The 262447-nt window shown below is 39.4% G+C and overlaps 3 protein-coding genes and 1 long non-coding RNA gene across 31 annotated transcripts; 3 read left to right on the top strand and 1 right to left on the bottom strand.

The window, feature by feature from the left end:
- The first annotated feature begins 101610 nt into the window (after positions 1–101610).
- On the top strand, positions 101611–261064 carry LOC6504358. 26 transcript variants are annotated; one of them, XM_001967062.4, is made up of 18 exons: positions 101613–101805; positions 102058–102111; positions 102310–102732; positions 106651–106728; positions 108959–109051; positions 111621–111713; positions 126974–127066; positions 150489–150581; positions 158280–158372; positions 160421–160513; positions 185751–186020; positions 198569–198653; positions 198864–199052; positions 226262–226486; positions 236002–236333; positions 236382–236496; positions 258174–258287; positions 260299–261064. In XM_001967062.4, the coding sequence occupies exons 2-18, from the start codon at positions 102088–102090 to the stop codon at positions 260907–260909; spliced, it is 3024 nt and encodes a 1007-aa protein (XP_001967098.2). In that variant the 5' UTR covers positions 101613–101805; positions 102058–102087; the 3' UTR covers positions 260910–261064. The 26 variants fall into 26 exon arrangements, with proteins under 26 accessions (XP_032311699.1, XP_001967098.2, XP_014759427.1 ...); XM_032455802.2 differs by having other exon boundaries at positions 101614–101791; positions 235906–236333; XM_014903933.3 differs by having other exon boundaries at positions 101614–101805; positions 235906–236333.
- LOC116656358 lies at positions 105662–106657 on the bottom strand. The gene is made up of 2 exons (XM_032455810.2): positions 106463–106657; positions 105662–106214 (listed from the first exon to the last, which is right to left on the bottom strand). The coding sequence occupies exons 1-2, from the start codon at positions 106537–106539 to the stop codon at positions 105875–105877; spliced, it is 417 nt and encodes a 138-aa protein (XP_032311701.1). The 5' UTR covers positions 106540–106657; the 3' UTR covers positions 105662–105874.
- LOC116656357 lies at positions 174717–178649 on the top strand. Of its 3 annotated transcripts, XR_006507882.1 has the most exons (4): positions 174717–175996; positions 176098–177085; positions 177154–177277; positions 177334–178649. XR_006507882.1 is itself a non-coding variant. In XM_044717765.1 (3 exons), exons 1-3 carry the CDS (start codon positions 174883–174885, stop codon positions 177158–177160), a joined length of 2109 nt encoding a protein of 702 aa, XP_044573700.1. In that variant the 5' UTR covers positions 174717–174882; the 3' UTR covers positions 177161–178649. The 3 variants fall into 3 exon arrangements, 2 of the variants coding, with proteins under 2 accessions (XP_044573700.1, XP_044573699.1); XM_044717765.1 differs by having other exon boundaries at positions 177154–178649; XM_044717764.1 differs by having other exon boundaries at positions 176098–177277.
- Positions 236497–248150, top strand: LOC123257776. The gene is made up of 3 exons (XR_006507883.1): positions 236497–236618; positions 246857–247079; positions 247140–248150. It is a non-coding gene; the product is annotated as an uncharacterized LOC123257776 (long non-coding RNA).
- Positions 261065–262447: the final 1383 nt, after the last annotated feature.

The raw sequence follows: 262447 nt of genomic DNA, 5'->3' as shown, positions 1-262447 counted from the left end.
GTCGACTAAGTAGGCTGAAAATTATTCGCCACAAGGACATCACTAAAAGCGGAATTCCTACGCTTTAGAGACTAATTTAGCAGTTGAAGACTACTAAACTGTGAATCAAGCGCATAGAGTTGGTCATTGATTTTGCGAAAACCTCTAACCAACCTATTAAATATTCTTTTAGTCTGTCTCATGAACGATTTCATTTCGTCCTGAACAGCACGACAACCGTAACAGCAAAAGTGGAGACCAGACTTACGTGAAATAGTATCCGAAACTAATGCCGTGAACCCGGCACACTTAGAGTGTAAAACGATTTCACAAAGCCAGCAGTGAATGGTAGGCTGGGAAGAGGAGATTGTCTTACTACAAGACTGCAAAGCACAGACAAGTTTAAATTCTAAAATTATTACAAATTAAATAATTAAATTATTAAAATTTTTGTTTATATTATTAACGTACCTTGAACCACTGTACCAGGGAAACGAAAAAGGGAGATTAAAGAGAGCGATTAGTGTGAGCAAAGAAGTTTGTAAACAGCAAAGAATAGAGATAAGAATCTCTTAAGAGACAATAGAGCATCACAGAAAAAGATAAAGAAGCAGAGCAGAGCTATGCTTGGAAGAAAATGAATAAATGTATTATGAGATCTCCAAATATATCACTGCACACGCAAAGCTATACGGATATTAAATAATATCAAAATTTGTGTATAAATATAAATAAATAAAAATAAGCATCGGATTTTTTAATGTACATAATTAAGAATTAATTAAAACGCAGTGGGCACAAAAAAAACAAGTCAGTTCGTTTTTAAAAAAAAGAGAGGAAGTGGTTCCCAAGTTGGCAGGCTGCCAACACTGCTTCCTGCGAGAGAGTCTTCCCACTTGGCCTTTGTGACAGGGTGCAGCTTTTGGAAGACGACATCGACGAGGAGGCATCCTTGAATTTCGACGTCCAGGAGGACCCGCATATGACCATTGAATCGGTCAGATAAGCCTGGAATATCAACCACCGATTATTTAAACGGTTCTACAAAAGATTAAGGTCAACATCATAGTAAGCGTCAAGGTCTCCAAGGCCGACTCCCGCAGACATGAAATGAGCCACCTGAGCTTCTCCATCTTGGTCAAGTGAGGATGGCTGTCAATCGTCGTCCTAAATAGGGCGCAGAAATATGGTGACTCTGCATAGCCACCGCTAAATGTGGGCATCGGCAACGGGGGCAACGAGGGAGCAGGCCTTTATGGAGTTGGTGAAATATCAGAAACACTGATACCATCCAAAAGCGTACAGTGCGCAGCATTTATCATGGAGTGATTGGCAACCACAACCTGGATGCCAGAGAGAGAATTTCCAATATAAATGACTTCCGAATTCGGTATAATTTAGCTCCTCCAATTCCTCCTTGAGCGTAGTGAATCGATCGCGCTTCTCCATTGACTAGAGGGTCATAATGGTTGAGGTGTCGGTCCGCATCGCAGTTTTTACCTTTTGATGCAGGACCTCCATTTCCTGACAGGTCACCTCTGCTCGTCTCCACTTTTAAAACTGATCACAATAGCCAAACCGGGTCACCAAAATTTTTTTTATTGCGGCCGAATAAATAAATGAGTTTCAGTTCAAAGTTTCAATTTATAAGGGGTTAAATTTAACCCTAAAATGTGCAGCCGGGCAAAATAATGTCCAATGTACTCGAGTAATCGAAGCTTAGCAAGAGAAGCTCAAAACAATGCAGTTGTCTATCATTCCGTGGGCAAAAGCCAAGGTGGGGTTTCGCACACAAATACAAGATGAGCTAGTCTTGGATCAGCGAAGCATATTGTAAGATATTGTTTTCTGCATAAAAACGTTGTTCCTGGTTGATATTTAATTATTAGAGAAAAACTTCACCTTTCTTTTTATAAGTGTGATTTCTCACGTTTATATGTTTTTAATGTATTGTGCAGCAAAGAGGGTAGCGCCATTGAAAGACGAAAAAAATTTATTGAAGGTATAGAAGCGAGTATTATTAAAAACAGCTATATTGTTGACAAGAGTGAAGTGTCATCGCTAAAACTTCTGGCGGGGATTACGGATGGGGATTATTTAGAGATTACAATTTAACCAACGTTTGTATTAAAAGGTCAAATATTTAATTTTAGTATTTGCAAAAAAATAATTTTATGAAAAGTCGCGCCATCCGATTTTTTTACAGTGTATTTAGAATAATTTTATAGATTTTTGGACAAAATTTCATTGCGATGTTACCACTGGAAAATTCTTGAGGCGTTTGTTAACAAATTTTTTCTTGTCCTACTGTTCAAGCATTGAACACGATACGAATTCCAAACATAGAATGAAAGAGATCGGACCCATGGGAATAACTGATTAACAGCATGGTTTGAAAACGATCTCCTGCAGTCTAAACAAATATTTATGTGGTGCACTTGAAGCACTTAAGAAGGGTCACATAGCATGTCAGCGTGCAGTCCGTTGATAAGTAGTTTTAAATAGATTTAAGATTTTCATGTATCTTTCTTGTAAGAGAAGTGTATGAAAAAAAAAACAGTTTTTGAAACGCAAGTCATTGGAGTAACACCGTTATTTAAGGGGCCCCTCTTAACATTTGGTCCTTCGAGCCGGATCACATGATAAGCTCTTCTTAACATTTGGTCCTTCGAGCCGGATCACATGATAAGAGGAGCTCCTATACTAATACGGTTTCTTTTGAAAACTCATTGGAGTAACACCTTATTTAAGGGGCTCCTCTTATCATGTGGTCCTTCGAGCCACCCTGACGTTTTTCCCCCTGCGGTAAGAGACTTAGGTTAGGCTGCGATCTTGGCAAAAAAGAGCCCAGTTTAAAATCGCGTAGTCAATCGAAAAAAAAAACTGTCGTTTCCTCCCAAGAGGTAGGGAACACAGAAAATTAAATTATAAAAATGCTAATAGGCATAAAATAAGACTGCGATCTGGGCAAAGAAGATCCCAGTTTAAAATCGTAGTCAGGAAAAAAAAAACTGTCGTTTCCCCCCAAGAGGTAAGGAACACAGAAAATTAAATTATAAAAATAAAAATGACAATGAGCATAAAAGGCCAATGAGCGTCCCCTGTCCAGGTGGACGCCGAGATATGTGACCTCTTTCACACTCCACTCTCAGCAGTTTTAAGTGAGAGGAAAATCCTTCTATCACTTCCAATAAATATGAAATATGACCATTGCGGTGAATCCGACCGCATTCTTTTTTACTTCCATCTGCAACACCTCTGGTGTCGGATTAAACCGGGGACTTGTTTGCCACTTATCTTCCGGCTCGGTTAAAAACGATGGACATGGAAACCAGATCGATTCCACCGTCTCCTTTACGTCTCCACCACTTGACACGATATCTGCCGGGTTCTGTTTAGTTAGTACATGCCGCCACGTGCTATCCTCTGACCACTCTTGAATCTCAGAAACTCTATTTAATACGAACGTTGACTGTCGCAGACCAGGATGTGACATTGTCCAAAAAACAAGTTCTAATAGCACGCTTTTAAATTATTATAATATTTATTTAATCAAATTACACGAGCTATAAAAAATCTTGTTCGTCTTTCGGCTTCTTCTGTGACTAACGATTTTGAGATGACATGTTCCAATTCGCTTTTTCTGCTACTCACAACTCGTTCGTTATTTTACCATATGTTGTCGTGTTGGCGCTAACATTCTCCCCCCCATAAAAGCCTGCAGGGGTTTATCCATTCTTCACGTCCAACACTGCTATTTTGGTTGCTGGTCGCACCATAGTTCCATAGTGGGTCTTCACTCCTGGGAAGGTTCCTGGGAAGGCTCTCATCCGCGAGTATAACAATTGGTGACGATTGGCTTGTACCCGTCTGCGGATCCTAACAATAAATGATTTGGAGTGAGGACATCATCATCTTTTGCGTCTAAGGATACGAATGTTAGAGGACGGGAATTGATAACGTACTCAGCGTTCATCAAGGCGTTTCTTAGGCTTTCGTCGTTAAAACTGTAATTAGGAGAGATGCTTTTCAATACAGTTTTGATTGATCGTATTAAGCGCTCCCAAGCTCCCCCCATGTGTGGAGCGCCTGAAGGATTGAAATTCCATTTAATTTCGTCGTATTTAATGGTTAGGTAATTGAAGTCTACATTCTTCAACTCTTCCTTAACAACTTTCTCAGTTGCCTTGAAATTGGTTCCATTATCCGAGTATATTTCTCTTGGAGTTCCTCGTTGGGCCATAAAGTTTGAGAGCTTGTATCACATTACACATGAGCTTGTATCGAGGCTGTACGCTATCTCTATATGTACGGCACGTAAATATCACGCCCCACCTTTTCTCCTTGTGCCGGCCTACGTTGACCGCGATAAGACCAAAGAAGTCCACTCCAGTATAAGTGAATGGTCTTTGAAAGCTGGCGATCCTGGCTGCAGGCAATGCGGCCATCTGCGGTACTATTGGTGCTGCTGTATTGTTTTTACATTTCTGGTACCCTTTTCGAACGGACTTGCATACCACGCGTAACTGGGGAATAAAGAACTGACTCCTGATTATGTTTATAGTTCCCTCATGCAGCAAATGGTGGTTGCTCTCGTGAAAGTGCTTGGCAAGGAGATTTGTAACCGGGTGGCGTTTTGGTAGTACTATTTGGTCGTCGTTCGGGTTTATAGTTTGTGACCTTCCTTGGGTGCGAATTATGCCGCAATAGTCTAGGTAGATTTTTAACCCAATAAGCGCGCTGGTCCTTTGAATGTTATTGTCTTTTTGGAGAGAATCTAATTCGTCCTTGAATGCTTTGTTTTGGGCTACTTTATAAAGTAGGTTCTTTCCTTGCATAATTATTTCATCTGACAACGCTTTGGTGATGGTTTCTCCTCGACATTTCGCTTTCATGTTTTTTACGTACATGATGAAGGTCGCTGTGGCTCGATAAAGTCGTTTCCAGATTGAGAATGATTCAATGTTTAGTTTTAGAAGCACTGGTCTGTACACTTTGGTTACTAAAACTACATTTTTGAGCTCGTTACTATCTTTTTCTGGTGGAAGACTTGGTTGATGATTTGGCCACTGGTCTCTGGGCCTTTTCAGGAATGCCGGTCCGCTGGTCCACTGCTCCAGGTTTGGTTTGGCGATAAATTTCGAAGCCATATCCGCAACGTGTTGAAATCCAGCGCCACTGTGCAGCGCTCGTTGTTTCCATAATCTCACCAATTCTATGCATCACGAAAGCATGGAATTTCCGTGGATCCATAGTCAACCATGACAGGACGGTCTTGGAGTCTGTCCAAAAGGTGCATTCGCCAATGTTCAAGTTCCGTGTGAGTTGTGTTTTATGAGCCAGGTGGACGCCAGCTACGGCGGCGAGCAGTTCCATTCGTGGTATCGAAAGCGGTTTCAAGGGAGCAACTTTACTTTTAGCAATGACTAGATTTGTCGTGATGTCAAATCCTTTGATCACGCGAAGGTAGCACACAGCTGCATATCCGTTGGGGCTGACTCTTCATTTAATGCGTTTAAGACTTCGGGTGAATTGGAAGTCCAGTTTCTGATGTGGAAACCCCCAGCTGAATGTATTAGTTTGACCGCCTTCGACACTTTAGTAGCTTCCTCTTCGTCGTTTAGACTGTCTATATAATCGTCGACGTAATGAGCTCGGGTGATGGCTTCATAGGCTCTTGGATACTGCATCTTGTAGTACTCTGCATTTTTGTCCCTGACGTAATGAGCTATACAAGGGGCGCAAGATATTCCGAACGGCATTGCTCTCATTACGTATTCCTTTGGACTTTGCGTTCGCTCGTCGATCCACATGTACAGCGATCCACGCTTGACGATCTACAGCGTGGATCGCTGTACATGAATGTCGCTTTCCTTTATTCTTATCTGATGGAACATTTCTGATATATCACCGCAGACCGCTATCTTGCCGACTCTGAATGCCAACAAAACGTCGGACAGTGGATGTAAAAGATCCGGACCAGTAAGCACGAAGTCATTTAAGGCGACGCCATGAGATTTAGCTGCTGCATCCCAAACCAGTCGAATCTTACTGGGTTTGTTAGGGTTATGAACTATGAAAATAGGAAGGTATCAAATACGGTTATGATAGACTTCTTCATTTTTTAACTTGATGGCGTAGCCTTTTTCCAGCAGATTATTGACTTGCTCCTGAATTTTTACTCGTAGATCTGGTTCTTTCTCAATTTTAACTTTCAGACAATTTAGGCGTTTTAGTGCGTTTGTGTAGCTTTCAGGAAGTACCGTATCTTTATGCCGCCAAAGCAGGCCGATTTTGTACCGTCCGTCGATTTTTACGCACGTCTCCTGCATAATTTTGAAAGCTTTTTCATCATCTTTAGAGCGAAGTGCCCTTGGAATTACGGGTTCTACGTTGAAGCTTTCTTAAACGGCCTTATCAATTTCAGTCCAGTTGCATTGACAGTGGTGCATAGAAAAATGTTTATTGTCTTTTCCGGATCCTTGCACACTTCAGCCTAGCATGCACTTGGATGCGATGGGATCATTCCACCTTCCTTCCTTTATTTTCCGGGGAACGGCTAACTTCCAATTGTCTATTCCAATCAGCAACATTGGTTCAGCATCCGTATATGATGCGATCGGTAATCTTTGCAGGTGAGTGTATTTATTAGTTAACTCCTTGATCAGGTGAGTGTATTTATTAGTTAACTCCTTGATGTCCAGCGTTTGCTTTGGTAATCCTAAATTTTGTACTGTATGTATGTTGTTTAACCAATAGGTTCTGTTGGTGCCCATGCTAGAGACTTTTATTTCAAAGCGAACGGATTCGTTCTCCCTTCTTGCCGTTTGATTCGTCCACTGCATGCAGATGGGATATAAGTGTGACCGATGACCCTTCATCTAGAAATGCAAATGTATCAATATAGGAGTTGTGAGTGTATTTTTCCCCTCCGGGTGGATTAGCTCGGTGCGAAGAGACGATTTTAGGATTCGCATGGCCTTCGTGCAGCAGAGGGTGGTGTCTCAACTCGCATCCTCCGATCCCACACAACTGAGTTGAAAAGCACCTGCGACCATAGATCTTCAAGCATTTAGGTGGTCATTAAGCTGACAAGCATTGTAGCACAAATATTTCGTACTGCTAAGGCATAATCTATGAGAGTGTCAAGTGGTTCCTTATTGATAGAGATTTTTCTCGCCTTTTTAATTAATCTCTCTAGTATCTGATCGGGTCGTCCGAAGAACGTATTGAGCGTATTTATGACGTCAGGGAAGCAGAAGCTTATCTCTTACTAGTTCGAGTGCCTTTCCCTTGAGGCATTTTTGGAGTCGTAGCATATTTTCGACATTTGAAAACCCAGCTACAATGGTGCTATTTGTACTTTTGTTCGATATAGCTTTGATCGGCCTGCCGCTTTTCCTCTAGCATTTGTAGCATTAGAGTATTGTTTTGTATCAAAATATGTTCATTGGCACGATCAGCTTGTAAAGAAGTCGGCAGTTTCTTGTGCTGTTTTTTCACAGCCCCGGTCGATGTCGGAGCGATGTTGGTACGGTCTAGCGAAACGGTTTTTTGCGAAGCGGCTCTTTGGACAGCGGCTGTGTCGGCGTCAGTCAGCGCAGTGGGGTCAGGTGGCTGTTTACTGCAGGAGACGCACTTCCATCCTTTTGTATTTTGGGTGTTCTCGTCTCGAACGCAGCCAAAGTGGTACCACGTCGTGCAAATATCGCAATGCACCCATATAATGTCTTTGCCGGTACTACTCTTTTTGCATGCACTGCATTCTGTTTGGTTGTATTCACGGGATATCATGGTTATTACTTCTGTTCTTTTTGCTTCTTGTCTTTGTTGTAGCTATGCCTGTTTTCAGCCTTATTATACAAGAAAGAACTCAGCTGTATAATTGTTCACGTTAATCGCGCAGCAAAGTTTGATATGTTTTCGTAGGTATACTTTGTTTTTTCGCGGTGACTATTCGCTTATATTCAACTTCGACGCCTGTGGGTATGTGGTCCGATGATGCAGCGGAACTTCTTCTTTCATGTATGAATAGATACGTACGCGGCAATAAACCAAAGATCACACACGGGGAGTTTGAGCAAAATTTTTTAAAGAATGTTGCAGCCCAGGATGTGACATTGTCCAAAAAACAAGTTCTAATAGCACGCTTTTAAATTATTATAATATTTATTTAATCAAATTACACGAGCTATAAAAAATCTTGTTCCGTCTTTCGGCTTCTTCTGTGACTAACGATTTTGAGATGACATTTTCCAATTCGCTTTTTCTGCTACTCGCAACTCGTTCGTTATTTTACCATATGTTGTCGTGTTGGCGCTAACATTCTCCCCCCCATAAAAGCCTGCAGGGGTTTATCCATTCTTCACGTCCAACACTGCTATTTTGGTTGCTGGTCGCACCATAGTTCCATAGTGGGTCTTCACTCCTGGGAAGGTTCCTGGGAAGGATGAGAGTATAATAATTGGTGACGATCGTACCCGTCTGCGGATCCTAACAATAAATGATTTGGAGTGAGGGCATCATCATCTTTTGTGTCTAAGGATACGAATGTTAGAGGACGGGAATTGATAACGTACTCAGCGTTCATCAAGGCGTTTCTTAGGCTTTCGTCGTTAAAACTGTAATTAGGAGAGATGCTTTTCAATACAGTTTTGATTGATCGTATTAAGCGCTCCCAAGCTCCCCCCTTGTGTGGAGCGCCTGGAGGATTGAAATTCCATTTAATTTCGTCGTATTTAATGGTTAGGTTATTGAAGTCTACATTCTTCAGCTCTTCCTTAACAACTTTCTCAGTTGCCTTGAAATTGGTTCCATTATCCGAGTATATTTCTCTTGGAGTTCCTCGTTGGGCCATAAAGTTTGAGAGGAACATTACACATGAGCTTGTATCGAGGCTGTACGCTATCTCTATATGTACGGCGCGTATAGTAAGGCACGTAAATATCACGCCCCACCTTTTCTCCTTGTGCCTGCCTACGTTGACCGCGATAAGGCCAAAGAAGTCCACTCCAGTATAAGTGAATGGTCTTTGAAAGCTGGCGATCCTGGCTGCAGGCAATGCGGCCATCTGCGGTACTATTGGAGCTGCTGTATTGTTTTTACATTTCTGTCACCCTTTTCGAACGGACTTGTATACCACGCGTAACTGGGGTATAAAGAACTGACTCCTGATTATGTTTATAGTTCCCTCATGCAGCAAATGGTGGTTGCTCTCGTGAAAGTGCTTGACAAGGAGATATGTAACCGGGTGGCGTTTTGGTAGTACTATTTGGTCGTCGTTCGGGTTTATAGTTTGTGACCTTCCTTGGGTGCGAATTATGCCGCAATAGTCTAGGTAGATTTTTAACCCAATAAGCGCGCTGGTCCTTAGAATGTTATTGTCTTTTTGGAGAGAATCTAATTCGTCCTTGAATGCTTTGTTTTGGGCTACTTTATAAAGTAGGTTCTTTCCTTGCATAATTATTTCATCTGACAACGCTTTGGTGATGGTTTCTCCTCGACATTTCGCTTTCATGTTTTTTACGTACATGATGAACGTCGCTGTGGCTCGATAAAGTCGTTTCCAGATTGAGAATGATTCAATGTTTAGTTTTAGAAGCACTGGTCTGTATACTTTGGTTACTAAAACTAAATTTTTGAGCTCGTTACTATATTTTTCCGGTGGAAGACTTGGTTGATGATTTGGCCACTGGTCTCTGGGCCTTTTCAGGAATGCCGGTCCGCTAGTCCACTGCTCCAGGTTTGGTTTGGCGATAAATTTCGAAGCCATATCCGCAACGTTTTCATGTGTTGAAATCCAGCGCCACTGTGCAGCGCTCGTTGTTTCCATAATCTCATCAATTCTATGCATCACGATAGCATGGAATTTCCGTGGATCCATAGTCAACCATGACAGGAGTCTGTCTGTCCAAAAGTCTGTCCAAAAGGTGCATTCGCCAATGTTCAAGTTCCGTGTGAGTTGTGTTTTATGAGCCAGGCGGACGCCAGCTACGGCGGCGAGCAGTTCCATTCGTGGTATCGAAAGCGGTTTCAAGGGAGCAACTTTACTTTTAGCAATGACTAGATTTGTCGTGATGTCAAATCCTTTGATCACCCGAAGGTAGCACACAGCTGCATATCCGTTGGGGCTGACTCTTCATTTAATGCGTTTAAGACTTCGGGTGAATTGGAAGTCCAGTTTCTGATGTGGAAACCCCCATCTGAATGTATTAGTTTGACCGCCTTCGACACTTTAGTAGCTTCCTCTTCGTCGTTTTGACTGTCTATATAATCGTCGACGTAATGAGCTCGGGTGATGGCTTCATAGGCTCTTGGATACTGCATCTTGTAGTACTCTGCATTTTTGTCCCTGACGTAATGAGCTATACAAGGGGCGCAAGATATTCCGAACGACATTGCTCTCATTACGTATTCCTTTGGACTTTGCGTTCGCTCGTCGATCCACATGTACAGCGATCCACGCTCGACGATCTACAGCGTGGATCGCTGTACATGAATGTCGCTTTCCTTTATTCTTATCTGATGGAACATTTCTGATATATCACCGCAGACCGCTATCTTGCCGACTCTGAATGCCAACAAAACGTCGGACAGGGGATGTAAAAGATCCGGACCAGTAAGCACGAAGTCATTTAAGGCGACGCCATGAGATTTAGCTGCTGCATCCCAAACCAGTCGAATCTTACTGGGTTTGTTAGGGTTATGAACTATGAAAATAGGAAGGTATCAAATACGGTTATGATAGACTTCTTCATTTTTTAACTTGATGGCGTAGCCTTTTTCCAGCAGATTATTGACTTGCTCCTGAATTTTTACTCGTAGATCTGGTTCTTTCTCAATTTTAACTTTCAGACAATTTAGGCGTTTTAATGCGTTTGTGTAGCTTTCAGGAAGTACCGTATCTTTATGGCGCCAAATCAGGCCGTTTTTGTACCGTCCGTCGATTTTTACGCACGTCTCCTGCATAATTTTGAAAGCTTTTTCATCATCTTTAGAGCGAAGTGCCCTTGGAATTACGGGTTCTACGTTGAAGCTTTCTTAAACGGCCTTATCAATTTCAGTCCAGTTGCATTGACAGTGGTGCATAGAAAAATGTTTATTGTCTTTTCCGGATCCTTGCACACTTCAGCCTAGCATGCACTTGGATGCGATGGGATCATTCCACCTTCCTTCTTTTATTTTCCGGGGAACGGCTAACTTCCAATTGTCTATTCCAATCAGCAACATTGGTTCAGCATCCGTATATGATGGGATCGGTAATCTTTGCAGGTGAGTGTATTTATTAGTTAACTCCTTGATCAGGTGAGTGTATTTATTAGTTAACTCCTTGATGTCCAGCGTTTGCTTTGGTAATCCTAAATTTTGTACTGTATGTATGTTGTTTAACCAATAGGTTCTGTTGGTGCCCATGCTAGAGACTTTTATTTTAAAGCGAACGGATTCGTTCTCCCTTCTTGCCGTTTGATTCGTCCACTGCATGCAGATGGGATCCAGAGTACCTTGGATGTTTAACTTTTTGAAGAGTTTTTCGTCTATAAGTGTGACCGATGACCCTTCATCTAGAAATGCAAATGTATCAATATAGGAGCTGTGAGTGTACATTTTGATCGGAACAATACGAAAATATTTTTCCCCACCGGGTGGATTAGCTCGGTGCGAAGAGACGATTTTAGGATTCGCATGGCCTTCGTGCAGCAGAGGGTGGTGTCTCAACTCGCATCCTCCGATCCCACACAACTGAGTTGAAAAGCACCTGCGACCATGGATCTTCAAGCATTTGAAGCAAAGCTTGTATTCCCTAACCATTTCCTGCTTCTTTTTGTAAGAGAGCTTTTGGAATGCCTCGCATTCAGTGATAGGATTGAGTGTACTGTTGCAGGCGTTGCAATGGGTGGCTTTCCCTTGCAAAGCGATGTACCTTGATGGATTGTACTCCGAGTTATCTTGGGCATCCATGCTGTACTGGACGTGAGTGTGTACGTTGCAGGCCCTGGAGTAAATTGATGGCGTCACTGTGGATGCTGCTTCGGCGATTGTGTAGAGCCAGTCGCTGAACGACTTAATCAATGCAGCGCTTGAGTCTTTTGGGAGCAGAGCCCAGGTCAGTTTGTAATGGCTGGGAAGTTTGTCTACTAACTCTCTCAAGAGCAAGGGGTTGTTTAGGTGGTCATTAAGCTGACAAGCATTGTAGCACAAATATTTCGTACTGCTAAGGCATAATCTATGAGAGTGTCAAGTGGTTCCTTATTGATAGAGATTTTTCTCGCCTTTTTAATTAATCTCTCTAGTATCTGATCGGGTCGTCCGAAGAACGTATTGAGCGTATTTATGACGTCAGGGAAGCAGAAGCTTATCTCTTACTAGTTCGAGTGCCTTTCCCTTGAGGCATTTTTGGAGTCGTAGCATATTTTCGACATTTGAAAACCCAGCTACAGTGGTGCTATTTGTACTTTTGTTCGATATAGCTTTGCTCGGCCTGCCGCTTTTCCTCTAGCATTTGTAGCATTAGAGTATTGTTTTGTATCAAAATATGTTCATTGGCACGATCAGCTTGTAAAGAAGTCGGCAGTTTCTTGTGCTGTTTTTTCACAGCCCCGGTCGATGTCGGAGCGATGTTGGTACGGTCTAGCGAAACGGTTTTTTGCGAAGCGGCACTTTGGACAGCGGCTGTGTCGGCGGGCGTCAGTCAGCGCAGTGGGGTCAGGTGGCTGTTTACTGCAGGAGACGCACTTCCATCCTTTTGTATTCTGGGTGTTCTCGTCTCGAACGCAGCCAAAGTGGTACCACGTCGTGCAAATATCGCAATGCACCCATATAATGTCTTTGCCGGTACTACTCTTTTTGCATGCACTGCATTCTGTTTGGTTGTATTCACGGGATATCATGGTTATTACTTCTGTTCTTTTTGCTTCTTGTCTTTGTTGTAGCTATGCCTGTTTTCAGCCTTATTATACAAGAAAGAACTGAGCTGTATAATTGTTCACGTTAATCGCGCAGCAAAGTTTGATATGTTTTCGTAGGTATACTTTGTTTTTTCGAGGTGACTATTCGCTTATATTCAACTTCGACGCCTGTGGGTATGTGGTCCGATGATGCAGCGGAACTTCTTCTTTCATGTATGAATAGATACGTACGCGGCAATAAACCAAAGATCACACACGGGGAGTTTGAGCAAGATTTTTTAAAGAATGTTGCAGCCCAGGATGTGACATTGTCCAAAAAACAAGTTCTAATAGCACGCTTTTAAATTATTATAATATTTATTTAATCAAATTACACGAGCTATAAAAAATCTTGTTCGTCTTTCGGCTTCTTCTGTGACTAACGATTTTGAGATGACATTTTCCAATTCGCTTTTTCTGCTACTCGCAACTCGTTCGTTATTTTACCATATGTTGTCGTGTTGGCGCTAACATTCTCCCCCCCATAAAAGCCTGCAGGGGTTTATCCATTCTTCACGTCCAACACTGCTATTTTGGTTGCTGGTCGCACCATAGTTCCATAGTGGGTCTTCACTCCTGGGAAGGTTCCTGGGAAGGCTCTCATCCGCGAGTATAACAATTGGTGACGATTGGCTTGTACCCGTCTGCGGATCCTAACAATAAATGATTTGGAGTGAGGACATCATCATCTTTTGCGTCTAAGGATACGAATGTTAGAGGACGGGAATTGATAACGTACTCAGCGTTCATCAAGGCGTTTCTTAGGCTTTCGTCGTTAAAACTGTAATTAGGAGAGATGCTTTTCAGTACAGTTTTGATTGATCGTATTAAGCGCTCCCAAGCTCCCCCCATGTGTGGAGCGCCTGGAGGATTGAAATTCCATTTAATTTCGTCGTATTTAATGGTTAGGTTATTGAAGTCTACATTCTTCAGCTCTTCCTTAACAACTTTCTCAGTTGCCTTGAAATTGGTTCCATTATCCGAGTATATTTCTCTTGGAGTTCCTCGTTGGGCCATAAAGTTTGAGAGGAACATTACACATGAGCTTGTATCGAGGCTGTACGCTATCTCTATATGTACGGCACGTAAATATCACGCCCCACCTTTTCTCCTTGTGCCGGCCCACGTTGACCGCGATAAGACCAAAGAAGTCCACTCCAGTATAAGTGAATGGTCTTTGAAAGCTGGCGATCCTGGCTGCAGGCAATGCGGCCATCTGCGGTACTATTGGAGCTGCTGTATTGTTTTTACATTTCTGGCACCCTTTTCGAACGGACTTGCATACCACGCGTAACTGGGGAATAAAGAACTGACTCCTGATTATGTTTATAGTTCCCTCATGTTATTGTATTTTTGGAGAGAATCTAATTCGTCCTTGAATGCTTTGTTTTGGGCTACTTTATAAAGTAGGTTCTTTCCTTGCATAATTATTTCATCTGACAACGCTTTGGTGATGGTTTCTCCTCGACATTTCGCTTTCATGTTTTTTACGTACTTGATGAACGTCGCCGTGGCTCGATAAAGCCGTTTCTAGATTGAGAATGATTCAATGTTTAGTTTTAGAAGCACTGGTCTGTATACTTTGGTTACTAAAACTACATTTTTGAGCTCGTTACTATCTTTTTCCGGTGGAAGACTTGGTTGATGATTTGGCCACTGGTGTTTGGGCCTTTTCAGGAATGCCGGTCCGCTGGTCCACTGCTCCAGGTTTGGTTTGGCGATAAATCTCGAAGCCATATCCGCAACGTTTTCATGTGTTGAAATCCAGCGCCACTGTGCAGCGCTCGTTCTTTCCATAATCACACCAATTCTATGCATCACGAAAGCATGGAATTTCCGTGGATCCATAGTCAACCATGACAGGACGGTCTTGGAGTCTGTCCAAAAGGTGCATTCGCCAATGTTCAAGTTCCGTGTGAGTTGTGTTTTATGAGCCAGGCGGACGCCAGCTACGGCGGCGAGCAGTTCCATTCGTGGTATCGAAAGCGGTTTCAAGGGAGCCACTTTACTTTTAGCAATGACTAGATTTGTCGTGATGTCAAATCCTTTGATCACGCGAAGGTAGCACACAGCTGCATATCCGTTGGGGCTGACTCTTCATTTAATGCGTTTAAGACTTCGGGTGAATTGGAAGTCCAGTTTCTGATGTGGAAACCCCCAGCTGAATGTATTAGTTTGACTGCCTTCGACACTTTAGTAGCTTCCTCTTTGTCGTTTAGACTGTCTATATAATCGTCGACGTAATGAGCTCGGGTGATGGCTTCATAGGCTCTTGGATACTGCATCTTGTAGTCCTCTGCATTTTTGTCCCTGACGTAATGAGCTATGCAAGGTGCGCAAGATATTCCGAACGACATTGCTCTCATTACGTATTCCTTTGGACTTTGCGTTCGCTCGTCAATCCACATGTACAGCGATCCACGCTGTACATGAATGTCGCTTTCCTTTATTCTTATCTGATGGAACATTTCTGATATATCACCGCAGACCGCTATCTTGCTGACTCTGAATGCCAACAAAACGACAGTGGATGTAAAAGATCCGGACCAGTAAGCACGAAGTCATTTAAGGCGACGCCATGAGATTTTGCTGCTGCATCCCAAACCAGTCGAATCTTACTGGGTTTGTTAGGGTTATGAACTATGAAAATAGGAAGGTATCAAATACGGTTATGATAGATTTTTTCATTTTTTAACTTGATGGCGTAGCCTTTTCCCAGCAGATTATTGACTTGCTGCTGAATTTTTACTCGTAGATCTGGTTCTTTCTCAATTTTAACTTTCAGACAATTTAGGCGTTTTAGTGCGTTTGTGTAGCTTTCAGGAAGTACCGTATCTTTATGGCGCCAAAGCAGGCCGATTTTGTACCGTCCGTCGATTTTTACGCACGCCTCCTGCATAATTTTGAAAGCTTTTTCATCATCTTTAGAGCGAAGTGCCCTTGGAATTACGGGTTCTACGTTGAAGCTTTCTTAAACGGCCTTATCAATTTCAGTCCAGTTGCATTGACAGTGGTGCATAGAAAAATGTTTATTGTCTTTTCCGGATCCTTGCACACTTCAGCCTAGCATGCACTTGGATGCGATGGGATCATTCCACCTTCCTTCTTTTATTTTCCGGGGAACGGCTAACTTCCAATTGTCTATTCCAATCAGCAACATTGGTTCAGCATCCGTATATGATGCGATCGGTAATCTTTGCAGGTGAGTGTATTTATTAGTTAACTCCTTGATCAGGTGAGTGTATTTATTAGTTAACTCCTTGATGTCCAGCGTTTGCTTTGGTAATCCTAAATTTTGTACTGTATGTATGTTGTTTAACCAATAGGTTCTGTTGGTGCCCATGCTAGAGACTTTTATGTTAAAGCGAACGGATTCGTTCTCCCTTCTTGTCGTTTGATTCGTCCACTGCATGCAGATGGGATCCAGAGTACCTTGGATGTTTAACTTTTTGAAGAGTTTTTCGTCTATAAGTGTGACCGATGACCCTTCATCTAGAAATGCAAATGTATCAATATAGGAGCTGTGAGTGTACATTTTGATCGGAACAATACGAAAATATTTTTCCCCTCCGGGTGGATTAGCTCGGTGCGAAGAGACGATTTTAGGATTCGCATGGCCTTCGTGCAGCAGAGGGTGGTGTCTCAACTCGCATCCTCCGATCCCACACAACTGAGTTGAAAAGCACCTGCGACCATGGATCTTCAAGCATTTGAAGCAAAGCTTGTATTCCCTAACCATTTCCTGCTTCTTTTTGTAAGAGAGCTTTTGGAATGCCTCGCATTCAGTGATAGGATTGAGTGTACTGTTGCAGGCGTTGCAATGGGTGGCTTCCCTTGTACCTTGGTGGATTGTACTCCGAGTTATCTTGGGCATCCATGCTGTACTGGACGTGAGTGTGTACTTTGCAGGCCCTGGAGTAAATTGATGGCGTCACTGTGGATGCTGCTTCGGCGATTGTGTAGAGCCAGTCGCTGAACGACTTAATCAATGCAGCGCTTGAGTCTTTTGGGAGCATAGCCCAGGTCAGTTTGTAATGGCTGGGAAGTTTGTCTACTAACTCTCTCAAGAGCAAGGGGTTGTTTAGGTGGTCATTAAGCTGACAAGCCTCCATTGTAGCACAAATATTTCGTACTGCTAAGGCATAATCTATGAGAGTGTCAAGTCGTTCCTTATTGATAGAGATTTTTCTCGCCTTTTTAATTAATCTCTCTAGTATCTGATCGCGTCGTCCGAAGAACGTATTGAGCGTATTTATGACGTCAGGGAAGCAGAAGCTTATCTCTTACTAGTTCGAGTGCCTTTCCCTTGAGGCATTTTTGGAGTCGTAGCATATTTTCGACATTTGAAAACCCAGCTACAGTGGTGCTATTTTCAAATGCACTGAGGAAAGCAGGCAAGTCATCCGGATTGCCGTTGAATGTCGGTAGATCGGGTGACAGTATTTGACGTGCTGACAGCTGGGTACTTGTAGGCCCGAATGATGTGGTCAGAGCGGCTCCACTGTGCTGAGCTAGTATATTGTACTTTTGTTCGATATAGCTTTGATCGGCCTGCCGCTTTTCCTCTAGCATTTGTAGCATTAGAGTATTGTTTTGTATCAAAATATGTTCATTGGCACGATCAGCTTGTAAAGAAGTCGGCAGTTTCTTGTGCTGTTTTTTCACAGCCCCGGTCGATGTCGGAGCGATGTTGGTACGGTCTAGCGAAACGGTTTTTTGCGAAGCGGCACTTTGGACAGCGGCTGTGTCGGCGTCAGTCAGCGCAGTGGGGTCAGGTGGCTGTTTACTGCAGGAGACGCACTTCCATCCTTTTGTATTCTGGGTTTTCTCGTCTCGAACGCAGCCAAAGTGGTACCACGTCGTGCAAATATCGCAATGCACCCATATAATGTCTTTGCCGGTACTACTCTTTTTGCATGCACTGCATTCTGTTTGGTTGTATTCACGGGATATCATGGTTATTACTTCTGTTCTTTTTGCTTCTTGTCTTTGTTGTAGCTATGCCTGTTTTCAGCCTTATTATACAAGAAAGAACTGAGCTGTATATACTTTGTTTTTCGCGGTGACTATTCGCTTATATTCAACTTCGACGCCTGTGGGTATGTGGTCCGATGATGCAGCGGAACTTCTTCTTTCATGTATGAATAGATACGTACGCGGCAATAAACCAAAGATCACACACGGGGAGTTTGAGCAAGATTTTTTAAAGAATGTTGCAGCCCAGGATGTGACATTGTCCAAAAAACAAGTTCTAATAGCACGCTTTTAAATTATTATAATATTTATTTAATCAAATTACACGAGCTATAAAAAATCTTGTTCGTCTTTCGGCTTCTTCTATGATTAACGATTTTGAGATGACATTTTCCAATTCGCTTTCTCTGCTACTCACAAATCGTTCGTTATTTTACCATATGTTTTCGTGTTGGCGCTAACATTGTCCCCCCCATAAAAGCCTGCAGGGGTTTATCCATTCTTCACGTCCAACACTGGTTTGGTTGCTGGTCGCACCATAGTTCCATAGTGGGTCTTCACTCCTGGGAAGGCTCTCATCCGCGAGTATAACAATTGGTGACGATTGGCTTGTACCCGTCTGTGGATCCTAACAATAAATGATTTGGAGTGAGGGCATCATCATCTTTTGCGTCTAAGCATACGAATGTTAGAGGACGGGAATTGATAACGTACTCAGCGTTCATCAAGGCGTTTCTTAGGCTTTTCAATACAGTTTTGATTGATTGTATTAAGCGCTCCCAATCTCCCTCCATGTGTGGAGCGCCTGGAGGATTGAAATTCCATTTAATTTCGTCGTATTTAATGGTTAGGTTATTGAAGTCTACATTCTTCAGCTCTTCCTTAACAACTTTCTCAGTTGCCTTGAAATTGGTTCCATTATCCGAGTATATTTCTCTTGGAGTTCCTCGTTGGGCCATAAAGTTTGAGAGCTTGTATCACATTACACATGAGCTTGTATCGAGGCTGTACGCTATCTCTATATGTACGGCGCGTATAGTAAGGCACGTAAATATCACGCCCCACCTTTTCTCCTTGTGCCGGCCTACGTTGACCGCGATAAGACCAAAGAAGTCCACTCCAGTATAAGTGAATGGTCTTTGAAAGCTGGCGATCCTGGCTGCAGGCAATGCGGCCATCTGCGGTACTATTGGAGCTGCTGTATTGTTTTTACATTTCTGGCACCCTTCATGCAGCAAATGGTGGTTGCTCTCGTGAAAGTGCTTGACAAGGAGATATGTAACCGGGTGGCGGTTTGGTAGTACTATTTGGTCGTCGTTCGGGTTTATAGTTTGTGACCTTCCTTGAGTGCGAATTATGCAGCAATAGTCTAGGTAGATTTTTAACCCAATAAGCGCGCTGGTCCTTTGAATGTTATTGTCTTTTTGGAGAGAATCTAATTCGTCCTTGAATGCTTTGTTTTGGGCTACTTTATAAAGTAGGTTCTTTCCTTGCATAATTATTTCATCTGACACCGCTTTGGTGATGGTTTCTCCTCGACATTTCGCTTTCATGTTTTTTACGTACATGATGAAGGTCGCTGTGGCTCGATAAAGTCGTTTCCGGATTGAGAATGATTCAATGTTTAGTTTTAGAAGCACTGGTCTTTATACTTTGGTTACTAAAACTACATTTTTGAGCTCGTTACTATCTTTTTCCGGTGGAAGACTTAGTTGATGATTTGGCCACTGGTGTTTGGGCCTTTTCAGGAATGCCGGTCCGCTGGTCCACTGCTCCAGGTTTGGTTTGGCGATAAATTTCGAAGCCATATCCGCAACGTTTTCATGTGTTGAAATCCAGCGCCACTGTGCAGCGCTCGTTGTTTCCATAATCTCACCAATTCTATGCATCACGAAAGCATGGAATTTCCGTGGATCCATAGTCAACCATGACAGGACGGTCTTGGAGTCTGTCCAAAAGGTGCATTCGCCAATGTTCAAGTTCCGTGTGAGTTGTATTTTATGAGCCAGGCGGACGCCAGCTACGGCGGCGAGCAGTTCCATTCGTGGTATCGAAAGCGGTTTCAAGGGAGCAACTTTACTTTTAGCAATGACTAGATTTGTCGTGATGTTAAATCCTTTGATCACGCGAAGGTAGCACACAGCTGCATATCCGTTGGGGCTGACTCTTCATTTAATGCGTTTAAGACTTCGGGTGAATTGGAAGTCCAGTTTCTGATGTGGAAACCCCCAGCTGAATGTATTAGTTTGACCGCCTTCGACACTTTAGTAGCTTCCTCTTCGTCGTTTAGACTGTCTATATAATCGTCGACGTAATGAGCTCGGGTGATGGCTTCATAGGCTCTTGGATACTGCATCTTGTAGTCCTCTGCATTTTTGTCCCTGACGTAATGAGCTATACAAGGGGCGCAAGATATTCCGAACGACATCGCTCTCATTACGTATTCCTTTGGACTTTGCGTTCGCTCGTCGATCCACATGTACAGCGATCCACGCTGTACATGAATGTCGCTTTCCTTTATTCTTATCTGATGGAACATTTCTGATATATCACCGCAGACCGCTATCTTGCCGACTCTGAATGCCAACAAAACGTCGGACAGTGGATGTAAAAGATCCGGACCAGTAAGCACGAAGTCATTTAAGGCGACGCCATGAGATTTAGCTGCTGCATCCCAAACCAGTCGAATCTTACTGGGTTTGTTAGGGTTATGAACTATGAAAATAGGAAGGTATCAAATACGGTTATGATAGACTTCTTCATTTTTTAACTTGATGGCGTAGCCTTTTTCCAGCAGATTATTGACTTGCTCCTGAATTTTTACTCGTAGATCTGGTTCTTTCTCAATTTTAACTTTCAGACAATTTAGGCGTTTTAATGCGTTTGTGTAGCTTTCAGGAAGTACCGTATCTTTATGGCACCAAATCAGGCCGTTTTTGTACCGTCCGTCGATTTTTACGCACGTCTCCTGCATAATTTTGAAAGCTTTTTCATCATCTTTAGAGCGAAGTGCCCTTGGAATTACGGGTTCTACGTTGAAGCTTTCTTAAACGGCCTTATCAATTTCAGTCCAGTTGCATTGACAGTGGTGCATAGAAAAATGTTTATTGTCTTTTCCGGATCCTTGCACACTTCAGCCTAGCATGCACTTGGATGCGATGGGATCATTCCACCTTCCTTCCTTTATTTTCCGGGGAACGGCTAACTTCCAATTGTCTATTCCAATCAGCAACATTGGTTCAGCATCCGTATATGATGCGATCGGTAATCTTTGCAGGTGAGTGTATTTATTAGTTAACTCCTTGATCAGGTGAGTGTATTTATTAGTTAACTCCTTGATGTCCAGCGTTTGCTTTGGTAATCCTAAATTTTGTACTGTATGTATGTTGTTTAACCAATAGGTTCTGTTGGTGCCCATGCTAGAGACTTTTATTTTAAAGCGAACGGATTCGTTCTCCCTTCTTGCCGTTTGATTCGTCCACTGCATGCAGATGGGATCCAGAGTACCTTGGATGTTTAACTTTTTGAAGAGTTTTTCGTCTATAAGTGTGACCGATGACCCTTCATCTAGAAATGCAAATGTATCAATATAGGAGCTGTGAGTGTACATTTTGATCGGAACAATACGAAAATATTTTTCCCCTCCGGGTGGATTAGCTCGGTGCGAAGAGACGATTTTAGGATTCGCATGGCCTTCGTGCAGCAGAGGGTGGTGTCTCAACTCGCATCCTCCGATCCCACACAACTGAGTTGAAAAGCACCTGCGACCATGGATCTTCAAGCATTTGAAGCAAAGCTTGTATTCCCTAACCATTTCCTGCTTCTTTTTGTAAGAGAGCTTTTGGAATGCCTCGCATTCAGTGATAGGATTGAGTGTACTGTTGCAGGCGTTGCAATGGGTGGCTTCCCTTGTACCTTGGTGGATTGTACTCCGAGTTATCTTGGGCATCCATGCTGTACTGGACGTGAGTGTGTACTTTGCAGGCCCTGGAGTAAATTGATGGCGTCACTGTGGATGCTACTTCGGCGATTGTGTAGAGCCAGTCGCTGAACGACTTAATCAATGCAGCGCTTGAGTCTTTTGGGAGCATAGCCCAGGTCAGTTTGTAATGGCTGGGAAGTTTGTCTACTAACTCTCTCAAGAGCAAGGGGTTGTTTAGGTGGTCATTAAGCTGACAAGCCTCCATTGTAGCACAAATATTTCGTACTGCTAAGGCATAATCTATGAGAGTGTCAAGTCGTTCCTTATTGATAGAGATTTTTCTCGCCTTTTTAATTAATCTCTCTAGTATCTGATCGCGTCGTCCGAAGAACGTATTGAGCGTATTTATGACGTCAGGGAAGCAGAAGCTTATCTCTTACTAGTTCGAGTGCCTTTCCCTTGAGGCATTTTTGGAGTCGTAGCATATTTTCGACATTTGAAAACCCAGCTACAGTGGTGCTATTTTCAAATGCACTGAGGAAAGCAGGCAAGTCATCCGGATTGCCGTTGAATGTCGGTAGATCGGGTGACAGTATTTGACGTGCTGACAGCTGGGTACTTGTAGGCCCGAATGATGTGGTCAGCGCGGCTCCACTGTGCTGAGCTAGTATATTGTACTTTTGTTCGATATAGCTTTGATCGGCCTGCCGCTTTTCCTCTAGCATTTGTAGCATTAGAGTATTGTTTTGTATCAAAATATGTTCATTGGCACGATCAGCTTGTAAAGAAGTCGGCAGTTTCTTGTGCAGTTTTTTCACAGCCCCGGTCGATGTCGGAGCGATGTTGGTACGGTCTAGCGAAACGGTTTTTTGCGAAGCGGCACTTTGGACAGCGGCTGTGTCGGCGGGCGTCAGTCAGCGCAGTGGGGTCAGGTGGCTGTTTACTGCAGGAGACGCACTTCCATCCTTTTGTATTCTGGGTTTTCTCGTCTCGAACGCAGCCAAAGTGGTACCACGTCGTGCAAATATCGCAATGCACCCATATAATGTCTTTGCCGGTACTACTCTTTTTGCATGCACTGCATTCTGTTTGGTTGTATTCACGGGATATCATGGTTATTACTTCTGTTCTTTTTGCTTCTTGTCTTTGTTGTAGCTATACCTGTTTTCAGCCTTATTATACAAGAAAGAACTGAGCTGTATATACTTTGTTTTTCGCGGTGACTATTCGCTTATATTCAACTTCGACGCCTGTGGGTATGTGGTCCGATGATGCAGCGGAACTTCTTCTTTCATGTATGAATAGATACGTACGCGGCAATAAACCAAAGATCACACACGGGGAGTTTGAGCAAGATTTTTTAAAGAATGTTGCAGCCCAGGATGTGACATTGTCCAAAAAACAAGTTCTAATAGCACGCTTTTAAATTATTATAATATTTATTTAATCAAATTACACGAGCTATAAAAAATCTTGTTCGTCTTTCGGCTTCTTCTATGATTAACGATTTTGAGATGACATTTTCCAATTCGCTTTCTCTGCTACTCACAAATCGTTCGTTATTTTACCATATGTTTTCGTGTTGGCGCTAACATTGTCCCCCCCATAAAAGCCTGCAGGGGTTTATCCATTCTTCACGTCCAACACTGGTTTGGTTGCTGGTCGCACCATAGTTCCATAGTGGGTCTTCACTCCTGGGAAGGCTCTCATCCGCGAGTATAACAATTGGTGACGATTGGCTTGTACCCGTCTGCGGATCCTAACAATAAATGATTTGGAGTGAGGGCATCATCATCTTTTGCGTCTAAGCATACGAATGTTAGAGGACGGGAATTGATAACGTACTCAGCGTTCATCAAGGCGTTTCTTAGGCTTTTCAATACAGTTTTGATTGATTGTATTAAGCGCTCCCAAGCTCCCTCCATGTGTGGAGCGCCTGGAGGATTGAAATTCCATTTAATTTCGTCGTATTTAATGGTTAGGCTATTGAAGTCTACATTCTTCAGCTCTTCCTTAACAACTTTCTCAGTTTCCTTGAAATTGGTTCCATTATCCGAGTATATTTCTCTTGGAGTTCCTCGTTGGGCCATAAAGTTTGAGAGCTTGTATCACATTACACATGAGCTTGTATCGAGGCTGTACGCTATCTCTATATGTACGGCGCGTATAGTAAGGCACGTAAATATCACGCCCCACCTTTTCTCCTTGTGCCGGCCTACGTTGACCGCGATAAGACCAAAGAAGTCCACTCCAGTATAAGTGAATGGTCTTTGAAAGCTGGCGATCCTGGCTGCAGGCAATGCGGCCATCTGCGGTACTATTGGAGCTGCTGTATTGTTTTTACATTTCTGGCACCCTTTTCGAACGGACTTGTATTTCACGCGTAACTGGGGTATAAAGAACTGACTCCTGATTATGTTTATAGTTCCCTCATGCAGCAAATGGTGGTTGCTCTCGTGAAAGTGCTTGACAAGGAGATATGTAACCGGGTGGCGTTTTGGTAGTACTATTTGGTCGTCGTTCGGGTTTATAGTTTGTGACCTTCCTTGGGTGCGAATTATGCCGCAATAGTCTAGGTAGATTTTTAACCCAATAAGCGCGCTGGTCCTTTGAATGTTATTGTCTTTTTGGAGAGAATCTAATTCGTCCTTGAATGCTTTGTTTTGGGCTACTTTATAAAGTAGGTTCTTTCCTTGCATAATTATTTCATCTGACAACGCTTTGGTGATGGTTTCTCCTCGACATTTCGCTTTCAGGTTTTTTACGTACATGATGAACGTCGCTGTGGCTCGATAAAGTTGTTTCCAGATTGAGAATGATTCAATGTTTAGTTTTAGAAGCACTGGTCTGTATACTTTGGTTACTAAAACTACATTTTTGAGCTCGTTACTATCGTTTTCCGGTGGAAGACTTGGTTGATGATTTGGCCACTGGTCTTTGGGCCTTTTCAGGAATGCCGGTCCGCTGGTCCACTGCTCCAGGTTTGGTTTGGCGATAAATTTCGAAGCCATATCCGCAACGTTTTCATGTGTTGAAATCCAGCGCCACTGTGCAGCGCTCGTTGTTTCCATAATCTCACCAATTCTATGCATCATGAAAGCATGGAATTTCCGTGGATCCATAGTCAACCATGACAGGACGGTCTTGGAGTCTGTCCAAAAGGTGCATTCGCCAAGGTTCAAGTTCCGTGTGAGTTGTGTTTTATGAGCCAGGCGGACGCCAGCTACGGCGGCGAGCAGTTCCATTCGTGGTATCGAAAGCGGTTTCAAGGGAGCCACTTTACTTTTAGCAATGACTAGATTTGTCGTGATGTCAAATCCTTTGATCACGCGAAGGTAGCACACAGCTGCATATCCGTATGCGCTCGCATCGACGATGGTATGTAGTTCGACGCTATCGGCGGTATGCAGCAATGGTGAGTAAGAATGGGAGGAGTCGTGGAATATGTACAGATGGATCCACGGAAATGTACAGACTTAGCCATATGTTGTCGTGTTGGCGCTAAAATTGACAACGACGATGGATGGGAACGTATCCAATGAAGACAAACTTCTGAATCTGACCAATATATACTGCGTTCGATCGGTAATTTTATAAGAGGCTTGATTTTACGGCAGAGGTCTGCGAGAAGGTGAGCGGCACATAACTCAAGACAGGGGAGCGTCTTTGTCTTGAGCGGCGCTACTTTGGACTTTGCAGTCAACAACGAGACTTTAAAACCTTCTGCAGATTCGCAACGTGTATAGACGCAGGCTCCATAGGGTCTTATCGATGCGTCAGAAAAGGCATGAATTTGAATTGGTGACTTCGGCCTTTTCATCACAAATCTCGGTATTGAAATATCGTTTAACTGTGACAAGGCGAGCTGAATTTTGTTCCAGGCTGACTCCAAATGCAGTGGAATCGACTCATCCCAATCTAGCTTATTAAGCCAAAGCTCCTGAAACAGGATCTTTCCTTTAATAAGGATTAGGCTTAATAAGCCAAGGGTGTCGAATAGCTTTGATGTCACCGAAAGAATGTTCCGCTTAGTCGCCCTTTAACCCATGACTGACTTATCAGTTTTAAATTTAAACATGTCATCTTTGGGAACCCAAGCGATTCCCAATGGCTAAGTCAGCTCTGAGTCCAAAAGTGTTATTGGCTTAACGGTGCTCCCGGATGCAGTAACTTCAGGCGAGTTTGAAAACCACTTACTCAATTCAAACCCAGCGTTTTGAAGAATCTGAGTTACTTAAGACTTAATTGTCTTTAGCTCCTCCATGCAACCATCACCCGTTAACACGTCGTCGACGTAAAAGTCAGACCCAATAACTTTAGCAGCTCGAGGGAATGTATTTTTCGCGGATTCACTCAACCTCTTCAAACACCTTATGGCCAGGAATGGGGCTGGTGCAGTGCCATATGTAACGGTGTTGAGCTTGCACAATTTCAAGGACTCCGATAGTTTTTTTTCTCCACACTATCAACTGGTATCGCCTATCTGCTTTATTCACCATTACTTGGCGTTACATTTTTTTGATGTCGGCTATCAGAGCGAATTCGTTTAGACGAAACCGAAGAAGAGTTGAGTACAGCTCTTCCTGAATTGTTGGACCCACCATCAACAAATCATTCAAACATTTTTGTGTGGATGTCTTACAGGACGCATCAAAAACGACACGTAGTTTGGTCGTTGTACTTTGAGGCCGTAAGACACACTGGTGGGGTATTACATAGTGTGAAGTAGCAAGAACCTCATTGCTTACAGGGGACATATGACCTAGGGATTCGTATTCTTCGTATTCGTATATTCGTTTGGCTATCTCGAATGAGTTGCAAAAAACGATAGGATCCGACTTAAATGGAAGTCTCGACCTGTCTCGACTTCGAATCGACCTGAAGGCAGTATTCTAGTAGTCTTTTGATAATGTTCCTCACAAAACTCCTGATCTGGCGTTTAAAAGATAGAACTGAAAATCTTTCACGTTCACTGACTGGTCAGGGTGATAGCCTGAAATGGTTTTTATTATCCAAAAGTCGAACGGAAACTCGCTACCATTGATTCTAGACTTCACCACGGTGTGTATCTTTTTCTTTACTTGTGAATTAGATTGATCAATTCCAAGCAAGTTGATGCTTACAGATTCCTCCCTACGGATCTGTAAGCGTTGAGCAAGATCTTCAGTAATGAAGTTCATTTGTGACCCTGAGTCAAGTAATGCTCGGGCTAATATGTGTTCGCCACTTTTTTGTTGGAACGCTTACGATCGACGTCGCTAACAATACCCTTTCTAGAGCCGACTCATGCAAAGCATGTGAAGTACAAGGGCCATCGTTAACGCAGGAGGAGGATTTTCTCTTGGTGGTGGTAACGCTAAGTTATTTTCAGTCACTGTAAGTCGGTGCAGAAGTTTATGGTGCGATCTTGCACAGATTTGACATCTAGTTGATTTGCACTTTGCAACGGTGTGACCTTTTTGCAGACAATTTAGACAGAGAGATGCTGACTTGACAAACTCAAACCTTTGCATTACAGCAAGGCGAGCGAACAGACTGCACTGGACCACAAAATGGTCTTGAGCGTTGCAATAACTGCAAGCTGGTTTGGCGTTAGCAGAGGAGCAAGCCAACGAACTTCTATTAAGTTGCTTGCTAAACCCAGTTTTCTCCTGTTTTGTTTTGCCAGTCTCTTCAGCGGATAGATGCTGGTACCTACGATTTAATACCTTTTCGAAATCGGACCACAGCGGCAATTCCTCATAATCCAGTGACTTTTCATATTTTTGCCTGGTCACTGGATTTACTCTACTCAAAACTAAATGTATAATCATAGAGTTTGCAATTTTAGTGTCATCTTCTATGGATAATAATGATCCATAAATCGATGACACAGTGTCGATGAGACGCCTCAACGACGACGCAGACGGCTGGGAAATTTTCGGTAGGCTGAACAATTGACTTATTTGGTTCGCAAAGATGAGACATTCGTTATCATAGACTCTTTTTATACTAGCGATAGTTTCTAAGGCTTCACCAGAGAGGCAAGAAATTAAATGATTAAATTTCTCAATAACAGGAATGTTCACATCTTTGTGTATCAAGGTCTCGAAAACACCTATACAATTTTTGAACTCCGAATAATTTCCACTGAATTTTGGTAATTCTAAACTGGGAAGTCTCGCTCGACTTGGAGCTGCAGAAATTGCTGTAGCTGGGCAGGAGTCCTCAGCTGAACTTAAGGCATTACATAAGGACATATTCCTTGCCTTGGTTGTGATTGTTAATTTTTCCAACTCGGCTCCAAATTTATCCATTTCGTCTAATTGCTGGATCTGGTCTTGCAACTCATTTGCTTTAGAAATTGTCTCATCTAAAACCTGAAGCCTGCATTCTAGCTCGGTCGTTTCTAGAGGAAATGATCCAGTTTCCAAACGTTCCTCTAACCGGCGAATACTTTTTCATTTAATCTTCTTTTTAATTGGAAATTAATTTTGGTTTTATTACTCTCCATTCTATAATTATTTATTTTCTAAAAAGAAGCGAATTCGATGCAATTTAAATATTTACAAATTATTTAAAATTTAATAAATATACTATGAACTTTAAATTGTTTTTTGTTTATTGTTTTTAAAATTCACAGCACGACCGTCGCGAGCAACTTTTTTGTTTTATTTTTTATTTATTTTTTGTTTTGTTTGCTATACATATATTCTTTGTTTCACTGTCACTTTTTGCTTTATTTATTAATTATAGTAAACAAGTCCACCCGGGGGCGCCAAAATGTTTAGGTGGCTGTTTACTAAAATTTTCACAACGACGAAAAGAAAAGACAAGCTCTCGACTCCACGATATAATTCTCTATATTCAACCAAAACAAGAACTTAAAAATCCTAGCTTATCTATTGCGACGAAGCGGGGCGAATTCGCAAGAGAGCGCAACTAAGCTTTTATTGCTCTCCCGCTCCGCCCTATGCTAATTTAGACTAGACTTCAATTTTTTCTCAACTTTTAATAATGCTACTAATCTAATCTAATCATTCTACAAATGCCAATGATCATAAAATAAGGCTGCGATCTGTGCAAAAAAGAGCCAGTTTAAAATTGCTCCTTTCTATGGTGTTTTTTCCGGAACGGCACCGGAATAAATAACATATGAAACTGTAAAAAATAAAATTATAAAAGTTTATTATATAAATTATAAAGGTAATTTTAATTAAAAAAAAAAAACTAAAAAAAAAATAAGAAACTAAATAAGTAAAAAGTAAAGTCCACTAAAAAATCGAATGAAAAAAATAATAATAATTAATTTAAAAATGTAAACACAAGTAAAGCACTTTTGTGGCCCCTTGCAGGATGTTTAAGCATTAAGTTGAACATGGAAGCTAATATAATATGCAATGTTAATATGAAATAGAATTATATAATTACAACATATTGTTATCGAACAATTATAATAATAATAATTTTCTAATATTGAAGAAAAGAAATTTATAAAAGCAAAAGTACAAAAATACATACAAATTATAATCACGACGGGTTTTAACTTTTAAAAAATATATATTTAAACTTTATTAGGTTTCATTCCGATCTTAAGTCTAACAAGGCATTATATCTTAACCTAAGCTAGATTCCGACTGACCAGGCTTGAGCTGATTCTTTTCCTTCTTGGTTCGGGATCTTCCCGAAGTATATTACGAATTGAATTCCGAAGAGAATTTCCCGAATGGGATTGCTGTGATCAGCATGGAAAATTTGGGTATCAATACGGATGCTTAAAAAGGGGAGCCGCAGTGGCGTGATTCTAGCGGATGTTTAGTCTAATGTTGTTTTTGCCGTGGCCGGCTCAATAGGGGGAATTTGTTTATTTCATTTCTCAAGCTTGGTCTTCCGTTAGGGTGCTAGATGCGAGTGTGGGAATGTTTATATTACAAAGACTCAAAAGAGCTTGGTGGCAAGTGCCCAAATAATTGTTTATAATATTCATATAAAATATGGCTTAAACTTCTAGTTAATTCTCCCCCTCCTAAGATGAATCGTCCCGATTCATTACAATTGTGCGGTGAGGGAGGTGATTTTATTATTAAGTTCGGCAAATGTTATTTCAATATTTCTTTCAGATTCAACTTCTGCAATGGATTCTGCAGTGGTTTCGTTTTTTGGAATTTCTATTTCTTGTTCAATATTGGTTCGTTTTAATTGAATTTGTTTTAGCATTTTGAATATTATTTTACGTGATTTATATATGGCACAAAGGATAAGTATTACAATTAATAATATAAGTTCAAGGGATATTTTTGTATTTCCTATTTTTACAAACGGGTTTATAATGCTTATGTTGTCTAAACTTAGTTCGGAATCGTTGGAGAATATGTAATCTGTTATTATATAATTATTGTATTTATACTGTGATATATAATCCAACATTTTCTGTTTTTCGTTGATGTATTTTATATTATTGATAATTATGCTTTCATTAAATAAAATCAAAAATGCGCCATTTAGTTTTGTTTCGTTTACAATATTTTCTCCAGTGAGGAGAATAGCGCCTTCATCTAAATTTTCAAATTGTTTATTTTTTTCTCGTATTTTTGAACAGTTTGCCTTTTTTCCATTTAAGAGATTTATAAAACACGAGCTCTCGTTTGAGAGTTTACAATAGTTATTGAATATTTCTTTTTTAAAGTTTGTTATTTTATAGAATTTTCCATTACAGTATGCTGTCTTATCGTCTATTATTAATTTTCCATTATTTTGGGCAATTGCCCTTGATGTGTACAAGCTACAGAGATTGTTTATAATTGGGTATTTTATGTATATTATAAGTAGGTCTTGGTTTTTTATTATTTTAAAAGTGGAGATGTCTAACAGATCTGATAGTACAACTGGTTTATTTTCGTGTCTAAATATTTCTTTAATATCTTGTTCGTTTAGTATTTTCGTATTAAAAATGTCTATTTTTGCTAAGGTGATTGTATCGATTAAATTTTGGATATCAAGTGTAATTAATTGTAGTCGGTGTTGTCTTACTTTTGTTTCTTTGTTAACAACGATTGTGTTAAGAATTTTGGTCATAAGTTGGACTTCTTGAAATATACGTGAATTTATTGTGAATTGTTTGTTATTGTTTTCTGTCAGTTCGTTAATTTTGTTTTCTATTCTTATTAAGTCGTCATGGTCTGGTGTACCTGCTAGCCATTTCCATGCTGTGCCCAATTCGTTAATGCCCCTTTTATTTCTTGATGGTATTAATTGGGACATAAGAATTTTAATAATGTTTAGATTTTGGGAAATGTCCCAGTCTGAATCTGAGTTGCTGTTGTTAGTATTTTTATCTTCTATTCTAATTATTTCTTTGTAAAAACTTAGGTTTGTGATATGAAAGAGGTCCTCGAATGAGTCATACGTCAATACATCGTTTTCATTCTTCAGTAGTAGGTATTCGTTGTTAGTGTAGTCGATTATTTCGGAGTGGCAAGTGATTATCAAAATGGTGATGATAAATGGTATTTCCCTTTTCTGTAAAATATGGCTTATTTAATGTTGTCTTTATGAATAACTCGTTTCCTATTATTAATGATTACTTTATTGGGTAAATTTTCCTGAACGACTTGTTTTTTAAATCTGGGACCTAATTTGTTTCTTTCTCCGTGTATTTTCTCGTATACTACTTCTCCTACATGATAATTTTTATCTAATTTATTTTTATTATGATAATCTAACATTTTAGTTTGTGCTGTTTGTAGTTTTAATGGTAAGTCACTGTGATCTATTTTGTTGAATAAAATGTCGTATGGTTTTTGATTTGTTACTGAATGAATTGTCATATTGTAGCTTTTTGCTGCTCTTATAATAACTTCGGGATATTCTAGGAGACGGTACTCATCTTTAATACAACGAGCTATCTCAGTTAGGGTTGAATGGGCTCTTTCAACTTGTCCATTCGAAAGGCTATGTCTGGGGTCTGCGTAATGGATTGAAATACCAGAACGCTGTAGGAAGGATTTAAATTGTGCTGATGTAAAGCTAGGTTCGTTATCTGTCATAATCGTTTTAACTTGGGGAAATGTTTGAAGTATTTCATAGACTTTTATATCGATATTTTTTTTGTTAGTAATTTCTTTTACAACGAGGTATTTGGAATAGGCATCAATGCAAGTTAAGAAGGTTAGATTTTGCGCGTAAAAAATGTCAATATGTAAGTGTTGGCCTTCTATTTTTGGAATGGGGGCTTCTCCAATAGGTATTTGAGTCGGGTTTCTGTTATATTTGTTCGTATTACAAATTTCACAATTTGTTATATATTCTTTTAATTTTTTGTACAGATTCGGCCAATAGTATAATCTGGTTATTTGTTTATAATTTTCATCTAATCCTCGGTGCGCTCTACAGTGTGTTTCCTCTATAATTATTGCTTTATCGTCATTATTTGTTATGTCTACAACAAAACTTTTTGTATATACGAATTTATTAATGAAGTTATTTTTTAATTGAACTTGAATTTCATACAACACTTCAGGAGTACAATGAATCCCTGTATTAATATTGGGTTGTAGATATTCTTTAAGGACTGTAACTAAGTTTTCTGGTTGATCATATTCAATAATATGACGTTTATTTTCAAATACATTTATCTGTTCATGAATTGTGAATTTTCCCTTTGCTATTAAAAGTTGTTGTTTAAATTGATTAAGTGGTTTTTTTGTTTCGCCTATAATGTTACTAAAGCTACTTTCGGCTGAGTGTTGGGTTCCGTAATCCGTGGATTCTACGTCTTCATCTTCTGTAATATTATTTATTTCAATTCGGGACAGTGCGTCTGCTACTACATTGGTAGTACCCGGTTTATACAAAATTTTTGGCCTGAAGCTTTCTATGTAATTGAACCATCGTTTTAATTCCACATTTGGGTTTTTATCCGAAATTGCGTATGAGAGTGATTGATGGTCTGTATGTATTTCAATTCCTGATACTCCGTACAAATAGTTTCTTAGGTTTTTTAATGCCCATACTATTGCTAAAAGTTCTTTTTTGTTAGTCGCGTAATTTCTTTCAGTTTTGTTAAGGGTTTTTGATATAAAAGTGATTGGGTATCCGTCCTGAGAAAGTACTGCTCCTATGGCTACGTCGGATGCGTCAGTTGTTAATGTAAATTGTTTTGAATAGTCTGGTTGGACCAGTTCTATTTGGCAAATTAGGTGTTCTTTGAGTTCATTAAATGCCTGTATTGCAGTCTCGTCAAGAGTAATTAAAACATTTTTTGACATCCTCTTGGATATTTTTCCATTGGAACCTTCTAATAATCTAGTCAGGGGTTTGGCAATGGTTGCATAGTTTTTTACAAATTTTCTATAATACCCAGTGAGACCCAGGAAGCTACGCAGCTCTCTGATATTTTTGGGAATTGGGTAATTCGATATGGTGTCTATTTTTTGAGGATCGGTTTTAATAACGTTTTGCGCTACTACATATCCTAAAAATGAAGTTTCTAATTTAAAAAATTGAGATTTTTCTAATGATATTTTCATATTGGCTTTATGTAAAATATTAATGATTGAATTTAGGACTTTGAAATGTTGTTCGAGGGAGTGAGAGAAAACAATTATGTCATCCATGTAGACATGGCAGAATTTACCAACATGTTCTCGAAGTATATCATCCATTGCCCTCTGGAAGATTCGAGGTGCGTTTGTTAACCCGAATGGCATTCTAATGAATTCGTACTTTCCGTTGTTAATTGAAAATGAAGTTTTTTCTACGTCTGATTCTTTCATCAAAATTTGGTGGAAACCTGATTCTAAGTCTATAGTACTAAAGTATTTAGCTTTTCCTAGATTTGATAAAATGACTGTCGGATCTTGCATGGGGTATCTATCTGGAATCGTGCTAAGGTTTAGTTTCCTGAAATCGATGCATAATCTATGTTTAGGGGTGCCATCTTCATTAGTACCTTTTTTTGATACTACAATTACGGGTGAGTTATAAGGACTTTTGCTGGGTCTAATGATTTCATCATTAATCATTCGTTGTATTTCTTGATTAACAAATTCGTTTACTGCTTGTGAGTATGGGTATTGCCTTGAGTAAATCGGTTTATCGTTTATTGTGTCTATTTCACAGCGAACGTCCGTCCGGAATGGTAAATTTGTATTTATTTCTGAATGTACTTTTTTTATTGTGCTTATTATTAGTTCAATGTAGTTTTCTGTATCGGTTTCGTCTATATTGTTTTTTACATTGTTTATGCCAAAAATATTTTCGGCCGTGTTATCCATATTCTTTATATCGTTTGAATCGGATTTTACATCGGCATCGTGTTCAGTGTCTGAGTACCCTGAACCACTTGAGGGGTAGTTGTCGGAAATCTGACTTTTGGTGCATTTGGAACCTGAGTATTCCAAATTTCTTGTGTCGGAATGAACATCGACGGCGTGTTTGGGTTTTATATAACCCAAACTGTTAGATTTGAAATTGTCAGAAGTATCGCTGATGGTGCTCTTAGAACTTAAGTGTTTCGAATTGTGTGTGTCGGATTGAACATCGACGGCGTGTTCGGGTTGTATGTACCCCAAACTGTTGCATTTATAATTTTCGGAAATATCGCTGACAGAGTTTTTGGACCCTGAGTACTCTAAAGTGTATATGTCGGAATGAGCGTCGACGGCGTGTTTGGGGCTTATATATCCCAAACTTTTTATGCTAAGTGAATTCTTGCTTGACAAATTTTCGTAGTTAAAATATTTGTCTAATATATATTTTTTTAGTGGAAGTATGGTTGTTTCTTTGTTTAGTTCTAATAAATTTATCTTTTCATCATAGTGCAATTTTTCGATTTTTCCCTTACATTTTAGTGTGTCATTGTTCGTGTCAATGACTGCTCCTATCTTTTTTAGTAAATTGTATCCTATTAATAAGTCTGCCTTTAGGCCCTCTATTTCGTAAAAAATTTGTTTTGTTTGAAAAATTGTTATGTAGTGGCATTTTTTTATTGTTGAGTATCCATTAACCGTGGATACTCTTTTGTAAATGGGCAATTCTATCCCGTTTTGGTAGGTACCTTTTTTTATGTAACAGGCTGTGGCTCCTGTATCTATCAGAACATTAAGTTTTTTATTAATTTTTTTGTCAAATCGTAATATGTGTGGCAGACCTATTCTTCTCCTAAAAAATGTTCCTCTTTGATATTATTTATGCGCATTTGTTTGTTTCTAGGTTGAGCAGATGACTCAATTTGTGCGCGTTTAACTGCCTGTTCTGGTTGTTGGAATGAATTATATTGGAGGCTATTTGTAGTTTGGTATTGTTCACCATTTGGGAATACTTGGTTACTATTTTTATTTTGGATTTGGATGCTGGAGTCCACTTCCATAGGTTCGCTTCTGTTTTGGTATGTATTATTCCTTTGAGTCCAAGTATTATAACTTGGATAGGGATTATACCGAGTGTTATTGTGTTGATAGCTATTATGGTTTTGGTAGCTATTACTATTTTGGGGGTTATTTTTATTTTGGGAATTATTATTATTCTGAGGAGAACTTCTATTGTTATGCTGATAATTGGGATTTTGTCCGTTATAATTTTTGTAATTGTCGTTGGTTCTGTTCAGGCGCAATTGATTGCCCTGATTCTGACCATCAGATCTATAATATGGTTCGTTTTGGTTTCGTTGGTTATCGTTATACCGGCGCTGAGGTGCGCTAAAACGATAAGCGAACTGTGCCCTCATATGATTGCTCTCCATTTCTTGAACTCTAGCTAGAGCGTTTGGTAAGTCTGGAGGATTTAGGGAAAATAACATGCCAGAAATTGGGCCGTTTAGGCCAGTTATGAATACCCTCAAGGCATTTTGTCTATGTCTGAGGTTTGCTTCTGTAGTTATTGGATTTTCTTTTCCGTACGTCATTATGGTTTTATTTATTAAGAGGGTTAACTTTTTGTTAACCAAATTATAAAAGTCCATAACAGAAAATCTGTTTTGTGTCAGCACGCTTAATTCTTGTTCGATTATGTGGATTGGCCTCTTGTCGCTAAAGACAAAATCGAGTCTAGCCAAAATAGCGTCAAAGTTCAATACGGTTCCATGGTTTGTTAAAGCGTCATTGGCTTTGCCTACAATCTTGTTTCTTAAAATGGTTAGGGGTACAAAGTACCGACGACTTTTGCGGACATAGAGTCCCATTGCTGTTTCAGCGGCTTCTCGCCAAGCTACGTAATTGTCTAAATTTCCAGAAAATTGGGGAACGGATTTGACTATTTCTAGTGTTTCGTCGCATGGAATGGTATCGTCAATCTGTTCGATTTGGAATTCGGTCACTAAATTGGATTTGGAATCCAAGAGAGAACGTAACGTTTTTATTTCCTCATGTAGTGGTGTTAGGTTGTTAGCTATCAATCGGACAATTAGGTCTGATGTTAGTGTTTGTTCAGGTGTTTGTCGGCTTAAATTAGCGCTATGGCTAGTAGATGGACCGTTTGAGTCTGTCATTTTAAAGTTTCTTAAAGCGTTTATTAATTCTACCAGTATTAATCACTATTTAGCAAAACAGCAGGCAATTTTTTTCTTGAATATATATATATATAGACATATTTTGAGACGGGGATTTATAAAAACACAATAGAGGAGGAAAAAAAAGGTTACATATAAATTCAATATAGTGTCGGTGTGTAAAATAGGATTTACATTGATGTGTTTTTAATTTTTAATTATTTATTTTTTTTATAAAACTAAACAATAATCTATCTCACGTTTGTGATTTTTTTGGTGTTCCTCTGATGAAATTGCTTTTTTTTCTTCCTTCCCAGTCCTTTTTCCGTTGAGTGGGGGGTCTTCTGCCGTTTTTTTTTTTTTTTTTTTTTTTTTTTTTTTTTTTTAATTTATTTTATTTAATTTTTTTTCACTTTTTTCGAGTTTGTTTAAGTTTTTACTTTTTATTTTTAATCTTTTTCTTTTTTATCTTCTTGTTTGTCGGGGTTGTTTGTTGTGTTTGTGTGTTTTTTTTTTTTTTTTTTTTTTGTAAGTTAATTTTTTCACTTTGTTCGTTTGATTCTTTACTTTTTTGGTGGTTCAAAATTTATTCATTTGTATATTTTGTTTTTGTTCTCTTTTGTGTCACTTTTTTCTTGAAAAATTCCACTTTGGGTGTTGAGGTTATTCTAGTTATTACCGGTACGTGATATAAGTTTTTTTACATAGAAACCTTTATTTTTCAGGTCTATGATTTTTATTTGAGGCACTCGCGAATATCTTTTTTTAATCGATATTTTTAATTAACGCGTGCCCCACGTTGGGCGCCAATTATAATCACGACGGGTTTTAACTTTTAAAAAATATATATTTAAACTTTATTAGGTTTCATTCCGATCTTAAGTCTAACAAGGCATTATATCTTAACCTAAGCTAGATTCCGACTGACCAGGCTTGAGCTGATTCTTTTCCTTCTTGGTTCGGGATCTTCCCGAAGTATATTACGAATTGAATTCCGAAGAGAATTTCCCGAATGGGATTGCTGTGATCAGCATGGAAAATTTGGGTATCAATACGGATGCTTAAAAAGGGGAGCCGCAGTGGCGTGATTCTAGCAGATGTTTAGTCTAATGTTGTTTTTGCCGTGGCCGGCTCAATAGGGGGAATTTGTTTATTTCATTTCTCAAGCTTGGTCTTCCGTTAGGGTGCTAGATGCGAGTGTGGGAATGTTTATATTACAAAGACTCAAAAGAGCTTGGTGGCAAGTGCCCAAATAATTGTTTATAATATTCATATAAAATATGGCTTAAACTTCTAGTTAATTTACATATACAGTCCGCTATCTTGCGTTATCAAAGGACAATATAATGAATTTAAAATCACTGTGGACGGAAGTCCATGAGGTGACGACCTGCATGCTTTGGCGTGCGCGAGGAAACTCTATATATAGCCGAAGAATTAAAAATTTTCTGTAGGCAACCGATCTAAATGAATTATATACCAATCGAAAGGTATTGTTTCAATTAGATAATTTTTGTCGAAACATATTCCAAAAGTTATTTGGTTTGGGAGAAATTAGGGTAAAAGTAAAAAAATTTTTAATCACTAAAGTGGGGCTGGTGGACACATTTTAGTCCCCAGATAGACTGGTACCTCAATCGACCCGATCCGACATTTCTTTCAGAAGTTATTCGAAAAATTTGATTTTTTCTTCTTCTTCAAAATGAAGCCAGTGTGCGTCGGTTTGTCTGTTTGCACTATTTTTTTCTTAACAATCCTGGAAAAAATTGGAGATGTTTGTTACTATCATATGAGCAACTATTGTTCTACAACTTTTTGAATTATCTTAAGCTTACGTCAAAAATTAATGAAACTTTGTTAATTAAAAAATTCATAACTTTATAATTAAGAAAGATATTTAAACGTGCTTTACACCGTTGAAAAGGTTTTTTCACTTTTTTGAAAATATCTATTTCACTTTCATTGAGACCAAACGTCTATATAGTACACAAAAAAATACACTAAAAATAAACTTTTTTTTTTATGAAAAAAAATTATTTTTCAAAATTTGGTCGACTGATCCTTTTTATATTGCACGTGGAGATAGCTTTTGAGATGACGCAACTTTTGATATATCGCTCATATCTGGCAAAATTAATTCGTTAACTCAAGATATAGTCCTGTAAGTGCAGCTACCCATTTTGTGCAGCCTCCTTTGAAGCTTGCATTTACTTATAAATGTGTGTGTATTTGATTTGCAACTTTGCTTTTTGGAATCTGCATATATTAGGTCAATACCCTAAAAAATATGGAGTACATCTTTTCAGATTTTAGTTTATTTATTTAAAAATAAAATCCAAATAAAAAAAGGGCTTAAAAAGTAAAACAAAACATTGACTCAACTAGGACTAGAAGTCAGGCCCTCCCGTGTTAGAAACGACCACGCTCTCCACTCGGCTAACCTCGAACTTCCTTGTTTGATGACAAATTTTTATGTAATTCTGCTTTGTGTTTCAGTGTCTCATGTCTTAATGAGAAGACTTACAAATGCACAATTTTACGAGCATATAGTGCATATAAATAAAACTTAGCTTTACTTAAATTACAGCCACCACCGTTTTTGGACCAAATCATGGATTAAAAGCTAAAAAAAACCAGGCAAACCAACTCCGCCAATACTTTTCTAATATTTATTATTTTATATCGCACACCCAAAATAAATTGTTACATTCAACAATTGGTTTAACTAGAAGAACTGGTAAAACGTTGTTTTTTTTGATTTTTTATCTTTGCGCATTTATTTTTTAGATATAATACATGTTTATTATATGATTATAACTTTGTTTTTTGTTTATAAGTTAAAAGGATGGGACTTTCTATGGATCCCACTTTGGAAAAAATTATCCGATGTGACAAATTTTGATAAGGATCGGCCGACTATATCCTTTAGCTGCCATATAACTGATACATCGGAAATGCCATAACATTGGTGTTTTTTTAAGTTGGAGGGTTGAGACTTTCCACACATGTTATATTTGGTCAAAAAATCTTATGGGCAAAATTCATAAGGATCGGCCGACTATATCCTATAGCTGTCATATGTTTATGCTGTGGCATGTTTTTTAAGTGCTTGGGGCTTGGGGCTAAAAGATGCTTGGGGCTGTTTCCAATATTTTTATTAGAAATTTTGTTGATGGTGAAATTCTCATAAAGATCGGACAACTATATACGATCCGATATATATAATAATAATATAAGCTTCTGCTTAACTGCAAGGGTAGATCAACTTTGCCTCCGCTAAAAGTTAGCTTTCCTTTCTTGTTTTTTTTTTTATAATTTATTATATAGTGAAACTCTCATAAGGATAGGCCTCTTATCTGTTAATTTGTTAAAACAATTTGGTTTCCCACAACTACGAAACAATTTTGGATTTTAAATACATTTTTGGGCAAATTTTTAATTAAAATTTTTAAACTAACCAAATTCCCAAACTTTCGTAAATTAAAAATACGTAAAACTTCAGAGCCACTGAAGCTATCGAAAAATTCTTTACGTCTTTGGAAAGGTTTTTAATTAGTTGTAATGTGCGCAACCAGAGAGAGTGGACGTGTTTCTGTGCTGCTCCGCAACTAGCGGAGCTAACAAGAAAACTCAGTGAAAAAGCAAAAGAAGTGGTGTGCTCTAGAAATCGCGAAAGGACGCTTTTGGACACACATAAGTCTCGAGCTTATAGTGTCCAATAACTAACACAAAAATCAAAATTTATTAAATTCAAAAATTGAAATGCCATCACGACAAATTAAACTAACAGCTTGTGCACATTCATTTAAAGAAATAAGAGCGGCCCCCCTGGGGCTTGGGGCTTGGGGCTAAAAGATGCTTGGGGCTGTTTCCAATATTTTTATTAGAAATTTTGTTGATGGTGAAATTCTCATAAAGATCGGACAACTATATACGATCCGATATATATAATAATAATATAAGCTTCTGCTTAACTGCAAGGGTAGATCAACTTTGCCTCCGCTAAAAGTTAGCTTTCCTTTCTTGTTTTTTTTTTTATAATTTATTATATAGTGAAACTCTCATAAGGATAGGCCTCTTATCTGTTAATTTGTTAAAACAATTTGGTTTCCCACAACTACGAAACAATTTTGGATTTTAAATACATTTTTGGGCAAATTTTTAATTAAAATTTTTAAACTAACCAAATTCCCAAACTTTCGTAAATTAAAAATACGTAAAACTTCAGAGCCACTGAAGCTATCGAAAAATTCTTTACGTCTTTGGAAAGGTTTTTAATTAGTTGTAATGTGCGCAACCAGAGAGAGTGGACGTGTTTCTGTGCTGCTCCGCAACTAGCGGAGCTAACAAGAAAACTCAGTGAAAAAGCAAAAGAAGTGGTGTGCTCTAGAAATCGCGAAAGGACGCTTTTGGACACACATAAGTCTCGAGCTTATAGTGTCCAATAACTAACACAAAAATCAAAATTTATTAAATTCAAAAATTGAAATGCCATCACGACAAATTAAACTAACAGCTTGTGCACATTCATTTAAAGAAATAAGAGCGGCCCCCCTGCCTGCAGTACCTAACATAAACAACAACAACATGAACGAAAGTATGCTCTCTGTCCCAGAAACAGAGCGTAGACGATCTTCCAATGCCTATTTCTTATTCGTCGCAAACGAAGAGCGTGCAAGATCATGCGACTGCCCCTTTCGCCCCCCCCTAGATCCGCCACTGTATAATGCCACTGACCAAGGGCAATATACGGCGATCAAGCTCCAAGTCTACACGGAGGAAAATCATCGCTTAGCCACGAAATACCTATACGACAACCAGAAAAAATATTACACCTACCAATTGAAGAGCAGCAAGGGCCTTCAAGTGGTCATAAAGGGTATTGAATCGTCGGTACCAATAAAAGAAATCATCGAAGCCCTTTCAAGCGCAGGTTTTAAAGTTAAGGGAGCCATTAATATCATCAACAGACAAAAAGTCCCCCAGCCTATGTTCAAAGTTGAGCTGCAACCTGAAACGAAAACAACTCCTAAAAATATGATTCATCCCATATACAAACTACAGTATCTTCTGCATACAAGAATCACGGTAGAGGAACCTCATAAGCGCAACCAACCTCTACAGTGTTCAAACTGCCAAGAACTCAAAGTCGTACTGCACCTTGCGTGCAGTCTGTGCGGCTTGTGGCGGCCTCCATAACACTGCCTTCTGTACCATAAATAAAACCGACCATAACTCTAAGAAATGAAGCAAATGCGGTCGAAATCATACTGCCAATTACAGGGGATGCCCAGTTTATAAAGAGCAAAAATATCGTATGAATACAAAAAAACCCTTACACCTGGAGTTTCTTTCTCTAGCGTTCTACGATGGCCAGGTCTATTAAATAGTGTAGGTTCAGCACCACTGGAACCTGAAACTATAGGATATCCACCTCCGCTTATGGGTACTACGAGGGAAAGAGTAGGCCAAGAATCTGCAACCCCCGAAATAAAGGGTATCGGAGGAATGTTGTCCACACTTATAAGTCTAATGGACACAATGCAAAATAATATGCAGGAGCTCATGCGAAACCAAAATCGACTAATGGAGCTTTTAGTCAAACAAAAATCCAATTAGATGGCTTATTTGAGAATCTGTCTATGAAATGCTAACGGCATTTCAAAGCGCAAAAATGAACTTAAGACATTTCTTGATGATAATAATATCTATATTATGCTCGTATCCGAAACTCATCTAACGAACAAAAACAACTTCTATCTGACGGGCTAAATATTTTATGCAACAAATCATCCAGATGTGAAGGCTCATGGAGGAACTGGGATCCTCATAAAGCAGCGCATAAAACACTATTTCCTCCAACGAGTTGCTACAAATTCCTTGCAGTCAACTTCAATACGAATTCAGACCGTGGGAGGTCATCTAAACCTAGCTGCAATATACTGCCCACCACGTTTCTGCATATCTGATATGGAGTTTATGCAATGCTTTGATACACTAGCCGATTGCTTTATAGCAGGCGGCGACTACAATGCCAAGCACCCTCACTGGGGTTCTCGCCTAACCAACCCAAAGGGTAGACAACTATACAACGCTTTGATACAGCCAGAAAATAAACTAGACTTTCTATCACCGGGAAAGCCTACATACTGGCCAGCGGACCCACGGAAGAAGCCAGAGCTAATTGACTTTGCGATCACTAGAAAAATTCCACGAAGCATCATTCGAGCCGAACCTTTGGATGACCTATCGTCTGACCATTCAGTTGTCCTTCTTCATCTATTTCAACATGCCGAATTACAAAATAATCATATTTATCTCACATCAAAAAGGACAAACTGGCTTAGGTACAAAAAGTACATAAGCTCTCACATAAACATAAGACCGTCAATTAACTGTAGCAAGGACATTCAAGATGCAGTCTACCACCTGGAAGACATGATGACCTCAGCAGCAAAGCTCTCGACTCCTGCGACCACAGAAAAACCTCCATACTCCGCCACAAATTCCTATATAGAAAATCTAGTCCGAGAAAAGTGGCAGCTCCGCCGTGAATGGCAGGCACACAGATCTCCTTCTTCAAAGGAAAGGCTAAAAACAGCGACACGAAGGCTCACAAAGGTTCTACGGAGCAGATAAGAACTTGCTCAAAAATCATACATAGAATACATACATACATACATAGATACATAGAAACAGCTTTCCCCAAAAAGAACCAGGTGTCCTCTCTGGAAAGCCCATCCTAACTTAAAACCAGATGGATCTTGGTCGCGCAGCGATGAAGAAAAAGCAAGCGTCTTCGCTAGTCACCTTTGTAAAGTTTTTACTCCAAATCAAGCCGCCTCTCCTTTCATTTTTCCAGAGCTATCAATTCCAGATCCAATTCCAGCTATAGAATTTCAAACAACCGAAATCACTGAGGTCATCAAAGAGCACCTCAAGCCAAATAAGTCTCCAGGGTATCACCTCATTGCGCCGAAAATGATTATGGAGCTCCCTGCGTGCGCCATCAATTATATAAAAATTCTATTTAACTCTATTACAAAGCTTGGCCACTTCCCCCAACAATGGAAAAAATTCATTATAATAATGATACCGAAACCAGGGAGAGACAAAGCTTTGGTCTTTTCATATAGACCAATAAGTCTACTTTCATGCTTATCAAAGCTTTTTAAGAAACTTCTACTGCTCCGTATCACGCCTCATATGACTTCGAATAATATAAGCCCTGAACATCAATTTGGCTTCCGAGAAAAGCATGGCACCATAGAGCAGGTGAACCGAATCACATCTGAAATTCGAACCGCTTATGAACAGCGAGAATACTGTTCTGCTATATTTCTGGATATATCACAGGCATTTGACCGAGTCTGGCTGCAAGGACTTATGTATAAAACAAAACTATTACTCCCACAAAACATGAGCTGCTTAAAACATACCTGCTTACTCGAGTGTTCACTGTAAAACAAAAAAACTTTACAACAGAAGAGTTCGAAATTAAGGCGGGCGTACCCCAAGGAACCGTCGTCGGCCCCACCCTATAGCATCCAGAAGCCTCTCCTCCCACCTTGCACTAATAGAAAAGTGGATGGCGGACTGGCGTATAAAGATAAACGGTGAAAAATTCCTTTACATTTCCTTTACTCTCAACAGACAAAACTGCCCCGCTCCAACTCTAAACAATACCATAGTCCCCTCTGTGAATGGAAAAAACATATTGAAGCGAAACGGGACCAATTAAGACAAAAATCCAGAGGACTGCACTGGCTTATCAATCCTCGTTCCCCACTTCGACTGGAATATAAAGTACTACTCTACAATTCAGTCATAAAGCCTATCTGGAAGTATGGCTCCGAACTTTGGGGCAATGCAAGCAGTAGCAATATAGACGTTATCCAAAGGGCACAGTCTAAAGTGCTCAGAACCATCACAGGAGCTCCATGGTATATTCGCAATGAAGATATCCCTAGAGACGTAGGTATACCTCTCGTCAAAGTCAAAATTTCTCAACTCCAGGAAAAATTCAAAAGGAAACATTCTCTAGCCAGATCGCTAAACTAAGTTATTTAACAATCCCGATTAAGAAGAAATGACCTTCCAGCCCGTTGACATCGGAGGCCCCATAGTATAGATGTTTACAAAGATAAATTAATTATGTATTAGATTAAGATTTTTAAAATTGTTGTTAGTCTCTTAATAAGAGAAGATCCAACAAATAAAAGATAAAAGTATGAAAAAAAAAAAAATTATCCACCTTCTTAAATGTCAAAATCTATGGAGTTAAAAAAAAGAGTTTTGATGTTTATCCTTACAATTAAAGTATTGCTAACTGTGTGAATCGCCTGTCCAGAGATTACTTCTATATATCTACATATATTCTATATATTATGCGTTCTATTTTAAATAATTGAAGATCAATATATACAAAAAAAACAACTGATATCATATAAAAAAACACCCTTGACGAGGTAAAGTACCGGTGACGAACCTGCATGCGAAACCCAAAATATCTGATATCAGTTTTAGTGACGAAAATATGCTATATAGGTGTAAGAAATTGCATATAAAAAATATTCTTGTTCGGCACGTGCAAGAAAAAAAAAATCAGTCACGTGACGAACAAGAATATTTTTTATATGCAACTTTGTATACCTATATAGCATATTTTCGTCTTTGTTTTTGAAATACCTTAAGCTTACGTTAAAAAAGTAAAAAAAACTTTGTTAATTAAATAATAATTATAATTATATAACACAGTGCTACAAAAAAAAACAAAAGTGAATGAACTTCTAAAGTGACATAGTTGGAATTGTTTATCTGGTCGACTATAACACAAATCGCCAAGATATGTAATATTGCCAAGTTACTTGAGCGTACTGTCACCAAAAAGCTAACTTTTTTGATTCGTAACTTTATTTCTTACAATCAACATGGATTCCTGCCTGGGCGATCCACCACAACCAACTTAGTGGTTTTCTCTAAGCATTGCCTGGAAGCCTTTGAACGCCGATGTCAGGTTGATGCCGTTTATACGGACTTCTCTAAAGCCTTTGATAAAGTTTGCCATGCAGCCCTACTTGCTAAATTGTTCAGATTAGGTGTTCACTCCTCCATGTTAAGTTGGTTGGAGTCTTATTTGGCAGACCGACCATGCCACGTTCCCATTGGTGATGCCACCTCGAGTCCCTTTATTGCCTCATCTGGCCTCCCGCAAGGTAGTTCTTTGGGGCCGCTCCTATTCATCATTTTCATCAACGACATCTCCTCTTGCTTTCTTTATTCGGACTTTTTGTTATACGCGGATGACCTTAAAGTGTTTAAGGCCATTAGCTGCATTAGGGATAGCTATCTACTGCAGGATGATTTGCGCCGAGTCTCTTCTTGGTGCGCCCTCAATCTCCTTCCTCTAAATTTAGCTAAATGTCATTTCATTCGTTACAGTAAGAGGGCGCTAGACTTATGTACCTCCTATGCAATTGGCAACCATGACCTGCAGCTCAAGGAGGAGGTGGTTGATCTTGGCGTCCTTTTCGACTCAAATTTTAAATTTTCCAGCCATTTAGACTTTATAATGCCTAAGGCGTATGCCATGTTGGGTTTTGTGAAGCGGCACACAGACCAATTCAAGAGCCCGTACGCGAAGCTTAGTGTTTACGCCGCATTCGTCCGGTCGAGGCTGGAATATGCCTCTATTATTTGGAGCCCCGCAAATAAAATAAGTTCAAATAGAGTTGAGCGGTTGCAGAAAAAATTTTTAAAATTTGCACTTCTCCCTTTAAGGTTTGTGGATCCTCTACCCTCATATCACAGCCGGTGCCTTCTCCTCCATATATGTACACTTGAGGATCGGCGCACTGTGGCAGCTTTAACTTTCATTAATAACTTAGTAATTAGCAGCATTGATTGCCCCATGTTATTGGAGCTTATAAACTTCAATGTGCCCCAGAGGGATCTTCGCTCGTTTGCTCCCTTTCGGATTGCTTGTCGTAGGGCCAATTACCTTTTGAATGAGCCTATTGATAGAGCATTATCATTTTTTAATACTTTGCCGCCTAGCCTCCGAACTAAGTGGGGCTCAGATAAACAAGCGTTTAGGGTCTCATTGGTTAGGCATTTCTTAAGTAGTATGTAAGATAGATTGTATAGTAGCCATGTAAGATTAAAATAATCAATGGCGAAAGAGAGAAATAAATAAATAAATAAATAAATAAAATTGTGTTTGAAATATTTTTAACACCCTGCGCTTAAAAATTCCAGAACGCGTTTTTTTTTTTAACCGATTTCAAAATGAGCGGTGTTTTTCAATAGTTTTGGGTTGTAGCTTTTGAAAAAAAATATATATTGGAATTTTTGAATCAAAAAGGACAACATTTTTACACAAGAAACTGAAATTTTCGCCTTTTTGAACGAAGGTTCTTGTTCAAGCATTGAACACGATAAGAATTTCAACATAGAATGTAGGAGATCGGACCCATGGGAATAAGTGATTAACAGCATGGTTTGAAAGACGATCTCCTGCAGTCTAACCAAATATTTATGTGGTGCATTTGAAGCACTTAAGAAAGGGTCACATAGCATGTCAGCGTGCAGTCCGTTGATAAGTAGTTTTAAATAGATTTAAGATTTTCATGTATGTTTCTTGTAAGAGAATTGTAAGAAATAAAAACTGTTTTGAAACGGAACTCATTGGAATAACACCATTATTTAAGGGGCTCCTCTTAACATTTGGTCCATCGAGACACCCTGACGTTTTCCCCCCTGTGGTAAGAGACTCAGGTTTAAAAAACTGGCACCTATAAGTGGCTATAGAAAAAATTAAAATTCTCAGCCCAGGGTAGCTAAAAAATAAGGCTGCGATCTGGGTAAAAAAGAGCTCAGTTTAAATATCGTAGTCCTCTGTTGTTTCCCCCCCTAAGGAACACAGAGAATAAAATAATATAAGTGCCAATGAGCATAATTGAATCGAAAGGAAAAAGAAAAATAAATAAATATTTCCTTATATCGTGTTTTTTCCGGAATAATAAAAACATCAGCATAAGCAACAGCAACAGTGACGCAGAAGCAACATCCGCAGCGACACCAATATTAACAGAAACATCAGCTAAAGCAGCAATAAGCACCCCAAGCAGAAGCAACATCCGAGCAACATCAAGAGCAATATCGGCCGAAACAAGTCACCCACGCAGAAGCAACATCCGCAGGGACACCAACTTCAACAGCAACATCAACCAGCAGCAGTGACAACACCCCAAGAAGAAGCAGCATCAACAGCGCAGCGACATCAAGCCAACAGCAGAAATTATATTCATCGGCAAGTTTGGTCTTTTAGTTTTATAACTTAAATATAATTTTAATTTAAAAAAAAAATCCAATATGTCGACAAAAGAAAAAATCGCTAAAAAAAAATTATAGAAGACCAGGTGCGTCTCACCCGGCAAGTAGATGCGCTTCTCGCAAAAAATTCTTATTTAGAAGAGGATAGCCTGTACGAACCATAATCATTTGGTTCAAATTGGTGCTGTAGAGCACGAATATTTTACTAAAAATCATTTCGATAGCATGCTATCAAAATTCAAGTCCGCTAAGGAAAAAATTAAAAATATTATTAGCCAGGATGAGCTATTTTCTAGGCTTGAGGGTGCCATAAAGAATCTCGAGGATTACCTCGAGCAAACTTATATAGAAATTCAGGAAAGGAAAGCTGAAACCTTTCCGATAAGAATTAAAAAATTAAAAATGTTTCTCATCAGAGTAGAAACAGTGTCCGATTTAATAAATATTGGAGGCCTAAATAATAAATATATGCCCAAAAGAATAGAGCTCAGACAAGATGTGGAAATACACATTGAGCTCATGAATAATAAAATCGAAGTGGGTCGATTAGAAAAGGTAGAAGGTAGTAATCCTAAAATGGACGAACTACCTACCCTACCAAAAATTGAGGTTCCCAGTTTCTTTGGAAACTCCAAAGATTGAGACCATTTTTATGAATTATTCAAGGAGCTTGTGCATTCAAGAATGGATTTAAGCCCATCCTTGAAGCTAAGCTACCTTAAAAGTGCTCTAAAAGGGGAAACACGAAATATGGTCTCCCATTTATTGCTTGGCTCAGGCATTAATTATGATGCAGCCTGGGAGTTGCTCATAAAAAGGTATGAGAATAATAGAAAAATATTTTCAGATTAATTGAATCGCCTGATTGATCTTCCAAAAATAAATTTGGACTCATACAGGCATTTAAAAAATACAATTGATTCTATAAATTAATCAATTTATATGATGCGCCTCAAAGCAAATCTAACCAAAGAATCAGATTGCATTTTTGCGCATATTATTATAAAGAAATTTACTATTGAGGCTCTGCAACAATATGAGGGTCAAGTAAAAAAGTCAAATGATATCCAAAATTTGAAAGATGTCATAGAATTTTTAGATCAACGGCTTAGTTCGTTGACATCAGTTGGAAAGGAGTTACCAACTAGAAAAATAATACAAAATAATCACACAAATAACCAAGCATGCCCGATATGCAAAATGCCCGGGCATCAATTAATTTTTTGCTATAAATTTAAATGGATGTTCGACTGTCGTCGCATGCAGACGTGTTTTTTTATTTTGCTCCGGGAAAAAATATTCAATAAAATCATAAAAGTGCAGTGACTGGTCTAAGAAATCTACGATAACGCGAAAAGACGCTTTTTGCGATGAAATCGCTAATGTTTATATTGATTAATTAATTAATTAATTAAAATAAAACACAACTCTTAAAACTCAAACTAAATCAACCTCGACTGCAACGTGAGCAAGACGAGAGACGGCTCTCAGTACAAAGAAACAACGCGTACTTCTCTTTTAAAGCAACCGAAAACCATGCAAGCTCTGATCAAGCGCGGTCAATTACCCCTAATTTGACCGAATTCTTAAACGTAGAGAGCGAGAGAGCGCGTTCCTGCTCCCCATCGATACCATCGATGTCTCTGCAGCCAAAGAGTGCAGTAACTAGCACCTCAATTTCTTTGACAACGTCAACAGTAACAACAACAACAACCGCAACTGTGTTGACAGCGCGTTTAACGACGTCATCAGCTAGCAGCGCAAATAGTAATACGTCCGCGCTGCCCGAAAACCAAAACAAAAACAATGACTATATTAAGCCGGCTGTGCAGACTGGCATGGATCGCTACATACAAATCAAAAGGAAGCTGAGCCCCCTGAATTCCAAACGCAAAATAACCCGTGGCAATGCTAGCCTAGCAGCAAAAGAAACGCCCATTAACTCAAACCGATTTAAAATCTTGGCAGACGCCGATGAGGTTGAGGCGGTCGAATCCACTGAAGTTGAGAAAAGGAAGCCAAAACCTCCGCCTATCTATATACGCGAAAAAAGTTCCAATGTTCTTGTCAACAAAATTATTGAGCTTATTGGTAAGGATAACTTCCACATAATACCCCTTGTAAAGGGCAACATTCAAGAAACAAAAGTTCAAATGAAGTCTGAAGATAACTACAGAGTATTATCAAAATATCTAACCGAGAATAAAAAGAACTTCTATACGTATCAGCTAAAAAGAAGCAAGGGCCCGCAAGTCGTACTTAAGGGCATAGAGCCCGAAGTAACGCCTGCAGAGATAAAAAAGGCGCTACAGGAGAAGGGTTTTAGCGCCAAGACAGTCTTTAATATCCTTAACAGGGATAGAAAGCCGCAGCCACTCTTTAAGGTTGAGCTCGAACCAGAAACCAAGCTCCTGAAGAAATACGAAGTGCACCCAATATACAATCTTCAGTACCTGCTGCACCGCAGAATTACAGTTGAGGAACCGCACAAACGCAATGGCCCGGTACAATGTGCGAACTGCCAGGAATATGGCCATACAAGGTCATACTGTAGACTGCGCCCGGTGTGGGTAGTTTGCGGAGAGCTTCATGACTCCGCACACTGCCCAGCGAGCAAAGATGACAGCAACTCGAAAAAGTGCGGCAACTGCGGTGGCAATCACACTGCTAATTATAGAGGATGCCCAGTCTAAAAGGAGCTGAAAAGTCGCATCCACCAGAAAGGAATAGCTGCCCGCACCCAAAATGGACAGTTCACGGCGTCCAGATCAAACCCTGAAGTCTTCTTCTCGACTGCAGCCAGATCCTCACTAGGACCCATTAACTCTGACAAAAATGTGACATACGCAAGCGCCTTAAAATCAGGACTGGCGACACCTGCCTCAAGAAGCTCATTTCTGCAATCAGCATACCAAGAACCGAACAAGGCTCAGGAACATCATCCAACAGAGCAGCCAAAAAGCAACTTTGAAGCTATGATAAGCAGCCTACAACAAAGCCTGACGGAATTTATGTCGTTTATGCGCACAACTATGCAAGATTTAATGCGAAACCAAAATCTATTGATTCAAATGCTGGTTTCACAACAATCCAAATAATGGCTCTCCTACGGATATCTACGTGGAACGCTAACGGCGTTTCGCAACATAAACTTGAGTTAGCTCAATTCCTACTCGACAATCATTTCGATGTAATGCTGCTTTCGGAAACACACCTTACAAACAAATACAATTTTCAACTACGAGGATATTCATTCTACGGAACAAATCATCCAGATGGTAAAGCACATGGTGGGACTGGAATTCTAATCAGAAGCCGCATAAAGCACCATTATCAAAACAAATTTGCTAAAAACTACCTACAGGCCACATCTATAAATATACAACTAAATACTGGCAACCAACTTACACTAGCCGCCGAATACTGCCCCCTTCGCTTCAATATAGCTGAAGATGAGTTTATGCAGTTTTTCAACACACTTGGAGACCACTTCATAGCAGCAGGAGACTACAATGCCAAGCACACACCTTGGGGATCCCGTTTCGTGACTCCAAAAGGGAAGCAGCTCTATAATGCAATTATCAAAGCCAAGAACAAGCTCGACTATGTTTCTTCTGGCACACCAACATACTGGCCGGCAGACCCAAGGAAAATACCAGACTTAATAGACTTTGCGATTACCAAAAACATCCCTAAAAATCTGATAAGCGCCAATTGCCTATCGGATCTCTCATCTGATCACTCGCCTGTCCTGTTTATTCTACTGCGACATCCAGGAACATTGGAACAACCATTAAAATTGACCTCACAGAAAACCAATGGGGTTAAGTACAGAAAATATATCAGCTCACACATTGAGCTAAGTCCTCATCTCCACGATGAAGCCAACGTAGACAGCTTTGTTAATTCACTTGAGTCTGTACTCGTCTCTGCAGCTCGAGCCTCTACATCGCAAACTATAAATACACAAAGCAATAAAAAGACAAATCTACAAATCGAACAGCTCGTCCTCGAAAAGCGGCGTTTACGTCGCGAGTGGCAATTCCACAGATCGCCATCTGTCAACTTACTAAAGCCCTACAGAGAAAGCACCTAGAGAAATTGTCAACTTCTAGTATAAAACACTCACTATGGAGAGCTCACCCAACTCTAAGCTCACCGAAAGAAACCGTGATGCCTATTAGAAATCCCACAGGCGGCTGGGCGCGCAGCGATGCAGACAGAGCCAGCACGTTTGCCAATCACCTTAAAAATATCTTCCAACCAAATCCGGCCACTAGTGCCTTTACTTTGCCGACTTTACCATATGAGCCTCAGCTTCAACATGAACCAATCGAGTTTAGCCCAAACGAAATTGCTAATATCATCAAAAACCAGCTCTAAATCTGAAAAAATCACCAGGCTGCGACCTCATAACTCCCAAAATGATCATTGAGCTTCCATATTGCGCCGTCTGTACTATCACCCAGCTCTTCAATGCCATCGCAAAACTTGGCCACTTTCCAGCGAGATGGAAAAAGTCAATTATAATAATGATAGCAAAGCCGGGAAAAGACCACAAAATTCCCACGACGTATAGACCTATAAGCCTACTTGCATGCTTATCTAAACTCTTTGAGAAATGCATTCTGACTCGAATAAACACATACCTAAGGATCCAGGAAGGAATCCCGTCACATCAGTTTGGGTTTCGTGAAAAGCACGGAACAATTGAGCAGGTCAACCGGATAACAGCAGAAATTCGGAATGCATTCGAAAAACGCGAGTACTGTACCGCAATATTTCTAGATGTCTCTCAAGCATTTGATAGAGTCTGGCTAGAAGGTCTAATGTACAAGATCAAGACAATGCTCCCTTGTAATACCCACATGCTTCTAGAGTCTTACCTTTACGACAGAAAATTTGCTGTGAGGTGCAACACTGATATATCTGACGAATTCACTGTTGGAGCTGGAGTTCCTCAAGGAAGTGTACTCGGACCAACATTATATGTTCTCTACACAGCAGACATCCCGACAAGCACACGACTAACAACATCTATGTTTGCTGATGATACAGCTATTCTTAGCCGCTCAAAATGCCCGATGCAAGCAACTGCGCAGCTAGCTCTTCATCTGGTGGATGTTGAAAAATGGCTATCAGACTGGCGAATTAAAGTAAATAAACAAAAATGCAAGCACGTTACGTTCACCTTGAATAGGCAAAACTGCCCGCCCCTTACGCTAAACAACACCCTACTCCCGCAAGCAAACGAGGTAACATATCTAGGAGTACACCTCGATAGAAGACTCACATGGCGTCGGCACATAGAAGCTAAAAGAACCCACCTAAAGCTTAAAGCCAGCAGCCTTCATTGGCTTATCAATGCTCGGTCTCCCCTTTGCCTTGAATATAAAGTCCTGCTGTATAACTCGGTACTTAAACCTATATGGATGTACGGCTCCCAGATATAGAGGAATGCCAGCAATAGCAATATTGACATAGTCCAGCGAGCTCAGTCGAAGATCTTGAGAACAATCACCGGGGCACCCTGGTACGTTCGCAACGAAAACATACATCGCGACTTAGACATTATTCCAGTCAAAGATGTGATCGCAGAACAGAAGGAAAAGTACTTTAGCAAGCTATTGTCGCACCCTAACCACCTGGCGAGAGGTCTAACAAGGTTGAGCAACCAATCACGACTTCGTCGCAATGACCTACCCACCCAGCGACCGTGCAACCAGAATGCAGTCTTAGTCTACTGTTAGTTAAATGTTAATGTTAAGATTTGAAAACTGATTGTTAGTCTCAAAATTAAGAGAAGATCCAATAAATAAAAGCAAAATTTAATAAAAAAAAAAAAAAATAAATTTAAAGCATTAAGTCCTCAAGAAAAAACGAATATGGTTAAAAAATTTAATTGGTGCTACAGATGTTTAAAGCATAGTTCAAACTCAAAATGTCCAAGCGAGCTAGTAAGCTCGTATTGTCAAAAATTACACCATAGCATTTTACTTTTTAAAAAAGAGAATGTAAATACATGCATGACCTCTGAACCAGCGTTGTTGGCCACGGCGTATGTTCAGATTAAAGGTCAAGATGGTAAATTCGGGAAATTTAGAGCATTGATTGACAATGGGTCACAAAGCACTCTAATTTCTAAAGAAGCGGCTCAAAAACTTAAGTTGCCAAAAATAAAAGCGCACACTGAAATAAGTGGAGTATCAGCAACATGTGCCTATGTTTCAAATCACAAATTAAAATTGACAATCAGGAATAATTCTAAATATTCAAAAGAATATTTGCACAACAAATTTCACAAACGCAATTGTTTTGCCAAAATTAATGAAAAGTCTTCCCACAAATAAAATTGTTATTAATAAGTCGGATTGGAAAGGATTCTATTTAGCGGATCGCAATTTCGACAAACCTGGTCGAATTGACCTGGTAATTGGTGCGGATTTATATCCACAAATTTTACTGCCGGAGATAACCAAAAAGGGTATGCTTCTTGGGCAAAAAACTATCTTTGGATGGACAGTGTCAGGATGCACGAATTCCAGGGGTAGTAATTCAATCGTAGCAACCAGTATCGTGCTCAAACAAATGGACCGATATTGGGAGGTAGAAGAAGAGGATAGCAATGAAATAAAAACAGAAATAGGTGAAAAGAATTTTAATAAAGTTACTAAAAAAGATCCGGATGTCTATTTAAATAATTTGCAACAAAGATACAAATGGAGGAGAAATTCTGCGAATATACAAAAAGGTCAAATAGTTATATTAAAAGATGATAGTTGCCATCCCGCGAGGTGGCCTCTAGGAAAGTCAAGAAGCATTAGCTTCGGCTTATATAGGAGAAATAAACGAGATTCCGGGAATTGCTTGGGACCCTCTAAAGCCTCCTGTTATGAATCATACAGCGGAAATAGCTCACCTGGCCAAACAAATAGAAAATTTAAAAGCACAAAATTTAGAATTGAAAAATATCGACTTTCATCATGTGGCAGGTCATAGCTCCTTAATTTTGGTAATGATAACCATAACTGTACTTATTATATCCTATTTAAGAAAACTAAAATCGAGAAGACAATTGATGGCTATAGCATTGCCAACCCCAATGCCGAATGTTTAAAAAAAATGTTTATATGTGTAATGTATAATGTAATGGTTTTATACATATAATTAAGTAATTAATCAAATAAAAAAGAAAAGCTACATACATATATCTAAAAATAATAAGAAACAAATATATATAATATTACAGTCCACTACAATATCGAATGAAAAAAGTTTTCAAGATGTCGACTAAAATCAAAAAATTAAAAAATATATATAATATTACAGTCCACTAAAAAATTGAATGAAAATAATAATTAATTTAAAAATGTAAACACAAGTCAAGCACTTTTGTGGCCCCTTGCAGGATGTTCAAACATTAAGTTGAACATGGGAGCTAATAAAATAACTTAAACAATGTTAAAATATTTAAAAATACGTAATAGAATGATATAATTAACAACATATTGTTATCGAATTATAATAATAACAATTTTCTAATACTGAAGACAAGAAATTTATAAAAGCAAAAGTACATATATACATATACAGTCCGCTATCTAGTGTTATCAAAGGACAATATAATGAATCTAAAAAATATATAAAATGTACACCTTTTTTGTGGCCCTTTGCAGAAAGTTCAAGCATTGAACATGATAAGAATTTCAACATAGAATGTAGGAGATCGGACCCATGGGATTAACAGCATGGTTTGAAAGACGATCTCCTGCAGTCTAACCAAATATTTATGTGGTGCACTTGAAGCACTTAAGAAAGGGTCACATAGCATGTCAGCGTGCAGTCCGTTGATAAGTAGTTTTAAATAGATTTAAGATTTTCATGTATGTTTCTTGTAAGAGAATTGTAAGAAATAAAAACAGTTTTGAAACGGAACTCATTGGAGTAACACCATTATTTAAGGGCCTCCTCTTAACAGTTCTTTTGGCGCTGTATGAATTTGGCGGAAGAGGGGCTATCTGAGAAAAACCGTAACGTAACGTTAAACGGCTCTCCATCTTTTTCTCCTTCGTGGAGTGAGACGATATAACCAATTCTCCTAACTCCCTCTCTCTGTCTCTTATTATCTCATATTTTAAGAAATGCGACATATTAATTTTTTTAATATTCAATTGTCAATTTAAATTTTTCCAATATTCAATTGTCAGTTTCAATTTTCAAATTAAATTTTCAAATTAAATTTTCAAATTCAATTTTGAAATTCAATTTTTAATTTCAATTTTCAATTTCAATTTTCCTTTCAATTTTCAATTTCAATTAAAAAAAAAAAACGAATTGCGAAATATTTACAGATTAATAACAATGGAGAAGCTAAAATTTCTGGCTGCTGAGAATTTAACACTTGTTGCATTCGGTATCACGCCTAAATATCATTGTAAAAAAGATCACACGTCAATATATCACAAAAAAATATTTTTTTCAAAAATATCAGAAAACTAAAATATCACACGTCATTTATTTGAAGAAATGCGACAGATGATTTTGAAATTGTAATTCATATCTTCAGTTTTCATTGCAGTGGCGTAGATAGCTTTTTGATATGGGGGGATATGACTCAGAATAATATCCTGTATTTTTGTAAGTTTTATTTTACACTGAACCATCGGTGTAAAGCCATTTCCTATTGGAGTATTTTTTTTTTGCGCGGTTCCCACTGCATACGTACAGCCCACCTCCCGTCCAACCGACCGAGGGACGCTGCCGCGTAACGTACGGCTCGAATCGCGGGAATAGATCCGAGATAGATAAGCGAGGATTAGGAGAAAGATATTACGAGGAAGAGTGTTGCATAGATAAGGCGGTTAATATAAGCGATTTAAGATTGTTAGTAGAGCAAAGTGATAAGATGTGGTAGAGACCACTGTAGTCCGAACATAATACCCTGAACGGATCGTGTTGGGCATATGTCGAACTATAATGGCTGAGGAGTAGAGGACGAAAGTTTCTGGTCCTTCTACTAGGAATGTTAAAGTTTAAACATGTTAGTAAATGCTGGCTGTCTATATTTCCATAAATAAGATTATATAGAAACATGACACCCAGCATCGTTCTACGATTTGTTAATGTTGGTAAGTTGATTAGTAAAAGTCTACTATGATAAGAGGGGAGGTAATGATTTGCATCCCAATTAAGTCCCCTAAGAGCAAAAGAAAGGAAGTTTTTTTGTACAGATTCAATGTGATCTTGGTGTACTCCATATTGAGGACTCCAGATACACGATCCATACTCAAGAATCGGACGGACCAGTGATGTATATAACGTTTTAGTTATGTACGGGTCATTAAATTCTTTTGACCATCTTTTAATAAAACCAAGCACACCCATAGCTTTATTAACCATGGTAGATACATGGTCGGTAAATTTAAGTTTAAAATCTAATAGGACACCTAGATCGTTAACCTGAGTTAATCGTTCTAAGGCGTTCCCATAGAGAAAGTACATAGCCTGGTGAGATTTATCGGTAAAAAGACATAAGTTTACATTTCGATCCATTAAGCTTTAGGTTATTTGCTAAAGACCAATTTTGAAGTTTATCCAAATCGGATTGAAGTCTAGACTGGGCGCTAGTGAATTTATACTGAAGGCATAGCTTAACGTCATCAGCGTACATAAGTACAAGTGAATTAGTTAAGGCAAGGGGCAAGTCGTTAATAAACAGAGTAAAAAGTAGGGGTCCAAGATGGGGCACCCCCGATGTGGCGCGGACTACACGCGAGGTAACATCTTTAAAGAAAACACGTTGGGTTCTCCCTGATAAGTAGCTCGAAATCCACATAAGAAGATCAGTTTTGAATCCCAAAAGACTGAGTTTACTTATAAGAAGCGAATGGTTAACAGAGTCAAATGCTTTACTGAAGTCAGTATATATGACGTCTGTTTGTAAGCCATTCCGGAAGCCATCCGTGATAAAAGATGTTAGCTCCAATAAGTTGATAGTGGTGGAGCGGCGCTTCATGAAGCCATGCTGGCACGGAGTTATTATTAAACTACATAGGTGTTGCAAATGTGGAGTGATAAGTTTTTCAAAAAGCTTTGGAATTGCTGACAATTTAGAGATGCCTCTATAATTAGCAGCGTCGGATTTTTTCCCTTTTTTATGCAGCGGAATAATGAAGGATTCCTTCCACATAAGGGGAAAGATCGAAGTTTCCAGCGATAGATTAAAGAGTTTAACATGCGGTTTGCACAGTGCCTCGGCGCAGTACTTCAGAACACAGCCTGGTACTCCATCAGGGCCTGGCGAATACACGGGCTTAACCTTAAGAAGATCCGATAACACACCACTTTGATCGAAAGATGGGCAAAATATAAGGTTGGCTGATTGGATATTATAAGTGTAAGGCTGAGCTAAACTGCTGCTAGGTGAATAGGTAGTTTGAAAAAACTGTGCAAAGAGATCGGCCATTGCCTGATCGGTGTTCGCATAAGAGTTCGTAAACGTAAGCAGTGGGGGAAAAGATACATGTTTACGCTTAGTGTTTACAAAGTTATAAAACTGCTTCGGATCCTGAGTAAACTGAATCCTGCAGCGGCGAATATAACTCCTATAACATTCTGCGTTATGCACGGTGAAATTGGACCGAGCTACTAAGTATCTTGAATAACTAACTGTACAGCCAGATAATCTATGTTTGTTTAAAAGTCTACTCATACTATTCTTTAAATTTATAAGGTGCCTTGTATACCAAGGCGGATTCGTTGAAGCGGACGGATATTTCCACGGCACGCAAGCGTCGAAAAATATGTTCAAAGTGTAATAAAATTTTTGTAATGCGATGTTTATATCCTCGCATGCCAGTAAATCAGACCAATCAAATTCCAAAATTAACTTGTTTAATTTCATAAAGTCAGCCTTACGAAAGAAACGAACTTTCTGAGATTTAACTGTAGACTTAAGGTCAAAAAAGTAATTATTTTCGATTGAAACCTCAAGAGTGGGATGATATGGATCCTCAGGGTTAGAAAGGGGCAAAGATCTGGAAAGAGTAATTCCATTAGGATCAGAAACGAAACATAAGTCCAACAGCCGACCTAAAGAATTTCTAACGTGGTTAATTTGCCCGAGTGACATGTCGAACATGCCCTCAGGGAAGTCATGGTGGGAGTTAAGCTGTAAAGACGGTGAATTATCAACATTTGACCACATAAGTTCTGGGATATTAAAGTCACCCAGAGCTATCAGCTGGTCACCATCAGACAGACGATCGAAAACCAAACGAATAGCGGGCATATGTTGCCAGTATGTTGGCGGTTCGGATGAAGGTGGTATGTACGAACAGGTAACATACAAAGATTGATCGGACAAAGTGATTTTGATGCAAAGAAATTTAATGTCACCAAACTCTTGTGATTTTACCTCTTCAGAAGCGAATTTGGAGTCTACAGAAATTAGCACTCCTCCTCCCCTTCGCAAAGTTCTATCACATCTAAAAGTGGTGTACCTACTAGGAAAAACTTCGGAGCTTAAGATCTCCGGCTTTAACCAAGTTTCTGTAAATACAATAATGTGGGATGCAAAAGAAGAACTATCAGAATACAGTTTGGGAAGTTTACTACGTAACCCTCTTGTATTCTGATAGGTAAGTGTTAATGAAGACATTAGTTTTTTGAGATTGAGGAAGATGAGGTGGAAGGTTGATCAGTGGCCTTAACATGTGGGAGTTTTACACCCACAGGTTTGGTTATCTTTTTTTTTTTTTACCGTACTTGGCTGATGTTCTTGGACGAAAATGTTCTCTGACCAAAAGCTGGCGGAACAGATCGTCTTGAACATCTGCAAGGGCACACGTATTTTGAAAGATGACGTATGCCTGGTGTAAGAATATTTGAACTTTGTAATATCCACCACCTTTATGTCGGCTTTTGCTTTGGCTTTGATGTAAGCCGAGATATCAATCTCCGAAGTATCAGGGGCAAGCCGGGAAACAAAAATGTGTTTTGATGGTGGGATCACCTGCAAGGGTTTTGGTGCCGCCGTAACTAATACTGCGGCATCAGTGCGTACCGGGGGTCCGGACGGTTTATTACCCTGTTTGGTGACTGTTACAGGAGTTTGAATTATTGGGTCTGGGATCACTTGAAGCGATGCCACAGAGGACATATCGGACAATTGCTCATTGAGTCCGAGACATTCGGAAGCCGAATTTTTCTCAGGTCCGGCCCTTGGGGTGGCCAGAGATATAAGCGGCTGCATAGTTGTCGGCTGAGCAGGCTGAAGATTACTCGACCCGAGCACATCACTAAAAGCGGATTTCTTAGGCTTTGGAGACTCATTTAGTAGTTGAAGACTACTAAACTGTGTATCAAGCGCACAGAGTTGGTCATTGATTTTTCGAAAACCACTAATCAACTCCTTGAAACCGCTTTCAGTCTGCCTCATGAACGACCTCATTTCGTCCTGAACAGCACGACAACCGTCACAGCAAAAGTGAAGTCCAGACCTACGCGAGATTGCATCCGACACTGAGGCCGTGAACCCGGCACACTTAGCGTGTAAAACGTTTTCACAGAGCCAGCAATGGATGGTAGGCTGGGAAGACGAGATTGTCTTATTGCAAGACTTTAATGCACAGACCAATTTAAAATCCATAATTATTAAAAATTTGAATAATTAATTTATTAAAAATTATTTAAAATTAAATAATTAATTTATTAAAAATTATTGAAAATTTAAATAATTAATTTATTAAAAATTATTAAAAAAATTAATAATTAATTTAAAAATATTATTTTATTTTATTAATGAGGAACCTTGAACCACTGTACCAAGGAAAAGAGAAGGGGAGATTAAAGAGAGCAGTTAGTGCAAGTTAGTAAGATTTAAAGAAATAGAGATAAGAATCTCTATTGAGCGAGAGTAGAAGCAAAAGAATAGCAACAACACCGTAGGAGATGAAGAAGCAGAGCAGGGCTATGTTTGGAAAGTAAGTTAAATAAATTATTATTTTACCTCCAAATATATCACTGCACACGCAAAGCGATACGGATCTAAAAAATTGCAATTTGTTTATATATCAGTAAAGAAATAAACACCGATTGTTTATAGAAAGCTTATTGCAAATTTTACAAAAACGTAGTGCACACAAAAAAAACACGTTTAAGATAAAGAGAGGAATTTTTATGGGTAACTTCTTCGAACATCTGCTTAAACGTTGTGATTGGGGTCCTTGATTTTTGAAAATCATGAAGTGTAGTGTCAATGGCGGTGGAGCGTATTTACCACGGAGGGGATGGAATGACTTTGTTCCAACGATAAGGCGATCCTATGTTGTGTCTCTTGGTAAAGGTTATACATCTTCGAATCGTAGATTGGACTTTGAATTTCCTACGGTGCTTAGAGGCAACTTCATAGTCCTTCAGCAGAATAGAGTTGGTGGAGCACATGAGTTTTGGTATTAATTTAAAGGTAGTTTGCGTGACTCTGGTTGTAATGTCCGGCAATCCTGCTTCGGCTAGGATGCATTTAGTTGGGGTCGTTGGAAATGCGCCAATGCTACGTCTGACGGCCGCATGGTAAGGAGGTAAGATTTTTTTTAAGTTCGATGGCGCGCACCAGCCGTAGATGGGGAGTCCATAATCGATAATGGACAACAACAGAGATCTTGTTGCTTGTATAAGTGTGGTCCGGTGGATGAGGGATCGCTTAGATGTTAAGAATTTTATAATGTTTAGTCTCTGAATAAGTTCGCTACAGTGTTGTTTAAATGTGAGTCGTTTATCAAATGTCAGGCCAAGTATCTTAAGAGTAGAAACGCGTTCTATATCTATGTCATTGTGCGATAATGGTGGGTATGTACAGCTCTGTTTTTTGCAAATATGAAAAACTTTACATTTATTTACAGCAAGAGTAGCACCGGAGGTGTTACCCCAGATTTGGATTAGTTTAAAGAACTTATTATTTAGTGCAGTAGTATTCTTACATATGCTAAAAATTATGGCATCGTCTGCATAAATTGCCAGTGAAAGAGTTGTGAGTGGAATGATGGGTAGCGGAGCCGTCATTGAGGAGAGTTAAGGTTGATTTGTTTATGACTTCTTCTATTTGTAACCCTCTAGAGTTATGCGAAGATGATCCCCACAATGGACTCCAGGCATTAAAATCTCCCACATATAAGATTGGCTTGCTAGAAAGATCTACTATTTTAAGGATTTCGTTGGCAGCTACAAATTGAGATGGAGGTATATATGTATTGAAAATACATATTTTGGGATGGGCTAGGAGTTCAATACCTAGAGAACAAGCATTACTGGTAATTGGTATGGGCTTGTGGGGAATGTCTTTACGTACAAGTAGGCTAACACCTTGTTTGGCATAGGTATTAGAGATAAAGTTATAGAAATATCCAGTAAATTGCTTGGGGTAAGCAATGTTCGTTACGTTGGTATTAATATGTGTTTCCTGAAGGCAAATAACATCAGGGTTGCTATCGTTTATCAAAAGTTGTAGCTCGTGGTAATTGTTAAAGTAACCATTCATGTTCCATTGTACTAGTGTAATGGACATAAGTGGGAAGAGAGAGAGGATGTTATTTGGTTTGGTTTGGATTGATGAAGCTAGAATAGCATAGTCTGATTCGTGGGCATTTAAGTTAATATTGTGTGTAGTTGGTTTATTTCGATTTGAAGATGTTGCACGGCTGCTACTTTCGTAATCGGCGTGGATTTCTTGTAAGCGTGCATGTGATGCAGAAGATAGGTTATACTTGTTATGAGCAACTGAAGTGAAAAAAAAATTATTTTTCAAAATTGGCTCATTTGATCCACAAAATATAGTCCTATAAGTGCAGCTACCAATTTTGTGCAGCCACCTGAGAAGCTTTCTGTTAGGCACACAACATATGCAAATGTAAATGTATGTGTATATTTGATGGGGAATATTTTTTTGAGCTTGTGCATGTATGTGTGCAATAAACTTGAAAATATGGAGTAAATTCTTTCAACTTTTACTTTATTTGTCTATCTGATTGATCGAAAATGCCATAACTTTGGTGTTTTTAAGTTAGAGGGTTGGTACTTTCCACACATGTTATATTTGGTCAACATATCTGTGGGCGAGTTACATTACAACATAACCGGCGGCGAAGAGCGAAGGCGATAGCGGTAGCAGCGACGTCAGCGCTGACGTCAACGATTAATTCCCCTCCGCGATCTCTATGTTCTCAGTCGAACACGTGCGGTTGATGGACCAGCATTGTCGGTCCGAAAATAAGGTGTAAAACAAGAAAGGAAAGCTAACTTCGAAATTTGGCATATCGAATTATTTTGCCAAAAGAGGAATCCATTAAAACTCCCATGCTTCTAACTTGAAAAACAACGAAGTTATAGCATTTCCGATTAATCAGTTATATGGCAGCTATAGGATATATTCGACCGATCCCGGCCGTTCCAACTTATATACTGCCTGCAAAAGAAAGAAGGGTGTGTGCAAAGTTTCAACTCGATAGCTTTAAAACTGAGAGACTAGTTTGCGTAGAAACAGACAGACGGACAGATGGACATGCTCATATCGACTCAGGAGGTGATCGTGATCAAGAATATCTATACTTTATAGGGTCGGAGATGTCTCCTTCACTGCGTTGCACACTTTATTATAACACACTTTACACACGCAAAATTATAATACCTCCTGCAAGGGTATAATAAAAGAAACAAAACAACATAAATATCTATTCATTGCGAACGGGATTCTTAGGTTAATACATTGACGACGAGGTAAAACTTCAAATTAACAAACAAAAACAAGAAAGGAAAGCTAACTTCGGGCGGAGCCGAAGTTGATATACCCTTGCAGTTGAGTCGCAGTCCGCTAGGTGGCGCCACGCATCTTATATTATTAGATATATAGCGGATCTTATATAGTCGGCCGATCCTTATGAAATTTGGCATATCGAATTATTTTGCCAAAAGAGGAATCCATTGAAACTCCCATGCTTCTAACTTGAAAAACAATGAAGTTATAGCATTTCCGATCAATCAGTTATATGACAGCTATAAGATATAGTTGGCCGATCCTTATGAAATTCGACAAATCAGATTGTTTTTCCCAAAATAGAATCTGTACCAAATCCCATCTTTCTAACTTTAAAAACAACAAAGTTATGTCAATTTCGATCGTTCTATGACAGCTATAGGATATAGTCGGATGTTATCACTATATTCCGAGACCCGAGAAATAATGGGGAGACGAGAAGCTTCCTAGGTCTGGTCGCTTCATTCGGGAAGTTCATTCCGGATTTAGCCGATCGCACAGAACCGTTGAGAAAATTGTTGGGAAAGGACACTAAATTTGTCTGGGGCCCCAAAAAGAGAAAGAAGCGTTCAACGATTTAAAACATCGAACACGTTTGAAAGCAGATGTAAGCCCGGTGGCGCTGGGAACAGTATTCACAGAAGGAAGCGAACCCCAGATCATTTCTTTTGCCAGCCGAAGCTTGTCCTATGTGGAGAAGCCGTACTCACAAACCGAAAAAGGAAGCTTGGTATGGGCGGTAGAAAAATGTTATTACTACTTAGCCGGTTTAGAGTTTAAGTTGGTTACCGACCACAAGTCGCTCGAGACAATATTTTAGCCATCATAAAAATCACCAGGTCGCATCGAAAGGTGGCTTCTGCGTCTACAGACTTAACTTATTCAAAGTTATTTATAAAGCTGGAAAGGAAATCATCTCAGACACTTTATCTCGTCTGTGTAACAAAACATCGACAAAGGATTTCGTGTCAAGAGCCGGATATAGCATTTTGCGTATACTGGAGAGCTCAATCCTTATGTCAATGAGCATATCGGAGATAACAGAGAAAAGCATCCTTGATGAAGAAATTGTGGATGCCATTACCTGCTTGCAAGATGATACCAACATCTAAGATCGCATACCAACACAAAAATAAATATAAAAAGGGGATAATAAAATTTTTGTTTATGGGTGTTTGTGTTGATGTTTAATATTAGACTCAGTAGAACGAGACCAAGACCGCATTAAAAAACAGAAGGGAAAAGAATCAGCTGATAAAAAAAGAGGGGCGAAGGAAATTGATATAGGAGTAGGTGACAAGGTCCTAATAAAAAATGTTTCTTCCCACATAAGCTAACGCCAAACTTCGACTCTACCGAAAACGATGTCATGGAGAGAAAAGGAAACATAGCTATAGTGTCAAAAGATGGTAGACGTTTAACCAGAAATATTAGCCACCTAAAGAATATACCAATAAGGAGCCCGTCGGACAGTAGCTCCGATCCTGATTATTTTCGACTGGTACATGTGTCTCCACCAGAAGAGACGAAAAACACAGAACAAACGGAACACCAGCCAGCACAGACAGCCGGGATGGAATCACCAAGCTTGGACCAAGGATGGATTAAAGCTGGTAAAAAAAGGAGGGATGTGGGAACCGGCGGCGAAGAGCGAGGCGATGGCGGTAGCAGCGACGTCAGCGCCGACGTCAACGATTGATTCCTCTCCGCGATCTCTTTATGCTCTAAGTCGAACACGTGCGGTTGATGGACCAGCATCGCCGATCCGCAAATAAAGTGAGAAATTAAAGAAACAAAACAACTTACATATATATTCATTGCGAACGAGATTCTCGGGTTAATACAATATCTTAGGGGCAAAATTCATAAGAATCGGCCGTCTATCTTCATACCTGCCATATAACTGAACGATTGGACCTTGCTATTTTTAAAGATGCTTGGGGCTGTTTCCAATATTTTTATTAGAACATTTATTTGATGGTGAAATTCTCATAAGGATTGAACAACTGTATACGACCCGATATACATAATAATAATATTAGCTGATGCTTAACTGCAAGGGTATATCAACTTCGGCTCCGCTCGAAGTAAGCTTTCCTTCTGTACAAAATTTCATAAGAATCGTTCAACTGTATCCAATAGCTGTCATAGAACGATCGGAATTGGCATGAATTTGTTGTTTTTTAAGTTAGAAAGATGGGACTTGGTACAGATTCCATTTTGGGCGAATTAATCCCATTTAGCCAAATTTTATGCCAAAGGATCGGCCGACTATATCCTATAGCGACCATATAACTGAACGATCGGGAATGGAACAACTTTAACTGCAAGGGTATATCATCTTCGGCTCCGCCCGCAGTTAGCTTTCCTTTCTTGTTTTTTGATAATTTATTATATAGTGAAACTCTCATAAGGATCGATCTTTCATATGTTTATTTTTTTATAAAAATAAACAGAAACCTTTCTTGTTTTTTGATAATTTATTATATAGCGAAACTCTCATAAGGATTAACCTCTCATCTGTTTATTTGTTTAAGGAGTTAGGTGGGTTTGCGCGGATAAAAAATTGACTATTTTCAAAAAATTTTTCTTTATAAAGAATGAAAAGTTTTATTGCAACTTTAAAGTTTCTTAAATATACGTATTTAAAAAATAAATTGGGAAATTTTCGGAAAAAAATATTAAACAGTCAGGCAACATTTCCCATGACCCCTTGGAAAAAAGGTGCTTTCGCTTTGACAGCACAATTCCTGACAGAATCATCTGGAATGAAAAAACTAAATATTTTCCTTTAGTACAGACCTAAAACTAGAAACTGGACGATGAAAAAAAAAAACAAGTAAAAATTGTATTTTTGGGACACCTTTTTGCAAAAAAATGGAAATTTTGGTGAAAATTATTGAACATTTTTTTTTAATAGTTTTTATCAACGAAAAAAAAAATCCTTCGTTCAAGTTCTAGATAATCGTATCTCGAAGGCCTGTGCAAAATTTGATCAAGATCGGTTGAGTAGTTTCCGAGAAATCTTGACAACCGACTTCGAAACTCTGCCTATACCTACCCTCGAGCTTCCACCTTTTCAGGACTCTATCTCCGAAACTTTTATTCGAATTTGAAAATGGGAGAATATTCTCAAGATTCTGTAGAATTTTATAAAAAAATAAAAAAAAATCGAATTTTTTAAAGCCGCCAAACTCACCTAACCCCTTAAATAATTTGGTTTCTCACAAATACGAAACAATTTTTTAATTAAATTTAAAAAAAAACAAGAAAGGAAAGCTAACTTCGGCGGAGCCGAAGTTGATATACCCTTGCAGTTCAGTCGCAGTCCGCTAGGTGGCGCCACGCATTTTAATTTATTAGATATATAGCGGATCGTATATAGTCGGCCGATCCTTATGAAATTTGGCATATTGAATTATGTTGCCCAAACATTAATCTGTACCAAGTCCCATCTTTCTAACTTAAAAAACACCAAAGTTATGCCAATTTCGATCGTTCTATGACAGCTATAGGATATAGTCGGCCGATCCTTGTGAAATTTTGTACATATGATATTTTGGTCAAATATAACATGTGTGGAAAGTCCCAACCCTCTATCTTAAAAAACACCAAAGATATGGGATTTCCGATCAATCAGTTATATGGCAGCTATAGAATATATTCGACCGATCCCGGCCGTTCCGACATATGTACTACCTGCAAGGAAAAGAAGGCTGTGTGCAAAGTTTCAACTCGATAGCTTTAAAACTGAGCGACTAGTTTGCGTAGAAACCGACAGACAGACGGACAGACGGACAGACGGACAGACAGACAGACGGACAGACGGACAGGCTTATATCGACTCAGGAGGTGATCCTGATCAAGAATATATATACTTTATAGGGTCGGAGATGTCTCCTTCACTGCGTTGCACACTTTTGACCAAAATTATAATACCCTCTGCAAGGGTATAAAAAGAATTTTAAACTAACCAAATTCCAAAACCTTTGTAAATTAAAAATACGTATAACTTCAAAAACACTGAAGCTATCACAACATTCTTTACATCCTTGGAAAGGTTTTTAATTATTCCAATTTCTTTGATATCAAAATCGAGGGAGTAAAAAAAAAGAATTTGGTGGTTTGGTTTTATCCTTACATTTAAAGTATTGCTAACTGTGTGAATCGCCTGTCCAGAGGTTACTTTAATATTCTATATATTATGCGATCTTTTTTAAATAATTGAAGATCTATATATACAAAAAAACAACTAATATAATATAAAAAAACCTCTTGACGATGTAAAACACCGGTGAAGAACCTGCATGCGAAACCCAAAATATCTGATATCAATTTTAGTGAAGAAAATATGCTATATACGTGTACAAACAACAAAAAATCAGGCACATGCCGAATAAAAATATTTTTTATATGCTTTTTTGTACAGCTATATAGCTTATTTTCGTCACTAAGTTTCAGATCAGCTGCCGAGGTCCAACGATGCTTATCTATTGCCAATTCGTACACTGTAATCGTCTGTACTGGTTTCTCTATCAAATAAAGTTTTGCGGTGAATTCGTTCGGTTCTGTAAAATCTACCTTGTAAAAGCCTACCTTGTAAAAAATCTCCAGACCATGACATTTCCCCTCCCCCTCATCGTAAAATCAGATCAGAAAATGAAATACTTCTTGACGACAAAAGTACCTACGAGAGACGAGCAAAGTTTTGACTAGGCAAAAGCATGGACACGAGGGTAAGCCACATCCCATAAGACAGAGATTCTTGCCATTCACATCTAGAAGCCGCCCGAAATCAAATGACGAGACCGACTCGCAGCGCAGTCTAAACGCATAAACATGAATTTTTTTGTGGGGCTTTTAGTTTTTTGATAGCGATCGAATTAAATAAATCCAACTTCGATTTCAATATATATTATGGGTCAGTTTAACCCCACAAACAAACGCATCGGCCGGTCCAATAAATGCCGAATATACAAGTGCATAACTAAGAGCTTGCGCAGAAGCTCTACCAAAAGCTCCCAAATTGGATGCGCTACAAAGAACAACAAAGCGCATGCGAATCTGGAAGAATCAAAGAATATTGAACTGCTGATAACGGGCAATTACTGGACCGCTGCGGGTAGTTACACTGAGAGAACTAATTAGCGATTATTATTATATTTGATGATGTTACAAGTTCCAACAGGGCCTAAGTTCAAGTCAAATTCAAGTGTCATTCAAGTGCACCGAATATAATCGTACCACTGTGTGTACCGCCGTCTGTCTGTTTCCCAGTTTCACATGCACTTTGTTGTTATTTGTAGTGCATGCGCTTTTGGAAGCATTACTAGGGCTTCGGCCGTTTCAAATATCTGGTAGCGTTACGTTTGGTGACCCCGACGCAAGTGCTCTGCATTATAAGATGAAGGATACGGTGCGGAAATAGGATTCCACCATTAGGACGCTGGAGTCTGTGGAGAAGCGTGATCAGTTCACCACGTTTTAAGAGCGCACTCCACAGGTCTCGACGGTGCCAGTGCCTTACTAATGCTATTCAAGCCTGCTCCCTGCTTGCCCCCGTTGCCGATGCCAATATTCAACAATATTCAATATTTAGATTTTTGCGCCCTTTTTAAAACCTCGATTGACAGCCGAACTTACCTAACATTAATGGAAAAGCTCACGTGACTCATTTCATGCCTGCGGGAGTCAGCCTTGGAGACGGTGATCTCTTGCGCAATCATTTGAGTAATCAACGGCTGACCCGCTGCTTTGTCACAGAACTGAAGGACGGCCATTTTTCAACATTTTTTCAAGTTATAGGGTTGGGTTATATTTGTTCAAAATATCCTACTCACAAAATTTCATAATGATCGTTGCAATCTTTTGGCCGATCCTTATGAAATTTGGGTGAAAGTAAAAACATTTTAATTCAATAAATTGGGTCTAGTGGGGACATTGTAGTTCCCACGCATAGATTGACACTTTACTTAGTTACTTAAGATAGAACTTAGGATAGGATACATCGTTTATACCTGGAATAATGAAGACTGCCGTCACCAACAGTCTTTAAAATAGTATGAGTGACAGTAAAGCACTGGTGGAAAAACGGAGTGTGCGTAAGCATCGTAAGCAAAAAATCTTACACAAATTATGCAGTTTCTTATGTTCCATTCATTTTTTTATAATGAAAATATTTTCGTTGCTACATTTTTTCGTTAAGTATTGTATTTAGTTATTATATTATCATATATTGTATTATTGCAATTTTTAAATTTTAAAAGTGAGTCACTCGGCCACAGAAGACTTAAAAAAATCTTTAAAATTTAAGGTGGCGTGTTTAAATAATTATTTAAGCTAATAACCTGATTTTTGGGATATTATTTCTTTGGCCTGATAGATCTTTGAATTTTTCAATACATTAAGCATATATTGAACTATAGATTGGAATTCAACTACATATTTAGGTTCGCGAAAGATGACAAAAATAATACTATCTGAAATTTTTTTTGCACGATCAATATAAAATATAATACTAATAGTATTAAATATATGTAAAATAAAAATAGTCTAATTAATTATATTTAATAGTAAAAGTGCTTTGAGCACTTCGCGAACGGTAAAAAAAATAGAAGTCTGGTTTGGCTTAAGAATAAAAATTGCGATAATATCATGCAGTTTCCGATATCATGAAAATCTTAAATCCATTTAAAAATACTTATCAACGGACTGCACGCTGACATTCTATGTGGCCCTTTCTTAAGTGCTTAAAGTTCACCACATAAGTATTTGTTTATATTGCAGGAGATCGTTTTTAAACCATGCTGCTAATTACTTATTCCCATTGGTCCGATCTCTTGAAATTCTATCTTTGGAATTTTTACCGTGTTCAATGCTTGAACCCTATGCAACTTTTTATACCCGTTCAACGCAGTGAAAGAAACATCTCCGACCCTATAAAGTATATATATTCTTGATCAGGATCACCTTCTTAGTCGATATAAGCATGTCCTTCTGTCGTTCTGTCCGTCTGTATGTCGGTTTCTACGCAAACTAGTCTCTCAGTTTGAAAGCTATCGAGTTGAAACTTTGCACACACACTTCTTTTCCTTGCAGGCAGTATATAAATCGGAACGGCCGGGATCGGTCGACTATATTCTATAGCAGCCATATAACTGATTGATCGGAAATGCCATAACTTCGTTCTTTTAGAAGTTAGAAGGATGGGAGTTCCAATGGATTTTTCTTTGGGCAAAATAATATGCCCAATTTTATAAGGATCGGCCGACTACATTCGATCCGTTATATATCAAATAATATAAGATGCGTCTCGCCACCTAGCGGACTGCGACTCAACTGCAAGGGAATATAAACTTCGGCTCCGCCCGATGTTAGCTTTCCTTTCTTGTTTAATCTAGCATACTTTCCACCAAAATTTGAAAAATAAATAAATGAAATAGATTTCTATTCATGGTGAATAGAAATAGAATAGAACCCCTTTCTATTCAAAAACAAAAAAAAAAGAGAAGGAAAGTAGCTTAAATTCCGCGTCGCGAAACACCAAATGCCCTTCGCCTGCATCGAGTGTCCAAGAAAAGTGGCATTCCGAAGGATCCGAACGTAGAACCGTAGTTGTTTGTGAAAAAAATTAAAAGTCGAGAATGAAAAATTCAAATCCGTCTTGTGCTGTAATATTGCTCAAATTACTTCTTGGCGCATACGTACTTTAAAAACAGTCGAGCTAAAGTGAATAAAAAAGTTTAGATATAAATTTCATTAAAATATTGCCAACATAAATGAACAAAAAAATTAAAATCCATATATTATTCTACAATCACTGTCGCCCCTTACTCCAAAATAAATTACCCCAAATAAATAAATAGTTCAAGTACAGCCAAAAATTATTTTATATATTGGTGAGCTATCAGCGTTTTGATAGCGACCGAATTAATAAAGACTCCACAATTCAATTTCAATATTTTTATTGGGTCAATTTAACCCCAAAACAACGGCAGCGGCCGATCCCAACAAAACAGAATATACAAGTGAATACGCTACAAAAGAACAACAAAGCGCATGCGAATCTGGGAGAAACAAAGAATATGGAACAGCTGATAACGGGCAATTAGTGGACCGCTGCGGCTAGTTACACTGAGAGACTTAAAAAGAAATAATTATGATATTTGATGCTGGCACAAGTCCCAACATCCTCCCCCCGTTGAATTCCAACTTTCAACAAAAAATCCTTAGGGGCATGGGACAGCTTCATCACATAATATTGCTGATGATCTCAAGGTCCAAAATTCTCAGTTGCAGGCTGCCGTGTCCATTCAGATCCAGAGAGCGCTCGAGCCAGGCGTCAATAGAGTGGCGAGAGTGGAAGGAAACTTCTTTCAGAAATTGCGCGTAGGCGCACCTTTCGATTGCAGGATCGGGAGCCTTCACGGCTGGAGCAGCAGCCACCTTGACAGCTGCAGACGGCGGCAGCAGCGATGCGGACGACCTCCCCCCATTGGAAGGGTGCAGGCTAGAGTCCAGAATGGAGACAGACCTGGGCGCTGACTTAATCGGCAATGGTGACAATAATTCAAATCCCGGGCCAGATGAGGGATTAAGTACAGCAGCTTCAGAAAATCCATCGCAGACAACTGCCAGATGCGACGTTGAAATAGCGACCACGGGGGGAGCGGCGGATAGCAGGGGCACAGATGAGACGCAATTGGCCACGTCCTGGCTATCGTGATCGTTGTTCAGGTTTCGCTCCAATTTAAAAACCTGAGAACCCGATTGGATGTCGCGGTCCAGCGGGTAATCCTGACTGCATGAGCGACGATTTTTCAACAGACCATCTTGCACCTTCACAACCGCTATGGTTGGTTCTGCCATTGACGCAGCAGTGGGACCATTGGTGCCGTCGAGACGAGTGAAGTGTGCAGGTACCCTCATGGAGTGCATTGCCATTCCCACCTGAATATCAACGCGCACATCAGCGGCAAGCTGGGAGAACTTCCAGAATAATTCACTCCCAATTTCACTAGAGCTGGTTTTTGATGTTAAACAATCGGTTATATGGCCTAATATTTTATCTTTAAAATTTTGACCACGACCCCACTAATAGAATATTCATGTAGCACTATTAAAAAAAATGTATTTTGAAAAAGCCTATGTTGAGCTATCAGCGTTTTAATGATTATATATTTGATGCTGGTATATTTGATGCTGGCACAAGTCCCAACATCCTCCCCCGTTGAATTCAATCTTTCAACAAAAAATCCTTAGGGGCATAGGACAGCTTCAATACATATGTAATATTGCTGATGATCCCAAGGTCTATAATTTTTGGTTGTAGGCTGTCGTGTCCATTTAGACCCAGAGAGCGCTCGAGCCAGGTGCCAATAGAGTGGCTGGAAATTTTTTTTTTTTTTCCCGATTGCAGGATCGGGAGCCTTAACGGCTGGAGCAGCAGCCACCTCGGCAGCAGCGATGCGGGCGACCTCCCCCCATTAGAAGGGTGCTGGATAGAGTCCAGAATGGAGTTAGACCTGGGCGCTGACTTAATCGGCAGCGGTGACAATAACCCGGGCCAGATGAGGGATTAAGAGCAGCAGCTTTAGAAAATCCATCGCAGACAACTGCCAGATGCGATGTAGAAATAGCGACCACGGGGGGAGCGGTGGATAGCAGGGGCACTGATGAGACGCAATTGGTCACGTCCTGGCTATCATGATCGTTGTTCAAGGTTCGTTCCAACTTCAAATCCTGAGAACCCGACTGGATGTCGCGGTCCAGCGAAGAATCCTGACTGCATGAGCGACGTTTTTCCAACAGGCCACCATGCACCTTCATAGCCTCTATGGTTGGTTTTGTCAATGACAGAGCAATGGGACCAGTGGTGCCGTGAAGACAAGTGAAGTGTTCACGCACCCTCATGGAGTACCTTGCTATTCCCACCTGAATATCACCGCGCACATCAGCGGCAAGCTAGGAGTAATTCCAGAATAATTCGCTCCCAATTTCACTAGAGCTCAATCGCTCTAACTCATCCTGGAGTGTGGTGAATTTCTTGCGCAACGCAATTTCCAACGGCTCCAGTACCATGATGGTCAAATCTTCCTTCTGTACTGCCGCCTTGACCTTATTATGCAGGGCTTCCATCTCCTGGTAGGTCACCTCTGCTCTTCGCCGCAAAAGCCTTTTCCTGCTTGCAGGAACCGAGGCACTAGCTACGTCTCCAGACTCCATTATGTAATTTGTTTTTGTGCAAGGTGCAATGTAATGGAAACAACAGCAACAAGTTGTTCTTTACAAGGTTTCCTTTAAGCACTTTAATGATCAGCGATCACGTCGGGGTCACCAAATGTTGAGCTATCAGCGTTTTGAGAGCGACCGAATTAATAAAGACTCCACAATTCAATTTCAATATTTTTATTGGGGCAATTTAACCCCAAAACAACGGCAGCGGCCGATCCCAACAAAACCGAATATACAAGTGCATAAACCTAAGAGCTTGCGCAGAAGCTCCATCAAAGCTCCCAAAGTGCATGCGCTACAAAAGAACAACAAAGCGCATGCGAATCTGGGAGAAACAAAGAATATGGAACAGCTGATAACGGGCAATTAGTGGACCGCTGCGGCTAGTTACACTGAGAGACTTAAATAGAAATAATTATGATATTTGATGCTGTCCCAACATATATTTTTTACAAATAGATGCAGCGGTAAACTAATCGTTTTCGTTTCCCACCGTTATCCGCTGTTCTATGTATGCACGTTGACGCCGATCCAAATTCCGGGAGTTGCCTCTATCATTCTGGACTCTACCGAAACAAGAAGTACCAGATCTTGATGAGCGACTATATGAGCGTTTTATTCTGTTGAGAAATACAAACTTAGAGTTAACCTCAACCTTGTTCCTAATACATACCGCAGTATCTCCTCCCTTCTCTAATGGGATCGCCGATCGGAATAACCGTGGTGCCAAACTTAACTTAACTTTTGCCATAAACAGTGTGGCCAATTACAAATATAGTTTGAGTCACAAATACACACTTAACGAAAGTGCACCCTAGCGCATAATTCAAACTGACTGACAATCGATATTCTAGTATGTTAGCTAATCCGTTCTGATCCACAGTGTCTGGCAGATGCTTTAGTGGGCGAGAATTAACTATGTTCACTAACATGCTCCATGGAAGCCAGCTCTCTCATCGTATGGGCCAGCACCTTCTTGACGCAATGGACCATCCTTTCCCAGGCGCTACCCTCAGCTGGGTTCACTGGACATTCGATTCCTTTGGACGACAGCTGGCACTGGATCTTCTCTGGCTCGAAAACCTCGTTGCATCTTCTGGCTTCTCGATTGGCTTCAACGAAGTTTTTTCCATTATCGCTCCCCATCTGGACCACCGGTCCTCGTCGGCTCATAAAGTTCCTCATAGCGATGATACAGGATTCTGTAGATAAATCATGGGCCATCTCCAAATGAATGGTCTTCGTGGTTAAACAGGTTAAACCTTTTCTCGATGCGACGTCGAATCGTCACGTGCAACGGTCCAAAATAATCCAAGCCTGTGTGCTTCAACGGTTGGCTTCCAGTCGGTCCTCTAGCAAGGGACCCATTATTGGCTGCATCGGTTGTACCCTGCGCAGCTTGCAAATATGGCAGTCAGCCACCACCTTCCGTAGCAGCCTCCGTAAGCTCGTAATCCAGAACTTCTTCCGTATCTTCGCAAGCAGCGAAGCAGATCCTTCCCTTTACACGCGGTAGAGCCCTGTCTGCCTTCTTTCCAGATCTTTCTAGTCTTCTCCCACTTTTCTCCGGAGAACGCTTCACTTTGCGCCTGCCGGATCAATAAACGCTCCGCCTTGGCGCAGTCGTTTGCTGTTAGTCCATGCTTCTCACAGTTCTCACAAATCCGTTTGCAGTCACTAACGCATGGCACTCACACTCGTCGGTGGCTCTCGTGCAGCCACTCTCGAAAAGTGGACTGAGGTCCACATGGTGTTGCGGCCTGGTTGCCTCGTCTGCTACGTTTTCGGCAGTTGGGACCCATCTCCATTGGGATATTTCCATAGGCTCCAGGATTTCTGCCACCCGGTTTCCAACAAACTGTTTATACCGCCGGTGGGTGCTGCTTATCCAGTGCAGCACTGTTTTGGAATCCGTCCAGAGTACGTATCTGCCTATCTCTACACTGTTTTCCTGTTTCACAGTGTTCATCAGTCGTGTTCCCAGCACGGCCACCTGTAGTTCCAATCTCGGGAGTGACATTGACCTCATCGGAGCACATTTCGTTTTAGAACATACGAAATGCGGCCGGACCTCGTCGTTTCTATCTTGTGGCTGCATCATTACCTAGTGGAATATCTCCCTAAGTGGAAGAGGACAGTGGTTGTAGTTCCGGGAGTGACTTGTAGTTCAGGGGGCCTTTCAGTAGTGCTGAATTCAGGAATACGCCGTTCACTTTGGCTCCTGCATCGAAAACTAGACGGATCTTTCCAGGCTTGTTTGAGTTTTCGACCCCGAAGTGCGACAGGTCCACAACTTGCCACGTTTGCCATAAGTGACCTCCTGCTGCTCTAGTCATCGTGCGTATCCCTTCTTGAGGTGGTCATCCAAGATTCCATTGTAGGCCTACGTGAAGGTCGCGTCGCGCTTCACTTTCCTTTCGATGTAAACGAGTCGTCGTAGTGCCATGTTGCAACTGTCTGGCAGTCTCATCTCGTTTCCTCCTTCCACAGCAGCCCAGTCTGGTATGTTTAACCTATCCGTTTAGTCGTTCTCTCCAAGATGCCCAGAGTCCTTTCATCGTCGCTGGCTGCGACCGGTGGCGCTGGTCGCAGAACTCACTCCGAAGTTCTCTACCTCGTAATAATCGTTGACCATCTTCTCCAGAGAGTCATACTGGATAACAGTTAAAAGTCACGATTTCTCCATCAGTGGACTCGCTTGACGTCTCACTGGTCTATATACTACCATTCTTAGTTTGGTAGCTGCTGCATATGGTCCTCTTGTGCCAAAGTTTCAGGTCTGCATGGGTATTCCTAGGTGCGCATGATCCTGTCCATCAAGGCTCCTTGGCGATGCGTTATTGTACGGCTTCACTGGTAGGCGTGTGCTCGCCATTGCCGTCCTGACATCTTCTCAACGTAAACTCTGCATTGGAAGACTTATATTGCTAACCATCCTATATTGCTAACCAAGCTCACTGGCGGACTTACCGCCAAGCCACTGCACGTTTAGTTGTGGACTTTCACCCTTCTGCATCTCCTGGCCGCTTAGTTCTCGTTTTCCATACGCCCAACGCTTCTCAGGATTGTTCCTTGGGCCGTGGAAATGTTATTTACTGTTGAATCCGCTGATTGTGGCATCCGCTTGTGTTGATTGATGACCTCGTATAGCTCCCGTCTTTGGTTGCTTCTTAGCTCCCTCTTACGGCCACCGTCTGACTGTTGTGACTTCGTGGCGAACGATACAACCCTGCCTATGTTGTACTCCCGATTTGGCTGCAGCTCTTTAGTTGGCTCCGAATCAATTGCTCCGGACGCCCATATCGAAAGCGCAGCTGTTCCATTACGGCCTGTACATTGTTGGGATGAATAAGCAGTGATTTGACTACCGTCCTCGCTTCACACTTAAGAGCCTTCACTAGCCTTTGGTTATTATTTTTTTTTTTTGCGCGCGGTTCGTACTGCATACGTACAGCCCACCTCCCGTCCAACCGACCGAGGGACGCTGCCACGTGACGTACGGCTCGAATCGCGGGAATAGATCCGAGATAGTTAAGCGAAAAGTAGGAGAAAGATATCACGAGGAAGAGTGTTGCACAGACAAGGCGGCTAATATAAGCGATTTAAGATTGTTATTAGAGCAAAGTGACAAGATGTGGTAGAGACCATTGAAGTCCGAACATAATACCCTGAACGGATCGTGTTGGGCATATGTCGAACTACAATGGGTTAGGAGTAGAGGACGAAAGTTTCTAGTCGTTTTACTAGGATCGTTAAAATTTAAGCGTGTTAGTAAATGCTGGCTGTCTATATTTCCATAGATAAGATTGTAAAGAAACATGACACCCAGCATCGTTCTACGGTTTGTTAATGTAAAGTTGATTAGTAAAAGTCTACTACGATAAGAGGGGAGGTAAAGATTTGCATCCCAATTAAGTACCCTAAGAGCAAAAGTAAGGAAGTTTTTTTGTACAGATTCAATGTGATCTTGGTGTACTCCATATTGAGGACTCCAGACACACGACCCATACTCAAGACCATACTCATACTTAAAAACCAAGCACACCCATAGCTTTATTAACCATGGTAGATATATGGTCGGTAAATTTAAGTCTCAAATCTAATAGGACATCTAGATCGTTAACCTGAGTTAATCGTTCTAAGATGTTCCCATAGAGAAAGTACATAGCTTGGTGAGGACTAGATCGGTAAAAAGACATGAGTTAACATTTCGATCCATTAAGCTTTTGGTTATTTGCCAAACACCAATTTTGAAGTTTATACATATCGGATTGAAGTCTAGACTGGGCGCTAGTGAATATATACTGAAGGCATAGCTTAACGTCATCAGCGAACATAAGTAGAAGTGAGTTAGTTAAGGCAAGGGGCAAGTCGTTAATAAACAGTGTAAAAAGTAGGGGTCCAAGATGGCTTCCTTGGGGCACCCCAGATGCTGGCACGGAGTTATTATAATAATTATGAATAATTGTTTAATAATTATTAAACAACATAGTTAGGAGCTATTATTAAACAACATAGTGAAGCCATAGTGGAGTGATAAGTTTTTCAAAAAGTTTTGGAATTTCTGACAGTTTAGAGATGCCTCTATAATTTGCAGCGTCGGATTTTTCCCCCTTTTTATGCAGCGGAATAATGAAGGATTCCTTCCACATAAGGGGAAAGATCGAAGTTTCCAGCGATAGATTAAAGAGTTTAACAAGCGGTTTGCACAGTGCCTCGGCGCAGTACTTCAGAACACAGCCTGGTACTCCATCAGGGCCTGGCGAATACACGGGCTTAACCTTAAGAAGATCCGATAACACACCACTTTGATCGAAAGATGGGCGAAATATAAGATTGGCTGATTGGATATTATAAGTGTAAGGCTGAGCTAAACTGCTGCTAGGTGAATACGTTGTTTGAAAAAACTGTGCAAAGAATAATGTTTTTTCTTGCTGCTACCAAAACGTTCGAAATATTCTGGGTAAACTGAGCCAATTTTTTACTAAGAGTGCTTCTTTTGAATTTGATGCTATTGCACTTACTGAAACCTGGCTTAATTCCACTGTCTCTGATTATGAAATTTTTGTTCCAAACTACACTGTGTTTCGATTGGATAGGCCATCTTTCGGTGGTGGTGTCCTCATTGCTGTCGGCATTAAATACTCAGCTGAACTAATCACTTTCCCGAATCAGTTTGGAATCGAGTTTATCGCAGTAAAAATAACTGTTGGTCCGTCTCATATTTTCATGACCTGATATTTTCATTTTCTTATATACCTCCATCGGTTGGTGATACGGTATACTTTTATCACCTTAATGCTATCAAGTTCGTTTTATCATTAGTCAATGACTCTGATTTTGTCCTAATCATGGGAGATTTCAACCTTCCCCAAATCTCCTGGATCCCGTGTGAAGATGACAATTCCTTGCATTCTAGTTTCCATAACGACTTCATTGATGAATTAATTGAAATTGCTCTTTCCCAAATTAACCCCATCCTTAACACACTTAGCAGGTCCCTAGACCTTATTTTCTGTAATAGAATATCCTCTGTCACTGTAAATCGGTCTTCACCACTATCGCTTCCTGAAGACGTACACCACCCCACACTATTGGTTTCGGTATTAATTGATGTCCCTAATATTCATAACTATGAGGCTCAGTATCGTTCTAAATGTTTCCGAAAAACGGATTACAACGCTCTTCGCAATCATTTAGCAGGAATTGACTGGGAATATCTTTCATCTTTTTACACTATTGATGCTGCTACTGATTCTTTTTATGATGTAATCCTCAACGAATTGCACAAATTTTTTCCTGTAGTTTCATCGTCTTCATCAACAAAACCGCCTTGGTTTAATAAACACGTTTCTCGCCTTTAAAATAGAAAAACTAGAGCTCCTTCTATTCGTTTGTCAATACGTAAATCCATCTTTTTCCTCCTTCCCTAACTTATAAAAATATTTCTGATTCTTCATAACAAGGTATTACTAATCTCTTTGCTTCATTTTTTCAATCAACTTATTCGTCCGATTCTTATAATTTAAATTCTACATACCCTTATAAAATTCCGTATTTAAACAATATTTACTGGTCTAAACTTAATCATCTCGATGTTTCTAATGCTCTTTCAACCTTTGATATCTCATTTTCTGCTGGTCCTGATAATGTCCCGAGCTGTATTCTCAGGCACTGCTCCGATATACTATGGTACCCTCTTACCATCCTACTCAATTTATCTCTGGACCTTTCATGCCTTCCTAAGAGATGGAATGAATCTTCTATTATTCCACTTCATAAGAAAGGTTTTAAAATACTTATTGATAACTACCGTGGTATTGCTAAACTTTCTGCGATTCCCAAGCTGCTGGAGAAAATGGTTACATTGCAACTGCAACATCATTGCAAAAGCATAATTGCCTCCACCCAGCATGGTTTTGTCAAAAATCGTTCTACAACAACCAATCTGCTAGAATTCACTTAGATCGTCCACAAGGGTTATCTAAAACGAATGCAAACCGATGTAGTTTACACCGATTTTAGCAAAGCTTTCGATTCTGTTAATCATCGTCTCCTTCTCTGGAAACTTTATCTTATGGGTTTTTCTCCTAATATCATAAAGTGGATGACTTCATATCTATCGAATCGTACGCAGCGGGTTTTGTTCAAGAACATCACATCTCATGTTATAAAAGTAACATCTGGTGTTCCGCAAGGCAGTCACTTAGGACCTCTTCTATTTATTCTCTTTGTTAACAACTTACCTAGTGTCGTGAGCTATGCTTCTACACTTATGTATGCTGATGATGTCAAGCTTTGCTTTTCTTTCTCTGACCACTTCCTTCATAGACATCTGCAATTCGACCTTGATGAAGTATTCTTGTGGTGCTCTAATAATCTCCTCTCACTAAACTGCTCAAAATGCAAGGTTATGACGTTTAACCGTAGCATGCCTCATGTCATCTCGTACTCACTTGGGAATCACTTTTTAGATCGTGTTTCCTTAATGAATGATCTTGGAGTTCTTTTCGATCACAAGCTGTCGTTTAACGAACATATTTCTCTAACTGTTAATAAAGCCAGAGGAGTACTTGCATTTATCAAGCGCTGGTCAAAAGAGTTTGATGATCCCTTTACCACTGAAACTTTGTATATCTCTTTGGTTCGTCCGATCCTTGAATACTGTTCATGCGTTTGGAATCCGCAGTATATGGTTCATCAAAGAAGTCAATACTTCTCATCAGTGCAAAAGCAGTTTCTTTTCTTTGCCTTAAAATATTTAAACTGGGACTCAGATGGTCTTCTTCCACCATATCGTTGTCGGCTAAAGTTATTAGACCTGCCACCATTGCAGGTACGTCGTACTTGTGCTGGGGCCATGCTCCTTCATAAAATCATTCTTGGTCAAGTTGACTCTAATCTTTTACTTGAAAAAATAAAATTTTCTGTTCCAAATAGGTCAACCAGGTCCTTCCGACCCCTTTGGTTACCAATTTGTAGATCAAATTTTGCGAACCATGATCCTTTTCGTGTTTATATAATAACCTATAGATCTTTAGATTATAATCTATTGTCCCATTTATTTTCCCCTGAATTATCCCTTGATGTAATAAAATCTAAATTGTTTGTTTTTCTTTTAGAATAATTTTCCTAATTCTTAATTATAATTAATTAATTTTAAAATTGTATATATAAATAACAGATAATTGTTACTTCAATAAAATAAAATAAAAAATAAAATAAATAAAAAAAAAAAAAGAGATAGGCCATTGCCTGATCAGTGTTCGCATAAGAGTTCTCAAACGTAAGCAGTCTTCGCATAAGAGTTCTCACACGTAAGCAGTGGGGGAAAAGATGTTTACGCTTAGTGTTTACAAAGTTATAAAACTGCTTCGGATCCTGAGTAAACTGAATCCTGCAGCGGCGAATATAACACCTATAACATTCTGCGTTATGCACGGTGAAATTGGCCAGATAATCTATGTTTATTCAAAAGTCTACTCATACTATTCTTTAAGTTGTTAAAATGCCTTGTATACCAAGGCGGACCAAGGCACACAAACGTCAAAAAATGAGTTTACAGTAAAATAAAATTTTTGTAATGCTAAGTTTATATCATCGCATGCCAGTAAATCAGACCAATCAAATTCCGAAATTAACTTACTTAATTTCATAAAGTCAGCCTTACGAAAGAAACGAACTTTATGAGGTTTAAGTGTAGACTTAAGGTCAATTAAGGAGTTGTTTTCAATTGAAAGCTCAAGAGTGGGATGATATGGATCCTCAGGGTCAGAAAGGGGCAAAGTTCTGGAAAGAGTAATTCCATCAGGATCAGAAACGAAACATAAGTCCAACAGCCTACCTAAAGAATTTCTAACGTGGTTAATTTGCCCGAGTGACATGTCAAACATGCCCACAAGGAAGTCGTGGTGGGAGTTAAGCTGTAAAGACGGTGAACTTTCAACATTTGACCATATAAGTTTTGGGATATTAAAGTCACCCACAGCTAACAGCTGGTCACCATCAGACAGACGATCGAAAACCAAACGAATAGCGGACAAATGTTGCCAGTATGTTAGCGGTTCGGACGAAGGTGGTATGTAAGAACAGGTAACATACAAAGATTAATCGGACAAAGTGATTTTGATGCAAAGGAATTCAATGTCACCAAACTCTTGTAATTTTACCTCTTCAGAAGCGAGTTGGAGTCTACACAGATTAACACTCCTCCTCCTCTTCGCAGAGTTCTATCACATCTAAAAGTGGTGTACCTACTAGGAAAAACTTCGGAGCTTAAGATGTCCGGCTTTAACCAAGTTTCTGTAAATACAATAATGTGAGATGAAAAAGAAAGAACTATCAGAATACAGTTTGGGAAGTTCACTACGTAACCCTCTTGTATTCTGATAGGTAAGTGTTACAGAAGACATTAGTTTTTTTAAACAGGGGAAGATGAAGTGGAAGGTTGGTCAGTGGCCGTAACATGTGGGAGTTTTACACCCACAGGTTTGGTTATCTTTTTTTTCACCGTACTTGGCTGATGTTCTTGGACGAAAATGTTCTCTGACCAAAAGCTGGCGGAACAGATCGTCTTGAACATCTGCAAGGGCACACGTATTTTGAAAGATGACGTGTGCCTGGTGTATGAATATTTAAATGTTGTAATATCCACTACCTTTTGCCGACTTTTGTTTTGGCTTTGATGTAAGATATCAATCTCAGAAGTATCAGGGGCAAGCCGGGAAACAAAAATATGTTTCGATGGTGGGATCACCTGTAAGGGTTTTGGTGCCGCCGCAACTAGTGCAGCGGCATCAGTACGTACCGGGGGTCGGACGGTTGATTGCCCTGTTTGGTGACTGTTATAGACGTTTGAATTATTGGGTCTGGGATCACTTGAAGCAATACCACAGAGGACATATCGGACAATTGCTCATTAATTCTGAGATATTCGGAAGCCGAATTTTTCTCAGGTCCGGCCCTTGGGGTGGCCAGAGATATAAGCGGCTGCATAGTTGCCGGCTAAGCAGGCTGAAGATTATTCGCCACAAGCACATCACTAAAAGAGGATTTCTTACGTTTTGGAGACTCCTTTAGTAGTTGAAGACTACTAAACTGTGTATCGAGTGCACAGAGTTGGTCATTGATTTTTCGAAAACCACTAATCAACTCCTTGAAACCGCTTTTAGTCTGTCTTCAACGCACAGACCAATTTATATTCCATAACTATTAAAAATTTAAATAATTAATTTATTAAAAATTATGAAAATTTCAATAATTAATTTATTAATAATATTGATGAACCTTGTACCACTGTACCAGGGAAACGAAAGGGGAGATTGAAGAGAGCAGTTTGTACGTGTTAGTAAAATGCAAAGAATAGAGATAAGAATCTCTATTGAGTAAGAAATAGGAGCAATAGAATAGAGCATCACCGTAAGAGATGAAGAAGCAGAGCAGGGCTATGTTTGGAAAAAAAAATTTATAAAATGATTATTTTACCTCCAAATATATCACATATATCAAATATATCTATGAATTGCAATTTGTTTATTATTTTTATTTTTTTATGTGAATAGAAATAAACACCGATTTTTTATGGAAAGCTAATAAGAAAAATTTATGAAAACACGAAAACACCAAAAAAACACGTCCGTCCGCTTTGAGATAAAGAGAAGAAGTTTCCCAATGCTGTACACTGATACGCCGCCGTCGTCTCCAAAAACGCACACTGTAATATTGGCCATTCCTTTGACTGACCTTCAAGCTCTGGAAGATCATGCCATCTGCGTGACGTCCATCCATTGGCCACACTCGCGGTTCCATAGGATCACTGATGGCGCAGGTACCGCGAAGCTGAGGTGTGGCTCCAGTGGTGCGTGAACATAACCTCGTTCTGGCTACACCATGGCTGTGACACAACATGGCGGGAAGTAGCTTGCAGTTGTAAAGGCTATCCGTGTGAGTTGTTGCCCTATTACCGCATTATCGCTCAAATATGGCAACAAGCTTCCACTCAATTGTGGCGGCAGATTTTAACTCAATTGTGCCGGAAAACTGTTCATCATAAGATGATGTCACTGACTCTGGTGGTCCTATTGGCAGATTTTCAATTTAGAGTTTCCTCACCGTTACGCTCAAGCATGGCCCCTCTCCTAGTGGTGTATTTGCCGCACCGCACCACTCGACCCGATCCTAATGGGTTTCGTGGCGGGCGCCGCAAGTTCTACATTTGCCCTTGCCTGTAGGAGCTCCTTCTCTAGGTTTGCGATCCTTGCCATGAGCGTCGCAATCAGTGAAGTCGTGAGGTCAACATCCTGTCCTGGCACTTCCGTCTGGGCAGTTCTAGTGGTGCGTTTTACCCCGATTCCTTCCTTTGAAGTCCTTGACTGCTGTCGTCCACCGTCTGCATTCGCCAAGCCAGCCGGTGTGCCGGATGCTACAGATGTGGTTGTAGCTGCGGTAGCAAGCAAGTCAGCACGGCAGCGTCGGATGGGCCAGCGTTGCTGTGTTTAGAAAAACGGAAAGGGAGAAATGCGTCGAGCACAGACGGCATGCGGGGGCAGCAGCGGGGGCAAGAGGAACTCGCACGGCGTCGCGCACGAAAGAAGGAGGAGGAGGAATCCCCGTGGAACGTAACGGTCCCGGCCGGGCCTCCGCGGCCGCGCTCGAAGGTCATAGGAAACAGCGGGGACGGCGGGGAACAAAGCGGCCGGCGACTACGCAGCTGTGTTTACAAAATGCACAAAACACAGAAAGCATTTTGAATGTTCAGGGGGGGATCGCGGGGTATCTGGACGAAGTCCGATGACCGGCACAAAAACAATGCGGATCGGAGGCCCAAGCAGGGCAATCGGGGGAGGGACAATAAAGAAAGCCCGCCGATAAAAAGTCGGCGTGATTGGAGAAAGCTAACGGAGAAAGTAAATGAGCGGAGGATTAACGGCAGGAAGTAGATTTGCAAGGATTAACGGGCGCCTCTGGCACTATATAAGGAGGGCCCCTGGAGCAAATCGTGACCGAGTCTTCTAGGGAAGCTGGAAGAGTTGAGTGAAAGACCCCCCGTGGGTAAGTCTGACATTCAAGCGGGAAAGTTTCCTTAGAGGAATTAGGAGTACAGGCTGAAGGACCCCCCGTGGGTAAGTCCGACAGTCTTAAGTGCGGGCTTTTAAGCGAGTGAGCAAGGATATTCGATCAATAGCTTAAGGACCCCCTGTGGGTAAGTCCGGCGGCGGTACGCGAGATAAGCAAGGAGTAAGGGGAAAGGATCAAGGATCCGCGGCAAACTGAGGCCCAAGGGTAAACGAGTCGGGTGGAGTTATTCCCGGACACAACAGGTATCCTGGTGTAGTAGCGGCAACGACGGATCAGCCTGGCGTACGCCTTGCCTGCTCCTGACCGTTCGATCCAGGTGTGATCCTGTAACGCGAAGGGAACTCAAACCCAACAGTAAAACCACGCAGGGACATTCCGGGAAAGTCAAGAGAATCCTGATCCAGGCGCTGGAGCGTATGCACAGAGTATCACCTGGAGTCAAAGGAGACGCGACGCCCAAACCTCTGGCCTACCATGTTTGGAGGCGAGTGGCGAACGCGACCGGGGGCGTGTCCTGTGCGGTAGGTAGGCCCTTCGTGTCCTGATCCGGCCGCTAAGCAGCGAGGAGCATATCCTGCCCGGCGTATGCCTGGGAGGTGAGCCACTCGGCCTGTTAACACGGATTAGGTGCCGGCCACGGCGAAAAGGCAAGTGCAGCAAGTTTCCGAAAGTCCACGGCACCCAAAAAGGAGGAGCAGCAACAACAGAGGCGACGACGAGGGAGCGACGGCGACAACGAGGAAGCAGCAGCATCGACGAGGGAGCATCAGCGTCAGAGGAGCAGCGACGACGAGGGAGCGGCGGCGACGGACGAGCAGCGGCAGCAGAAGACCAGCGCAGAAGACGGCAGCAACAACACAGGCCCCGCAACCAGAGTCCGTGAGTCCGAACGAAGAGAACCGTGAGCCGTTTCGGTGCCAGGCACTAAGACCACACGACCTGCCGGGCGCAAGCTTTGGGAGGGTGTGTGTATTGGCACCAACCCGGAGCGGGGATCGGGGATCGACGGGAGGGCGAGCGGTTGGTCGGCTGAGCCACACAGCCGGTGAGATTCTCTTATTCTTTGTAAAGTAAAGACAATAAAGGGGATTTGATTGAAACGAAGCATTCCGTGTTATTTCTGCGCTCGGACAATCACATCGAATCTATAAATTCGGTGGAACGTACCCTCAACCCCTGTGAGCTAGTCGCGGCATTTGTTGCGAACAAAATATAGCAAAAACAGTTCGTTACACCTGGCGCCCAAACTACATGATTGCTTTAGAGTCTAGGAGTAACACAGCTTCAAGATGGGGAGGAAAAATTGGATCTACGCGCTTCGCAAAGAGGAGTTGTGCGAAGTATGCAGAGAGCTCAGGCTCGCGGCGAATGGAACCGTGGAGATCATGAGGACACTGGTGGCAAGGTGGGTCGACGAAACAAAGGAGGATTAAGTGAGGAGTAAGTGGTGGTCGCGCGGGGATTCGAGGAGAAGTTCGCGCAGAGGACCACGCCGAGGCAGAGAGCGGTGAGCGAATCGGAAAAGCTCATTCAAAGTCTGGCAGTACCAGAATTGAAGAGCATGAGGAGCACGGAGCCACAAGTGTGAGAGTCCGAGAGTGGTCGTTCCGATTCGTCGGAACAGGGGATCCTCTCGAGTTCGTGGACCGAGTAGCATGGTCTGCCAAAACATACGGGATGGATATAAACATAATCCCGCGAGCGATGCCCGAACTACTCCAGGGCAGAGCGCAAAAATGGTTCCTAATGAACGACGAGGAGTGGCCCACATGGAAGGAGTTCAGAAGGAGCTTCGAGGCCTTTTTCCTGCCAAAAGGATACTTCGAGAAACTGGCAGACCAGGTAAAGCAGCGGAAACAACAAGGAGAGCCGTTTAAAGAGTACATGGTGGACCTTCAGGCGCTAATGAAGCCTTTAGGGAAGTCCACAAAAGAGATCATTGATAGGCTGGTGGAAAATTGCATGCCGCGCATGAAAATGTTCATGAGACCATACGCATGTGCATCACTCGAGGAGGTCATGGGTCTAGCCGAGGAATTCGAGGAGCTGGCTTTGGAAGAGGAGGTCTTCAATAGACAAACCTCAGCGGTAGACAGAAAATGGCCAAAAGAGGAACCGCACCATAAACCACCGGAGCAGCAGAGCCATCCAGGACAGGGGTGGGGGCAGAGATGGCATCCTGAGGAGCATCGCAAAATGCCACAGCAACAGCAGCCGAGCCAGCAATGGACAGGCCCAAGGCAACAGCAGCCGAATCAACGATGGGCAGCAAACCAAAGCCAAAGGCAGACGCCTGGACAGGGACATGTAGAAACCCCAGCACAGGCGTGCAACAGATGCGGAGGCATGGGCCATTGGGCCAGCGGGTGCAGGAACCCCAGAATCTTGTTCTGCAGGATGTGCGGCGCAGTGGGGGCGAGAAGCACAGAATGCTGCCAAAGCGGCAGTCATCAAAGTCGGAGGAGCAGAAGTGAGGGCCATGGTGGACACCGGGGCAACGGCTAGCTTCATCTCAGAAGAGCTAGCAAAGAACCCGAGAATCGCCGGAGAACGGAAAACAACAAAGAGACTAGTAAAGTTGGCCAACGGGAGCCACGTAGAGACTCAAATGGTACTCCTAACAACAGTAAGCTTTGGCAACAAGAAAAAGGATTTGAATATGTTGGTGTTGCCAGGCATGGGAGACAGCACGGTGCTTGCATGGGATTTCCTCGCAGATTTCGGCACAACAATCAACTGCCACAATTCCGAGGAGAGAAAGATGGAGCGGATGCCTGGAGGATAGGCTGTCAGGTCGTAGTAGTTCAGGTCGATTTGAAGTCAGACTTCCATTTAAGTCGGATCCAAGCGTTTTGGGCAGCTCATTCGAGATAGCCGTTCGAGGAAACGCCGTTTTCTGTCGCTCGAGAGAATATTATCTCGAGATCCGAACTTAAAGAAAATGTATTTGGAATTTATGAAAGGAATATTTTGAATTATACTGGTAAATTTATTGGGTGTGACTTTTACGTCATGTTAACAGGTGCTGCGTGGAAGAGCTTTAGACACTTAGATCCAAAGTAACTTCAAAGCGCTGGGTTTGAATTGAATAGAATTTGGTTTCCAATTTCTCATGAAGTTACTGCATCCCAGATCAACGTTAAGCCAATAACACTTTTGGACTCAGAGCTGACTAAAGCATTAGGGCTCGATTGGGTTCTCAAAGATGAGGTATTGAAATTAGAAATTGATACTTCAGTCATGGGTCAAAGGTCGACTAAGCGGAACATTCTTTCGGTGACATCAAAGCTATTTGACCCCCTTGGCTTATTAAGCACAATCTTTATTAAAGGAAAGATGCTGTTGCAGGAACTGTGGCTTAATAAGCTAGATTAGGATCAGTCGGTTTCACTGCAATAAGCGCGGAAAAAAATTAAGCTGGTCTTGTCACAGTTAGAAGATATCTAAATACCGAGATTTATGATGAGTGAACCAATTCAAATTCATGAATTTTCTGACACATCAGAGCCAATGGAGCCTGCGTCTATATTCGTTCAAAACTGCAGAAGGTATTAAAGTCTCGTTGTCGACTGCAAAGTCCAAAGTAGCGCCGCTTAAGACAAAGACGCTCCGATACCTGTTTCGGACGTAGCTCCGAATACCTGCTTCAGGGTTGAAAATTTGTGACAGGCCACCCTACAAGTCCTACATTTCCTATTTTGTTTGTTTTGCCTGCAAGACAGTTCATTTATAAATAGTTTCCGATTCCGCAAATCGTTCACTGAAGAAACGCTACGAACTTCGTTGGAGCGAGTTGCCACTTCGCGGCAGCAAATCGAGGACAAAGCGGACGAACTGCGACAATACGCATAAAAAAAAGGATCCGTATTTGTATTCATACCGCCGCGGGCTCCGCACATGGGCGGACTATGGGAGGCAGGTCAAATCTGCAAAGCACCTCCTCCTACGAGCGGTATTTGACCGCAGAGGAGCTGTAGACCTTCCTCGTTAAAGGCGAGGCCGTCCTGTTCTCGAGGCCCCTGGGCGATCTCAGTCAGGACCCAAGCAACGGCGAGGCGTTGACTTATTGACAGACGGGCCGCTCATCCCCCAACCAGCACCGTGGATCCCAGACCAGCAGGATCTAACGTGTTTGCGGCGAGTGGCGGCTTGTCTCTTCAATCAATGTTTTGGCAGCGATGGTCCCGGGATTACGTCTTGGGCCTACAGGTGCGGTCGAAGTGGCAGCGTAAGCAGGAGCACATCGGGAAGGGCGAATGGATCACCACCAGGGTAGTCGAAATTCAATACGGCGCGGACGGAAGGGTTAGGGTAGTCGTGGTGAGGACTAGCTCTGGAGCTGTGTTTAAGAGAGCAGTTCACAAGCTGGCGAGGCTGCCAGTTGCTTGAAGCTGGATGGAGGTTAAAATAGGTTAAAATAATATAGATAGAAACATTAAAAATATAAATTGAAGTTAATTGAAGGTCTAGTATAAGTTAGTAAGGGCGGAGCGCGAGCGAAAGAAAAGCTCAGTTGCGCTCTCTTGTGAATTCGCCTCGCTTCGCCGCAATAGATAAGCTAGGCTGAAGTTTATTATGGAATATATTCGAAATTATATCGCGATGCGGAGTGCAGGAGTACCCTTGCAGAGGGTATTATAATTTTGGTCAAAAGTGTGTAAAGCAGTGAAGGATATATCTACAACCCTATTCAGTATGTATATATATTCTTGATCTGGATGACCTCCTGAGTCGATATAAGCATATACATCTGTCTGTCTGTTTGTCTGTCTGTCTGTCTGTCTGTCGGTTTCTACGCAAACTAGACTCTCAGTTTTAGGACTATCGAGTTGAAACGTTGCACACATCGTTCTTTTGTTTGCAGTACATAAGTCGGAACGGCTGGGATCGGTCGACTATATCCTATAGCTTCCATATAACTGATTGATCGGAAATGCCATAACTTTGATGTTTTTTAAGTTAGAGGGTTGGGACTTTCCACACATGTTATATTTACCAACATGTCTTATCTGCAAAATTTCTATATCCTATAGCTGCCATAGAATGATTGGAATTGGCATAACTTTGGTGTTTTTTAGGATGGGACCTGGTACAGATTGTTTTCGTGATCAATTTGAGATAAAATAATCTCAAATCCTTTAAACAGAAGGATTTTTGTTTCATTTAAAACTGATGCGAGTGTTCGCTAATATGGTGTGTATGTACCATTACCTGTCGTATATATTGAATTCATTAAGAAAATGTTCGAGATAGTTGAAGGGAACGAGTATGACAGGTGTTGAAAGGCCCGCCGCTCAACGCCCCATCAGCACCGCGATTTTAAACCAGCACGGTCTAACGTACTTCCGGCGATTGCGGCTTGCATCAAGCAAACCATTTAGCACCGATGGTCCCAGGAGTTCCCGCCAATAGGTGGGGTCGAAGTGGTAAGGGCAGCAGGAGGACATCCGTAAGGTCGAGCTGGACATCCGTAAGGTCGAACTGATCGCAGAGGTTCGCCTTTCAAAAAATTTTCAAAAAAATTTTGAAACACTAAATTGGGGCTGGTGTAGACATCTAAGTCCCCAGATAGAATACTTTATTCTATATATATTTATTATATATTAAGTCCTCTAAGACCAAATAATATGAAGTTCTTTTGCATGGATTCTATGCGGTCTTGATTAACATTATATTGGGGACACCAGACTAATGAACTGTACTCCAGTATCGGACGGACCAAGGATATAAATAACCTTCTAGTAATATAAGAGTCGTTAACTTCTTTTGCCCATTTTTTTGATAAAACCGAGAACACCTTTAGCCTTATTAACCATTGCAGGAATTATGGTCGGGAAATTTGAGTTTTATATATAAAAGGCCACTAAGATCATTAACCTGAGTAAATTTTTCGTAGCCTGGTGGGCACTGGTACAATAAAAAGACATAAGTTTGCATTTTGATCTATTCATGTCATTAGCTAAACACCATTTTGGAAAATAATCGAGATCGGATTGAAGTCTGTGTTGAGCAGATGAGGATTTGTTTTGCAGACAAAGCTTAACATCGTTTGCGTACATTAGCAACAACGAGTTCGCTAAGAATGGGGGCAAGTCATTAATAAAAAGAGTAAACAGTAACGGGCCAAGATGGCTTTCTTGAGGGACTCTCGAAGTAGCATGGACTAATGGGAATGTTCATTTTTAATTAAGACTCTCTGTGTTCTTACATCTAAGTAGCTGGAGATCCACGTAAGGTGGATTCAGTTTACTTAGTTCACTCAAAATATTCAGTTCGGGTAAATTAAAGTCACCAAGAATTACTTATTACTAAAGTCACCAAGGTCACTATCGGACATAAGTAGGAAACAGACTGTATAGACGACAAGATAAGCCAGTATGAAGGCGGTTGGGTGGAATGTAAGAACATGTAAAAAACAAGAAAGGAAAGCTAACTTCGGGCGTGCCCAAGTTAATATACCCTTGCAGTTGAGTCGCAGTCCGCTAGGCGGCGCCACGCTTCTTATATTATTAGATATATAGCAAATCGTATATAGTCGGCCGATCCTTATGAAATTTGGCATATTGAATTATTTTGCCCAAAGAGTAATCTGTACCAAGTCCCATCTTTCTAACTTAAAAAACACCAAAGTTATGCCAACTCCGATCGCTCTATGACAGCTATAGGATATAGTCGGCCGATCCTTATGAAATTTTGTACATAAGATATTTTGGTCAAATATAACATGTGTAGAAACTCCCAACCCTCTAACTTAAAAAACACCAAAGTTATGGCATTTCCGATCAATCAGTTATATGGCTGCTATAGGATATAGTTGACCGATCCCGGCCGTTCCGACTTATATACTATCTGCAAGGAAAAAAAGGATGTGTGCAAAGTTTCAATTCGATAGATCCAAAACTGAGAGACTAGTTTGCGTAGAAACCGACAGACAGACAGACAGACAGACGGACTTGCTCATATCGACTCAGGAGGTGATCCTGATCAAGAATATATATACTTTATAGGGACGGAAATGTCTCCTTCACTGCGTTGCACACTTTAGACCAAAATTATAATACCTTCTGCAAGGGTATAACAACGAATGAGAAGACAATATGACTTTAACGTTGATGAATTCGAAATCACCAAACTCTAGTAACTTTACCTCTTCAAAAGCGAAATTGGAGTCAATAGAGATTAAGACACCTCCTCATCTTCGAAGAGGTCCGTCACGTCTAAAAGTTGTGTACTTAAAGTTGTGTAACCAGGTTTCATTAAAGACTATAATATGGGATGCAAAGGAAAGACAAGGATGGAGTCAAGGGAGCATAATTCGTAGGCCGGTCGGTAAAACCGGGCGGTGGGTTACCATGTTGAGTGGATGCTATGCGGGTTATCTCTAGGGTATTCCTTGGAATCAATTGGATGCTATGGGGACAAGGCGGACGAGTTTTGCTCTGTTACGGCAAATTCGGGTGCCGATTTTTATACCCTTGCAGAGGGTATTATAATTTTTGTCAAAAGTGTGCAACGATTCTATAAAGTATATGTATTCTTGATCAGGATCACCTCCTGAGTCGATATGAGCATGTCCGTCTGTCCGTCTGTCTGTTTCTACGCAAACTAGTCTCTCAGTTTTAGAGCTATCAAGTTGAAACTTTGCACACACCCTTCTTTCCTTTGCAGGCAGTATATAAGTCGGAACGGCCGGGATCGGTCGACTATATCCTAAAGCTGCCATATAACTGATTGATCGGAAATGCCATAACTTTGGTGTTTTTTAAGTTAGAAAGATAAGACTTTGTACAGATTCCATTTTTCATATTAGAAAATTGATTTAATGGTAAAATTCTCATAAGGATCGGACAACTATATAGGATCCGATATATAAGTTAAAAAGATTTTATTAATATTCTTTAAAAAAAAAAAGAAATTAATCTTTTTCACGTTTTGTTTATTTGAGTATATGATTAGAACTGACAATTGTGATTCTTATAATTAATAATTACACCTATGCGTTGCTCCATCGCTGCCGCGATCTCGGTCGCGGTTGCTGCTGCTGCTGACGTCCCTCGATGTCATTGGTAGCTGATGTTGTTGCTGTAGCTTAAGTCCATATCTTCATTGCTGATTGGTCAATGCAAGTGCATTGTGTTGTTGGTGGATGCACTTGCCATTAAGTTCAGTGAGCTTTGCCAAATATTTGGGTGTTTTCTTTCTTTTGGCTTTCCCACGATCGCAAGCATAATCAATGCTTACTCAGCGCACGTGTCTTTCGATCCGTGTGACCCTTATTGGTGGCACGGCATCATATTGCATCCGGTGCACGGTGCACTCAATGCGTTTATGTAAGCTCTTTTGCAGTTGTTATTGAGACTTAGCGTTTTATTAATATTATCCAGTGTTTGACATTTTGGGTGTTAACTCTTCCCCCCTTAAACGCGGGCGTCCTCGTTCGCAACGTAGAAGAGAACAGGGTTAGGTGGGGTTGGATCCGCCGGTGTTTTTGTCGTTTTCGGGGCGGCTTCTTTTGGTCTGCACCTTCTAACTAGCATTATGATCAGACTTACGATCATTATGAGCAGGATAGTGGCTGACGTATAATTCACGGAAGCCTCGATTGTCTTCTCTTCTTTAATTTTTTCCAGAATCTTAGTGTTATTTATGTTTAATTCTTTGATTAATTGAAGGGAGAGGACTTTGTTAATTTTAGGGTTTACCGCTGATAGTTGGAATAGCGGAGGTTCGGGGTCTACCACAGTGACCTCTTCCGTTCTGTAGATGTTTTCGCCGATCTGTACCGTGGAGTTCCTGTGTTGGATGAAGAAGGATCCTTGAAGATTAAGGTTCTTTTCGTCCAAAGACACCATTCCGTTAAAGTCGTTCAGCATCAGTGTTCCTGGTAGTAATTCCTCAAAATTAGGCACATGTTGGCTGTTGATTGCCTTGCATTCCGGTGGTCTTAGGTTTAATAGAGCGCTTACGCAAGTGTCGTTGCTTAAGTCTAACAGTTTATCCTTAACACAAATGGTTCTATCATTATGCGATTCACATGGTTTTGATATCGCGAATAGTTCCTTCTTACATTCTAACAAGTATTCATATTTTATGTCATATATTATATGGGCTTTTTTTACTGCTTTGACTAATAGGGTTCTACAGATTTCATTACTTATTATTGGGATACTTATGATATACAGAAGAGCTTTATTATTCGATGCAAGTTTGACTTTTGAAAATTCTAGTAATTCTTCCATATTAATAAACAGGTTATTTCCTTTATTAAAAATTTGTTCTAAAATATTGGTTTCTATTGTTGAGAATATAAAAGAGTTTATAATATTTGTTTTGGCCCAAGTTATTGCATGTCGTATATTAGATATTTCTTCTTTTACTATTTGAATTCTATATCTGAGGATATTTGCCTCTTCATTAATTATTTCGTTTGAATTTTTAGTTATTTTTAAAATGGCATTCGTTACGTTACTTATTTGATTAATTTTCTCACTTAATTTTTTATTTATTATGACCTGCTTATTATTATTTTCTAATTTTCCGTTTATTTTGTTCTTTAGTATTTCATGATCATGGTGGTCCGGTGTTCCTGCCAACCATTTCCATGCCGTTCCTAGGATTTCTATTGCTCTTTTTTGTCTATTGCTTGTTTTTAGTTTGAGAAGGTTTTGTTTTATCTGATTTAATTCGTAAGACAGGTAGGGGTATAGATGGTGTGATGGTGTGAGGCTGTTTAGTCCTTTGTTAAGTTCGTCAAATGTATTGTCGTATTCTTTTAGGTCGAATGTATGGATGATTTTGAATGTTCCCTCTTGTTTGGCCGCAAGTCCAGTCTCAAGTGAAATCACTTGTGAATTTGAATAATCAAGGACCGTGGACAGGCTGAGGCAAGTTGGTATGAATAGTCTGAAAGTTAGTTTCTGATGTTATTCTTGTGTATTATTTTACCGGATTGAGTTTTTATTGTAGTGTTATTATTTTCTTTGACTGTTTCTTTTTTATAGCGTGGGGTAAGTTTGGTACCTAGTCTTTTGTCGATTTTTACATGAATTGTATCTCCTGTCTCGTATTGTTTTGGCTGTATTTTAACCTGAGTATGGTATTCTAAGTCGGCTACCTGTTTTTTTTTTTTATTTTTTCCCTGATTTCGGTCCGCTGTTTCTCTATGTCTTCTGTGGTGTTCGGAGTGGACCTCCTGAAAAACACCTCAACTGGTTTTTCCTCTATTACTGAATGGATAGACCCATTATATTCTTCGACTGATTTGAAAATTAGGTCTTTGAATGTCATACTCCCGTTGTCTTTTTTAATGCATCTCATGATTTCTGAAAGTGTTGAATGAAATCGTTCTACCTGACCATTACTGGTTGAAGCGTATGGGGCTGTTGTATGGACTGATATTTTAAGTTGATCTTCTAAGAGGAATCGAATCGCTGCAGAGTTTAAAGCGCGTTCGTTGTCCATTACTACCCACTTGAGCATGCCGAATGCTATCAGCATTTCTCTCAAAGGCGCTTTAATGTCCTCGGAGGCCCTTGATTTTAATATTTTGATTTGGGCGTATTTTGAGAACTTGTCGAGACCAGTTAGAATATTATTTTTTTCTGTAATATAAATGTCTATGTGGATGATTTCTCCTGGGTACTTAGGGATGGGAGTTGGTTGGATTGCCCCCTTCGGTGGGTGTCTATCGTATTTGGATTCTCTACATGTTTGACAGGATTGGACTATTGCCTGAATTTTCTTTTGAGCTTGTGGGAAGAAGTATTTTTTAAGAATTTGTATTTTGTTTTCTTTTGCGTCTCTGTGTGCCCTTTTGTGCTCTAATGTAATGATCTGATTCTGGGTTGTTTCTGATGGTACATCTTCAACTAGTTACTAGTAAACCTAACTTTGTAAGACTTAAAGTGCGTAGGATAAATAGTTTGAATTTTTCCCATTATTTCTTCTAATTCTGGGATCTAATCGGGCTCGGAGTATATTAATGATTTCCGTTTCTGTGTAAGAAATCTTTTTTATTATATGGCGATGAAAAGTTGGAAATGGAATTTCGAAGTTATACGCATCTTCTTGCCTAAGCGATGCCGGATATGGGTAGTGCTTTCCGTAGACAGGGGTATCGGAGGAAGTCCTAATTTCTCCTACAACTCTGGTAGTGTAAGTTAGTTTCGTTTCAGGATCGGCGAAAAGGTTTTTATGGGTTTCGATAAATTTTTTGATTATTTCTCTTTGAGTTTCTGTCATATGTTCGTCTGTTGGTCCGATCTTGTTTACGGCTTGTGCCTCTAATTGGTGGATTTTAATTTTCCTATTATTTTCTAACAGCAGAATATCATTTTTAACATCTATTATTGCCCCTAGTTTTTTCATAGTGTCGTTACCTAGAATTCCATGGAAGGTTTTCAGTGTATCTAATAGAAAGAATTTTAGTGGGGTATCTGATATGTTGGGAAGTTTAACTATTTTATGTTGTTTTATTTCGTTATTCCCTCCTACTGAATTTACTGTAAAGTTGTTACTATTGGCTTTAGGGCTTGGTACTAGTTTCGCTTGAATGTAATTTTGATTTGAGCCGGTGTCAATTAAGAATTTCAGAGTTTTGCCGTTCCCGATAGTTACCTTAAAATAGGGTAAGGAGGAACGGTTTATTCTAAAAAATATAATTCTGACATATCAATGGATTCCTGTTGTTCGGATTCCGCTTGCCATGAAGCTTCTTCATCCAGCTCGTTTATTCCATTCTCTTCCGATGACTGAAAATATTCTTGTTCCTCATCTACTTCTGGTTGTATATTGAACTGGCGTTGCATTTTATTAGTATTTTGAACATTTGTGCTGCTCAGGGGTCGTTTCCCTACAAAATTGTTGTCCTGAGGTCTATTCATATAGTTAACGTGGCGTGATCGAATAGACTGGTCTACGTCCATGGGTGTTGGCTTTGGTTGGGGTCTGGGAGGTGGGTTGGGGTTAAAGAAAGCTTGCGCTCCTGGTTGATTTGTCTGAGTTTGGTTGAGTGGGTTAGGTCGGTTTGGTGTTGTTTCAAATATCCCTGGTGGGATTGCGGGTTTTTTTACTTGGCTTGGGTAATAGTACAGATTTGGTTGAAAATTTGGTTTGGTCATTCGGGGTAGGGCTTGTGGCGGATACCCTCTAGTGGGTACTAAGTTATCTCTTCTGGGGTAAATGTTTTTTGGTGTTTGGCCATTCCTAGTGTTCTGATTCTCTATTAGATTGCAAAGATGTAATGCATGTCCTAAGTCGTGGGGTTCTTTAATAGCCAGAAAGATTGCCGTTCAGGCCTCTTACAAATGTATCCAGTGCTTTCTCTCTATACAGTGCTGTTAGTGCTTGTATAGTTTCCTGAGATGCTTCAAGATTCCCAATTTGGTTCAAAATCAAAGAAAGTTGTTGGTATACGGCTTGATAGAATTCGACTATCGAGTTGCTGCCTTGGTTAAGTGCATACAACTGATATTCTAGTGTCTTTAAGTCTCTCCTATCAGCCAAGTGTGCAGTCAGACACTTTGATATTGCCTCCCAGTCTAAGGGTGTGTTATAGGACTCGAGGACAGCATCTGCTTGACCGACGATTTTGTTCCTAATCGCTAATATTATGCCATAATATTTTGGGGACCCCTTTTTACTGTCATAAATTTTTAAACCTTTCTACACTTTTCTTCCAAGACGAATATTCGGTCTTGTTTCCGGAAAAGTCTCTAAATGTCCGCACTATGTCCGGTAGTTTATCTAACTCGCCAATATTGTGGGCTAGTTCCCTTTTAATTATTTGGTCTGAAAAGTTTGAAAAGTCCTTGTTTGGGTTAATGATTTCCTTTACTAACCCAGCTAGGTTCTCTTGAAGTATGTCCCTAATTTTCTCTTCAATGTCTTTTTCCGTCAGTAGTTTCGAACTCGTCCTTACAGAGGACGAAGGTCCTGCAAGATTTCCCATCCTATCTACTAAGTCCTGTTCAGTCATTTTAATGAGGTTTTTGATGGATGATCGTTAGTGGTCTTATGAGGGTTAGTTGTTTGGATGTCAGACGAATTATATTTAATTTTTTCTAAAAATTCTAGTTTAGATCTTCGTAAGGTTTCAATTGGAGCATATGTTATTAATTTGTATGATTTGATTGGGATTTCCTTAAACTTAATTTTTATATCCTTTTTAATATTATTCTTAAAAAAATTTTTTTGTTTAATTTCTTAATGAGGTTCTCCTCTTATTTTTGATTTGAACTATTAATTTTTTGTTCGTGTTTTACTCAAGGTTTCTTAGGGTTTTTTATGTTTTCAAATATTTCTTAACTAGCTTACATTAAAATCATTTCGGCGTGCTAACGTGACGATAGGTTCGGCTGATTCCTTTTTGTCCCACGCAGCAACGATTCCTCCTGTGTGTGGGCTTACTACGGTGCCTTCTCTATACCTGGATCACGTTCCCTCTGAACGGGTACTGAAGGGATCACGGCGATAAAAGTTGGAGCCTGGTTTTTCCGCTAGGTACAATTCCTTTAGGAGTGCGTTGTAGCGTTTCTTTTCTAACGGCACTTTTGCACTTCCGAATCGCGGTGTTTGGCGTTTTCTTAATTAGTTGAAGATATAGCCGAACGTCGGGATTTTTTTACCGATCTAAACGAGATTCGGAACTTGTATCCTTTCGTGGTTTTTCACCAGGTCCCTGCTCGGGCGCCAGTTAAAAAGATTTAATTAATATTCTTTAAAAAAAAAAAGAAATTAATCTTTTTCACGTTTTGTTTATTTGAGTATATGATTAGAACTGACAATTGTGATTCTTATAATTAATAATTACACCTATGCGTTGCTCCATCGCTGCCGCGATCTCGGTCGCGGTTGCTGCTGCTGCTGGCGTCCCTCGATGTCATTGGTAGCTGATGTTGTTGCTGTAGCTTAAGTCCATATCTTCATTGCTGATTGGTCAATGCAAGTGCATTGTGTTGTTGGTGGATGCACTTGCCATTAAGTTCAGTGAGCTTTGCCAAATATTTGGGTGTTTTCTTTCTTTTGGCTTTCCCACGATCGCAAGCATAATCAATGCTTACTCAGCGCACGTGTCTTTCGATCCGTGTGACCCTTATTGGTGGCACGGCATCATATTGCATCCGGTGCACGGTGCACTCAATGCGTTTATGTAAGCTCTTTTGCAGTTGTTATTGAGACTTAGCGTTTTATTAATATTATCCAGTGTTTGACATTTTGGGTGTTAACTTATATAATAATAATAAAAGCTGCTGCTTAACTGCAAGGTATATCAACTTCGGCTTCGCTCGAAGTTAGCTTTCCTATCTTGTTAGATTTAATAGGGAAGTTCTCTCTGATATTTATACCAGGGATACCCAGTCCCATTGCTCTCGTTCCTCATTTGTTGTTGGATTGCTGTGTCATATGGGTAGAGCAAAGTCCTATACGTGTGCTGCTCCCAGCATTGGCAAGGAAAATTACAAAAACAATTTTGCATAGCCTAAGAACACTAAAATTAGTTCCAAAACTTTTCGGCCTAGTGCGAAGGCATTTTGTTGTTGGATTGGAAATTAAAAAAAAACTATCGCACATATGTATTTGTGATTTTATGCATCGGTATAAAATTTTGTTCTGTCTATCCAGTTCTTGGGCACCCCTGATTTATACCCTTGCAGAGGTTATTATAATTTTGGTCAAAAGTGTGCAATGCAGTGAAGGAGACTTCTCCGACCAAAAAAAGTATCCTATATTCTTGATCAGAATCAACTCCAGAGTCAATATAAGCACTTACGTCTGTTCGTCGGTCCGTTTTTCTGTCTGTTTCTACGTGAACTAGTCATTCAGTTTAAAAGATATCGACTTCAAACTTCGCACACATCCTTTTTTTTGATTGTAGGCAGTATATAAGTCGGAACGGCCGGTACGGTAACTGATTGATCGGAAATCCCTTAATTTTGGTGTTTTTTAAGCTAATGGATGGAACTTTCTAAGGATTTCATTTTGGGCAATCTTATCCGATCTAATCAATAAATTTTCTTTATTTGATAGTGAAATTTTCATAAGCATTGTCCAACCATATACGAACAACTGCAAGGGTATATAAACTTTGGCTCCGCCCGAAATAAACTTTTCTTTCTTGTTTTATTTGTAATTTTGTACACCTCCATTTTTTTCGGCCCCAAAAATTATATCAGATATTTTGGCCGTGGCATACGGTTTCGTCGCCGGTATTTTACCTCGTCAAGAAGTTTTTTTTAAGGGGGCAGGATGGTTTCAGAGGCTCAAAAAAGCAGATTTTTGCGAATTTTTTTCATTTCTGAGTGAATATAATTATTCAATTTTTTTACACGATATATTTGGAGAGTATCTAGGAATTTTTATTTTTAAGAAATATTTATTATTTATCTCGTGACGGGTAGTCGGCCGGAGTCGCTTCAAAAAATTATTATCTTGCGGTGCGTAAAATCTGGCCTCCCAGATTTTTGTTATCTTAAATAAAAAAATTGAATTGATACATTTAAAATTTTGTAAAGTCGAAGGTAACATTTTTATATAAAAATCAGCCCATTTTTGCCCGTAAAAATGATAAAAAAATTTTTTTTAATAAATGCGTTCGTTCATCCGCATGTATTTATTATGTAAAAGATGTGTGAAATATTTTATTTAGATCCGAGCATTACTTTTTGAGCTATGTTACGCACCGATTTGAATAAGTTGTTTTGAGAAAAACGCGTCCAAAGTTTTAAATTGCTTTTAAAACTTTGGACGCGTTTTTCTCAAAGTATATGGATATAAAGTAGATAGAAAATCGGTATCTCAGCGAGCTTTAGTCCGATCGACATGAAACTTTCACAGGATATTCCAGAGATAATGTTCTATTATATATAAAAAATTTTTGAAAAAAAATTTTTTTTTTAAGTCTCAAACCATCCCGCCCCTTAAATATTACAAATATAGGTAATTACTTAAAAACCGACAATATCTTTGACAACTTAATTTTGATTAGACAGTTTTAGGATTCAAACTCTAAAATTTACAATCTTGAAGTCTTGAATTGTTTAAAACCCTTAAATACAAATTGCATTAGTTTCGATAAAATTCATTGTAAATATTCCCATTGTAAATACTCCACGTCAGCGACACCAAAAAAGAAACATTAAATTCTTCAATGTTTTTAAGAAAAAGCTTTACTTAATGTATATATTTTATAATAATAAGACACATCTTACTATTGAAAGAAAATTTTACTGGTGACACCATATATAGTAGATATGTGTGTACATATGTATATACATTTAAGTATTTATTTGTGGATTTTGAGTATATATAAACATATGTGTTTCTCATTTTAATTTTATAAAAATAGACAATGTGTGGAGATTGTGGAAGCTATCTTGATGTCATAATATTGAAAAATACAGCATATATGTATTGAATATACTCTTGTTCATGCGAGGTCATTATTTTGGTCAGGACAGAATTTGACTTTATTATCGTACAATTTTCTGATTGTTCATCATTGTTTGACGCTAAAATTTTTAGTCTCCGGCGAATTTAGACTTCTTATAAATCAAACGGTATTTCCTCATACGTATGTAAAAAACCCAATGCCAATGATAAAAAATAAAATAAATAAAAAATAATTTAAACCACAAGAAAGTATATTCCTTATTACATAATAAATCAATAATAGCTGATCAATAAGTGTGTGCAATTTTAAGTTGCGTTTCTTTTTTTATTTACTCTAATATGAATATATTTTCAATATCAACTTGCAGATACTTATTGTACAAAACATTCATATATACTTATGTGAATTTATATATTCAACTTATTCCATTAGATACATCAACAGTTCTTATTGGTTATTGAAATGGATTCCACCTCTGAAGTTCTGGTAAGAATTTTTATTTTCAAGAAAAAGAAACCAATCCATATTATTTTATTTATGTATATATGAATACATATATTGTATGTATATGTATATGTAACCAACAATTTTTGTATACTTTTATGATATTAAGATTAAAATCAGATAAAAGTATTCATAATAGATAATAAATATATATTTGTTGACTCCTTCCACCACCTAAAGGAAGCTTGCATTCACTCGCCAAATTCAACCCTGGACAATGACGCCAATATTACAAAAGACATTACTAGTGATGAATATAACACATTAAAAAATGACACTGAACTCAAAACCACAGATGAACTAATTATAAAACCACTCGAAAATATTTTGACGGTTGATACTGATACCATTCAATTATCAGAAGAGCCCCAAATCAATAATATCAAAGAAACCTCTTCAACACGCATTGAAAACAATAATTCAAAAATCGATTCATCGTTGGGATCGGATAATGAAAATAATTCATCCTCTGGTAATACAACATCTCTACTTGGAAAGGCTTCTGATGAAGAAAAAAAATTAGTTGAGGTTACTAAAGTAGATGAACATGAAATGCCTACTGAAACGGAGTCAGATGAAGATGGAACAGAGTGTTTGAAAGAAGTAATATATGTACATACAAATTTATTTACTGCTTTTAAACTTATCAGCTGGCAAAGTTAATGAAAGCGCTCTTCGTTATACTAATTTATAAATACTAATTTATGTTATATTTACCCCATAAAAATGAGGTTAAGTGAAATATCTAAATCAGAATCATTTCCCAATCTCGGTCCTATGCAAACGTACCGTAAGTTTAGGGTTGCTTAAGCAAAAACGTATTGCAGGCAGTATGTATGTATATATGCATAACTTGATATTGTTATACAATATCAACAATGATGGTCAACGCAATTACTTGGTCTACATAATTCAATATATGGTAAAATTTAATAAATTTCTTCTCTTATATGTACCGCGGAAACTGTGGGTGATGGAACCTATGGTCGTTCTGGACTTTGGTTCGCATAAAGGCATAAAGGTTATGAAGCAGGTGAAATTATGCGTGGAGATTTTTTGCTGTTGGCCTGTGGTATTAGTAAAATTTCCACGTGCCATTAAATGAGAATTTTAACGCGAATCGATTTGTGGTTAACTATTTATTCATATAGTTCTGTAAAATTTTTTTAATAGTATATTTTTTGCCTAAAAGATACTTCCTTTTTTTTGTTTTGGGGTGCCATTTTTTTTGCATAAATCTCTTTTTTTGCATATGTAAAACCCTTTTAGGGTATATATGTATATATTAACCTATCCCACTCTATAAAGTTTATGTATCATTTTATGTACTGTATGTATTGATCAGAACGATGAGTTGATTAAAACAAAGCATGACCGTCTGACCATTTGTCCGTCTGTTTGATCTGCCTCTTTCTATGCATTTTACTAGGAGATTATAAAAGTTACAGTAACGATTTTGCATAGAGCTAGCAGGCAGATTAAGTTTAGCTGCTTATTGTTAAAGATATTGACTTGTGATTTCATATTTAAAAATAGCGCAAAAAAGAACGAAAAACAAAAGCATAATTTTTCATTTGATCCTTGGTGGACTCGAGAGTTCTAGTACGACGTGTTGTAGAAAGCATGCTCGACTACCTAGCTAACTCGACCATGCATGCTTTGGTCGGTAAAGCTCTTAACAAAAAGTTGATTGTTGACTCAATCGTTTAGCATCTTAAATTTAGTGTAAACTTTACAGATTTTATCTTACATTTAACATTAAACCGTGGGAATCGCCTGTCCAGAGGAGGGTTACTTCAATATTCTGTATATTACTAGCTGTACCCTGCCACGCTTCTTTGTGGCGTATTGTGGTTGAACGATCATGAAATGAAGAACATGGCAGACACGCTTTTTTGTGTGCCTTGGTACATTCATCCCAAACAATGAGTTTACATGCTCGCAGTTCTTTTCCCATACCTGATGTTGAAATACATTTGAAGAAATTTATGTTCACTGTCTGGGAACGGGAGCATGGCGCCAGCTTTGTGATATATTTGCCCTTTGATTTTGAAAGTTGGCATGAATTCGTCAGTTACAAGTTACGAACCAAATGACGTCATTTGGAAGCAAGAATTATATTTCCTAATATTTAATAGGAAATGCTTCGATTCAGCAGTGGATCCAGCAAGCAGAGTTCGCAGTGGCTCTGGTGGTGCTTCAAGTTGACATAATTTGATTTTTCAGCCAAAACAACACATTTCTTTCGTTTCATTATTGAACCTATTGAGCCAATGACGACATGGCGACTGGAGCTATAATCAACAGCTGGATCATATCGAAATGCAAGAAATTGCTGATTTCGATCTACTTTTATCTGTGCACGAAATTCAACAGACCTTGCCCTATCGTGTTCATGTCTTTGCGAGCGAATTGAATCTATTACTGTTGATCTTCAAGCCGGACTCCACGCCTTTCTGCTGCTTCCATAATAACGTCAATTACATAGCTGTCATTTGCGTTTTGTTATTCCAACTCTGATTCTTTTTTGTTATACCACGTTTTATATTGACTGACGTTTTATGTCAAGTCACACGGGAACGCTGTCGAACGGGATAAAAAGTATCCTATGTCCGTCTCCTGGCTCTAAGCTACCTCCCTACCAATTTTCAGCCAAATCTGTTCTGCCGTTCTTGAGTTATAAGTGGTGTAACTAACACGACTTTCTTTTATATATATAGATTTGTGCTTTTTTAAGTACTTGAAATCTTTTTATACAATAAATCCACTAATATCATATACCTCTTAACGCGGTAAAATATCGGTGACGAACCTGAATGCCAAGCCCAAAATATCAATTTTGGTGACGAAAATACTATATAGGTGTACAAAATTGCACATAAAAAATATTCCCATTCGGCTCGTATCTGACATCATTTTGTGTTTTTCTTGTGTTTTTTCTTTGGCACGTGCCGAATAAGAATATTTTTTATATTCTTCTATTTGTTTTTATATTCTAAAAATGTTGGTAAAGTCTCAAACTTCTATCTTCAATAATATCAAAGTTGTCGCATTTTTTAACTTTCACTTATATAGCTGGTATAGAATATAGTCAACTTATCTTGGCTCGGTCGACTTATATACTGCGTGCAAAATAAAGAAGGATGTGTGAAAAGTTTAAAATAGATAGCTTTAAAACTAAGAGACTAGTTCGAGCAGAAACAAATAGGCAGACAGAGCGATAGACGGACAGGTTTGTATTAGTGTATAGGGTCCTTTTCAAAGTTGAACACTTCTGACTAGAATCGTAATAGTCTGCAATGATATAAAAATAGGGCATTTTTTTTTTAGTTTTGACCAGAATGTTTGATTGGGATAGTTCAGTCACCAATCGACTCGTATTCAAGAGAATTAGTATTAGTGTTTAGTAAAATTAATCAGACGAAAAATAATACCTTCAATGTTCCCGATAGCTCCCGATAGCTTATTAAAGCTTCCGTCGTCCGTATATTAAAAACTTATACTTTGATGAAAAAAGTTTTTTTTCATTTTATATACATATATGATATTTTAATGTCATATTTATTTTCTCACAGAGCAGAAATAATAATATTATCATGTTAATATTTTGTATATTCATATCCATTCATATATTTTTGTACTTGCAATATTTATTTTTAATCACCTCCTGAGTCGATGTAAGTATGTCCGTCTGTTTCTGGGTTGTGTGGGTTTCCCTTAGCCTGATAGCCGCTACTTTTGCTTGTTACTGTTTTTCCAATTGGGCTAGGGTTCGCAATTTTGTGTTCATAAGACCACAAAGCGTCTGAAGGTATTTTCTTGTGAAGAGGATCGCGTCCGCGTATGCCACTATTCTGCAGCCATCCTCTTTCATCTTGCATAGAATCGGCTTGACAGCTTGCGGTGTGCCTCTACTGACGGTCCTTCTTAAGGAAGATGTACCTAGTGAGGACATCACTGTTCTGCAGGTTAGCAGCTGGTCAATGAGTCCCACCAGGGGATCTACCCCAAGAGTCCTCAGGGTGCTGGTTATGGTGTTCGGGAGAACGTTGTTGAAATCTCCTTCGGAAATGTGCGGAAGCTTGCTGTGTATGAGAGATTTTGGTGAGGTTAAGAGTTAATCTTAGGTATAGGCCTATGACTCTTTTTAGCGTCTTAAGCAGGAGTGAGATGGTGTTTTGGGATGGGAGTTTGGTAGGAATTGTTGTGTAGGAGAAAGGAAAATCGTCGGCACCGGTTACGGCACTGTTAGCTGTCCGGGGCTGTTTATTTGCAAGGAGGAACTCCGAGGAGGGTTTTTTCTATGGGATCCTTCGCTTTATTCACAGCTTACCTTAAGTTGGAAGGCCATTCGCTATCCGCAACCTGCGACCCGATCGCTAGCCCTAAGCTAGGCATCTTAGGAGTCATCTCACAAGCTCTTCGAACCGAATATAGGTTATGTTAATGGAAACGCTTTTATTTACTCAATTCAAATATAAAAAAAATAAATTTATAAATATTTTTTTTTACTTGTTTTAGAATACTACTGACGATGAAAAATGTATTCCTGAAAGTTACAAAAGTGAACATGTTCAAATTAATTCTCCAAAGGAAGAGGTTTGTAACAATTTAATTTTAATACCCTTGCAGAGGGTATTATAATTTTTGGCAAAAGTGTGCATTGCAGTATATACCAGTATGGTATATTCTTGATGAGGATCACCACCTGAGTCAATATAAACATGTCCGTCGGTCCGTCTGTCTATTTGTGTTTGTACGCAAGCAAATCTCTCAGTTGTGAAGCTATCGACTTGATACTTTTCACACGTCATTCTTTTATTTGCAGGCAGTCGGAACGACCGGAAGCGACCGACTATATCCTAAGCGGCCATATAACTGATAGATCGGAATGGAACTTTGGTGTTTTTTAGATAGATGCTAGATACATGGGATTTTCTACGGGTTCCATTTTCCTAAACCTATCTTAATTCAGTCTACCAAATTTCATAAGAATCGGCCGACTATATCCTATAGCTGCCATTTTTTGTAGAAAATATATACTATAATAGGGTAATTAAAGTTCGAGAGGACAAGATGAGTACCAGGTATCATATAGTCGGGAAACTGGGGATACCAATATCTTGGATTAAATTCTGCGCGTTCTGTGCTGTTCAGATTCCGTTGAAGCAATCGTGAAAAGAATTCTTAGAACGGTTGTATTAGATCGTAAATCAATTTCCAAAATAAAATCTAAAAGTATTTAAAAAAATGTTTTTTAATTCTGTTGTTTAGAATCCTTTTACAGAATCGAAGACTAAATTCGAAGATGCTTTTAAAGAATTGCGCAAAATGGAATCCGTAGAAAGTCCCATCATTCTAACTTGAAAAACACCAAAGTTATGGCACTTTCGATCAATCAGTTTGGCAGCTATAGGATATAGTCGACCGATCCCGTCCGTTCCAACTTATGTACTACCTGCAAATATACTATATTTATATATATTATATTATAAATGAAATTTGGAATATCGAATTATTTTTCCCAAAGAGGAATCCATTGAAACTCTCATCCTTCTAACTTGAAAAGCAAAGAAGTTATTGCATTTCCGATCAATCAGTTATATGGCAGCTATAGGATATAGTCGACCGATCCCGGCCGTTCCGACTTATATACTGCCTGCAAAGGAAAGAAGGGTGTGTGCAAAGTTTCAACTTGATAGCTTTAAAACTGAGACACTAGTTTGCGTATAAACAGACAGACGGACATGCTTATATCGACTCAGGAGGTGATCCTGATCAAGAATATATATACTTTATAGGGTTCGGAGATGTCTCCTTCACTGCGTTGCACACTTTTGACCAAAAATATAATACCATCTGCAAGGGACTTAAAATTTTGGAAAAATTTCTTTTCAGTGTACTTTTTTTTCTTACGATTTAGAAATTTGATCTTAAATAAAGTGAAAAACATATTTAAAAACCTTTCTAACGAAATATATCATGACGTTAGCTTCATTTGTTGTAAAGTTTGCGTTACATTTTATCGGATTGGGAAATTCTTTAAAAATTGTTTTTCCTGAATAACTTTTGAAAGAAATGTGATGGATCGGGATAGTTAAGGTACCAATCGACGCGTATTTGTATATAAAGCATCATCTGTGTATATAAAAATATTTTGTATGGTAGCACCAATGAACCCACTATCTCCAATTTAGTGAATCAAAAGGGTTTTACATTTCCGCAAGTTTCTCCCGAACCAAACTACTTTTGGCTGATGTTTCGATAAAATCCCTGTAATGAAAACAATACCTCTAATGAAAACAATGGTATATCACTCATTCAGATTGAACGCACACAAAAAATTTTTAATTCTTCAGCTATATATAGTGTCTACATGCGCCTGCTACAAGCAGGGTATGCGTGTCGCCACTTAGCGGACTACCGTGCTCTGTGATAACAGAAAGCAATGCTAACTTCGGGCGGAGCCGAATTTGATGTGCCCTTGCATTTAAGTATCACCTTATATCATTAGATATATATTGAATCGTATAGTTGGCCAATCCTTCCAACACATACAAAAGTATTCAACATACATTTTTTTTTTGGTAAATATATACTGTAATAGGGTGTTTAAAGTTCGGTGGAAAAAGATGAGTACCAGGTATCATATAGTCGGGAAACTGGACTCATCAATATCTTGGATTTAATTCTTTGCGTTCTGTGCTGTTCAGATTCCGTTGAAGCAATCGTGAAAAGAATTCTTAAAACGGTTGTATTAGATTGTAAATTAATTTCCGAAATAAAATCTAAAAGTATTAAACATTTTTTTTTAAATTCTTTTATTTAGGATCCTATTGAAAAATCGAAGGCTGAAGCGAAATTGTTTTCCGAAAATCTAAAAATTGATGTCAAAAGTGAAATCGATTTGCCCAAGAACGAGGTTTGTAAAAAAAAAAATTTTTTGTTTCTATATACATTTGGGCTTAAAATTTTATCTTTGCTTCGATATATTTGGCCGATCCTTATGAAATTTTGCAGATCTGAATAGGTTGCCAAAAATGGAATCCGTGAAAAGTAAAATTTTAATAATTATCATTTTAAAAATACCAACGTTATGGCATTTCCGATCAATCAGTTCCAATCAATCAATATGACAGCTATAGGATGTAGTTGGCCAATCCTTATGAAATATTGAAGATAAGATATCTTGGCTACTATTGGCCACACCATATGTGTGGCAAGTCCCAACCCTTTCTTTTCTTGTTTAACATCAAAAACACTGGTTTTTCAGAATGGAGTTAGACCTGGGCGCTGACTTAATCGGCAGCGGTGGAAATAAACCGGTGACAATAACCCGGGCCAGATGAGGGATTAAGAGCAGCAGCTTTAGAAAATCCATCGCAGATAACTGCCAAATGCGATGTGGTAATAGCGACCACGGGGGAGCGGTGGATAGCAGGGGCACTGATGAGACGCAATTGCCCACGTCCTGGCTATCATGCTCGTTGTTCAAGGTTCGTTCCAACTTCAAATCCTGAGAACCCGATTGGATGTCGCGGTTCAGCGGGTAATCCTGACTGCATGAGCGACGATTTTCCAACAGACCATCTTGCACCTTCACAACCGCTATGGTTGGTTCTGCCATTGACGGAGCAGTGGAATCATTGGTGCCGTCGAGACGAGTGAAGTGTGCAGGTACCCTCATGGAGTATTTTGCCTTTCCCTGGGAGAACTTCCAGAATATTTCACTCCCAACTTCAACAAGGCTCAATCGCTCTAACTCATCCTGGAGTGTGGTAAATTTCTTGCGCAAGAAAAATTTCCAACGGCTCCAGTACCATGATGGTGAAATCTTCCTTCTGCACTGTAGCCTTGACCTTATTAGGCAGGGCTTTCATCTCCTGGTAGGTCACCTCTGCTCTTTGCCGCAAAAGCCTTTCCCTGCTTGCAGGAACCGAGGCACTAACTACGTCTCCAGACTTCATTATGTAAGTTTTCGTGCAAGGTGCAATGTAATGGAAACAACAGCAACAAGTTTTCCTTTACAAGGTTTCTGTTGAGATATTAATATTTTTTAATAGTGGACAAATGAATAAAGATTTTACAATTCAAATTCAATCCAATTTCAATATTTTCATTCGAGGGTTCAATTCTAACCAAACTCGTAGCCGCTCAAATCAGTGACAAACATACAAGTAAATCAAAGCTTAGCAATATATACGAAACTCTCATCCTTCTAACTTGAAAAGCAACGAAGTTATTGCATTTCCGATCAATCAGTTATATGGCAGCTATAGGATATAGTCGACCGATCCCGGCCGTTCCGACTTATATACTGCCTGCAAAGGAAAGAAGGGTGTGTGCAAAGTTTCAACTTGATAGCTTTAAAACTGAGACACTAGTTTGCGTATAAACAGACAGACGGACATGCTTATATCGACTCAGGAGGTGATCCTGATCAAGAATATATATACTTTATAGGGTTCGGAGATGTCTCCTTCACTGCGTTGCACACTTTTGACCAAAAATATAATACCATCTGCAAGGGACTTAAAATTTTGGAAAAATTTCTTTTCAGTGTACTTTTTTTTCTTACGATTTAGAAATTTGATCTTAAATAAAGTGAAAAACATATTTAAAAACCTTTCTAACGAAATATATCATGACGTTAGCTTCATTTGTTGTAAAGTTTGCGTTACATTTTATCGGATTGGGAAATTCTTTAAAAATTGTTTTTCCTGAATAACTTTTGAAAGAAATGTGATGGATCGGGATAGTTAAGGTACCAATCGACGCGTATTTGTATATGGAGCATCATCTGTGTATATAAAAATATTTTGTATGGTAGCACCAATGAACCCACTATCTCCAATTTTGTGAATCAAAAGGGTTTTACATTTCCGCAAGTTTCTCCCGAACCAAACTACTTTTGGCTGATGTTTCGATAAAATCCCTGTAATGAAAACAATACCTCTAATGAAAACAATGGTATATCACTCATTCAGATTGAACGCACACAAAAAATTTTTAATTCTTCAGCTATATATAGTGTCTACATGCGCCTGCTACAAGCAGGGTATGCGTGTCGCCACTTAGCGGACTACCGTGCTCTGTGATAACAGAAAGCAATGCTAACTTCGGGCGGAGCCGAATTTGATGTACCCTTGCATTTAAGTATCACCTTATATCATTAGATATATATTGAATCGTATAGTTGGCCAATCCTTCCAACACATACAAAAGTATTCAACATAAATTTTTTTTTTGGTAAATGTATACTGTAATAGGGTGTTTAAAGTTCGGTGGAAAAAGATGAGTACCAGGTATCATATAGTCGGGAAACTGGACTCATCAATATCTTGGATTTAATTCTTTGCGTTCTGTGCTGTTCAGATTCCGTTGAAGCAATCGTGAAAAGAATTCTTAAAACGGTTGTATTAGATTGTAAATTAATTTCCGAAATAAAATCTAAAAGTATTAAACATTTTTTTTTTAATTCTTTTATTTAGGATCCTATTGAAAAATCGAAGGCTGAAGCGAAATTGTTTTCCGAAAATCTAAAAATTGATGTCAAAAGTGAAATCGATTTGCCCAAGAACGAGGTTTGTAAAAAAAAAAATTTTTTGTTTCTATATACATTTGGGCTTAAAATGCAATATTTTAAAATTTTATCTTTGCTTCGATATATTTGGCCGATCCTTATGAAATTTTGCAGATCTGAATAGGTTGCCAAAAATGGAATCCGTGAAAAGTAAAATTTTAATAATTATCATTTTAAAAATACCAACGTTATGGCATTTCCGATCAATCAGTTCCAATCAATCAATATGACAGCTATAGGATGTAGTTGGCCAATCCTTATGAAATATTGAAGATAAGATATCTTGGCTACTATTGGCCACACCATATGTGTGGCAAGTCCCAACCCTTTCTTTTCTTGTTTAACATCAAAAACACTGGTTTTTCAGAATGGAGTTAGACCTGGGCGCTGACTTAATCGGCAGCGGTGGAAATAAACCGGTGACAATAACCCGGGCCAGATGAGGGATTAAGAGCAGCAGCTTTAGAAAATCCATCGCAGATAACTGCCAAATGCGATGTGGTAATAGCGACCACGGGGGAGCGGTGGATAGCAGGGGCACTGATGAGACGCAATTGCCCACGTCCTGGCTATCATGCTCGTTGTTCAAGGTTCGTTCCAACTTCAAATCCTGAGAACCCGATTGGATGTCGCGGTTCAGCGGGTAATCCTGACTGCATGAGCGACGATTTTCCAACAGACCATCTTACACCTTCACAACCGCTATGGTTGGTTCTGCCATTGACGGAGCAGTGGAATCATTGGTGCCGTCGAGACGAGTGAAGTGTGCAGGTACCCTCATGGAGTATTTTGCCTTTCCCTGGGAGAACTTCCAGAATATTTCACTCCCAACTTCAACAAGGCTCAATCGCTCTAACTCATCCTGGAGTGTGGTAAATTTCTTGCGCAAGAAAAATTTCCAACGGCTCCAGTACCATGATGGTGAAATCTTCCTTCTGCACTGTAGCCTTGACCTTATTAGGCAGGGCTTCCATCTCCTGGTAGGTCACCTCTGCTCTTTGCCGCAAAAGCCTTTCCCTGCTTGCAGGAACCGAGGCACTAACTACGTCTCCAGACTTCATTATGTAAGTTTTCGTGCAAGGTGCAATGTAATGGAAACAACAGCAACAAGTTTTCCTTTACAAGGTTTCTGTTGAGATATTAATATTTTTTAATAGTGAACAAATGAATAAAGATTTTACAATTCAAATTCAATCCAATTTCAATATTTTCATTCGAGGGTTCAATTCTAACCAAACTCGTAGCCGCTCAAATCAGTGACAAACATACAAGTAAATCAAAGCTTAGCAATATGAACTCAGAACAATGTAATTTTTTATCATTTCGCTGGCAAGACGCGAGGCGGGAGAACGCACACAAATGCAAGAATTGCTAGTGTGCAGCAGCTCTAAAAAAAAGCTCCCCAAAGCGCATGCGCTACAAATCTTGAGCCAGTTACAAATCTTGCGCTACAAATCTTGAGTGGCCGGAGGCCACCTCATTGAGGGTAGATTCTCTTCTTTCACCAGGACTATGTACCCAACAGAAATTACAGGGCCAGGGGTGCGCCATTTGGAACGCTGCTGTAACAGCGTGAGATACTCCTTCTTCCAAAGGGCCCAGAAATCTTCCTACAAGAAGGAGACTCTCCGCCACCCATCCAGACGATTGAAGTTAAGGGCAGTAAGGTCCGGTTCGATAAACGTTGAAGGCGGCCCGCCATTTAGAAAATGATCCGGAGTTAGCACATCTAGGTTCACAGGATTTTCTGAAACCGACACAAGGGGTCTAGAATTAATGATTGAGGCTATGCGGCACAACAAAGTCCTCAATTCCTCGAGGCCAAGAACGGCGGGACCAACTGTCCAATAAAGGTGGTGTTTCGCCGTCTTTACTGCCGTTTCCTACAGACCGCCAAAATGGGGAGAGCGTGGAGGAATAAACCGCCACTCGATAGACTCCGACAGACAAAAATCGTGCAGAGAAGCCTGGTGATCCTGGCTGAGGAATCTTCGCTTCAACTCCATAAGCTCATTCTTGGCACCAACAAAATTGGTGGCATTATCCATATCTGTCTGGGTTTATGTCGCGTACAAATAAACCGTTGGAGGGCGCTCAGAAACGAAGCGGTGGACTAACTCCAAATGGATTGCCTTCATACTGAAGCAGATGAATACTCACATAACATTTCATAGGGTCCTTTTTACGAGTCTCTGCCTTGTAGAAAAACGGTCCACAAAAATCCTGTGACATCAAAATATTGGAATCCTTCAACTTTCACGGTCGGAAGATCAACCTATGACAGTAGACGAGTAGACGAGGCTTTTCGCGAAAACAGCTTATGCATTTGTTCAAAACCCTTGAAACGGTCTTCCTCCCTCCAATGGGCCAGTATTGAGAACGGATTTTCGCAATTAGTGCTCGAGGGCCAGAGTGCAGGTTCTTCTCGTGAAAGTGAGTCACTATAGCCGAAGTGACGGGATGGCTTCTGGGAAGAATGATGACGACCATCAAAATCCAGCGCAGAGTTCCGTAATCGCCCGTCAACACGAAGCAAACCAGCATCATCCACAAAGGGACCAAGCGAGGCAAGCGGGTTTGTGGGCGGAACCAAGCTGCGTAGTCTCTTCCTTAAACTCGGTAAGCTGGACGACGCGCAACACCAGATGGCTTCCTCTTTTAAGAACCTGGACAGAAATCCCTTCGTGACGGATGCGGCGGCAAAATTTGAAAATGTAGGCGAACATTCGGTTTAGGGAGGGAAACGAGTCGATGCTTGCAATTTCGGCCACAATAGCGATGGGACAATCATCTTTGGAACCACCAAGAAATGGAGGGCCTTGGGACCAAAGCTGGGAGTTTAATAGCTCCGTGGGAAGAGAACCTCTTGACAGTAGATCGGCTGGGTTAAAAGCAGTAGGAACATAAAGCCATTTCATTGCTTTGGTGAGCTCCTGAATGGAATAGACGCGATTAGAAACAAAACCGTTAAATCGAGCAGGTTCATCTTGAATCCAAGATAGGGAAACCGAGGAGTCACACCAACAATAATAATCTCCTTTATATGTTCCAAGATCAGCAATTTCATCCATCAGTCTTGCTAGTAACTCAGCTCCACATAGCTCTAGCTTCGGTATTGTCTGAGTTTTAACGGATGCCACTCGACTCTTTGAGCATAACAGCCGACAATCAGATCCTGACAATACATACACGCAAGCTCCATACGCATCCAAGCTAGCGTCGCAGAATCCGTGGACCTCAAGCCATTCTTGGCAGGGAATGCCTAATAAGGAAACTTAATTCGCTGAGTTTGGTCAAAACTAGAATTGTAACCACTCGGAGAGAAGGGATTGAGGAAGGCTTTCATCCCATGACAAAATAAAACTGGGCGACGGAAGATAGTATAGATCTCCTGGTTGGTTTGGCGGTGGGCTGAAGAGCTTCCAAGAGTCTTTGTGTACTCTATCACCTTTGGGTACGCCTTCCAAAACCTATGGGATATTGGAGCACCATTTCCTTAATTGAAACTGACCCTTGTTCAACAGACTCGATGTCTGAGCTATTATCTCAAGCGCTTCAGTCTTCGTTGGGGCACCAGATATGAGGTCGTCCATACAAAAAACAACACGAGAGCCAACGGGAAAACCGGCACCTTCATCCTTAGCCAGATGGTGCTTTTGAGCGAACAGATAGAAAAGACGCTGGCTTTGTGCCATACGTTACGGTGTCAAGTTTAAAAACTTTCACGTCATCATTGATAGAATCTCTCCAGAGGATGCACTGCAAAACTATCATCCGGAAATCCACCCTTTCGCAGCGGTACAGCGGTGCAAATGTCTCCAGTCAAAGCTACAAGGTGAGACCGAAACCGAAGCAATGTGTGAAAAAGCTTAGGTTGAATCACGGGGCCGTACATCACGACATCATTGAGGAAATAACCAGAGGATGTAGCAGCCGAACCATCGAACACAACTCTCAGCTTAGTAGTGGAACTTTCTTCCTTCAGGACGCAGTGATGGGGAAGAAAATACTGGCATTTACCCCGCAATTCCAGCGGCACCAGAGACATGTGACCCAGATCCAAGTATTCCTTGATGAAAGACGTATATTGGGTCCTTAAATTCGGATGACGACCCAGCTTGCTCTCAAGTGAATGGAACCGCCGCAAAGCCTGTGCGTAGGATTCCTCTAACAGCTCCACACTGTGCTTGATTGGAAGGCGAACTGAATAAGCACCTGATTCGGACGTGGTGCATGACGAGGTGGGCCTCGCAATCGACCTCCTCCATATTAGCCTGAACGATAGGTACATTGCAGGTACCCAATTCCCAGAATTGGCGGAGAAGATAATCGAGGCGATCAGCAGGAATCATCTTACACGCGGCGGCCAAACGAGGTTTTCCTGGGGTGCCCCCTCCTCCAGAAACTACCCATTCAAAACGTGTCTTCTGCACCAGAGGCAGACCGTCTCCTAGCTGGATTCTGAGAGCAGATCAAAAAACAGGCTTGCTTCAATCAGCAGATCCACACGCTGAGCTATGTGAAAGTTCGGATCAGCTAGAACCACATTGGCGGCAACCTTCCAGTTGGACACATCTTTGTTCAGGCCAGGTTGACGCTCTATGATGTGAGACGGCACAACTGCCTCAATGTACACAGAATACGTGGATAAGCGTGACTTCAGGCAAATGTTAACCGATTCTCCATCCGTAGTAAATGCAGCGTCTCCAAGGCCAGTCACTGCTACAGAACATTTGGACCGATAAAGCTGAAGTTGGTTGGCCAGCCGTGATGTAATAAGATGAACTTGTTCCAGGAACCGAGCCATAGATTCCCAAGTTGACAGGCTGTCATCTGTGCTTCCTTCCAGAGAGTCTTCCCATTTGGCCTTTGGCAGGGTCCAGCTTTTGGAAGATGTTCTGGATGAGGAGGCACCCTTGAATTTCGGCCGACGTCCTGGAAATCATGAGGGCCCGCATATGTCCATTGCATCAGTCAGATAACTCCCGAAGAGTAGCAACGGATCCCGGCTCAACCACCCTTAGCTGCAGGATCTCGTTGATGTGAGCCTGGAAGATTAACCGACGGTTGCTGAAACGGTTGCGCAAAAGGTCAAGGGCAAAATCTTAGTTAGCGTCGGTAAACTCAAGCGCCCTCACAGTCTCCAGTGCTGAGTCTCGCAGGCAGGAAATGAGCCACCTGAGCTTCTCCATCTTGGTCAAGTGCGGGTGACTGTAAATGGTTGTCCTAAATAGGGTGCAGAAATCCGGTCACTTGGCATAGCCGCCGCTAAATGTTGGCATTGGCAACGGGGTCAATGAGGGAGCAGGCCTGTATGGAGCGGTTGAAATCCCAGCACCACTGGTAGCATCCAAAAGCCTAGAGTGAGCAGCAACTCTCATAGAACGCTTGGCCATCTCCACCTGGATGTAAACGTGCACGTCCGTAGCCAGCTGAGAGAACCGCCAATATAAATCGCTCCCGATCATGCTGTAGTTTAGCTCCTCCTATTCCTCCTTCAGCGTGGTGAAGAGATCGCGCAGGCGCTTCTCCATAGACTCGAAGGCCAGAATAGTAGAATCGTCGGTCTGCATCGCAGCCTTGACCTTCCGATGCAGTACCTCCATTTCCTTGCATGTTGACGCAGTAGATGCAGTAGCTTCAGCTCCCGATTCCATTCTGCAATTAAATTAAAATGCAACTTTGTGACAACAAAAAACAACGGTGTTTTAGTGGCACTTTTGATGCTGATCACTATAATTAAACGGGACGAAATCCCAAAGTGTTAATTAATATTTTTGAATAGCGGTTAAATGAGTAAAGATTCCACAATTCAATTTGAATCCAATTTCAATATTTTTATTTGAGGGTTCAATTCTAACCAAACTTGCAGCCGCTCAGATCAGTGACAAAAATACAAGTAAATCTAAGCTTAGCAATATGAACTCAGAACAATGCAATTGTTTATCATTTCGCTGGCAAGAGGCGAGGCGGGGGAACGCACACAAATGCAAGATTTGCTAGTGTGCAGCAGCTATACAAAAAAGCTCCCCAAAGCGCATGCGCTACAAATACCGGCAAAGTGCATGCGAACGGGGGATAAATAAACAAAAACCGAACTGCTGATAAGCCCGCCGCTGCTCCTCAGATTTAGAATACAACTTATTTTACCCAGCTTCGCTTTTTTCTGCTTGGCTTAACTGACTATATGAGAAAGATCTACAGTAGAACTCCAATTATCCGAACTCCGACTATCCGAATCGCCGATTATCCGAATCAAAAGTCTTGACTTGACTTGTCTTAACTTGCAGTTGTGCCTACACTGACTTCCCCCCGCGATTGTTTGTTTTGATTAGCCAGTGTGCTATTGACCTTGCTCGAGGACGCTACTCTTTCGCTATGGCTTACGTTTGTTTGTGCGTGTACAATACTGTATTGTTTTTATACCATGGCTTCGAAAAGAAAACGAAAATCCGATTATCCGAATATTTGATTATCCGAATGGGTCCCGGTCCCCTATAATTCGGATAATTGGGGACCGACTACTTTATACTTTATATGGTCGGAGATGTCTCCTTTACTGCGTTGCATACTTTTGACCAAAATTGTAATACCCTCTGCAAGGGTATAAAAATGTAGACCAAACTAAAACAGAATATATATACTTTATAGGGTCGGAAATGTCTCCCTCACTGCGTTGCACACTTTTGACCAAAATTATAATACCCTCTGCAAGGGTATAACTAAATCTAAGGAAGGTCAATGTTATGGACGTGCTAAAACTAATGTTAATGCCAGGGTCACCCACCTCTGAGTCTGCTGACTCAGATTGTTTGTTCATGTACTGCTTGTACATGCATTTCGGCTTAGCTAGCTGGTTTTTGCTTGATTCGGTCAGTCGGTCATTCTTCCCGCTGATAATGCTGATTTCTGCTTCTGCTTGCTGATGTCTACTAGTGCTGGGTTATAAGGTTGGATATTGTTTTGTGCTTATTGCTAATAGGTTAGTGGGTTTGTATATTGCAACATGCTGATGCATATTGAGTGGATAAAATGACTAAGTGTGCATATAGGGTAGCAGGTCTTAGCACTAGATGCCAACATTCCCCCCAGGTTATCCGCCATGAGTGGGGAACTATGTAATCATCCGGATTTTACTATTTCCTCCTTGCCGATGCATGCAATCAAACTTTGTCGTGCCTCGTTAGCTTCCTGTGTCCAAGCCGTCGTATTACCGACGACTTGTTCTGCCTTGATATTAGGAGCTGATTCCGGTCGCTCTGGCCCCATCGCAATCCATCCAAGCGCGGTATTTTTTAGTAGTGGCTGTCCTTCTCCCAAATATGCCTGTTGTGGCCTCATAACCTGGGATTTCGGCGCCCAACAACAGATCAATATTCTGGGGATGCGTAAATTCAGGATCGGCTAAGCGCAACTGAGGTGAGATATTTTTGGCGCTTGAATAGGGTGGGATGGTTGGATTGCGCATTATTTCCGGTAGTACAACGACATTGATTTGATCTTCGAAGTCAGTGGTTAATGATGATTGGGTCACCACAGCCTTTTTTCTCGATCTTTCAGTTGTTCCTCCCAGTGCAGCGATGTTCTGGGTTGATGGCTCCAATTGAAGTCCAAGTGTGTCAGCCATCCCTCTGGTGATTATGTTAATCTGTAATCTGTGTGCGGCATTGTTGAGGGGTTCCGGCTGGTCCATGTATTGCCACTTGGGCGGTTGGTAACAGAACGGTGGGCTTATCTGTAAGCAGGGCTGTGGCTGAACACACCACTCGTGATGAACTGGATCGAAGTGGAGCTGCCGACGTATTTTTCTGCATTGTTACTTGACTAACTTTCTATTGTTACTTTCTAACATCTGCTTCAGAGATTGTCGATTGGTTGTGTATCAAGATTGGCTCCCAGTTATTGTTGACACTTTGAGTGCGTTGAGAGTGGCGATCGTTCGGAGCACGGTATCATGTAGGCTACGCAGCTGGTCCGCTGATCCATTTGTTCTGGGGTGTCCGAAAAGCTCTTGGATCGCGGATTTTATCAGCAGCCGTTCATTTTGGTATCGATTCTTTAGTCGTTGCCAGGCATCCTGGTAGCTGGTCTGTCCGCCAATTGACGTTAAGATTAGGTTTTTTGCTTCACCTGTTACATGATTCTCCAAATGACGGAATTTTACTGCATCGCTGTAGCCTTGATTGTGGATGCATTCCGTAAAAATTTCGTAGAATTCTAATTTGGCAAATCGACTTATTTTGCCAAAAGAGGAGTCCATTGAAACTCCCATCCTTCTCCCATCAACTTGAAAAACAACGAAGTTATAGCATTTCCGATCAATCAGGAAAATTTATAAACGATACTTCTATAATTCACTTGATGATCGTTTTATAGCCGCAGGAGACTACAACGCCGAACACACGCACTGGGGATAACGTCTAGTGACTCCCAGAGGACTGCACTATGTTTCCCCAGGAAGTCCCACGCCAAAGCTCCCAGACCTTATTTGCGGTGACAAAACACATACCTTGCAATTTAATAAGTGCCAAAGCAATCCCGGACTTATCATCAGATCACTCGCCTGTTTTAGCGCTTGTTCAAAGCCCAGAAATAACGGAACACCCTCTCAGCCTGACGTCGTCAAAAACGAACTAGCTTAAATAAAAAAAATGGAATCGGAAATCGATTACACTACGAGCGCCCTGGAAGAAGTACTCGTAGCGGCAGCTAAAATCTCTACTCCTCAAGGGAAGGAAGTAGACCGAAACAAATACCACAAATCTAATCAGCAAATCCAACCATGGCAAAACAGTAGATCACCAGCTTCAAAGCAACGCCTTAAGGAAACGCCAACAGGAAGAAAATGCACAGCTGAGGTACATCCAGAATCTTTCAACAAAAAGCACAAAGTATTCTCTGTGGAGGGCCCACCCAAATTTTAGCGCCCCAATCGAAACGATCACCCTGATAAGAAACTCTTCGGGATGCTGGGCTCGCAGCGGCGAAGACCGAGCTGAAACATTCGCTACACGTCTTGAAAGTGTCTTCCAGCCAAACCCTGCCTCAAATTCATTCCTTCTGCCAGTCATTCAGCCAGAGGCTACCCCTCAGTCAACTGCACCTTCTTTCCGGCCGAACTAAATCGAAAAAGTCATAAGAGGGGTAAAACTAAAAAATGCTCCCGGTGGTGATTTACTGACGCCAAAGATGCTGATCGAAGTTCCAAAATGCGCTATAGAGGTCGTCTGCAAACTATTTAATAGTATCATTAATGTTGGCCATTTCCCAAAAAAAAAAGGAAGAAATCCTTCATTATAATGATACCGAAGTCTGTACGAATAAGCCTTCTATCTTGTTTGTCTAAATTGTTTGAAAAATTTTTTCTAACTCGAATAATACATCTGGAAGCTTGCGAAATTATCCCGGCACACCAATTTGGCTTCCGAAGAAACCACGGAACCATTGAGCAAGTGAACAGATTCTCGACATATCTCAAGATTTCGACCGAGTTTGGCTTAATGGACTCATGCACAAAATTAAAACGTATTTGCCAAAATACTGGAATCATACCTCTACAATAGGGTAACGTTTACTCTTCATAGACAAACATGCCCTCCGCTTTCACTAAACGGTATGCAGATCCCTGAAGCTAACGAAGTAACGTACCTTGGCGTCCACCTTGATAGACGGATAATCTGGCGTAAGCACATCGAATACAAAGACGAAAGACGAAATTCAGAAGCAAAAAGAGTCTTACAAAGAAAAACTGTCTTCGCACCCAAATCCCCACGCTTAGGGATTGACTCGGGCTTCTAGCAGATTCCGCCTGCGATGCAACGACCTTCCAACCCAGCAATCGATTTGTAGGGGCGTATAACTCTGTATCAGTCAACATGACTGTTAGTTAAGTTAAAAATATAAAATTTGATACACCTCTTGTTAGTCTCCTAAAGAGAAGATTAAAAAAGTAAAAGCAACGTTAAAAAAAAAATATATGTCTCCTTCACTGCGTTGTCCACTTTTGACCAAAATTATAATACCCTCTGCGAGGGTATAAAAATCAGGCACGTGCCGAATAAAAATATGTTTTATATTTTTTTTTGTACACCTATTTTTGTACACCTATATAGCATATATAAACAACAATTGATATCAGATATTTTGGGTTTCGCATGCAGGTTCGTCACCGGTATTTAACCTCGTCAAGATGTTATTTATATGATAAAGTATAAATATTCTTGATCAGGATAACCTCCTGAGTCGATATGAGCATGTCCGTCTGTCCGTCTGACCGTGTATTTTTTTTGCGCGGTTCCCACTGCATACGTACAGCCCACCTCCCGTCCAACCGACCGAGGGACGCTGCCGCGTAACGTACGGCTCGAATCGCGGGAATAGATCCGAGATAGATAAGCGAGGATTAGGAGAAAGATATTACGATGAAGAGTGTTGCATAGATAAGGCGGTTAATATAAGCGATTTAAGATTGTTAGTAGAGCAAAGTGATAAGATGTGGTAGAGACCATTGTAGTCCGAACATAATACCCTGAACGGATCGTGTTGGGCATATGTCGAACTACAATGGCTGAGGAGTAGAGGACGAAAGTTTCTGGTCCTTCTACTAGGAATGTTAAAGTTTAAACGTGTTAGTAAATGCTGGCTGTCTATATTTCCATAAATAAGATTATATAGAAACATGACACCCAGCATCGTTCTACGATTTGTTAATGTTGGTAAGTTGATTAGTAAAAGTCTACTATGATAAGAGGGGAGGTAAAGATTTGCATCCCAATTAAGTCCCCTAAGAGCAAAAGTAAGGAAGATTTTTGTACAGATTCAATGTGATCTTGGTATACTCCATATTGAGGACTCCAGACACACGATCCATACTCAAGAATCGGACGGACCAGTGATGTATATAACGTTTCAGTTATGTACGGGTCATTAAATTCTTTTGACCATCTTTTAATAAAACCAAGCACACCCATAGCTTTATTAACCATGGTAGATACATGGTCGGTAAATTTAAGTTTCAAATCTAATAGGACACCTAGATCGTTAACCTGAGTTAATCGTTCTAAGGCGTTCCCATAGAGAAAGTACATAGCCTGGTGAGGACTAGATCGGTAAAAAGACATAAGTTTACATTTCGATCCATTAAGCTTTAGTTTATTTGCTAAACACCAATTTTGAAGTTTATCCAAATCGGATTGAAGTCTAGACTGGGCGCTAGTGAATTTATACTGAAGGCATAGCTTAACGTCATCAGCGTACATAAGTACAAGTGAATTAGTTAAGGCAAGGGGCAAGTCGTTAATAAACAGAGTAAAAAGTAGGGGTCCAAGATGGGGCACCCCCGATGTGGCGCGGACTACACGCGAGGTAACATCTTTAAAGAAAACACGTTGGGTTCTCCCTGATAAGTAGCTCGAAATCCACATAAGAAGATCAGTTGGGAATCCCAAAAGACTGAGTTTACTTATAAGAAGCCAATGGTTAACAGAGTCAAATGCTTTACTGAAGTCAGTGTATATGACGTCTGTTTGTAAGCCATTCCGGAAGCCATCCGTGATAAAAGATGTTAGCTCCAATAAGTTGGTAGTGGTGGAGCGGCGCTTCATGAAGCCATGCTGGCACGGAGTTATTATTGAACTACATAGGTGTTGCAAATGTGGAGTGATAAGTTTTTCAAAAAGCTTTGGAATTGCTGACAATTTAGAGATGCCTCTATAATTAGCAGCGTCGGATTTTTTCCCTTTTTTATGCAGCGGAATATTGAAGGATTCCTTCCACATAAAGGGAAAGATCGAAGTTTCCAGCGATAGATTAAAGAGTTTAACAAGCGGTTTCACAGTGCCTCGGCGCAGTACTTCAGAACACAGCCTGGTACTCCATCAGGGCCTGGCGAATACACGGGCTTAACCTTAAGAAGATCCGATAACACACCACTTTGATCGAAAGATGGGCAAAATATAAGGTTGGCTGATTGGATATTATAAGTGTAAGGCTGAGCTAAACTGCTGCTAAGTGAATAGGTAGTTTGAAAAAACTGTGCAAAGAGATCGGCCATTGCCTGATCGGTGTTCGCATAAGAGTTCTCAAACGTAAGCAGTGGGGGAAAAGATACATGTTTACGCTTAGTGTTTACAAAGTTATAAAACTGCTTCGGATCCTGAGTAAACTGAATCCTGCAGCGGCGAATATAACTCCTATAACATTCTGCGTTATGCACGGTGAAATTGGACCGAGCTTTATATCCTCGCATGCCAGTAAATCAGACCAATCAAATTCCAAAATTAACTTGTTCAATTTCATAAAGTCAGCCTTACGAAAGAAACGAACTTTCTGAGATTTAACTGTAGACTTAAGGTCAAAAAAGTAATTATTTTCGATTGAAACCTCAAGAGTGGGATGATATGGATCCTCAGGGTTAGAAAGGGGCAAAGTTCTGGAAAGAGTAATTCCATCAGGATCAGAAACGAAACATAAGTCCAACAGCCGACCTAAAGAATTTCTAACGTGGTTAATTTGCCCGAGTGACATGTCGAACATGCCCAAAGGGAAGTCATGGTGGGAGTTAAGCTGTAAAGACGGTGAATTATCAACATTTGACCACATAAGTTCTAGGATATTAAAGTCACCCAGAGCTATCAGCTGGTCACCATCAGACAGACGATCGAAAACCAAACGAATAGCGGACAAATGTTGCCAGTATGTTGGCGGTTCGGACGAAGGTGGTATGTACGAACAGGTAACATACAAAGATTGATCGGAAAAAGTGATTTTGATGCATAGAAATTCAATGTCACCAAACTCTTGTGATTTTACCTCTTCAGAAGCGAATTTGGAGTCTACAGAAATTAGCACTCCTCCTCCCCTTCACAAAGTTCTATCACATCTAAAAGTGGTGTACCTACTAGGAAAAACTTCGGAGCTTAAGATCTCCGGCTTTAACCAAGTTTCTGTAAATACAATTATGTGAGATGCAAAGAAAGAACTATCAGAATACAGTTTGGGAAGTTCACTACGTAACCCTCTTGTATTCTGATAGGTAAGTGTTACAGAAGACATTAGTTTTTTTAAACAGGGGAAGATGAAGTGGAAGGTTGGTCAGTGGCCGTAACATGTGGGAGTTTTACACCCACAGGTTTGGTTATCTTTTTTTTCACCGTACTTGGCTGATGTTCTTGGACGAAAATGTTCTCTGGCCAAAAGCTGGCGGAACAGATCGTCTTGAACATCTGCAAGGGCACACGTATTTTGAAAGATGACGTGTGCCTGGTGTAAGAATATTTGAATTTTGTAATATCCACCACCTTTATGTCGGCTTTTGCTTTGGCTTTGATGTAAGCCGAGATATCAATCTCCGAAGTATCAGGGGCAAGCCGGGAAACAAAAATGTGTTTGGATGGTGGGATCACCTGCAAGGGTTTTGGTGCCGCCGTAACTAATACTGCGGCATCAGTGCGTACCGGGGGTCCGGAAGGTTTAGTACCCTGTTTGGTGACTGTTACAGGAGTTTGAATTATTGGGTCTGGGATCACTTGAAGCGATGCCACAGAGGACATGTCGGACAATTGCTCATTGAGTCCGAGACATTCGGAAGCCGAATTTTTCTCAGGTCCGGCCCTTGGGGTGGCCAGAGATATAAGCGGCTGCATAGTTGTCGGCTGAGCTGGCATAAGATTATTCGACCCGAGCACATCACTAAAAGCGGATTTCTTACGCTTTGGAGACTCATTTAGTAGTTGAAGACTACTAAACTGTGTATCAAGCGCACAGAGTTGGTCATTGATTTTTCGAAAACCACTAATCAACTCCTTGAAACCGCTTTTAGTCTGCCTCATGAACGACCTCATTTCGTCCTGAACAGCACGACAACCGTCACAACAAAAGTGGAGTCCAGACCTACGCGAGATTGCATCCGACACTGAGGCCGTGAACCCGGCACACTTAGCGTGTAAAACGCTTTCACAGAGCCAGCAATGGATGGTAGGCTGGGAAGACGAGATTGTCTTATTGCAAGACTTTAATGCACAGACCAATTTAAAATCCATAATTATTAAAAATTTGAATAATTAATTTATTAAAAATTATTTAAAATTAAATAATTAATTTATTAAAAATTATTAAAAAAATTAATAATTAATTTAAAAATATTATTTTATTTTATTAATGAGGAACCTTGAACCACTGTACCAAGGAAAAGAGAAGGGGAGATTAAAGAGAGCAGTTAGTGCAAGTTAGTAAGATTTAAAGAAATAGAGATAAGAATCTCTATTGAGCGAGAGTAGAAGCAAAAGAATAGCAACAACACCGTAGGAGATGAAGAAGCAGAGCAGGGCTATGTTTGGAAAGTAAGTTAAATAAATTATTATTTTACCTCCAAATATATCACTGCACACGCGAAGCGATACGGATCTAAAAAATTGCAATTTGTTTTTATATCAGTAAAGAAATAAACACCGATTGTTTATAGAAAGCTTATTGCAAATTTTACAAAAACGTAGTGCGCAGATAAAGAGAGGAAGTGATAAAGAGAGGAGGTATCTGTGTATCGGTTTCTAGTCTCTTAGTTTTAGAGCTATCGACTTGAAACTTTACCCACATCCTTCTTTTCTTTCCAGGCAGTATATAAGTCGGATTGGCCGGGATTAGTTGGCTATATCTTATAGCTGCCATATAACTGACTGATCGGAAATGCCATAAATTTGGTTTTTTTAAGTTAGAGGGTGGGACTTTCCACACATGTTTAAAATATCTTATCTACAAAATTTTATAAGGATCGGCGACTACATCCTATAGCTGTTATATAACTGAATATAACTGAAGGATCGGAATTCGCATCACTTTGTTATTTTTTAAGCTAGATGGATGAGACTTTTAACGGATTCTATTTTGGGCAACAAAATCCGATCTGCCAAATTTCATAAGGATCGGCCGACTATATCCTATAGCTGCACGTAACAACCTTACTATTGGCACAACCTTACTATTTTAAAAGATGTTTTGGTCTGTTTCACACATTTTTATTTAAAAAATCATTTGATGGTGAAATTTTCATAAGGATTATACCACAAAGGTTTTTGTTTAGGTTAAATCATGAGGAATTCTTTTCATTCTTTTAAATTTGCTGCGCCAGCGTAAATTTTTTTATATTCAGATTCTGTTGAAGCAATCATGGAAATAATTCTTAGAACTTCTTTATTCATTTCTAAATGAATTTCAAATATGAAATTTAAAATTATTAAAAATTTTTTTTTTAATTCTATTATTTAGGATCCTATTGAAGAATCGATGGCTGAAGCGAAATTGATTTCCGAAAATGAAAAAATTGCTGTCCTAAGTGAAATCAATTCGACCAAGAACGAGGTTTGTCAAAAAAATTGTTTTATTTATTTTAATGTTTAAATATTTAAATATTAAATATTAAAATATTTAAAAAATCCAATGTAAATTTGGACCATCTTAGCATTTTGCTAATGCAACATTTTGCAAAAACAAACTTCCTTACTTTTGTTAGATTAATGAAACTCCTTCCTCCTCAACTTTCTCTCTTTATCTTAAAGCGAACAGACGTGTTTTTTTTGTGCGCGTGTTTTTTTTGTGTGTAAACATTCAGTGCTTATTCCTATACACATAAAAAAATGAAAACAAATTGCAATTTTTAGATCCGTATCACTTAACGTGTGCAGTGATATATTTGCAGGTAAAATAATAACTTGATTAATTTTCCTTCCAAACATAGCCCTGCTCTGCTTCTTCATCTCTTACGGTATTGCTTCTATTCTATTGCTATTCTTGCTCAATAGAGATCTTATCTCTATTCTTTGCATTTCACTAACTCGCATTTACTGCTCTCTTTAAGGGGGCAGGATGGTTTGAGACTTAAAAAAAATTTTTTTCCAAAAATTTTTTATATAATAGAACATTATCTCAGGAATATCCTGAGAAAGTTTCATGACGATCGTACTACTTTCGTAGGTACTTTCTCTCCATATACTTTCAATTGCTTTTAAAATTTTAGACGCGTTTTTCTCAAAACAACTTTTTCAAGTCGGTGCGTAACGCAAAAAGTAATGATCGGATCCAAATATATTTTTTCACACATCTTTAATAAAATAAATACTTGCGGATAAACGAACGTTTTTAAAAAAAAAAAAAATTTTTTACCATTTTTACGGCCAATATTGGGCTGATTTTTATGTAACAATGGTACCTACGACTTTTCCACCGCGCCAAAAATTCAAAATCGCATATTTTTCAAAATGGTTTTGTTGATCCACACAAGAAACTAATGTTTTAAGTAAATCAATTTATTTTTTTATTTCCGATAACACTGTACGGCCAGACTTTACGCACCGCAAGATAATAATTTTTTGAAGCGACTCCGGCCGACTGCTCGTCACGGGATAAATAATAATTATTTCTTAAAAATTAAAATTCCTAGATACTCTCCAAATATAGCCATTTATCGTGTAAAAAAATTAAATGAATATATTCACTCAGAAATTAAAAAAAAAATCGCAAATTTGCTTTTTTTCAGCCTCTGAAACCATCCTGCCCCCTTAAGTTCTCTCAGTGGTTCAAGGTTCCTAATAATTAATTATTGAATTTAAACTTGTCTATGCGCTGATCTTGTAATAAGACAATCTCCCCTTCCCAGACTACCATCCACTGCTGGCTTGTGAAAACGTTCATGAGGCAGACTAAAAGTGGATTCATGGAACTGATTAGGTTTTCGTAAAATCAATGACCAACTCTGTGCGCTCGATACACAGTTTAGTAGTCTTCAACTACTAAATGAGTCTCCATAGCGTAAGAAATCCTCTTTTAGTGATGTGCTTGTGGCCTCCCCAAGGGCAAGACCTGAGAAAAATTCGGCTTCCGAATATCTCAGGATTAATGAGCAATTGTCCGATATGTCCTCTGTGGCATCGCTTCAAGTGATCCCAGACCCAATAATTCAAACCCCTGGAACAGTCACCAAACTGGGCAATCAACCGCCCGGACCCCCGGTACGTACTGATTCCGCAGTATTAGTTACGGCGGCACCAAAACCCTTGCAGGTGATCCCACCATCGAAACACATTTTTGTTTCCCGGCTTGCCCCTGATACTTCTGAGATTGATATCTCGGCTTACATCAAAGCCAAAACAAAAGTCGGCAAAAGGTAGTGGATATTACAACATTTAAATATTCATACACCAGGCACACGTCATCTTTCAAAATACGTGTGCCCTTGCAGATGTTCAAGACAATTTGTTCGGCCAGCTTTTGGACAGAGAAAATATTTTCGTCCAAGAACATCAGCCAAGTATGGTTAAAAAAATAACCAAACCTTTGGGTGTAAAACTCCCACATGTTACGGCCGCGGTTGGTCAACCTTCCACCTTATCTTCCTCAGTTTCAAAAAACTAATGTCTTCACTAACTTTTTCCTATCAGAATACAAGAGGGTTACGTAGTGAACTTCCCAAACTGTATTCTGATAGTTCTTTCTTTGCATCTCACATAATTGTATTTACAGAAACTTGGTTAAAGCCGGAAATTTTAAACTCCGAAGTTTTTCCTAGTAGGTACACCACCTTTAGATGTGACAGAACTCTGCGAAGGGGAGGAGGAGTGTTAATTTCTATAGACTTCAAATTCTCTTCTGAATCACAAGAGTTTGGTGACATTGAATTTCTTTGCATCAAAATCACTTTGTCCGATCAATCTTTGTATGTTACCTGTTCTTACATACCACCTTAGTCCGAACCGCCAACATACTAGCAACATTTGTCCGCTATTCGTTTGCTTTTCTATTCTGTCTGATGGTGTCCAGCTAATAGCTCTGGGTGACTTAAATATCCCAGAACTTATGTGGTCCCATCACGACTTCCCTGTGGGTATGTTCGACATGTCACTCGGGCAAATTAACCACTTTAGAAATTCTTAGGGTCGGCTGGTGGACTTATGTTTCGTTTCTGATCCTGATGGAAGTACTCTTTCCAGAACTTTGCCCTTTCTAACCCTGAGGATCCATATCATCCCACTCTTGAGGTTTCCATCGAAACCAATTGCTTAATTGACCTTAGGTCTACACTTAATTCTCAGAAAGTTCGTGGAAACCTCGTATAGCCGACTTTATGAAATTAAATAAGTTAATTTCGGAATTTGATTGGTCTGATTTACTGGCATGCAAAGATATAAACATCGCATTACAAAAATTTTATTATACTTAGAACATATTTCGACACTTGCGTGCCGTGGAAATATCCGTCCGCTTCAACGAATCCGCTTTGTATACAAGGCACCTTATAAATTTAAGGAACAGTATGAGTAGACTTTTAAATAAAAAATAAAGTATTTGGCTGTACAGTTAGGTATTCAATATACTTAGTAGCTCGGTCCAATTTCACCGTGCATGACGCAGAATGTTATAGGAGTTATATTCGCGCTGCATGATTCAGTTTACTTAGGATCCGAAGCAGTTTTATAACTTTGAAAACACTAAGCGTAAACATGTATCTTTTCCCCCACTGCTTACGTTTGAGAACTCTTATGCGAACACTGATCAGGCAATGACCGATCTCTTTGCACAGTTTTTTCAAACTACGCATTCACCTAGCACTTATAATATCCAGTTTTATAACTTTGAAAATACTAAGCGTAAACATGTATCTTTTCCCCCACTGCTTACGTTTGAGAACTCTTATGCGAACACTGATCAGGCAATGACCGATCTCTTTGCACAGTTTTTTCAAACTACGCATTCACCTATCACTTATAATATCCTATTAGCCAACCTTATATTTTTGCCCATATTTCGATCAAAGTGGTGTGTTAGCGGATCTTGTTAAGGTCCAGCCCGTGTATTTGCCAGGCCCTGATGCAGTACCAGGCTGTGTTCTGAAGAACTGCGCCGAGGCTCTATGCTAACCGACGCTGCAAATTATAGAGGCATCTCTAAAAAATCCACAATTCCTAAGCTTTTTGAAAATCTTATCACTCCACATTTGCAACACCTATGAAGTTCAATAATAACTCCATGCCAGCATGGCTTCGTGAAGCGCCGCTACACCACTACCAACTTATTGGAGCTAACATCTTTTATCACGGATGGGTTCCGAAATGGCTTACAAACAGACGTCATTTACACTGACTTCAGTAAAGCATTTGACTCTGTTAACCATTCGCTTCTTATAAGTAAACTCAGTCTTTTGGGATTCCCATCTGATCTTCTTCGATCTGATCGAGCTAAAAATGTTACCTCGCGTTTAGTCCGCGCCACATCAGGGGTACCCCAAGGAAGCCATCTTGGTCCTCTACTTTTTACACTGTTTATAAACGACTTGCCCCTTGCGTTAACTAATTCACTTTTACTTATGTACGCTGATGACGTTAAGCTATGCCTTCAGTATAAATTCACTAGTGCCCAGTCTAGACTTCAATCCGATTTGGATAAACTTCAAAATTGGTGTTTAGCAAATAACCTAAAGCTGTAATAACATAAACTCATGTCTTTTTACCGATCTAGTCCTCACCAGGCAATGTACTTTCTCTATGGGAACGCCTTAGAACGATTAACTCAGGTTAACGATCTAGGTGTCCTCTTAGATTTGAGACTTAAATTTATCGACCATATATCTACCATGGTTAATAAAGCTATGGGTGTGCTTGGTTTTATTAAAAGATGGTCAAAATAGTTTAATGACCCGTACACCACTAAAACGTTATATAGATCATTGTTCCGTCCGATTCTTGAGTATGGATCGTGTGTCTGGAGTCCTCAATATGGAGTACACCAAGATCACATTGAATCTGTACAAAAAAACTTCCTTACTTTCGCTTTTAGGGTACTTAATTGGGATGCAAATCTTTACCTTTCCTCTTATCATAGTAGACTTTTACTAATAAACTTGCCATCATTAAAAAACCCTAGAATGATGCTGGGTGTCATGTTTCTATATAATCTCATTTAAGGAAATGTAGACAGCCAGAATTTACTAACACGCGTTAATTTGAACGTTCCTAGTAGAAGGAATAGAAACTTTTGTTCTCTACTCCTCAGCCATTGTAGTTCGACATATGCCCAACACGATCCGTTCAGGGTATTTAGAACTTCTACACTACAATGGCCACTAACAATCTTAAATCGCTTATAAAAGGCGCCTTATCTGTGCAACACTCTTCCCCGTGATATCTTTATCCTACTCGTTGCTTAAACAATCTCGGATCTTTTCCCGCGATTCGAGCCGTATGTTACGCGGCAGCGTCCCTCGTGATGCGATGATGATGGTGGTGATGAAGAGTTGAAGGCCACTCTTCCTTTACGAATCGTCGCCGTTTCAACTTTTTACAGGTAGCTGGTATCCTCAGGTATCCTTAAAAGGTACCGCGGTATGTTCAGCCTCATCAGCGGCTCTAACGTCCGAGACCAGTTCGCAGTGTTAAAGGCGTTCTTTACGTCGAGGTAAGATACCAGGCAGTACTGTTTTGTTACCTCCTTCCCACCGGGTGCTTGAATGGCGCGTGCTGCCGGGTTCTTTACCCGTCTGATGGCGTCAACTGTCGACTTACCCTTCCGGAAACTATATTGCTCCGAGGCCACGCCGCCGGCCCTGCTTATGGCCACCTGTAGCCTCGTTGATTTTTTCCAGCACCTTGCCCATAATTGTTCGATTGCAGTCGTCGCATGCAGACGTGTTTTTTATTGTGCTCCGGGAAAAAATATTCAATAAAATCATAAAAGTGCAGTGACTGCTCTAAGAAATCTACAATAACGCGAAAAGACGCTTTTTGCGATGAAATCGCTAATGTTTATATTGATTAATTAATTAATTAATTAATATAAAACACAACACTTAAAACTCAAACTAAATCAACCTCGACTGCAATGAGTTCAAACGACGTTCGCACACAACGTCAACGTGAGCTAGACGAGAGACGGCTCTCAGTACAAAGAAACAACGCGTACTTCTCTTTTAAAGCAACCGAAAACCATGCAAGCTCCGATCAAGCTCGGTCAATTACCCCCAACTTGACCGAATTCTTAAACGTAGAGAGCGAGAGAGCGCGTTCCTGCTCCCCCTCGATACCATCGATGTCTCTGCAGCCAAAGAGTGCAGTAACTAGCACCTCAATTTCTTTGACAACGTCAACAGTAACAACAACAACAACCGCAACTGTATCGACAGCGCGTTTAACGACGTCATCAGCTAGCAGCGCAAATAGTAATACGTCCGCGCTGCCCGAAAACCAAAACAAAAACAAAAACAATGACTATATTAAGCCGGCTGTGCAGACTGGCATGGATCGCTACATCCAAATCAAAAGGAAGCTGAGCCCCCTGAATTCCAAACGCAAAATAACCCGTGGCAATGCTAGCCTAGTAGCAAAAGAAACGCCCATTAACTCAAACCGATTTAAAATCTTGGCAGACGCCGATGAGGTTGAGGCGGTAGAATCCACTGAAGTTGGGAAAAGGAAGCCAAAACCTCCGCCTATCTATATACGCGAAAAAAGTTCCAATGTTCTTGTCAACAAAATTATTGAGCTTATTGGTAAGGATAACTTCCACATAATACCCCTTGTAAAGGGCAACATTCAAGAAACAAAAGTTCAAATGAAGTCTGAAGATAACTATAGAGTATTATCAAAATATCTTACCGAGAATAAAAAGAACTTTTACACGTACCAGCTAAAAAGCAGCAAGGGCCTGCAAGTCGTACTTAAGGGCATAGAGCCCGAAGTGACGCCTGCAGAGATAAAAAAGGCGCTACAGGAGAAGGGTTTTAGCGCCAAGACAGTCTTTAATATCCTTAACAGGGATAGAAAGCCGCAGCCACTCTTTAAGGTTGAGCTTGAACCAGAAACCAAGCTCCTGAAGAAATACGAAGTGCACCCAATATACAATCTTCAGTACCTGCTGCACCGCAGAATTACAGTTGAGGAACCGCACAAACGCAATGGCCCGGTACAATGTGCGAACTGCCAGGAATATGGCCATACAAGGTCATACTGTAGACTGCGCCCGGTGTGGGTAGTTTGCGGAGAGCTTCATGACTCCGCACACTGCCCAGCGAGCAAAGATGACAGCAACTCGAAAAAGTGCGGCAACTGCGGTGGCAATCACACTGCTAATTATAGAGGATGCCCAGTCTAAAAGGAGCTGAAAAGTCGCATCCACCAGAAAGGAATAGCTGCCCGCACCCAAAATGGACAGTTCACGGCGTCCAGATCAAACCCTGAAGTCTTCTTCTCGACTGCAGCCAGATCCTCACTAGGACCCATTAACGTTGACAAAAATGTGACATACGCAAGCGCCTTAAAATCAGGACCGGCGACACCTGCCTCAAGAAGCTCATTTCAGCAATCAGCATATCAAGAACCGAACACGGCTCAGCAACATCAACCAACAGCGCACAACTATGCAAGATTTAATGCGAAACCAAAATCTATTGATTCAAATGCTGGTTTCACAACAATCCAAATAATGGCTTTCCTACGGATATCTACGTGGAACGCTAACGGCGTTTCGCAACATAAACTTGAGTTAGCTCAATTCCTACTCGACAATCACATCGATGTAATGCTGCTTTCGGAAACACACCTCACAAACAAATACAATTTTCAACTACGAGGATATTCATTCTACGGAACAAATCATCCAGATGGTAAAGCACATGGTGGGACTGGAATTCTAATCAGAAGCCGCATAAAGCACCATTATCAAAACAAATTTGCTAAAAACTACCTACAGGCCACATCTATAAATATACAACTAAATACTGGCAACCAACTTACACTAGCCGCCGTATACTGCCCCCCTCGCTTCAATATAGCTGAAGATGAGTTTATGCAGTTTTTCAACACACTTGGAGACCACTTCATAGCAGCAGGAGACTACAATGCCAAGCACACACACTGGGGATCCCGTCTCGTGACTCCAAAAGGGAAGCAGCTCTATAATGCAATTATCAAAGCCAAGAACAAGCTCGACTATGTTTCTTCTGGCACACCAACATACTGGCCGGCAGACCCAAGGAAACTACCAGATTTAATAGACTTTGCGATTACCAAAAACATCCCTAAAAATCTGATAAGCGCCAATTGCCTATCGGATCTTTCATCTGATCACTCGCCTGTCCTGTTTATTCTACTGCGACATCCAGGAACATTGGAACAACCATTAAAATTGACCTCACAGAAAACCAATTGGGTTAAGTACAGAAAATATATCAGCTCACACATTGAGCTAAGTCCTCATCTCCACGATGAAGCCAACGTAGACAGCTTTGTTAATTCACTTGAGTCTGTACTCGTCTCTGCAGCTCGAGCCTCAACATCGCAAACTATAAATACACAAAGCAATAAAAAGACAAATCTACAAATCGAACAGCTCGTCCTCGAAAAGCGGCGTTCACGTCGCGAGTGGCAATTCCACAGATCGCCATCTACTAAGCAAAGCTTTAGACATGCCTCACGTCAACTTACTAAAGCCCTACAGCAAGAAGAAGCTTATGTCCACCGCCGCTATATAGAGCAATTGTCAACTTCTAGTACAAAACACTCACTATGGAGAGCTCACCCAACTCTAAGCTCACCGAAAGAAACAGTGATGCCTATTAGAAATCCCACAGGCGGCTGGGCGCGCAGCGATGCAGACAGAGCCAGCACGTTTGCCAATCACCTCAAAAATATCTTCCAACCAAATCCGGCCACTAGTGCCTTTACTCTGCCGACTTTACCATATGAGCCTCAGCTTCAACATGAACCAATCGAGTTTCGCCCAAACGAAATCGCTAATATCATCAAAAACCAACTAAATCCGAAAAAATCACCAGGCTGCGACCTCATAACTCCCAAAATGATCATTGAGCTTTCATATTGCGCCGTCTGCACTATCACCCAGCTCTTCAATGCCATCGCAAAACTTGGCCACTTTCCAGCGAGATGGAAAAAGTCAATTATAATAATGATAGCAAAGCCGGGAAAAGACCACACAATTCCCACGTCGTATAGACCTATAAGCCTACTTTCATGCTTATCTAAACTCTTTGAGAAATGCATTCTGACTCGAATAAACACATACCTAAGGATCCAGGAAGGAATCCCGTCACATCAGTTTGGGTTTCGTGAAAAGCACGGTACAATTGAGCAGGTCAACCGGATAACAGCAGAAATTCGGAATGCATTCGAAAAACGCGAGTACTGTACCGCAATATTTCTAGATGTCTCTCAAGCATTTGATAGAGTCTGGCTAGAAGGTCTAATGTACAAAATCAAGACAATGCTCCCTTGTAATACCCACAAGCTTTTAGAGTCTTACCTCTACGACAGAAAATTTGCTGTGAGGTGCAACACTGATATATCTGACGAATTCACTGTTGGAGCTGGAGTTCCTCAAGGAAGCGTACTCGGACCAACATTATATGTTCTCTACACAGCAGACATCCCGACAAGCACACGATTAACAACATCTACGTTTGCTGATGATACAGCTATTCTTAGCCGCTCAAAATGCCCGATGCAAGCAACTGCGCAGCTAGCTCTTCATCTGGTGGATGTTGAAAAATGGCTATCAGACTGGCGAATTAAAGTAAACGAACAAAAATGCAAGCACGTTACGTTCACCTTGAATAGGCAAAACTGCCCGCCCCTTACGCTAAACAACACCCTACTCCCGCAAGCAAACGAGGTAACATATCTAGGAGTACACCTCGATAGAAGACTCACATGGCGTCGGCACATAGAAGCTAAAAGAACCCACCTAAAGCTAAAAGCCAGCAGCCTTCATTGGCTTATCAACGCTCGGTCTCCCCTTTGCCTTGAATATCAAGTCCTGCTGTATAACTCGGTACTTAAACCTATATGGATGTACGGCTCCCAGTTATGGGGGAATGCCAGCAATAGCAATATTGACATAGTCCAGCGAGCTCAGTCGAAGATCTTGAGAACAATCACCGGGGCACCTTGGTACGTTCGCAACGAAAACATACATCGCGACTTAAACATTCTTCCAGTCAAAGATGTGATCGCAGAACAGAAGGAAAAGTACTTTAGCAAGCTATTGTCGCACCCTAACCACCTGGCGAGAGGTCTAACAAGGTTGAGTAACCAATCACGACTTCGTCGGAATGACCTACCCACCCAGCGACCGTCTTGAGGAACGTGCAACCAGAATGCAGTCTTAGTCTACTGTTAGTTAAATGTTAATGTTAAGATTTGAAAACTTATTGTTAGTCTCAAAATTAAGAGAAGATCCAATAAATAAAAGCAAAGTTTAATAAAAAAAAAAAAAAAAAACCTTGCCCATGGAGTCTAACAGCCAAATCGGTCGATAGGAGGCAGCTTGCTTGGGTGGATTACCAGACTTCGGCAGAAGGAGTAGCCTCTGCACTTTCCATATTGCCGGAAAGGAACCCTCCAGCAGGCACTGGTTATATATGGCAGCCATCTTCTTCGGTATCAGCGCCAGGACGATCCCCAATGCCCTATTTGGCACCGCGTCTGGGCCGGGGGCTTTACTGTCTATGACCACTTCATAGTTCTCCAGATTCGGCCGCGTTGTCTCATTCTGCTCGCTAGGGAAGAGAGCGTCGATTATGACCTCCAATGCTTCAGGGTCAGAGGGTTCCTGGTTGTGTATCCAGGGTCGTGTTCTGCCTCGTCACACAGCTTCAGGCTCCGGGCTGCGCCTGCTCTGTACCGAGTGCCGCAGGAGGTCAGATTGAGCTCTATCAGTTCAATCCTGGTTTGGTGTCCCGCTCGCACCTTTCTGCGCGCACTAAGCATACACTATTGTTGGGGCATTTTATGCCCTTTTTTTCTCCGCAGCGGATGCAGCACCCGCTCCTATCGGTAGTGCTTCTGCGCTTACCTGCGATATGGACTACTTTCAGGCATCTGTAGCACTTCGGTTGGTTGTCCCTCGTTCGGATACGACACACTGTCCAACCAATCCTCACTTTTCCTTTGCTCACCACCTCCGCCTGGGAGTCCAATGATGGCGATGTCTCTTGTATTTCCTCGCAGGCTACTGATCAGGACTGAGTCTCCGGCCATGCTGAACTGCTCGACCATTGTCGCGCGGATGACCCCTTTCGTCACCAAGCTGCCCGCCCTGCCGTCTGGTGACCATCGCCAGAACCTGGCTATACTTTAACCGCCTGGCTTCCACTACCAACGCGTCGGGCGGGTGGACGTCCTGTTCTTTTTCCGCGTTGCTATCTTCCATCCCGGACTTGCTTCTGAGGCGTTTGCTGCTACGTTCGGTCCCCTGCCTCTGGCGCTCCTGTTGTTGGGGCGGTTGGCAGTCCCTTGAGAGGGACCTAGCCTTGCCGATGTTCTCAGAAGTTTCGGAGCCTACCGGTACCGCTTTAATCGGGGTTGGCCAGCACTACCGATCAGCTGCGATCATCTGGTCCAGCATCCAGCAACACTGACCAGCGCAATCTGATGCAGGCAAATATGCAACGCGGGAAAACATTGCCACCGAAAAAAAGGAGTCAGGAGAAAGTTGTGCTTATCCCGTCCTCTTGGTCCTAGACCATCCATTGGGGATCCGCGGCCGGCCTGTCATCCAATATATATTCTGATCAGAATCACCTTCTGAGTCATTATAAGCATGTCCGTTTGTCTGTGAGTCTGTTTCTACGCAAACTAGCTATCGCACTAGTTTTACAGCTATCGACTTGATAGCTGTGTGTAAGATGTGTGTAAAATCCTTCTTTTCTTTTCAGGCAGAATATAAGTCGGAATGGCCGGGACACAATAATCAGACTCTGAGTCAGCAGACTCAGAGGTGGATGATATTGGCATTAACATTGGGGGAAAACGTTTATAACATTGACCTTCCCTAGACTTAGATTATGTTCTTCAAGAATTTTTCTTCTGAAATAAAGATAGTTGCGAATACAGAATAGATCGGTTCGTTAATCAGTGTCAAGGTACGGCACTTAAAACCAACCTACTTCGAGTGATCCTGTGTAAAACGGACCACAAGTAGGACTCTCTTAAAAAAAGACTAACTTCGAGTGTTGCTCCTGGGTAAACGGACCAGAAGTAAAACTTTCGTCATCGAACCTACTTCGAGTGGCTCCTGGTGTAAAACGGACCACAAGTAGCCTTCGGTATCTAATCTACTTCAAGTGTTGCTCCCGTGAAACGAACCACAAGTAGGATCGGCCAATACGGAATCATCCGAAACCCAGTACCATCTGTACTTAAGGAGAACCAACCCAGGACTTCAAGTATCTCACATCAACTCCAGCCTGATCACATAAAGCGCCTGGTCAACCCGAACAGTCCCTTGCAGAATCCAGGTACATTTAGTCTGAACTTTTATACGCTCTTTGACTACGACTCCGGGACCTACCGTTATACCCGCGAGTGGCGCACAACGCTCTACGGACGAACATTTGGTGATCCCGACGTGATCCTTCTCTATAATATCACAACCTGAGCACAAGCCGCAAAGCCATTTATCGAGAAAAAACCATGGGATCGCAACCATGGGATCAGAATCGGACCCCGTAAACCAAATGCTCATTGATAAGAAAATTGAAAGCAACATAGCCATCCAAAGGCTAATAAGAAACTTCACTAAGGACTCCGCAGAGTGGAATCTCAAGGAAGGGTACTTCGAGGAGGGACTTAAACAGCTCACTCACTCATGGACCCAGTTTAAAAAAAATGATGCCAAGCTCTAGAGCTAGCACTAAGTCCTGAGAACAAGTATTTCACAAAGGCCAAAGCGCTAGAAGAGCTTGTGAAAAAATATGAAGCCATATTTTCGGATGGAGTCCCATCAGGGTTAGGCGTAACAGGCGAAAATCTCGAGCCAAAGGCACAATCACCAGGAAACGAAGGAGAAGACCTTCGATTAACATCATTAAAACGAAGACATACGGACGGACATAAGACAGACAGCACATGAAGGGGCTATGGAATGAAATCGTCCCGGGATACCATGATCTCATCGACCTGAAAACAACCTTAAATAATTATGGACACACTGATGACATATTTCAGGTTGTACGAGCAGAATACTGTAATATGCACACATATAAGCGCATATAGACACATATATAGCACATATATAATCTAATATATATAAATCTCGTGTCACAATGTTTGTCCTTAATGGACTCCTAAACCACTTAACCGATTATAAAAAAATTCGCACACCATGCGCAGTTTGATCCAACTTGAGAGATAGGATAGTTTAAATCTCAAATTGTAGTCGCAATTTTAATCAATTGCTAATTATTTGTCTGTTATTATTTGACAGTCACAATTATTTGTTAACTCCAAATGATTCTATCAGATGGCGTGTCATATGTTACTTAGACTGAAGTGTCAATTAAATTAAAGATAATACACTGAATATGGCACCGAAAAAATCGAACCTCACCAACGTGAGCAGCAGAGATTCACGACGCAAACGTGTTGAAAGAGCTCAGCAATTACCACAACAAATCGAAACAATGAATGCAGCTCAAAGAATCAGGACTGCAGAAAGTCGTGCACAAGAATCTCAAGAACACCGTGACGAACGTCTGATTCAGAATATTACGAGAATAAGAGCGGCACGAGAACGAAACATAGATACAGTACGAGTACTAGATCTACGAAGGCAACGGATCAGCCGTTCATTAACACGTGCATCATTCGTTCGGCTTGCCTTTGAATATGCACCAGATATTAACTACTCAACGCATTCAAAAATAGCTATCGGTGGAATGGATAAAGTATGTCAATATTGTCAGGCATTGAAATTTCGGAATGAAGCAGCCGGCATGTGCTGCGCATCAGGCAAAGTTGTGCTGTCACCTCTACCCGCTCCGCCGGAGCCTTTATTATCCCTTCTTACTGGCAATTCAGATGATTCCAAATTATTTTTGCGTAAGATACGCAAATTTAATTCTTGCTTCCAAATGACGTCATTTGGGGAAACTAAAATTTTCGATCGTGCATCCGATGGACGTAATTTTGAAACTACATTCAAAATTCAAGGCCACGTGTACCATAAAATCGGTTCACTGATGCCAATGCCTGATAACAATCCGAAATTTCTTCAAATTTATTTTATGGGCGATTGTGAAGAGCGCGTGACGACTCGGTGCCTGCATAATTTTATTGAACAAGCAGAGGAAAGAGAAATTGTGATATTATTGGAAAATTTTTTAAAAGATCGCAATCAACTAATTCAGTTGATCAAAAGAGTTTCGCCACGACTGCGAAATGACAATTATCAAATCGTCATAACAGCCGACAAAGTACCATTAGGTGATCATGCTGGTAGATTCAACGCTCCAACTGTTGATGAGGTTGCTGTTATCATGGTGATCCAGTTGACAAAAGATCTATAAAAATTACACGGCGAGACAACACTGTCAGTACGATTTCGGATTTACACCGCTCATATGACGCACTACAATATCCATTGATACACCATATTTTTTTATAAATACCATCTGTGTGAAAAAGCCACAGCAACGCGTGTCCGGGTCAGCTAGTATTTTATATATATATCGACCACTCGCTGTACCAAGAGTACTAAAAGGGTGCACTCTGTAACACTTTGTCGCAGTGTTTACACAATTCAAGGTCTCGGTCATAAACCTAAGTGGCCCGCCGTACCTTTGCTGCACGCCAAAAATTGCATATGTCAGCATAAATGTAACACGAGCGGACCTCATGCATGTGCATATACCTCTGGTGCATATACGGGATGTGTGATTAAGACGAAACCTATTTCATGGCGACCGTGACAGCGATGGAATGGAGAAGAAACAAGGACATCGAAGGACATTGAGAGAAAATTAGAAGCAGACAATGAAGAAACGATTATCGCAGAGAGTAGAGGGTGATGTGTGCGAAAAAAAGTGGTGTGGTCCAAAGACTTAAAGCCAGAAAGGCTGAACTACTGAAGCTACTAAATAGCGGAAGTAAATAGAGCTGGAACAGCTCGGCGAAAATACATTCCCAAGTCGAACACATAAAAACCTTACTAAATCAAAGAAAAAGTCAAACCACTGCCACAATTCAAAGCAATCCAAACTCTTGCAAAAGCTAATGCGAAATTACCTCCACCACAGAAACAGGCAATAGCTCAGGAAATAACAGGAAACTAAAGAAGAAGTTCCCTAACAACTGCGAGGGACCACTGCACTCGCTCTATTGCGAGTAAACCTGACTGTACAGGATACTCGAAAAGCGAGACCAGGGAGAAAGAAAACCGACAGCGCTTCCTAGAGCGCACATTTTTTTTAACATCGTTGCATAATTTTTGTATTGCACTGCGATGCATATTTTTTTTATAGTATAAACAAATTTTTTTTTTGTACAATTGAGCGACATTAAATTTGCCCGATTAGTGTGTGGCCTGAAAACCATACAAAAACTAGTCAGGTTTTTATGTAAAAAAAAATATATAACATATATAGCCAAATAAGGCAATTTTCGGCTAAATGAGCCAAACTAAATGGCGAAAAAATAATAAATTAAATTACACGCTTAACGTAAAAATTTTATATCAGCTTACGAAAAAACACCCAAAGTGGGCTTGATAGATGTAAAAGAAGTGGACTCCACAGCAAATGTAATAAATAAAATCGAGTCCAAAACAATGAATACAGAATTAACGAACATCTTATATTCAATCATTGTCGTCATTGTCTTCAGGCATATATGTTTCATAATAAATGTATTATGAAGCCAACAATGTATTATTGTAAGCCAACAACATTTATATAAAGGTGTTCCAATAAGAAACTCTCTAATGCCAATATGTATATCCATATAGTGATATATTGAATACAGATTTATATGTATCCGAATAATTTTATTTTATGCATAATGGAAATAAATAAAATAAAATAAAACAAAAAGTAGATAATGTAAAATATCATTAAGGGAATAATAAAATATTGATAGGGGACAGAACTTTCAACATAGGGTATTATTCATAAATGGAAAAAGGAGCTAAGCCTCTATTAATTTCTTAAATTGAGATACTTGAAATACATCTTTCATTGATGGCTTCAAGAGTATAGAAAATATTTCATAAGATAATGGAATGGAACGAACTGTATAAAGCATTAAATAATATAAAAATTGATTTTGACAAATCAAATAAGTCACTATCAAGACCTCGGCCAGCACAGCAAAACACTGTGAACAATCATGCCGACATATTAGTGAACCGTTTCAATACAGCGCGTATACTAATACATGACCAGAGAGACAGACTAAACAAAGCCCCTTGGTCCCAGGTATCAACGTACTTAAATAAATTACGGGACAACCTAATAGTTATAAAGCATAGGTACGATTTAACAATTTCAATACCAACTACACTAAATGCACCGTTGACAATAGAAACTAGGAAGAGTCAGAATTATCAAATTCAACAGCACCAGTTCAAGCTGAGACTGATGACCCTATCTCTACAGATACCGCAATAGAAGAAAAAGATATAAACAACCTCACGATTCCGGCAGTCCTTATTCAATCTGAATTATCTGACCAGGACTTGACCGACTCCGATTTTAACAACAGCATTGTTAAGAGAACCCCCTTAAATAATGGTGTTACTCCAATGAGTTCCGTTTCAAAACTGTTTTTATTTCATACACTTCTCTTACAAGAAAGATACATGAAAACCTAAAATCTATTTAAAACTACTTATCAACGGACTCCACGCTGGCATGCTATGTGACCCTTCTTAAGTGCTTCAAGTGCACCACATACATATTTGTTTAGACTGCAGGAGATCGTTTCAAACCATGCTGTTGATTACTTATTTTCATGGGTCCGATCTCTTGACATTCTATCTTTGGAATTCGAATCGTGTTCAATGCTTGAACAAGCATTGTTAAACCAACCACAATGGCTGATGTGACCATTTCCCAAAGAGCATACATGAAAGAAATATCAAGTGCCATCCCAGAATTTAACGGAAAAAAGATACACCTTCAAAGATTCATAACAGCTTTGAGGTTAGTTAACCTAACGAAATACACATTCGAGAGTTTGGCTGTAGAAGTAATTAAATCCAAAATAATTGAATCAACATTATACAGAGTCCACGATAGAAACATCTGCATAGTCAAAATGGCGAAAATAAGCCAAAAGGGCAAAACAGCAGAAAAATTCGCAACAGAAATTGACAACTTACGAAAGCTCCTACAACATTGTACGCCCAACGAGGAAATAATTATCGCGGTAATAATTACAAAAACAATTATCGTGTTAGGGGTAATAATCGAGGTAATTATAGAAATACCGGATATTTCCGCGTGGTAATATAATTACCGCGGTGGAAACAACAACCGTGGTGGAAACAACCGTGGCAGAAACAACCGTGGGGGAAACAACAATGGTAACGGCAATAATAGCAAATACCAAAATTACAACGTTAGGGTAGCCCAAGCCAATTTGGGAAACTCATTAACGATAAAATAGTGGAACTCTCTGTATCACCTTATAATAGCCAACTTTTATTAGTATCAAAAAAGTCACTCCTATATTTGGAAAATAAAAAATGGCGATTAGTAATTGACTATAGTCAAATTAATAAAAAACTCTTGTCTGATAAATTTTCACTCCCTAGAATCGACGATATTTTAGATCAACTAGGTAGAGCAAAATATTTCTCATGCCTTGACTTAATGTTCGGTTTTCACCAAATTGAATTCGAAGTTTGGTTCACGAGATATAACATACTTTTCAACAAACAATGGTTCATATCGCTTCGTTTCACGCGATTACCATTCGGTTTAAAAATAGCTTCAAACTCTTTTCAGGGAATGATGACTATAGCTTTCTCTGGATTGAAACCTTCGCAAGCATTTCTTTATGTGTATGACTTAATAGTCATAGGTTGCTCTGAAAAACACATGCTCAAGAACTTAAGGGGGCAGGATGGTTTCAGAGGCTGAAAAAAACAGATTTTTGCGATTTTTTTTTTCATTTCTGAGTGAATATAATTATTCAATTTTTTTACACGATACATGACTATATTTGGAGAGTATCTAGGAATTTTTTTGTTAAGAAATAATTATTATTTATCCCGTGACGGGCAGTCAGACGGAGTCGCTTCAAAAAATTATTATATTGCGGTGCGTAAAATCTGGCCTTACAGTGTTATAGAAAATAAAAAAATTGAATTGATTTACTAAAAATATTTGTTTCTTGTGCGGATGAACGAAACCATTTTGAAAAATATGCGATTTTGAATTTTTGGCGCGGTTGTAAAGTAGGAGGTACCATTTTTACATAAAAATTAGCCCATTATTGCCCGTAAAAATGGTAAAAAAAAAAGCGTTCGTTCATCCGCAAGTATTTATTGTATTAAAGATGTGTGAAAAATTTTATTTAGATCCGAGCATTACTTTTTGAGTTACGTTACGCACCGACTTGAAAAAGTTGTTTTGAGAAAAACGCGTCTAAAGTTTTAAAAGCAATTGAAAGTATATGGAGAGAAAGAAACTAGAAAATCGGTATCTCAGCAAGTTTTAGTCCGATCGACATGAAACTTTCACAGGATATTCCTGAGATAATGTTCTATTATATAAAAAATTTCGGAAAAAAAAATTTTTTTGATGTCTCAAATCATCCTGCCCCCTTAACTGATGTTTTCGAGAAACGTAGGCAACACAACCTAAAGTTACATCCGGAAAAATGTTCATTTTTCATGCATGAAGTCTTGCCAGACGAGAAAAAATACGACGTCATTCAAAATTACCCAGACCCACATGATGTGGACTGCGCTAGAAGATTCATTGCATTTTGCAATTATTTCAGACGTTTAATAAAGAATTTTGCTGAATACTCTCATATTATAACAAGATTATGTAGGAAAAATGTAAAATTCGAATGGACAACAGTATTTCAAAATGCCTTCAAACATCGCAAGTCAGCGTTAATAAACCCAACTCTGTTACAATACCCAGATTTTAGCAAAGAATTTTGCATAATTACACATGCTAGCAAATACGCTTGGGGAGCAGTCCTTACTCAAAATAAAAATGGACTACTGCTTCCAGTTGCATACACATCAAAATCCTTTACGAAAGGTGAAAGCAACTAGAACACTACAGAACAAGACTCTTGACTAGTCTAGTAGTCAAGACTACTTCAGACCATATATTTATGTTAATCATTTCACTCTCAAAACAGACCACAGAGCACTTACCTATTTATTATATTTATATACTATTATGTATTTAAAAATAGCATATCAGATTTTATTGAAAAATGAAACAGGACATAAGCTAGATTTTAAATATACAGGTCGCTATAAGGTAGAACAAATATGAGATAGAGATAACATAACTATATCAAATAACAATAATAAAAACCAAATAGTACATAAAGACACATTAAAACCTTTTATTTCATAACACGGTGCGACAGTGAAAAAACACTTGTGAAACGAGATAGTGTAGGTTGTTAATCTGGTCGAAGAGAACTCAAAAATATTTTTTTTATATTTTTGGAACCCTTCAATTTTTATTTATTTAAAAAAAAAACCGTTTTTTCGGCACTTTTTTGCGCTTAAAAATTCCTGAACGCGTTTTTTTCAACCGATTTCAAAATTTGTGCTGTTTTTCAATAGTTAAATGTTGTAGCTTTTGAAAAAAAAATATATCTTCGATTTTGTTGAACAAAAAGGACAAAATTTTTACACCTGAAACTGAAGTTTTCGACTTTTATTCGTGTTTTTCGGATTTTGATGCCAGTTTTTCGGTACAACTTACAAAAGTTCGGCCATTTTTGATACATATCAATGTTGTCTCATTCATTATGAATAAAACGAGACAAATTTCATCAAAAAATAATGAAAATTGGTGAAGTTATAACGCTTTTCCTAAAAAGAGTTAATTCAACCTAATAATAAAAACCAATTAGTACATAAAGACAGATTAAAACCTTTTATTTCATAACACTGTGCGACAGTGAAAAAACACTTGTGAAACGAGATAGTGTAGGTTGCTAATCTGGTCGAAGATAACTCAAAAATATTTTTTTTATATTTTTGGAACCCTCCAATTTTTATTTATTTAAAAAAACCGTTTTCGGGACTTTTTTGCGCTTAAAAATTCCTGAACGCGTTTTTTCAACCGATTTCAAAATTTTGGCTGTTTTTCAATAGTTAAATGTTGTAGCTTTTGAAAAAAAATATATCTTCGATTTTGTTGAACAAAAAGGACAAAATTTTTACACCTGAAACTGAAGTTTTCGACTTTTATTCGTGTTTTTCGGATTTTGATGCCAGTTTTTCGGTACAACTTACAAAAATTCGGCCATTTTTGATACATATCAATGTTGTCTCATTCATTATGAATAAAACGAGACAAATTTCATCAAAAAATAATGAAAATTGGTGAAGTTATAACGCTTTTCCTAAAAAGAGTTAATTCAACCTAGCCTGCGCTCCGGAGTACCTGTGTGTATAAGACAGAAATATGCTCTTCTTCTTATAGTGCTTCCATGGTTTTATTGACTTTTTTTGGGAAAAGCGTTATAACTTCAACAATTTTTATTATCTTTTAATGAAATTTGTCTCGTTTTATTCAGTATTAATGAGACAATATTAATATGTGGCATAAATGACAGAATTTTTGTCAGAAGAAAGCAATATACTCTTATTTTTATACACATTGTTTCTCCGAAGCGCTCGCTAGGTTGAAATGTGCATATGTCAGCATAAATGTAACACGAGCGGACCTCATGCATGTGCAAATACCTCCGCCTAAGCGAGCATAGCTATATACTTAAGAATACATAGCCCTCTCTCCGCTGCCGCTTTTGGCAGCGCAGCTACGAGATTTAGACTTCCTTAACCCCTAAGTAAATTGTAAAAGAAGAGAACCTCCTATGAGATTGGAGCGGCAACAACGGATGCTCCGATCAAGATCCAAATGAAAGAATATTTAATAAAGAATCAACAAATAAATAAGAAACTATCTGCCAACTATATCGGACTTAATAATTTCTGAATGGGATCATTGTCGGATAAGGCGAAACCTATTACAATACTTTTCGTTTCTGGACAAAAATCGCAATCGACTTCAGCACCAACACAAAAACCCGCGATCGCACCTCCGTTTGTAATACCACCAGTGGAAATTCCAAAGTTTGACAGAGACTACCGACATTGGCTATGGCTATTGGCGCAATCAAAACTACAACGATGCAGTAAAATTCCGACATTTGGAGAATCCTAATCCAAAAAACCTAATCTCGACATCCATTGGCGGACAGACCAGTTACCAGGATGCCTGGCAACGACTATAGAATAGATACCAAAATGAACGGCTGCTGATAAAATCCGCGATCCAAGAGCTTTTCGGGCACCCCAGAACAAATGGATCAGCGGACCAGCTGCGTAGCCTACATGATACCGTGTTCCGAACGATCGCCACTCTCAACGCACTCAAGGTGTCAACAGACAACTGGGAGCCAATCTTGATACACATCATTGAGGAAAGATTGTACCCACACACGCTGTCATCTCTAGAACTAGCCGTCACCGATCCAACCAATCGATAATCTCTGAAGCAGATGTTAGAAAACCTTAAGCGTCAGGCTAACCAGTCAAGTAACAATGCGGAAAAATACGTCGACCGCTCCACTTCGATCCAGTTCATCACGAGTGGTTTGTTCAGCCACAGCCCTGTTTAGAGATAAGCCCACCGTTCTGTTGATGTTGCCCAATCAACCATCCCAGGCTATTCAAGCGCCAAAAAAAATATATCTCACCTCAGTTGCGCTTAGCCGATCCTGAAATATATTGACCTGGTGTTGGGCGCCGAAATCTTCTCCCAGCTTATGAGGTCACAACAGGCATATTTGGGAGACGGACAGCCACTACTCAAAAATACCGTGCTTGGATGAATTTTGATGAGGCCAGTGCGACAGGAATCAGCGTCTGATGTCACGGCAGAACAAGTCGTCTTTAATACGGCGGCTTGGGCACCGGAAGCTAACGAGCCACGAAAGGGTATCGGTGAAATCGCATCGGAACAAAGTTTTATTTCATGCATCGGCAAGGAGCAACTAGTAAAATCTGGAAGATTACAGAATTTCTTGCTCATGGCGGATCAACAAGGAGAGCCGCAGACGGTCCCTGACCCACAAGACTTAGTTTTTTAACTCACGACTGAAGAGCACAAAGTGCAAGGGCCAGTAAACAAGGGAGTTGGAGTTCAAGGAGTTGAAGTCACCTCCAATTCTAAAGTATTTAGAGGGGAGACACATCACCCGGCATGGGTAACAGGCATCTCCAAAAGGGAGGAAGAAGCAAGGCCAAGAACCAAGAGTCGTGTATGCGCACTGACCAACCAGAAAAAACGCCTACTACTACGTGGGATGCCCAGAGAGAATGGTTACGAGGGCGCGCAACAAGGCGAAGAAGATAACAGGCCAGATATAAATATCGTTGGTATCTTACCAAAGGTCTTACCCACATGATTCAAATATTTTTTTGGTATTAACATTAGATTTTAGTAGTTAGTTTTAAGATCTACAATATTTTCCAGTGCAAGAGTACATAACGGTTCACTAAGGCGGTCCAACAACAACGCACAGCCGTAATGAATAGAGTCCCTCAATGGGGGGAGAATTTTGGCACCTAGTGCTAAGACCTACTACCCTATATTTACACTTAGTAATCAGACATTGATTAGTTCATCAGCATGTCGCAATACGCAATAATCAGACCCATTAATCTATTGGCACTCCTAGCAATAATAAGCAATAAGCATGAAACAAATAATCCAACCCCAGCACTAGTAGACGGCGCCAGAAGCAGAAATCAGCAGTATCAGGGGAAGAATGACCGATGCAAGAAAAGCCAGCTAGCTAAGCCGAAATGCATGAACAAGCAATATGAGTCAGCAGATTCAGAGGTAGGTGTCCCTGGCATTAACATTGAGGAAAACGTTCATTGATCTTCCGTAGACTTAGATTATGTATAATTTAGAATCTTATAAAAGAATTAGAAAAATAGAACCCGCGTTACCCAACCTACTTTGAGTGTTGTTCCCAACCCAGGACCCAAGTATCTCACATCAACTCCAGCCTGATCGCAACAAGCGCCTTGGAGAATCCAGGTATATTTACTTTGAACTTTTTTACGTTCTTTGACTACGACTCCGAGACCTACCGTTATGCCCGCGAGTACAAATTCGACGTATAACTGAATGATCGGAATTGGCATCATTTTGTTGTTTTTTAAGCTAGACGGATCGGACTTTCAACGGATTCCATTTTAGGCAACGTAATCCGATATGCCAAATTTTATAAGAATCGGCCGACTATATCCTATAGCTGTCATGTAACTGAACGATCGGAAATGGCACAACCTTACTATTTTTAAAGATGTTTGGGTCTGTTTTACACATTTTTATTAGAAAATTCATTTGATGGTGAAATTCTCATAAGGATCGGCCAACTATACACGATAACTGCAAGGCTATATCAGCTTAGGCTCCGCCCGAGGTTAGCTTTTCATTCTTGTTTTGAAAAATGTGGCATCTTTTTCAAGTTATACCACAAAGGTTTTGGTTTAGGATAAATCACAAAGGAATCCGAGGCTTGACGAAATTTTTTTATTTACCATTCTTTTAAATTTACTGTGCTAGGGTACATGTTATATGTTCAGATTCCGTTGAAGCAAACCTGGAAATAATTCTTAAAACGCTTATATTCATTTCTAAATCAGTTTCAAATATGAAATTTAAAATTATTAAATTATATTATATTATATTATATTTTTTTTAAATTCCATTATTTAGGATCCTTTGGAAAAATCGATGGCTCAAGCGAAATTGATTTTTGAAAATGAACAAATTGCTGTCAAAAGTGAAATCAATTCGCCCAAGAACGAGGTTTGTCAAAAAAAAATTGTTTATTTTAATGTTTAAATATTTAAAAAATCCAACGTAAATTTGGGGCATCTTAGCATCTTGCTAATGCTATATTTTGCTTCAACAAACTTCCTTAGGTTATTAGATTTATGTAATAACACGAAAAGAAAACTACATTACCCTACCCTTGATATCGCAAATAGTTGGCTGGTCCTTATGAGAATACCACTAACAAATAAATTAAAAAAAAAAATGTTGAAAAACTCCAAGCATCTTTAAAAATCCCACGGTTGTGTCATTTTTGATACGGCATATACTGTTATATGGCAGCTATAGTATATGCTCGACCAATCCTTGTGAAATTCAGTAGATCGGATAAGTGTTCACAAAAAAAAAAACTGTAAAAAGTCTAAATTTTCTAATTTAAAAAACACCAAATTTATGGTGTTTAGGAACTATTGATACATAGTTTATAAGTTATCTTATATTGTCATCTTTATATTTTCTATACCTACTAGCTTTAGAATCCGCAACATGTATGCACACACACACCTATCGTTAAGTTCCACAAATGTAAATTTTCTTAGTACCAATTAGACAGCGAAACTGACAAGAACATATAACTCTACAGTCCACTGCTCATTCGTCTCATCGATTGGGGATCATTGTTTGGTCCTTCGCAACCGGATTTGTTTTGTAGTTTTCTGTGCATTGGTTGTCATTTGTAATTGTTTCTCGGCATGGAGCAATTAAAAGCATTGACAAAAGGGCGCGCCCAGACTCAAGGCCAATATCACACGGAGCTTGGCTTGGGCTGAGGACGCGCAACATTCGAACGCCACACGGGCCAAGGGTGTCTTCGCGGCTGGAGCATCTCAACACAACATGGAAAGAATTCAATAGATTTGGTGATGAAATAGCTATGCTCGACGAAGTAGATGGCTATGTAGATCCGGAGCATGACAACATATTCTACGAGGAAGAATATCTAAGGGTACATGCATTACTTTCGGCGATGGTGGGTACAAGACCTAGTCCATCATTTGTGAATAGTGAAAAGGGCAGCTGCTGCAAAACAACGACGCATTAATAAGTTTGCTACAACAACAACAACAACTCTTCGAGCAGTTGGCGGCAAATCGGGCCACTGCAAACATGTCGAGACCTGAAGGAGGAGACGTCATCGCGGCGAATTCAGGTAGTGCTCAAATGGTAGGGGCATCAGCTCAAAGCGAATTGCCTAAAATTCAAATTAAACGGTTCGCTGGCAATTATTCAGAGTGGCCAGCTTTCAAAGACATATATGAGAGCACAATTCACAACAAGGCGAATTTGACAAATACGCACACATTTCATCATTTGAAATCTCTTCTGATCGACGAAAGATATAATCGTCCACGGCACATCGTGAATTCACTATTGGAGCAGTTTATGAAGCTGCCAACAACAACAAGGTCGGATACAGCAACATTACGAAAGGTGTCAGACGGCGCCAATGAAATAGTGCGTGGTCTGGATGCCATCGAGGAAAGGGGACGAGACTGTTGGATCATCTACTTGACGCTGGAGAAACTGGATGCCGATACTTGACGCAGGTGGATCGAGCGCAGTGTGGAAACAGACTCACCCACACTGGAGGAATTCTTCAAATTTTTGGATGCAGCGTGAAACAATCGGAGGCAAGGCTACAGCCTCAATTGGTGACAAGACAAGGAGGGTCACACATTCGCTGGTTGTACTTGAAGGAAAAAAGTGCAGCAAATGTCATTCTACAGAGCATCGTCTGTATGGATGCCAACAATTCTTGGATATGTCAGCAGGACAGAGGTTTTCGTTTGCCAAGGAAAACGCTCTATGCTACAATCGCTCAAACTGGTGAGGATCAGGAGGATCCTAGCGCACACTCAACGGTGACTACGAGTCACATCGCACAAGCAGAAGGCTCTGCAGCAATTGTATGTGCACAAGGCAGTGCAAATTCACAACAATCAACTGGATGGAATAGGAGCACCTTGCCGACGGCCATGGTCAACGTTCGCAACGCAAAGGGAGATTTGGTAGCATGCCGACTCCTATTGGACACGAGTTCAGAACTGTCGTACATATCTGAACGCTGTATACAAACACTTGGTTTAGCTCGTACGCCATCACGCATACTGGTTACGGGAATTTCATCAATCAAAGCAGACACTGCAAGGGGATGCAGCACTATAAGCATCCAATCCCGTATTTCGCAAGATCAGCTGGTAGTCCAGGCTCATGTTCTTGGAAGGATTACATCATCATTGGAAAGGCAGGCCATCGACGAGTCTGCACTTCGAGTTTTCAACGATCTGCAACTGGCAGATTCACAATTTTGCACAAATGCCCCAATTGACATTCTTTTGGGCAGCGAACACGTTTGGAGTGTTATAACTGGGAGAAAGATCTACGACAACAAAGGAAAGCTCATTGCTATATCATCAATTTTCGGATGGGTAATTACATCACTGCTTTCATCACGCGCATGCAGCGCTACGGCACTTACAACGACAATAGATATCGATGCTTATCTCAGAAGGTTCTGGGAACTAGAGAGCATACAACGCAAAGCAGAAGTCCAACCTAAAGACGAGGAGGTGGAGAAACACTTTCTTGCAACACACACTCGAGACGAACAAGGCAAGTACATCGTGGAACTTCCGTTTAAAGTATCCGAAACACAATTCGCAGATACACTTCAAGGAGCGCTGCAGAGGTTCAAATCAGTTGAACGACGTTTGGCACAAAATCAACAATTACGTAACGACTACGTGAAGTTCATGAGGGAATACCAGGAGCTAGGACATGTGCGAGAAATCTCACCGAGCGAAATTTCCAAGGGTAGGAATTTCTACTTGCCACATCATCCCGTATTGGGTCGGAAACTTAAAGTGGTTTTCAACGGCTCATATCAAGACGCCAAAGGCATGGCATTAAGCGACACGCTCTCGATCGGACCGAGTATTCAGCGAGACCTGTTTGCTGTGTGCTTGCGATTCCGTATGTACAAATACGTCTTTTCAGCGGACATAGTCAAGATGTTCCGTCAAATCTGGGTGAGCGAAAAACATAGAGACTATCAAAGAATAGTATGGAGAGAGGATCCGTCAGATCCTATCAAGCACTTCCAACTATGCACGGTGACGTATGGAACAACATGCGCACCATTTCTAGCAGTCAGAATGCTAGAGCAACTAGCTGCTGACCATAAGCACGAGTTTCCAAACGCAGCAAAAATCGTGTTGGAAGATTTCTATGTCGATGACGTTCTCACTGGAGCAAATAGTGAGGATGAGCTGCTACGCAACAGGGACGAACTGGTCCAACTGATGTCCTGTGCTAACCTAGAGCTCGGGAAATGGGTATCGAATACCAAACGCATCAAATCGGAGGATAACACGGATTCCTCACAATCACCAGTCAAAGTGCTAGGGCTGCATTGGCACCCTGGAGAGGACACATTGTCGAACAATGTAAACCTATCGAAAGACCCTCGCTGCACCAAGAGGCAAGTGTTGTCGGATGTCTCACGTATATTCGACGCTCTCGGTCTATTAGCACCAATCGTAGTTCAATTCAAAATACTATTTCAAAAACTCTGGCTGTTGAATATGAATTGGGACGACGAACTACCGAGCAAACTAGCAAACAACTGGCTCAAATGGCGAGCTGATCTGGACAACCTTCACAAGCTCCAGATACCGCGCTTAGTTAAAAGCGACAAACAGAGAATCGAATTGCACGGATTTTCAGATGCATCCACCAAGGCGTACTCAGCGGTGGTATACAGCCGAGTGGTTAACGACGATGGAACCATTTCGGTCGCCATACTTGCTGCAAAAACAAGAGTGGCACCTTTGAAGCAGCAGTCTTTGCCGCACCTGGAACTATGTGGCGCACTTCTACTGAGTCAACTTCTGCAATCCATAAAAGCTGGACTAATGAACAACGACGTAACGATCTACGAATGGAGTGATTCGACGATAGTCCTGTCATGGTTATCGTATTTACCAGCCCAACTCAAGACGTTTGTTGGGAACCGCACTTCAGAAATCCTCGAAACCATTCCGAAGCATGCATGGCGGCATGACTCAAAATCGAACCCAGCGGATTGCGCATCCCGTGGCTTGGGAGTATCCGAGCTCATTGACAAGCAACAATTCTTGGAAAGGTTGAACAATACTTATAACTGTACTTCTCTTTCAGACAAACGCATACAAGACGAAGTCAAAACTACCTGCCTAGCTGCGCAGACGATTGTCGCGACGGACAACCCATGGGATAAGCTTCTCAATCGCAACTCATCTTGGCTGAAGGTTATACACACACTTGCTTACGTTTTGCGCTTCATTCATCGCATGAAGCACCCATCTTCGAAACAAACATCGAACTCTCTAACATTCGATGAGATCAAGGCAGCAAGGATTCGATGGCTGCAACACGCTCAAGCTGGTTTTCAACAGGAGTTCCAGTTGCTACGCGCAAACAAGGCTCTAGGGAACCAATCTCAATTGGTCAAGCTCTCACCAATCATCCACAAGGACAACCTGCTAAGAGTGGGTAGACGAATCCAACATTCACAGTTGTCAGCAGAGGCGAAGCATCCTATTTTGCTTCCAAAGTCGTTTTAATTTGCATCCTGGAGTCTCATCTCTCTTCGTCATTGTTCGACAAAGGTATTGGATTTTCGGCGCACGAAATTTAATACGCCAAATCACACACAACTGCCTGGCTTGCTTTCGGCAAAGGTACAACACAATGCATCAACGTATGGCAGATTTACCGAGCGTACGTATCACGCAAGCACTTCCGTTCGTAAACACCGGATGTGACTACGCAGGACCCATTCTTCTAAAGGACGCAAAGGTGCGTAAACCACGCATCAGCAAGGGCTACATATGCCTATTCGTTTGTATAGTCACTTCGGCGATCCATCTTGAACTCGCCACGGACCTATCCACGGAAACATTTCTGGCGGCGTTGCGACGATTTTTCTCGATACGAGGCAAATGCAATCGCATGTACACCGACAATGGTACAAATTTCATCGGAGCGAAGCGATCCGTCGATGAAAAGCAGCAACTCTTAAGTTCATCTCAACACCAAGATCAAATCGCGAACACCTTTGCAGACGAAGGGATTCAATGGACATTCATCCCACCACGTGCTCCGCATTGGACAGGAAAATGGGAATCAGCAGTTAGGTGCGTAAAGCTGCATCTTCGACGAGTAATTGGAAACACCACACTGACATATGAACAAATGCGCACCTTGCTTGCGCAAATTAGCGCTGTCGTGAACTCACGACCCCTATGCTACACCTCAGATACAGATGACAGCTATCTATTACCAGCCCATTTTGTTATCGGAAGACCATTCACAACAATACCGGAGGCGGATCTTGGCCTCATTGCTGTGGGCCGACTGGGATACTTGCAGAGTATTCAATCCATGTACCAAGGCTTCTGGAAACAATGGCACCAGGAGTATTTGACAAGTCTACAGCAGCGTCCTAAGTGGACCACAACAACCCCTAACATTTCGATCGGCAGCGTTGTGCTCGTCAAGGAGTCCAACACCCCACCATCATTAGGGCAATTAGCGAAGGTGATCGACACGTTCCGAGGAAAGGGCAATATGGTTCGAGCAGTCAGGATCAAGACGGCAGCAGGAGAAGTGACCCGGCCAATAACAAAAACTGCGAAATTACCCAGTTCAGAAACCGTGTTTCAGGGTGGCCCGGGATGTTTAGGAACTATCGATACATAGTTTATAAGTTATCTTATATTGTCATCTTTATATTTTCTATACCTACTAGCTTTAGAATCCGCAATATGTATGCACACACACCTATCGTTAAGTTCCACAAATGTAAATTTTCTTAGTACCAATTAGACAGCGAAACTGACAAGAACATATAACTCTACAGTCCCCTGCTCATTCGTCTCATCGGTTGGGGATCATATGGCATTACCGATCAATCAGTTATGTGGCCCAATATTAAAAATCAGCAAAGTAGTTCCGTTGTAAATGTTATATGACATGAATCCATCACCGAACTAACGTCTCTTCTAGATGTGTTTTTCATTCGCTCCTGTTTATCCGCATTTTTTGTGATGTCACTTCCGTCCAATCTAACTTAATACCGCGATTTTAGCTTCACCCTCAATTTGTTGTGAATTCACATATAAATTTATTTATAAATCAAGTTCTATGCTGACTTTAATAACTTTTCTTACAATTGTGCCGAGGCTTAATTTATCGGCTCTTCAAAGTTTTGTTTACTTAATTTGCTGCTCTTTACGCCACCTTTTGAAGCTTGATTCTGCTTTGCTAGGCTCGTTTGTTTGGTTTCTTATACAGTGGGGCCTATCTACTAGTAAAGTCGTGAAATACAGTCGGAAAAGAGTACGTTCATAAAGAAAGTCAGGAATGGATTTCTTGTAGTTCGTAAGAATTTTATACCTGTACTCTTAGAGTACAAGAGTATATTTGGATTCCTACTTTTATGTAGGAAGTAGAAATCATCTACGACCCCATAGAGAATATTTATTTTCATCAACAGAAGAGTCAATATAGTCATTTCCGTCTGTCCGTTTAAAGCGCAGGTTAAGTTTGTTTAATATTTTACCCAAGCCAACACTAATGGAATATACCTGTAGCAACAGTCATAAAAAAAACATGTTGGGCCACGCATCCAAAGACAATATTCTGTTTGGAATAATCAAAAAGTCTTTGTAACGAAAAAACATCTGCGGTTTTATAAGCAGCTTCTGTTTTATTTGCATCTCCCAATTTCGCATGCGCGTTGCTGTTAATTGTAGTGCATGCGCTTATGAAGCCCTTGCCTCGCCTCTTGCCCACGGAGTGATAGACAGCTTATATTTTGCAAAATGCGTTAGCTCAAGATATAGGCCTATAAGTGGAGCTACAAATTTTGAGCAGTTACGTACACATATGTAGAAACACTTTTGTAATTTGATTACCCTTGCAGAGGATATAATAATTGTTCAAGGCAGTGAGGGAGACATCTCCGACCCTAAAAGTATATACATATATTCTTGATCAGAATCTCCTCCTGAGTCCGTCTGTCTGTTTGTCTGTTTTTACGCAATCTAGTCTCTCAGTTTTAGAGGTATCTTTGCAAGCAGTTATAGCTGCCATATAACTGATTGATCGGGAATGCCAAAAATTTGTTTTTTTTAAGTTCTTTTTATATCTTATCTAAAATATTTTATTTGGATCTGCCGACTATATCCTATAGCTGCCATGTGACTGAACGATCGGAAATGGCACAACCTTACAAATTTTCATTAGAAAATTCATTTGGTGGTGAAATTCTCATAAGGATCGGCCAACTATATGCGATATCTGCAAGGCTATATCAACTTAGGCTCCGCCCGAGGTTAGCTTTTCATTCTTGTTTTGAAAAATGTGGCATCTTTTCCAAGTTATACCACAAAGGTTTTGGTTTAGGATAAATCACAAAGGAATCCGAGGCTTGACGAAATTTTTTTATTTACCATTCTTTTAAATTTACTGTGCTAGGGTACATTTTATATGTTCAGATTCCGTTGAAGCAAACCTGGAAATAATTCTTAAAACGCTTATATTCATTTCTAAATCAGTTTTAAATATGAAATTTAAAATTATATTAAATTATATTATATTATATTTTTTTTAAATTCCATTATTTAGGATCCTATGGAAAAATCGATGGCTCAAGCGAAATTGATTTTCGAAAATGAAAAAATTGCTGTCAAAAGTGAAATCAATTCGCCCAAGAACGAGGTTTGTCAAAAAAAATTTTTTATTTTAATGTTTAAATATTTAAAAAATCCAACGTAAATTTGGGACATCTTAGCATCTTGCTCATGCTATATTTTGCTTCAACAAACTTTCTTAGGTTATTAGATTAATGTAATAACACGAAAAGAAAACTACCTTACCCTACCCTTGATTTCGCAAATAGTTGGCTGGTCCTTATGAGAATACCACTAACAAATAAATTTAAAAAAAAAAATGTTGAAAAACTCCAAGCATCTTTAAAAATCCCACGGTTGTGTCATTTTTGATATGGCATATTCTGTTGTATGGCAGCTATAGGATATGCTCGACCAATCCTTGTGAAATTCAGTAGATCGGATAAGTGTTCACAAAAAAAAAAACTGTAAAAAGTCCAATTTAACTTAATATCGCGATTTAAGCTTCACCATCAATTTGTATAAATTTATTTATAAATCCCGTTCTATGCTGACTTTAATAACTTTTCTTACAATTGTGCCGAGGCTTAATTTATCGGCACTTCAAAGTTTTGTTTACTTAATTTGCTGCTACATTGCTCGTCGGCACCGCCAGTCCGCCTACTATTCTACAGCGTACATCTACTTACTTTAGACGCTGACATTCTCCTTTTCACAACATCACAACATTCTTCGAAAACACGAAGTCTTCACGCCACCTTTTGAAGCTTGATTCTGCTTTGCTAGCCTCGTTTGTACTCGTTTGGTTTCTTATACAGTGGGGCCTATCTACTAGTAATGTCGTGAAATAGAGTCGGAAAAGAGCACGTTCATAAAGAAAGTCAGGAATGGATTTCTTGTACTCTTAGAGTACAACTTATGTAGGAAGTAAATAAAGAAAGAAAGGAATGGATTTCTTGTACTCTTAGAGTACAACTTATGTAGGAAGTGAAATCATCTACGTCCCCATAGAGAATATTTATGTTCATCAACAGAAGAGTCAATATAGCCATTTCCGTCTGTCCGTTTAAGGCGCAGGTCAAGACTGTTTATAATTTTGCCCACGCCACCACTAATGGAATATACCTGTAGCAACAGTCAAAAAAAAAGCATGTTGGGCCCTGCAGCCAAAGACAATATTCTGCATTCAAACATACTTCGAGTGGCTCCCGTGAAACGGACCACAAATAGAACCCGCGTTACCCAACCTACATCAGCCGATACGGAATCAGCCGAAACCCAGTACCATCTGTACTTGAGGAGAAGCAACCCAGCACCCATGTATCTCACATCAACTCCAGCACAGCTCCAGCTCACAACAAGCGCCTGGTCAACCCGATCAGAATCCAGGTACATTTAGTTCAACTTCTATACGTTCTTTGTCTACGACTCCGGGCCTACCGTTATATTCGCGAGTTCGAATTCGACGTAGTGGCCGCACAATGCTCTACGGACGAACAGCTTTCATACAACTGAATGATCGGAATTGGCATCACTTTTTTGTTTTTTAAGCTAGATGGACTTTCGCACTTTCAACAGATTCAATTTTGGGCAACGTTATCCGATCTGCCAAATTTTATAAGGATCGGCAGACTATATCCTATATATCCTATATCCTATATGCCATGTAACTGAACGATCGGAAATGGCACAACCTTTTTATTTTTAAAGATGTTTGTGTCTGTTTTACACATTTTTATTAGCAAATTCATTTGATGGTGAAATTCTCATAAGGATTGGCCAACTATATACGATAACTGCAAGGCTATATCAACTTAGGCTCCGCCCGAGGTTAGATTTTTTCATTCTTGTTTTGAAAAATGTGGCATCTGTTCCAAGTTATACCACAAAGGTTTTTTTTTTGGTTAAATCACGAGGGAATCCGAGGCTTGACGAAATTTTTTTATTTACCATTTTTTTAAATTTTCTGTGCTAGGGTACATTTTTTTATATTCAGATTCCGTTGAAGAAATCCTGGAAATAATTCTTAAAACGCTTTTATTAATTTCTAAATCAATTTCAAATATGAAATTTAAAATTATATTAAATTATATTATATTATATTATAATATATTTTTTTTAAATTCCATTATTTAGGATCCTATGGACGAATCGAAGGCTGAAGCTAAAGAAATTTTCGAAAATGAAAAAATTGCTGTCAAAAGTGAAATCCATTCGCCCAAGAACGAGGTTTGTCAAAAAAAAATTGTTTATTTTAATGTTTAAATATTTAAAAAATCCAACGTAAATTTGGGGCATCTTAGCATCTTGCTCATGCTATATTTTGCTTCAACAAACTTCCTTAGGTTATTAGATTAATGTAATAACACAAAAAGAAAACTACCTTACCCTACCCTTGATTTCGCAAATAGTTGGCTGGTCCTTATGAGAATACCACTAACAAATAAATTAAAAAAAAAAAATGTTGAAAAACTCCAATCTCCCACGGTTGTGTCATTTTTGATATGGCATATACGGTTATATGGCAGCTATAGGATATGCTCGACCAATCCTTGTGAAATTCAGTAGATCGGATAAGTATTCACAAAAAAAAAACTGTAAAAAGTCCAAATTTTCTAACTTAAAAAACCCCACAGTTATGGCATTACCGATCAATCAGTTATGTGGCCCAATATTAAAAATCAGCAAAGTAGTTCAGTTGTAAATGTTATATGACATGAATCCATCACCGAATTATTGTCTCTTCTAGATGTATTTTTCATTCGCTCCTGTTTATCCGCATTTTTTGTGATGCCACTTCCGTCCAATCTAACTTAATTCCGCGATTTTAGCTTCACCCTCAATTTGTTGTGAATCCACATATAAATTTATTTATAAATCAAGTTCTATGCTGACTTTAATAACTTTTCTTACAATTGTGCCGAGGCTTAATTTATCGGCACTTCAAAGTTTTGTGCTGTATACTTTGCTGCTACATTGCTCGTCGGCATCGCCAGGCCGCCCACTATTCTACAGCGTACATCAACCTACCTTAGGCGCTGACCTTCTCCCTTCACAACGTCCGTTATATTCTTCTTCGAAGACACGAAATCTTTACGCTACCATTTGAAGCTTGATTCTGCTTTGCTAGGCTCTTTTGTACTCGTTTGGTTTCTCATACAGTGGGACTTCTCTACTAGTAATGGTCTTATCTCTTATGTCATGAAAGAGAATCGGAAAAGAGCACGTTCATAAAGAAAGTCAGGAATGGATTTCTACTAGTTCGCAAGAATTTATTTGAATATTTTGATACCTACTGTTATGTAGGAACTAAGAATCATCTACGACCCCAGTAAGAATATTTATTTTTATCAAAAGACGAGTCAACGAGTATTGTTGAACGCGAGGATCTCACAGACTATATGGGGTAAATCTATATAATTTTGCACGGAGACTCCAGTAAATGAAGCGCAGGTCAAGTTTGTTTAAAATTTTTCCACGCCACCACTAATTCCTGCAGCAAAAGTCACAAAAAAAGAATTTTGGGCCACGCAGCCAAAGACAATATTCTGTTTAGAATAATCAAAAAGACTTTAAAACGGAACAGCATCGGTGGTTCTATAAGCAGCTCCTGTTGTTTTTGTTTCTTTGGTATTTGTAGAGCCTGCGCTTTTGAGAGCTTTCGAACAACAGCTGCACACTATCTCATATTGTATAATATTTGTGTGTCTAGCCCCCGCCTCGCCTCTTGCACATGAAGTTCTCATTTTCTTTGTTCTGAACTTCTCTTGCTAAGCTTCGCTTTCTTGTATATTCGGCATAAATTTGAGCGGCTGCATATTTAAGGGTTAAATTGAACTCCTTATAAACAATGAAACAAGTGGTTTTGAACAAGTCGTTTATTTATTCGGCCGCTAGTAAAAACTATTAATAGCGAATCAAAGTATTTTGAAAAAGTTTCCATACCCATATAACATATCTATATCTAATTGGTATCCGCCTTATATGTATTTCAGCCAATTCGGACGAATTTTTGATGAGTTATAGACATTTATATTCCGATTCCAATATTGGATTGGTGTATTTTTGAACGTATGGATCTCAATGGCTATATGAGATAGAGGTATCATACTTGGTACATAAACTCTATTGGTACCTTCGCAGATTAGGTAACAAAATAAAATTCAGCCGAATCGGATTTTTAGAAAAGCAGATTTTTCATTATGCTTCTACTGATTTTTTAGATGTTAGTTGTTACATCGAGCGAAATCAACCCCAAATAAATATTAAAATTGAACTTTTGAAATTGTTTACAATTGTTGTTATACAGATTATTTATCGTAGTAATTTACAAACCTTTAAAAAAGTTGTTTCCTGACGTTTAATAAATATTCGTTACAAATTTATTAACTATGCAATCAACTTTATAAACCTCATATCACGAAATTTAAGCTAAGCTTTCCTAATGATTCGAGCACCTTCTATTCTTTTGTCAATGCGAATCGATTATTCTGTCTTTTTTCTCTTTTTCTAACTTAACTTCCAAAAAAATATTTTCAATTGTTGTGAGCAAGGTATTGCTTATCCTTTAACTTAATTTTTTCAATAAACCTATTTGTCGGATTCATATGATCTCAATTCTACATATCCCTTTAAAATTCAATACATGGGCAATTTTTATTTGGCTATATTTCACCATTTGATGTTTCTTGATGTTTCTAATGCTCTCTCAACAGTGGATATCTCATTTTTGGTGAGATCTCATTGCTGGACCTGACGATGTCTTCAGCTGTATTCTTAGGTACTGCTCAGATATCCTATGCTGTCCCCTTATTTTACTATTCAATTTATCCTTGGACCTATCATGTCTTTCCGCAAATCACTAATTAAAAACTACACCGGAATAGCTAAGTTATCTGCAATTCTCTAGCTGCTGGAGAAACTGGTACCATTGCAACTGCAACATTATTGCAAAAGCATAATTTCCACCATACGCCATGGATTTGTCAAGCATCGCAAAAATCGTACGCATCGTATTTGATTTAAGAACATCACATCACAAATTATGAACGTTATATCTTGTGTCCCGCAAGGCAGTCACTTAGGACCTCTTCTGTTGATCCTTTTTGTTAACGACTTACCTAGTGTCGTAAGCTATGCTACTACACTTATGTATGACTTTAATCGACTGAACGAGACGTTTTCAAATCCCAAATCGGATACATATGGGCGATCCTTATGTATAAATTGTATTATCAAAATAATCTATTTAAATAAATTCTATCTTCAAAAGCACCACTTCAGTTCTGATTGTTATATGCCCGCTAAAAGATAAAGTCAGCAGATCCTTGTGAAAATGTATAGATGGAATTAGTTGACCACGCCTTCTAACTTAAAAATCACCAAAATTTTGGAATTTACAAATAGTTAGTTATATGCCACCTATGGGATAGAGTCATATGATCCTGGCCTAAAATTTATATTTTAGGATACTATTAAAGAATCTAATGCTGAGAGGAAATTTTTATCTGAGAATGGAATAATTTCTATCAAAAGTGAAATCGTTTCGACCAAGAACGAGCTTCTTTTAATGTCTATAAAAATTTTTAAATCAAATATTAATTTAAACTTTAAATCCAAAATTTTCGATATTTTATTATTGCTCCAATAAACGATCTTGCGTTGTTAGCTTTCGGGAGTAACCGAAGTTAATATACCTTTGCAGTTAGGTGGGAGTCGATCCTTGTAAAAATTTTATTATAATATTAATTTTTTTGAAAAATAAATTTTTAAAAAAGTTTTAACCTGCTAACACCAAAGTTATGGCATTCTTGATCGATCAGTTATATGCCAGCTATAGGATGTAGCCGACCCCCTATAGGGTCGGATTGGTCCCTTTCACTGATGAACACTTTTGACCAAACATTATTATACCCTCTACAGGGTATAAAAGAAAGGAAAACTATCTTCGGGCGGAGTCTATAAATAGCAGACTATATTATTAGATTTATATCGGATCAAATATAGTGTCTCAATTATTATGAAAATTTAAATATTGAATCAATTTCCTAAAAAACAATTTTTTGATCGAGAATATATATACTTTATAAGGGATGTCTCCTTCAATGCGTTGCACACTTTTGCCGACAATTATAAAATGCTCTTCAAGGGTATAATAACCCAGTAGGAAATCAGAATAAAAAGTCATTTAAAAAGAAACTTTCTATACTCCTAATTCCTGCAAGAAAACTTTCCCTCTTGAATGTCAGACTTACCCACGGGGAGTCTTTCGCTCAACACTTCCAGTTTCCCTAGAAGGCTAATTCCTGCTTCGATCCACTGGCCTTCATTAAAGTAAATCTTTGTGAATCTCGCTTCCTGCCATTAATCCTTCATGCTTCTGTTCTCGCCCTCCTTTCATCCATTAATCCTTTCCCGAATTCCCGTCACATTCCCGTCCTGAACGATTTGACGTTATACGACAGCAAATCGTTCAGGAATATGGCAGCTCTCGGATATAAAATTAGGTTGATATACAAAATTTTCCCGAGCTTTAAAAACACCATAGTTATGGCATTCCCGATCAATCCGTTACCTCAGCCTTTTCGTTTTCTATAGTGCATGGAAAGAAAAGAAGAATGTATCTATTGACTCAAAAGGTGATCCTGCCGCAAGGGTGAATGCGATTTCCGTGTCCATGGAATTTCAAAACTCCTTTTGCAAGATTTGAACTGCTCCGATGAAATTGTTTCCTCCATCGCTTTCACAAACCTCTACGATCGTTCGATAAAGCGTTAGACAGCCCACAGAAAAAGTTGAGTAGATAGTCCTGTCACTGCTTCTAAATGTATCGCTAAATGGTTGCTAAACATACAAGCCTTTAAGTAAAAGGAGATCTTTAAGTAAAAGGCGCCCGTGTCGACGACGCCTGTAGCTTCAAAGTCTCGTCCTTGGGGATTATCGTGATTGGAATGCTCGGGTTTTTGGGCGTTCTTTAGTGGCTCTTGGGCTTATGTTGAGTTTCTGAGTTGCTTATGGTCAAACAATTCTTTGATGTCGGAGGGATCTTCCTTTTTCAGTTTGTTGTTATTATTTAGCCAGGGTTCTAAAAGATAGAACCTATTGAATGCGATTTGGTGAGACTTTCCGATGACCTGTTTTTCTAACTTAACCCCGACCAGGTATTTTATATTGGGTTGTTTGATGTAGGTACGCTGGAAATAATCTTCAAACCTTTTTTTTATCTCGAGATCGAAAACCCTTTACCCCAGACCATCCAAATTAGTTATCGCATAAAGTAGCATGTAATAGTTACCAAAAGTGACCTGGGTTACCAAAAGTGACCAATGGGTTAATTTTAAGCTTCTTTCTTCTTTAATCCCAGAAGATGCTGACACGTATTAACGTTGACATTGCTTCTTGGTAGGTAACTACTGTATCCAATTTTTAATTTAAAGGAAGAGTGGTACTGAGGAAAATAAGGCATGCTTTTGGCATGCAACTTTTTCGATTTGTTGAACGCTGAGCTTGGAGTGTGTTAAGATGATTTCCGGTTCTCAATGATGTTTATGCCTACGATGTGAGTATTGAGGAAGGTTTCAAAGTTTACGAAACTGGTCACTGGAGTTTCACATCAATGCTCCCAGGCTTGTACTGTTGACTTAGGCAGTCTGCTGGTTAAATGATGGACTATCCATGGTGGGCTAAAATGGATATTAGTTATGACACGGTCGAACACGTTGATACCTAAATTGGATAAGTTTAACATTTTGTTTATTTCCAATGAGTTTTCCAATGAGTTCATGTGTTGCAAGAATTGCCCATTCTATCGTCTTGGCGCCATTCGTTAGTTTCACTTTGAGTACATCTTGGTCCTACTCTTAAGGCAGAGCTTGCTTGAGAAAATGATACCACTGAAGATTCGATAGCGCTGGTTCTGGTGATTAGGTTGCATAAACCTGGCCAAAATCATGGAAGATTGGCCAGAAAAGTTGGTACTGGCAACTTTGTAGTATCTTAGGAGCTGGCAACCCTTGTTGCTCGGTTCAGGCTGGGAGCTGGCTGAGTAATAGTTAAGCTATCGGCGTTGCTGGAAGTGCTTGCTAGATGGTTTTCATTTCCATTTCACCGGAAACTCGACGGTAGAAGTCATTTCATTTAAAATGGAATTCCTTTCATTTCTGCAAGCCAATATAGAAACCAGAATATACATGTCTATAACTTCTCTCAAAATCAATTTGCTTTCTAGATATAAATTAGCTATTAAAACAGTTTGGCTGCTGTTGCCATCGGTGCGGTAAGGCATGGCAAAAATATACATTTTTAGAAACAATCTGGACCTACGATTCATTCATAGGAAACTTTGTTGAATACATTATAGGTCTATTTCTTATAGTCTCCAATGTCCACACGTTCATACCTATAGACGGATATGGCTATATCGATAATTAACATAAATATCTTTCGCAGATTATTCCTTTTCCTTATTACATAAATTAACACGAATACAATATACCCTTCTACTCTAAGAGTACCGGGTATATAAATACCAAAATTAGTTATATGCCTAGCCTAGCCGTTAGAATACCAAGGTCGGGTGAATTTTTTGCGGGTACATTTTCAGAGAAGTGATTCATCTACTGTTCAGTTTTCATCGAAGCAATTTTGGAAAGAATTCTTAAAGCGCTTGAATTAATTCCGCAATTCCAAAAAGTATGTTTGTTGTGATTCAGCATTGATTAGGCGGCATATATTAGGGTTAAATTGAACCCAAATAAAATATTCAAAATATAAACTGAGACGTGTCTATTTATTCGGCTGTAATTAAAAAACCATTAACAGCATAATATTTGGTGACCCCGACGTGTTTTTCCTGTTGGTTGGTTATTGTGATCAGCCTTAAAAGTGCCAAGAAAACGCCGTTGTTGTTGTTGTTCCAAAGTTGCATTTTAATTGCATAATGGAGTCTGGAGCTGAGACTATTGGAACTGCTGCCGCAACCCGGGAAAGAATGCTGCGAAGAAGAGCAGAGGTGACCTGCAGGTGAAGGCTGCGGCGCGGAATAAGGATTGCATCATTATCGCGCTGGAGCTAGTGAAGTTAGTGACTTCAAGAAGTGTTGGAGGTAATTTCAGCGAGTTTGGGAGTGATCTGTATTGGAGATTCTCGCAGACTGATGTGCAGGTAGACATTCAGGTGGAGGTTTCCAATCGCTCCGTGAGAATCGCTGCCCACTCCACACTTCTTGATGGTGCCAGTGTATCGCCAATGCCGTACAAGTCAGCACCCTCCTTGCCACCGTTGCCGATGCCAACATTCAGCGACGGCCTTGCCGAGGGGCCGGATTTCTGCGCACTTTTTAAGACCACGATTGACAGGCATCCTCACCTAACGAAAAGCTCCGGTGGCTCATTTCATGCCTGCGGGAGTCAGCCTTGGAGACGGTAAAAGCTCTGGAAATTACTGACGGGAACTACAATGTGGCCCTTAACCTATTGCGCAATCGTTTAGGTAATCGCTGTTTAATATTTCCGCCTCACATTAATGAAATCATACAGCTTCGTGTGGTCGAGCTAGCGTCTGTTGCTACTTTGCGGGAGCTACCGGATCGGTTCCATAGGCATATGCGGGTTCTCATGAAATCCGGATCATCTGCCGAGATCCAAGGATGCTTGCCTATTCAAATTGTCCTCCAGAAGTTGGTTCTGGAAGTTGGTAGATCGTCCAATAACCGACCTTCGTGCATGGCTATTAACGCCAGTCCTGCTCTCTGCGCCCTGTGAGGTGTTTCGGTGCACGACCTTCTTGTCTAAAGTTCAGTGTCTTGCCAATTGAGGAACGGTACGACGAAGCGCGACGTCTGGCTCGCTGTTTTGTTTGCCTAGAAGATGGCCATTTCGCTCCGAATGCTCATCTTCCCGCTGCTCGTCTTGAAATCACCGACATCATTTTCTGTTGCACCCTCGTGGGCAGGTTTCACCCGCACGAGTCTCACGTCCCATCGGAGAAATTTCTGTGGCGAACCCATTCCGCTCAATCAACACTATTGTGACCCAGGTATGTATCTCGTTCGTGGTCGATCTGGAGCCTTCCTCCCTTACCGAGTTTTATTGGATTCCGGTTCACAAGTGTACCTAAACTCGTCGCTGCTAGTGAGCCGTAATATAGTCGTAATAGTAGACTCCTTTTTCTAGACTCTTCAGCTTTGTTTTGCTGAAGTTTTCCAAATGTTTTACAACGGTGGCTGTTTTTGGCGGCACTGAGTTTGAAACGGATGGAGCATCTGTTAATGTGTGCATGAAGTCCCGCCTTATCACGTATTCTGTGGAATTTGAGGATGTTGTTGCCTCACACATTACGGACTATCAGCCTAGCCTTCACATAGATGCTTCGGCAATATGGATCTAGCTGACCCCAACTTCCAGAAAAGTCAGCGAGTGGACCTGCGGATTGGAGCCAGCGTGTTCTTTGACCTGTTGTTGGCTGGCCAAGTTCAGTTATGTCACTGGCTCCCCAATGCCCAGAATAAGCGTTTTGGCTGGGTGTTTTCTGAACGCGGTGGACTATAACGGGAAGTGTCGGTGCTCTGTGATAGGGAGGACAACACACAGAATAACCATTGAAGTGACTGCTGTCCCTTCCAACATTTTTGGATGGAAAAATTGTTGTCTAGAATGAGGTTGTCAAGATGAAATTTGATAAAATTAAAATTTTTAATTTCTTGTAATGCTTAAAGCTTTTAAAAATCCTATGTAAATTTGGATTTAAAATCTGACAGTTTTAAATTTTTATTTTTGCTTCAACAATCGCCCTTGCGTTTTTAGTTTTATGTAATTTTTTTTTTATATTTTTTTTTTGCGCGGTTCCCACTGCATACGTACAGCCCACCTCCCGCCCAACCGACCGAGGGGCGAATGCCGCATAACGTACGGCTCGAATCGCGGGAATAAATTCGAGTTAGTAAATATAAGTTTAAATATAAGTATTATAAAGAAAACGAGGAAGAATTAGTATGCTCTTGAAGGTTATTTAAAATGGAAGTTTTCATATTTAACAGGGATGAAAGAGAAATAATATGATACAGACCATTATAGTTCGAACATAAAATCCTAAGGGGATCATGCTGTGCATATGTCGGTCTATAATGGCTTAAGAATATAGGACTAAAGTTTCTGGTCCTTATATTCGGAACGTTAAACTGTAAGCGTGTTAGTAAGTGCTGGCTATCTACATCACCATTAATAAGGTTGTGTAAGAAAACGACACCCAGCATTGTTCTACGATTTGTTAAGGAGGGTAAGTTTATTAGAAGGAGTCTACTATTACGACTATATTACGAAGGTAGGTGAAGATTTGCGTCCCAGTTAAGTCCTCTAAGAGCAAATAATAAGAAGTTCTTTTGTACGGATTCTATGCGGTCTTGATGAACACCTTATTGGGGACCCCAGAAACGTGAACCGTACTACAGTATCGGACGGACCAAGGATATAAATAAGCTTTGAGTAATATAAGGGTCGTTAAATTCTTTAGCCCATCTTTTAATAAAACCGAGAACACCTTTAGCCTTATTAACCATTGAAGAAATATGGTCGGAAAATTTAAGTTTTCTGTCTAAAAGGACACCAAGATCATTAACCTGAGTTAATTTTTCTAAGGCAATCCCAGAGAGATAGCACGAAGCCTGGTGAGGGCTAGTACGATAAAAAGACATAAGTTTGCATTTTGATCCATTAAGTATTAAGTCATTAGCTAAACACCATTTTTGAAAATTATCAAGATCGGACTGGAGTCTGTTTTGGGCAGACGGGAAGTTATATTGCAGACAAAGCTTAACATCGTCTGCGTACATTAGTACCAGCGCGTTCAATAAGGATGGGGGCAAGTCATTTATAAAAAGAGTGAATAGTAATGGGCCAAGATGGCTTCCTTGAGGGACTCCAGATGTGGCACGGACTAAGCGGGAGTATTGATTTTTAAATAAGACTCTCTGTGTTCTTCCATTTAAATAGCTGGAGATCCACGTAATGAGCTCGGTGGAGAATTCCAAAAGATTTAGTTTACTCAGAAAGAGTGAGTGATTAACTGAATCAAATGCTTTACTAAAGTCTGTGTAAATAACATCAGTTTGAAGTCCCTTTTGGAAGCCATCTAAAACAAAGGATGTCAACTCCAATAAATTAGTGGTGGTTGAGCGACGCTTAATGAAACTATGCTGACATGGAGAAATTATTGATGAGCATAGGTGTTGCAAATGAGAAGTTATTAATTTTTCGAATAACTTTGGAATCGATGACAATTTTGAGATGCCTCTGTAGTTGGCAGCATCGGATTTTTTCCCCTTTTTGTGCAGAGGAATTATGAAAGATTCCTTCCATTTAAAGGGGAAAATCGAAGATTCCAAAGATAAGTTGAAAAGTTTTTGAAGAGGTTTGCACAGAGCCCTAGCACAGTATTTTTGCACACAGCCTGGTACTCCGTCGGGGCCTGGCTAATAAACTGGCTTTACCTTTTGAAGATCCAATAATATATGGAACAAATATACGATTAGTTGGTTGAATGTTGTAAGCGTATGGCTGATCTGAAGTTTTAGGAGGTGAATACGTTGTTTGGAAAAATTTTGCGAATAAATCAGCAATGGCCTGATCTGAAGTCGCTGATAAATTTGTATACGTAAGTAGGGAAGGAAAAGATACATGTTTACGCTTCGTGTTTTCAAAGTTATAAAGCTGCTTTGGATCCTGAGTGAACTGAATCCGACAGCGGCGAATATAATTTTTATAACATTCGGCGTTATGCACGGTGAAGTTTAGCCGAGCTTTTAAGTATCTTAAGTCAAATCACTTAAGTCAAAGAATGTATTTAATGTCAAATAAAATTTATCTAGGATGATATTTATATCAGTGCATGCCAGAATATCGTACCAGTCAAAAGTATCGATTAACAAATTAAGTTTACGAACATCAGCCTTACGAAAACAACGAATCTTCTTTGCTACGCGGGAAGGCTTCTGATTGACACCAGAATTGGTTTCAATTGAAACTTCAAGCGTAGGATGGTATGGATCTTCAGGGGTTGAGAGGGGCAAAGCTTTGGAAAGTGTGGTACTATCTGGATCAGATACAAAACATAAGTCAAGAAGCCGACCTAACGAATTTCTAACATGGTTGATCTGGCCTAGGGACAAGTCAAAGATGCCCGCCGTGAAATCATGATGGGTGGAAAGTGATAAGAAAGTTACATTTTCAGTAATTGACCAATTGAGTTCTGGTAAATTAAAGTCGCCAAGAACTACCAGAAGGTCAAAATCTGACATAAGATTGGAAACTGACTGTATAGCCGACAAGTGATACCAGTATGTAGGCGGCTCGGAAGATGGTGGGATGTAAGAACATGTAATAAACAAAGATTGAGCAGACAATATGACTTTAACGCAAATGAATTCGAAATCACAAAACTCTGGTAACTTTACCCCTTCAGAAACGAAATTGGAGTCAATAGAAATTAGGACTCCTCCTCCTCTTCGCAGAGGTCGGTCACGTCTAAAAGTGGTGTACTTCGGAACAGAAGATCTCCGGCTTTAACCAGGTTTCAGTAAAGACTATAATATTGGACGCAAAGGAAAGACTATCAGAATAGAGTCTAGGGAGCTTGCTACGTAGACCCCGACAATTCTGATAGGTAAGATTGATAGAAGATGTTAGTTTTTTGAAGAGTCGGATTGGACAGATGTTGGGAGCTTGACTCCAGCAGGCTTCGAATTTTTTTTCTTTACCTTACTCGGCTGATCCTCTTGTACAAATATGTCCCCTGGCCAGAAGCCAGGCGAACATAGCGTCACAAACATCGGCACTGGCACTCGTATCATGAAGGATGACATGCGCCTCGAGTAGGAGTATTTAAATTTTCTAATGTCTTCCACTCTAATAACGGCCTTGGTTTTGGCTTTTATATAAGCCGAGATATCAATCTCCGAGGTATCAGTGGCTAGCCGTGAGACAAATATTTGTCTAACAGGTGGGATTACCTGTAATGGTTATGGTACACGTGGTACACGGTTGGTAATACCGCGGCATCAGTCCGTTCCGGGGGTCCGGGCGGCGGGTTACCATTTCTAGTGGAAGCTATGGGGGTTAATTCTAGGGTATTCCTGGGAATCACTTGGAGTGATGCCATGGAGGACAAAGCAGACAAGTTATGCTCTGCTACGGTAAATTCGGGTGCTGACTTTTCATTTACCGTCCCTGCTCTTGGAGTAGCAAGGGAAATGAGCGGCTGCATTATTGCGGGAGGATCCAGCTGTTCCGCGATTACTGGAGCTGCAACTTCCCTAGTAGCAGATTTTTTCCGCTTAGGAGATTCATTCAACAGCTTAAGGCTATTGAATTGAACATCCAGTGCACTGAGTTGATCGTTGATTTTTCGGAAACCAACGATCAAATCTTTAAACCCACTCTTGGTCTGTCGCATGAATGATCTCATTTCATCTTGGACAGCTCGGCACCCACTGCAGCAATAATGGAGGCCAACACGGCGGGATATGGCATCCGAGACAGATGCAGTAAGGCCAGCACATTTGGCATGTGAGACACTTTCGCATAGCCAACAATAGATGCTGGCCTGGGACGCAGATATCGGCTTATTGCACGATTTTAAAGAGCAGACAACATTGTATTCCATTTGAAAATATTAATTAGCAAATTAGCAAAAATTAATTTATAATTTTTAAATATTCTATTATTTTTTTTTTTATTTTAAACAAATAAGCCTTCAACCACTGTACCAAGGTTAATAAAAGGTAGGTAGAGGAGGGAGTTAGTAAAGGAGAGCTATGGGAGAGCGCAACTGTAAAGAAATGCGCGCAAAAAGATAAGAGCAGAATTAACTGCAAAAATTCAAAAGGCAGAGAATGAAGAAGAGCTATATTTGGATTGCGACTTTTTAATTTTATTAAATGCTCACCCAAATATGGCACTGCACGAGCGCGTAGCGATACGGGTATAACTTTAATATTAAGACACAATATTAGTGTTAACAAGAAAGGAAAGCTAACTTCGGACGGAGCCGAAGTTTATATACCCTTGCAGTTGAGTCGCAGTCTGCTAGGTGGCGCCACGCATCTTATGTTATTAGATATATAGCGGAACCCCCATTAAAACTCCCATCCTTCTAACTTGAAAAACAACGAAGTTATAGCATTTCCGATCAATCAGTTATATGGCAGCTATAGGACATAGTCGGCCGATCCTTATGAAATTCGACAAATCAGATTATTTTTCCCAAAATAGAATCTGTACCAAATTCCATCTTTCTAACTTAAAAAACCCCAAAACCCCACTTGGGTATAAAAACCAAGTGTTTAAATTAATGTTTCAAATCCTGGGACGCAGATATCAGCTTATTGCACGATTTTAATGAGCAGACAACATTGTATTCCATTTTAAAATATTAATTAGCAAATTAGCAAAAATGAATTTATAATTTTTTAAATTGTTTCAATAATTTTTAAATTATTATACAAGTATACAAGTGTTTAAATTAAGGTTTCAAATCAGCGTTTGACAAGAATAGAATTTATCGCAAGCGCAAAAAATAATCACGACCGTTCGCTTTGAAGTGAAGGAAGAGAGTCTGATCAAAATAATATGTTAATAAACAAGAAAGGAAAGCTAACTTCGGACGGAGCCGAAGTTTATATACCCTTGCAGTTGAGTCGCAGTCCGCTAGGTGGCGCCACGCATCTTATATTATTAGATATATAGCGGGTAGCATATAGTTGGCCGATCCTTATGAAATTAGGCAAATCAGACTAGTTTGCATAGAAACCGACAGACAGACGGACATGCTTATATCGACTCAGGAGGTGATCCTGATGAAGAATATATATACTTTATAGGGTCGGAGATGTCTCCTTAACGGCGTTGCACCCTTTTGACCAAAATTATAATACCCTCTGCAAGGGTATAAAAATGTAGACCATACTAAAACAGAATATATATACCTTATAGTGTCGGAAATGTCTCCCTCACTGCGAAAATTGCAATGCCCTCTGCTAAGGTCTAAAAAGAAAGGAGAGCTAAATTCGGGCTAGGCCGAAGTTCATATTCCCGTGCAATTAAGTGTCACCTTATATTGGTATATATCACAAATCTAATATATAAAATTCTCGTGTCACAGTTTTCGTTACCGTACTCCTCCGAAACGGCTTGACCGATTTTGATGAAATTTTTTGTGCTTATCCGGTATCTATGAGAATCGGCCAACATCTATTTTTCATCCCGAATAATTGCCGGGAAAATCCTCAAACCGCATTTTTCTATTTCCCATACAAACGTTTTCTAAATAAACTACAATAATAGTAGGCGCCGGTACGTGATTCATTGTTTGACAACTTCTCATTGTTCTCTGCTCAGTTAATTTTATGTGACAAACCGATATTGTGTTCTTTGAAAAATTGTGAAAAATATTGGAAAAATTTTAATTTAAAACCATCATATCAATCACGTGTATTGTGGAAATTATTTTTCAAATTCATTTGTCTTCAGCCAGCCACAAGTGTATTGTGATAGTGACACTTTATGAGCGGGAAATTTTCTCACTTTGATTAATTACAAAAACAAGCAATGCCAAGAAAACGCAAAGGGGTTGATCTGAGCCGCAGTACAAGCAGAGCTCGAAGGTTGCAAAATAGCAGATCCGAAAGAACAGAAGAACAAATCCAGCTACAAAATACTGATGCACGTGTCAGAATGACGCGATTGCATCAAGAAGAGCCAGAAGATACACGAGATGAACGCAATGAAGTCAGAAGATTAGAACAACGACAATCACGCCGTTTCACAGTCAATAGACGAAGAACAAATAACCAACAACGACAACAGGTACATCGAGCATTTATATCTGATTCATTCCTGCGTCTAGCATTCCAGTATGAGCCCGATATTGAATATTATGCTCATTCAAAAGTGGTAATTGGTGCTATGGACAAGGAATGTCCGCGTTGTCATGCTCTGAAATTCAAAAATGAGCCAGCTGGGATGTGTTGCGCGTCAGGAAAAGTGCAACTACCTGAAATTGAAACACCACCTGAACCATTGAACGGCTTACTTAACGGCACGGATCCAGATTCTAACGTGTTCCTGAAGTCAATTCTAAGATTCAATTCATGCTTTCAAATGACATCGTTCGGAGCAACAGAAATAGTTCGAAATACTAATGCAAATGGTCAACAATTCAATTCTACATTCAAAATCAGAGGCCAAGTTTATCATAAAATGGGCTCACTGCTGCCAATGCCAAACGAACCACATAAATTCTTACAAATTTACTTTATGGGCGGCGAGGATTCCGGAAGCGCACTTGCCAATCGCGTGAATGCACGTTGTAATTATAATAACCTTGATTCACTTTATGCCAGGTTGTTGTTGTTGTTGAAAATATTCAAATCACATATGCACCAATTACAAAGCGATAATCACGCTATCGTCATTAATCCTGATAAAACACCAGCTGGAGAGCATATTCGTAGATTCAATGCACCCGTTGTTGATGATGTTGCTGGAATCATGGTTGGCGATTCTACAGCTGCACGAGAAATTGTGATTCGTAGAAGAAATAATAATCTTCAGTTCATTTCTGACACACATCGTTCATATGACGCTCTCCAATATCCGCTAATATTCTGGAAGGGACAAGACGGATATTGCATAAACATGAAACAACGAGATACCGTATCAGGTACTTCATTGATTATTAATTTGATCATTAATCATTTAACAAAACAATTAAATTATTGAACGTAATAAATTTAAATTATTTTTTATGAACAAATTTTACAGGAGCTGAAACAAACAAGAACGTTAGCTCAAAGGATTATTATGCGTACCAATTAATGATTAGACGTGGCCTGGACAACGTCATTTTACGATGTCGTGAGCTTTGTCAACAATTCATGGTCGACATGTACGCGAAGATTGAGAGCGAACGACTACGATACTTACGATATAATCAACAAAAGCTGCGCGCGGAAGAGTACATTCATTTGCGAGACGCTATCAACAACAACGCCGACGTCGCCGAAATTGGTAACCATGTCATTTTACCATCATTGCACGTAGGCAGTCCACGTCATATGCAAGAATATATACAGGATGCTCTGACTTTCGTGCGCGAATATGGACGACCATGTTTATTTATCACGTTCACATGTAATCCAAAATGGCCAGAGATTACATCTTTGCTACTGCCTGGCCAAAATGCAATACATCGCCATGACATTACAGCACGTGTGTTCAAACAAAAGTTGAAGTCTTTAATAAGTTTCATTACTAAATCACATGTATTTGGTCCCACACGTTGCTGGATGTATTCGGTTGAGTGGCAAAAGCGAGGATTACCTCATGCACACATTTTGGTTTGGTTCATCGACAAAATCCGTCCTGAAGAAATCGATAGCATCATTTCTGCGGAAATTCCAGATCCATCCACTGACCAACTGCTGTTTGATATTGTTACAACAAACATGATTCATGGTCCATGTGGTACTCTTAATAGTTCATCGCCTTGCATGGCTGATGGAAAATGTACTAAAAATTTCCCTAAAGATTTTACCAATGATACGGTCACAAATGTCGACGGATACCCAATATATCGTCGAAGAAATCCTGAAAATGGCGGACAATCATTTATTAAAAATATCATCAACACAGACATTGATATTGACAATCGTTGGGTGGTGCCATATTCGCCTCTGCTGAGCAAGACATATAATGCTCATATTAATGTTGAGTTCTGCAGTTCTGTGAAGAGCATCAAATACATTTGCAAGTATGTCCATAAAGGCAGTGATATGGCTGTGTTTAGAGTGGAAAATACTAATGTGAATGCTCCTCCAGTGAATAAAAACGATGAAATAACGCTCTACCAAATTGGTCGGTACATTTGGGTACAAACGTTTTCACAAAAGAAGATTCTGAACGCAACAAAAAAAACAACAGCTGGCAGTGCGAAGTCTGCCGGGTAAGCTAGTATCATATATATTTGGACGAACCTAATTAAAATTCTACTGAACGAAGTTCGTATTTCAGTTGTCATAGTGCAAAAATTAGAAACGAAAAAAGATCAAATTCGTCCTTATCCAAACCCAATAAAAATATCTTCATGGGCCTTGACGGCTATTAGGGTTGATTGGAGATTATACAATGACGAATGTTTTAATCCCATATTAAAATGGGAACGATGCTAAAGACGTCTAATGACTTTAATGGCAACAGTGGTATTGTTATCCGAAAGATGACGTGAGTATATTGTACTGCCTTGTACTGATATTATTTTGTTAAGCTGAAGGACGTCAGTGGGCAAGATTTGCTCGGGTTGCTGTTTGAATGATAGCTGTTTGAGAAGCATTTAAATGTAACTAACTGTTTTATGGCGAACATCAGGGCGAATATGCTTATCTCACTCTGCATCTTCTTCATTTGCAAAAAGATTCATTTGTGCGATCATAAATGCTTGCTCCAACGGAGCGCCGGGATATTTTTCTCAGTGCTGATTAAGGATGGTCATCTGTTGTTGTACAGATTTTAAGCGGTTGTTGGTAGCCAAGCTTCCTTTTATCACCACTTTGATGGTAAAGTCAACAATTTTGGAGCAGCTGTGGGAGGAAGTCTTCGTAGAACCAGCAACATTAGACAAGAAATATGGGTATTGGATATTGGCGGCTCATCTGAATGTTCGGTTTAATGGTGCCGTTCAATAGGCGCTTGTTATTTTCTTTTGAAAACAGTGCAGCTAGCCGAGTCAATGACCTCTTGAATATTCTGGATGACATTTTGATGTTCACTCCCCGAATGAAGTTGTCGGGTCCAGAATATTTTTTAATGACTCTTTCAAAATCAAGCTCATTACAGGAACATTTTCTTCCTTCATAAAGACTAGCATAAGGACCCTCTTTAATGTTTAGAGATTCTTTCGTTTGGGTGGATTTTGCACCTCTTACTGGTACTCACACGACTGTTTCTTCCAAAAAGGCATGCTTCAGTCTCCCATATTTTTTTCACGATTTTTCGCAAGGGATGATGTTGGCATCAGAAGAAGTATTTAATGGCTACTACTCGAATTAACCCATCAAAAAATGAAAGCCAGCAATACAAGAGAACTATTTTTGTCATTATTTTGTAGGGAACATTAGGGAACATTTTGTAAGTGAGCATTATTTTGTAACGTTTGAGCTGTTTGCATTGCGTGTTAAGTTTGTGCCTGGCTTATTTCATCCATTAAAGGAATTACTGTACCTATATTGAATACCTCCGCTCCGAATGTGTCCTTTACTGACTTTTGCTGTAAGCTAACTTGAATACCTCTGCTCCGAATGTGTCTGTTCGTCCGTAGAGCGTTATGCGGCAACTACGTCAAACTTGAACTCACGGGAGTAACGGAAGGTCCCGGAGTCGTAGTCAAAGACCGTAAATAGTCTGACTAAATTTACCTGGATTCTGCAAGGGACTGCTCGGGTTAGCCAGACGCTTGCTGTGATCAGGCTGGGGAGTTGATGTGCTTGAAGTCCTGGGGTGGTTTTCCTCAAGAACCGGTGGTATGGTGGTTCGGCTGATTCCTTATCGGCCGGTCCAATTGCGGTCCGTTTCACGGGAGCAACACTCGAAGTGGTTAGGTAATGCGGGGTCTACTTGTGGTCCGTTTACACTGGAGCCACGCGAAGTAGATAGGTCTTAGAGAGTCCAACTTTGTGAATCGTTTTACACAGGATCACACGAAGTAGGTCTCGCAACTCTCTTTATTTCAGAAGAACAACTCTTATATAAGATGCTAAATTATACATAATTAAATATAAGAAAGGTCAATGTTATGGACGTGCTAAAACTAAGGTTAATGCCAGGGTCACCCACCTCTGAATCTGCTGACTCAGATTGTTTGTTCATGTACTGCTTGTATTCGCATATCGGCTTAGATAGCTGGGTTTTGCTTGCTTCGGTCAGTCGGTCATTCTTCTCGCTGATAATGCTGATTTCTGCTCTTGGCGCCGTCTACTAGTGCTGGGTTATTAGGTTGGATATTATTTTGTGCTTATTGATAATAGGTTAGTGGGTTTGTATATTGTAACATGCTGATGCATATTGATTGGATCAAATTACTAAGTGTGCATATAGGGTAGAAGGTCTTGGCACTAGGTGCCACCATTTCCCCCCCCCCCCCCCATTGAGGGACTCAATCCAATGCGGCTGGGCGTTGTTGTTGGACCGTCTCAGTGAACCGATGTGTATCCTTGCGCTAGAAAATATTGTGGATCTTAAAACTAATTACTAAAAATCTAATGTTAATACCAAAAAATTTTGAATCATGTGGGTGAGATCTCCAACATTGATAAGATACCAACGATAATTCTATCCGAGCTGTTGTCTCCTTCGCCTTGTTGCGCTCGTAACCATTCCAACTGCTTTCCACATGCATTTCGGCTTCGTTGGCTGATTCTGCTTCCGGTGCCATCGACTAGTGCCGGGTTAGTAGGTTGGATATTGGCTTATGCTTAGGCTTAAGCTTATACATTATTAATAGGCTAGTAGGTCTGATGCTTGTATATCGTGACCTGCTGATGCATCTTGATTGGGTAGTAGGTCTTGGCACTAAGTGCCAAAATTCTCCCCCCCATTGAGGTACTCAATAATAGAGGCTGTGCGTTGTTGTTGGACCGTCTCAGTGAACCGATGTGTACCCTTGCGCTAGAAAATATTGTGGATCTTAAAACTAATTACAAAAACCCTAATGTTAATACCAACAAAAAATTTTGAATACCAACGATAATTCTATCCGACCTGTTGTCTCCTTCGCCTTGTTGCGCGCCCTCGTAACCATTCTGCTTGGGCATCCCATGAAGTACTAGACCTTTTTTCTGGTTGGTCAGTGCGCATACAGGACTCTTGGTCCTCTCTTGACCTTGCTTCTTACTCCCTTTTGGAGATGCATGTTCCCCATGCCAGATAGGAAGTGACTTCTACTCCTTGAATTTCCTTGGATACGGGCCCTTGCACTCTGTGCTCTTCAGTTGTGAGTTGACAACCTTGGGCTTGTGGTTTGGGGTCCGTCTGCGGCTCTCCTTGTTTATCCGCAATGAGGGAGGAACTATGTAATCTTCCGGATTTTACTATTTGCTCCTTGCCGATGCATGCAATCAAACCTTGTTCCGATACGATTTCACCGATACCCTTTAGTGGCTCGTTAGTTTCCGGTGTCCAAGCCACCGTATTACCGACGACTTGTTCTGCCTTGATATTAGGAGCTGATTCCGGTCGCACTGGCCCCATCACAATCCATCCAAGCGCGGTATTTTTTAGTAGTGGCTGTCCTTCTCCCAAATATGCCTGTTGTGGCCTTATCAGCTGGGAGATGATTTCGGCGCCCAACAACAGATCAATATTTTGGGGCTGCGTAAATTCAGGATCGGCTAAGCGCAACTAAGGTGAGATATTTCTTGGCGCTTGTATAGGGTGGGATGGTTAATTGGGCATTATTATAGTACCACGACGTTGATTTGATCTTCGAAGTCAGTGTAATGATGATAGGGTCACCACAGCCCTTTTTCGTGATCTTTTAGTTGTTCCTCCCAGTGCAGCGATGTTCAGGGTTGATGGCTCCAATTGTCAGCCATCCTTCTGGTGATACACTCTAGGAGTGTGCGGCATTGCTGAGGGGGTCCGGCTGGTCCATGTATTGTCACTTGGGCGGTTGGTAACAGAACGGTGGGCTTATCTGTAAGCAGGGCTGTGGCTGAGCACACCACTCGTGATGAACTGGATCGAAGTGGTGCGGTCGACGTATTTTTCTGCATTATTACTTGACTGGTTGCCTGCCGCTCAAGGTTTTCTAACATCTCCTTCAGAGATTGTCGATTGGTTGGATCGGTGATGACTAGTTCTAGAGCTGACAGCGTGTGTGGATCCAATCTTTCCTCAATGATGTGTATCAAGATTGGCTCCCAGTTGTCTGTTGACATTTTGAGTGCGTTGAGAGTGGCGACCGTTCGGAGCACGGTGTCATGTAAGCTGCGCAGCTGGTCCGCTGATCCATTTGTTCTGCGGTGTCCGAAAAGCTCTTGGATCGCGGATTTAATCAACAGCTGTTCATTTTGGTATCGATTCTTTAGTCGTTGCCATGCATCCTGGTAAATGGTCTGTCCGCCAACGTCCGCCAAACGTTGCGATTAGATTTTGTGCTTCACCTGTTACTTTAATTTTACTGCAATTTTACTGCTTTCTCCAAATGACGGAATTTTACTGCATCGCTGTAGTCTTGATTGTGGATGCATTCCGTAAAAATTTCGTAGAATCGTAGCCAATGCCGGTAGTCTCCGTCAAACTTTGGAATTTCTACTGGTGGTATTACAAACAGAGGTGCAATCGCGGGTTTTGTGTTGATGCTGAAGTTGATTACGATTCTTCGCTCAAAAACGAAAAGTATTCTGCTCGTACAACCTGAAATCTGTCATCGGTGTGTCCATCATTTTTGATGGCTGGTTCCTCGTCGATGAGATCATGGTATCCCGTAACGATTTCCTTCCATAGCTCCGTCATGTGTTGTCTGACGTATGTGGACACTTCCCGTCCTTCGGAGCGGTTGCACAGAAAGTCTTCCATATCGTCTAATCGTCCTTCATTTCTTCGTTTTAATGATGTTAATCGAAGGTCTTCTCCTTCGTTTCCTCGTGATGATTGTGCCTTTGGGTCGAGATTTTCGTCTGTTTTCCGGGGCCTTTGTGACGGGCCTGACACTGATGGGATTCCATCCGAAAATATTGCTTCATATTTTTTCACTAGCTCTTCTAGCGCCTTGGCCTTTGAGAAGTTCTCATTCTCAGGACTTAGTGCTAGCTCATGGAGCTTGGAATCATTTTTTTTAAACTGGGTCCATGAGTGAGTGAGCTGTCTGAGTCTCTCCTCGAAGTATCCTCCCTTGAGTTTACGCTCTGCGGAGTCCTTAGTGAAGTTTCTTATTAGCCTTTGGATGACTATGTTGCCTTCAATTAGCTCATCAATGAGCATTTGGATTACGGGTTCTGATTCTGATCCTATTGTTGCGATGTATCTCTCCTCTTTTTTTTTTTTTTTTCGTTGAGTTAAATTGCGTCGAGGTTTGTGTTCAAGTTGTGATCCTAAAGGATCACGTCGGGGTCACCAAATGTTCGTCCGTAGAGCGTTATGCGGCAACTACGTCAAACTTGAACTCACGGGAGTAACGGTAGGTCCCGGAGTCGTAGTCAAAGACCTGCTCCTTTACTGACTTTTGCTGTAAGCTGGTCGAAATAATAGTTGACATGTTTGTCCAATTCTCCCATGTTCCTTGGAACAATAGTGTTTTTTAGCGTTTGTTCCTCTAGATAAAACTCGGCATTGTGAGCGGATAATATGATGCCATTGACCCTGTTCCGTTACTTCTTGAATCTTTGCTATCCGATTTGCCACAAATGTGTGGTTCAGCAAAACCGTTGCATTGATCGAATATGATATGACGGATGAATCAGTCTAAAAAAACTAAGCCACCTTGTTTAAGGTGTTAGGGTGGTTTGCGCGGCCAAAAAATTGACTATTTTCAAAAAATTTTTTTTATATAATGAATGAAAAACTTTTTTCCAACATTTAAGTTTCTTAAATATACATATTTAAGGAAGAATTTGTGAAATTTTCAGAAAAAAATATTAAACGGTCAGCCGATTGATTCTGACAGAATCATCCGAAATGAAAAGATTATTTTATTTTAGTACAAAATTTATTTTAGTACTAAATATTTTATTTTAGTACAGACCTAAAACTAGAAACTAAACGAAGGAAAAAAAACAAATGAAAATTGGATTTTTGGGACAGCTTTTTGCAAAAAAATTAATATTTTCGTGAAATTTTTTTAACATTTTTTTAAAAGAGTTTATATCAAATAAAAAACAATCCTTCGTTCAAGTTCTAGAGAATCGTATCTCGAAGGCCTGTGCAAAATTTGATCAAGATCTCTTAGGGGACTTAATTGGGATGCAAATCTTTACCTCCCCTCTTATCATAATAGACTTTTACTAATCAACTTACCAACATTAACAAATCGTAGAACGATGCTGGGTGTCATGTTTCTATATAATCTTATTTATGGAAATATAGACAGCCAGCATTTACTAACACGTTTAAACTTTAACATTCCTAGTAGAAGGACCAGAAACTTTCGTCCTCTACTCCTCAGCCATTGTAGTTCGACATATGCCCAACACGATCCGTTCAGGGTATTATGTTCGGACTACAATGGTCTCTACCACATCTTATCACTTTGCTCTACTAACAATCTTAAATCGCTTATATTAACCGCCTTATCTATGCAACACTCTTCCTCGTAATATCTTTCTCCTAATCCTCGCTTATCTATCTCGGATCTATTCCCGCGATTCGAGCCGTACGTTACGCGGCAGCGTCCCTCGGTCGGTTGGACGGGAGGTGGGCTGTACGTATGCAGTGGGAACCGCGCAAAAAAAGATCGGTTGAGTAGTTGCCGAGAAATCTTGACAACCGACTTCAAAAATACAGTTTTGAGAAAAACTCGTTTAAAGTTTGCGCTCTGCTTATACCTGACCTTGAGCGTCCACCTTTTCGAACTGTATCTCCGAAACTTTTATTCAAATCGACTTGAAAATTTGAGAGAATATTCTCAAGATTCTGTAGAATTTTATACAAAAAAAAATCTACTTTTTCGAAGCCGCCAAACCCACTTAACCCCTTGAAGACAAACATTTTCTGACTGAGTGACCTTCGAGAAGAACTTCTGCGCAAAATTATAGCCTGGGCTAGGGGTGCTTTGATGTGGGTACCACTTTGGACTTGAAAACCAACAGCCTCACCGAGTTTTTCTTATTTTTGTACGTTCGTACATATATTTCTGCGCCATATGCTTGATCTGAGGTGTCCAGGAAAGTGTGTAGTTTCTTTGTAACTGGAACCTTTCCATTTAATATGTGCCTTGAAAGTTGAAATTTATTTAATGCTTGCAGGTCATAACGCTAGTTTTTTCATTCATAATGAAGGTTTAACGAAAGTTAATATTTTTGTCTTCGCTATAAGAGCGGACTACTCAATGAAGTTAAAAATTATTTGTACCACTTTTTTGCCCCATTAATTATTAAAAATAAATCTAAAGTAGAAAAAAGGCTAACTTTGTAAAATGCATAGCACAAACAGACAGGCAAAAAGACGGTCTTGCTATATAAATCCCTTTGCAAAGGGATCTTGAGACATACTCAACCCTGTTGCTTTTTTGAAAGCTTCCAAGCTTTTATCTTGGAAATTTTTTTCCAATTTCGTATTATTCAATGAAGGAGTGGAGAAGCGGCCAAGTATATCCGATTTTAGCGATATATATCTGATCCGATCATTAGTGGTATAATGTATACCCCAATTTTCATAGGGTAGCATGCCAGAAAAGTTACAAAAATCAAAAATTTCAGCTGGCTTCAATACGAAGTCGAACGCACACACATGAAACCGTGTATGCGAATGTTTCAGCACGCATACATATAAAGATCAGTTTGACCGCGGAACAACGACTGAACATCCAAAAAAGTTAAAGCGGAGTCCAAAGCGGAAAAATATTTTGGCGTATAAATTTAGTTGTTTTAAACCTTGGCCCTGGTAAATTTTTATTAAATAATTAATTTTATAACCTTATTATTATCATATGTACTGGACTCTTCCACTCGCACAGTGCATCACATTGATTTGCTCACCAATTCACGCTCACTTTTGTTTTTCTCAGTTTGTGCACAATCCACAAAATATTTATATTCTTGCTTAGCATCAACATCACCCATTTCTCTCTGTTCGTCAGTCTGTATGAACGCATGAATCTCAGTGACTATAGAAGATAGAGATATAAGATTTTGTAATTAGAATCCTATATTATCAACGCAGTTGAAGTTTGTTCCAAATTTTTGATATTCGATGTTGCGCCAGTTCATAAAAGTGTTTTGATAGGGTTGGGGTCAATTCAAACTATTTTTACGTTCTCTTCTTTATATCTACAAAAAATGTTTAGAAGAATAAGAGATATTTATATTCGGATTTCCATACTGGCTTGTTGTATATTTCAACCCGTGGATATCAGCGGATTTAAAATGTATGCCATCCGATTTGGCAGTTTATGTGATAATTGTGCTGAGATCCTCCCGCCCCCTAAAATGAAATCTTTCTGTAGCACCAGTTATTTATAATCACAGAACAAGTTCAGGAAAATTTGACTATTTTTACAGGAGTTGACTTTTTATTCTGTTTCCTTAATAGATTGCTTGAAGTGTTTAAAACGCATAAAAGTATGGAATGACTGAAATAAATATAATACATAACGGTAATTTAAATTTGGTCGAAAATATGAGTACCGGGTATCATATGGTCGGTAGACTCGACTATACCTGTCCTTCTTTGTTAAAATAAAAATGTAATTATTTTTATATTTACAGAATGATTATAATAAGCAGATCAAACATATAATATCCGACATAGATGTGAGTATTAGAGCTCAAATGGAAATAGCCAAACTCAAGGCAGAAGAACAAAAATTAATTGATAAACAGAACGAGTTGACGCAATATATACAACAACAACAGCAATTAGCTCAGGAGTTAAGTTTACAAAACCAAGTAAAAATAAAGAAATTGCAGCAAATGCCAGTGTTGGAAGCTGAAAAACAGCCGAAATTATTAGAATGTAATTCGAACACTTTATACAAAGTACGTATACTTAAACATAAAAAAGAAGTCAAATACTTCATAAATTTATTTTATTATATTTCCTTTATTTTCTTTTGGAATAATTTTGTATTCCTTAATCTTCCTGATATTATTATTTAGTAAAGAACGTAACACATAATACAATACATGTCTTCCTATATAGTAGAAAGTATATATCTATATACCAGTGCACAGTGGTTGGGCTTGTATGGAGCCATAAATACTTTCCGTTGATAATTGGAAATAAATTGGAATAATGAAATTTTAGCACTGTAATTCCACTGCTAAGTAAGCAAGTATTTTTGAGTTGGCATCCAATTTATTTGTATTTAAATTATTTAGAGTATAAAAATGTAACTCCTCTCCCCCTTCCCACAAGCTTTTCAAAATTTAATGAAATGAGGTTCTAAAGATCCTTTTATGATATGTATATGAGATGGATTGAAATAAATATTAACAAATATCTTCTAATAAATGAAATTTGCTGGGAAAAAAATTAGATTTGTCTCTTTTTGGTAGTTTCCTTTGACTTGTTATGAAATTATCGACAAACACAAATGACGAAAACAAAAAAAACAACACAAAAGCAAAGGAAGAGCAGCCGAATTTGACCTTGAATATAGTAAGACCGCTTGAGATTATTAATGAGTATATTCACATCGGCAAAAATCGGCACTGAACCTAACATCTTATTAACTGAAAACATTGGCTAATGCCCTGATATCACTTATAAAGGGGGAATCGGGGGGCACATAATACACAAAAAATTTATAATATATGTAAATGTTAAGTTCAGCTGCCGATTTTCGGCGATGTGTATATACTCATTAATAAACTGAAGCTGTCTTACTATATTCAAGGTCAAGTTCGGGACCCAATCTGCTGTTCTTCTTTTGCTTTTGTGATGTTTCTTTTGTTTTCGTCATTTGTGTTTGTCGATAATTTCATAACAAGTCAAAGGAAACTACCAAAAAAAACAAATCTAATTTTTTTCCAAGCACATTTCATTTATAAGAAATTATTTAATAATATTTTTTTCACTCCAATTAGCATTCAATTAAATTTTATTTTTAATGATTTAAACACATTTATTCTTATATACATATCATAAATGGAACTTTAGAATCTCATTTCATTATATTTTAAAAAGCTTGTGGGAAGGGGGAGAGGAGTTACAATTTTATACTTGTTGGGCCAAGCAGCCACCAAAGAAGGCATATAAAATAATTATAATATGCTAAGCTGCAGCTGTTGTTATCAGCATGTTTCGTCTCTGTTTTGTCCCCAGTTTCGCATGCGCTTTATTGGTATTTGTAGCGTATGCGCTTTGGGGAGCTTTAGTTGAGCTTCTGCGCAAGCTCTTGGTTTGGCGTTTGTTGTGATTTGGAGTTGATTGGAGCCGCATATATTAGGATTAAATTGAGCCCAAAATAAATATATTGAAACTATAATTTGAAACGCGTATAGTTATTCGGCTGCTATTAAAAACTTGGGGGGGGCCTCGTAGCCTAGCGGTTAGCACGCTAGCTCGCTAAGCATGAGGTTGTGGGTTCGATTCCCACTCATGACAAGTGCATGACCCTACACTTTCGGCTTGTAATATTTATAGTGTGTAATTGTAAGCAATTCACAATGGCCTCTTGCCAGCTCAACGGTAGCGTATTTGCCTACCAAACAAGAGGTCGTGGGTTCGATCCCGACCCCCGAAAAAATAAAAAAAATTATGAATTATTATAATTTCGCATGATATTTATGAAAAAGTCAAAAGCGGAACTCCCAGATGTCGAAAAGTGGCAGCCCCACTACATGGGATAAGTCGCGTCCGGCCAATCACCGGGCCGAACGAAAATAACAATGATTACAAGAACAAATACAAGTACAATCGAACCAAATGACACTCCAAAACCGATGACGACCCTTCGCATCTCGAAACGGACACGAATTGGACAATGGAACGTTAGGACTCTGATGGAGCCATCCAGATTGGCGCAGTTGGAGAACGAGATGGACCGACTGCAGATCGCAATTGCTGGCATCAGCGAGATGAGATGGAGTGGGAAGGGAGCAACAACAACATCACAAAGTAATCTAGTGTTGCATAGCGGAAGCAGTGATGGTGGACGAAATGGAGTAGGGATTTATGTGTCGAGGAAATTTAAACAGACACTTATCTCCTGGAACCCCGTCTCTGACAGAATCATCACCGCCAGATTCCGATGCAACGCCAGGCACATCACCATCGTGCAATGCTATGCCCCAACAGAAGACGCCAGCGATGACATCAAAGACGACTTCTACAACGCACTCATCTCATCTCTCAACAAGGTCGTAAGAGGCGACATCAAGATTCTCATGGGTGACTTCAATGCGAAAGTCGGCCCCAACAACACCGGATTGGAATCAACCATGGGCCGGCATGGTATCGGCACGCGAAGTGACAATGGAGACAGGCTGATCGACTTATGCCAGACCTTCCAGTTGGTCATTGGAGGAACAGTATTTCCCCACAGGGAAGTTCATAAATATACATGGACATCTCCAGATGGAAATACCCGCAACCAAATCGACCACCTGTGCATAAGTAAGAGATGGAGGCGTTCGCTGAGAGATGTACGCAATAGGAGAGGCGCGTCAATAGACAGTGACCACGAGCTTGTAGTTGGAGAGATCTCAATCAAACTCCAACGAAAGCACACTGCCACCAGGGCCACAAGAAGACCGACCCCCCTGAATATACATCGACTCAGAGATACTACCCTATCCTCCAGAATGGCAACAGCACTACGCGAACAGTTGACACCACAGCGGAACTGCCCTTGGGAACAAACTTGCAGACTACTGAGAAGTACCGCAGAGGAGATGCTTGGCACGAGACAACGCAGCTGCTCGGAATGGATCTCGGCGGACACATGGGAACTCATCAGCAGACGGAATAGACTCAAGTCGATAGCGGATCACGACGGCAGAGCCAGAGAAGAACACAGGAATCTCTGCAAATTGGTGAAAAAATCAGCTAGACGCGACAAGAGAGCCGAACTGGACAGCATTGCAGAAAACGCAGAAAGAGCAGCAAATACAAACAACATGCGCTCACTGTACCAGTTGATAGGCAAACTATCTGGAAGCTACCAGAGGCAAACCCATCCCATTCGAGACTCAGACGGTAGGCTCCTAGTAGACGACGATGCTCAACTTGAGAGATGGAGGCAACACTTCATGGAGATCAGCTGTACAGAGCAACCAGGCAACACACAGCCCGACTTCAGAAGTATCGTACCCAACAGCAGCGTTAGGATACCCCCAACCCCTCCCTCAATCAGAGAAATACGAGATGCAATCAGGAAGTTAAAGAGCAACAAAGCGGCTGGAGAGGACGGCATATCTGCCGAACTCCTCCAGATTGACCCGCAACTAATGGCCGAAACATTGTACCCGCATTTCAAAGATATATGGGAAAGTGAGCGAGTTCCTGACGCTTGGAAGAGAGGAGTAATCGTTAAGCTACCAAAAAAAGGGAGACCTCAGTGACTGTAACAACTGGCGAGGGATCACCCTGTTGAACACCAGCTATAAAATATTAGCGACCCTGCTGAACGAACGACTTATGGAGAAACTAGAGCCAACAATTCGAGATGAACAAGGAGGGTTTAGACCACTTAGGAGCTGCGTAGACCAGGCAAACACGCTACGCACAATAACCGAACAAGCCGTGGAATGGCGTTCGCCACTATACCTTCTATTCATCGACTTCCAAAAAGCGTTTGACTTAATAGACAGGGCGGCGATATGGCGTGCACTTGCAAGGAAAGGAGTGCCAATCAACATCGTAAACATAGTAAGAGCTATGTATGATGATGCGGACCTGGCAGTACTGCACAACGGAAAAATCAGTGCACCCTTTCAGACGAACACTGGCGTCAAGCAAGGCTGCCCTCTATCACCCCTACTGTTCAACCTGGTGATTGATGAGATCATGAGAGAAGTAAGCATGCATCGACGCGGGATAACTTGGAGCTTCACACAACACCTTGAAGACCTAGACTACGCCGACGATATATGCCTCCTATCACACAGACTCATCGATATACAAGCCAAGGCGTCCGACCTCGAGAAGAGAGCCAACGCAGTAGGCCTCTCCATCAACGCATCAAAGACCAAGGCGATGCGGTTTAATAACTCCAACCAAGGTAGCATCACCATCAGCGGTAAAACAGTCGATTTCGTCGACCACTTTACCTACCTTGGCACCATAATATCATCCAGTGGTGGAGTGGAAAAAGATGTAGAGAGCAGACTGTGCAAAGAAATCAGCAAATAAGTAGAAGAACAAAGCTGCGGATCTTCAATGCGTGTGTAAAATCCATTCTTCTGTACGGAGCTGAGACGTGGCTAACCTCCCAAAGGATGATGACAAAGCTGCAGTCATTCATTAACAAGTGCCTCAGGATCATATGTGGGATATTCTGGCCCAACAGAATTTCCAACAGTGACCTGTGGCGCAACACGGGGGAGGCTCCCATCCATCACCAAATCAAGAAGAAAAAATGGAGATAGATAGGTCACGCACTCAGGAAGAAAACAGACAGCATAGTCAGGAATGCACTGGATTGGAACCCACAGGGAAGCAGAAGAGTGGGCCGCCCCAAGCTTACCTGGCGCCGTATTATAATACAAGAATTATCCCGCAGCAACATCACGTGGGATTACGCTAAGCAAACTGCACCAAACAGAGTCAGGTTCAAAGTCCTTGTAAATGCCCTAAGCTCCCAAGCGGAGTAATAAGAGAAAAAAAAAAAAAAAAAAAAAAAAAAAATTAAAAACTATTAATAGCTCAACATTTGGTGATCCCGACGTGATTTCATCCCGGTTGATTATTGTGAAAACGCCCTTGTTGTTGTTACAAGTTGCATTTTAATCGAATAATGGAGTCTGGAGCTGAGACTATTGGAGCTGCTGCCGCAAACCGGGAAAGGATGCTGCGGAGAAGAGCAGAGGTGACCTGCCAGGAGATGGAGGCGCTGCATCATAAAGTGAAGGCTGCGGCGCGGACTGAGGATTGTACCATTCAGGCGCTGGAGTCAGTGGAGAAGCGTTTGCGTGAGCGGTTCACCGCGCTTCAAGAAGAATTGGAGGAGCTTAATTTTAGCGAGATCGGGAGTGATCTGTATTGGAAATTTTCGCAGCTGGCGACTGATGTGCAAGTGGAAATTCAGGTGGAGGTTGCCAAGCGCTCCATGAGAATCTCTGCCCACTCCACACTTCTCGACGGTGCCAGTGTATCGCCAATGCCATACAAGCCAGCCCCCTCCTTGCCACCGTTGCCGATGCCAACATTCAGCGGCGGCTATGCCTAGTGGCCGGATTTCTGCGCCCTATTTTGGACAACCATCGACAGTCACCCGCACTTGACCAAAATGGAGAAGCTCAGGTGGCTCATTTCCTGCCTGCGGGACTCAGCCCTGGAGACTGTGAGGGCGCTAGAGATTACCGACGCTAACTATGATGTTGCCCTTGACCTTTTGCGCAACCGTTTCAGCAACCGTCGGTTAATCTTCCAGGCTCACATCAACGAGATCCTGCAGCTAAGGGTGGTTGACGTCGGCCGAAATTCAAGGGTGCCTCCTCATCCAGATCATCTTTCAAAAGCTGGACCCCGCTACAAAGGCCAAATGGGAAGACTCTCTGGCAGGAAGCACTGATGACAGCCTTCCATCTTGGGAGTCTATAGCACGATTCTTAGAGCAAAGGTGCCGGACTCTCGAAAGCGTTGACTTTTCTTTGGCGTATTCACCAGTTAACCAAGTAGGCCGAGGTAGATCGTCAAATAACCGATCCTCGTGCATGGTTATTAACGCCAGTCCGGTTCTATGCGCCCTGTGTGGTGTTTCGGCGCATGAGCTTCCTGCTTGTCCAAAGTTCCGTGCTTTGCCAATTGAGGAACGGTACGACGAAGTTCGGCGTCTGGCTCGCTGTTTTGTTCGTCTGGAGGATGGCCATCTCGCTCGCGGATGCTCAGCTTCCCGCTGCTCGACGTGCAATCACCGTCATCATATTCTGTTGCACCCTAGCGGGCAGGTTTCACCCGCACGAATCTCACGTCCCATCGGTGCAGTTTCTGGTGCGAACCCATCCCGCTCAATCAACCCTGTTATGAACCAGGATCGCAATGCTGAGCTAGTGCTCCTGCCAACAGCAAATGTACTCGTTCGTGGTCGATCTGGAGACTTCCTGCCTTGTCGAGCGTTATTGGATTCCGGTTCACAAGTACATCTCATTCCGTCGCGGCTGGCGAATGAACTTCAGCTTGGCCGCTCCAAATGCTCCACAACGGTGACCGGTTTCGGCGGTCCAGTTAGGTCACGGGCTCCCAATTGCTCAGAACACTCGATTAGGCTGGGTGTTTTCTGGCCACGGTGGACTATCACGGGATGTGTCGGCGCTCTGTGGTAGGGAGGACAACCCATGGAATAACCTCTGCAATAATGTGACTGCTGCCCTTTCCGACATTGTTATTGAAGGCCCACCCTTCAATGGGGGGAGGATGTTGGGCCAAGCAGCCACCAAAGAATGCATATAAAATAATTATAATATGCTAAGCTGCAGCTGTTGTTATCAGCATGTTTCGTCTCTGTTTTGTCCCCAGTTTCGCATGCGCTTTATTGGTATTTGTAGCGTATGCGCTTTGGGGAGCTTTAGTTGAGCTTCTGCGCAAGCTCTTGGTTTGGCGTTTGTTGTGATTTGGGGTTGATTGGAGCCGCATATATTAGGGTTAAATTGAGCCCAAAATAAATATATTGAAACTATAATTTGAAACGCGTATAGTTATTCGGCTGCTATTAAAAACTATTAATAGCTCAACAATACTCTAAATAATGTATGTACAAATAAATTGGATGCTTAATAATGAAATTTTGGCACTGTAATTCCACTGGTAAGTAAGCAAGTATTTTTGAGCACCGTTGCCATGTTATACTACTGCCATACTTATTACGGTACTATGAGAGCTATAGGATACAGTCGTCCGATGTATCCAATTTTTATACCCTTGCAGAGGGTATTATAATTTTGGTCAAAAGTGTGCAACGCAGTAAAGGAGACATCTCCGACCCTATAAAGTATATATATTCTTGACCAGGATCACCTCCTGAGTCGATATGAGCATGTCCGTCTGTCTGTCGCTTTCTACGCAAACTAGTCTCTCAGTTTTGGAGCTATAGAGTTGAAATTTTGTACACATCCTTTTTTTCCTTGCAGGTAGTATATAAGTCGGAACGAGATCGGTCGACTATATCCTATAGCTGCCATATAACTGATTGATCGGAAATGCCATAACTTTGGTGTTTTTTAAGTTAGACTTTTGGGTTGGGACTTTCCACACATGTTATGTTTGTCCAACATATCTGTCACACAACGATCGGAATTGGCATAACTTTGGTGTTTTTTAAGTTAGAAAGATGGGACTTGGTACAGATTCTATTTTGGACAAAATAATCTGATTTGCCAAATTTCATAAGGATCGGCCAACTATATACGATCCGCTTTGTATCTAATAATATAAGATGCTTGGCGCCACCTAGCGGACTGCGACTCAACTGCAAGGGTATATAAACTTCGGCTCCGCCCGAAGTTAGCTTTCCTTTCTTGTTTTATTATATATTACAAATTTTTTTTTAAATTTTTGGAAAATATTTCACATTGATATATCAAAGGAAAGTATTTATGGCCACACAAGCTCCATACAACCACTGTGAACCGCTTCAAGTCAAAAATTTCAATGAGAAACAATATTATACGTCTCGGAAGGGGTTAAAAAAGACGAACAATTACAAATCCCAATGGACCACCTCAACTTAGAAGAACGTCAACATCTCGTCAAACTATTAAAGTCATTCCCAAACTTATTACATAATGACGATCTATCCTTCACTAATATGGTTAAACACAGCATTCCATCGACAGACTCAATATCACTTCACACTAAGTCATACAGATATTCCTTCGCTCTTAAGCAGGAAATGCAAAAACAAATAACCAAAACAAATCATTAAAAATAATCATTAAATAAGCAAAGAAATTGACTTTCTCGGCCACTTAGTGACCTAAGAAGGGGTAATAAGATAGAAGCGATAAAGAATTTCCCCTGCCCAACGAACGCTAAACAGATTAAGGTTTCCTTGGTCTCCTTGGTTATTACAGGAAATTCATTAAAGGTTTTGCAAAACTTACTTAACCCATAACGAAACAATTAAAAGGTAACAAGTCGATAGTTATAGACGAAGAGTTTGTAAAAACGTTTGAAATGTGTAAAACCCTACTCTGTAATCAACCAACTTTACAATACCCCGACTTTGAAAAATCTTTCAAATTCAAATTCGGTCCTCTCTCAAGGACCCGAGAACTGGGACAAACCAGTAGCCAGTCCGGTACCGAAACACGGTACTCCACGGTACTTCAGGCCCTACCTATTCAGGAAAAAATTTCTAATTGTAACCGACCATAAACCACTAACGTGGGTCTTTAACATAAACGGTCACAATAAAAAACTTTTACATTGGAAAAATATATAAGACTCATACGAATACGAACTTACCCACACAAAAGGTTTCCTAAACATTGTGGAAAATACCTTAAGTAGGATAGAACCAAACCTAAATGTAAATAAAGTTATGGTCTATACAAAATTGTTCGATGCGACGAGTTTCTGGAAGACGTTTGTGATCAAAATGAACAAACCCTCAAGATAACATCGTACCACACGAATGACAAAAACAATACTGACGTAAAAAATGCCATTTATTCTACAACAAACCTAACACCCTTTGAATTGTTCTCAGGTCGAACTCACATCTTCGACAGGACAATAACTTACAATAATAAACATGATTATCTGCAAAAACTTAACGAATATCAACAAACCCTCTATCCCCAAATCAAAATGCTGTTAACAAATACCGCTCAGAGAAGAATAGCGAAAGCCAACACAGACAGGGATGAACCGCAAACAGTATGTTGAGGTGAGCGACACACTTCTTAGGAAAGAAAATAGACGCAACAAAATTACTCTTATATTCACTAAACATCGCGTCAAGAACAATTACCACGTGACTGTAACGACAGCTAAGGGACAAAAACTGCATAAGTCCAAGATAAGGAAACTAGTAAAAAGGCACATACAAAGTGGGAGTACCCCAACCACAACAAACGATAACACACGACAAACCACTTAGCTCACACTCACTAAATAATATCCTATTCTACTCCTATCATCCAAAACCTCTGTCTCCCCAGGATGCTACACGTAAATGCCAAGTCTTACAATATCCAGGAGATCAAGGAAGATCAACCTATCGCCGCCATAAATTTAGGGGTCGCTTTTATAACTCAAAATTACAAGTCCATCACTTCCTCTCTTTATCTTAAAGCGGACGGACGTGTTTTTTTTGTACGCACTTTAATCTCGCCCTTTCGTTTCCCTGGTACAGTTCAAGGTTCCTCTATATTAAAAACAAATAATATTAATAAATTAATTAATCTTTAATAACACAGGCCAACAATTTCCAACTTTTTTTTTCCACCACGCATAATTTTACCTGCTCTATAACCTTTAGGCTCCCCTGAACCAAAGTCCAGAACAAACATAGGTTCTATCACCCACAGTTTCCGCGGTACACCTAAGAGAAGAAATTGATCAAATTTTACCATATATTGAATTATATAGGCCGTGCAATGGCGATGACTATCATTGTTTCCAGTACATATCATTTTTGAAATGTATGTGTACCAACTAAAATTAAAAAATGGTATCTAGCAGTTACCATATCTTTGGAATACTCATCCAAAGTTGAAATCTTAGATTTTCTACATTAATTTTTGGTCTTCTATGATTGTTCCCCAAACATTTTTCTATGGAAGATTTTTATTTTCTTATTGAAATCAATAGATCATACCATGTTTTAATTTTGGATTTAAGGAAAAACTCGAAATAATTTTATTGAATTTAATATAGATGGTTAAACAATATTTTCTTCAATTAAATTGGAGTTTTTAATCTCATATTTTCAAAAAGTCATGGCTATCTAAAACTGTTTCTTTGTTCAAAACGTATCTATTGCAGGTTGAGCTTGTTTAGCAAAGCTTTACAGAAGTTGTAGATAGCCATGACTTTTTGAAAATATGAGATTAAAAACTCCAATTTAATTGAAGAAAATATTGTTTAACCATCTATGTTAAATTCAATAAAATTATTTCGAGTTTTTCCTTAAATCCAAAATTAAAACATGGTATGATCTATTGATTTCAATAAGAAAATAAAAATCTTCCATAGAAAAATGTTTGGGGAACAATCATAGAAGACCAAAAATTAATGTAGAAAATCTAAGATTTCAACTTTGGATGAGTATTCCAAAGATATGGTAACTGCTAGATACCATTTTTTAATTTTAGTTGGTACACATACATTTCGAAAATGATATGTACTGGAAACAATGATAGTCATCACCATTGCACGGCCTACATAATTCAATATGGTAAAATTTGATCAATTTCTTCTCTTAGGTGTACCGCGGAAACTGTGCTTGTTCTGGACTTTGGTTCAGGGGAGCCTAAAGGTTATGGAGCAGGTAAAATTATGCGTGGAGATTTTTTGATGTTGGCCTGTGTAATTAGTTATGGAATTTAAACTTGCTTCCACTTTTGCTGTGACGGTTGTCGTGCTGTTTAGGACGAAAGGAGATCGTTCATGAGGCAGACTAAAAGTGGATTCAAGGAGTTGATTAGCAGTTTGCGTAAAATCAATGACCAAATCTGTGCGCTCGATACACAGTTTAGTAGTCTTGAACCTCTGAGTGAGTCTCCAAAGCGTAAGAAATCCCCTTTCAGTGATGTGCTTGTGGCAAATAATCTTCAGCCTGCTCAGCCGACAAATATGCAGCCGCTTATATCCTGACCTGAGAAAAATTCGGGTTCCGAATATCTCGGAATTAATGAGCAATTGTACGATATGTCCTCTGTGGCATCGCTTCAAGTGATCCCAGAACCAATAATTTAAACCCCCGTAACAGTCACCAAACAGGATAATCAACCGTCCGGACCCCCGGTACAAACTGATGCCGCAGTATTAGTTACGGCGGCACCAAAACCCTTGCAGGTGATCCCACCATTGAAACACATTTTTGTTTCCCGGCTTGCACCTGATAATTCTGATATTGATATCTCGGCTTACATCAAAGCCAAAACAAAAGTCGACATAAAGGTGGTGAATATTACAAAATTTAAATATTCATACACCAGACACACATCATCTTTCAAAATACGTGTGCCCTAGCAGATGTTCAAGACGATTTGTTCCGCTAACTTTTGGGCAGAGAACATTTTCGTCCAAGAATATCAGCCAAGTACGGTGAAAAAAAGGTAACAAAACCTGTGGGTGTAAAACTCCCCCTTACTGGTTTGGTGAACTCGGCTGTGGCTGACGCAGACGCAACCTAATTGTATGTCCTCGTACATGGTGACCAGCTGGTCGTGACGAACGTGGAGCATGATAACTTCGACTCTGGGTGGAGGACTCCTTGCATCGTCTTCCAATCCTGGATGATACCATTTGCCATACATTTTAAGAGAGAACTCTGTGATGCTGTGTCTGGGCCGCTTGGGTTTATCTCCACTATAATTGAATTACGATCAATCAAAATAAAGAAACGCAGTTAATAATTTAGGAGCCAAAATTATATTGTTCAAATTTCTCGCGGCTAACACGACATAACTTTAGTCGCACCGTGGTCACCATTGTTTGATCATTGAGAATTTTCAATGACGTTCCAAAAAACAAGACTTAATCATGTATTTAAAACGTTATATAATGTTCATTCGCGTACAGCTGAAATGGATAAAAACAGAGTTTATCCAATTTATGATAACATGAAAGGCGAGAGTGACCGCCATAGAAAATATGTTGAACGAATGCTCACTAGCTTAACTTATTATGTTTTAGTACCAAATCTATACAGTAGCTGGTGCTTGACCCGACACTATTTCTATAGCTAATTTATATATGGAAATCAAATTTCATTAGCCGCTAAATCGACCGATTTTTATATGAGATACATAGGTACATTTTTATGGTTTGCAGTATTTTTAATCGCGCGGATCTCAGAGACCATTTGACTTAGAGCTATCAGATTTGGCACAAAGACTCCTATGATACCCCTGCAGATTAAGTGTGTGTAAAAATTTTGCCACGTTCTTTTTCACCTTCAAAATAAAGTTCTAATGAAGAGAAAACTCTGAAAAGTTTTAATCCGAAACTATTCCAATACATAAAATAGATATTAAGAAATTAGGTATTAATCGGTCCATTTTTAGTTAAGTTTTATACTTTTCATTTTGCATCGCTACTGAATTGTTTGTGTTGCTTATTTAAAAACATACAAAAAAATGCAACACAACATTTGGTTTTCTTTGTTTTCTTGTTTAATGCGGATAAAGTGTAAAATTATTAATATTATTTATATTACATTCTATTTAACTATAAAAATACTTTTTTAATTTAGGATCAAATAAATCCTTCAAAGACTGTTGACTTACGGAAAATATTTACTCCGGCGACTGACACAAAAGAAATATTGCCAAAAAATCGTGAGTAATGAAGTAGTAAAAAAAAGGTGATATGTATGTATCAAAACTAAAAATGTGCATATAATAACAGTACTTAGATGTGCTTAATTTTATTCGCCATATATCGCTTTTACAAAGGATACATGATGATAAATTACGTATCTCCTTTAAATAAAATCCTGACTAAAATCAATATTATTTAAGTTTCAAATTTAAACTTGTTTGAAATAGGAAAACTATATGCTTCATCTGCATTTTATTCGCCAACACTACACCCTACTGTGGAAGACCAAGTTGAGCTTGCCAGGAGAATATCTCACTCATTGAGTGATATCAGTAACCAAACATCTAAGGGTCAATCAATGTATGTCAATCGCAAAAAACGCTCTCTAAAATGGGTTCATGAAGGTAGTGCTCAAGGTAACTAGTAGATTATATTGTTAGTGCCAAGATCCAAAAAATGTATCGCATTCGGGGGTATTCGAAATGCCTATTATAATAGCGCCTTAAATAATCCCGTAGAGTAAAACTCGAGGCTCTAAGGTGATGCCATTAACCAGGACTAGGATAAAACCAGGACCCATTTATGTACAATAACAAGAATATCATTAAAAGAGAGATTATACAATACACACGTACATCAAGAGTAAATTATAATTTAGTACATTACATGAAAGCAACTTATGTTTAAAATAGTGGTCAGCACACAATATAATTGCAAAGCATTGTTTATTATATTTACAATTATTAAATTTATAATAACTAATATTTCTTTAATTCAAATATAAATATAATTCTAATAATTATAATTTAAGATTGCCATTGTTCGCCTATACTATTTGCATATCGGCAGGCCCCGCCGACCATTGGTGTAACCAAAGATTATACAATACATACATAGATGAGACACGGTCAGATTTGTTAGTTAATCTGGTTGGCAAAGACGGAACACACATGCAAACGATTCTATTTTTAGAACTCGTTATATATATGGGGGTGTAAAGAAACGTTTGTGGTTACGTATGTAAAGGTCACTGCACGTGCAACGGCGTTAAAATACTTCGGGTTTCAAATTTGTATATCCGACTTTAGCTTTTGTCGAATGAGCAGAAGAACAATATAAATCATATGTATCTTCTGAATTGGGTTAATCACTCTACTCACGGTGCTTGTACACCCTTCCATGTATTTAAAAGGCAGTGAAGGAGACATCTCCGACCCTAAAACTATATATATTCTTGATCAGGATTACCTCCTGAGTTCATATAAGCATGTCCGTCGATATGAGCATGTTCGTCTGTCTGTCTGTCTGTGCCTACGCAAACTAGTCTCTCAGTTTTAAAGCTATGAGCAATTAGTATATAAGTCGGAACTTATAGCGGCCATATACCTGATTGATCGGAATGCCATACCTTTGGTATTTTTATACCCTTGCAGAGGGTATTATAATTTTGGTCAAAAGTGTGCAACGCAGTGAAGGAGACATCTCCGACCCTATAAAGTATATATATTCTTGATCAGGATCACCTCCTGAGTCGATATGAGCATGTCCGTCTGTCCGTCTGTCTGTTTCTAGTCTCTCAGTTTTAGAGCTATCGAGTTGAAACTTTGCACACACCCTTCTTTCCTTTGCAGGCAGTATATAAGTCGGAACGGTCGGGATCGGTCGACTATATCCTATAGCTGCCATATAACTGATTGATCGGAAATGCCATAACTTTGGTGGTTTTTAAGTTAGAGGGTTGGGACTTTCCACACATGTTATGTTTGACCAAAATATCTTATGTACAAAATTTCATAAGGACTATATCCTACAGCTGTCATAGAACGATCGAAATTGGCATAACTTTGGTGTTTTTTAAGTTAGAAAGATGGGATTTGGTACAGATTCTATTTTGGGGAAAACAATTTGATCTGCCAATTCTCATAAGGATTGCCAATTTTCCGACTATAAACGATCCGCTATATATCTAATAAAATAAAATAAGATATCAACTTCGGCTCCGCCCGAAGTTAGCTTTCCTTTCTTGTTCTTTTTAAGTTAGAGGGTTGGGACTTTCCACACATGTTATATTTGGACAAGATATCTTATCAACAAAATTTCATTAGGATCGGCCATATAACTGAACGATCAGAATTGGCGTAACTGTATTGTTCCTTAAGCTAGAATCTTCCATTTTGTTCAACTTAATGCGATCTGCCAAATTATAACTGAACGATCGGAAATGGCACAACCTTGCTATTTTTAGAGTTGCAGTTGGGCAGTTGGGTTACGATTTGAACATTAGCTCAATGTTTAAAATAACGCATTAATAGTCCCGAAATGGCCCGGGTTCGGCTTCCTAGCACATTCAATAAAAATCAGTTCAATAAAAGACTAAAATAACATTAGAAGATATAAATAAAAAAAATTTTATTTGTATTTTATAATTTAGAAAATTTGTATTATTTATATAAGGTTTTATTCTTTAGGGAAAAAAGATCGTATTTTAATCATTTTTTTCATGAATTTTACTTAATTCGATTTTGGTCGACTTCAAAGTTCGTTTGAACTACGAACGTAATTTCTTCCTTTGCGTTATCGTACTTGTGGATCTTCCTTTCTCGAGTGAAAAATTTCATGGACTTGCAGTATCCCCACACTGAGCTTAAACGTATTTCTGTATCCTGATTGGATTTAAGACATATATAATTACATTCGGTAAATCATCTACAAAAAGCAACTGACTAAGGTGACTACCCTATGAGACACGTGATAAAACCTGGAAAATCTTAGAGTTGGTGTTTTTTAAAAAAACACTCCAATCCAAATATTTTTTTAATATTGGGAGGAAAACCCATCCATTAAAGTGTTTGTAGGAGAAGGCTCTGATTTGAAGACTCAACATAGACAGTCGATAAAAATTACAAGAAATTTTTTGTTAAAGATATTTTATATAGATGAAGCCATGCTGAGAGGACGAAATAATACACTTGGAAACTAATCAATTTCTCCAGAAGTCTTGGTATAACGGAACTTCAATTCCAATGTAGTTCTTTTACACCTTTAAAAAAATGCTTGTTATACATTCATAAGAAGAAAATAATATTCGCTGGTACCTATGTTCCTACCCTCGACTGTACCCTAATTTTTACGTGGAATTTGAAACTTTGCCGTTAAATCAAAAAATTTAGTCATTAAATTTCCATTTCACTGTTGAGGCAATTCATATAATCAGTAAAGTTGAATCTCACCCTTTAGAGTGTCACCGATTTGGAGGCATTTTTGACAACAGTTGCGACAAGAAAATACACTAAAAAGGTACACTTTTTTCCGAAAAAAATTTTTTTAATAAAAGGTCTCATTCAATCTTATTTATGTTGCTAGTGGAGATAGCCCTTGGGATGACGCAATATTTGATATATCACTTATATCTGGCCAATTTTGTTAACCCAAAATAAGTGCATCTACCAATTTCGTGCAGCCACCTATGAAGCTTGGTTTTACGTTCACATACATTTTTAGAGGATTTTTATATATTTTTATTCTGATTCCCATATTGCCTTTCCGTATTTTTTTGCAAACTAATCTCTCAGTTTTAAAGCTATCGAGTTGAAACTTTGCACACATCCTTGTTTTCCTTGCAGGTAGTCGGAACGGCCGGGACCGGTCGACTATATCCTATAGCTGCCATATAACTGATTGATCAGAAGTGCTATAACTTTGGTGTTTTTAAGCTAGAATGATGGGACTTTCTACGAATTCCATTTTGGGTCTAATCCGATCTGCCAAATTTCATAAGGATCGGCCGACTATATACGATCCGATATATATGTAATAATATGACTACTTAACTGCAAGGGTATATAAAATTCGGGTCCGCCTGAAGTTACCTTTCTTTCTTGTTTTATTCTGACTCCCTTATTGACTTGCAAAATTTTTGAACGCTCGCCATGACAATCATATCCAGTTTTAGCCAAAATTTTGCAACGTCCCCTTTCACCCTCATAATTAAAATCTTGCAAATGTCTAAATTATAAATAAAAAACAAAATTTAGCCATATCGAAAATATTATGTAATATTAGTTTTTAAATAAAAATTTTTATATTTAATCGTACCAAATAGTTTTAGAAAAGTTTACAAGTTTTGCAGAAATTAGGGAGAAATAAAGAGAAATTTAAAATTTGCATTAAATTGGAGCTATCATTGGGAACATTGGAGTTTATTTTTTCATCTGATTAAATTTCCTAATCACTTATTCTAATTTTCTTGAATACGAGTTGATTACTAACTAACTTAACAAACTAACTAATAAAGTATAAACAAAAAATGTTTTCCTTTTTATACCTTTTCAGAGGGTATTATAATTTTAGTCAAAAGTGTGCAACTCAGTAAAGGACCCTATAAACTGTATATATTTTTTATCAGGATCACCTCGTAAGCCGATACTAACATATCCGTCTATCAGTCCGTCTGCCTATATAAAACGTTGTTAATCAAAAAATTCATAACTTCATAATCAAGGAAGATATACATATTTATTGAGTGTAATAATAATTAAGTAATAATTAAGAGTAACTCTATATTATTCTAATATACAATAAAATTCGATTTTATTACATCTTGGGATAATTCAGGGGAAAATAAATGCGACAATTATCATTTCACGAAAAGGAAATCATCACGAAATCATTATCACGAAAAGGATCATGATCCTCCTGAGTTCATATAAGCATGTCCGTCGATATGAGCATGTTCGTCTGTCTGTCTGTCTGTGCCTACGCAAACTAGTCTCTCAGTTTTAAAGCTATGAGCAAGTAGTATATAAGTCGGAACTTATAGCGGCCATATACCTGATTGATCGGAATGCCATACCTTTGGTATTTTTATACCCTTGCAGAGGGTATTATAATTTTGGTCAAAAGTGTGCAACGCAGTGAAGGAGACATCTCCGACCCTATAAAGTATATATATTCTTGATCAGGATCACCTCCTGAGTCGATATGAGCATGTCCGTCTGTCCGTCTGTCTGTTTCTAGTCTCTCAGTTTTAGAGCTATCGAGTTGAAACTTTGCACACACCCTTCTTTCCTTTGCAGGCAGTATATAAGTCGGAACGGCCGGGATCGGTCGACTATATCCTATAGCTGCCATATAACTGATTGATCGGAAATGCCATAACTTTGGTGGTTTTTAAGTTAGAGGGTTGGGACTTTCCACACATGTTATGTTTGACCAAAATATCTTATGTACAAAATTTCATAAGGACTATATCCTACAGCTGTCATAGAACGATCGAAATTGGCATAACTTTGGTGTTTTTTAAGTTAGAAAGATGGGATTTGGTACAGATTCTATTTTGGGGAAAACAATTTGATCTGCCAATTCTCATAAGGATTGCCAATTTTCCGACTATAAACGATCCGCTATATATCTAATAAAATAAAATAAGATATCAACTTCGGCTCCGCCCGAAGTTAGCTTTCCTTTCTTGTTCTTTTTAAGTTAGAGGGTTGGGACTTTCCACACATGTTATATTTGGACAAGATATCTTATCAACAAAATTTCATTAGGATCGGCCATATAACTGAACGATCAGAATTGGCGTAACTGTATTGTTCCTTAAGCTAGAATCTTCCATTTTGTTCAACTTAATGCGATCTGCCAAATTATAACTGAACGATCGGAAATGGCACAACCTTGCTATTTTTAGAGATGCAGTTGGGCAGTTGGGTTACGATTTGAACATTAGCTCAATGTTTAAAATAACGCATTAATAGTCCCGAAATGGCCCGGGTTCGGCTTCCTAGCACATTCAATAAAAATCAGTTCAATAAAAGACTAAAATAACATTAGACGATATAAATAAAAAAAATTTTATTTGTATTTTATAATTTAGAAAATTTGTATTATTTATATAAGGTTTTATTCTTTAGGGAAAAAAGATCGTATTTTAATCATTTTTTTCATGAATTTTACTTAATTCGATTTTGGTCGACTTCAAAGTTCGTTTGAACTACGAACGTAATTTCTTCCTTTGCGTTATCGTACTTGTGGATCTTCCTTTCTCGAGTGAAAAATTTCATGGACTTGCAGTATCCCCACACTGAGCTTAAACGTATTTCTGTATCCTGATTGGATTTAAGACATATATAATTACGTTCGGTAAATCATCTACAAAAAGCAACTGACTAAGGTGACTACCCTATGAGACACGTGATAAAACCTGGAAAATCTTAGAGTTGGTGTTTTTTAAATAACACACTCCAATCCAAATATTTTTTTAATATTGGGAGGAAAACCCATCCATTAAAGTGTTTGTAGGAGAAGGCTCTGATTTGAAGACTCAACATAGACAGTCGATAAAAATTACAAGAAATTTTTTGTTAAAGATATTTTATATAGATGAAGCCATGCTGAGAGGACGAAATAATACACTTGGAAACTAATCAATTTCTCCAGAAGTCTTGGTATAACGGAACTTCAATTCCAATGTAGTTCTTTTACACCTTTAAAAAAATGCTTGTTATACATTCATAAGAAGAAAATAATATTCGCTGGTACCTATGTTCCTACCCTCGACTGTACCCTAATTTTTACGTGGAATTTGAAACTTTGCCGTTAAATCAAAAAATTTAGTCATTAAATTTCCATTTCACTGTTGAGGCAATTCATATAATCAGTAAAGTTGAATCTCACCCTTTAGAGTGTCACCGATTTGGAGGCATTTTTGACAACAGTTGCGACAAGAAAATACACTAAAAAGGTACACTTTTTTCCGAAAAAATTTTTTTTAATAAAAGGTCTCATTCAATCTTATTTATGTTGCTAGTGGAGATAGCCCTTGGGATGACGCAATATTTGATATATCACTTATATCTGGCCAATTTTGTTAACCCAAAATAAGTGCATCTACCAATTTCGTGCAGCCACCTATGAAGCTTGGTTTTACGTTCACATACATTTTTAGAGGATTTTTATATATTTTTATTCTGATTCCCATATTGCCTTTCCGTATTTTTTTGCAAACTAATCTCTCAGTTTTAAAGCTATCGAGTTGAATCTTTGCACACATCCTTGTTTTCCTTGCAGGTAGTCGGAACGGCCGGGACCGGTCGACTATATCCTATAGCTGCCATATAACTGATTGATCAGAAGTGCTATAACTTTGGTGTTTTTAAGCTAGAATGATGGGACTTTCTACGAATTCCATTTTGGGTCTAATCCGATCTGCCAAATTTCATAAGGATCGGCCGACTATATACGATCCGATATATATGTAATAATATGACTACTTAACTGCAAGGGTATATAAAATTCGGGTCCGCCTGAAGTTACCTTTCTTTCTTGTTTTATTCTGACTCCCTTATTGACTTGCAAAATTTTTGAACGCTCGCCATGACAATCATATCCAGTTTTAGTCAAAATTTTGCAACGTCCCCTTTCACCCTCATAATTAAAATCTTGCAAATGTCTAAATTATAAATAAAAAACAAAATTTAGCCATATCGAAAATATTATGTAATATTAGTTTTTAAATAAAAATTTTTATATTTAATCGTACCAAATAGTTTTAGAAAAGTTTACAAGTTTTGCAGAAATTAGGGAGAAATAAAGAGAAATTTAAAATTTGCATTAAATTGGAGCTATCATTGGGAACATTGGAGTTTATTTTTTCATCTGATTAAATTTCCTAATCACTTATTCTAATTTTCTTGAATACGAGTTGATTACTAACTAACTTAACAAACTAACTAATAAAGTATAAACAAAAAATGTTTTCCTTTTTATACCTTTTCAGAGGGTATTATAATTTTAGTCAAAAGTGTGCAACTCAGTAAAGGACCCTATAAACTGTATATATTTTTTATCAGGATCACCTCGTAAGCCGATACTAACATATCCGTCTATCAGTCCGTCTGCCTATATAAAACGTTGTTAATCAAAAAATTCATAACTTCATAATCAAGGAAGATATACATATTTATTGAGTGTAATAATAATTAAGTAATAATTAAGAGTAACTCTATATTATTCTAATATACAATAAAATTCGATTTTATTACATCTTGGGATAATTCAGGGGAAAATAAATGCGACAATTATCATTTCACGAAAAGGAAATCATCACGAAATCATTATCACGAAAAGGATCATGATCCTCAAAATTTAACCAAAAAAAGTAACCAAAGGGGTCAGAAGGACCTGGTTAACCTGTTTGGAACAGCAAATAGGATCTTTTCCAGTAAAAATTATAAGTCAACTTGACCAAGAATGATTCTATAAAGGAGCATGACCCCAGCACAAGTAGGTAGGTCTAATAATTTTAGCCGACAACGATATGGTGAAAGGAGACCATCTGAGTCAAAGTTGAGTCCCAGTTCTCCTCTGGCTTTATTAACTGTTACACAAATATGTTCATTAAACGAGAGCTTGTGATCGAAAAGAACTCCAAGATCATTCATTAAGGAAACACGATCTAAAAAGTGATTCCCAAGTGAGTACGAGATGACATGGAGCAAGCTACGATTAAAGGTCATAACCTTGCACTTTGAGCAGTTTAGTGAGAGAAGATTATTAGAGCACCACAAGAATACTTTATCAAGGTCAAATTGCAGATGTCTATGAAGGAAGTGGTCAGAGAAAGAAAAGCAGAGCTTGACATCATCTGCATACATAAGTGTAGAAGCATAGCTCACGACACTAGGTAAGTCGTTAACAAAGAGGACTGCCTTGCGGAACACCAGATGTTTCTTTTATAACATGAGATGTGATGTTCTTGATCAAAACCCGCTGCGTACGATTCGATAGATATGAAGTCATCCACTGTATGATATTAGGAGGAAAGATAAAGTTTTCGGAGAAGGAGACGATGATTAACAGAATTTAAAGCTTTGCTAAAATCGGTGTAAACTACATCGGTTTGCATTCGTTTTAGATAACCCTTGTAGACGATCAAAGTGAATTCTAGCAGATTGGTTGTTGTAGAACGATATTTGACAAAACCTTGCTGGGTGGAGGAAATTATGCTTTTGCAATGATGTTGCAGTTGCAATGTAACCAATTTCTCCAGCCGCTTGGGAATAGCAGAAAGTTTAGCAATACCGCGGTAGTTATCTATAAGTATTTTAGAACCTTTCTTATGAAGTGGAATAATAGAAGATTCATTCCATCTCTTAGGAAGGCATGAAAGGTCCAGAGATAAATTGAATAGGATGGTAAGAGGGTAGCATAGTATATCGGAGCAGTGCCTGAGAATACAGCTCGGGACATTATCAGGACCAGCAGAAAATGAGATATCAAAGGTTGAAAGAGCATTAGAAACATCGAGATGATTAAGTTTAGACCAGTAAATATTGTTTAAATACGGAATTTTATAAGGGTATGTAGAATTTAAATTATAAGAATCGGACGAATAAGTTGATTGAAAAAATGAAGCAAAGAGATTAGTAATACCTTGTTATGAAGAATCAGAAATATTTTTATAAGTTAGGGAAGGAGGAAAAAGATGGATTTACGTTTCATATTGATAAACGAATAGAAGGAGCTCGGATCATTTCGGAAGTTTGCCTTAAAATTCACGATGTAACGCTTATAAAGTTGATTATTAAAAATATTAAACTGGTTGCGAATGTAAAGAAAGTTTGTCTGATGAAACAAAGATCCAGACTTAAGAAACATTTTGTAAGCTCTAGTTTTCCTATTTTAAAGGCGAGAAACGTGTTTATTAAACCAAGGCGATTTTGTTGATTTTGTTGAAATTTGTCCAATTCGTTGTGGATTACATCATAAAGTGAATCAGTAGCAGCATAAATAGAGTTAAAAGATGAATGTTATTCCCAGTGAATTCCAGCTAAATGATTGCGAAGAGCATTGTAATCCGTTATTCGAAATCATTTAGTACGATACCAAGTCTAATAGTTAGCATGAATATTAGGGACATCAATTAACACCGAAACCAATAGTGTAGGATGGTGTACGTCCTCAGGAAGCGGTAGTGGTGAAGACCGATTTACAGTCACAGAGGGTATCATATTAGAGAAAATAAGGTCTAGAGATTTGCTAAATGTGTTAAGGATGGGGTTAATTTGGAAAAGAGCAATTTCAATTAATTCATCAATAAAGTCATTATGACAACTGGCATGCAAGGAATTGTCATCTTCACACGGGTTCCAGGAGATTTAGGGAAGGTTGAAATCACCCAAAATTAGGACAAAATCAGAGTCATTGACTTGATGATAAACCGAACTTAATAGCCTCGAGGTGGTGAAAATATACTGTATACTCAACCGATGGAGGTATATAGGAGCAGGTCATGAAAATATGAGACGAACCAACAGCTATTTTTACAGCGATAAACTCGATTCCAAACTGATTCGGTAAAGAGATTAGTTCAGCTGAGTAATAGCAATGAGGACACCGCCTCTGAAAGATCGCCTATCCATTCGAAACACAGTGAACTTTGGAACAAAAATTTCATAATCAGAGACGGAGGAATTAAGCCAGGTTTCAGTAAGTGCAATAGCATAAATATCCAAAAGAAGCACTCTTAGTAAAAAGTTGGCTCAATTGACCTAAAATACTTCGAAGTTTTGATAGAAACAAGAAAATACATTATTGATCAGTTTTTTGGAGCTGAATCGGCATAGTTGGGATTTGGAGGTCCTTTGGCTAAAAATTCATGAATAATACTATAATACTGTGCCCAGGCCAGGCTGACGGATCAAGTGCTTTTTCGAAGCTACTCCTATGTTTAAAATTAAACTTAAAGACCGCTAATTCATTAGGAGCTACCTTAAAATGGTTTAAGAGGTGACTTCTGTCATCATCCGCAGTAGCATCCGGCATAAGCGGGATACAAATATTCCAAGACAATAGATTGGCTGACTTGGTGAATGGATCACTTCCACAGGAACAACAGTAGGCGATGAAGTATTAGGCATTAAAAATGTATCCGAATGAATCGCATGAGAAGCAGGAATGCCCAATAGATTGACCGCCACCTGGTTGTTGTTCGGAATTTTTCGCATTGGAGATTCACTTGAGACAACGAAATTGGGTTTCAAGTGTAAGAAAGGGTTGCTTCCTTAAGGCGTTGCTTTGAAGCTGGTGATTTCTTTTCTCGCACAAGCTGTTTGATTTGCTGATTAGATTTTTAGTATTTGTTTCGGTCTACTTTCTTCCCTTGAGGAGTAGAAATTTTAGCTGCCGCAACAAGTATTTCTTCTAGGGCGCTCGTAGTGTAGTCGATGTCCGATTCCATGTTAAACTCCGGGGCGAGTTCTATTTGGCACTCACGTACTTTTTGTTTTTAAGCCTGTTTCTTTTTGGCGATGTCAGGCTGAGGGGGTTTCGGTTATTTCTGGGCTTTGAAGAAGCGTTAAAAGCACAGGCAAGTGGTCGGATGATAAGTCCGAGACCGCTTTGACACTTATTAAATTGCAAGGTATTTTTTTTGTCACCGCTATATCAATAAGGTCTGGGAGCTTGCGTGGGTGGCCAGTATGTGGGACTTCCAGGAGAAACATAGTCCAGTTTATTTCTCACATTTATAATTGCATTGTACAATCGCCTTCCTCTGGGAGTCACTAGACGTGATCCCCAGTGCTTGCGTTTGGTGTTGTAGTCTCCTGCGGCTATAAAACGATCCCCAAGTGAATTGTAGAAGTCCATAAATTTTCCTTCTGAGATTGAGAAACGAGGAGGGCAGAAACGGCAGCGATTGAAAGGCTTCCGTTTCTTGACTGAATTTGTATCAATGTGGCCTACAAGAAGTTTGTTTCAAACCTTTTGTGAAAATGTTCTTTTAAACGTTCTCTGTTTAGAACTCCAGTTCCACCGTGGGCTTTCCCATCTGGATGAGCGGTAGATTGTATAGCCTCTTATTTGAAAGTTGTATTTGTTTGCAAGATGCGTTCCCACCAGTAGCATAACGTCAATATGGTTATCGATCAAGAATCGTGGCAATTCTAGTTTATGCCGTGAGACACCATTGGCGTTCCACATTGATATTCGTAGAGTCTGCAGAGATTATTAAGACTGTTGTGCTACGAGCAGCTGTATTACCATATTCTGCTTTTGAACAAGTGTTTGCATTGTCGTTTTTATGAATGACATAAACTCCATCATACTTTGTTTGAGGGTAAGCATCGAGTTTCCGTTTTGCTATGTGGCTATTCTGGGGCCTGTTGAGCGCTTTGTGAGTTAGGCTGATTTGGATTTTCCATTCCATCGGCATCGGCATAGGAGAAGCCGTTGGTAGTGTTTAGGGGACCGAATGAGGACGTCGCAGCTTTGGCGAAGAAGATGTCTGGCGTAGTTTTTGATGCAATGTACACATTCTGTTGATTTTGGTTGCGCGTTGCGGGCGCTTGACGCATGCGACTCTTCAACTCCTTGAACACCATACATCCACTATAGTTTGCCGTACGATTGCCTCCGCAGTTTCCACATTTCTTCGCGGTACTGCCCTTCTTTGTAGGGCACTAAGTGGAGTTGTTGGTGTCCCCGCAGACTACACAGACAGCCCGAAGTGTGCATTGCACTGCGTTTATGTGGTTCTTCAAATGTGATTCTCCGATGCAAAAGATATTGCAGCTTGTAGATTGGGTGGACTTCGTTCTTCTTCAGCGACCTGCTTTCTGGCTCGAGGTCGACCTTGAAGACGGATTGTGGCATTTTATCTTTATTTACAATGTTAATAACGTTCTTGGCGGCAAAGCCCTTTTCTTTAACGGCAGTTTTTATTTCCGCGGCGGTAACATCGGGTTCGATTCCCTTTACTATCACTTGTATGCCCTTGCTGCTTTTCAGCTGGTACGTGTAATAGTTTATCCGATCATTGTCCGAATATTTGGACACGATACGAAAATGCTCTTCAGTCTTGGTTTGCACCTTTGTTTCGTGGATGCTCCCTTTGATAGGCGGGACAACATGAAAGTTGCAATTCGATTGACCAGGGCACTCGAGTTTTTCTCCCTGATATAGATTGAAGGGGGCTTGGGTTTTTTTGCGATGTCTGGCGCTGATTGGTTTTCGTCAACCTCCGCCAGTAGGGCAAATCTGTTACTAATGGTTAATTTTTGTTTTAATGCCTGCCGGATTACTCTGCGGGTTAAGCTTGCGCTTAAATTGGATGTAGCGATCTAATCCAATGAACTATATAGCTCAAATATACACCGAAAATGATACAGTATATTTTAGCTTGTCGCGAAAAGAGGAAGCTTGTATCCAAAATGAAAAATATAGGCAATCTGATGAGAGCAATCGCAAAAACGCGTCCGTATAGCCCTTGAGATGACGCAACTTTTGATATATCGCTTATATGTGGCAAAATTCGTGACCTCAAGATATAGTCCTATAAGTGGAGCACCCAATTTTGTGCAGCCACCTGTGAAGCTTGGTGTTACATACAGATACATATGTACATAAACAGTAGGGTTATTTTTATATTCTATATATTATATTATATGTTTTTTTTTTTTTAAATTTGAAGATCTATATAGTAACATATCAACAAAATTTCTTTAAGTGTATTTCAATAAATTTTGTAAACCGAAGCTGAAGCCTTTTGTCTTTAAATTCCTAATCCCGCTGCAAATAGCCTCATTCCAATTTCTGTAAAAACATAAACATTTAATTATTCCAATTCGGCTGAAAACAGCCTCATTTGAGAGTTCCAATTTCTAAGAGTCACTTCAGATTGAAAACCAAAACAATATTTTGGTAAACAGAATCCCGACTCAAATCTTTCTCACTCTTTTTCCATGAAATAAAACTAGACAGCTCAAACCGTTCTTAATTGCGCACCCACTTCATAGGAAATTTCACATTTTTCTTGTCACCTCGATTATTTGAGACCCAAAGCCTTCCACGTCACCTGACACCTCAATTAATAGTCAATCGAACTATTTTGGAAAAGATATTTAAATATGTTTGCATACAACAAACAACTGATATCAAATCAAAAACTTCTTGACGAGGTAAAACACCGGTGACGAACCTGCATGCGAAACCCAAAATATCTCATATCAATTTTGGTGACGAAAAAATGCTACTTCACCTATGTAGCATTATACCTTTGTATTATACCTACACCTATGTAAAAGTTGCAAAAAAATATATTTTCTTTCTTAGCACGTGTCCCATTTTTATACCCTTGCAGAGGGTATTATAATTTTGGTCAAAAGTGTGCAACGCAGTGAAGGAGACCTCTCCGACCCTATAAAGTATATATATTCTTGATCAGGATCACCTCCTGAGTCGATATGAGGATGTCCGTCTGTCCGTCTGTCCGTCGGTCCGTCTGTCCGTCTGTCTGTTTCTACGCAAACTAGTCTCTCAGTTTTAAAGCTATCAAGTTGAAACTTTGCACACACCCTTCTTTCCTTTGCAGGCAGTATATAAGTCGGAACGGCCGGGATCGGTCGACTATATCCTATAGCTGCCATATAACTGATTGATCGGAAATGCCATAACTTTGGTGTTTTTTAAGTTAGAGGGTTGGGAGTTTCTACACATGTTATATTTAATAATATCTTATGTACAAAATTTCGTAAGGATCGGCCGAGTATATCCTATAGCTGTCATAGAACGATCGAAATTGGCATAACTTTGGTGTTTTTTAAGTTAGAAAGATGGGATTTGGTACAGATTCTATTTTGGAAAAAACAATCTGATTTGTCGAATTTCATAAGGATCGGCCAACTATATCCTATAGCTGCCATATAACTGATTGATCGGAAATGCTATAACTTCGTTGTTTTTCAAGTTAGAAGGATGGGAGTTTCAAAGGATTCCTCTTTTGGCAAAATAATTTTGCCAAGTTTCATAAGGATCGGCCAACTATATACGATCCGCTATATATCTAATAATATAAGATGCGTGGCGCCACCTAGCGGACTGCGACTCAACTGCAAGGGTATACAAACTTCGGCTCCGCCCGAAGTTAGCTTTCCTTTCTTGTTTTTATTCTTTTTCTTCCACGTGCGGAATAAAAATATTTTTTTTCTGCAATTTTGTACTGATAGGTCTGTTTGGGGTCGTATTTGATGGTCTCCACTGTACTGCAGACCTCTCGTCATCGCAGGCTATCACCTTAACGCTGCGCTGGAATCACCACACGTCTTTGCTGACAGGAAGGGGCCTGGTTCCCGGGAAAAATAGTTGAATAGTTGTCAGCATCCCCTATTTTATGCAGAGTAATAACATAAGATTGAATTCACATGACGGGAAAGATGGAAGTTTTCAGAGATAGATTACAGAGATGATGAAAAGGTAATTATAGAGCCTCGTAGCGTCGGCCTTGGCGAAACAACGGGTTTAACCCTTGGAATCAGTGATTCTATCAGTGCCAGAATGTCAGAAGATCGAACGCATCAGAAGTATTAATTAAATAATTAAATTAAAAATTAATTTGTGAAAGTCAGCCTTACGGAATCAGCGACTTTTATTTGCCATGACACATAATCGCCAAAAGTGATTGTTCAGTTACCGAGCATTTTCGGGAGCTATACTTAATGTTTAAAATCTATGTTAAAATCTAGGCGTTAATAAAAACAAGCTCTGGGAAATTTCTATGTATGAATACAAGTTATTTTTCACAATTTGATTTTGTTTATATAAATACAAATTTAATATGTGACCAAATTTGATATGAGACATAAATATAAACGAAAGTGACTTCTTGAATTCAATAAATTATTGCCCGCCAAACTTTCCGACGTCTGCTTGCCCCGATATACTCCCCCGTTGGAAGATGAGCTATCAACAGCATCTTGAAGGGGCATCATGCACAATTTGTTGACTGCCCGCTTTGTAGCTCCGGACGCTGTCCTCAGCAGCGCCACCCGACACACTCCGTCATCTCCGACGACCATTTCCGTCACCCTCGCCAGAGGCCACATCATTGGAGGCCAGTTTTCGTCCTTCACTAGCACGATGTCATTTACAGCTATGCCTTGACCTGGGATGCGCCATTTAGATCGTTGCTGCAACAGGGTTAATTAATCTTCCTTCCATTTGGACCAGAAACACTGCTGAAGAAAGACGACGCCTGGCATCTAGCCGGTTTGAGTTTTGAGTTGAGTTTTGTTGAGTTTTGTCTGGTCTGGCTCACTGAAACTAGAAGGAGGCCCTCCGGTAGCAATAATGTACACCAGTGTCTGCAAATCGTCGGCCTTTAGTACAGCCGAGTCCACGACCCTGTAAAAATGATACTTGGCGGTCTTCGCAGCAGCTTCCCACCAGCCGTCAAAGTGGGGGGGAGGCAATGATTCCCTATTGCCTGCAGAGTTCTAAAGCTGGCTTCTCGATTACTATCGTAGCAGGCCAGTCCTCCTGAAGCTTTAGAAGATATGGCGGCCCCTGACACCAAAAACTGGATCCAATCAACTCAGGAGGAAGGGCCCCACGAGAAAGGATTTGGTCTGAATTTTGCGACGTAGGCACATAACGCCACTCCATGGAATGATTCAGATTTTGGACGGTTGATACGCGGTTGGCGACGAAACGTTAAACCTGGCTGGCTCATTTCGAATCCAGGATAACACAACTAGTCAGTTACTAGTCAGTCGCACCAACAAAAATACTTCCCTTTGTAAGCGCCTAGACTGAAAATCTCTGCCATCATCCTCGCCAAAAATTCAGCTCCAGCCAGCTCTAACTTCGGCACAGTTAATGTCTTAAGAGGCCATACATGAGACTTCGGACATAGGAGTCAGCTGTCAGCCCCTGGTGACCTGAAAAATTTCAGTGAAAACTACGTAGGCACACGGTCCGTAGGCTCCAATGCTGGCCTCACAGAAGCCATGAATCTCCACGAGAGCTCCAGAAGTAGGCGCCAGCCTAGAAAATCTTGCACTTTCTGATGAGATTGAAGCTCTGGCAGATCTCCTGCCACTTGTTGTAGAAAACCTGAGGCAAGCGATCATCCCATTAAAGCTGCTCCTGGAACATCTTCTACAGTATTTTCACCTTTGGTAACGACTGGATCAACTTGGTCAAGCGGATTGTACGACCGCGATATTGAATATAAGACCGAACGTCGGGACGGCTTCGTCGTGGATTGAAGACCAGCCAATACGCTAGGTATATTGCAGCAACACTTACGCAGCTTAAATTCACCCTCCTCCTTGGTGCTGCCACCAGAAATAAGATCATCGACGTAAAAATAGATAGGACGCCGGCTTTGTTCCATATGTAACAGTGTCCAATTTATATGTTTGCAGCTGCTCCAGAGGGGAATCTCGCCACAAAATGCACTGCAAATAGCCGGAAGAAGCCGGAAGAAGCCATACACACACAACGATACATCTTACAAATGTCTTCAGTCAGCGCTACCGGATGCGAACGAAACCTAAGCAGGAAAAGGCTTAGGTTGGATGACCGGCCAGCCATTAAGATGTCATTCAAAGAATAACCTGAGATGGTAACAGCGGAACCGTCAAACACCACTCTAAGTTTCGTCGTAGGCTAAGATACTCCTTTATAAAGGCCGAATACTGAGCGCGCTGTTCGGGCTGATGCGACAGTTTCCTCTCCAACGACTGGAAACGACGTAGAGCCTGTTAGTACGAGTCACCCATTAAACCGGAGTTGTGTTTAATTGGCAACCTGACTTCACAAGCGCCTTCACAAGCGGATCGGTACATGTTTCCACTTCCCAGACCTGTTGAAGAAGTTGATCGAGCCGCTCATCTAAAGGGCCTTTTGGACAGATTAATCCCGACCAATCAGCTGACATGAGGACCATACCATTGCCAGGGCATCCGCCTCCACAAACAACCCAATCAAGCCTAGTTTTTTGGATTGAGGGCAAACCAGGAGACAGATGAATTTTTCCCACACAAAGCAGCTCGTAAAATAATGCAGCTCCAATCAGAAAATCAACTCGCTGCGGCTGGTGGAAATGAGGGTCTGCTAGCTTTATATTGGTGGGAATTTTCCAAGAGCTGACGTCCAATGCAAAATTGGGCTGAAGGTCAATGATGTTGGAGGCTACGATCGCCGTTACTTGCGCCGAAGAGTTAGAACATTGGGATTGCAAGCTGACTTGCACAGAACACCAGAGCGGTTCCTGACCAAGATATTGGCAGTGGCTAGCAGCACCACATCACCAAAACGATTGGCGACAAGAGAATTGACGGGAGCGGACGCTGACCGAGAAGCAGCGTCGCTAGATGTAGAAACCTCGGGAGAGAGGTGTTGGCCTTGAGCTGACACGAATTTACACCAAAATGCAGCAAACTATGATGCCTGCGTCCACACGTACGGCAGCTTGACAAATTGCAATGCCCAGATCCAAGGCACTTACGGCATAAATCCAGTCGCCTAACTTCGCCAAAATGATCCTCAGGCAACAAGCTTAAAAACTTTGGGCAGGAGTTTATTATGTGAGAATGGCCATCACAAATCATGCATGCGGAAGAGTTTGTAATCAAAAATGCAGAGTTAGGTTTGGTGCATACGATGTCGTCGGCAAATCCATGGTCTCCAAAGTCCGGCATCTCTGAGGAATCCAAGGAATCCGAGTCAGATTGCATTTCCTTACACTTAGACTGCGTGGCATCATCAACCTTCTGCGACAGCACTTGGATTATGATGCAGCTAGCAATCTGCTTCGTTGTGCCCAAGCTTGCAAGGGCTCGCAAATGCGAACCTCTCCTATAAATAGCGTCTCCTTCCGACAAATTCGGCTTCTAGGTGTCGCTTTACGTTACGGGGAGTGCTCAATGTCCTTAAGAATTCCTTACATGGTTGATTGAGCCTAAAGACATGTCAAACAATCCGAAGAAAAATCATGATGAATTGAAAAAGATAGAGATGGGGAATTTTTCAAAAAACCGAGTTCTTGATTATTAATTTCACCGAGAATTATTCGGGTTTTTTATTTTATATCAGTTGCATATTTTTGTATAAATAGATCGTAAATCTTAAAACTTTATTTGCAATATTACCTTCTTTCCGAATAGATTTAGTAACTATATTGTTGGCACCTAGTGCCAAGACTAACCTATATTCCTACCTAGTAATTTGATCTAATCAATGTTCATCAGCATGTCGCAATAAGCAATAATTAGACCCAGAACTTTTGTCATCGAACCTACTCCTATTCCGAGTACCTACCTACTCCTACTCCGAGTGGCTCCTATGTAAAACGGACCACAAGTAGCCTTCGGTATCTTATCTACTTCGAGTATTGCTCCCGTGAAACGGACCACAAGTAGATTGCGCGTTACTCAACCTACTTAAAGTGTTGCTACCGTGAACTGACCACAAGAAGGATCGGCCGATACGGAATCAGCCTGATCACAGCAAGCGCCTGGTCAACCCGATCAGTCCCTTGGAGAATCCAGGTACATTTAGTCAGAACTTTTATACGTTCTTTGACTACGTCTCCGGGACCTACCACTATTCCCGCGAGTTAAATTTCGACGTAAGCATTTCCGATCGTTCAGTTACATGGCAGCCATCACACCCCGCAATAAGTTCCCGGCCTAACAAGGAACAACACTTTTTTTTCAAAAAAAATTTTTTTTTTCATCAATATAGTTTCGATCTACGGCTGTACACTCAGTCCAGCGCTTCTCCAACCTTTCTATGCCATTTTTGTAGAAAGGTGAACTTTTACCCTCAAAATAGGTCTCAGTATCGACAATCACCTCCTCATTTGATCGACATCTCTTGCCTTGGAGGTGCTTTTTGACATCTGAAAAAAGCCAGTTGTCACTGGGGGCCATATCTGGAGAATAGGGTGGATGCAGCAGACGTTCAAACCTCAATTCACTCAATTTCACCATTGTTGCCATAGACTTGTGGCACGGTGCATTATCCTGATGAAACAGGGGTTTCTTCTTTGCCATATGTGGACGTTTTTCCTTGATAACGCGCTCCAGTCGATCCAGCAGTTTTATATAATATTCGCTGTTTATTGTTTTACCTTTTTCCAGGTAGTCTATAAATAAAATCCCATGTGCATCCCAAAATACAGAAGCCATAACCTTACCCGCCGATATTTGTGTTTTGGGACGCTTCGGACTGCTTTCACCGGCTACCACCCACTCAGAAGACTAACGAGTGGATTCTGGAGCATAGTGGTGTATCCAGGTTTCATCCATGGTTACGCAACGGCGAAAAAAATCGGTCCTATTGCGCTTCAACATGCTTAAACACGTCTCGGAAGCATCGATGCGTTGTTGCTTTTGGTCCGGTGTTAGCAATCGCGGCACCCATTTTGAGCAGAGCTCTCTCATATCCAAATGTTCATGTAATATCGTAAACACACTGCCTTCCGATATCTTTGAGGCATCAGCTATCTCCATTAATTTTAATTTGCGATCGGCCAATACCATTTTTCGGATTTTCGCCACATTTTCTGGCGTAACTGCTATTTTTGGGCGACCACTGCGTTCCGCGTCTTCGGTGTCCACACGACCACGTTGAAAATCATTGTACCAATCTTTGATGGTTGATTTTCCCGGAGAAGAATCTGGGTAATGTTTATCAAGCCAAGTTTTTGCTTCTACTGTATTTTTTCCAATCAAAAAACAGTGCTTAATCAGGACACGAAACTCCTTTTTTTCCATATCGTGAAAAAACCCAAAGGTTATATCACTTAAAAATTTGTTACTTAAAAGCACGTGGTCACAGAGTTGTAGAATTTGTACTCAGAGCGTTTATGATAATCGACACTTTCGATAAAAAATATCTATATTTTGTAAAGTCACTTATATCCAATTTATTTATTTAATCTTGAAGGAGCAGCAAAGGTGCAGCTCCAACGCTTCTATTGGATCTCATTTTACATTATTCTTTTAATTCTAAGTAAGGCTAAGTCTCATCGCTGCGCTGCCCACAGACGGCGGCAGCAAGACGGCTATGTATATGCTTATATATATGTATGCTATGCTCTCGTAAGCGGAAGCGCGAGGTATATGCACATGAGGTCCGTTCGTGTTTCAATTCTGCCGGCGCTTGCACTTTTTATACATAGCGATCGGTTCATGTTTAGACCATTTAAGTTTCGTTTACACTGCAACAAAGTGTTACAGTGTTTACCCTTTAGGTACTCTTGGTACAGTGGCTATTCAATATGTGTGCAAACTACATCTCCCTCCTTTTGGAAAATAACGTAATAATATGAAGTTATTTTAATAATAATAATAATTTTGATTCAATAAATTTTTTTTTTGTTTTTTTTTAAATTATATATTAGCAAAAATAAGAAAATGAAATTACGAAAAATATTTGTATCTATGCATGGCCATACTAAATACAATTATGAAATAAACATTTTTAATCTATCCTTATGAACTGTTTGCTTTTTATTTTTATTATTTGATATTATAATGTTATCTCTGTTACCTATTTCTGTTACTTTATATGGACCAGTATATTTGGGATCTAACTTATGACCTGTTTCGTTTTTTAGTAAAACTTTATCCCCCACTGATATATCTATATTTTTTTACTTTCTGTTCATATAGTTTTTTATTTCTATACTTATTTTCTTCTAACATAATTCTAGCTCTTTTATATGCTACTTCGAGTCTATATTTATTCTCTTTAGCATAGTCATCTAAATTATATATTGTTTCTATGTTATCTATACTATTGAAATCTTTTATTAAATTATTTGTTTTGCCAAATACTAACTCATATGGACAATAATTATGTGCCATTGAGGGGGTCGTGTTGAAACAAAAGACAAAATATTGAATCAATAAGTCCCAATCAGTTTTATCAACCGATATATAAGATCGTATGTATTCATTAAAAGTTCTATGACTTCTTTCGATTGACCCAACTGTCTGGTGGTGGTGGGCGGTAGATGTTATGTTTTTGATGTTCAAATATTTGCAAAAGTCATTTATAATAGAATTCTTGTATTCTGTTCCCATGTCCGTAATGAACGTCTTCATTGGACCGAACTTCAGAATAAATGATTCAAAAATTGCTTTAGCGACAGTATTTGCGTTTTTATTTGCAACTGGTATGGCAACTATATATTTTGTTAAGTCACAAATTAACGTGACTACATATTCATTGCCATTTTCTGATTTTGGTAATGGACCAATAGTGTCCACTATCACTCTGGCGAAAACATTTATAGGTGTATCAGTTATTGTTAATGGGGTCTTTGTATGCGATATAATTTTCGCTTGCTGACATTTTTGACATTTTCTTACGTACTCAGTTATATCTTTGGACATACTTTTCCAGTAATAGTGTCTTTTTACTTTTTGATATTCCAGAAGTGCCAGTGCCAAAGTTTTTGATATGCCAGTATGACCTCCCTGAATTGGATCATCATGAAACGTAGACAAAATTGCTTTTTTTTCTTTTAAATTTGTTATTTGGGTCACCGGGTTAAGTAGCGCTACTCTTAATGTTTTCAATATTTTATTGCCCATTAATTTAAAATTATCTATTGATGTTCAAAGATATTTTTCCACGGTGCCACTTTGAGTTGGCTGATTTTATGTATACCGGCTTGCATTTCAAGCCTTTAGAAAAATTGACCTAAGTCAATAACTCCATTAGTATTTAAATCGCTAACATCATATCTTGCATTAATTTTTCTGCCTTGTTTAAATAAACATAACGTATCTTTTATATGCAAGGTCACTACTTTACGTACTTCATCATTTTTTATGACGTCGTATACGTTGGGCTTAGAAGCTTTACTTAAATATTGCATAGGCAATTCTTGTTCTTGATTTTCCGCGCGGAATTTTTGTCTACTTTGATATCTAATAGTGACTTTCATTATATGTCTTGTAATATTCTGTAGCTCTTTAATGGTTATTCTTGATAACGCATCAGCTACATGATTATCTTTACCCTTTAAATATTCGACTGTAATCATATTCATCTAATTCGAGCCTCATACGTGTCCGTTTGGAACTTGGGTTGATCATTGAGAATAGATATATTAGAGGTCTGTGGTCTGTTCTAATTATAAAATATTTTCCATAAATATATGGTCGAAAATGTAATATTGCCCAATGAATTGCAGCTAGTTCCTGCTCAGTAGTACACTTGTTACTTTCTCCTTTTGTAAATGCTCTTGATGCGTATGCAAAGGGGAGTTGGAGACCTTTATGGTTTTGAGTTAAAACCGCTCCACACGCTTGCTTACTTGCATCTGTGATTATACAGAATTTTTTAGTAAAATCTGGGTATTGTAGCAAAGTAGGTTCCATAAGTTTGGTTTTTAAATATTGGAATGCATTCTGACATTTATCAGACCATTGAAAAGGGACATTCTTTTTACATAATTTTGTTATGTGCCTTGAACAGTCGGCGAAGTTTTTTATAAAGCGTCTATAATAGTTACAAAATGCTACGAAACGACTAGTGCTGTCTGCGTCGTGCGGTACTGGGTAGTTCATAATGACATCATATTTCTTCTCGTTCGGATATATTCCTTTATCAGTGCATTTATGACCTAAAAAAGTCACTTCATGCATAAACAAGAAAGGAAAACTAACTTCGGGCGGAGCCGAAGTTGATATACCCTTGCAGTTCAGTCGCAGTCCGCTAGGTGGCGCCACGCATCTTATATTATTAGATATATAGCGGATCGTATATAGTCGGCCGATCCATATGAGATTTGGCAGATCGGATTGTTTTTCCTAAAATAGAATCTGTACCAAATCCCATCTTTCTAACTTAAAAAACACCAAAGTTATGCCAATTTCGATCGTTCTATGACAGCTATAGGATATAGTCGGCCGATCCTTATGAAATTTTGTACATAAGATATTTTGGTCAAACATGTGTGGAAAGTCCCAATCCTCTAACTTAAAAAACACCAAAGTTATGGCATTTCCGATCAATCAGTTATATGGCAGCTATAGGATATAGTCGACCGATCCCGGCCGTTCCGACTTATATACTGCCTGCAAAGGAAAGAAGGATGTGTGGAAAGTTTCAACTCGATAGCTTTAAAACTGAGAGACTAGTTTGCGTAGAAACAGACAGACGGACAGACGGACATGCTCATATCAACTCAGGAGGTGATCCTGATCAAGAATATATATACTTTATAGGGTCACACTTTTGACAAAAATTATAATACCCTCTGCAAGGGTATAAAAATGAACATATGTAACTTCAGGTTATATTTCCTACATTTCTCAAAAACATCTGTCAAGGCATGAAAAGTATTTTGCTCGACCTAGTTGGTCCAAGATATCATCGATTCTAGGTAGTGGAAATTTATCAGATAGTAATTTTTTATTTATCTGGCAATAGCCATTTCTTTTCTTCTGACCCGGGGTATGGTTTCTTAGGAACAAGTAACAATGGGCTATTATATTCGGATACGGATGGTTTAACAATCCCTTCGGAGATCAACTTTCCTACTTGCTTTTGTATTTAATTTACCTGACTATAATTTTTTATGTATACAGGCTCATCATCCTTTAATCTCAGTTTTTGCTTATAGAAGTTGTTTGTAGTTATTGGTTCGGTTTCCAATCCGAATACGTTGCTATATTGGGTGCATAAGCTAGAAAGCTGCGACTTAAATTGTGGAGGGAAGTTTTTTGAAAGTTGGGATAATACATATTTTTCTCTATTTTCTAGATTGGTTTTGACTACGTCATAGTTCGAAAGTGATTCCATCATTGGGAATTGGGAATTATATATTTAGTCGTTTGTATTTCAATGGAAACCAGACCTTTGGATTTGATTATTTCTTGGCTTATTCCTTTTATGTCTATAATATAATTATCTTGGATGTCGTAAAAGATATCAGAAGTTTTTTTTTTTAAATGGATATGTCTGCACCTGTGTCTATTAAAAAGATAAGTTCTTTTCCAGTAGATACATGAATAAATGAAACAAATATATTTTGACTGAGATTAATAGTGTGAACTCTTGCGTCTTTTACTGCTGAACATTTAAAGGGTCTTGGGGGTTTTCCGATGTATTTTGGACAATTTTGAAATTGCTTTGGTTATCACCATTGTGGCCTCTGTTCGAGTTTCCGCCTCTATAGTTTCCTCAATATTGTCCTCGTTCTCTATTGTTATTTTGGTAATTATTATTATAAATATTATTGTTGTAGTTATTGTCGTTGTAGTTATTGTGATTACCACGAAAACTACCTCTATAATTTTCACGTCCGCGATTTGAGCTGCGCTGTGGATAATTCTTGTAATATAGGACAGTGTTTGATTGTCCCGTTGCTTCTGTGCAACTATTTACAAATTTTGATAGGGCATCGTTCATAGTATTGAAGGTATCAGCTTGCATAATAAGTTTTACCTTATCGATTGTACAATTTTTAGTCATTGCTTTGACTGCATGCTGGGTGGAATAACTTCTGGCTAACTCTAGAGGTAGGTCATCTGTTATATATGCACCTTCTAAAGCTTTCGTCATATGCTCAACCTCTTGTGTGTACTGGTTGGCAGTTTTATTGCGCTGTTGTAGGTTCATCAGTTTTGCTGACAATACTTCTACAGTTTCGCCTTTGACGTTGCCTTTTAATCTGGAAATCACCTCACAAATTGTTGTTTCATTTCCGATTCGATTTCTGGCTACACATTTAAGCTTTGTTCTTATGATAGAAATTGCTAATTGTTCGTGCTCACCTTTTATAGATTCTATTATTTGTAATGCATCAATAAAACTTATTAAATTTTTAGCTTTACCATCGAAAACTGGTATAAGCTTGGATGCTGTATTAATAAATTCAATATTTGATTGTGCCATTGTATTATTGTTGCTTACGTTATCCTCTATTATGCTTGAACTATCATCAGAATCTGTAGAATTATCTAGATCTAGCATTAGTACAGCTGGAACAGTAAGATTATTTGAATCTTCCTCTTCTATTTTCAGTTTCAAATCTGTAAGTTTCTTTGGTTGTATTTGGTCAATGTCAGCTTGTTCTGTTGATTCCGGCTCATCACCAGTTTCAACTGTTAGAGAAGTGTTAAGTATGGTCGGTACTGATATATATAAATTGAATTTTTGCTTAATTGTTATTAAATTAGATCGTCGTCTGATCAAAAATTTTGATACTGGGAGCAATGATCTTGATTTAATTTTTCTATCTGGCCATGTATTCTGGCCATGTATCTATCTGCTTCATTAAAGCATTTTACTAGTATTTCCACATGTTTTTTAATGTTCTTTTGAATTGGACTGTTTTGAGTAAGTGATTTATACGATTTGTCAAAATCGATTTTTATTTTATTCAATTCGTTATATAACTCATTCCATTGTATTTTTGTATATGGTGAATTATTTTCGGACTACTACCATAACAAGGGCGTTTTCTTCTATTACTGATCTTACCTGAACACCTGGGATGGTGCTTAATACGATCGCTTTTTGTGTTTTTGAGCAATGTATCAATGGAGAAGTTTCGAATCGGGCCGGGAACTAATTTAGCGATGCTATATAGGATTGACCGAACCTTATGAAATTTTGCAGATCGGATAAGGTTGCCCAAAATAGAGTTGGCAGCAAGGTTTCTACATTTATCTAGCTTAAAAAAAAAGTTATGGCAATTCCGATCATTCAGTTCTATGACAGCAATAGGATATTTTCGGCCGATCCTTATGAAATTTGGCAGATAATTGAATATTTTGGCAAAATACAACATCTGTGGAAAGTTTCAACCTTCTAACTTAAAAAACATCAAAGGCCTTGCCGATCAATTAGTTATATGGCAGCTTAGGATATAGTCGACCGATCCCGGCCGTTCCGACTTATACACTGCCTGCAAAAAAAAGAAGGATGTGTGCAAAGTTTCAACTCGATAGCTTTAAAACTAAGAGTTTAGCTTGCGTAGAAACAGATAGACTGACAAACGGACCTGCTTATATCGACTCAGGAGGTGATCCTGATCAAGAATATATATACTTTATAGGGACCATCACTGTACATCTTTGCACACCTCTGACCAAAATTAGAATACCCTTTGCAAGGGTATAAAAAGAACTTATATAAAAATAAGAAGCAATTAAAGTTACCCTTCCCCTAATACAAGCTTAAACTCCTCAACACAAAATATTTAATTTAATTTACATATGTATGTGTTTATATGTGTATATATATATACATGCGTATAGATTGTTAAGCTTCACAGCTGTGCACAGGCGAGTACGATGTATCAAAATTTGCAGTTTTTATTTGCAGCAGCTTCTATTATTATATACATAACGGATCGTATATAGATAGATATATATATATATAGAGTATAAAGATCGTTACACTCGTTAAAACTCACAAACCAGCCGTGGACCTTACTGCTAGACTATCTATGAGTCCTTGTCGCGTCAAAAATCTTATCAACTTTACTTGTGACTTTGAAGCCCGCACCTTCCAACGCCATAGAAACACTTTTGTTTCTATAAGATGTCCTTTTTTACTGTATCCTTGATTGAACTTCAAATATTTTGCATGTTAACCTTTACCGTGTAAAAAAAATGATTAAAGTTTAAATTTCTGCTACTTTGTTTAAAAAACTCCTTCGAATTTTTTAAATACTGGTTTAAACTTTAAAGTATCTGAAAGGGTACAACAAAATCAAATAATATTATGCATTTCTTTAGTATAGTTTTTGTTTATATTATAATTTTTGGCTGAAAATATATTAATAAATTAGTTCTATCGTTTATATATTTAGAAAAACAAATTTTAGGAGATGAAAAAGACACATTAAAGGAAAATTCAATCTCGTCAACGGAACTAACCCAGCTGGAAAAAATACCGCTTAAGCTTATAATGAATCCAAGCGGAAAAGTTCGAGACTATGATTCGCTTAAAGAATTAATAAACATCGAAACCGGTCTGTTATCGCCTGATAATTGTGCTGAACTAATAACTGCATTGCAACTGCACCAGGGAAGAGGTAAACAAGTCGTAATGATGATATTATTTTCATTTCTATACCCTTGCAGAGGGTATTACAATTTTTTTCAATTGTGTGCATTGCGGTAAGGAAGATATCTCAGACACTAGAAATTATATATATTCTTGATTCGGATCATCTCTATAAATCCATGTCCGTTTGTTTACCCTTATTTTTCTAAATACACTTATATCTCAGTTTAAAAGCTTCTTTCTTTTGCACGCACTATGTAAGTTGGAATGGTTAGGTATATCCTGTAGCTGCCATTGAACTGTAAGCTGGAAAATGATGCAACTTTAGTGTTTTTGAAGACAGACGGTTGTTTGTTTGTACCAAAACTAGTTTCTCAGTTTTAAAACTTATTGCTTCAAGCTTTGCATTAATCATTTTCTCTACATGCAGTATTTAAGTCTGAACCGGGATCGGTCGAGTATATTCCATATCTGTCAAATAACTGATTTATTGGAAATGGCATAACTTTGGTTTTTTTAAACATTAAATGATTATTGGGTAAACTTATCCGTTGAATCTAATTTTATAGGGATCTGCCGTCTATATCCTATAGCTGCCATATATCTGACCTATCGGAAGTGACAAATTTTTGATATTTTTGAAGATGCTTGAGACACATTTTTGATATTTTTTAAGATGCTTGAGACTTCATACAATCAATCACCTTATGTCCAGGTTAGTTTTATGTCAGCTTTTTTTTCAGTTTTGATGTAAGCCGAGATATCGATCTCAGAAGTTTCAGATATTTCGATGGTAGGACTACTGTAAGGGTTTGGGTATGGCAGTTACTAATACTGAAGATTATTCGCCATGGGCATATCATTATCAGCGGATTTTTTAGGATTTGCAGACTCATTTAGCAGCTGAATCAAGCGCACAGAAGTTGAAGACAGTCCGCACAGAGTGGGTCATTGATTTTGCGAAAGCAGCTAATCTACTTTATAAATCCACTCTTAGCCTATCTCATGAACGACCTCATTTCGTCCTGAACAGAACGACAACCGTTACAACAGAAGTGGAGACCAGGGAAACGGCATCTCGGCACACTTAGCGTGTACAACGTTTTCACAGAGCCCTCAATGGATGGTTGGATGAGATAATAAAATTGTCTTATTACAGACAAGCTTGAATTCCATATTAGTATACAAAAAATAAATCTTTTTATTATTACTATTTTTTTTCATATTAAAGTACCACTGGGCAGAGCTTAAAGAGAGAGATTAGTGAGAGTTAGTAAAAAGCGTATAAAAGAGAGATCTCTATTGAACGAAAATAGAAGCAACTCAAAAAAGATTAAGAAACAGAGCTTTGCTTGAAAGAAAATTAATAAATTAATTAATTGCGTCATGGCCGTAATGAGTTTACCCTTGGGTTCAGTTGCGCCACGGATCAAGCATCCCTCTCGAAAGGCGGTCCTAAAAATCAACACTCTCAGATTCCCAAAAGGACTGGTCCGGGTCGCTCCAATGGTCCACCTGCTCTTTCATGCATGGCGCGTCACCTCCTTTCACCACTCCTTTCCGCACATCTCGGACTTAGACTTTCGCTTTCCCCTATCCCTCGCACTAGCCTCTCCCTGCCACCTATCTTGGCGAGTGGGGAGATTCAATCTCCTTACAGAATCTCACAATCCCCGCACATCACCACCAGACTTTAGATAGCATTAAAAGGAGTCATAGAAGCTTGAATTGAATTCATTCGTTCATACATTTCGAATAAACTGAACGTAAAATAGAATATGATAAAAACATAAATGACATAAAAATATTATTATGGTATTAGGTAAAAACGTAAAAAAAGGAGAATTAGTTATCCTAAGAAACGACACAGCACAAAACCTAGAAAATAAATATTTGGAACCAATACTATAAATAATATACAAAAAAATACAGGGAAATATAAAACACTTATAGTCCTATACTATACCTTAACTATACGTTAATATTCTGTACTAGTCCTTAACTATACTTACAAAGTGATATAGTGGTATGCGGTGTTTGTGCCTGGTAGCCTTACAAAGGCACGAAGGGCTTATTACCTTTTATGTTCGAACATGCTTATACTCTCGCACTTGACTTTAATGCCTTAGAACTAAAGCTAAACACTTCCAGCTTTCTACGGCAAACTCTTTCACTTGGTTGTCGGACTGTCATCCATCCATCCAAAGGCATCCTTTCCCTCACCATTCTTTCTAAACACGGTCGCACTGCTCGTTCAAGGACCTTTACTTTCCATGGCGTCTCTACTTTTTTCTGCTCCTTCTAAGCGCGGTCGCGCTGCCCCATTTACCGTTCATCTTGCTCCACGGCCCGGACTTCAATTTCAATCAAAACTTACCCTTTCACAATACTAAACAAATACAATTGACAACCCAATGGGACCGTTTCGATTTGGGTTGATTTAAAATAAAAACGATGCACAAAACGCACACCATTCACGCGGAATTTTTTTTGATGCCATCAACCAATGTAAAAACACAAATATCTTATTTAAATAATATTGTTCATTAAACATTTAGTACTTCAATAACATTTTTATAGACCATAAATTGGTAAACTTAAATAATATACTTTGAATTGTTTATGAATGAACTTTTTTGTAACTGAAAAGTCCAACACAAAAATTTTTTTAAGTCCCAAGCGAGATGACATTTTTCCGAGTCCAGTTCGAGAAAAATCTGCCACCAGTCTTGGAGTGGGGAAGTTTTTTTTTAAATGTTTGCATTTTTACATTTCGTTAATTTGTATGCCGCAATCAGCTATTCACATTTCAATTTCTTTGAAGTGTAAATTTACAAGGATAGGGCATCTTAATCAAAATAGTATTGCAGAGTTTTCGGAAAAGGCGGGTACTATCTATATGGGAGACACACCGGCTTAGAATAGCTTACGGCTCATGGAACATAGAGTTTAAGATATCGATAAAGTGTTGAGAAAACAGATGGAAGCTGTTTGAGGGGGAATAATAGCGATCGAGAGAGGAAAAAAAAGAGAGTCGCAACGCGGGCTGTAATATATAATTTATATAAAGTAAATTTAATAAAATATAAAGAGAAAAACTAACAATACGACTACGACCAGTCATTTGTCTTTATTCTGCAATAACCACCCGAATGCTATCCTGACAAACCACACCAATCTCACACCATGAGGAAGCCGATGCAGTTCGGCTTTCACATTAATCATGGGCATCGCACAGCTAGTAAAATATGCTATAGTCGATGAAATCACACCAATTTACGTCAAAAAATCGAGAAGGCCTACTCAAACGTTTAATCATCGACAAGCCCAGCGAAAAAGAATACGTTAGTGCAGAAAATCTAACAATGCGAAATAGACAAACGACAATCGGAAACTATGCTATGATCAACAAAGTATAAGTGATACTGTTTCCTCTCATCCTGAATTCAATTCATTGTCCGAAAACTCACATAATGCGGATCCATTCGTTAAACTGTTAAAAATCCTTCGAAACCGTTACAAGATTAGTTTTACAGAACTTTCAACTTTCAAAAAGTCGGTCATTATTTGATGAAGCTTCCCGAACCACAATGGTAGCCCAGATGAACTCATTGAATCGCAATACGCATTGTGTAGTCACTTTAAATAGATTTGGTGGTGGAAAAATCTTTTAAGCACAGAAACTAGTCGCAAAGATTACAATTAACGAATTCGTTTGTGCAGACAAATTATTATCGCAATATATTCTTCTGGGCAAAGATATATTGTGCGGCTACGGAAATAAACTTATAATAGAAGATAGCCAGTTTTCGTCAGACCACCCTCGATTTACATCAATCAACCCTCAAAGCCAAACAAATCACAAAAATTTTAAACGAGAACTCCCTGCTTTGCCCTTGAAACGAATACGCTTTAAAATTGTTCTCTATCAAAAATGGAGATCTCTTAAGTACAATGTTACATGCAAAGTTAAGCCGTATCGTTGAACTTTTGCACTTCGATCCGCAGCTTCCCGTATTATCTCAAAGCTCCTCGAAAATGACTTATTATTTGCCGTATGCCTCTGATATAGTTATAATTTCAAAAAAAAGAAATGGAGAATATCGTCTTTGCGTTGATTAGCGGCTTTTAAATATTATCACCGTTAAATTACCGTTTCCTATGCCAAGCTTTGAGAAACAGTTTGCTATATGTAGATCTTCTAGAAAGTACAGGGCATTTGTCCCGCCCGAAGGACACTATGAATACAACCGGATGGCTTTTGGAGTCGTCAATGAATAATAGCACGATTGCGATATAAGCCACCGTACCGGAAGCCAAACGTTGACGTCCTGCGTTGTGCCCCTATTACAGCCGTTAACCATCGAAGAATTTTTCTGTCTGGTCAAGCAGCCGCCGGAAAGTTTGGCCGGAAATAATTTATTGAATTTGTTTATATTTTCTTTATCTTTGCCTCTATTTACGTCGCCCGCTCTCGCACATTCGATCGGCCACCTGTATCTGGCGTTATGCGCTACTGTTGTCTTGCTCTCTCGCGGTATCTCTCGGTCGTTCCGCAGCATCAAGCTCCCGCGTCTATTTTTCTAATTCGGTCGTCAACCGTACGCAGTCACATACATATGTCATATGTTCTATTAAAAAAAGGTTTGTAATTGAAAGCCATCGCCTGTATCGAAAAGTCGCCAACTAAATAGCGTTTCACGTGCAATTATATCTAGCACATCAAGAATGCAGTTCGAATAAGGAACATATGATCTGCATCAGGGCGCGGACCATCGTTTCTCTCTGTGGGGGACTCTGAGACGCTCTCTCGTACCGGTTCCCACATCCCTCCTTTGTTTACCAGCTAGAGTTGGCTCTTCTCTGAATCCGCTGGTGTCGATGCTTGATCCAGTGAGTCCATTTTTGTACTTGCAGCTGGAATTTTTTTTAAATGGCCAGCATCCCTTTTAAATGTGGAAATGCATCCCTCTAAAATGTTCAATCGTTGACTTTCTCTTTAGAGTCGTGAATCTCACCCAATATGTCTTGAACGTTTGAAATTTTTTTTCCTAATCATTCGATTAAATATGAGTTCCGAAGTAGAGGTTCCAGTTTTTTTTTAGTCTCTTCATTATTCATCGGTTCACATTCCCGACTTCACCATTCGCCTGAGGCCAATATGGTGGGGTCCTTATTAAAGGGATCCCATTTTTACTCCAATATTTTTCGAACATTGAACTTATATATTGTCTTTCGTTATCCGTTCGTAGATATCTCGTGAAACCCAATCGACAAAATATTTCTTTCATGGCCCCGATAATCGCTTCCGATGATATGGACTGTAAAAATTTGATTTCCTTATGCCGGGAATAATGTTCGATAAACGGACACATTTGAGAGTGCATGGGAGCCGGTTGAGACACTAGGATACAATCTTTGCATGTCTTCAAAAAATTTGCACATCTCGATCGATGCGTTGCCACCACACTTTTACTCTTAATCGACGCTTTATGGCGGACTCACCGGGGTGCCCTTCGTGAGCTAGTTCTAGGACTTTTACCTGCAGACTTTTTGGGATAATTGGTCGTGTTCCTCGTAACAGGATCTTTCGTATCATCCAGATTTCATACCGAAATGGATAAAATCTGTTGGATAATCGGCTATTCCACGAGTTGGCATCCAAACTGGTCATCGCGTGCATATTTCCTCATTAACACCACCTGTGCTATTTACGAAATGTTTAATAATTTAGGGCAGTGCATTCAATAACTTTAAATTTATTACATTTCGTTATTTTCCTGCTGGAATTATTAGCTGTATATTTTCCCTGCCTGCTTTATAAATCACTCTAAACTTGAAACGCTTGCCAGCGTAAAAGCCAACGTTCAATTCGTGCCGGTGGTTATGAGGTTGGTTTCAAAATAGTTTTTAACGGCTTTTAATTAGTCACCAACTCGAATTCTAATCCGGCTAAATAATAATATAACTTTTCAACCGCCCATACTAAGGCGAGACTTTCCTTTTAAGTCTGCGAGTACCGTTTTTCTACATCGTATAAGCTACGACTTGCAAATGAAATAATTTCAGGTTCACCGGATGTGACAAATTGAATTAGTACTGCTCCCAGAGCAACAGGGCTGGCATTTTCTATTAGGCGTGTCTTATTGCTTCGGTCGAAATATGATAAGCTTAGTATTCTAGCCAAATGTAGCTTTAGATTTTCAAAAGTTTCCTTTTCTATTTCGCCAAACTGGCAATTCGCGTGAAGAATATCCTTTAAGCAGTTGCCTTATACATCTGAAGATATGACCAGTCCTTTGGGCTTATTAGGTTGTAGCGGGATCTCGTGCGAGAGATAGGTTATAACGATACATTTTTAATTCGACATGTACTTTTGGTACTACCCTTGAATAGTCGTCAAGATTAATGATCCTATATTAATCCGCCTGTAACTAGTGTCTTGTTTTACTTATTATATTTTATTCACAACTTTCTTAGTCACGTCCGTTCTCGTCACGTCCGTTCTCGGCTGTTGCATCTTTCTTATTGTCCGTCCGTGTGAACTGCATCACGGCACTTACCATCGTCTCTCTCTGAAGAGGACTCTGAGACACTCTCTAGCACCGGTTCCCACAGATCCCATTGAAAAATTTACAATTGACCTAAAGGTTTAGTTTTTTTTTTTTAGTTCGTAAATTAAAACTTACCGATTTTTTTGGTTTATGCTCCTTGACAACTTTTTCGATAGTTTCGGGCTCAATTGATGGCAGAACAAATGAATTTTCACTTTAAGGGGTTAGGTGGGTCTGGCGAAAATTTTCAAGTCGATTGCAATAAAAGTTTCGGAGATACAGTCCTGAAAAGGTGGACGCTCGAGGTCAGCTATAGGCAGAGCGCAAACTTTAAACGTGTTTTTCTCAAAACTGTGTTTTTGAAATCGGTTGTCAAGATTTCTCGGAAACTACTCAACCGATCTTGATAAAATTTTGCACAGGCCTTCGAGATACGATTATCTAGAACTTGAACGAAGGATTTTTATTTTCGTTGATTACAACTATTTAAAAAAAAAAATGTTCGAAAAATTTCTCCAAAATTTGAATTTTTTTGCAAAAAGGTGTCCCAAAAATCCAATTTTTGCTTGATTTTGTTTTCCTTCGTTCAGTTTCTAGTTTTAGGTCTGTACTAAAGGAAATTATTTGGTTTTTTCATTTTAGATGATTCTGTTAGGAATTGTGCTGTCAACGCGAAAGCACCTTTTTTGCCAGGAGTCATGGCAAATGACGTCTCAATGGCTAACTGTAAAATATTTTTTTCTCAAAATTTCAGAAATTCATCTTTAAATATGTATATTTAATAATCCTAAAAGTTCCAATAAAATATTTTATTCTTTATATAAAAAAAAAATTTTTGAAAATAGGCCATTTTTTGGCCTCCCAGACCCACCTAACCCCTTAAAGATGTGAAGCAAATGCATCCGTCGCTGTGAGCCCAGCATCCAAAAGTTTCTTATCTGGGAATCGTTTTTTTCACGAGCTGTACTAATTTATCGAGCAAAAGTTTCTCGATCTACAGGAGCTGTAAATTTTCTCTATGTTGCTTATAAGCAAGGTCGAGTAATTGGATGGCTTCCTGAAGACTTTGCTTTTCACGAAAAAGTCATTAAATTAGCTATGAAATGTGTCTGTGTCAAATTTAATGAGATGGTGCTCTCGGTGAAGTAAAAGAAGTAGCTCACAGAAGAACAAGAGCTTTTGCGCAGAATCAAATGACAACAAAGTGCATGCGAACCTGGGAGACAACAGAGAAGATTAAATGCCAATGCAGCTAAACAAATTATCAATATTCTAATCGGCTTATCTGGTGGCTGCTTAGCCCAACAGTTATTATGTCAGGGCTTTGATAAAGAGTTATTAACATACGCGAGTAGTCTAAACATAGTTCCGAAGGCGTAAATCAATAATTTCGGGCAGTTGAAGCAGACGAATCAGTCGGAATGAGAAAAGCGGATGAGCCGTCACCTTTGTCTATGAATTTTCAGTGGAGCCGAGTTACCGCTATGGAGGGTTGGTACAAAGCAGCTTTAAGATACAGTCAGCAGTCTCTAATACAAATTTTAAGAACAGATGGGTTGCTGAAAAAAATTAATTTGAAAGAAAGTTCTAATAGATTCTCCTAAAAAAAAGCAAACCATAATAGAGTTAATTACGTTTTCGATTTTGGTTTTACAATCTAGGTATCTAGGCTTTCCAATACTTAAAAGTATCCTCCCGATAAGATAAAAAAAGTTTGCCAAAGTTTTTTTCAAATCTTCGAAACATGCCAATAATTCTTCCCTGAATCTTCGATTCAGCTTTTATTTTCTCAATCGACTCGAAACGCATTCCCCGGAGAAGTCTCGAGGACATGAGTCAAGTTCTTAGTATCGAAGAACTAGTGCAGTGTGATACGGTGCAGCATCGTGATGCAAGAACCAAGAGTTTTTGGTAAATAATTCTTCTGGTCAAGAACTAGTGCAGTGTGATACGGTGCAGCATCGTGATGCAAGAACCAAGAGTTTTTGGTAAATAATTCTGGTCATTTTAGATGAATTGCTTTTCGCAATTGATGCATAACGCTTAAGTAATATTCGTTTTTTACTGTTTGACAGGTCAGGAAATCATTTTACATTTTGCGCTATTTTGGTGATTGATTGATTAAATTTCGCCAAGATTTCATTAACAATCCTGCCAAGTCAACACAAAAAGAACAAGCCCGCGAAGTTTTAATTGAAAATATACCTAACTTGTTACCCACATTAGTGTACCATTGGGGGTTAAGAATGTTTTAAGTTTTGGGTCTTTACGTCTAGGGTTACTAGTTTAGATCTAAAAGCGAAGCTTGTCTATGACATATACCTATATATGCGTATATGTATATACACGCATTACACATAGGCAGTGCCCAAAGTTACATTCCTTTTCTTGTTTTTTCCGCATAATATACTTTGGAACGGTATCTCACACAGATAAACAATGGGATTTTTCACATCTTTCGTTTCTGTTGGACATATTATCATAAAAACCTATAGTGTTGAGATTTTATGTTTTTTTTCAGGCAATATGTGTTTAAATTAATTTTCTTGTATCTTGTTTTTTTCCTGTAAATCTTGTATACTTTTAAATCAAGACTTATCACCTACTACTATGATATATAACTTAACAATGGAAACTGCCATAAATGAGCATAAATAAGCTTCAGCTTTACTTCTATGATTTATGTAGTTAAGCAAAAAAACTAACATACAAAAACTAAAAAACATGCAGATACGATTTTTGCGTAACGGTATTTTAATGTATCTCTTTCATTTTTAATGCGTTGCTTCGCCTCAACTATGGGTAACATTGCCACCAACGCTACTGACGCCGTAACTGCTACCTTTGCCACCACTGCTGCCAATCTACTATAAACTACAAAACGCATACATAGGGGCGGAACTGTTTGCAAAACGGCGCAAAAAGGCGAATAATTGGGTCATCGATGAAACCAATGCGGAAACTCAATGTCTTCCGTCTGGTATTACAGATTACCAACAGCATCAACTAAGACCGGCAACATCTCCCAACATTTTACCAGCATATTCTGATGCTGCAAAACATCGAGTTCTGTTAAATATTCACCAGAATCAGGTGATTAAAAAATACTCAAAGCCTGGACTTAAATTCGTGACATCGCCCTGGGAAGCCGCTTTACAAACTGGTTCCGCAAGTTCAGCTTTTCTGGAACCATGTAAAAACGAAACGACCACTACACCATATTATTCAGAAAATGGAGCGAAAGACTTAACAGATAATATACAGCGCACCCAACATGATAATTTGGTTTTCAATCAGGAAACAGAGAAAAAAAGTGAAATTGTGAGTTATTCTTTTTTATAATATAACAATAATAATTATTTTCCACAGGCCTCATCTTTATCTTCACATAGTATCAATGTTCCCTCGAATACACAAAGAAATCTAGCATATATTCCAAATGTTGCCCAGGGTTGGGGAGGTCGAAACGTTAAGCTGCCAAAGGGTAAGAGTAAAATTAATGTTATATATTATATATTTTCAGATCTGCCAGTCTTCTAGTTGGCGACTCGCTTGTAGCTAGCTCGCTAATACACTATATATAGCCGAAAAGTTAAAAATTTTTGTGTACGTTCAATATGAATGAGTGGTATTGTTTTCATTAGATAGATTTTATCCAAATCTTTGCAAAACTACTTTGGTTTGGGATAAATTTGGGTACATGTAATACCTTTTTGATTCACTAAATTGGAGATAGGGGGGACGTTGGTGTCACCAGACAAAATCTTTTTATATACACAGATTCTGTTCTGAAAAGTTTTTTAACGCAAACCTATATTTAAAAAATTTCTCAAATTAAGATCATATAAAACAAGAAAGGAAAGCTAACTTCGGGCGGAGCCGAAGTTTATATACCCTTGCAGTTGAGTCGCAGTCCGCTAGGTGGCGCCACGCATCTTATATTATTAGATATATAGCGGATCGTATATAGTTGGCCGATCCTTATGAAACTTGGCAAATCGAATTATTTTGCCAAAAGAGGAACCCATTGAAACTCCCATCCTTCTAACTTGAAAAACAACGAAGTTATAGCATTTCCGATCAATCAGTTATATGGCAGCTATAGGATATAGTTGGCCGATCCTTATGAAATTCGACAAATCAGATTGTTTTTTCCAAAATATAATCTGTACCAAATCCCATCTTTCTAACTTAAAAAACACCAAAGTTATGCCAATTTCGATCGTTCTATGACAGCTATAGGATATAGTCGGCCGATCCTTACGAAATTTTGTACATAAGATATTTTGGTCAAATATAACATGTGTACAAACTCCCAACCCTCTAACTTAAGAAACACCAAAGTTATGGCATTTCCGATCAATCAGTTATATGGCAGGTATAGGATATAGTCGACCGATCCCGGCCGTTCTGACTTATATACTGCCTGCAAAGGAAAGAATGATGTGTGCAAAGTTTCAACTCGATAGCTTTAAAACTGAGAGACTAGTTTGCGTAGAAACAGACAGACGGACAGACGGACCGACGGACAGACGGACAGACGGACATGCTCATATCGACTCAGGAGGTGATCCTGATCAAGAATATATATACTTTATAGGGTCGGAGATGTCTCCTTCACTGCGTTGCACACTTTTGACCAAAATTATAATACCCTCTGTAAGGGTATAAAAACCTCTTGAAGAGGTAAAATACCGGTGACGAACCTGCATGCGAAACAAAAAATATCTGGTATCAGAAAAATACTAAAAATATTTTAGTGTCGATAGTATGCTGTATTGGTGTACAAAATTGCATATAAAAATATTCTTTTTCGGCACGTGCCTGATTTTTTTTGTTTTTTTTCTTGCACTTGCCGAACAAGAATATTTTTGTTGTATATTTTATGTTGTATGGTTAGTGGTAACACCAAGCTTCACAGGTGGCTGCACAAAATTGGTGGCTCCACTTATAGGACTATATCTTGAATTAAGGACTTTTGCCAGATATAGGCGATACATCAAACGTTGCGTCATCTCAAGGGCTATCTCCATGTGCAATATAAATAAGATCAAATGTGCCAATTTTAAAAAAATTATTAAAAAAAAAATATATATATTTTCAGTGTTTTTTTTTGTCTACTATTTAGACGTTTGGTCTTAAAGAAAGTGAAATATATATTTAAAAAACCTTTTCAACGATGTAAAGCACGTTTTAATATCTTTCTTAATTATAAAGTTATAAATTTTTTAATTTAGCTTAAGGTATTTCAAAAAGTTGTAGAACAAGAGTTGTTAATATGATAGTATCAAACATCTCAAATTTTGTTCAGGATTGTCAAGAAAATAATAGTTCAAACAGACAACCATACAAACAGACACACACACACTGTCTTCATTTTGAAAAAGCTGTAAAAATCGAATTTCTTGAATAACTTCTGAAAGAAATGTCGGATCGGTCGGTACCAACCGTCGCGTATTTAGGAGTAGAATGCAAATATATAAAAATATTGTATCTGGGAACTAAAATGTCTCCACCAGCCCCAATTTAGTGATTCAAATTACTTTTTCCAGAAAATTGCCGCTTTCTAACCATGAGGATCCATATCATCCCACTCTTCAGGTTATAATCGAAAACAATAGCTTAATTGATCTTAAATCTACACTTAAATCTCATAAAATTCGTTTCTCAGCCTCACTGAAAAAAACTTTATGAAATTAAAAAAGTTATTTTTGGAATTTGATTGGTCCGATCTACTGGCATGCGAGGATATAAACATTGCCTTACAAAAATTAGATTACACCTTGAATATATTTTTCGACGCTTTCGGGCTGTGGAAATATACGTCCGCTTCAACTAATCCTCCATTGAATACAATGCACCTATTCAATTAAAGAACTTCATGAATAGACTTAAATAGATACCTTAACTAATATATACTTAACTTATTAATAACTTAATAAACATAAATTATCTGGCTGTACAGTTAGTTATTCAAGATACTAAGTAGCTCGGTCCAATTTCACCGTGCATAACGCAGAATGTTATAGGAGTTATATTCGCCGCTGCCGGACTTATAATATCCAATTAGCCAACCTTATATTTTGCATGTATTCGCCAGACCCCGATGGAGTACCAGGCTGTGTTCTGAAGAACTGCGCCGAGGCTCTGTGCAAACCGCTCCTAATCTATCGCTGGAGACTTATATACTTCCACTACATAAAAAAGCAATTCCAAAGCTTTTGAAAAACTTATCACTCCACATTTGCAACACCTATGTAGTTCAATAATAACTTCGTGCAAGCATGGCTTCATGAAGCGCCGCTCCACCACTACCAACTTATTGGAGCTAACATCTTATATCACGAATGGGTTCCGGAATGGCTACAAACAGACGTCATTTACACTGACTTCAGTAAAGCATTTGACTCTGTTAACCATTCGCTTCTTATAAGTAACCTTACTTTGTTTATTAACGAGTTGCCTCTTGCCTTAATTGATTCACTTGCACTTATGTACGCTGATGACGTTAAGCTTTGTCTTCAGTATAAATTCAATGGTGAAATTTCCGTAAGGATCGGCCAACTATATACGAACCGATACACATAATAACACAGTGCAAAAGTGATTCTGAACTTTTGAAGTGACAAAGTAGGAATTGTCTATTGGGTCGAGTATATCACAAAACCTTGTATGAAATATTTGTAACACCCTCAAAATCTTGATTTATAGTTAAAAACCCGTTTTTCGGGACTTTTTTGCGCTTAAAAATTCCTGAACTCGTTTTTTTAACAGTTTTTTTCAACAGTTAAATGTTGTAGCTTTTGAAAAAAAAATATATCTTAGATTTTGTTAAACAAAAGGGACAACATTTTTACACCTGAAACTGAAATTTTCGCCTTTTATTCGTGTTCTTCGAAATTTTGAAGCCAGTTTTTCGGTAAAACTTACCGTTCATGCTACATATCAATGTTGTCTCATTAATTCTGAAAGAAACGAGAAAAATTTCATTAAAAAATGATGAAAATTGGTGAAGTTATAACGATTTTCCCAAAAAAAAGTCAATTCAACCTAGCGAGCGCTCCGGAGTAACAATGTGTATAAGAATAAGAGTATATTCCTTTCTTCTGACAAAAATTCGGTCATTTATTCTGAATAAAACGGGACAAATTTCACTAAAAAATAATACAAATTGTTAAAGTTACAACGCTTTTCCCAAAAAAAGTCTATTCAACCTTGCGAGCGCTCAACCTTGCGGAGTAACAGTGTGTATAAGAAAGGAATATGCTCTTATTCTTATAGTGCTCGCATGGTTTAATTGATAAAAAAATATTTCATACATGGTTTTGTTACTCGACCCAATAAACAATTCCTACTATGTCACTTCAAAAGTTAATTCACTTTTGTTTTTTTTGTAACACTGTGTAGTTTAAGCTACTACTGCAACTTCAAGGGTATATGAATTTCGGCTCCGCTCGAAGTTATCTTTCCTTTCTTTTTTAAATTTTTATATTTTATTTTGGTCAAAAGTTTGCCGTGAAGGAGACATTTCCGAACCAATAAAGAATGTATATTCTCAGCATGTGCGTCAGTCCGTCTGACTGTCTTTTTCTGCGCGAACTAGCCTCTCAGTTTTTAAGCCTAGTTTTAAGTCATATCGTTTTATACGACCGGGCGATTGAAGAAAGGACGATGCGCCTATTGGACGATGTGGGTATTGGAGGTTGACTGAAACGAAAATAGCAAGCTATCAGTCGCATGATTTCAGGTAAGGCCCAGAGTCTTCTAAAACCTCAGGAATTATTCCCGATTCTTCAGGCATGGTAGACAGCACTTTCTAAGTGCTTTAGAAAAAGTGCTGTCTAGAAAAGATGGAGCAGCACTTTCTCAACCGAAATTAGACCTTATCTAGAATCCCCGATATGTGCAGCATTATGATGATTGCCTCCTTTGAAAATTAGATCATCAAAAACAACGACTCAGAATTTCGGCACCCTTTGGAAACATAGACTGCTCATCCTGTGCCAAATGACATTGTTGTCCCATAAATGACAGTATCCAGTTTAAAAAACTGAAACTTATCCTGTGTGGAGTTCCGCCAAAAAATGCACTGCAGATACCCGTTGCACACACGATGGCACTTGGATGTACAACAACTTTGGCTGGATCAGATATCAACATGTCATTCAACGAATACCCAGTGGTGGCGGCAGATCCATTATAAACAAACCTGAGCTTGGTTGTTCAATTATCCTCTTTCAAAACACAGTGATGCGGTAGGAAATACTGGCTGGTGAGACGTGCTCGAGCCGGGACTTCAGAAATTTTCTCAAGCTCCAAACCCTCCATTATAAATTCACCATTCTGATCCAACAATAGTCGATCGCTGAATTGAATATTCGGAGGAATGGGACCGCAGGAGCACATCAACAGAGAATCCGTCTGTCACGAATCCAGTGTCGTAAATTTCGCACACTGCGATGTAGGATTTGAATCTTCGAAGCTGCTGCTGACTACCCACTCGGGACGTAATCACGCGCCCTTGCGATCCTGAATCCAATAGAGCTCGTCAAGGAAAAAAGGCCCTAGCGCGACTCCAAACGAGAACGTCCGCTGTAGCCAGCAAGGTTATCTCACCTCTATGACCTTAGGAAACTAGTGCATTAGCTGTGGATGGTGACGCGGTTACTTCTTCGGTGAGCTCGGCTGTAGCTGACGCAGACGCAACCAAAAGGTGGCTACTAGAAGATTCAAAAAAAATTGCAGGCTCTGATGCTTCCTCCTATATGAGAATTAGCAGTGAGGCAATCACACAGGTGTGGACCAGTTTGGAGACATTTTCGACAAAGATCAAGTCACCTTACATGGAACCACCGCACAATATATGTACCTTCCCCCGGAAGGGAAGTTAAATAAGTAATGATTAAAAAAATCTACTGATATTTGTGACTTTGTGTCTTCTCTGAGTGCCCGGCGCGCTCAGGTGGCAGGCGGCCATCGGTTCATAGCTGCTCCCAAAATTCTGCCATCAACTCCAAATTAGGGATGAGGTCCGAGTTCGACGCATTTTGACTTTCCTCCCACTTGGCCTGGTAGGTGGGTAGGTGGGTCCAACCTTTGAAGAAGCACCTGGACAATGATGCAGCCGGCGATGTGAACTGTCGTCCCCAAATTTTTCAAGGCTCACATAAGGGCATTGAATTTATCGGAAAGTCCTCGCTGCGCTGCTACAGAGACACCTTTCAATAGACTGTGGTTCAGAGTCTCGTTCACATGAGCCTGAAATATTATTCAGGCTCATGTGAAGGGTATTAGGGTGAGGGTATTAAATCCTTTCTCCAAAAGATGCATCGCGACATCATAATTCTCTTCGGAAATTTCCAACAAACAAATTGCGTCTAAAGCAGTTCCGAAGACAAGATCGCAACAAGATTGTTGAGAACACCGAGTGAAATTTAGCCCACTTCGAATATCATACGCTGAAAGTAGGGAGAGGTTTGAAGAGGAGCCAAGATTTGAAATCTCCGACCGGGCTCATTTGAGAAGAGTGCAGCAACGTCTCGAGCCTGGTTTCGGTATGCATCGTTGCTACAAGGTCAGACACGGTTTATCGCAAGTCGCTACTGATATCGGAAATATCCAATTCTTTAAGCTCATCGTGGATGGCCTTGAAGTCCTCGTACACAGCGATCAACTGGCCATTACGCACGTGGAGGTGGATTATCCATTATGTTCCAAATTTTATAAGGGTATCGGACGAATAAGTTGATTGAAAAAATGATGCAAATAGATAAGCAATACCTTGTTCTGAAGAATCGGAAATATTTTTATAAGTTAGGGAAGGAGGAAAAATATGGATTTACGTTTCATATTGACAAACGAATAGAAGGAGCTCGGATCATTTCGGAAGTTCGCCTTACAATTCACGATGTAACGCTTATAAAGTTGATTATTAAGAATAATAAACTGGTTGCGAATGTAAAAAAAGTTTGTCTGATGAAACAAAGATCCAGACTTAAGAAACATTTTGTAAGCTCTAGTTTTCCTATTTTAAAGGCGAGAAACGTGTTTATTAAACCAAGGCGGTTTTGTTGATGAAGACGATGAAACTACAGGAACAAATTTGTCCAATGCGTTGTGAATTACATCATAAAGTGAATCATATTCCCAGTGAATATAAGTGAAGATATTTCCAGTGAATTCCAGCTAAATGATTGCGAAGAGCATTGTAATCCGTTATTCGGAAACATTTAGTACGATATCAAGCATGAATATTAGGGACATCAATTAACACCGAAACCAATAGTGTAGGATGGTGTACGTCCTCAGGAAGCGATAGTGGTGAAGACCGATTTACAGTCACAGAGGATATCATATTAGAGAAAATAAGGTCTAGAGATTTGCTAAGTGTGTTATGGATATTTTGTATTTGGATAAGGGTATTTGGAAAAGAGCAATTTCAATTAATTCATCAATAAAGTCATTATGTCAACTGGCATGCAAGGAATTGTCATCTTCACACGGGTTCCAAGAGATTTGGGAAAGGTTGAAATCACCCAAAATTAGGACAAAATCAGAGTCATTGACTTATGATAAAACGAACTTCATAGCCTCGAGGTGGTGAAAATATACAGTATACTCAACCGATGGAGGTATATTGTAGGAACAGGTCATGAAAATATGAGACGAACCAACAGCTATTTTCACACCGATAAACTCGATTCCAAACTAATTCGGTAAAGAGATTAGTTCAGCTAAGTATTTATTATTTACAGCAATAAGGACACCGCCTCTGAAAAATCGCCTATCCATTCGAAACACAGTGTACTTTGGAACAAAAATTTCATAATCAGAGACGGAGGAATTAAGCCAGGTTTCAGTAAGTGCAATAGCATAAATATCAAAAGAAGCACTCTTAGTAAAAATTTGGCTCAATTGACCTAGAATACTTCGAAGTTTTGATAGAAACAAGAAAATACATTATTGATCAGTTTTTTGGAGCTGAATCGGCATAGTTGGGATTTAGAGGGTCTTTGGCTAAAAATTCATGAATAATACTGTAATACTGTGCCCAGGCCAGGCAGACGGATCAAGTGCTTTTTCAAAGTAGGATTCAGGAATTACAATTTTGAAAGAAGATATGCTACTCCTATGTTTAAAATTAAACTTAAAGACCGCTAAATCATTAGGAGCTACCTTAAGATGTTTTAAGAGGTGACTCCTGACATCATCCACAGTGGCATCCGGCATGAGGCGGGATACAAATATGGCTTTACGAGGTGCAACAGCTTTAAGCGAAAGCCCAGAGGATCTTAACACAGGCGCCACACCAGTGAGAGGCCTAGGAGACGGTGCCACAGGAACCTGCAGGTTTTCCAACGATGGAGGATCCAAGACAATAGATGGACCAAGACTCCTTGGCAATTCCATTGGCTGACTTGGTGAAAGGATCACTTCCACAGGCACAACAGTGGGCGATGAAGTATTAGGCGTTAAAAAAGTATCCGAATGAATCGCATTAGAGGCAGGAGTACCCAATAAAGTGACCCCCATCGGGTTGCTGTTTGGAATTTTTTTCCTTGGAGATTCACTTAATAACTTGAGACCAAGGAATTGGGTCTCAAGTGTAAGGAATTGCTCATTAAGTGCAGAAAATTGCTTACGGACATCTAAAAAGCCGTTTCTCGTCTGCTTCATGAAAGTCCGCATCTCAGACTCAATCTCTCTACAGGCAATACAAGACAATGTAAGACCAATATTCTTTGTGATAAGATCGCTTATCCGTCCATTGTGCCCACCACCAGCACATTTAATATGTGAGCAGTTGTTACAAAGCCAGCAGGACAGATACGAGTCACCAGTGATGCATCCTCCAAACTCGCATTTCTTAGCAGTGCAAATTAGACTCATTATTGACTGAGATTTGTCCACTGTAGTGAGAGCGAGAAGAGATCAATTAGAAATTTGTGGTAGAGAGGCACGTTCGAATCAGGCACGTCAAAGTGAAGGCTTCACAAAAGAGATGCGCCGTGACGAATAACCGGTTGAGAGTAACAATGATGTAACGGGATTACTCAACCTGAGAATAGAACTCAGGAAGGGAGTATATATATGAATATTCGAAAGCGCGGCAGAAGCAATATTGAATAATAATATTTTTTTTAAGAAGTGAATGGTTCAATGAACTATGTAAGTCAAATACGCTCCGACGATGATACGCGAAAAGGGGAAACTCTTATCAAAGATATAGGTAATCAGATGAGAGCAGATGAGAGCAATCGCAAAAACACGTCGAGATACGGCAAAGTCAGACTAAAGACTGATAAAGTTGAGTCGCAGTCCGCTAGGTGGCGCCACGAATCTTATATTATTAGATACATAGCGGATCGATATATAGCGGTACGTATATAGTTGGCCGATCCTTATGAAATTTGGCAAATCGAATTATTTTGCCAAAAGAGGAATCCATTGAAACTCCCATTCTTCTAACTTGAAAAACAACGAAGTTATAGCATTTCCGATCAATCAGTTATATGGCAGCTATAGGATACAGCCGATCCTTATAAAATTAGATAAATCAGATTGTTTTTCCCAAAATAGAATCTGTACGAAATCCCATCTTTCTAACTTAGAAAACACCAAAGTTGTGCCAATTTCGATCGGTCTATGACAGCTATAGTATATAGTCGGCCGATCCTTATGAAATTTTGTATATAATATATTTGTATATTTTGGTCAAATATAACATATGTGGAAAGTCCAAACCCTCCAATTTAAAAAACACCAAAGTTATGGCATTTCCGATCAATTAGTTATATGGCAGCTATAGGATATAGTCGACCGATCCCGGCCGTTCCGACTTATATAGTGCCTGCAAAGGAAAGAAGGGTGTGTGCAAAGTTTCAACTTGATAGCTTTAAAACTGAGAGACTAGTTTCCGTAGAAACGGACAGACGGACATGCTCATATCGACTCAGGAGGTGATCCTGATCAAGAATATATATACTTTATAGGATCGGAGATGTCTCCTTCACTGCGTTGCACACTTTTGACCAAAATTATAATACCCTCTGCAAGTGTATAAAAAGAATCAAAAACTATGTCCAAGTGAACGAGTCCGAGTATTTTGTTCGCACTTTTTAGTGAAGGAGACATCTCCGACCCTATAAAGTATATATATTCTTGATCAGAATCACCTCCTGAGTCGATATAAGCATGTCCGTCTGTCCGTCTGTCTGTCGGTTTCTACCCAAACTAGTCTCTCAGTTTTAGAGCTATCGAGTTCACTTTCACGCATCCTTTTTTTCCTTGCAGGTAGTGTATAAGTCGGAACGGCCGGGATCGGTCGACTATATCCTATAGTTAGAGAGTTGAGACTTTCCACACATGTTATATTTGACCAAAATATCTTGTGTACAAAATTTCATAAGGATCGGCCGACTATATCCTACAGCTGTCATAGAACGATCGAAATTGGCATAACTTTGATGTTTTTTTAGTTGGAAAGATGGGACTTGGTACAGATTACTCTTTGGGAAAAATAATTCACAAATAATTCGACTATATACGATCCGCTATATATCTTATAATATAAGATGCGTGGCGCCACCTAGCGGACTACGACTCAACTGCAAGGGTATATAAACCTCGGCTCCGCCCGAAGTTAGCTTTCCTTTCTTGTTTTAGACAGATTTTACTTTTTGCAAAGACTTTCTGACGCACTGTCAATATTTTTGATTGGCTTCAATCCACCAAATACATTTTCAGTAGCTGTCACACGCTTTTAATATTTTTTAAAAAGTAGACGAGGTTTAATTAAATTTCCAATATTTAATTTTGGGTTCAATCTAACCCTAAAACCGCAGCCGCTCAAATTAATGCTAAAAATAAAAGTAAGCGAAAGATCGGCCGAGCAAGAAAAAGCATCGAGAAGTTCAAGAAGGGCTGTAGCGAAGATTTACCCGCTGAGGGATCATCGCGCTGGAGGAGCGGCACAGGGCCGGCAGTTATAGAAAAAAAGGCCACAAGCGACCATTTGCCGGTGTACGCGGAGTTGAGTTGAGGCAGGTCGCGGATCGCAGGAGCGAGGTGAGTCTTGAGGTTAGGTCTTTTCGTGTGAGCCTGACGTAGGTGTTTTCGTTTCGTTAGGTCAAGGGTACAAGCGTACAGGCTAGATCCCTCGAAGCAGCGAGGCGTGGTGCGAGCAACGTTCGGCCAGAAGAAGCAGAGCGAGTTTCAGAAGCGACGCGAATCTCGCCATCCGGCTGCCCGTGAGACGGGGCGGAGGAGGGACATCGAATCCAAGTTCGGAGCGAGGAGTACAGTGAGCTCGACCGTAGCTGAAGCAGCTAGAGCGTTCGCGACGCTTTAAGGGGCGCTCCGCTGGAGACTAAGGTAGGGTTCGGCCCTAACCTGGCAGGAGCCGCCGTGCAGTAGGCGTCATCCTGAAGGAGTGAAACCAAGGACGGAGTGCTGGCGGTGCTTTCAAGGAGCACCCCGTCGTTCGAAGGAGTCGCCGTAAAATAGGCGCTATCCTATAGGAGCAGGAGCGAAACCGGAGCGCTCCGTTATTCGAAGGAGTAGCCGTGGACTAGCCGTCGGTCATAGGATAAGAGGCAGGGACAGGGAAAAATCCTTGAGGGGCAGCAGAAACAACCTTGACACCGCACGTTTAGTAATTCCAACCACTGTCTTCAGCCACCCATCCATACGGTTGAAGCTTAGGTCAGTAAGGTCTGGCTCGATGAACGTTGAGGGCGGGCCGGTATTTTAAAAATGAGCCGAAGTTAGCACATCTAGGTCCGCAGGATTTGCTGAAGTCGAAAAAAGGGGGTCTAGAATTAATAATTAAGGCTAAGAGATTGAGGCTAACAAAGTCCTTAATTCTACGAAGCCAAGCATTGCGGGACCAACTGCCCGATATAGATGGTGTTTTGCCGTATTTACTGCTGTTTCCCACAGACTGCCAAAATGGTCCGGTGGAATCCTTTAACTATATCGAGCGGAAGTTCAGCCACGACTATTGGCCATGTGAGGGCATCCCCTCTTGGAAGAATAATCGGATGGCGATCTTCAAAATCCAGCGCAGAGTTCCGCTGTCGCCCTTCAACACGAAACAAATCAGCATCATCTTAAACAAGAAAGGAAAACTAACTTCGGGCGGCGCCGAAGTTTATATACCCTTGCAGTTTATTTATTTATTTATTGAATATAAATTATTACATCTAGGGATAATTCTGGCGAAAATATATGTGACAAATTGTTATAGTTTTTACAAATAACGCGAAAAGGATCATGATCCGCAAAATTTGATCTACAAATTGGCAACCAAAGGGGTCGGAAGGACCTGGTTGACCTGTTTGGAACAGAGAAAACTATCTTTTCGAGTAAAAGTTTCGAATCAACTTGACCAAGAATAATTTTATGAAGGAGCATGGCCCCAGCACAAGTACGACGTACCTGCAATGGTGGTAGGTCTAATAATTTTAGCCGACAAAGATATGGTGGAAGAAGATCATCTGAGTCCCAGTTTAAATATTTTATAGGCAAATAAAAGAAACTGCTTTTGCACCGATTTTGCACCGAAGCAAGTACTCCTCTGGCTTTATTTGCAGTTACAGAAATATGTTCATTAAACGACAGCTTGTGATCGAAAAGAACTCCAAGATCATTCATTAAGGAAACACCATCTAAAAAGTGATTCCCAAGTGAGTACGAGATGACATGAGGCATGCTTCGATTAAAAGTCATAACCTTGCACTTTGAGCAATTTAGTGAGAGAAGATTATTAGAGCACCACAAGAAAACTTCATCAAGGTCGAATTGCAGATGTCTATGAAGGAAGTGGTCAGAGAAAGAAAAGCAAAGCTTGACATCATCAGCATACATAAGTGTAGAAGCATAGCTCACGACACTAGGTAAGTTGGTAACAAAGAGAATAAATAGAAGAGGTCCTAAGTGACTGCCTTGTGGAACACCAGATGTTACTTTTATAACATGCGATGTGATGTTCTTGAACAAAACCCGCTGCGTACGATTCGATAGATATGAAGTCATCCACTGTATGATATTAGGAGAAAAACCCATAAGATAAAGTTTCCAGAGAAGGAGACGATGATTAACAGAATCGAAAGCTTTGCTAAAATCGGTGTAAACTACATCGGTTTGCATTCGTTTTAGATAACCCTTGTGGACGATCTAAGTGAATTCTAGCAGATTGGTTGTTGTAGAACGATATTTGACAAAACCATGCTGGGAGGAGGAAATTATGCTTTTCAATGATGTTGCAGTTGCAATGTAACCAATTTCTCCAGCAGCTTGGGAATAGCAGAAAGCTTAGCAATACCGCGGTAGTTATCTATAAGTATTTTAGAACCTTTCTTATGAAGTGGAATAATAAAAGATTCATTCCATCTCTTATGAAGGCATGATAGGTCCAGAGATAAATTGAATAGGATGGTAAGAGGGTAGCATAGGATATCGAAGCAGTGCCTGAGAATACAGCTCGGGACATTATCAGGACCAGCAGAAAATGAGATATCAAAGGTTGAAAGAGCATTAGAAACATCGAGATGATTAAGTTTAGACCAGTAAATATTGTTTAAATACGGAATTTTATAAGGGTATGTAGAATTTAAATTATAAGAATCGGACGAATAAGTTGATTGAAAAAATGAAGCAAAGAGATTAGTAATACCTTGTTATGAAGAATCAGAAATATTTTTATAAGTTAGGGAAGGAGGAAAAAGATGGATTTACGTATTGACAAACGAATAGAAGGAGCTCTAGTTTTTCTATTTTAAAGGCGAGAAACGTGTTTATTAAACCAAGGCGGTTTTGTTGATGAAGACGATGAAACTACAGGAAAAAATTTGTGCAATTCGTTGAGGATTACATCATAAAAAGAATCAGTAGCAGCATCAATAGTGTAAAAAGATGAAAGATATTCCCAGTCAATTCCTGCTAAATGATTGCGAAGAGCGTTGTAATCCGTTTTTCGGAAACATTTAGAACGATACTGAGCCTCATAGTTATGAATATTAGGGACATCAATTAATACCGAAACCAATAGTGTGGGGTGGTGTACGTCTTCAGGAAGCGATAGTGGTGAAGACCGATTTACAGTGACAGAGGATATTCTATTACAGAAAATAAGGTCTAGGGACCTGCTAAGTGTGTTAAGGATGGGGTTAATTTGGGAAAGAGCAATTTCAATTAATTCATCAATGAAGTCGTTATGGAAACTAGAATGCAAGGAATTGTCATCTTCACACGGGATCCAGGAGATTTGGGGAAGGTTGAAATCTCCCATGATTAGGACAAAATCAGAGTCATTGACTAATGATAAAACGAACTTGATAGCATTAAGGTGATAAAAGTATACCGTATCACCAACCGATGGAGGTATATAAGAAAATGAAAATATCAGGTCATGAAAATATGAGTCGGTCCAACAGCTATTTTTAAAGCGATAAACTCGATTCCAAACTGATTCGGGAAAGAGATTAGTTCACCTGAGAATTTATTATTAATAGCAATGAGGACATCACCACCGAAAGATGGTCTATCCATTCGAAACACAGTGTACTTTGGAACAAAAATTTCATAATCAGAGACAGAGGAATTAAGCCAGGTTTCAGTAAGTGCAATAGCATCAAAATCAAAAGAAGCACTCTTAGTAAAAAATTGGCTCAATTTACCCAGAATACTTCGAACGTTTTGGTAGCAGCAAGAAAATACGTTATTACTCATTTTTTTGGAGCTGAATCGACATGGTTGGGATTTAGAGGATCTTTGGCTAAAAATTCATGAATAATAGTGCTCAGGCCAGGCTGATGAATCAAGTGCTTTTTCAAAGTAGGATTCAGGAATTACAATTTTAAAAGAGGATATAATTCCTGAATCCTACTTTGAAAAAGCACTTGATTCATCAGCCTGGCCTGAGCACAGTATTATTCATGAATTTTTAGCCAAAGATCCTCTATACTACGCTTATTTTTAAAATTAAACTTAAAGACCGCTAATTCATTAGGAGCTACCTTAAAATGGTTTAAGAGGTGACTCCTGTCATCATCCACAGTAGCATCCGGCATAAGCGGGATACAAATATTGCTTTACCAGGTGCAACAGCTCTAAGCGAAAGCCCAGGGGATCTTAATTCAGGCGCCTCACCAGTGAGAGACCTAGGAGACGGTGCCACAGGAACCTGCAGGTTTTCCAACGATGGAGGATCCAAGACAATATGTGGACCAAGACTCCTTGACGATTCCATTGGCTGAGTTGGTGAATGGATCACTTCTACAGGAACAACAGTAGGCGATGAAGTATTAGGCGTTAAAAATGTATCCAAATGAATCGCATGAAAAGCAGGAATGCCCAATAGATTGACCGCCACCGGGTTGTGTTCGGAATTTTTATCCTTGGAGATTCACTTAATAACTTGAGACCAAGAAATTGGGTCTCAAGTGTAAGGAATTGCTCATTAAGTGCCTTTCTCGTCTGCCTTTCTCGTCTGCTTCATGAAGGTCCGCATCTCAGACTCAATCTATCTACAGGCAATACAAGACCATGTCAGACCAATATTCTTTGTGATAAGATAGCTTATCCGTCCATTGTGCCCACCACCAGCACATTTAATATGTGAGCAGTTATTGCAAAGCCAACAGGACAGATACGAGTCACCAGTGGTGGATCCCCCCAACTTTCATTTCTTAGCAGCGCAAATTAGACTCATTATTGACTGAGATTTGTCCACTGTAGTGAGAGCGAGAAGAGTTCAATTAGAAACTCTGTGATAGAGAGGCACGTTCGGATCAGAGGCACGTTCGAAGAGAAGACGTAACAAAAGAGATACGTCGCGACGAATAACCGCTTCAAAGTAACATTGATGTAACGGAATTACACGACCGGAGAATAGAACTCAGGAAGGGAATATATATATGAAAATTCGAAGAGCGCTGCATAAATAATATTGAAGAATAATATTGTTTTTAAGAAGTGTATGGTTCAATGAACTATATAGGTCAAATATGCTCCGACAATGATAAGCGAAAAGAGGAAACTCGTATCAAAGATAGATAGGCAATCAGATGAGAACAGATGAGAGCAATCGCAAAAACACGTCGGGATACGGCAAAGTCAGACTAAAGACTGCGATAATATAATAGCGATATACCTATATAGCGATATCAATAGCGATAATATAATTAAAGATAATATAATTAAAGATAAGACAAACTTAATTTAAATAACTAAAACTACCCTAACTAAAACTAACTAAAACTATGTTTTGATTAAAAATTTATTCAGTAGCTGCTGCCTGATCCGACAGTAGTTATTCGTTAAAATTTAAAAACTTCCACTAAACCTTCTATAATACACAATAATTAGAATAGGGTCAATAGAGTCAATAATTAGAATAAAGGATCATAGCCACGGTGTTTAAAACATTCTCACCGTGCAGCTCCCGACAGGAAGACCACCAGCAAGATCCTTTACCAAACTAGCCACAGCGTACAGCTCCCGCCAGAAAAACCGCCAGAAGAATCATTTAATCAATACACAAGCAACACACACCCAAGGCCAGCTATCCTAATCTCGGGGAGCCTAACTCAAAGGTGCCCATAGGACAATCCAGAAAAACATTTGTCAGGCCTTCAATAGTTTTTGACTACGACTCCGAAACCTACAAACAATATAAATATTTTACAGAGCAATGTGCTTTGAATCCTAGAACAATTTTGCATTAAAAAATTAATTTTGACAAAACAAAAATGTAGCCTACGATAATTTCTCAAAAAAGGGTCGATATACTATAAGATTAATATAGAAAAAAATAATAATGTCGAAATGGCGAAAAAATCTTATCAGAATAAGATTTGAACATAAGTCTAGGTTTTTACACCTTCGCAGAGGGTATTATAATTTTGGTCAAAACTGTGCAACGCAGTGAAGGAGACATCTCCGACCCTATAAAGTATATATATTCTTGATCAGGATCACCTCCTGAGTCGATATCAGCATGCCCGTCTGTCCGTCTGTCTGTCTGTTTCTACGCAAACTAGTCTCTCAGTTTCAAAGCTATCAAGTTGAAACTTTGCACACATGCTTCTTTTCTTTGCAAGTAGTATATAAGTCGGAATGAGATTGAGATTGGTCGACTTTATCAAATAGCTTCCATATAACTTATTTATCGGAAATTCCATAACTTTGGTGTTTTTTAAGTTAGAATGTTGGGATTTTCCACACATGTTATATTTGTAAAATATCTTATGTACATAATTTCATAAGAATCGGCCGACTTTATCCTATAGGTGTATAGAACGATCGGAATTGGCATAACTTTGTTGTTGTTTAAGTTAGAAAGATGGGACTTGGTACAGATTCTGTTTTGGACAAAATAATCTGATTTGCCGATTTTATTAGGATCGGCCGACTGTATCCTATTGCTGCCATATAACTGAACGATCGGAAATGATGCAGTCTTAACTGCAAGGGTATATCAACTTCGGCTCCGCCCGAAGTTTGCTTTCCTTTCTTGTTAAATATGCTTCCAACATTTTTAATAGAAAATGGATTCGATGATGAAATTCTCATAAGGATCGGCCAACTATATACGATCCGACATATATCTTTCTTTTTTTTTTGCGCGCGGTTCGTACTGCATACGTACCGCCCACCTCCCGTCCAACCGACCGAGGGACACTGCCGCGTGACGTACGGCTCGAATCGCGGGAATAGATCCGAGATAGTTAAGCGAAAAGTAGGAGAAAGATATCACGAGGAAGAGTGTTGCACAGTTAAGGCGGTTAATATAAGCGATTTAAGATTATTAGTAGAGCAAGGTGACAAGATGTGGTGACAAGATTGTAGTCCGAACATAATACCCTGAACGGATCGTGTTGGGCATATGTCGAACTACAATGGCTGAGGAGTAGAGGACAAATGTTTCTAGTCCTTCTACTAGGAACATTAAAATTTAAGCGTCTTAGTAAATGCTGGCTGTCTATATTTCCATAAATAAGATTGTCTAGAAACATGACACCCAGCATCGTTCTACGGTTTGTTAATGATGGTAAGTTGATTAGTAAAAGTCTACTACGATAAGAGGGGAGGTAAATATTTGCATCCCAATTAAGTCCCCTAAGCGCAAAAGTAAGGAACTTTTTTTTGTACAGATTCAATGTGATCTTGGTGTACTCCGTATTGAGGACTCCAGACACACGATCCATACTCAAGAATCGGACACACCAGTGATGTATATAACGTTTTAGTTATGTACGGGTCATTAAATTCTTTTGACCATCTTTTTATAAAACCAAGCACACCCATAGCTTTATTAACCATGGTAGATATATGGTCGGTAAATTTAAGTTTCAAATCTAATAGGACACCTAGATCGTTAACCTGAGTTAATCGTTCTAAGGCGTTCTCATAGAGAAAGTGCATAGCCTGGTGAGGACTAGATTGGTAAAAAGACATAAGTTTACATTTCGATCCATTAAGCTTTAGGTTATTTGCTAAACACCAATTTTGAAGTTTATCCAAATCGGATTGAAGTCTAGACTGGGCGCTAGCGAATTTATACTGAAGGCATAGCTTAACGTCATCAGCGTACATAAGTACAAGTGAATTAGTTAAGGCAAGGGGCAAGTCATTAATAAACAGTGTAAAAAGTAGGGGTCCAAGATGGCTTCCTTGGGGCACCCCAGATGTGGCGCGGACAAAACGCGAGGTAACATCTTTAAGGAAAACACGTTGGGTTCTCCCAGATAAGTAGCTCGAAATCCAGATAAGAAGATCAATTGGGAATCCCAAACGACTGAGTTTACTTATAAGAAGCGAATCGTTAACAGAGTCAAATGATTTACTGAAGTCAGTGTAAATGACGTCTGTTTGTAAGCCATTCCGGAACTCATCTGTGATAAAAGATGTTAGCTCCAATAAGTTGGTAGTGGTGGAGTGGCGCTTCATGAAGCCATGCTGGCACGGAGTTATTATTGAACTACATAGGTGTTGCAAATGTGGAATGATAAGTTTTTCAAAAAGCTTTGGAATTGCTGACAATTTAGAGATGCCTCTATAATTCGCAGCGTCGGATTTTTTCCCTTTTTTATGCAGCGGAATAATGAAGAATTCCTTCCACATAAGGGGAAAGACGAGTGCACAGAGCCTCGGCGCAGTTCTTCAGAACACAGCCTGGTACTCCATCAGGGCCTGGCGAATACACGGGCTTCACCTTAAAAAGATCCGATAACACACCACTTTGATCGAAAGATGGGCGAAATATAAGAATGGCTGATTGGATATCATAAGTGTAAGGCTGAGCTGAGCTGCTGCTAGGTGAATACGTAGTTTGAAAAAACTGTGCAAAGAGATCGGCCATTGCCTGATCAGTGTTCGCATAAGAGTTCTCAAACGTAAGCAGTGGGGGAAAAGATATATGTTTACGCTTAGTGTTTACAAAGTTATAAAACTGCTTCGGATCCTGAGTAAACTGAATCCTGCAGCGGCGAATATAACTCCTATAACATTCTGCGTTATGCACGGTGAAATTGGACCGGGCTACTAAGTATCTAGAATAACTAACTGTACAGCCAGATAATCTATGATTAATCAAAAGTCTACTCATACTATTCTTTAAGTTGTTAAGATGCCTTGTATACCAAGGCGGATTCGTTGAGGCGGACGGATATTTCCACGGCACACAAACGTCAAAAAATGAGTTTACAGTGAAATAAAATTTTTGTAATGCTAAGTTTATATCATCGCATGCCAGTAAATCAGACCAATCAAATTCCGAAATTAACTTATTTTATTTCATAAAGTCAGCGTTACGGAAAAAACGAACTTTATGAGATTTAAGTGTAGACTTAAGGTCAATTAAGGAGTTGTTTTAAATTGAAATCTCAAATGTGGGATGATATGGATCCTCCGGGACAGAAAGGGGCAAAGTTCTGGAAAGAGTAATTCCATCAGGATCAAAAACGAAACATAAGTCCAACAGTCGACCTAAAGAATTTCTAACGTGGAAAATTTGCCCGAGTGACATGTCAAACATGCCCACAGGGAAGTCGTGGTGGGAGTTAAGCTATAAAGACGGTGAATTTTCAACATTTGACCATATAAGTTCTGGAATATTAAAGTCACCCAGAGCTATCAGCTGGTCACCATCAGACAGACGATCGAAAACCAAACGAATAGCGGACAAATGTTGCCAGTATATTGGCGGTTCGGACGAAGGTGGTATGTAAGAACAGGTAACATACAATGATTGATACGACAAAGTGATTTTGATGCAAAGGAATTCAATGTCACCTAACTCTTGTGATTTTACCTCTTCAGAAGCGAGTTTGGAGTCTACAGAGATTAACACTCCTCCTCCTCTTCGCAGAGTTCTATCACATCTAAAAGTGGTGTACCTACTAGGAAAAACTTCGGAGCTTAAGATCTCCGGCTTGAACCAAGTTTCTGTAAATACAATAATGTGAGATGCAAAGAAAGAACTATCAGAATACAGTTTGGGAAGTTTACTTCGTAACCTTCCTGTATTCTGATAGGTAAGTATTAGAGAAGACATTAGTTTTTTTAAACAGAGGAAGATGAAGTGGAAGGTTGGTCAGTGGCCGTAACATGTGGGAGTTTTACACCCACAGGTTTGGTTATTTTTTTTTTCACCGTACTTGGCTGATGTTCTTGGACGAAAATATTCTCTGGCCAAAAGCTGGCGGAACAAATCGTCTTGAACATCTGCAAGGGCACACGGATTTTGAAAGATGACGGGTTCCTGGTGTATGAATATTTAAATTTTGTAATGTCCACCACCTTTATGTCGACTTTTGTTTTGGCTTTGATGTAAGCCGAGGTATCAATCTCAGAAGTATCAGGGGCAAGCCGGGAAATAAAAATATGTTTCGATGGTGGGATCACCTGCAAGGGTTTTGGTGCCGCCACAACTAGTACAGCGGCATCAGTACGTTGGTGACTGTTACAGGAGTTTGAATTATTGGGTCTGGGATCACTAACAATTGCTCATTAATCCTGATATATTCGGAAGCCGAATTTTTCTCAGGTCCGGCCCTTGGCCAGATATATAAGCGGCTGCATAGTTGTCGGCTGAGCAGGCTGAAGATTATTCGCCACAAGCAAATCACTAAAAGAGGATTTTTTACGCTTTGGAGACTCGTTTAGCAGTTGAAGACTACTAAACTGTGTATCGAGCGCACAGAGTTGGTCTGATTTTTTTTTTGGATTGATTTTTCGAAAACCACTAATCAACTCCTTGAAACCGCTTATAATCTGCCTCATGAATGATCTCATTTCGTCCTGAACAGCACGACAACCGTCAAAGCAAAAGTGGAGACCAGACTTACGCGATATTGCATCCGAAACTGAGGCCGTGAACCCGGCACACTTAGCGTGTAAAACGTTTTCACAGAGCCAGGAATGGAGTCTTATTACAAGACTTCAATGCACAGACCAATTTAAATTCCATAATTATTAAGATTTTAAATAATTAATTTATTAAAAATTATTAAAATTTCAATAATTAATTTATTAATAATATTGATGAACCTTGTACCACTGTACCAGGGAAACGAAAGGGGGAGATTGAAGAGAGCAGTTAGTGCGAGTTAGTAAAATGCAAAGAATAGAGATAAGAATCTCCATTAAGCGAGAAATAGGAGCAATAGAATAGAAGCAACACCGTAAGAGATGAAGAAGAAGAGCAGGGCTATGTTTGGAAGAAAAATTTATAAAATTATTATTTTACCTCCAAATATATCACTGCACACGCGAAACGATACGGATCTATGAATTGCAATATTTTATTATTTTTATTTTTTTTAAGTGAATAGAAATAAACACCGATTGTTTATGCAAATCTAATAAGCAAATTTTATGACAACGCAGTGCGCACAAAAAAACACGTCCGTCCGCTTTGAGATAAATAGAAGAAGTCAAGAACTTAATAATTATAAAGATATAATTATAATATAAGCTGCTACCTAACTGCAAGGGTATATCAACTTTGGATCCGCCCGAAGTTAGCTTTCCTTTATTGTTTTATAACTGATTTTCATAGTTTCTTGCAGATAACTTTTTAAAATGAAGAAAGAAAATATTGAACAAAAAGTAATCCAAAACCGTTTTATTTTAATTTAAAACTCAAAAAATATACAGATAAAGAGGAAGAAACATGTGCCGAAGAAGAGAGTTTGAATGTTTGGGAGCTAATTCAAACATTTGAGAAACGTTCCCTTGTGGAATTTTCGCAATTAAAGTCGAAAAAAGAAGGCAAGATAAACCTTTTTACTTCCTTTAATGTATTCAAATGTGTTCAAAACCTGAGTAAAATTAAAAAAAAAATGTTGTTTGTTTACATTTATTCTTGTCTATTGTTACACAAGTTTTTAGACCTATGCGGAGATAATATAATTGTGGTCAAATGTGTGAAACGCAATGAAGAAGACATCTCTGACCCTAAAAAATATATACATGCTTGATCAGGATCACCTTCGGAGTCGATATATGCAAAAATATACTTATGAAATGAAATATTCGATCCGATTTATATAACGTAATATAAGCTGCAACTTAAGTGCAATGGTATATTAATTTCGGCTCCGCCCGAATTTAGCTTCCCTCTCCTTTTGTGCTTCGCTTCTAATTTCGTCCGATAGATATTCTTATATCTTATTTCTACACTCGATACCCACTTTTCATCTTATAATAAGACGATTTCGTCATCCCAGCCTACCATCCACTGCTGGTTACAACTGGTTATCTTCAGCTGCTAAATAAATCTCCAAAGCGTAAGAAATCCTCTATTAGTGATTTTAGTGATATTAGTGATATTAGTAGTTTTGCCTGCACAGCCAATTATGCAGCCGCTCATATCTCTGGCTAACCCAAGGGCTTGACCTGGGATGAAATAATTTGGCTTTCGAATATCTGGTATTAATGATGATTAATGGTATAAATGAGCCATTGTCCGATATGTCCTCTGTGGCATTACTTCACAATTGGATATATTCAATACGATTAGTTTAAAAAGTTGTTGTTATACCCTTGCAGAGGGTATTCTAATTTGATCAAAAGTGTGCAACGCAGTGAAGGAGACATATCCGACCCTATAAAGTTCTGTCTATCTTTATCTATTCAAACTAGTCTCTTAGCTTTAAAGATATAAAGATGCAACTTTTCACATATCCTTATTTTGTTTTAAGGCAGTATATAAGTCGGAACGGCCGGGATTGGTCGACTATGTCCTATAGGTGTCATATAACTGATTTATCACACGTGTTATATTTGGCCAAAATATCTTATTCACAAAATCTTAGAAGGATCGGATGATTATATCCTATTGATTTCTTTTTATACGCTTACAGAGGGTATTATAATTTTGATCAAAAGTGTGCAACGCAGTGAGACATCTCCCACCCTATTCTTGATCAGGATCTAGTTGTTTATCGTTTTGGCCAGAGAACATTTTCGTTAAAGAACATCAGTCAAGTACGGTGAAGAAGAAAATTTTCAAAGCTATGGGAAAAAAACTCTTAAATATTATTGGTCCCTACATATCTTTTGTCTGTCCTATACTTGAGTATGGATCGTGAGTCAGGAGTACTTAATAAGGAGTGATCTCGGTGATCACATTGAATCTGTGTAAAAAAACTTTTTAATTTTGCCCTTAAAGGACTATATTGGGATGCAATTTTTCACCATCTAACCTCCCGTAGTAGACTTTTACTAATTACGTACTCTAACAAATCGTAAAATTAGGCTGAGTCGTGTTACTACATTACCTATTTGATGGTGATGTAGATAGTCAGCATCTACTAACAATCTAAAAATTTTACGTTCCAAGTGGAAGGTCTAGTCCTTCTTGTTGTTCTCTACTCCTTAGCTCTCCTGTAGTTTGACTTATTCCCAGCATGATTATTTGAGGGTCCACATCTTGGGCTGTACATATCCAGCGAAAGAAGCGCAAAATATAGTTCATGCTATTATTGTAATGTAACTTTTAATCTTGTGTACATCTTCTTCATCTTTTATCTTGTAACACGTTTTTCTATCTAATACTCCCATAATCCTACCATTATCTTAATATACTTTATGTTCCAAAAAACATCTTTTTTTTCCCAATAGAGTCTCAATAAACTAAAAACATATGTAAATATAAAATATTAAAAAAAATCGAAATATAAAATTTATTTTTTCAATTTTGTTTAATGTTTTAATTATAAATTTATGCGATGCATTTTATACTGGATTACTAATAATAATAGTTACTCGTTTTCTTTAGGTCTATTTATCCCGAAAGAAATATCACTATCCAGTTATGCACCACCGCCAGAGATATATCAAAATCAACATAAATTTGAACCTGTTCCAATTTTAAATATTTATTCGTTTGAAGATCCAAATACACATAATACTAGAAGTGCATTTCCATTAAATGAAACAAATGGATCAACTAACAGTTACCAGAAAGGACCAAAAGAAGTGAAGATCACGTCTCAAGTAACTTTTAGTCCTTCGCAGTTGTCTTCTGATAAAATAGCTCGATTTGAGCATGTCGACAAATCAAGTCAAAAAAATTCGATTCAACAGTATCTAACAGCTCGGCCAAAAACGAATGTACGTAATGCATCGCCCACACCATTTGGGGTTGCATTTAATAAATCGGCTACAAGATCTCCAAACTCAATATCTTCTTTTGGAACGACCCTCTCTCATCCTTCAACAACGCCATCTACTAGATCCGGCCAATTTTATAACAGTAAGGCTTCGTCACTATTGCACCAGGGTCCAACGTCTAAAGCCCATGCTCATGGATGGGATGCTAAAAATTCTCAAGAAGATTATTGGTGCTCTCCACAACAGCACGAAAATTTACCATATACTGACTTTTAAAAAGATCCGATCTACGAAATGACTTAAAGCAATGATAAAAAATATGTATTAATATGCTTTCATATATATATATATATATTGTAATATCATTTGTTTCTGAGCTTATTTATCAAAATAATATTAATAATAAAGTTAATAAAACATTGACCATCTAATCCTTCACGTTTTGTTTTACATTTTATGAATTAATGGAATTGAAATATTTTATTTTTCTTTGGGATGTATGTCAATCTAATATATAAAATTCTCGTGTCACAGTTTTCGTTACCATACTCCTCCGAAACGGCTTGACCGATTTTGATGAAATTTTTTGTGCTTATCCGGTATCTATGAGAATCGGCCAACATCTATTTTTACTGATGGCTGATTGGATATCATAAGTGTAAGGCTGAGCTGAGCTGCTGCTAGGTGAATACGTAGTTTGAAAAAACTGTGCAAAGAGATCGGCCATTGCCTGATCAGTGTTCGCATAAGAGTTCTCAAACGTAAGCAGTGGGGGAAAAGATATATGTTTACGCTTAGTGTTTACAAAGTTATAAAACTGCTTCGGATCCTGAGTAAACTGAATCCTGCAGCGGCGAATATAACTCCTATAACATTCTGCGTTATGCACGGTGAAATTGGACCGGGCTACTAAGTATCTAGAATAACTAACTGTACACCCAGATAATCTATGATTAATCAAAAGTCTACTCATACTATTCTTTAAGTTGTTAAGATGCCTTGTATACCAAGGCGGATTCGTTGAGGCGGACGGATATTTCCACGGCACACAAACGTCAAAAAATGAGTTTACAGTGAAATAAAATTTTTGTAATGCTAAGTTTATATCATCGCATGCCAGTAAATCAGACCAATCAAATTCCGAAATTAACTTATTTTATTTCATAAAGTCAGCGTTACGAAAAAAACGAACTTTATGAGATTTAAGTGTAGACTTAAGGTCAATTAAGGAGTTGTTTTAAATTGAAATCTCAAATGTGGGATGATATGGATCCTCCGGGACAGAAAGGGGCAAAGTTCTGGAAAGAGTAATTCCATCAGGATCAAAAACGAAACATAAGTCCAACAGTCGACCTAAAGAATTTCTAACGTGGAAAATTTGCCCGAGTGACATGTCAAACATGCCCACAGGGAAGTCGTGGTGGGAGTTAAGCTATAAAGACGGTGAATTTTCAACATTTGACCATATAAGTTCTGGAATATTAAAGTCACCCAGAGCTATCAGCTGGTCACCATCAGACAGACGATCGAAAACCAAACGAATAGCGGACAAATGTTGCCAGTATATTGGCGGTTCGGACGAAGGTGGTATGTAAGAACAGGTAACATACAATGATTGATACGACAAAGTGATTTTGATGCAAAGGAATTCAATGTCACCTAACTCTTGTGATTTTACCTCTTCAGAAGCGAGTTTGGAGTCTACAGAGATTAACACTCCTCCTCCTCTTCGCAGAGTTCTATCACATCTAAAAGTGGTGTACCTACTAGGAAAAACTTCGGAGCTTAAGATCTCCGGCTTGAACCAAGTTTCT

Source organism: Drosophila ananassae (assembly GCF_017639315.1).
Source record: "Drosophila ananassae strain 14024-0371.13 chromosome 4 unlocalized genomic scaffold, ASM1763931v2 tig00000061, whole genome shotgun sequence".
Taxonomy (NCBI): Eukaryota; Metazoa; Arthropoda; class Insecta; order Diptera; family Drosophilidae; genus Drosophila; species Drosophila ananassae.
The sequence above is the reverse complement of the archived record's forward strand: the minus strand, read 5'-3'. Positions and strand labels throughout refer to the sequence as shown.

What these genes read in the sequence shown, in the direction of transcription:
- LOC6504358 (XM_032455802.2), top strand. Translation starts at nt 102,088, where the DNA reads ATGGATTCCACCTCTGAAGTTCTG. An exon ending in TCCATTCGCCCAAGAACGAG is followed by an intron (nt 160,514 to 185,750) that starts GTTTGTCAAAAA and finishes TTATATTTACAG; the next exon opens with AATGATTATAATAAGCAGAT. An exon ending in TCATGAAGGTAGTGCTCAAG is followed by an intron (nt 199,053 to 226,261) that starts GTAACTAGTAGA and finishes TTATATATTTAG; the next exon opens with AAAAACAAATTTTAGGAGAT.
- LOC116656358 (XM_032455810.2), bottom strand. Translation starts at nt 106,539, where the DNA reads ATGACTCCTAAGATGCCTAGCTTAGGGCTAGCGATCGGGTCGCAGGTT. An exon ending in GAATGGCCTTCCAACTTAAG is followed by an intron (nt 106,215 to 106,462) that starts GTAAGCTGTGAA and finishes TCTCATACACAG; the next exon opens with CAAGCTTCCGCACATTTCCG.
- LOC116656357 (XM_044717764.1), top strand. Translation starts at nt 174,883, where the DNA reads ATGCCAAGAAAACGCAAAGGGGTTGATCTGAGCCGCAGTACAAGCAGA. An exon ending in ACAACGAGATACCGTATCAG is followed by an intron (nt 175,997 to 176,097) that starts GTACTTCATTGA and finishes CAAATTTTACAG; the next exon opens with GAGCTGAAACAAACAAGAAC. An exon ending in GGCAGTGCGAAGTCTGCCGG is followed by an intron (nt 177,278 to 177,333) that starts GTAAGCTAGTAT and finishes TACTGAACGAAG; the next exon opens with TTCGTATTTCAGTTGTCATA.